The following is a 286895-nucleotide window of genomic DNA, read 5'->3' as shown; positions in this document are numbered from 1 at the left end:
CACTGGGCCACCAAAAGTACAGGGTTAGGACTGGTCTAAGAAACCCAATGTGTAGGTCGGGGTCCTGCCTGGCACCCTTCTAATTTTGAGCAGGAATCTTCGTGAACAGTTCTTTATACTTTTTTAAATTTTTTCTAATTTTTTTAGGAGCACCTTTAACCACTTCCTCTTCCTTCCCTCTGGGATGTAGGCATTTGAAGGCAGTGAACTTAACTCTTTGTAGCCTGGATAATAAGTCCAGCCTGAGCAAGAAGAGCAGGGCCACTTCTGGGCCTGACCTAAACCCAGGTCCTTTTGTCACCCTGCCAGGGAATCCCTAGGGAGGGTGGTGAGGATGATGAGGGGAGGGGGCTTGAGTAGCCAGTGTTCACTATGGTGGTGGGTGAGGCAGACAGAGGCAGAACCTGGCAGGAACCCAGTCTGGGATCTTTTCTCTCTTGGATGGGGTCCAGGGCTGCTGGAGGTGGTGAGACAGGAGTGCTGGGTTTGTGGCAAGTGAGCAGAAGCAGGTGACACAGTTCAGGGGATCTCTGGTAACGAGCTGATGGCAAGGAAGAGGATTGACTTTCTGAAGGCAGCTGCCTTCTTGGTGGACTCCTGGGGTCCTCAGGCAGGTGACGTAGGATGGAGGCCCAAACGAGGTTGGTCTTCGGAAAAGGTTGCCTTTCCAGACACAATGGGGGGCCCGGCCCCATACTGTGTGCTTCAGCAAGCGGGGCCTACAACGGGGCCTACCTTTAGGCCTTCAGGTTTGCGGACACTGATGAAAACCCAGAACCCAATACATCTTTGTGCAGTAAAATTGCCTTTGACCCCAGGGTCTTTTCTCATAAGGGATGCACTTTGAAAGGCAGCTGTTGTCAAAGGTAAACTAAGCTCCGCACTAGTTAAAATGGTAAGGTCAGATTTTAATCAGGAATATACTATTGCAACAGTATATAGAGGACGTATAATATAAAACTTGCAATAATACAGGGTGGGGCAAAAGTAGTTTTACATTGTGTGTGTGGAAAATAATACAATAACAATAACACTTTCACATACAACTGCAAGCATCCTTTTGCCCCACCCTATGTAAATAATCAAAATTAATGCAGAAAATCTCTGTGATGAACAAACTATCGATATTTTAAATAAAGACAAGATCTGACAGTGCTGGGATTAGGGCGAGGTGAGGGAGGCTGAGTCTCAGCAGGAGCTTGGGATCCCTGGGCAGCCAGGGCCTCGAGGAGGAAACTCGCTATGCACTTCCTGCCTGTCATCTTCCCGTATTCCACCAGGGGGAGCACGTCAACTACACAAAACCAGTCCTGTGGCTTAGAGGCTGGAAGATCTACTGTGGTCTCCAGCCTGTTTTCTAGATTCAGAGCCAAAGATAAAAAAGAGAGAGACATTCTGGCTCATTGTTTTATGCAACCATGACCTTCCGCTGGGGAAGAAAAAGAATTAAACACAAGAGCTGCACGACTTCCTAGCGTTTTTAGTGAAAGGGATTTTGTGCTCATTCTAAATTACAGACACAGCTGGCGTAGGGCAGGAATACAGCAATTAACCAGGAAACAAGAAATCTGGCTTCCGGTCCTAGTTCTGTCTTCAGATGCCTTGAGCAGATTTGGCCAAGTCATTTCTAGGCTGGTGGCCTCAGTTTCCCCATCTGTGAAATGAACAATAGGATCAGATGATCTCAGAATCCATTTTGGCACGGAACGTTTACGCTTCTCTCTCCAAAGCAGAGCCAACAAGGGACCCTGACATTCCTGAAACATACGTTAAAACAGCTGGATGAGTCAGGCCAGTGGGTTCCGAAACGCTGAACTTTGACATTCGGCCCTCTGCTTTCTCTAAAGACTTCTAACAGATTGCTGCTCTTGGGTTTTCTGAGCTGGAATAGAAATCATGACTAACTGTTCCTGAACATTAGCCATATGCCAGGTTTTACCTATATTGTTTGTTTTCAGCTGCTCAACACCCCTCCCCCACTTTACAGGTGGAGAAGTTTCGGTTCTAGAAAGAATGCCAAAGGTCACCTCGCTGGTAAACACTACACTGGCCAGGCCCTGCCTGCCTGGCTATGTGTCCCTGCAGGGGGGCAGCCAGCAAAAGCCAGAGAAATGAGAAGCACTCTGATTCTGAAGCTCTCCTGAGCAGTAGGGGGTGGGGCCCCACGCACCTCCCTCCCACAATGCCACAAAGCATGATCCTATCTAGTGGATTAAAGACCTCCTGTCAGTTCAGCAGACCTCTCCTAAGCACCAGCTGTGACAAGGCAGGGGAAGGCCCCAGTGGTCCCCAACACAGGCGGGGACCAGAATCACCCACAGCAGGTGGGACTGTGAAAGGGGGGTGAGACTGCTGCACCTGGTCTGACCCTTCAGCTTGCTGGGTGCAGCCTGTGGGTCTGGCCCTAACAACTCCTTGGCCAGCCCTAACGTTCAGCCAGTGTTGTCAATCGCTGGGCAGAGGGAAAAGGAAACAGGAAAGACTCCAGTTCTGCTCTTTAACGGGGGGCATGGGGCAGGGGTGTGTTTCTTTTTTCTTCACTTTTCCCCTTTCCTGGCGCCACTTCCACAGCTGTCCTCAAGCCCGGGTGGACACTGACGACAGACCTGGAAGGTGAGTTGGAAGGTAAGCTCACAGGCCCGACTCCTCAACCAGCGTCCGCGCGCGGGCTGCGGGGGTGCAGGGCCTTGCTCACCCCTAGGAACAGCTCCGAAATTTTCAGCCGTCCCCCTCTTCCTGCTTCAGAGACAGAAGCCTAAAAAGAAATTCTCAGAAACGGCCCACCGAGGGCTACGGACAAACTGCTTTTTTTATATTTTAAGACATTTTTTCATCTACTTTATACTTTTGCCTCCGGTTGACCCTGATGAAAACGAGAAGAGCTCTGTTTCATCGCAGGTATTTATTTTTGTTGATGCCCTTGTAAGCTTGCAACGGCCATTCATTCCCACCCTCTAGTGGTTTGCAAGCTGAGGCCGATAATTATCCAAAATAACCTCCTAGCGTGAAAAGTCCATATTCCACTTGGGGCTCCTTTATCCCTTAAAACTCATTAATGTATGGGCTTAATTACATGGAAATCGAGGGCCCCAGAGGTGAAAGGCTAAGTAGGGCATTAAATCCGGCACCACTTCTCAGAACTGTATGGGCACATCGCTCTTGAAAAGCTCCGCATGCCCTCGTTGGAGACCCGTTCTGGGCCTTGTACAACCAGCCAGAACCTGTTCAGAGGAAGATGGGAGGGTCTGGAAGAGCCGCCTTCTACACATAACAGAGAGAAAGGAAAATGGGAGTCCTGAGGGTGTCTGTCCCCCCGCCCCCCCACCCCCACCCTCCCGCAGGGTGGTCCTGGGGTCAGCGACACCAACAGCTTTGGAGTACTCGAGAGGGCAGAACTTGAATAGCTGGTGGACTTTATCAACTGGCCGATTTGGGCCAGTTTATTTGCTCGCTAAATGTTTACTAAACCTTTGCTATTATCAAGCACTGAGTCAGGCATTGGGGATGCAGGGATGAGCAAACCCTAGACCTGGTTTCTGTCCCCCTGGAGCTTAGAGTGTAGCACAGGTGGCAGACATCGGACACATGACCACACAAATATATGTAAAATGTCAGCTGTGAAATGATGCTGTGAGAATGGCAAGGATTTGTCCTAGTGAGCATGTCACAGAGAACTCTACAGGTAGAGTGACACAAAGCTGAGAATGCAGGGCGAGTGAGCCCAGGAAGCAGGCGGTCCAGGGTTGGGACAAAGCATGGCAGGTGGGGGCATCTAAGTAGCCCCGTCCCCCGGGTCACAGGGGGCAGGGGGGGAGGGTGTGTCAGAAGATGAGGGGCCAGATCCCAGGCCTAGGAGGCTGGTAGGTCAAACTAAAGATGTCTGCCTTGACCCTGAGAATAACGAAAAACCATAGAATGACTTCGAATGGGTGGGTGTCATAAGCAGATGGGTACTGAGAAGATCATTCTTACGGCCATAAGGACATTTCAACTTCACCTGAAGAATAGCTTCCTGATGTAATACTTGACATTGAGAAAGTAATAACAATAAACATTTACCGGCCTTTTACTAGGTATGAAGTGCCATGCCTTGTACTTTTCATGGCTTAATATCCTTGGGCATGAGAACAACATCTCAGGTAGGTGTACTGCAGTGATACACTTTTGACAGGTGAGGGCAGAGAGCTCTGTGTGGTCAGCTGGCAAAGTGGCAGAACGGGAGCTCAGACTCCGCAGGCTCCATCGTGACCGCAGCACCAGAAGCCTCCAGGGACCACAGCCCTGGTCCGCCACCCTCCCGGCACTGTGGAGGCCAAAAACGTTGATACTCTTCGTCCTACCTCCTCACTTCTTCTAGCTGGGCTAGCAATCAGATTAACAGAGACAGAATACCGGGAGAAAATCAGATGTTTACAAACATGGGCATGGGGAATTCACATAAGCATAAAAATTCCAGAGGCAATGAGGCAGCGTTGGGTATAGAAAACATTATGGACAAAGGAGAAGAAGAGAGGAATGGGATGCGGGGGTCTTAGATTTCAGAAGTAAGAAGGGGTAATTTACAGGTAGTTGAGGAAGAGCCAAACATACATGGCAGGAAGGTTCTTGCTCTGCAACCTGGGAACAATGGGGCACAGCAGGTATCTCGCTAACAATCTGGGAGTCTTCCTGACTAATGCTAGAGTAGAGATTCCTAGAGTGATTAAGCAACTTTTTCTGTCTGAATCTCTTGGACAGGAAATTGGGGAGGATCAAAGGTTCTTTCTGAGTCTTGGTTCTTAATAAACAACTTAAAATCAATATCCTAAAACGGCAGCTTCAGCTTCCGGGTGGCAAAACTGTTTCCCTTCAGCACATTGGAACCACCTTGGGGAGGAGGGGCCGCCACCCAGTTTCTGCTGCAGTGAGCCTAGAGAGCAGCCTGGCTGTTGGGAACTCTGGCAACTCTTCAGGTGAGTCTATGGTACAGCCAGGTTGAGACCCACTGGCCTGCAGCCCAGGAAACTGCTGGGGAGGGTTGTGGTAGCAGAGAGCCATCTCTGGCAGGGCTCACTGACCTCAAGTTCCCTTCCTGGTTGCATGGTCTGTGACTCTATGATTCACCAGTTCTGCTCCCAGTAGCCTTCCCCCCAGGGTCACTGGGTTTCTGGAACTGACAGGTGGTGGCTGAGGCACCTGGGTGACAACGCGTTGCTCTAACGGCAGGGCAGGAAGAGCCAAGTCCTCAAGGCTGCGTCTGCGAGCCCTGCCGGTCACCTTCCCGCTGGCTCAGACCCGGCCTGCAGACATGTTCAGAGGAGGGGAATGGTCAGCCTGCCGATCCCGGTGGGCACTGCCAGAGCTGGGTGCTGCTGGCTGCTGGCACCGTTACCAGGGACCGATCCACTCCTTTGAGAGCATCTGGAGCCTTGGGAGTTTAGGGGGTATCCCTCTGATTACTCACCTGTGACCCTCTCAAGCCACAACTGCTTGCTTAGCTGGCCCTTCCTGAGCCCAGTGGCGCAGAACCGCGGTTGCTGCAGAGATGGGGCAGCAAGAGAGAGAACAACACCTCAGGTCTGTGGGCTGCTTTCTGCCTGTTCCAGAACCCCTGGAGCTGTTACCTCACAGACTCAGGATCTGATAGCCCCCTGGCGACCTCATGTGCCCTCCTCATTATATAAATAAGAGACTTGGAGGGGGGGGCGTTGTCAGAGCTTTTACCGCTGGTTCCAAGTCATGCAGCTTGTGAGTGACAGGGCCTAGTCTGCAAGGCAAGGGGGAGCAGTACCATCAGTCCACGTTACAGACGAGGGAACAGAGGTGCAGAAACAAATCTCTCTGCCCAAGGGCACAGTGGATCTCACTTGCAAACAGAAACCGGAAACCTGCACCATTGGCTTCTGAGAGGAGCAGAGAGAAGGCAGGCAGGATGGAAACTATGCCAGTTAACATGAGTTTTAAGTAGAACCGTGAGTTCTCCATTCCTCAGAACTGCAGTTGGCCAGACAAGCCCAATCCCAACCCACTTTTTTCCTTGACCTTATGCCTCAGTTTCCTCATTCATTAAACGAGGATAGTAACACTCCTGACTTACAGTCTAATACAGACATAAGCAACAACCCAGGTAAGTTGGTAAAATAGTTTATCGGATGGTCCTAACTACTACGGAGAGAAAATAAATTAGGAGAGAGAATAAGGTGCTGGTTAGGGCTGGGTCACAACTTCAGTGAAGTGTTACTGCCAAGGTGACATTTGAGTAAAGACCTTTTAGAAGGTGACAAGAGACTATCTGGGGTGTCTTATGGGTGGGAGGGGGAGCATTTCGGGCAGAGGGAACAACGCATGCAGAGGCCCGAGGCAGCAGCTTGCAGGGTGCAGGGCCGGGAGGCCGCTGGTTGCCAGAGTCAGAGGAGTAACGGTGGGCGGCGGGCATTATGGATCATGTATGGCAGCATGGACCATTGACCTGACCTAGGCTCTCACATGCAGATGGAGAGCCCCCAGGAGCATTTTGAACAGAGGTTTTGCGTAAATGGCCTACATGTAAACAAGAAATAAATGAAGGCTCCAGGACCCCCTGCAGAGGCACTGGTCTGGTCGGGTGGGCCAAATTTGCCGCAGTCCTTAATAGTTTCTGTAGCAATTAACGAAATAAAGGGAGTGCAGAAGGAAACAGCTCCAGAGAAATGCACCCCCCTGAACCTAGTTGTAACAAATTGTAGATAAGAAATAACCCCACAGAGCAGGGGAAGGATGCTTCCCCTCTTATTTATTTTTTTCCTGCCGTGCTTCGCTGGGTTTTAGCTCTGATGAGCTGGTGTGAAAATCTTAGCAGCATACCAGACTGGGAAATACAGCAACGCCCCTGCCCCCCCGCCCACCTCACCCCTCTGCCCAGGCCCAGACACTCTCTTAAAAGCTTTATATACATCATCTCATTTCCACGAACCTAATCCTCACACCACCTTATGAGCGAAGGCCTACCTGCTTCATTACGTCTTGAGTCACCATTTTAAAAAGAAATCCCTCCTGTTTTAAACGTTTTCTATTGAAAGACAATCACTACCTCTTCAAATGGGTTCATTTTAAGACACTGCCTCAATCACAGAAATGCCCAGAGGCTAATGGATGATAGAATTAAGGAAAGTTGGAGTTACCACACCCATTTTACAGAGAAGGAAATTGAGGCTTCTGCAATGAGAAGAATAAAATCAGAGACTTGAACCCACAACCAGTTACTGCAGCCACAGCTCACTTTAGTAACCGACAACCCCATCCAGGGAGGTGCTTAGCTCAAAAATGTCGGGATCATTAATCTGAAATTAGCAGGACCTTGGCAGACAGAGCCACCCATCTGTTGATTTTTTGCTCCATGGCCCAGCTCCTGAATTCTGCTGATTTCTTTTAATCTTTAAAATATATGTGGCTTTGACATTCTACTCATTAACATCTCTATTTTATGAACATGGAAATAAAATATTTTTTTCTTAGCCAAATCTTTGAATAATATTGACGTCCAAAGGAAAATGGCCGTGGCCTTGGGGACCCAGAACACATTAATCAAGGGGACCATTTGGATATGTGTTTCCAATTAGTCAACCACAGCTTGCCACTTGGCAGATACGGGTAACAGATGAAAAGGCCCTTTCTGCGTCAGGGTTACTGTGTCACAGAAAGCAAGCCAGTGACAATTTGTCACATGAGAGAAAACCACCATATCATGAGGCTGAACTATTTGGAGAGGTAAGGAAGTCTTTGTGTATTTAAATCAAAGTGTGTGTGTGTGTGTGTGTGTGTGTGTGTGTGTTTTATATGCTGTTCATTATAAAGTCTTAGAGTTGAAACGCAGTTATGACTTTTCACCCTGGGGGGTGGTGAACTCAGATATATACTTTTTATTTATTTATACTTCAGATTCCTATGTATTTGTTAAGTATTATCTTTGTCTTGGGTTTTACTGCTATCTCTTCAAAGCTATCTGTCTCATCCAGCTTAGATTTCATGGTCCAACATTATGACCACTGCCTTATAAAAATAGCCTTCATGTCCTTACTCTTCTCTTTCCCCCATTTCCTCCCCAGCAAAACCTTAATCTGGCCAAACCCAACCTTCTCCTTTCTCCATTCACTCATTCCCTAAGAGAACACACAACTGTGCTGATCGGTCTCATTTGTGTCTACACATCTCAAATGGTACAAAATGTCTTCTGGTACTCCTACCAGCTCCCTTCCCAAACTCCCAGCATTCTCAATGAAAAGTTCCTACGGTGATGGATGGAGGGGCCAAGTAGCAGGAGATGACATCAGAGTGGTTGCAGGTGCTCAGAACAAATAGAGCCCTGAAGGACATTGTAAGGATTTGGCCTTTATGTTTGGTGAGATGGAGCACCATTGGAGTTTTGATCAGAACAGTGACAAAGTCTGACTTAGATTTTAACAGCATCACACCAGCTACTATTTTGGCAATAGACAGTAAGGGACAAGGACAAAATCGTGAAGACATGAGATAATTGTAATAATCTGAGCAAGAGAGGCCGGTGGCTTGGACCCAGGTGGTTGCAGAAAGGAGGTTAGAAAGGGTCTGATTTGACTGTCTTTGAAGGTGGAGCTGATGATTGGGGACATGGGATGTGATAAAAAGTGAAGGGTCAAGGGGGACACCAGGATGTTGGCCTGAGCAAGTCCATGGCTTGAATTACCCTTTACTGAGATGGGAAAGACTGTGGGAGGAGCAGGTTGGGTGGGTGGGAGTTGGAGGTGAGTAAATGAAAGTTTGTGGGGACACGTTGAATTGGAGATGCCTATTAGACAGCTCTGTTAGTTTTCTCGGTCTGTTGTAACAAATTACCACAACCTGGTGGCTTTAAACAATGGAAATGGGTTTTCTCACAGTTCTGGAAGCCAGAAGTTTGAACTCTACACGTCAGCAGGGCGGTGCTCCCTCTGATGGCTCTAGGGAAGAATCTGTTTTTTGCTTCTTTCCGCTTCTGGTAGGTGATGGCATCCTTGACGTGTGACCACATCTCTCCATTTTCTGCATTCTTGCTCATTTTACCTCTCTTTTACAGAGGTAGGAGAGAATCAGGGACTGGGGCTGGAAGCCAAGTGTCTTAGTCCATTTTGGTTTCTATAACAAAGGACCAGACATTGTTGTCTTATAAACAATAGGAATTTGTAGCTCTGGCCCTGGCTGGTGTGGCTCAGTGGATTGAGCATTGGCCTCTGAACCAAAGTTCGCCAGTTCAATACCCAGTCAAGGCACATGCCTGGGTTTCGGGCTAGGCCTCCAGTTGGGGGCATGCAAGAGGCAGCCAATTGATGTATCTCTTGCACATCAATGTTTCCCTCCCTTCCTCTCTCCCTTCCCCTCTCTCTAAAAATAAATGAATAAAATCAAGAGAAAAAACAAAACAAAACACTTTCTGATCTTTAAAAAAAAGAAAAGGAAAGGAAGAAGAAATTTATAGCTCTTAGTTCTGGAGGCTGGGAACTCCAAGATCAAGGAGGCAACTGATTCAATATCTGGTGACAGCCCACTTCCTGGTTCTTTTTATTTTTTTAAAAAATATGCTTTATTAATTATGCTGTTACAGTTGTTCCAATTTCTTTTCCCTTTGTTCCCCTCCACCCAGTGACCCCCCCTCCCTCCAGTTGACCCCCTCCTTAGTCCATGCCCATTGGTTGTGCATATAGTTCTTCTCAACATCTTCCTGTCTACTCCACTCCCTCCTACTATGCTTAATTCCTGTACCATCTCCTTCCCTTTCCTCCCTCCCCTTTCTCTATTGACCCCCCATAATATTCCCCATACCTATAATTCATTTCCCACTTTTGTTGCCTACTTAATTTGCCTTTGTTTCGGTTCCCTAGCTTCTGTTGTTGGTTGTTGTGATACAGTTTTCATTTTAATGTTCATAGTTTTGATCCTCTTTCTCCTAAACCAGTCCCTTTAACATTTCATATAACAGTGGTTTGGATCTGATGAACTCCTTCAGTTTTATTTTGTCCTGGAAACACTTTCTCTGCCCTTCTATTCCGAATGACAGCTTCGCTGGATAGAGTAATCGTGGTTGTAGGTTTTTGCTTTTCATTCCTTTGAATATTTCTTGCCAGTCCCTTCTTGCCTGCAGAATTTCTTTTGAGAAATCAGCTGACAGTCTTATTGGGACCCCTTTGTACGTAATTCTCTTTTTCTCTCTTGCTGCTTTTAAGATTCTCTATCTTAAATACGGGTGGGTGTCTGTGCTTAACGCCATCATCACCACTGCTGCCACTGCCAGCACACCTTGACCTCTCCACCCTGGCTTTGCTCCTCCTACCTGTCCGGACAAGCACCACTTTTTTATAACTTCATACGCTGGACTTCCATTTATTTTCTGGAACTTCTGGTTATTTCTGGTTTTGCAGTAGTTGTATTCTTCTTAGTTGTGGAGGGAGACGGAGTGTGTCAGTCTAGGCCTCCATCTTGGCCAGAAGTCTCCTGTGTGTGTTTGCCTCTGTGTCTTAGGTAGAACTGTCATTCCTGTTACATTGTAAGGGGCAGAGCCTGCCTTAGGGATTTGTCAGTACAGGGTGATCTGTTTCACCATGTTGTGGCACTGTATGTGGGGGAGAGGTCTGAGAGAGAACAAGGCTGCTTGTCCAGCACTAGCCCCTTTTCCAGGCACCTCTCCCACTTCCATATGGGACTGGCGCCCCTCTAGCTATTTCCCTGGCTGTCGTTCCCAGAGTGGGTGGGTCTGTGGATGTTCTAGGACTGTGGGAGCCCTTTAAACAAGTGGATTCTGCTGGGAGACCAGCAGTTTCTGCCTCCACCCCAACTCCACTGGTTTGCACAGTCAAAAGCAATGAGGCTTGATTTTCCCCTGTGCTGGGACCGTAGCCTGCGAGTCCAGTGAAGAGTTGGGAACACTCCCCAGGTGTCCCTCCTGACTTTTTAAAACATGTAACTGTGCTTTCCGCAGGCCTGCCGCTGCTGCCACTGCTGCTGCCACCACACTGTGTCCTCTCTGCCCCGGCTCCGCCCCTCCTACCTGTCTGGATGAGTATTTTTTCTTTATATCTTTGTTTGCTGGACTTACATGCAGTTTGCTTTTCTGGAAATTCTGGTTGTTCTAGTTTTGAGGTAGTTGTATTCCTTCTTACTTGTGGAGGAAGATGCAGCATGTCTGTCTACACCTCCATCTTGGCTGGAAGTCCACTTCCTGGTTCTTATACAGCCATCTTCTTGCTGTGTCCTCATATGGTGGAAGGGACAAGAGGGCTGTCTGGAACCTCTTTTACTAGAGCGGTAATCCGGAATTCATGAGGGCTTCCTTCGCCTTCATGACCTGACCCCTCCCAAAGGCCCCACCGCCCAATACCATCACACTGGGGATTAAGTTTCAACATATCAATGTGGGAGGGGGGACACAATGCAGTCTGTAGCACACTGAGGAGTACGAGGATGTGGGGGCCTTTGTTTTTGATTGACCTGGGGTCCCGGGGGGGGGGGGGGAAATGGCAAAGTTCAAGAGATGGAGTCAGAATAGGGGAGGATGGTGGGCATGAGGATTTGAGTCTGGGGAGTGAGGAGAGGCCTGGGAGATCTGAGCTGGAGGGTTCAAGTACCTGACTGTGGTCTCAAGGCAGATCATGATGGTGAAGCTGTGAGTGCTGGGGAAAGGGAAGGATGGGGTCTTGCCCAGAGCATCCTCTTCCCGCATCTAATCCCTCAGCAAGTTGATGGTTTTTAGGATGTGCATTAATCTAATGGTTGGAGTCTGGACAGTGGAGTCAGATGATCTTCGTTCAAATGTCCGTTCTTGGTGACCTGACGCAAGCTACTCAATCTTTCTGTGTCTCCATTTCTCCATCAGTGAAATGGGGCCAAGACTAATGCCAATCTTTAAGGGGTTTTCTGACCATCATATAAGTTAATTTAGGGAGGATACTAGAAGAATGCCTGGCATGTAATAAGCCCTATGTGTGTTTTCCAGTCTATAAAACATATCTCAAATCTTCTCTCTCTCTCCATTATTCGAACACTAGCCCAAGCCAGCACTAACCCCCACCATCATTGTGGGTGTTTTGCCTCCACTCCCCACTCGAATCTGCTCCCACACTGCAGCCAGAGTGATTTTGAAACCACACATCAATCCATGTTACTGCTTTGCTTAAAATCGCCCCGTGAGCTCTTATCTGTGGCATTTAGAATGAAGTCCCAAATCATTATTCCTGGATTACAATGTCCCTCACCATCTGGTCTTCCTCTTCACCTCATTTCCTCACCCACTAAATTCCCAGTTCACTCACCTTTTTCTTCTTTAACATGCGGAGCACACTTCTGCTTTGGGCCTTTGCACCAGCTGTTCCCTCTAGCTCAGATCATTCTCCCCCCTAATTTGTGTATGGCTAGATTCTTCTTGTCCCTCAGGTCTCAGCTGAGGCCTCCCGTGACCCCCTTGCCATGTGGCCTCTGCTCACTCACTTTGTTCATGCCTATCTTAATTCTCTGCATGGGACTCACTACCCTTTCGCATTGTCTTGGTTTTGTTTGTTTCTGTCTGCTCTACTTTTTATTTTCCCCAAAGGAGAGGCTAAGACAAGAATGTGGGTGCTGATGGTTTATTTGGAAAATGTCACCAGAAGTGGGGTGTGAGGATGCAGAGATGAGACAGAAAGGGTACAAAGCCGATGTAAGGGCGTTATTGTGGGAGAGAAACAAACTTTCCTCTGCCCTTGGGGTTCTTTCGGGGGACCTAATAATCACATGGACATGAGACAGATTAGCAAGAGATAATAACGGAATTTAATATATACGTATGTATGAGAACCCTGCATACATGAGAGTGAGAGACACAAAGGGAACATGGGTATATAAGACATTCCGAGCTAGGGAGGAGGTCAGGTGTGTTGGGGGTCTTTGCAGAATGATAAGAGCAGATACTTAGTAAATAGAAACTTCCCCTGCCGTATAGCTGAGACAAAAAAGAGATTATGGCAGATAATGTCTTGTTATGGGCATGGCCCCTATTCAACTCTTCTAGGTAGCGGAAAGGAAATTTATCTTGAGCCCAGGCTAAAATTGCCTTTTGCTCAAAACAGTCAGCTTACCACAGAGGCACATCTTGAGGTGACTTGTTCTGAATCCCCACATCATCAGCCTCACTGCTGGAGGGGAGGGTCTTTGTCCCACCGGGACCTCTGGGAAGCACACAGAATGCCTCCCAGACTTGTCCTGCTGGAAGATGGGAGGCTGAAGCCTTTACCCAACAGCCCCCGACTCCCAGTGGCAGAGGGCTGCTTCTGGGGCATTCATTCCCTGACTTGCAGGTTGTGCTTGCCTGAGGACCAAGCTGGTTCCAGCTGCAAGGCTGCCCTGGGGGATGCTCTGGCAGCCAGAGGCCAGTCAGCACTGCCCAACACAGAAGGGGGCTGTGCCCAGGGCTGGTGATGTCCGCTGACCCATTGGCGCCACCAGAGTGTGAGCTCTCGATGAGTGCAGGCTGCCATTTCTGTTCACTATGTGTCCCGAGAGCCCAGAACAGAGCCTGACAGACAGTAGGATCAGTAAATGTTAGTTGAAGGAACTTAACCCTTTCATCAGTCTGGGGCAGGTGCTGTTGTGAAAATTAAGACTTGGTCTTCCTTACCTGGGTTGCCCAGCTCACCGGTGACACAGCTGGGATATCAACCCACGTGATCTGACTCTCGACCCAAGTTTTGAACTAAAGGAACTCACTTTATCAGTAGCTACAGCTACTGAGAAATATTATTAGATTTGATTGTTACATTTAGTATTGGCAGTATAATGTTTTAAGGTATTATAGTTTTTCGAGATTGCCTTACTTACATGGCACAATGGCTACTATGCTGTATTAGAGTGTCATAGAGAGGATTCATGAGAATAAAAAATGCAAATGGATGGAAGTCCTTGGAGGGTAAGATAAATACTTGCATTTGGCTAGGATTGATCTTAAGGTTCCTAGAGGAAAATGGAGACCACGTACTCTAATTTAAAGAGAGTGCCTATGAGACAGTGTATTATAGAATTGTACACTTTAACTTATATACTTTTATTAACCAATGTCACCCCAATAAATTCAATATATAAGACAATAAAAAAAAATAAGATAAAGAGAGCCCCTCTGGTGGCCCACAGTCGGTGCCTGATAGCAGGGCTCAACAAACTTTTTGTGTAAAGGGCTCAGGAGTGCACAGGCTTTGTGAGCCCCATAATCTCTGCGGCAGCTGCTCACCTCTGCCATCGCGGCATGGACGTAGCCATGGAGGATATGTAAACACATGGGCATGGCTATGTTCCAAGAAAACTTTTATTTGCAAAAGCAGGTGACAGGCCAGATTTGGCCCAAGGGCTGCAGTTTGCCTTATGGGAAGGCAGTCATCCAGATCTTCTGATTCTTCAAGAGAAGATGGAAATCAGGATTTTTATATGAAAATTCCCAATTCTGAAACGATCATCTAGGCTGCCAGTCTGCACTCACTAATTTAGCAACTTGCCCTCCTGCCTCGGAGGTGTGTATATTGCTGTTCAGGAAATAAGACATCAACAACCGTAATGCATATGGCATGTGGAAAATACTGTAGCTCAAGAGAGAAAATGTTCTCTGAACTGTTTAGTAGTTGCTAAAAGCTTTATAGAGAAGGTGGTGTTAGCTGGGGGTAATATTTTTCCGTGTAAAATTTACAGGGTGGGAGTGTTCCCAGCAAAGGCAATGCTATGAGCAAAAACATTTGGGGAACCACAGATATTCATTTTGAAAGGGAGCAGGAGGTGATAGGCTATAAACCAGAAACAGAGGTCAAGGATTGCCAAGGGGGTTGGGGTCCCGTGCACAGACCTTGAGCAATGCTCACACTGCCCTTAGGAAGGTTGATGTTAGCAATGCCCACTAAAGATTGGAGCCTGGAACGATCAAAAATGGAAGACCAGTTAAGACCGGGAGCCTCAGCTGGCCGCCCTCGCTCCCAGCTGTCTGCATGCCCAGCCAAGGATACCACCACGCTAATAACACATGGGTGCCTGGTGGTGTAGGAGGGTGAGTTTGTTCAGGATCTTAATGTTTTAATCATGCTTTAATAGTGTTACAAGGAGCACTGGCTGGTGGGCACAGTGGATTGAATGCTGGCCTGCGAATGGGGGTGGGAGATGGGGGGAGGGGTTGCTGGTTTGATTCCCGGTAGGGGCACGTGCCTGGGTTGTGGGCGGCTGTGTGTGAGAAGCAACCATGCATTGATGTTTCTTTTCCCTCTCTGTCTCCCTCCCTTTGCCTCTCTCTAAAAAATAAATAAATAAAACATGTTAAAAAAATAGTGTGACAAGGAACGTGATATTTTTGCAATAAAAAACATTTTTAATCGATGGTTGCCCAGCACTCCCCACCCCCCACAGCCCAGTCTCAGTCTCCCCAGGTGAACAGCTGCTACCTTAGTCCTCTTGCTAGTCAACCCTGGGTCTCTACACACCTGGAGGCTTTGCTTTGGAAGCCTTCATAGAAGGTGATCTCAAGGTGCCCCGTGGTCTGAGAAAAGCAGTGGTCTGCTGCTGACAGCCAGGACCTCCTCAGCTGGCGGGCAAGGGTCCCTGGCAGGCTAGTCTGGTGGCTTTTTACTGTCCAGTCTCAGTTTCCTTCCTGTTCATTGTCAGAGGAGGGGAGCAGGCTCAGGGGCTTTGAAGTTAATGGCTGCTTTTATTTCCTCCTCCTGGAGTCTGGGGAGCTCTTAGGGTCTCGCTCCATTGTTCCTCACAGAATCCTGGTCGGGCTGGGAGGCTCCTTATTGTACACTTACTCCAGAGTTCATGAGCTAGGGCTGATGCTGGCGTGGCTGAAGGTGTTAAAGAAAAGCACAAAGAGGGCAATACAGTGTTTTAAAAATCAGGAGATAGCGCGATTTCTTATTTCTTTAAAAATTCTAGCAATGTGGCAATAATGGGCCCAAATTCTGAACCATCAGAGAGACGCGGAAGTGGCTCCTCACTTTAGACACACCCTGAGCTCTCTGGCTGACCACAGTCCTCACCGCTCCCTGCTGACCCTGGCGCCTGGGCTGGGAGGGCCATTGACCATCAGACGTGTGTCCATATGTGCATATGCATTTAGTTCACAGCCTAACAGTGGAAATGCTGCACAAAACTTCCATCACATTTGTAACAACCCTATTTCCAAATAGGGTCCCGTTCTGACATGCTGGGTGTTAGGCTTTCAATTTATCTTGTCGGAAGGACACAGTTTAACACAGGACACAAGGCAACATCGTTCTAAGACTCATTCAATGCAGAGCATTAAGCCCAGCCCAAGGCCTTTCTGAGCACAGGCCTCACACACCATGAATTAGCCCTGGGTAAAGGGAGATTTATTTTTTACTTACTCCTTTTGTACCTTCTTGATCTTATACCTTTCTTCTATAATTAAAAAAAAAAAAAAGGCAATATGGACCAACTTTATAAATGTCCTAGGTTTAGAGTTCAGTTTGTAAAGTGCTGTCTTTTTATTCTTCCTGCCTGGTCCTCAGACCTAATCAGTGGAACTCTATCTCAAGAATTTCTGGTCAAGGACCATAAAGGATTGGGCTAATGTTCTCTTGACTATCTAGAAACAGTTTAAAGGGATTGGCTTGATTTTTGGTTAAAGACCAGAGTGGTAAACAAGGCTTCTGTCTCCAAGTTTATGGCCCAGATGTCTTCCTTCTGTCCCTATAAACAGAGCCAGCCTTCATGCTTTTGGTCCTAATGGAGCAATGCAAACCATTAAGACACTAAGAAAAGACTACTCAAAGCCCATGCCTCAACTTCCCCTGAAAAGCTGAGTGCTTGGAGAATTTATATCACTGGCCTCCCTATCCCCGGGATATTTACTGCCATGTGGTTATGGCAGCAGAAAGCTGCAAACGACTTGAATGTCCAGCAGAAGTATGGTCACACCCATCATCATGGAGCTGTGCTATGGGACTGTGAGTAACTGAGCAGCTCTGTGGGCCCTGCTATCGGACAACCAAGAGGAAAAACCATGGTGCAGAAGGACACGCACAGTACGCCATCATCTGTGTAAAAGGAGAAAAGGCACGAATGTCTATGTTGGTAAATGCATAGGGCACTTCTAGAAAGAAACACAAGGTGCTGTTTATCCTTGGGGACGAGAATGAGGCCTGGGACCAAGGTGAGGACAGGTGTGTATCTGTCATGTGAGAGCTTGTGTCATAGGAAAGTACAAAAGAAAAGGGCAAGTTAAAGTGAGTGGTGGATAATATTAGATTGATTCGTCCTCTGAGGAAGGTTGGAAAAGTTATTTTGTACCTGGGCTAGTTAGGTAGGTAGGATGGTCTTACTCTAAACCTTTTTTGGTTCCCAACCTCTGAGCTTCAAAAGATTGGGTGGTAATTGGCTCCTAATAAGCACTTGATAAAGGTTTGTTTTGGAAGGAGGGAAGGAAGGAAGGAAGGAAGGACAAAAGGAAGGAAGGAAGGAACAAATGAATACTTCTGGGCCTGGCTGGAGATGGTGTGGGTGGGAGAAGTTAAGTTTTTCAGAAAGATGGTATTAATTTATGTTGCCAACAATACTGGATATTTGTTAACGCTGCATATTATGTTTTTAGAAATTCTTTGTAAAGAGGTACCCCACTCTTTCTAAAACAAACAAACAAAAAACTTTTAATGTCTTTGCTAGTGAATATTTAAAAAAATATTCATTTGAATTTATTCTTTCATGACATGTGGGTTCATCCATTTCCGCATTTGGGGCATTAGTGTTTTAGGTGTTGATTTATAAGATTTATACAGTAAGATCAACCTTTGTCACATTTGCTAAAAACATGTTCTTCAATTTGTCATTTGCCTAATTTGATGGTATCTGGTAAGTCTTGTATATGTACACACACACACACACACACACACACACACACATATTCATCCTGCCTGTGGTTTCTTTCTGCCTCAATATCTGGGCCTTCTCTTCTGAAATAATTCACCTATATTTTCTTTTAATTGTCTTATGATACTTTCATTGTTTGTTTAGTTCCTTGGGTTTGATAAAATTAATTCATATACAGTAGTTACCCCTTACCCACAGGAGATACATTCTGAGACGCCCAGTGGATGCCTGAAACTGCAGCTAGTACTGAATCCTATACAGACACATTTTTTTCTTATACGTACATAGATACCTATGATGAAGTTCAACTTGTAAATTAGGCACAGTAAAAGGTTAACAATAAAACTAATGATAGAATAATTATATTAATATACTGTACTACATTTATGTGAATGTGGTCTCTCTCAGAGTATCTTATTGTACCAGACATACAAGGTAGCTGCACTGGACAAAGGGATGATTCATGTCCTGGGCAGGACAGAGTGGGATGGCATGAAATTTCATCACATTACTCAGAACAGTGAGCAATTTAAGACTTATAAATTGTTTATTTCTGGAATTTTCCATATAATATTTTTGGCTCATGAGTACTGAAACTGTGGCAAGTGAAACCATGGGTAAAGGGGGACTCCTGTACTGTGACCCATAAAATGGAGGCGGCCACAGTGGCCCCACCCATGTCAGCCTGAACCTCCCAGAAACACCTGTCAAGGAAATCTAACATACACCAATCACAGTTCTCTAACTCAGCTTTCGCCCACTTATCTTACCCTAAAAAATAGCCTCAGAAGAAAATCCCACTCTCCTCGGCAGTCGTGCCCCATTTCTGCGTTGCCTCTTTTAAGATTGCCCCAAATCCCGCGGTTAGAGCCCTCCGTTGCTTGTGAGGCCTTGTACTCCCCCAGTCCATGGACTGTTTTCCCTGGAATAAAGGACGTGGAAGTCAGTACTAACCTGTTTTAGTTTCATCATTTGACAGCTTCTTATATTGATTTTGCTCATGGTTTAAATAAATTCTTAGTTGTAGAATTTTCCCCCAAATTAATTTCCCCAGCCTAACTTATTGAGGAATTTATCCTTTTCTCCACCAAAGTGAAATGCCCCATCTTATCATATGGTTAATTTTAAAGTATGCCACCTATGTTTCTAAGCTTTCAATTATTCCACTGATGTTTACTCATTTATTCTTATAGCAGCGCCACACTGTTTCAAGGGTAGCTTTGCAATATAGTTTAGGACTTAGCAACATAGGTCTATCCCCCCCATTTTAAAATACCTTAGCTTTTTTTTCACAGATATTCTTCTACATGCATGTTGGAAAGTCATGTTATTCCTTCCCCATCCACCCACAGCCATGAGAATTTTATTAAGAGTTAATGTGGGTGAGGTTGGCATTTCCACCTTCTATTTCTTCAGCCTTTCTTTTTTTTCAACCATTATAATTTCTTCATTAAGAGTCTGCACTTTATAGGTTTATTCCTAGGTATTTTACACTTTTACAAGAGTTCATGATTCTTATTTTTTTCACATTCAAACTGCTCTTTAAGCTCCAGATGAAGCTTATCAAAGCGGACTTTAAAATGTTTTCCAGGTGGGTATTTGCTTGCAGAAACAAGTCAGAAACTAAAGGCTCTTTAATAACAGCTATTTATTGTGTTCGTTTTATACTTAGCATGGCGATTATCCCTCGATACGAATTGTTTTATTTAGTGATCGTATCTCCAGCAGGTCGGTGCAATTTCTGTTGCCATTTTACACATGACGGTTCCCAGGGCTTCGAGAGCGTGAGGAGCTAGACAGAAATCACCCAACTGGTAGGTGGATTTGCAACAGGTCTGTGAACCTCCGTAAGTATCACAAAAGCAATCAGCCAAGAGGACAGCCAGTGCCGCACTATCAGATACGCTGATTCAGGGGAGCGCCTTTTCAAAAACAACTAAATTAAAAAGACGATGCCCTCCACCCACCGGACGCTCCAAAATGCCTGTTTCCCCTTCACTGTACGGAAAGATCTGTATTTTGCAGTAGCACAATAAATACCAATTGAATTACTGAGCCTCCTTTGGAATTAGAGGTTCGTGGATAATCAAGAGCGGCCTTCCTGGAGCTTTCGTGGGAACTGTCCCTTTGGAAATCTACCTCTCCAACGCAGGACAGGTTCCAAAAGAAAAAAAGAAGGTAAGGAAGGAAAGAAAGAAAGAGAAAGGAAGGAAGGAAGGGAAGGAGGGAAGAAGGGAAGAGGAAAGAAAGAAAAATGAATGAAAAAATGAAAGCAAAGGAAAGAACAGGTGGAACCCACGTAAGGTTTGCTAGAGCAGCGCACGCGGGAGGCAACTTTGTGGGGCATCCTGCCCGCGTCTCACGCGTGGTGTGCGCAGGTGGAGCCGCGGTCCCGGGGCTCCCCCGCTCCCCGTGCAGGCCCGCGGGATGCCCAGGAGGCCACCAGGAGTCTCCGCCAAGGTGAGAGGAAGCTTTCCGCCCAGGCGGGGGAGGAGGGCGGGCAGGAAGCGGAGCCAGCGCTGGCGAAAGAAAGACTCCAATTCCCAGCCCCCCGCCCCGCGGGGTGCGGGGGCTGGCAGCGCATGCGCGAGGCCCGGCCCCCAATTCCCCTAGCGAGAGAGGGAGGCCCCCGGCGGCCCGGAGACTGCGAGCCGCGGCTGCACCCGAGCGCACGCTGGGGCGCCGCAGCGCGGGGGGCGAGCCAGGCTGCGGAGGCTGCCGTCTGGAGCGTGGAGCGTGGAGCGCGGGGCGCGAGGGCTCAGCCGCGTGCGTGCACCCGAGGGCCCGCCGCCTCGGCCTCGGGAGGGGCTCAGTGCCCCGCAGCCCCCCACGCCCGGAGAGGGATGAGTGAGTTTCGCCCCGGCTCCGAGGGCAGGATGTGGGAGCAGGACAAAGGCTGGGCGGCGGGGGAGGAGTTGGGACGGAGAGCTGGTGGCCTTTGCCGGAGCCGCAGCCTCGGGCGAGCTAACGGAGTCGGCAACTTTCTGTGCAACTTTTGCAAAAGGGAAGATAAAAATTCTGCAAGTTGTTGCCTAGCTCCGGGTCTTCTTCCCCCAGGTCCCACGAGAGGGGAGGGGACACCGCCACCTTCCCGGGACGGGAGGTGACCGCCAGCTCCGCTGAGGGGGGCAGGAGGGTCTCCCGGCCAGGGGCGTACGAGGATAGGGATGCTGGGGGGTCGGAGCTGGGGAGCGCGCTGCGGCCGCTCAGGTAGCCCGTGTCCACGCAGGGTGCGCCCTGAGAGCCCGGTAGCCTCGGATCGCGGCGCTGCAGACGCGGTGATGGATGAGCCGTGGTGGGAAGGGCGCGTCGCCTCGGACGTCCACTGCACCCTGCGCGAGAAGGTCAGTCCCTCCCCTCCCTTGTCGCTCTCTGGACTGGGTATTTAAAAGTCCCTTTCGCTCCCGACTGTTGTTGGCAACTCCCGGTGCCTTTCTTGCGCCTGCCCTGAGCCTTCTCCCGGAGGATCCGGAGGAGAAACGAGATTGGAGAGCTTAAGTTGGTTTTTCTGATTAGGTGCCCAGAGCTCCGGCCGCTAAACCGAGACAGTCACTGTACTCTTCTAGGTGGTGTTTTCCATAGCATTGCCACCCGAGAGTATTTTAAAAGGTGAATGAATGGGCTTAAAAATGCGTGAATGGGCAATTTAAGAACATGCGTATCTGACAAGTTTTGCATGGGATAAATTACGCTGATTTTCCATTTACTGTCACAATGTTCCAGTTCCTTTGAAAAGGAAGTTAAGTAAAAGTAGTGATCCAAGAGGATGTGAGGAGAAAACAAACACTCCCCTGCCTGTTTGCCTCCCGCGGCAGAGGGTGGGGGCAACTGAAATGGGATCCCCTGTACTCCCCTCCCCTCAAAGGCAGGAGTGCTCCTGGGCATTGACAAGGTGGAAGAGTCCAGGTGGGCTGGAGGCCGTCCTGTGTGTCTTGCCTCCCGCCCTGGGTGGTGAGGGGAACAGGTGTGAAAATAGAGTGTGTTGGTTTCCTAGGGCTGCCATGACAAAGTACCACAAATGAGAGAATTTAAAACAATAGAGGCTAGAAGTCCAATGGCCGGGATATTCTAATCTGTAGTGTTCCTGGCTTGGAGGACAAACCACTGCGGTGTGTGACTGTTGCCACATGGCATTCTGTCTGTGTGTGTGTGTGTGTCTCTTTTTGTCTCCTATAAGGACACCAGTCATTAGAATAGGATCTACTTTGATCCAGCATGACCTGATCTTAATTTAACTAATTATTGTACTTCTGGAAATACCCTATTACCAAATATCACATTCTGAGGTTCCAGGTAGACATGAATTTGGGGGCCACTATTCAACCCAGTACAGGAAGCAAGAGGTCTTCTCAGTGGGTTACCGGGGTCCCTACAAAGACCTGGACACCTGGTGTCCATGGAATTCTGCTTAAAAAGTCACCAGCTATTCAGGTTTTTTTTTCTTATCTGGGAGTAGCTGTCTTTCAGCCAAATTATTTTTTCTTTTTCTTTTTCTGTATGTACTAGTCTATCTCTGTCTTATGTTGCTTGCCCAGGCTGTAACTTTCCTTTGCTTCTCTTGGTCTTCTCCCTGGAGCAGAATGGTCAAGGATGCAGCATATTTTGGGCATCTGGAGAAGAAATCCAGTCTTGGGTTTAATTAAAAAACAGGGGCAGTGGGATAGTAAACCAAGCAGTCTTGATTCTCTTCTGGAGGTGGTAGCTAAATGAATTAGTGAGTGCTGCCATGGAAATTGGACTTCCTTGCTTATCATTGGCTCAGGTGGTTGTTGGTTCTGCTCATAGCTTGAGAGGAATGACTTTGACCTCATTTGCCCCTTTCCAGCAGGAAAGATTTCTAAGAACAGTTTAAACGCAACCAGCTCAGTTACCTGAGAATCCCGTCTTTTGTATGTAAGTGTGTTCTAATCTCTCTTCTACCTGCAGGTCCCATTAATTGTGCCTCACCCATGCCAGAGTGTCAGATTAGTTCACTACCTTGAGGGAGGACAGGTTTGTTCAGGTTTTACAGGTTAGAAATAGAAAACTCACTCAGGGGTTGATGGTCAGGGTCACCTGTGATTTGAAGCTGGATTTACAGGGTATATCCTGAGTTCCTTTGGTTATAATGTCTTATCTCTCCAGTATATTGACTTTTTTTCCTCTTTTTATTTCTGCTCCCTGTTCAAAGAAAATGCTTCTCAAGAAAATTTGGCTTAATGGAGAGGAAAGTAAAGACTAGGGGAAACCCAGCATCCACACTAGCCTTACCTTTCTTAAGGAATGAAGACTGGCCCTTCCTTTTTCCCAGAGTAATTTTTTGTATTCAACATCTCTAATAACACCTCTCTAACAACTGTACAAGGTCTGGCACACAGTAGACACTCACTGTTTGTTGAATGTTGCCAAATGAATACAAAGCATGTTACCTTATTTTCTGTTGAATTGTCATCACACAACCACAAGCGGTTAACCTCACTCGACGGATGCAGGGAGTAAGGCCGGGGCCACAGAGATGGTGGGAACCCCACTTCGTTGGATGAGACATTCCCATACAACAGGATGTGAGACGTGACACCATGGAAACGAGCCTTGGTGTTGGATGCACACTAGTAATGGTGGTTAAACTCTGAGCTGCTTAGTTAACCTCCGCAAACCTCTTTAAACCCAGCTGCCATCATTCATTCTTCCACAACAGCCAGAACTTAGATTGTGTCACTTCCCTGCTTAAGGACCTTCAAGTGTCATCTCATTGTGCTTACAGTAAAACTCCCTGTCCTTACCACCACCTGTAACACCTGACATAGTTGGGTCCTGGTCTGCTCGCCTACCTTGTCTCCTACCCCCTTCCACCCTGCCTCCCTTTCTCTTCCTTGAATAAGTTGACTTCCTTTGTGTCTCAGGGCCTTTGCACTGGCCGTGCCCTGTATTTGGAGTCTGTGTTTCTGTCACTTTCCCTCTGTGTCAGTCTGTCAAATCATGCTGTTTAGTTTCCTTTATAGCATTTACCAGCATCTGGAATTGTTTTCTGTTTTATTATCTGTTCCCCCAGCATATACACTCCACAAGAAGAGGCCCGTGTGCACCTCGTTCAGTGCCAGGCCTCTGGGCCTAGAACAGGGCCTCCCTGATCTATGTGGAATGATGAGAAGAATGACCCTTCTCGAATTTCCTCGTCCATAAGCTGGAGAAAACGTTTTAGAGGCTGTTAGGAGTAAGCGAGGGGACCCAACAACTGCGTGAGACAGGTGGCCGGGCTGGGGCCGGCGTCATGCCTTCCCACTTAGGATTGCTGCATCTGAGGCCCACAGCCCCTTTCACGCGGTGCAGACTCAGGCGAAGGCTTGGGGTCTGTGACCGCCCCCGGAGGGGTTCACAGTTGGGACAGGCAGTCCTTATAGGAAGGACATTGTGATGCCACTGGACCATTGGCTCACAGTGGGGTTGAGGCTGGGAAAGGCAGCAGTTTGCCACAAGTTACACGTGTGTTGAGAGCTGGGACCCAGGACCTAGACCCCACCAGCAAGACCTTCTAACCAGCGCGGCGGCGTAGGCATCCTGACTGGTGAAGAAGGGATGGAGCCCTCCTCCCACCAGATGCCTGTGGAGCAACTTCTCCCTGACCTCCCTCTCACGCCACTTTACTGGGGCTCAGCCTGCAGCTTCTTCCCGGCCCTGTGCTTCTGCTGGAGCATTCCTAGAACCCCCTCCTTGGATGACTCCCCTCAGGGCCTTTCTGCTGGGGCTGGGGGGCGCCAGCCAGTACAGGGGAGTTAATTTTCTTTCCTATCACACCCCTGCCCTTGAACTTCACTTAACATGAGGGGAGGAGCAGGTCATCACTCGGCTGGTCATGACAGTGAGGCTGTTGGTGGTGATTTTTGGTAAGAAAGTATACACCCGCAGGAATATTCAGATGAAAACCAAGAGCCACCCTTTCCGCCCCCTGAAAGTATGCATCTGCCTGCGTTTAAAATTAATAGGGTCTTGAGTCTGACAGCAGATTGAGGGACACCTTCCTTGTCCTTCAGGCCTCTCTCCCTTCCACCATGGTTCCTAGCCGCAGCTCATGTGTGTTTCTCTCACGGTCCTTGTCACCCTGTGTCGTAACTTGCCTTCCTCCCTCGACGGTGCTCTCCTTGCAGGCGTGAGGAGTGTCCGGTGTCTCGGCATTCCCAGACCAGTGTCTGGTGTGGAGGGGGGCTGAGGGGGGCCCACTGCCTCAGCTGCTCAGGCACAGCATCAGGAGAGCACAGAAGGAAGGAGCCAGGCCCAGGGGGACTCGCCTGGGGCTCATTGAATGGATGCGCAGGAGTCTTAGTCGGGGCTCTGGCACGTGCCCGGAGATGCCCCTGGCCTGGCTGCGCGGTCTGTGTGAGGGGCCGTGGTGCGAGGCGCAGGGCCAGGTGGGGGCTGCCTCCCAGCTTCCTGCAGACTTGCATCTTCTCCTCTTAGATAATTCGGGGGTGGGAGGTGGGGGAGAGAACTGGGGGAGAGAGGCTAGAAGTGGAAATCCCCACAAGAGCAGATTTATTGGCATGGACCAATGTGCAGCGTAAGGGTCTTAGAACAAGAACTGCGGGTTTGAGCCCAGATCAGCGCCCCCATACCTCTACCAGGAAGTTGCATTTTCCTCCCCGAATTGTATCTCCTAATGAGCAACAGAATAGCTAGAACTTGGTCTGGTCTCCTTTAAAAAAAAAAAACAAATGCGTATTGTTTTTCTGTTGAAAATTGTCCCACTTTTTCCCCAGTTACCCACGCCCACCTCTTCTCCCAAGGTCTCCTTTTGATTTACATCCATCTGACACGTAATTTTCACGCTCTGATTAGTAGCAAGTGGTTATGTTAGTGAGCAGAGAAAATGGTCAAGGCCCCTGACGCTGGGATTTAAGGCTTCTGGAAGACTCTCTGAATATGGGGATTTGGGGCTACTTGGGAGGGGAAACCCTCCCAAAGCTATGTGATAAGCCCTACTTGGTATGACCTAGTAGGTATATATTCCAGAACCACAGGCTCCTCCTCCTCCTTTGGCTGTTCGCCTTTTCCCAGGATCAGAGTCACAGGAGACCTTGGGCCTCTTCTCACCCTGCCCCAGGTTTGAGATCCACGGAGCTGAATGTGTTTTTCCTACTCCTGAAGTGTGCTTCCTTGCACCCTGAGAGACCATGCTTCTTGAACCAGTGGACAGATAAAGGCCATTGTTTCTGATTCGTGATTGAATTTATACAAAGATTTTCCAAAACACCACCAACAAAAATGACATTTAGTGGTGATGTGAATGGCTACTGTTTATTGAGCATGTACTATGTTTCAGGCAATGTGCCAAGCACAGGAATGTCTGCCCCAGTGCTGGAACTGATTCCATTTGATAGGTGGAAAACTTCAAGACTCAGAGGGTGTGAGTTTGAATGTAAATTTATTTGAACATCCATGTTAGCAAAGAATAGAAAAGGCAGGAAACAACCCAGGCTCTGCCACTGGGTTCCTCTGTAGGGTCTGTATTTTACTTTGTGTTACGAGGGCTCTACTAGAGCTGGGTTCTTCCCAAACCCTGCTGAGAAGCTCCCAGCTGCAGGCACTGGCCTTGTTCGGGACAGTGGGAAGGTCTGATTACAGGGCTTTCCTGATTTGGTCCTCGTAGGTCCTGGTGCCTCACCTGTGTGTGCATCTCACCTTGAAGTGATTTGACCTTTCTGTTGCCTGTCCTTGTCATGGACAGGGTGGGTCGTAATAACTTGCTGGAGTAAGAGGGACACCTGGGGCATCCCTCTCCTGCATGAACTCTTGACAGCTGAAATCTCATTCCAGCTCTGCCCCTTGCCCCTGAGTTAAAACCACATCATGTTTGCCCTGGCTGATGTGGCTCAGTGGATTGAGCACCGGCCTGTGAACCAAAGGATTGCCGGTTCCTTTCCCAGTAACGGCATATGCCTGGGTTGTGGGCTGGGTCCCTCGTTGTGGGTATGCGAGAGGCAGCCACACGTCGGTGTTTCTCTCCCTCTCCTTCTTCCTTCCTTCCCCTCTCTCTAAAATTAAATAAAATCTTTTAAAAAAGAAGAAGCAAAGCGTCTTGGAGCCTTCCTTTCCTCTATAAACCTGGACAGCGATCCCCGCCTCATTTGCCTCCCAAGTGTCCCAGGGGAAAGTGGTTGTGGGAGCACTTGTCAACTTCTGGGGGCCTCTGGGCTGTCAAGCTGAGAAGGGACTTGGTGGGCCCTCTGGTTGGCCGGGGCAGCCTGTGCTCCCTGAGCGAGGGCACGCCATTAAAGGCTTCGAGCTGGCCCCGTGCCCTTGCCCTTGGCTTGTTCTTTGTCTTCCTAAACCACACAGCCCCTTGGGTAAGGGGACTGCAGCCAGCCATTCTCCGGTGTGTCTGAGCACCTGGCAGAAGGAGGTGGCACTGTGATTCTGCTCTTCTCTCTTTTTGTTTCCCCTTTGAAGTTATTAAACACACACAAAGTGTATTTTTCTTGCTTTTTTGTTTAGGAAACAGCAGAAGTGAATACCAGCACAGGGAGGAAAGTCAAATCGCACCCCCCCCAGTCCCACCTTGGGGAAGTGACCTCTGTTGCCATTTTGGTGTCGCTTCTTTGTGTGTCATCACAATGCATTTTTATTGGGGATTTATTTAAGTAAAACTGGAAAGTATCTTGCTCAGAACCCTGTTGATTTAACAGGATACCATGTATACATTCTTGTATCTTTCTCCTCCACCCAACTCCTGATGATCAGACATTAGCAAAAAACTTAGAAACTATTGATTGTATTTATTTAGAATACATCATTCAAAAACACGGTAAAAGAAAAGTAATCAAGTTCTGTAAAGGATAGATTGTGAATAGTCTTCCTTGTCCCCAACCCCGTCCCATTCCCCCGGTTTCCCTCCCTGCAAGGTCCCACCAGTCCCAATTTCTCATGAATCCTTCCAGCGTCGTTCTGTATATAAACAAACACAAATGTGTGTGTTCTAACACAAGTGGTAATATAATTTACACTGTTCCCTTTTACAGTTTGATTTTTTTAATGTTTACATTTTAATAATTCAAGTATTTTATGTGAAACCACCAAATAGAAGCTACAAGACTAGAAGATTTTTTTAAAAAATCGTTTCTGCTCTTTGTAATAACAAAGGTATGCAGTAGACACTCAATACATTTGTATTTAATGAATGACTGGAATATTCCTTTTTCCTTATTTCCTATCCAAGTATATACATTCTATTTTACAAAAATGCCATTGTAGTAGACTATAGTTTTATAACTTAACTTTTTCCTTAACTGTAGGCACTAACTTTCTATGTCATAAACTGGTTTCCTACAATATCATGTGTAATGTTTAAGTGTATGGGTACACTGTGATCCGATTAACTCATCTTCTTGTTGGATGTTTAGATGGAGCTGCTTATTCATTATTACAAATTGAAGTATAACTTACATACAGCATAATGTACAGATCTGAAGAGTGCCCAAGTTTGGGATGCACAGTGAGTTTTGACAGATGTTTACACTCGTGTAACTGTGACCATAATCAAGACAGAGAACATTGCCACCAATCCGCGGGTGCCCCTTCACTGTCACTCACCCCCTCCTGTTCCCGGCCCCAGGCCATCGCTGATCTGCTTTTTGTCTCTGTAGACTAGGTTTGTCTCTTCTGGAGTTTCATGTAAATGGAGTTACATATGTGTACTCTTATCTGTCTTTTTTTTTCTTTTTTTACTTAATGTAATGCGTTTGAGATTCATCCGTGTTGTTCTGTATGTTAGGAGTCTATTTCTTTTCATTGCTAAGTAGTGTCCCGTGGTGTGATTATAATACAGTGTGTTTGTTCATGACCCTCTTTATGATCTTCTGCGGCGTTGGGAGTGGACTATTGGATTTTACACAGCCCTGTGCAGGTGGTCCTAGTCTTCTGCCTGTGAGGATGGCCCAGCGTCCTAAACTCCAGCTGCGGGCCACAGGGCATGATTTTCAGAACTGTGCTCATCACCAGTTCATAAAGTCTCAAAGGGTGGTGGCAGTTTGCACTTGCACCGGTACTGTGGGAGAATGCGTGCTTCCCAGCAACATTGCTAACCCTGGATGTTATCCTTTAAAAAAAAAAAAAACAGTGCCCTTTGGATAGATAGGTCAAAATGGAGTCTCTTGGCTGTACAAAAAGCAGAACCCAGCGTGGGACAAGCACTGGAGGCTGGAGGGAAGGGGTAGAGAATGCGGAGCACTCTCTAGGACTTGGAGAGTCCTATCTGCTGCAGGAACCAGGCTGAGACCCGTGTCGGGCCAGGTGAGGGCTGTTGAGGTGACCTTCTACCCTGGCCAGAAAACACGCTCTCAGCCCCATCACTGCAGTGTGTGCTGCCCTCTACCCCCAAGTGGCAGTTACTTGGGTCCCTTGCATGTCACTGGAGCAGATGGTGCCAGAGCCTGGGCCTTCTCTATGATAAGGATGTCCACACTGGTACCACCAGCTACTTGGTCTAGAAATGGTCATCCAGTGATTTGGGTGGGTGGGTTGGGGGAGACGGTAGGGGGGGCAGGCTCATCTGTGCAGAAGTATCAGGAATTGGAGAGAGACTCAGTTATGGGAAGGAAAAGTTGGAAAGAACCTAAATGCCTTTGGAAGGAACTTGGTTTCACTGTGGCTCATCTACTCAGTGAAGTATGGCAGACAACTTTGAATTGAATGACAGTTAATTTTTCTGATCATTGTAAAAAATCCAAGCAATTCAGAGCACTGCTCTTTGGTGTGAGCCATTGTTTTTTGTTTTTTGGTTTTTTGTTTTATTATAGAAAATTTAAAAGATATACAAAAATGGAGAGATTGTAGAGTGACTCTCTTGTACCGTCCACCCAGCTTCAGTCCCTGTTTCTTTTGTCCCCAGACAGCAAAACATTTCACCGAAAAATATATACTAATAGATAAGGGCTCTTGTAATGTGGCAACTATGCTAATATTACACCTAACAAAATTAACAATAATTCAGTAATACCTTCTATTGTCTAGGTCATATTCAGTTTTCCCCAGTTGTCTCAAAAAATGGCTTTATAGTTGGTGTGTTCAAGTCATGGACCAGATAAGGTCCATGCATTCCAGTTTTTAAAACTTACTCTTAAAGCTGGTATGGCTCAGTGGGTGGAGCACCGGCCTGCAAATAAAAGGGTCGCTGGTTTGATTCCCAGTCAGGACACATGCTTGAGTTGCAGGCCAGGTCCCCAGCTGGGGGCATGTGAGAGGCAACTAATCCATGTATCTCTCTAGCATGTTCCTCTCCCTTTCTCACTCCCTTCCCCCCTCTAAAAGTAAATAAATAAAAAATTTTAACGAAATAAAATAAAACTTACTCTTACATCTTTTATACTCTAATGGTCTCTCTGCCTCCCAACCCCTTAAAAAGAATTTCTTTTTCATGCCATTGGTTTTTGGAGAAACCAGGTCGTTTGTCCTGATGAAGGTCCCCTAGTCTTGATTTGGCCTATTATTTCTTCATGGCATCGTTTATCTTGAGTTCGCTATAGACTTCCGTATTCTCCTGGGATTTGAACCTACTTGTTCTCTCGCTGGCGCCCAAACGTCACTTCCTCAGAGGTGCCTTCCCCGAGTCCCAGGCCAGGCAGGCCAGGGCTGGGCCGCTTGTTAGGTGTTCTCAGACCACCCTGGGTCATTCATTCCTTTAGCAGTCAGCACAGCTTGTCATTGTATGCTTATAAATGCGATTATTTCATTTGGCTCCAGCTCCCCAGGCCCGTGAGGCGCAGGCAGGGGCTGCGTCTCCCCAGGTCCTAAGCGGCTGCTACAGACAACCCCCTCCCTCAGTATGTGCACATCACGGGCACCTTATCTGAGTGAGGTCTGTGCCTTACGGCCCACACATGGCCTTCCCAGACTTCACTATTGAGATAGCCTTGTGTGCGGGGTGGGTGGCCTGGCTGCCAAGAACTCCATCCTTCTGCTAAAGAAACGGCTTCCAAGGACTCAAGGACTTGGCCAGGGTCCCCCTGTGAGGTGGGACAGCTGGAGCCTTAAAACTTTGCAATGTGCTCTGCAGAGTCTTTCGACAAAACAAGTGGAGAAGTTGCGACCAGCCTTGAAGTCAGGGATGGTGTAACATGAACTTCCCCTTCAGAGGGGCTGATACTTTGAGTGGCTCCTGAGGAGGTGAGAAGGCCTTGGGGGGGGGGGGTGGAGAGGGGGGGCTGTGTTAAGCTGTTAGACTCTGAGTTGAAATCTCTTGCGGGTCTCCTTTGGTGTTCACTTTCTGTTTTGAGGTCATTTCAAACCGACAGAAGAGTTGCCAGCACGCCACACAACAGTGAGCATTTTAACACATTTGCCTTACCATTCTCTCTGTCTTTATATATATTTTCCCCTGGAACCAAGTTGCAGATGTGTACCCCATTATCCCTTAATACTTCAGGGTTCATTTTACATAGTTACTCTGAAGATGGGCCATGAAGTGGTTTCTGGGGGAATTTTTGTCAAATTGCTACCGACATCTTCTTCCCAGGTGCCAGGAGGCCTTTCGGGGGGGGGGGGGGGGGCGGGGATTCGGCATTCTGGTCAGGAAGGAGGAAGCTCAGCGGGTGTAAGTAGCCTTTGCTGGCCGTGACTCTGGGTAAGGCAGAGCTCTGGCTTATTTCCTTGGACTGTCTCTGTGGCTTAGTTGGCAGGAAGCCTCTTTATCCACCAGTCACTTACTGAGCCCCGTGTCCGTGGGAGGCTCTGCCAGCCAGGACCCTGGGGGCTTCAGTGTTAGAAATGACTGTCCACATGAAGGGGTGCTCGCTTGATGTACATTCCCTTCCATGAATGAAGTCCTCAGATGATCTACTGTAGCAGGCACTGTAATTAGCACCATGTCACAGGTGGGACGTGCTCAAGTTCGGAGAATTAAATAACGTACTAGCCTCACAGGGTGATCTGATCGTAAATGACTGGGCAGGTCATGGTGGGTAGTCACACTCCATTGTACCTGTGTATCTGGGTTATTAACACACCTCAAGAGAACACATGCTCTTGTTAATTGTCCTGTAATCCAGTCCCCAGGTTGCTTTCTTCCGCCTCCATGTAATCTTTCTGCCCCCTCCTCAATTTTAAATGCATAAAAGAAGTTGCAAAACTGTTCATCTCTGGGTCATTTGAAATCTTAGCTCCCCAGTATATGTCATCAATTTGGCTCAAATAAATGCTTCTAAAAATTCAAATAAGTAAATAAATAATGTGCACAAAGCCATACAGCTAATAGAGGGCAAGGTTAAGATTTGAGCTCAGGCCCTTAACCACTGTACTAACAGTGACATCCAGTTCCCTAGGGAAGTATGGAAAGCTTCAAAGAGGAAGTGCTCTGTGAGAGAGGTTCAAAGGATAAGCAGAAGCTTCCTAGGCAGAGAGAGGTGTGGGGGAAGCTCATCTACCAGGGCCCAGGGCAGCTTCTGATGGTCACACATCAGTGACCTTCGGGTGGTACTCTGGTGAGTAGCCAAGAGAGGGAGATGGGCCAGGAGCATTGGCTCTGGGGCTACGGGTCTCCCGAGGTGTCTGCTCTTGTCCGCAGAGCACATGGAGAGCTACGCTATAAGGGGGGTGTGAGGAGGGAGTGCGGGATCCCTGGAAGATGGCCTTGGCCTTGGAGACTGGCTGTCGGCAGTGATTCAGAGAGATGACATCTGAACCAGGGCAGGGAGCTGGGAGACCCGAGAGTTTTAGGAAATAGGGTCAAAAGGCCCAACTAACAAAAGGAGCAAAAGATTTCAGGTTTCTTACGAGTTGGAATACAGTCATTTTCCACTGCTGAGCATGACGGACGGGCCTTTGTCATAGTAAACGTGGTTCTTAGAAAGCTTCTTCTGGCAATTGCCAATTTCTGTGTAACCTTTAAAGATTCCTGCTGCCCACTCAATTAAGGAAGTTGCTGTTTATTGGGCACCTACAATATGCCAGACACTTAAATGCTTGATGTACATTATCTCTTTGATTATTAAAGTTGCTTTAAAAAAACAAACATCAAATGTCCTGACCAAAGCACTAGTGGTCCTTGAACATTAGTGCACACTCATTTTTGCATTCAACATCTGTTTTTTAGCAGCCGACCACGTGCCAAGCACTGCTAGCCACCGGGGTATAGTGTCATGTGCTGTGTAAGGACAGTTTGGTCAACGATGGACCGTGTATACAATGGTGGTCCCATAAAACTATAAAGGACCTGAATTTCCTGTAAGGAAATGTTGAGGAGGATTTTTTCTTTCTATGATGGGAGCACTATCTTGGGGCATGGCAGTAGAGTCCCTCTCACTCACAGCACGTCAGTTTTGAGTGCACAGACGATGTCCCAGTCAGCCAGCCACTGACCTTTTCCAGCATTGAGGAGCCCGCCCCCCCAGTGCATTCAGAGGGCACTAACAGCCCTCCCAGATCTAGCTTGGTGGTCTTCAGAGCACATTGCTGTAAATTCTTTGTTGCAAACCTAAGATCCTATACGAGGACACAGGTCTACCGGAGCCTCCTTAACGAGTATTAAATGCCATCGCCACTCTAGTAAAAGCTTCCTCTGGGAGTGTGGAGCCAGCCTGTCCCTGGGCTTTGGAAATATTTTTAGTTGTAATGATGTAAAGCATAGATAAGTTTTATTTCTTCCATCAGTTCAATGCCAGAGAGAACCCGTTGTGCCAGATAGGGTCAGTGGAACCAAAAACAAACTTCTAAAGACAAAATACTGAATTCTCAATTCTGCCCCCTTTCCATGTTAAATGTCCTCTTTTTCATGAATACCACAAAGTCCCTTAAGCCGGCCACTGCTCCAACATGCAGCAGCCAAGCCGACCTTGCCATGGCAAGTCCCTGTGCTCCTTTAGCTCTCCATCTTGGTTTCTTACTCCTACTGATCCTCAGACCGCCTTTCACTCCCTCCCGACAGTCACTGTTGTGATCCACGCCTTATCCAGCGAGTTTCTCCTTGAGTTCCAATCCATTTCTAATCAATCCAGCCCATATCACTGTTCATGGAGCAGCATTGACAGGTTCAACATTCTACTTCTGGCCCTGTCGGAAGGAGCAGGGGAGGGTTTGTGGGACAGTGTGGCAGAGTCCACAGCAGAGGACAGTAGTGGAAAGCCTGCAGTAAATTCCTGGGCCTACACACTCACTCACCACTTGCTCACTGCCTCGCCCAGAACAACCTCCAGTCCTGCAGGACCCGTTCACGGTATGTGCCATTTTTTAATATCTTATAACATTTTTTCTGTACCTTTTCTCTGTTTAGATATGTTTAGGTACACAGTTGCCTACAGTGTTCAGTATCGTTACATTCTGTACAGACTCGAGCCCAGGAGCAGTAGGCTGTACCTGTAGTCTAGGTGTATAGCACGCTATGCCGTCTAGGTTGGTGTAGGTGTAGGGGCGCTCTGTAGTGTTCACACCCTGACGGAGTAGCCTAACAATGCATTTCTCAGATCATATCTCATCGTTAAGTGATGCATGATTGTAAGTGATGGCAAAACAGCTCTCCGCCTTCATGGAACTTACAGTCGGGCCTCAGGCTTCTCAAGCACAGACAGGTGCCCAGCTCCGTGCCCAGGAAGCCTGATTCAGTCAGTCAGGAAATAGGGAGTGTCGTCGATTCCTCGGACTGCCTCAGACTGGCTTGCTTAAAACAACCGAAGTTGATTCTGTCACTGTTCTGGAGGCTAGAAGTTCAAAGTCAAGGCCATGCTCCCTTCAGAGGCTCTGGGGAGGGTCCTTCCTTGCCTCTTCTAGCATCTGGTGGTTGCTGGCCACCGTTGGTGGTCCTTGGCATGTAGCTGTATCACTCCATTCTCTCCTCCATCTCCATGTGGCCTTGTCTCTGTTTCCGTCCTTGACTTGTCTTTCCTCTGTGTGTCTGGGTCTCTGTTTTCTCTTTTTATAGGGACACCAGTTATTGGATTAGGGCCCATTCTAACCCATTAGGTCCTCATTTAAACTTGATTGTATATGTAAAGTTCTTGTTTCCAAATGAGGTGACATTCTAAGGTTCTGGATAGACATGAGGATTTTTTTTTTTGGTGGTGGAGTGGGGCATTGTCCAGTTGGGTATGGGCGGGGTGAGGGGGTAGCTTCCATTTTCAATAAATTCCCAGGAAATTCCAGTGCCTGTGGTCAACCAGCTGCAGTTGCAGGAACCCTGGACCATGGATCAGCAAGGGAACAAAGTCCCAGCTGGAACGGCTAGTGGTTAGGGGTGGAGGTTCCTTTCCTGACCTGTTTGGGGCTGCGTGTCAGCCTCGAGGAGAATCCATCAGAAGGAGTCTGGAAATTGGGGAGGGGGGAGGCGGAAGTGCGGAATAAAGAACTCTTGAGGCCACAAGGAGGAGCCAGGAGGAAAGATCCAAGGGGTGGGCCTGTTTGGAGGGAGGGTGAGGGGCGTGCCCAGCCTAGAAGGTGGGCGGGAGGTGGTCTTATTAGGAAGTTGGTGAAGAACGTGGGTGAGTGGGGTTATAAAAAGGCTGTGAGCATTGTTCATGGTGGCCTTGGGAAGGCCCAGTGGCATGGCGGGTGGGGGGCACAGCTGGTTCCCTGGCAGAGGCTCTGGCTCCTGGGAATGAGGAGGTGTGTCTGGAGCCACGCTGCCATTTGCTGAGTTCAGGGGCTGGTGAGAGATGTGGTTGGTGGCTGCGGGTGGCCTTTCTCTACTAAAAGGAAGCTCCAGGCTGGATGTCAGCAGGAAAGGATGTCACTGGCCTTTTGGCTCCATGTGCCAGGGGCCACCCTCTTGAGAGTGTTGCAACAGGGTTCCGCAGAGATGTTGATTCTTTACCGAAAATGCCTCCTTGGGTTTATGAAGCAATGGGGCGCAGAGGGGAAGAGGGGTGATCATCCGGCCTCGCAGGCCTCCCAGGTCCGTGGTGTGTGCTCCTGTAGCCTCTGAGGAACCACCCTGCACCCTCCCCTTTCTTTTTCCCTTTTCAATTTGCAAGTCTTTATTTCCTGTTGGTCACCTCGGTTACCCGTTACCCGGTTACCAGTGGGGTTTCTTCATGTCTTGCTACCCTTTGTTCTCAGGCAGACTCTACCCCTGGAGCTGTTTCCTAAGCAGCTGGCCTAGTGCCCGGAGGCCCAGGCGTGGTTGAGAGGCAGCAGTGGGCAGCTGTGAGGATGAGCATGACCGTGGCAGGCACATGGAGGAGACCAGAGTGGCTTTCTTCCAGTGGCTGCTGTGGGAGAGCAGCTCAGCTCTGCTCTGCACCCTGGGCTTTAGGAAGCGGTTGTCACACCCCAAGCACTGTCACAGCCCAGGCCTGGCCAGCTCCTCCAATATCCAAGTCCAGGATTTGCCACCACCTGCAATGTGACCTTGGCCATTGCACTTCTTTGCCTCGATTTCCTGGGTACTACTGCTCCCGCTGCCTGAGCTCCCTTAGGAGGGTGGGTGTTGGGGTGGAGAGCCTCAACTGAGTAACAATGGTCAGGAGGTGGTAGTCCCATGAGAGGGAGGAGTTAGGGGTGTGTGTGCGTGTGTGTGTGTGTGTGTGTGTGTGTGTGTAGAGAAACAAGACTGGAAGGGCGTATTCTGACGTGTATATACTCGAAGTTAACTTCTGCTGGTGGGATTGCTGGTGATCTTAATGTTCTTTGTACTTGTCTGTATTTTCTAAAATGTCTACAGTGATCATATATTTTATAATTGATTCAGCACAACATTATTTTGGAAAGAAAACACAAACCAAAACATCATGTGGAGGCCCCCAAAATGTAGTGTTGGGAGCGCAGAGTCAAACCCAGATACAGATCCATCGTCTGTTAACTGGGTACCCTTAAGCAGGTTGCTTAGCCGCTCTGAGCTGTCCTTGTCTGGGCTGCTGGAATGCTGACAGTCCCCACCTTGTGGGCCCATTGGAGGATGAGAAGACAAAATGCATGGAACACAGTGTCTGGCAAATTTTTATATATACACTTTCAAATTATACATAGGTAGTACATTCGTATAAAGTAGAAGGTTGTATAAAGCTTTTCATCATAATCAGCAATTCCAAATACTCATGAAGACCAGAGGAGAGGTACAGGAAGCTTGGGGAACTGAATTCAAGGGGAAAGAGAAAGCCTTGTCCTTGCCTTGGGGCAGCATGTGCCTCAGTCTACACAATAGCATCAGAAGATTACTAAAGAGGAAGTAGGTCAATGTTTACAGAGAATTGGGAGCTTCCAAAATTATAAATATATATAATGTATGAGGGGGAGCCTCCAAAACCCCTGAATGTATTTATAAAAAATTGTGTTATCACATGTTTAAATTTCAGTCACCTTCGAACTATTTTCCATTTGAGGCAATACCTTCATCGAGACATTTTTTCCACTACTCAAAACAATTTTTGAACTCGTCGATTTTGATACCTTTTAGTGCTTCTGCCATTTTTAGTTTCACCCTCTTCCACGTCAGCAAAACATTTCCCTTTGAGGACTTTATTTTCATCCAGGGAAACAAATAAAAGGTGCTGGGGCGAGATCAGGTGAATAGGGAGGGTGGGGCACAAGGTCATGCTGTTTTTTGGTCAAAAACTGCTCAACACTCAGTGTGGTTTGGGAAGGTGTGCTCGTAAATCCCCTGTCATGAAATGGGCAAATGCATTAAAAGAGTCTTCAAAAACAGTTCACTGAAGCCAAAGGAATGCAGCCTCTCACAACAACACCGGCTGGCACACTGATACAGATGGGTTCCTGGAACACTCGCCTAGCAGGGGAAGGCTGTACTACGAGGGGCCTGCCCTACAGAAGATAATTCCATTTTGGGAGGGGGATCATATATATATATGTAAGAGGTAGGCCAGCAGTTTGGGGGGATTTAATCTTGGGCCCCATCCCTGGATCCCAGGGGTGCCTCTCCATGGCCCCTACCACCACGGCTGTGTGGAGATGCTTACCAGGGCAGTTCTGCAGGTGGAAGCTGTGGTTTTTAATCTCAGCGAGCTTTTCAGTAAGTCTCTTGGTTTTAGAATCATCAGATTATTAGGCATTGAGCCAGGAATTTTTGCCAGAGTTTCACCATGCAGATGCGCTGGGGCTCAGTTTTCCCCAACATACCAGTGTCTAGCCGCCAGCACCCTAAAGCTCCATTTCCCAGAAAAGCTCTCTGGGATGTTGTTGTTATTCTGTCTCCCAAAAAGGGGGAGGGTGGTGCTCATCAACTGTGGATAAATAAGTTTAACCTAGAGCTTCCCAAGACTTATATAAGTTGTTCCCGAAGAAATGTCTCAGGACTTCTAGTGGGCTCATATATGATTTCATTTAGGAAGGAGCCATGTGGTATGCAGCGTTCCCCAAACCAATGGCCCACAGAAGCCTTTCCTTGTAGGGAGCATATATCTTGGGACTGGGATATCATGGAACACACTTTGGAAGCATTGCCTTTTAAAGGACTGAGTATAGGATACATAATTGATCATTCTTGAAGCTCTCAGTCCTCTAAGCACTGATCTGCTTCCTCCTGAGTCACCCTCTATTGCTGTGGGGTAGACTGAGGCACATGCCACCCCAAGGCAAGGACAGAACTTACTCTTTTCCCCTGGATTTCAGCATCCCAAGCTTCTTGTACGTCCCCGCTGTCCTTTGTGAGCATACACAAGGGGTCATTATGATGAATAGTTTGATTCCACCTAAGCTTCAGAACAAATCATTTTTTTTCTTACCTTTTGAACTATTTGCTATTCCCCAGATCTGAAGGTGTTGATAATTTCTGAGCATCTCGTGTGTCAGGTGTTGGGGTCACAGAGCTGAACAAGATGACCCCTGTCTCTCCCCTTGTGATGTTTATTGTCCAGGGGTGACGAACGGTAAAGTGGGCGGATGGAAAGGGAGGGAAGGCGGAAGGAAGGAAAGTCCTAGGTGCTTGGGGAGTATCTGAATGGGGCGTGACCAGGAAACACTCTTCAGAAGTGACTTTTAAGCCCACCTCTGGAGGAAGAGTGGGTTAGTAGTGAGGCAATTAGAAAACAGCACGGGGTACGAACAGTTAAAATGAAGACTTCCTTTCCTCCCCCGGTATGAGAAACCAGGGGTGACTGACTGCACTTGCACAGTGCATGTGACCTTCAGACTCCTCTGAGGTTAGCCTCAAAAAGTCGGCAGAGCCTGTGTGTGAAGAGCACATGCTGAATTTCCCCCCATCTGTCCTACAGCAGTGACAGGTGGGGGTCCCTGAGCAGCAGTGCTGGCTGTGGGCTCCGGGTCTTTTTAACTACACTGGGGCAGGCCCCACCCATACTCCCCTGCACATCTGAGCCCAGCACAGGTGTGGCGTGTTCACCATCTCTGCCAAGGTCAACACGGGGGGCGTGGGGGGCGGATATGGAGGGCAGTGATCTCCAGAAGTCTGTCCAGGCAGCCCCGTGCCCTCTGTCTGTAGCTTGATCTGGGGTTGCATGTGGGTCGTGATTCACTTGGCCTTGGCCGTTCTCGGAATGCCGTTCCTCTCAGATCATCCTTTCTCTCCAGAACTCCCAGGAAGAGACTTGGGCAGCGAGAGGAGTTCCTAAAGGACTCCAGCCTGTCTTGACTCCCATCGCCTTCCTTCCCCTTGGAATGGCTCCTCTGGTCTCGGGAGTGTCAGGGTTTCTCTTTCAGGGGGGCAGTTTCCCCCACCCTGGAGGTTACCCCAGGGAAGGATGCGAGGCTATGTAAGGGACACCTGGGGAGGGAGGGCATAGCAGGCCACAGGCAGAGGGAGCCCCCCTCCCCCCGGTGTTTACATGGGCCACATCTCTGTTCATCATGCAAAACACTCCACCCAACAGATACTCAGTGGCCATAACTGTGTGCCCCGGACCAGGAGAGATGAGAAGTGACCCCCTTTCTCATGGAGGTCACATTCTGGGGGAGCAGGGAGGACACTTAATAAATAAGCAAACCCTTCAGTCAGTAGTAACTGCTGACTGTGGGACCACGTGGGGTGCTGATGGGTGGCCTGAACTGAGACCCGAAGGCAGAGAAAGGGCCCAGATGTCTAAAACGGGGGGACGACACAACCTTAGAGCAACACGCGAGGCAGCCCTCGAAAACACTGTTCCCGATGCGTCTAAAGGGGACGTGGGACACACCTGTGGATTATGATCTCGTCTTATACACCTTTGCCCAGAGAAACGGCCGAGGAATCCACATAAAACTTAATAGTGCTTCTCTCTCCATGAGGGAGTAGAAGTGAAATTTGTTATTCGTTTCTACTTTTGAAAATTTGCCAGTGAACACATGCTTTATAATTAGTAATACGAAAAGGGCTACTTCTGGGTGGGACCGTGGTGGGGCTCTGCATCGTGGGAGGGTGACGTGGGATGTTTTTAGCACAGTGCTGGCACGGGGATGTCATTATTGAAGAGTTAATTTTGTCAAAGTGGTAATGTGGGGTGGAGCGGACTGTCCGGGATTTATTTTGAATGGGGCCCTAATACAGTGAGTATCTAGTCCCTGTCTCCATTTTTCCTTCAAACTGGAAACACGGCCATTGAAATAATAAAGTGGGGTACAGTGAATGCTTTTTAAGAATCCAGACAGTGTTGAAAAGCATGAAAGTAAAAATCACACGAGGTCCCAACCCTCTGAAACAATAACCACTCTTAACATTCCAGTGTGTCTCTCAGAGTTTTTTTCTAGCCCATTGTCATTATTTTTAAAAATAAACTACTGAGATAACAAAAAATGGATTTTTTTTTTTTTTTTTTTTTGCCTGGGAGCTCCATCAGGGTCGCCTGTCCCTGTGCCCTGCTTGGTCACCTGCTCGTGTCTAGATATACCTGTGTGACTCTGGGTGATAAAAGGCCAGCAGCCTGGGAGGGAGAGTCCAGGAAGCCTTCACCTGCCCTTCCCCCCATCTTATGTGCCTTCCCTGCGGTCTTTGTGCGGGCCACCCTGAAGCTGTCCCCAGCCCTGCTGAGAGGAAGGTCACCCTGCCTGGCCGGGTTCCTGGCCCCCTTACCACCCACTGGCTGCTGCCTGCGTGCCTGCCAAGTGCCTGCCTAATCCTCGAGAGAGCTCTGCAGGCCGCTCTTGTTTCTGGAATCCAGGCTGTTCAGCAGAGGGGGCAGCTTCATGCGCCGGCTGCTGTGGCCTTCAAGCTGACTCAGGTCAAGAGTGCTTTGAGGGGAATGTGGATCCTTAGAGCAAAGCCCTTGGAATGAATGCCTGTCCCCCTAATTGGGTTAGGGAAGTCATCAGCTGGACTCTCCAGCTAAACAGGGCCGGCCTGCTGGCGTCCCACGTTGTTGTTCCTTTGCCAAAGAATCGCCCTTCTCTAAGTGCAGGGGGAAGGAGCTGAGGCTTGGAGCGCCTAATTCCACTGGGCTCAGGAGCTCTGTGGACGGGATGGGCGGGGTTCCTTTCCTGCAGAGGCCCCCAGGCCGGGTTTGAGCCGTAAACCCCGCAGGCAGAAGGGTTCTTCCCTGGGACAAAGCAGGTTCCTTTGAGAGCCAGACAAGAGACTCAGAAAGTTCAATTCTTCTGAGGTTGGATTGCTCAGCTTGAGGGAAAGACCACTAATGCTTGCTGAGTGCTGCCAGATACTTTACATTTACGGCAGCAGGACCCTAGTTTTTCAGATGAGGACACCGGGGTTCAGAAATCACATGCCCAAGCTTAGTAACTAGCGGAGTTGAGAGTCCACCCCACAAGTGCCTGACTCAACAAACTGCCAGGTTGCTCCGCCATGTGCAGGGGAGGGGTGTATCTGGTACAGGGAGGGATGTCCCTGCATTCGTTTTTTTAGTAGACTTAGTTTTTTAAGCAGTTTTAGGTTCACACCTACAAAGCCTCCCCACTTACCACCATCCCCCGCCAGGGTGGTACCTTTGTTAGAGTCAATGAACCTCCACAGACACATCATTGTCCCTCAAAACCCATTGTTTGCAATCAGTGTCGCACATTCTGTGGGTCTGGACAAACGTGTAATGACATGTGTCCACCATTATAGTTCAGAGAGGTTTCGCTCCCTAAAAATTCTTGTGCTCTGCCTATTCACCCCTCCCACCCCCCCGCCCCCCAGCCCCTGGCAACCGCTGATCTTTTTATGTCTCCATAGTTTGGCCTTTTCTAGAATGTCCTATAAGTGGGATCATATAGTATATAACCTCTTTAGATTGGCTTTTTTTTTTTTTCACTTAGTCATACGCATTTAAGTTTCCTTTATGCCTTTCCATGGCTGTCTTTTTTTTTTTCTTGTGCCAGCATTTTCTGAGCACCTGCCTCTGTGCCAGGCACATCCTGGGCACTGGGCAAGTGGTGCAGGTCAAATGGGCATGGCCCCTGCTTTCCAGAACTGGAGTTTAGCAGGGAGAGACACATAAATAAGTCACTATCTGACCATGTAGAACAGCTTGTTAAAAGAGGAAACAGGGGTCCTGATTTGGAATGGTGGGATGTCAAGAAAGCCTCTCTTAGTAAGGACATTTAAACCAGTACCTGAGGGACAAGCAGAAATGGGGGTGAGGAGCGTTACAGGCAGCTGTGGGGCTCTCAGAATCCTGCTTCCCCTTGAGACAAGCCTTTTCCAGGAAGCCCTACCTGCTAGCTCCTTCTTGACATGCATTGTTGCCTGTTCTAGAGATCCATAACCTTTTCTTCAATGCACCGATTGCCTCCTGTAGGAATCTGCTCAAGCCAGGGGACCCTTTTCCCATGGAAGCGTGCAGAGGGAAGGCTCACACTGTGTTGCTTTGAGCTCTGCTACCAGGTGGCACAAAGGAAAATCCAGGAGTTAAACTTGCCAAGTCGAGCAGGGAGGGAAGTGAGGATGTTGCCTACCTGACTTGTGTTTGGGGGGCTTTGAACTGCCTTGATGGGGGCAGTGCAGCCTGAGTCCACATTCATGTGGCCAATTTCCAGTGGCTGCTCCCATAGAACCCAGGGAACTGTGTGGTTGCTTCTTGTCAAGAGCCTTAAAGCCCTGGGGCTTAGAGGAAGTACACAAGCAGCCTGTAAGCTCCAGGGGACTGCTGGAGGCTGGGGAGGTGGACCACTGTTGTGGGGAGCTACAGCCTCACATTGGCTGCTGCTACCCGCTCTCTGGCCATCCCCGGGGAAGAGGCTGGTCCAGAGATCATCATGCCTGGCCATTCTGCCCCTGTGGATGTCCTGCTCCTAACCCTTCTGTGGCTTCCTATTGCCCTCAGGTCAGGCCAGATATCTTAGCAGGGCACACAGGCTGGGACCCTGCCCGCCCTCCCAGCCTGCCCCACCTACCTGTCTGGTTGTTCCAAGCCCTCTGGATTCCCAGATGGGATGCCTGTGTGACTTGGCAGGGGCTGGTTTTCCTGCTGAGCATTCTTTCCTCCCTGCAGCTTCAACGGTCAAGTCCTAGACGTCCTTTGAAAACTTGGCCACTTAGATCTCTTTTCCTTGAAGTCCTCACTGACCTGCCCCTCTCTCTCTCCAGATCGCCACCCCTTCCTCTGCGGGCCCAGGGTGCTCTGTTCTCACTGCTGCCCATTGTCCTGATTTCCTCCCTTCCTCTCCCGCTGCCTCTCATTTCTTCATTGCTTAGTGTTTGGACACCTGACCATGTTTTAGTCACATGAGGGTGGTGGCAAAACAAGGATGAGACCCCGCCCTCAAAGAGTTTGAAGTCCCATGGTTGCCAAATAAGTTCATCAAAGAATGAAGATGAAGATGAAAAATACACAAAGAAGTCAGTCCACAGAATGGGAGAACATTGTTTGGAAATCATATATCAAGAAGTGAAGTTTGGGGTAAAAACCCTTCTCCGCGATTACAAAATAAATAAAAGGTTGGGGGAGGTGGGGATACACTAAAAGACTTCCAGTCTCAGATCCGTGGCTGGTTAAGTAAAGCCAGAGGGGGTGTCGTTACAGGACTGTTTGAAACTCAGCTTCTTCCTGTGTAAACGTAAGCAGAGGAACTAATTCATTCAGGCTTTGAGCACTTTCCGTAGCAAAAAATCTGCTTTCTGTTTGAATGGATTTGTCTATACTGGATATTTCATATAAATGGAATCATACAATATGTGGTCTTTTATGACTAGCTTTTTTTTTTCACTTAGCATCAGGCTTTCAAGGTTCATCCATGTGATAACATATATCAGTACTTCATTCATGTTTATGGCCTAATACTATTTCTCTGCATGGATATGCTACATTTTGTTTGTCCATCCATCATTGGATGGGCCTTTGGGTTGCTTTCCCACCAGCAGTATGAGGGTCCCAATTTGTTCACATCCTCACGAAGACTTAGGTTCTGTTTTTGTTTTTCTGATTGCCATCCTCATGGATGTGAGGTGGTGTCTCGCTATGATGTTGATCTGCATTTTCTTAATGACTAGTGACATAGAGCATCTTTTCATGTGCTTATCGGCCATTTCTGTATATTTGGAAAAATAGCTATTCCGACGTTTGCCCAGTTTTAAGTTGGATCATTTATCTTTTGTTGTTAAGTGGTAAGAGTTCTTTCTATATTCTGACTAGTCTCTTATTGATACACCAGTTCCAAACATTTTCTCCCATTCTGTGGGCTGTCTTTTCACCTTCGCAATGGTGTCTTTGAAGCATGAAAGATTTTAATTTTGAAGTCCCGTGTAGCTGTGTTTGTCTTTCATTGCTTCTGCTTTTGGTGTCATCGCAAAGAAATCATTGCCTAAAGTCATAAAGTTTTGTTTCTGTTTTCTTCTAAGAGTTTAATAGTTTTAATCTTATATTTAGTCCTGCGTCTGTCTTATTCCACATTGTATTCCCAGTGCCTAGAATAATAGCCTGATGTATGGAAGGTCCTTGAAACTTACTTAGTGAAATGAATGAATTACTACCTCTTGAATGAATGAAGTGAATAAATGGATGAATGCACAGAGCTGTTGCTCACCCCCCCCCCAATGAACCTGGCAGCTTCTCCTGTCCTATTTTTATTCACTTTTGCATCTCTTTACTTTCCCTATTTGACAAGACGTTGCTAAGATATTTCCTAAATAAATTGTGCCTGGTCTACTTTGGTTAAATTGTAAATATGATAGCGATATAAGACAATTTTTTCTATCATAAACATGTTGGTTGGTTTGATATTTTGTTGGCTTGTCTTGTGTTAGACAGATAAATTCAGATAACATGGCAATGCTTACATTACAAAGTAAAAGTCTCTTCCTTGGTGGGACAAGTGAGTGTTTGGGCGTTCTTTGTATTACTATTTAAAAAATTTTTTTAAATATATATATTTTCTATTGTTAGCTTTTATTATTATTATTATTATTATTATTATTATTATTTTAAATCGTATTTATTTATTTTCAGAGCGAGGGGAAGGGAGGGAGAAAGAGAGGGAAACACCAATGTGGTTGCCTCTCACATGCCCCCAACTGGGGACCTGACATGCAACCTAGTCATGTGCCCTGACTGGGAATCGAACCAGCGACACTTGGTTCGCAGGCCGACGCTCAATCCACTGAGCCACAGCAGCCAGGGCCTTAACAACTTTTTTATGTTGAATTTTTTTAAAGTTGTCTCTCACAGTGCCAGGCGCAGAGGGAATTCAGCCATGGGCCCTGAGGGGTTGCTGGGTGCTAGGTGCTTTATATTCATTTTTCATTTCATCCTCAGCTGCTGAGGAGGAAACATGGGCGAAGGGAGGTGACCAGGGGGCACAGCTTGGTGGAATAGCGGAACCCGAATTTGGATGTGGATCTCCTGCATCCTGTTACGGCCTATGTGTCTCCAGGAGCCAGCCCCTCCCTGGGCATGGAGCCAATTGTCTCCTTCACCTGCCCCTGTCATCGTGAAGACCCAACACTTTCCAAGCCTGTGTGGGGTGGGGGTCGATGGCCCAGGGTTCAGGAGTTTCTGGAACAGAGGGGCTGTCATCCTGGGACTCGAAGCAAAGAGGGTGTGGAGGGAATTGGTGCCCCTAACCAGCCACCAGGCGGGCTCCCACCTCTTGCTTTTCTGGGGCATCCAAGGCTCTCGGGAGGCAGCCCTGACCCCCCTTCTGCCCTGCCTGTTCCAGGAACTGAAGCTGCCTGCCTTCCAAGCCCACTCACCGCTCCTGAAGAGCCGCCGGTTCTTTGTTGACATCTTGACCCTGCTGAGCAGCCACTGCCAGCTCTGCCCCGCGGCGCGACACCTGGCTGTCTACCTGCTGGACCACTTCCTGGATCGCTATAACATCAGCACCTCCAAACAGCTGTATGCCGTGGCGGTCTCCTGCCTCCTGCTTGCAAGTACGTGGAACCTGCTTCCTGCCCTGGGTTGCCTCCTCCTCAGTGAGCCTGGGTGATCCCCAGCCTTTGTGCATTTCCGTGACCAGTGCACATCTTCTGTGCTCATCCTTAGCTGAGTGGGAACTAACGCTATCAGTAGTAGCCATCAGCATTTTCTTTAGCATCTGTAATGTACCAGGCTAAGTGATAAGGATTTTAGCCTCTTGATCTTAAGAAATCCACACAATGACCCTGGAGAAAGATAACGTTTAGTACCCCATTTTACCAAAGCACAGAGAGGTCACCCAGCTCATATAGCAGATAAGAGATGAGCCCAGAATTGCACAGTGTCGGAACCTGCTTCCTGGTATGGGGCCTCTGAATGTGCTGGGAGGGGGACCTTAGCAACCACTGTTCTGAGAGGTGTTTAGAGATGTGACTGCTTGATGGGGGGCCTAAGCTGGACCTATTATGTAGTCAGCAGACCTGGGGACAGCCCTCTTGGGTTTTGCATCTTTAAAGAGGCCTCACTAAAAATACAGTAAGTAGAGCTTTGCCCATCTGTCTGCCTTGGTAGGGTGTGTGAATACGCTGCTGCTCAGGTCATCTACTTAAAACATAAGTCTGCCACGCCTCTGTGCCACTTAAAATTGCCTCCTGGTTGACCAACATTATTAGGATCAAGGCCCACTGTCAAGGTCCTGCCTCTCTAACTTCAGGCCTTGGCCCTCTTTGTTCTCTGGGTTCCAGTCAAAGCCCCTTCTGTCACAGTACTTTGCACATGCTGTTCCCTGTGCTTGGGGAGCTTCCTATTCCCTCCCCTTACTTGTCTGGTCCTGGTTAAATGTCACTCAAGCTGCCACCCCCAAGAAAGCCTTTTCCGCTGCCCTCCACAGGTAAGTCTCATGGCATCGCGTACTATTTATTTATTTATTTATTTATTTATTTATTTATTTATTTATTATCTTCACCCAAGGACATGCTCATTGACTTTTTAGAGAGGTGGGAAGGGAGGGAGAAAGAGAGGGAGCGAAACATCAATGTAAGAGAGAAACATCAATCGGCTGCCTCTCATACCTGCCCCAACTGGGAATCGAACCTGTAACCTAGGCATGTGCCTTGACCAGGAATCAAACCTGCAACCTTTCACTTGACGGGAGGATGTTCCAACCAACTGAGCCACACTGGCCACGGTGGCATCACATACTTTTAATTAACACCCACTTCCCCACTAAACAGTTGAGTTTCAGGGAGGAAAAGGAGCCTGGCAAATAGTAAGACCTCAAAAAAAAAAAAAATGTACTGGCTAAACAAAATAAATGGAGCAAGGGTTTCCTTGGACCTGAACTTCCATGCTTCTCCAGGTCGCCCTTAATACAAACGAGTGGAATGCCCCAGGGTGGCCCAGCCATCATGATATTTCCTAGACATCTAGTATTTTCTTAAAATTTAATCAGACTGTCTCTACCACAGTATGTTACTGTCCTGTTTTATTTTATGGGCGTGCTCCCCCACCCTTGAGCCCAGTTGATGCTGTGAGGAGATGGGGTGCGTCTCCTCCTGTGGCTTTGTCTGCTCCTGGCACACTGCCACGGACTCCCACGGGCACGATCACCCAGCTCCACGCGCTTTAGACTTCTCAAAATTCTGTCTTGTTTTCCACCCTGGCACCTTCCACCTGCTGTTATTTTTAATCCCTTTGGCTACTTTGGCTTCACGGCCTCCCGATGTGTGATTTTCTCTACCTTGAGCCAGCTGGATTTCCCGTGTTACACAGAGGAGCCAACCTGGCTGAGTCCACCCTGCTTGCTGCTTCAAAGTCACAAAGCAACATGCAGCACTCTGCTGCAGTCTTGGGAAGGGATACGGGGCTTGCAAGACACCCCTGCGAGGGCAGAATGGGCATCACATTTCAGGCGGCCCAGGAGGAGCCTGCACCGTGGCCTTTGGCCTGCTGCTGTCTGTGATCTGTGGGCTGCATCGAGGCCCGCTGGGGGCAGGGGACTTAGATTTCCATGGGACCACGCAGGCTCTCCCCAAGCGTCTGTCTGGGGAGCTGGGATGTGAGGCACACACTGGAGACTCCTTTGTGCTGCCGGGGCCATCGCTGAGGGAGGGGACCCTGCAGACAGAGAGGCAGACTCCCCCACCCACATGTCTGAGGGCAGCAGCCAGCCTCAGGCGGCAGGACCGGAGATTTCAGGACACCTGCCATATGCTCAGAGGCCCAAGGAAAGAAAAGTTTCCATGACAGCCTGAAATCCTATTCATTCCTCCCTCCCCTTTCCCCAGGCGACTGTCAGCTACAAGGGGGGTCACCTTGCCTCAGGACTTTGAAGTTCTGCTAATTCTATACCAAATAATTCCCAGACAGATAAGAGCCACAGTTCTTGCTCCACCCGTCAGTGCTTGGTTTTGAGAGCTGCTTCCAGATAAAGGCCTTTGTACAGATGGAGCCTTTTTGCCTATATACAGGCCCTTCTGCCCCCATAAAACAGGACCCATATCTACAGGCCTACGGAAGGAGGTGGATAAAGAACCAGCTTATGGGTTGTTCCATGGAGGACCAGTGGCAAGGCCATCCCATTGTCTCTCTGTGACCAAGTTAATTGTTTGGGTTTCCTACTTGACACTAAAAATAGTCTAGCTATAAATATGCTATAAATTGAGGAGAGCCACCCTCTCTGAATCTTTCATCTCATGCAGCACCCCTACCCCAACTGTCTTTTTGTTGTTTCATTAAAAGGATAATTTGAAAATATGGAAACCTCACAACTTTCAGGTGAGTTGGCTTTTATGTGAGCTGACTGGGATAGTGTGACATCAATATCAGTCATTCTGGTGACAGCAGCTATGTTGCTTCCGGGTCCTTTTCTGTATACCCGGCCTTGTGCCAGTCACTTGACACACACATCACATGGAATCCTCACAAGCAACCTCTGTGAGCATGCTGTCATCTGCTCATTCTATAGGTTCAGAGAAGTGGAATAACTTGCCCAAGGTCACACAGCTCAGAGTTTTATTTTTATGATTTTTAATGGAGGTAAAATTCATACGACAACACAAAATTCACCATTTTAACCATTTTAAAGTGTACAATTCTGTGGCATTTAGTACAATCACACTGTTTGCAGCTGTCACCTCTGTGTAGCTACAGAACATGTTTATCACCCCAGAAGGAACCCTCATACTCATTAAGCAGTCGCTTCTCATTCCTTCCCACTGCCAGCCCCTGGTAACCACTAATGCATCTTCTGTCTGTACAGGTTTGCCTCTTCTGGACATTTCATGTAAAGGGAATTATATAATAGATGGCCTTTCGTGTCTGGCTTCTTTCACTTACAAGATGTTTTCAAGGTTATCCATACTGTAGCATGTACCAGTACTTCATTCCTTGTTATGACTAAATACTGTTTTATTTTATGAATGTAGTACCTTTGTTTATTCATTTGTCTGTTGATGGATGTTTGAGTCATTTTCACTTTGGGCTGTGGACATGTTGGTATCAGTTTTCACTGATTTTTAAGTATAAACCTAATTGGAGGTGCTGGTCAAATGGTAATTCTGTGTTGAACTTTGGGAGTAAACTTGGAGTTTTGCTTTTGCCTGGTTCTTGCTGTTCAGAGAGGATGGGGTGTTGCATCCTTAACTCAGGGCACGGAGCAGCAAGAAAAAGGAGAGAAGGTGAGAGAATCTCAGAGGGCAAGAGTTGGGACCAGTGGCCTTTTTGCTAGGGAAGCTTGGCTTTAAAAGGAAGAACTTATTTTCTCTGGCAGATAAGTCAGTTGGTTAGAGCATCATCTTGATATCCTAAGGCTCTGGGTTTAATCCCTGATCAAGGTACATACAACAATCAATCAATCAATGCATAAATAAGTGAAACAACAAATGGACATTTGCATTCTGCCTTTCTGCCTGGTCCTGTCCAGGATGTCCAGGCGAGGAATGAGTCCTCGGACCAATTGCTTTGAAGGCTCCTAAAGCCAGAAACCATTAGCCACATCTGGTAGGCCAGGTACCAGTAAAAGCCGTTGCCTGCCGGGTGCTTGTGTGCTGGGCCTTGGAGGCTCTCTTAGAGGCCTTTCTCCCAGTGAACCAACCACCTTCACACCCCAGCACTCACCACTGCATCCCTCCTTTCCCCCCACCCCCGGTTTGATCATTTGGCGACTGTTACTTCTGAAAAGCAGCTTCTTTGACAGCAGGGCAGGGGGGCAGGATAGTGTCACCCATTGGAGATTTTGGAAACTTGAAAGCAGTTTTAATCCTGCCTGGTAGAAAGTATGACGGATGGCGCTGCCTTCCTTCCCCGGGGAGGTGAAGCCCACCGCTCTCCACTCTCCAGATGCTTGAGATGCCTCTGGGCACTCATTGTAAGCAGCACCTGCAGAGGGGGGCGATTTTTCCAGGTGGCCTTTTTCAGGGGTGTATTTCGGACAGAGCGTGAGATTTACTTACAGGATTAAACCCAAACCTGCAGAGAAATGTGGCTCCGCCATGCAGGAATAATTTAACAGCTCTTTGCGTCTCACGCAAGTGTGCCCAGGAGGAATAGGACATTTCCTCCCAGACATGGGTTTATGTTTCCAAAGTCAGGATAGGCTATGTGCACATAAAGTGATAACTGTTGATCGTATCCTCTGAAAGCTGCTGCAACATGCGTGGGGCCCCTTCTCATTGGTGGCATCGTACTGGTGGCCGCCCAGCACAGGGCGGGCTGGAAAAGGTGGTGTGTCACGTGAGGGCCACACTGTGCACATCCGGACTTGGGGCTACAGGCTTACAGCACAGTGGGCAAGGACAGGGTGATTTTCCAATTCCTGTTGCCATCTCTGCAGAGTGGCAGGCTTAGCGCCTTTTCATGGGAAGGATTTTGTGTGAGGGCCTGTCAGACAGCTGGCTAGGCTGCAAACTCCAAAATTCTATAATTTGTCTTAGCAAGTCTACTGCCCAGACCTGTTTGTCCAGGGAGGGTTTGATTTTTTTGTTTTTTTTTTTTGTTTTTTGTTTTTTGTTTTAGTGGAGGGATACGTTCGTTGACCATGCAGTGTTCAGGAGCCCTTGACCCCACACAGGTAAATCATTCAGAAACATTCATTTGACCTCTGCCACATGTGAGACACCGTGTTCAGCCCTGGGAAGGAATGTGTATAGTCTCTGTGGTTGAAGATGATTCATTTCACACACATGTGCCTACTCTGCACTGAGCCTGGAGACAGGGGAGCGCATCACAGACCAAGTACCCCTCCTGAAGAGGCAGCCTTCAATGCAGACAGCCAACAGGTCTCTGGGTACATGCCAAGAATAAGCTAATTGCCCTTCTGAGAAAAACCCAAGTGTCCTTCCTGTTAGGAAAACAGCCTGGCTCACACAATTCGTGGGAAACTGACCGGGACGTTGGCGTCAGGCACCGTTTGCTCTTTATGCCGTATGTAGTGTGGCTGCTGGAGCCAAGTGTTTGTATTTATCTTCTTTTTATTTGCCGTAACCTTGAACCCTGCCTGTAGTAAATACTTGTATTGTAGTACCTTCTGCCCTGTTTATGGCCAGCATTGATGTGTACCCATTCTCCTGCTATTGCTGGTGTGGAAGCGGACTCTGGAGTCCTCCTTCACTAGGTCCCTTGTTCCCTGGGAGAACCACCGGGAGGGTTTTCCGGATTATAGCTCGTCCTTGCCTCGCCTAGGAGACCACGCAGTGGAGAATTCACTCCCTGGGATACAACAGCCTAACCTTCTCTGGGCACCCACTGCCCAGTCGGCACTGGTTATTAGTATCAGCAAGGCAGCTTCGGCTGGTTTGCACCAGCCTGTTACACCCCTGGGTGGTGAGAGAAGAGACCGTTTTTACGGCAGTTGTGTTGGCCTGAATTTTTGAGAGCTTGTCTTCAAGGAGCCTGCCTCTCCCTGCCTCCTAAGTCTTCATTTTAATTATAAGAATTTCAGTGTCTAGACAGGAAGTCTCTTCTTTGTCACTCACATGTTGGGTTTCTGGAACTCTTCTAGGAAAGTCTGATACCTCCTGACCTGTGGGCACTCGTAAAGCAGGTTTATGCCGGGATAGTCTTGGTCGAGAGGCAGACCCATGTTCTAGAACCTTCTTTGGCATTTACTCTGCCAGTTCTGGCTTCGAGGATCCTATCAGTGGCATCTTGTCATCTGAGAAGTTTAAACTGTTTTTCCTCAGCAGAAGAGTTATATTTATTTCTTATAGAAAATTGGAATGTAGAAAAAACATGTAAAGAATGAAAGTCAGTTGCAAACCCAGTACCTTTTAAAATATATACTCAAAATTTGAGGGGAGAGGACAGATTCTGGCCTCAGTGATCACAGAAGGGCTGAATATTTAATGAGTGTTTATATGCCAGGCAGTGGTCTGAGTTCTTTGTGTGGATTTAGTCATTTAATCCTCAAAATAATTCTATGTATGGGGTTGGCCAAAAAGTTCAGTTAGTTTTATCTATACAGTGGCTCTAATAGTGCTTAGCGTTCTAGTAGTGCTTAGCTGTCTTTAACTTCATTCGAAACAATTTTGTTAGATTGTATTGTGACAGATGTCCTATCAGCATGCATTTTTTAAAATCTTATCAAAATTGGTGAATTTTTGTGCAGCCATTTTAATATTGAAGATGGAAGGAAATACACAGCATTTCTGGCATATTATGCTTTATTATTTAAAGAAAGATTGAAACAAAAAAAGATCTGTGCATTGTATGGAGAAGGTCCTGTGACTGATTAAACATGTCAAAAGTGGCTTGCAAAGTTTCTTGGTACTATTGACATTTTGGCGAAATAATTCATTGCTGTGGGGCTGCCTTATGCATTGGGAGATGCTTAGCAGCCCCCCTGGCCTGTACCCACTAGAAGCCAGTAGTGGGAGACAGCTGACGTACTCAAAATATCCAAATCAATAAAGATATTGGTGAGAATGGGAAATGTCTCTTTTTATTTTACGGAAAAACGTAACAGACTTTTTGGCCAACCCAATAGTAGGCAGTATTATTTGCCCTGGTTGACAGAGGAGGAAACTGAGGCCCGTCAAGTTAAGTAACTGGCCCCAGGGTACACAGCTGGAATGGGGACCCAGGCAGCTGTGCTTGCGCCTCTGTTCTCAGCCACTACACCTGAGTGACCTTTATCCGGTAGCAGATCACCTCCTTTTGTGGCTGCAGCGGGAAGACTCGGCCAGCTGTGGAGAAGTTGCTGGGAGACCCTCAGCTCCGCTTTCTGAGCCACATGTTAGCTGACCTGGGTGAGAATGTCAGCCCTCAGGACTGGGTCTCATGTCTGGAAGTGGCCTGCCTCTCCTCCTCCTCCTGCTCCCAGCAGAGGTTGGAGCAAAGGTCCCAGGACCTGCGGTGCCCACGCCTTTGGCACTGCCCGGGAGGACTTGCTCTGCTTTTCCTGGAGTCTTGGCCTCGTGAGGCCTGGTCCAGAGCAGCCCCGGCCCAGCTGGGTGTGAACGTTCTGCTTTGCAGTGACTTATTATAGGAGACAACTCCACTTCTCTGCACGAAGCCCTCACTCGACCCTGGCTCCAGATGCCGGCCATTTATATGACAAGTGGCCCCTGCTTTTAGACAGTCAGTGAAATTATTTGGGTCCGTTGAGCCAGAAATTTGCCGCAGCCACCATGTGAAATCGTCACACCAGTTGCTGCATCCTGAGACAGCAAATCCTCGCAGCCTGAAGGGAAGCCGGTGTGTGTGACCCAGTTGGCTGAGGGCCACCTCTGACCTGGGAGGCATTTTTAGTTTCCTCTCGAAGGAAAATATGGCCCACAATCTCTGTTTCCACCGTAGCACTCAGGAATTGATTCAGCCTGTAGGAATGTGCGTTCCTTCCTTCCTTCGTTCAGTGTCTATTGAGGACTTCTGTGTCCCAGAGACCAGAGACCCAGGCTTGCTTTTAAGAGGAAGGAGGCTCGGTAAGAGCGCTTTTTCTTTGTTTTCTGAGGAAGGCAGTGAACTCAGCCTGGGAAGGTACCAGATCGACCCAGTCGGCCCCGAAAGCCCAGGTCTGGCTGAGATCGGAGGCTTGTTTCTCCAGGACATTCCATAACCTCCGGGTCCCTGGGGTGACCAGCAATCTTGGCCATGCCGGCAGCAGGTGTTGATGGGCATAGTGGCAGCGGCTCCCCCAGCTCCCCACCCCTGTGGCCTTCATAGCTTCCTCTCTTCCCTGAAGACGCCGTAAAAACGGTCTTAGAGCTGGAGGGTGGGCTTGCTCTGTCTGGATTTCTCTCTCCTCTACATGAAATCCTATCCAGAAACTGATCTGTCATGGAGCCCGTGACCGTGGTTGCTCGGTTGGTCGGAGTGGTGCAGAGGTTTAGGAAGCAGAGCAGCGCCAGCGTTTGTTGGGCACTGAGCGCGCCGAGTCTGCTGCCGTCCTCACCACGGTCCTGTCTACGTCTGTCGTCACGTCAGGCAGGCCCCAGAGGCGGACACTTGCCCCAGACCACACGGCTGTGAGTGGCTGAGCTTCCTAGGACCCAGGATAGCCAGCTCAGTGCGCTCTGGCCCCCTGTGTCGCATTGGGAAGTGAAACAGCCTTTCAGACGCTGCTGGCCTCTGAGTCCTTTCCTGCCTTCTCTGTCAAATTGCTCAAAACCTGTCTCTGGTTCCTTGGAAAGGCACTTGTGTGCTGGACGTCTGAGCAAGTGCACCTTTTGGTGATGAGTAGGGAGCACCCTTCTAGCCTCTGATAGCTATAAGAAGCTAAAGAGGTGTTTTGTTTTGTTTTTTAAATGAAAAGCTGGTTTGGGCAACATTGGGGTGGTCCTTCACTATAGAAGGGATACCAGTGGAGACTCACTCTTCAGCTTCAATTCTGTCACCAGAAGAAAAAACTAAGCCTTGTTGATCGTACAGCTCCTTGGTGGACAGGCTCCAGGGTTGAATTGACCACATAGCATGAGCAGAGGGAAGATGAAGACAAGAGTAGTTGTGGAGGATGGGGCGGTTAGGTGGGGGAGGCGCTGCAACTGCCCTGACCCCCTCCTCCATGGGAATTCCTGCACCCAGACAGATACACTTACTGTGGAGAGGCTGGGATTTCAGGGATCCTCATGACTGTATTAGAGATGTCCTACTTGTGGTTTAGAAAGCTCTGGACTTTCAGAACCATTTGTTTATTCACTTAAAAAGAAATGCAGCTCTTTAACTATTACCATTACTAGGCCAGATGCTCTGCTAGGTGATGGGGACCTGTAAGGTTCTATGAGACAGATGTGGTCCCATCCTAATGCAGCACACAGCCAGACTATTCGCTTTACTTTGTCCCTCTCGGGCTAGCTGGGTGATGGGGGCAGCTCCACCTTTTTCTGAGCTGCTGATTACTGTGGAAAACACTCGCCACCCCCTAGGGTTGTTACCAGAATGAACAGGATGCTTTGGAGGACACAACAAATCAGTGCAGGGAGGCTTGCCCTCCCTGAGGGCTTCCTGGGGTTTCAGAAGCCTGCAGGGCTGTGGTGGAGAAGGGCTGCAGCTGCCCAGCCCCCTGGAGCTCACATCCTGGTGTGGAAACTCCCTGCCCCTTGCTAAGTCGTGCCCCAGTGGTGAGGACCCATCTGGGAAACGCTTTGGACCCCTCCTTTCCCTCCTTCTCTGGGAACCTTGGACCCACTAGCAGGAGGGTGGAGTTCAAAGTCACAGTCTGGGGGAGGAGCTGGAGCCACTGCAGCATTCACTCCTGGTGTCCAGCAGAGCCTGGCCAGTAGCTCTGCCTGTTTTTAAAGACATTACGCTTTTTTTTTTTTTTAGGAAAGAAAAATAGCCATATATTGCTTTAAAAGCTGGTTCTGCCCTGGCTGGGTAGCTCAGTTGATTAGAGCATCATCTGGGTATGCCAAGGTTGTGGGTTTGATCCCTTGTCAGGGCACCTATAAGAATCAACCAATGAAGGCATAAATACGTGGAGCAGCAAATCGATGTCTTTCTCCCCTACTCACGGCTTCCTCTTTCTCTCTAAAATCGATAAATAAAAATAATAAAATTAAATAAAGGCAGTATAAATGTGGATGATTGTTCGAGCTGCGTGGTCATGCGTCCTTGGGCGTTCATTATAATATTTTCTCTGTTTCTTTGGTGTATTTAAAATTGTCCAACATAAAGCCTGTTTTTATTTGCCTCGTGGAAGCGATTGAAAGTATTGTTTTTCTTGGCCCTAATTCAGACAGGTCAGGAATCCTGTTTGGTCTGAATAAGGCTTGATCGCTACAACGACAGTGGGTGGAAGAAGAAAAGCCAGTCCTCAGAGTAGTCAGTTCACAGAGACAGAGAGTGGAACGGTGGTTACCAGGGGTTGGGGGAGGGAGAAAGGGAGCGATTGTCTCATGGGTCTACAGTTTCAGTGTTGCCAGATGAAAAGAGATTAGTTGCACAACAGTGTGAATGTACTTAATGCCACTGAACTATACAGTTAAAAATGATTACAAGCCAGTCTGTGCCTACCCCTCCTGGGCCTGCTGGGTGGATAGTGTTTTGCCACCGTGGTCTAGTGTCTGCTTAAGAGTGTAGGTCCAAACGTTTTAAGCTATTTTCTTGTGTATAATAAAGTACTTGGGTGTGTTTCAGGTAAATGAGGTGTTGTTAACAACCAAAAAAAAAAAGAAAAAAAAAATCTATTGAGACGCACTCATTAAGGGAGACCTTTAAAATGTAAGCTTAGCCCTGGCTGGTGTGGCTCAGTGGATTGAGCACTGGCCTACGAACCAAAGGGTCGCCAGTTCAATTCCCAGTCAGAGCACATGCTTGGGTTGCAGGCCAGGTCCCCAGTTGGGGGCGGGGCGCACAAGAGGCAACCACATATTGAGGTTTCTCTCCCTCTCTTTCTCCTTCTCTTCCACTCTCTCTATAGATAAATAAATAAATCTTTTTAAAAACTAGAAGCTTAAGAAAGGTAAATCACTAGCCCCGTCACTTATAGTTTTGTTACTATGAACTGTTTTAACAGTTTTTAATTTCTGGTTATATTCTTTCTTTTTTTAGGAATATCTTAGAGCTGTTAGCCCAGATAGAAAAAAATAAGAGTTTAATTTTGTTACTTCCTGAATCTGGACAAAACTGGAAATTGTTTTTAAAAATGCCTGATAGCTGTAAACAAAACTGATATATGTACTGTATTTTGTCAGAATTTGGAGGTACTACAAAAGCTATTCTGGAATGCAAAAAAAAGAGAGAGAGAGAGAAAGAGAGTTGGGTCCACTAATTGACCTGCCAAGAATCCCCCCCGGCTCCCTGTGCACCAGCTCCTGGGGGCGGCATGAGCAGCGGGCAACTGGGTGAGCTGAGGGTCTGAAAAGGTGCTGTTTGCAGGTTTCACCTTCACTACCAGCCACCAACACTAAGGGCTTCCAGGGTGTGCCTGGCCTCCCAGACCCAGGGTGAGTGCTTTAATTGGGTTAGGATTTTTAATAATCTTAAACTTACGTTGATAGTACTCCTGCTGACCAAATTTGCAGCAAAGTGAACATCTAAAAATAAAAATATAAATGGAAAGATAGAATTGTTAAAATTTCATTTTTCAACCCCAATGTAGTAATTTATTCAGGAGAGTGGATCACCTATGGATGTCAAACTATTGAAGGTTTTTGGGAAACAGGATATTCATAGAGTTTCAAGCTGACACCTCACAGACTGCTTATTAACGTCACAGGAAAACTGTCCCTTTAAAACGGAGAGGTCTGGGGCAGCATGTTCACCTACCGATTGAACGCAGCATGGCTCTTGAAGGGACACACTGACATTGTATACAATTCCTGATGTGTTCCAGTGAAAAGCACAGAACAGCACCTCTCTGGTTCTCTTGCCCAAACTGTTTGATTGTAAAGAAGCAATCAGACACTCCAGAATAGGAGGCCAGTCTTCCAGTCTCTCTCTCTTTTTTTATGAGACAACTGTCCTAGATTCATCTAAAGAGTCAGTGTCATGAAAAACAAAAGAAAGAATGGGACTAAAGTGACCTAACAGATATCATATGTGAGCCTTGTTGGATCCTGTATCTTTAAAAAAAAAAAAAGAAAGGGTTATAAAAGACATTTTGGGGACCCTTGCAGATTGCCAAATATGGGTTAAATATTAGAAAATGTTATTGAATTAAGAGATTGGTAATAACATTATGATTATATAGGAAAATGACCTCCGGGGTAGATGCTGAAGTGTCTAGGGGGGCACGTTCCATCTGCAGCTTAACTAGAAATGATTGAGCAGAACCAATACTTACCTACATGCTTGCCTACACACACACATCCCAACCAAGCGTGTGTCAAGCAATTAGTGAATCTGGGTGAAGGGTCATCTAAATTCATCTTTTCTGTGGATTTGAAAATTTTCCAAATACATCGAACACATTGAAGAGAGTCTGTGGCTCTTGTCTGACTTGGAAAGACTTGGACTTCTGTCTCCTGCACCTCCCGGGGGACCTGCCTAAAGACTCCCAGGCATCTGTTGTCTGTGCCGTTTGTCTTGTCGATAAGAAGCAAGCAGCTGAGTGGCGGTGCTTGGTGGCAGCAGCACTGGGGACAAAGGACAAGCCCCACTCACGGTCATGGGAGGAGGGGAGGAAATGTCTGCCAGGCACGTGCAAGACCAGGAAACTCATAAAATCTTTTCTGGCTGTGAAATGGTTTGTGCTGGGAAATAGTCGCTAAGCTGGGGCGGTTGGCAAGCAGTTAGGAACAGGGGCTGTGAGGTCGCTGCTAAATGCGGAGCTGAGTCTCAGCCTTTTCTCTTGAGTCTCTGGGGATCTGAACAGAATCTCCCTGGAAGGATCTGGTGCATGTCCAGCAGAAAGCCCAGTGCCCGGCCTAGCGCAGGACTTCATGCAGCTGTGTGCTGGGCACATGAGCTATTCCCATTCTGCATGGCTGTTTCATCCCCCCCCGGGGCATCATCTTCCTAGGTGGGGAATGGAAGGCCTGTGGAATTTCGTGCTGTTAGGTTCAGAGCCAACACATTGAGCAATCAGACCCCCCTGTGCCTGGCTCTGGCCTGTAGCTTAGTGGGTCCCCAAGAGGCAGCAGGTGAATTCAGACTCAGTAATTATGGCTGCTTCCATTTCACGGTAATCCTCTTGGGCCTGGTGGTTGGGGGGAAAAGCAAAGCCCTGAAAGATTTGAAAAGCACCAAGGTCAGGGAGGAGACTAATCGGATGGAGCGCACCTGCCAGTCGGACTAGACTGCTGGCTGCCAGCAGTGCCGTGAGGGGTCTTAGTACCACCCCAGCACAATGCATGTTTCTGCAGTGACTGTGACCTTCACTGAGCCACCTTCTGCTCCTTGGAAGAGCTCCCTTATCTATTGAATGCCTGTGACCAATGTTGGCTCAGTTCAGCCCAAAATTCAGGGAAACCTTCACAGTTTTGCACAAAAATGTATCATTTCTTTTTAAATTGTACAAAGAACACATGATCATGAAAAAAAAGGGGGGGGACTACAGATAATCAGAGATCATCAGAGGACAATTCAAATGGCCTAGCATTTCACTCTCCAGAGAGAACAATTCCTTCTCTCAGTGAATATTCATTGGGCACCTACTGTGTGCCAGGGACTCTTCTGGGACGTGGGGGCACGGAAGCAAATAGGTGGGCATGGCTCTTGTCTTCGTGGGGTTTGGACCTGTTAATGATCTGCTGGCCAGGAATATTAATGCTTAACAGTAAACAAGCAATCTAAGTGTGAAGAGTGCCTGGATGATGTCCAGTGGCCTCTGAACTGCACGCTGGAGGACACGCGGAAGGGGGTCAGAGTTTCCACGTGGCTGGGTCCTGTGTTTAAGGGTGGAGGGCGTGGGGGCTAGGAGGCCAGGCCAGGCCAGCCAGGCCCCAGCCCAGGATCCAGCTGTATAAGAGACTTTCCCTTGGGCAGCGTTGACCTTGCCTTTACCTGCCTGAGTCGCCCCTGAGTGTGATGGCAAGGGAAGGGGCGTGTTTTAGAGGTGGTTCCTGATGGGTAGGGCTCCGCTCCTCGCCGTGTGGCCCGTTTCCGCTCGCTCAGCTCCTCCCGGTGGAAGAGCAGAGGTTCTTGCCGTGACACTTTTGTCCGCTCAGTGGATGTTGTCAGGCTCCCCGAGAAGATGGACACACAGGCTTCCCAGAGTCAGCGTTTCCTTTCTCGGCGACATCTTTCGAGCCTTCCTGCAGCCGGTGTTGTAGGGCCGTCTGTCGTGGTTTCCTCCTTACCGCTCCTACGAAGCACAAATGCCTGATGAGAACTGGGTCAGAAGCCCTGGCGGTTGTGCACAGGTGTGTGACACTGGGCTGTTCCCGTCACTGGCACAGACGCGAGCTTTGAGCACAGCTGCCTCTGCCGACACTCGTTCAGCGGCTTTTCCGAACCCAGTGAGGTTGGGCTTTGGAGGCCGCAGGTGACCGGGGCGAGGCCAGGACTTGGGGCTATAGGTGGGGACTGTGGTCAGGGAGGGCTTCCAAGAGGCAGTGACTGAAGGCAAGAGAACAAGGCGAGGCTAGCCTGGTGAAGAAGGGACGGGGACGCGTCCTGCAGACGGAGGCGCTATATAGACGAGGCTTGTCAGCAAGGAGAGCGGGGTGCCCTCCGAGAACCGCACTGACAGAGGCCCCAGCCAGGTGTGTGTGGCTTCCCCAGCATGAGGGGTGTAAGGCTGCAGAGCCCCCCACAAGGGAGGCCATCCCTCTTCCCCCTAAAACTCCAGCACCTTGACCCTCAGCGGGCCTGACCCCCTGCGGCCACTGGTGGCTTCTCTGTCCTGAGGATGACGCCAGGGCTGATACGTCAGAGCCTTGGTTCCCATGACCAAGGCTCATGTTCTGTCTTGTTTCTCAGAACTTCTCGCAGGGACAGACTCCAGTTGTCCACAGTGGTGACATGCTTGGTAAAGGACCCTTCCAGGCTTTCTTCTCTTTGCGGTCTTCTCCTGCCTCCCAGTCTTTCCTAGGCTCACCTGCCAAGCACTCTGCTTCCGAGAGGACCCAAATTAAAAACCCCACTGGTGGAGCTTAAACTCAACACTGAGGTCACAGGGAGCTACTGAAAGGCGTTTCACATCTAGGGGCACAGGGTCAGATTTGCAGGCTTATTCTGACCACGACCTGACTGTCTGAGCAGTCCTGGGGTTGAATTAGTCATGACCAGGTAGGAGAGCGCCCCTCGCTCTCCAGGCCCTCACTGCTGGTACTGACGACTCTTGAGTACTTTCTGTGTTCCACGTGCTACCCTGAACATTGGGTATGCATTTTGTCATTGCATCTGGCAAAGGCCTTATGAGGTCCAGGTTCCATTTTACATATGAGAGAACTGAGGCACAGAGAGGGTAAGATACCTATGCATGATCACACAGCTAGAAGTGAGGGCTTGGGGATTCAAGCTCAGATTCGACAGATCCAGTGTATATGTCTGTACCCCCTTGGCAGTGGGGCCTCCTGGCCTCCTGTGCTCCCCTCCAGCACCATCCAGGCACTTTTAGGTGACCCTTTATTAAATTCCTGGGTGCAGGCGAGTGCTGTCTCCCAGTAACCTCTGCTTCTCCCACAGGTAAATTCGAGGATAGGGAAGACCATGTGCCCAAGCTGGAGCAGATAAGCAGTACAAGGATCCTGAGCAGCCAGAACGTCACCCTCACCAAGAAGGAGCTCCTGAGCACGGAGCTGGTGCTCCTGGAGGCCTTCGGCTGGAACCTCTGCCTGCCCACGCCCGCCCATTTCCTGGACTACTACCTCTTGGCCTCCGTCAGCCAGAAGGACCAGCACTGCCATAGCTGGCCTGCCACCTGCCCCCGCAAGACCAAAGAGTGCCTCAAGGAGTACGCCCACTACTTCCTAGAGGTCACCCTGCAAGGTGGGGCCCGATGTTGGGACCTGTCACCGCTTCCTCACCCACCCAGGGGCTGGGGTTAGGGGCTGCCAACAGGCACACATGCATGTCCACCCCGGGAGTCCTCCTGCCTGGCTGGAGCCCATCCACCCAAGTCACTCCCACTTTGCAAGGGATAAACAAAAAAGGAGCCAGGACTCACCCACTGTGTTACCAATCATGTGTCAAAGGGAAATAGCAGCTTACTGCGGGCCACCGGTGTGGTACAAACTTAGTGTCACCTGGTGCGTTTTTTATGGTAACCTGCAACATTGCAGATCTAAATAGGACAGATTTGCAGGTGGGTCAGTCTGGAAGAGCTGTCATACAGATGGGTGGGGGAGGTGGTTATGTTTACACCTGCTTTAGCAATTAGGTTATCCTGTTTGGGGACTTCTATTTGAATCTCACTCTTTCAAATCTAGGTGTTAGGTAAAATACTGAGTTAGAACCACAGCTGATTCAACCAACCACCCAGTAACCTACCACAAACCAAAATGGTCACATGTAACAGTGTCAACACATCAGGTATTCATTGGGCGCTGACTACGTACCTGGCACCTTATTTTAGTGCTTTGCATACATTAACCTCTTTTGAATCTCCCAATGACTCCACCTAAAAATCATGTCTGTTAATCCCATTTTGCAAGTCAGTTTCCTCAACTGATGCTCAAGAGGTGCAGTCACCCACGGTCATTGCTAAAATTTAAGCCTGGGGAGTCTGGCCCTGGGACTGCACCTATAACCCTAATACCACCCTGACTGATTTTATATTTTAACAGGCAAGATTTGAAGTCATTGAAAATCAGACAATTTAAGACAGCATGATAGTGCACTGATAACCAGGTACCCTTCAGGAAAATTGGGGGAATTTCAATAATTTGCCTCTGCACATGAGTAGCACCAGCTTTGCCAAGTTGTAAGACAGCTTAGTGCGGGACTTAAGGTTTCTCAGATAATTTTACAAGGTATACACATTCCAGAGCCTCACGTTATGCACCTCGTTCACCCGTATAGTTTTTATTTGTCAACCATACTTCAGTAAAGCAGGGCGGGGGCTTCCTCAGTAAATGCAAGTCAAACGCCAATGGTAGTTATGAATATCAAATTGCTGTAGTTATTCATTCATGCATTCATTGATTCAACAGATTTTTGAGTACCTGCTGTGGTCCAGGCTTTGTTACTATTAACAAGCAGCCTTTGAAATGGCATGTCATTCATACCTAACAACCAAAGAAAGGACAGGTGTTCTGTGGTCCAGCTGTAGCCCATCTGCAAACCCCTTGCCACCCCCAGGAGCCGTGGACCATATTTTGAAAGTCACCGCTCTAGGCTGACACCTGAAATCCCAGATTGAGAGCCGAGGTTGTTTAAGACTCAAGAACTTGACGCTGCTGCTTGCGCTTTTTCATTGTGGGGGGGGGGGGGGGTGGCTGGCGCAGCACAGCAGTAACCAACTTTGATGATTCTTCTGATTCTAGGGCATGCAGCGCGGGTAGGGCGAGCACCGGACCTCCAGGAGAGGCTTTAGGATGCTGACTCCCTCTGATTCTCTTTCAGATCATGTTTTCTACAAATTCCAGCCTTCTGTGGTCGCTGCGGCCTGCGTGGGGGCCTCTAGAATTTGCCTTCAACTCTCTCCCTACTGGACCAGAGACCTGCAAAGGATCTCAAACTACTCCCTGGAGCATCTCAGCACCTGCATCGAGATCCTGCTGGTGTAAGTCCCTCTCCAGTTCTGGCCCAACTCAGGCAATTTCCTGAAGCCTGAGGCTTATGGCGGGCCCCCCAGCTAGTGTGTCACGTGACATGGGTCATGGGGACTGCCGATAGCATTGGGGTGTGGGGAGTTGGTCCTTCCTACTTTGGGCAGCTTTGGGTTTAGTTTTCAGGTCAAGGATGAGGGAGAGAAGGGTTGTGTGCACGACCTCCTGCGTGTCTCGCTCTTTGATCTGAGCTGCAGTGAGTCAGTCAGTCTGTGGATGATCGCATTGAGGACCTCTCATTACAAGCTGTTATCTCAGATGTGGACACAAAGCTGACCTCTTAGCCAGCTAAGCCCAGAGTGGCTTCACTTAAGAGGCCACAGCTTCTTTACAAGGATCCCTGGGAATCTTGGGGACAAAACATTCAGTGTGTCAGAGAAGATGCTTAAAGGCATCGTAGACCCAACACCATGAAACTGGTATCAGAGGTGAAAGGGCTTGGTGGTGACCTCAAGGAGGAGGACTGATAGGACAGAAAGGTCCTGCCTGACTGCATCTAGTTGCTCTTCCACCTGACAGGTGGCAGCATCTCCTAGACGCTTGGCCCCACTGAACAGGGGGCCAGATCCCTAAAGAGCCACCTCTTGGCCTCGAGATGTAGCTGCCCTTGTCTCATTTTTTCTGAAATGTTAGTCCTGCTCCCTGGGCCTTGTTTTAAAACCTGTGCCTTTTAGAAACTACCCAAAGCCAGAGAACGCAGTGTGGTCTGAGTGCCGACAGGGTCCCCTGGATTCTTAGCCACCAGCCCTGCCTCTTCATGGCTGTCGCGCTGGGATAGCCACCTGCTCAGACCTGCAGCAGCCTGCATTGGCTCCTATCTTACATTCCCCTTCACAGATGGGGAAACTTAGGCCCCGTGGGCATCTTGCTTGGGATCCGTTAGCTCAGGATGACCCTGCTGGGACAGAGCCGCTGGAAGTGCCTCAAAGGCAGAGGTGGGGCTTGGCTAAGCCGTGCCAGGTGTGGGGACGCAGCAGTGAGCAGGCGCAGACGGGGTCCTCCTCGTAGGAGCTCACGCTCCGGCCTGGTGCAGGGATAGAGAGTAACCCGGAAGTTACCACCCAGGGTGGTGACTGTGAGGTGGGGCAGCGCCACTGGAGGGCAGCGAGGCTAGCCTTGAGGGGTCAGAAGAGGTCGTTACAGGGCGGAGATCCAAGGCCTGAGGTTAGTCGGGCAATAACTGAGGCAAGGCTGGACGGGGCCCGGCGGTAACAGCACACAGATCCCATTGAGCCAGGCAGGTGGCGGCGCTCTCAGGTGTCTGCCTTGAACCTCTGAGTCTCACCCAGGTCCTTCTGTTTCAGAGCTTACGACAATGTCCTCAAGGATGCCGTCACAGTCAAGAGCCAGGCCTTGGCGATGGTGCCCGGCACATCCCCAGCCCCCACCCAAATGCTGTTCCAGCCACCTGCCTACCCCACCCTCAGCCAGCCAACACCGGTGGCCCTGGGGCAGTTCCAGACCCCAGTGCAGGACCTGTGTCTGGCCTATCGGGACTCGCTGCAGGCCCACTGTTCGGGGAGCCTGCTCTCAGGAGGCACTGGCTCATCCCTCCACACCCCGTACCCCTCCCTGCAGTCCCTAGACGTGTGCCCCGTCCCCCTCCCCACGTCCCTCAGCATGCAGATGGCCATCGCAGCCGAGCCCAGGCACTGCCTCGCCACCACCTACAGAAGCAGCTACTTCAGCGGGGGCCATGCGTTCCCTACAGACTGTTTTGACAGATAGGGCCCTTTGGGCCACCCAGGGAGGCCTTGGGGACCCAGGCAGAGGAAGAGGACACCAACGAGGGAAGCTCAGCAGGACTAGGCGACGGGGAGGCCATCCCCGCAGAGCCTCGTTGCCCTGGATTGGAGAGGGTCTGCGCTCTTTTTAAATAAACAGACCCAAAGCAAAACAAGTCAATGAGATCCCTCACCCAAGAGCACTCCTCTGGAAAACGTCTTCCACGTGTGCCTGCGGTGCAGGGCGGTGGCTTGGTGGCCGTCCCCTGAAGCCACGGGCCCAGAGCATCCAGAAACACCTGGTGAGAGGCCAGGAGACCAGGAACTGGATGCAGACACCAGTCTGCGAGCATGTCCGGTGTTCAGCATCAAGGACTCCTTTATTCTTTGCCCATGGCAGCTACACCACTGAAGAAGAAGGGGCAGCCTGACATGTCCTCAGGACCCCGACTGATCCGGGGGGTGCCCCATGCAGGGGCCTGTGTGGGGCTGGGGCCTGAGTGCCTGGCTTCTGAGGCACAATGGGCAGCTATCTAGCCTTTACTATTGACCATAAAACCTTGTTCCCCCCTTTTAGACATTTCCCATGCTGCTGCTTCCCGAAGTGACCTAGCTCTCTGTTCAGTAAGGAGTCTTGTTTACATACTGTATCAGGGATTGTGTGATACTTGAAAATTCCTTTGGAGAAAAACGATGTTGATTGCCACACTGCCTTGTCCCACGCACAGGCTGTAGGTTCAACCCTGGCTTGGGACTGACCGGTGGGTAACAGCAGAGCTCCCTTTTCAAAGTGTATGGTTTGGGGGAGAACCACTTTCCTATCTCTTGGTTCCAGAAGATTCCCCATTTCAGATGCTGTGTTCACCCATAGAACTTCAGTAACCACCCAGAGATAAAAGGTTGTTGAACGGTAGACAAAGGTTTAACACGAACATCCCCACCTCCCTCTACCTGCTTCTAGTGCATGAGTTTAAACCCAGCCTCAGCGTTGAGTTTGGCGAAGGGTAATGATGTGGAATGTGTTTGTAAGGCCAGCTGGATTTGGGAAGTGGGCAGGGGGGTGCGTGATACCCAGTGACAGGCATGTGATCATTTGGATCAAAAGCCGGTGTTTGGGTGTCTGCACCGAGGGGACTCTCAGGACCACACCAGTGGCCATGTGCAATATGATTTTATTCTGACTCAACGGCCTGTGCTCAGCATGTTTTTTTGTTTTTGTTTTTGTTTTTTTTTTGGTTGGACGGGGGACACATTGTTCACCCAACAGAACTGGGAGGTGGAAAGAACCACGAAAGCATTTTTTTTTTCACATGTTTGTTTTTTAAGAAGAACCCATGTTGGCTTTGTTGACTCGTTTGCCTGCCCAGGGGACTGGCGGGCTGCTGAGCCGGGTCCGAGGGACGCTCCGAGCCGGAGACGGCCTGCGCGCAGACGCGGACTGAGAAGAGACTGGGTGTGGGTATGGCACTGCTGCTCCATCGCGCTCCCACGGGACACTGCACGCTCGTTTGTTTTTTCTCTTTTTCCTTTGCCAACCTCCTATTTATGTGCGACTGGTTTGGATTCCAAGTTGTTGTGTCTGTCTATTCTGTGGCTGGCAGCTTGTGAGGGGTCCCGAGGAAAAGGTGTCCCGCAATAAACATGTCACCTGCTCTCGGCCTCTAAGTGCTCTTCCTCGTCGTCTTCCCTCAGCCAGCCGCACCCCACGCCCTTCCACACTGGCCCCCGAGGGGTCTCACTCCTGCGGAGTTTGTGGGGAGCGGGTGACAGACAGCTGGCTCATACTGGGCTGGGTCTCCCTGGGGACATGGGCAGCTGGGGTGACTAACGCTTCACATCCCAGCTCTACTGCTGAATCAGTTAGGGTTCTCCAGAGAAACAGAATCTATTATATATATAGCAAAAGATTTATTTTAAGGGATTGGCTCAACCTTGCAAGTGCCTGGATTAGGGTCAGAGTCACGGTTGTACTTCCTCATGTCCATCTCTCCACCACCTGTTCTCACACCTGAATTCTCTTCTTCATTTCACTGATTCTCAGAAGGGCTCCCTTTTGCTTCCCAGGGGACACGTGTCAGTGTCTGGAGACATTTTTGATTGTCACAGTTTGGGGAGGTAAGGGGCTGGTATTTAGCAAGTAGAGGCCAGGGATGCTGCTCAACATCTTACAACACAGAGAACAGCCCCCACAATAAAGAATTATCTGGTCCCAGATGACAATAGTGCCAGGGCTGAGAAGCCTCAGCTCCCATGTAACCTGCCAAAGGGGACTCTTGTCATACCCCCTAATCACCCTTGTCATTACCCCCTTTTATTTTCTTCATAGCGGTTAAAAGCTCCTGAGGTGATCTTGTTGATTGGTTTACTTGGTTTGATGGTTGTGTTCTAAGCTATCTAGAATATATAGAATAGCATTGCCTGGTGATGGTGGCACTAACCATAGCAGCGGGCATCATTGAGTGTTTACTGTGGATAAAGCACCATGCTAAGGACTTTGCTGTCCTTGTCCTTGTAAGGCTGGAACTTCATTAGCTGTACTTTACAGGTCAGAGAGTGGGGCATACAGAGGTTATTCGCCTAAGGACAGCTGTGGAGAAGGAGCCATGATTCAAACCCAGGCAGTCTGGAGCTGCCCCGCTGCCCAGTGCTGCCTCCAGGGTTTTGAGTGAGTGAGACTCCTAGCTGTCCCACTCACTCAGTGGGAAGACATGATGGAAGAATGGATATGGATTCATTAAAGAGTTTTCTGGCATCCATGCCTCTCATTTACACAGCGGCAAGCATTCTCTCAGCGCGTGCTTGCCCGCAGACAGAAATACAGAACATAGCTTCCTGCATATCTGCCCTGGGCTAACGCGATCTAAGGCTCCCCCTGTCTGTCCCCAATAGGGTCTGAATTGGGAGGGGTTCCCTGAGCCCCATCTGTGAAGGTGGAGATCTGGGACAGGCTTGGAGTTTCCCAGGAGCATCCCTTGGAACGGACCCCACCTGTGGGCTGGTTTTGACACCAAGTACCTGAAAAAGAATCTTACGAGCCCCAACCCTGGCTGGTGTGGCTCAGTGGATTGAGTGCCAGCCTGCAAACCAATGGGTCACAGGTTTGATTCCCAGTCAGTGCACATGCCTAGGCCGTGGGCCAGGTCCCCAGTTGGGGGTGCGTGAGAGGCAACCACACATTGATGTTTCTCTTCATCTCTTTCTCCCTCCCTTCCCTTCTCTCTACAAATAAATAAAATCTTTAAAAAAAAATTTTTTTTTTTTTTACCAGCCCTCATTACCTCATTCTCTGTTGGGCAGGAAAGACCTTTTGACTTGAATTTCAGCAGAAAGGCCATAGCATTTGACAGGAGTCTCAAGTCCAAATGCCCACCAGGAGCAGGCAGGTAACAATAGTAAGTCCGGCTGTTGGTGGGGACTGTGCAGCCAGTGTCCGTCTGGAGAATATGGCGTCTACTCAGCTCTGGCCAGTAACACCGTTCAGGGATGGAAGCTCTTTGTTGCCAAACCTTCAGGTTTCCAGAAAAACTGGAAATCTACACTTTCTACAAATCTACCAATTTCTCATTTAGTTTAAAGAAAAATTTTAAAACATTTTAACACAATAAAGACCAATGACTACATTGTAGGTGTCGGGTCCTTGGGCGGGAAGCTTGCAACATCCAGTGCTACACAGACAGGAACGTCGGGCCTGAGACGTGAAAGAAGTGGAAGGTCTGAGTTTGTCTGCTCTCAGCTAGATGACCTTGAGAGATGACCTTGAGAAATAACCAGCTGTGCACTCTGAACCTCTGTCTCCCCATTTGTAAGTCAGGAAGGTGATCAGCCTTCACTTCAGGTTTATGATAAGAAAGCATGGAATATATGGTATCCTTATTCAACAGCGAGTTCAATGAGAACTATTGAAAATAAATGGGCTCCTCTCTTTGGGGTCTCAAGTGAGCCAGAGCCTCTGAGCTTCACCTCCCTCCAACCCAACTCTAGAGTTTTTTTGTTGTTTTTTTTTTTAATTTAATTAATTTATTTTTAGAGGGAAAGGGAAAGAGAGGGAGAGAAACATCAATGTGTGATTGCCTCTCTCACCCCCCCCTACTGGGGACCTGGCCTACAACCCAGGCATGGGTCCTGACTGGGAATCAACCTGGTGACCCTTTGGTTCACAGGCCAGTGCTCAATCCACTGAGCCACACCAGTTCTAGCTTTAAAGGAAGAAGTCAAGTGGTCAGGCTGCTTCTGCTGGGCCAGCTCTGACCAGTGCTCAGGCCCCTGCTCTTGCCAGACACTACAGGCAGATGTGCGGGGAGTCAGGTCAAGTACTCCATTGCGGTGTGGACTGGGACAGGTCATTTCCCCTTTCTAGGTCTCAGTGTTCCCATCTGCAACATGGAAGGATTGAGAGTGGAACCGTCTTCTGTCACGCCTGGCTGGGGAGCACTTCACAATCACAGCTCCCTGGTCTTTGTACCTGAAGAGCTTGGGTCAGCAAGTCTGTAGGACTTGGACTGTCCTTTTAACGGGAGCACCAGGAGATGCAGGTGCACAGCCAGGCTTGGGTACTTCCTGCTGCTCTAAAAGCTCTGACCCTGTGTGTGCCCATTCTCTCATAGAACCAACCACGAAGGACGCTTAATAGCTATTTACTGAGCACTTACTATGTCCCAGGCCCTGTATTCGACACTTTCCTTGTGCTCTCTTATCCCCCCTACTTTTATGTTGCCCTCACAACACCACCATGAGCTGGAGTTATCACCATTTTCCAGATGAGGATACTGAGACTCAGGGAGGCTCAAGATTTCACTATGGGCACGTGGGGGGAGTTGGTTTCACACTTATGTGTGCCTGACTTGAGGAGCCACACGGCCTCCAATGCCTTTTCTCCCCTAGATGACACATACACCCCTGCACCAAGGCCCAATGGCTCAGAGGTCTACTGCCTGGCCCCCTTTATCCTGTCCTCCCCAACACACAGACACATTCTGGAGACCGAGGGGAGCAGGTGGGGTGGTGGAGTGCCCCCTGGTGGTGGTTTGTAAAGGTTGGGAAGATTCCATTGCACTACATGAGCTTGTCAGGAGGGATGTGGTTGCCCTGGCAGAGAGGAAGAGAGCTGTCGAGCGTCAGGGTGGAAGTCATGAAAAGCCTGGGTACAGGGCACCTGAACTGAGTGGTGAGTGACTACAGAACCTTGAACATCACAGCAAAGCGATGAAGCTCCTCTAACTTTCTAAGCCACTAACATAGGTTTTTACCCTTTATCCTTGTAACTCCTCTGTGACCCCAAGGGAAGGTCTGAGTAGTCCATTTGACACATGCACAAGGGAGGACTCTGAGCAACCCAGCGACTTGCCCACATGCTCAAAAGTTAATAGAAGAGGCACTCCTAATCCTTTCATCACACTGGCTTGAGAATCGATGATAATGGAGGTGATGGTGGTCATGTGGCAGCAGCTACTATTAAGTGCATTTGTAGCGTGATGCTATTTGGTACATACAGTGACTCTCCCCACTTAACAGGTGAGGAAACTGAGGCTCAAAGAAATGGATGAACTTACCCAGAGATGACTCAGCTTCTGGGTGAGAGAACAGGAATTCAAACCCTAGTCATCCACAGTCAACACTCTTAGCCGCTGTCCCAGAAGCCTCTGCCAAGATGTGAGCAAAACTAACCTTACTCCATTTACCCCCATGAGCTGGACTGAGAAACTAGCTTCCATCAGCCAGGGATGCCCACTGCACGTTACTTTCAGAGACTCACTCTGCTGTGTGACCTTAGATGAATGTCTTTCCTTCTCTGAGTCTTGGTTGCCATATCTGTAAAATACAGACTTTAGGTGAGCTCTGAGATCCTGCTATTTCATGAGTCTGTGAATCTGTACCAACACCAACTAAAAAATTTCTTCCCTGCCAATAATTTGAATTTGTCCTTTTTTAAACAATTTTTTAAAAGATATTTATTTTAGAGAGATGGGAAGGAAGGGAGAGAAGGAGAGAAACATCAATGTGTGGGAGATAACATTGAATATTGATCTGTCACCTCTCGCACGCCCCCGACTGAGGACCTCACATGCAACCTAGGAATGTACCCTGACCAGGAATCGAACTGGTAACTTTTTGGTTCACAGGCAGTACTCAGTTCACTGATCCACACCAGCCAAGGCTCAGTTTGTTCTTGAACCAGTTTCTAAAGTAAAAGTAATGTCTGCCTGTCTGTCTGTCTCTCTCTCTCTCTTTGTCTCTGTCTCTCTCAATTTTTAGCCCCATTACGGTTATCTCGCTGTTATTTAGAGACTTTTTATCCAAGCTTATTTTGAGTAATTATTCAGTCTGGAGGGGAAACAGCATCACTGCTAGTTTAATGCTCACCTAGTTCACTTAATTAGCAATAAGTCTTGGCAAAATGATAGAATTCATGGGGTCCTGGTTTTGTGTTCCGTAGTTGGTGGAGGGGCGTAGAGGCTGAGTGCTGTTCTTGGAAAAATAAAGGAGTTTCGGGGCAGATTGTGGGAGGAGGCAAGGAGTGAACTGCTAGTGGTCTAGGCTGTGCCTTCTATCCAGGCTGAGGCTGGCCGCCCAAGAACAAAAGGCTGGAGATTACCCAGGCTGCACGGACCTTAGGTCAGGAAGCACTTATTAAGCACCTGCTGCGTGCACAGACCCTTATTTCTTATGCCCCGTGTATGGGACTTGTGTATTCCAGGTAATTAAGAGAATTCAACTCTTACAGTTACTACAGTAGTTCCCTATCCGGAGTTCCACTTTCCACAGTTTTGGTTACCCCGTGGTCAACCTCAGTCCGAAAATAATACATGGAAAATTCCAGAAATAAACCATTCGTGTTTTAAATCGCTGGCCATTCTGCGTAGTGTGATGGAATCTCGCGAGTCCCACTGGCTCCCGCCCGGGTCGCATCCAGCATCAGGGCGCCGTCAGCGCTACGTAGCCATCAGCAGCCATCTTGGCTATCAGACCGTCTGTCTGGGTGTTACAGCGCTTATATCAAGTAATCTTATTTTCCATCATAATGACGGAGTTCAAGTGTGGCGGTGCCGGCAATTTGTGCCACAGAGAAGCCGTAAAGTGCTTGTTGCGTATTGTCAGGAGGTCAGTCGTAGCCTGACACCACGTCACAACCTTCGTCACTCACCTGATCTCATCACGTCGGTGTAATGTCATCCCAGCTCATCGACAAGAAGGGTGAGTACAGTCCACTATGAGATATTTTGGGAGAGAGGAAGAGGCCACGTTCAGATAACTCTATTTCAGGATATTGTTATAATTATTCTATTTTATTAATAATCTCTTACTGTGTCTGAAGTATAAATTAAACTTTATCATATGTATGTACGTACAGAAAAACAGTATATATAGGGTTCAGTACTATCTGCGGTTTCAGGAATCCCCTGTGATTAGTGGGGGAATGACTGTGTATATAGTTTTTTCAATAGTCTTACAGGAATTTTCATGGGAGAAAGTTTCTAATTCGATGCTGCTGTAACTTGACAACTCTCAGCCTTTTTGCAAAGGAAGGTCTTAGGCTCGGACCTTTGGGCAGGTGACAGAATCGAGTTTGAAGTCCACGTTGTTTAGTTTCAACTTTGTTAATAGTTTTATTTATGGCACATGATGTTGGCTTCTCATGTGTAGAAGCGATGTCAAGTCTTCCTAGTGGTAAAAATAAGTGAATCGTCATACAGAAAAATACAGTGTTAGAAGGAAGGCAGGGTGGTACCCAGATGTGGCCACACTCCCAGGAGATGGGAGAGAAGCCAGCCTCCCTTTCCTGCTCCCAAGCCCTGGGCAGGTGCAGTAACCAGGTGGGGCCATCCGCTAAACGCAAACGCTGCCTCAGAAGCCTTCCTGACTCAGGGCTCCAGGTACCCGCCAGGGGATCCAAGTGACCCTTGACCCCCTTTCCCAGCCCACCGCAGCCTTTCTCAGTTTCTCCCAGAACCCCCTGCCCAAGCTAGTAATCCAAACCATGACACCCAGTGCCCACCTCATTGCCCCTGTGCCACCTTATGGACTGTCATTTTTCCTCAATCTCTCATTGGTCCCCCTGCTACCCCTTGGTACCAATAGGTAAACTGAGGCCCAAAGGAGCGACGCCACAGGAAATTAGCGGCAGAGCCAGGGACGTGCTGGACCACCAACCCAGCTAAGCCACGGGTGCCTGGCCAGTGTCTGAGCAGCCTTGGAGCTGAGCAGCCGGGAGCCTTTCCAGGAAGGGCTGTTCCTGCTCAGCCCCGCTCCCACACACACCCCAATTCTGTTATGCTTGTCCTGTCCCCCATCTCAGAGTCCCTGTGTCACCCCTCCCAGGTGACACTGGTTTCTTTCAAGGATTATGTCCGCCCGTGCAGTGGTGAGTGGCAGAGTGGGGTGTAGGGGCCACAGAGGTGCGCCCACAGTGCTTCTCGAGCCACTGCCTTTGGCTTTTTGCCGGGGCTCAGGGTACTCAGTCCACACTCAAGGCTCCCTCTGCCAGGACACATCCCACAGGGATCTCGGGACCAGGGTTTGGCCTGTGTAGCCATCCCCACCATCCCCCAGCCAGAAACTACCCCCATGGCACCAGAAAACAGAGACAAAGAGGCTCTGGAGTGTACAGAAGGCCTGTTCTGAGACCAGCTTTATTGGCGGCTTTGTAGCCCCCCCGGAGCCCTGCCTGGTGGCTCAGGCCAGCCTCTTGCTCACGCGCTCATAGGTCACGCCTCCGATGGTGGAGATCTGAAAGAAGCAGCCAGAACAGAGGGAGTCAGCGCCAGGACCCCAAGGGGACCATGGGGCACAGCCGGCAGAAGACCGACCTCCAATCCCAGCCCTGAGTAGAAATGAATCAGTCACACCACTTCTCTGGGCCTCGGCTCCCCTATTTCATACACAAATCACTGCACACAGACTCAGTGTTGTGAAAATGCTAAGCAGTTGACTCTTCACATGATACCTTTCCTCCTCAGGTCATTTCAGTTCACCAGGCCAGGCACTTCCCTTGCATTATCCCACTGAATCCTCCCAACAACATGGTGAGGTTGTCCCCATTGTACAGATGAGAAAACTGAAGTTTAGAGAAGTCAGGTAACCCATCTAAGGTCAAAAGGCCACACTCAACCTCTGCACCACTCGGTATCTGTGCTCGGTGATGGGCCGATGTGGCCCCTGCCCTCAGGAAGCATAAGGTGTATGGGAGAGGCGGACAGGAGGATACTGTCCAGGGAAGGCCCCGTGGGCAGGGCCCTGGGCTCGAGGCCATCGAGACCTGCTGTCACAGGACACGCACGTGTCGCCAGTTGGTCCTAATGTCTGGCTGAGGAAAGCTGCAAGCTTCTCCTTTCAACGTCACCTCCATTTCTCTCCCTGGGGAAACAGCTGGAGCCCCGGGTTTGGGAGTGGGAGGTAGAAATGGAAGTGGGCCGAAGAGCCCCCCAGGAGAGCACCCCCAACCTGTGTTTCCAGAGCACTGAGTATGGGAGGGGGCAGTCCCCAGGGGACAGGGGGTGTTGGCCCTGCCAGGATTTTTACAAACGTTCAGTTAGTTGCCAGCATTCAACAATCTGGAGATTTCACAAAGAAGTCCACATTTCCAGCCTCTTGTGAAAAGTCAGAAGGTCGAGCAGGAAGGGCCTGAAGTCTCATGTGGAGCAGAGTGTTGGTTGCCCTTGTTCACCTGGAGGTCCCTTTCATTGATGCTAGGAAAGGTCCCGTGGGCTTCCAGACTTGGGCCTCCGGGGTGGCTGAGTGTGGGCACCAGAATCACAAATCCCATCTCTGTCATAAAAGCTATGTGCCCTCCAGCTAACCACTTAGCGTCCCCATGCCTCAGTCTCCTCATCTGTAAAATGGAGATAAAAAATCCCTACCTTACAGGGTTCCTGTGAATTTCAGTGAGAGCTCAGGGCCCGATACACAGGAAGCTCTTAGAAAGCCAGCGGGCCCGGAGGCCTGCCTCTCAGAGGCCGTGGCTGGTGGCAGAAAACCCTCCAGCCCTGCCAGGACCCAGCAGGACACTCACCTCCACCAGCTTGCCGCCCACGATCTCCGAAGTCTGGTGATAGTTGGGGAAATCCACCACCACCTTCCCGCCCTCCATCTGCACGGTGGCCTGGAAGAGAAGCATAACCCAGTCTGAGTCGGCAGAGGCCCCCAAAAGCAGGCCAGCTCCTCAGCGGTGAAGGGCCAGCCTGCAGCCCCAGCTGCCCTCCCTGGGAAGTACTCTGCCTTGTAGGTATTCAGGACACAAACCAGAGACGCAGCTCACCGGCACAACTCACTCAACCTTGCTGTGCTTCCCTGTGCGTCACTAAAATAAATGGGGGTAGTAAGTATGCCTACTTCATAGAGTTATTGTGAGGATCAAGGGGTCAGATATGACGTCTGTCAAGTGCTTAGAACAGTGCCAGGCAGGCCTGACCTCCTTGTGAATCGCGGGTTAGTTATGACCATCATTGTTAGGATGATGATGATGATGTCCAGGGGAATTTTTTGCAGCATTGTTTGTCATTGTAAACAACCTAAATATCAACCTAGGTTATTTACAGGCCAATAACCTAAATCTCTCTCAATGAGGGAATGTTAAATAAATGACAGCATTGCCAGCGGCCTCTCACCTTGAACTTCTTGCCCCCCATGGTCTCCATGTCGCACTCCTTGCCAATGGTGAACTTGTTGGTCATGGAGTGGCCGCTGGGGTAGTGCTGGGACCAGATGAAGTTCTGCCCATCCTGCTGGACTTCCGTGACGATCTTGAAGTTACGGCCCTTTTCAATGGCATCGCTGGGGAGCCCTGGCCCGGGGGACAGGCAGAAGGGCCATGTAAGAGCAGCTTACACCTGTGGCTTTGGGAAAGAGCTCTACTCCCCTGGGGCAGGCTTCCCTGAAGGTTCAAAGCACACACTTCAGTTCTACCATGGGCCGTGCAGCGTGGGCAAATACCTCTCCATGCCTCAGTGTTTCCAACCATAAAATGAGGTGATGAGGCCCATTTCACGGGGCTGTTGCCAGGAATAAAGTGTGTCTCATAAAGCTCCTGCTGTATATTTGACAATAAATAATAGCTCTTCTTCTAATAGTAACATAACATAAGAGAAACTTGCCAAGCTTGCCAAGTTCTGGAATGAAAGGGATCTTCAAGACTGGCTGGTGTGGCTCAATGGATTGAGTGCCGTCCTGAGAACCAAAAGGTCACTGGTTCGATTCTCAGTCAGGGCACATGCCTGGGTTGCAGGCCACGTCCCCAGTTGAGGACATATGAGAAGCAACCAATCAATGTATCACTTGCACATCAGTGTTTCTCTCCCTCTCTTTCTCCCTCCCTTCCCGTCTCTCTAAAGATAAATAACATCTTTAAAAGATCCTGCAAATAAAAAAAAAAAAAGAAGAAGATTGTCTCCTATGGCTCTTATTTCACAGATTAGGAAATGAAGACCCACAGCAGGAAAGAGGGCTCCCAGTATCTCAGTGGAAGAGCAAGTGCTAGGCAGCACCACCAGGTCTAGAACTGAGACTGGCTCACTTCTGGGGCAGGGAGGCCAAGTCCCTGTTCCTTCAGGGCCACTCCCAATAATTGACTCAGAAGGGCTTTTGCTGCTCCAAGGCCTCAGGGCACACCTGCATGGCTCTTGGGGCTTCTCTGCCCCCAGAAGCAGGGCGCTGGTCCCTGAGGCTTTCCTCGGACCCCTGACAATCGCCCTGCCTCAGACTTAGATGGAGCACCAGGATTCCTGCAGGCTCGTCAACACCACGGTCTCACTGGGTCCCCACAACCAGTGTTGCAGATCTAGCCGTGAGGGGTGTGGGGTCTTACATCTCTCCACCCAGAGAGCCTAACATAGTAAGAGGCTTGTGTTTGTTGAATGACTGGATAATTATGTAGCTTATCAAATCTAGTCTCTATGCTAACTCCTTGATCACCTCTTACAAGGCAGGATGTGGGGACACCACTCATCAGAAAGTTCTGGGTTCTGATATCCTCTGCCAGTGACATACAGTGTGACCTTGAGCAAGAGCTGAGCTGCCCCCTCAGGAACAGTGCATACAGTAGATCTTCAACAACTGTTGGAATGAATAAACAAATCAAGTCTCTACTTCACCAATTTCTAGCTGTGTGGCCTTGGACTAGTAACTCAACTTCCCTGGGCCCCAAGTTTTCGCTCAGTAAGTTGGATATACTTATATTCCCTGTTTCAAAATCAGAGTCCTTATGGTTCTCATCAGCCCAAGCGCCTGGGACGGTGAAGGGCTCTACAAATGAGGAAGTGAATGAATGAATAAATGAAGTCTGGTCCCACTTTACCCCCAGGAATTTGGGTCCCTGGACCAGTGCTGGCTTTTACAGACCAGCCCAGGGAAGGTACACTTAGGACCCCACTCACCAAGGCGCTTCATGAACTCGTCATAATTCTTCTCGCTCTCGATCTCGTACTTGCCGTTGAAGGCCATGCTGCCAGGAGATCTGAAGGCCGGGGAATGAGGAGGAAGGCTCGTGGTGCTGAAGGGTCTGGAGCCCCAGCTTATAAACCCTCCCAGATGCTGAGGCTCAACCCCCTAAGTCACCCCACTTCTCCCTCCTGCCCCTGAAAAGGAAGTGCTTGATGTTTTATGATGTGGGAAGGGCCTGGAGGAGCAGAGCCCTGAGGTTACTCACCCGGGGAAGTGCTGGCTGCAATCCCATTGCCTTTGCCGGCAGGGCCAGGGCCAGTGCGGCCACAGGGCTTGAGGTGTGATCCGCTCTGCCCTCCTGCATCCATCCATATCTCCCCTCCGTCCCTGCTCAGCATCTCTCATTTACTCTTTCACTCCCGCATTCATCAACGAAAGTGCATGGAGCGCCTCCTGTGTGGGGCACTGAGGAAACACTGAACGAATCGTATATCCTTCCCGAGAGAGCTTCCAGCCTACAGTCCAGCGACAAAACACGCACCTGCAAAGAACTCATGCCAGCAGGGTGTGTGATGCTCTGAGAGAAATGCAGATGTGTGGCCTGGGGCATGGGGAAAGGAGCAAGGACTTCCAGGTGCATCTTGGTGTAGAAGGCATTTGGTACCGGTCTTGAAGGGACAATAGGATTTGGATGTGAGGACAAGCAGTCAGATTGGAGAAGGCTAAGAATGGAGGGAAACAACATGCTAGGATAAGGGAACAGTGTGGCGAAGGTGGAAAGGGCGGATGAAAGGAAACAATGAGTTTGGCTGCAGCGAAGAGCACGTGAAGAAGAGTAGATGCAGGAAGGATGCAGAGAATACAAGCAACATAGAGCAGCAGCCCCGGGAGCCAGCCTGGAGGAGGTGCCAGAGTGCGTGAAGACCCACTAGGTGACAGGCATGGGCTAAGAGCTTGATGAACTGTGTTCGAGCTTCACAGCTAGGATGGCTAGGAATCTGGACCCTTGACTTCTGGTTCCTGTTCTGTCATCTGGCGGCTCCATCTCCTTGGCGCTCACTGCTGCCCTGCCTGTCCCGTGGGACGGTGCAAAGCATGAAGCGTTCTGCGAAGGCTCTTGTCCTTGTTATTAATTAAGGAAATTTTGCAAGTGTCTCTCTCTACCCAGAGTTGGCCCTCCATGAATCCTTGTCATTTCTATCCAGAGCAGAATTCACCACATTGCCAACCCCCAGAGCTGAGACTCAGTGGTTTCTAAACTGACGAAACCAACTCTGCCACATTTTACCAGCCTTTAGTCTCCAATCTTGGAATTTCTTACCCTAGCCAGGAGTCTTATTTAAAAGGAAAAAAACCATAAACACACATTTAAACCACCCCCCAACACACACATGCGTGCGCGTGCGCACACACACACACACACACACACACACCACCATCATCATCATCATCATGGATTTTCTGATGCTAAATTATATATATTAAAATTTCATAATTCAGAGCAACTGTCAGTCCTGGCAGACTCAGCCCTTGTTAACAGTTTGGTATCTATCCTTCTAGACTTTTAAATGCATACATATACTTTCTTATGCCAATGACAGTATATTGTCCTATGACCTCTTTTTATGTAACTATATAGCTCATGTCTCCATCATTACATAAAGGCATATCATATCCTTCTTAATAGCTCCCGAGTATTTTATTGTATGTGTATATTTTATAACTTAGATAGCTATTGCTGGATGTTTAGGTTGTTTCCAATCTTTTCCTATTACAAATAACTTTGAGATAAACATTCTCATTCACACCTCTTGGTGTACATGTCAGATTATTTACTAAGATTATTTTCTAAGGATGAATTCTGAGACATGAGGTTCCTGGAACAAAGGGTTTTGGATCTAAAATGTTTCTATCTATTACCCTACTGCCTCTCTGAAAGGTATTAACTGTTTACATTCCCTCGTAGAGCATATTATAATTTCCCCTCATTGATAATAATGATGCAATAACAATGACAATAATCGCTAACATTCATTTTTTAGTATGCATTGGGCATGGTGCTGAGTGTTTTCCATGGATTATTTCATTAAATCTTCCAAACAACTCTATAAAGTAGGTGCAGTTATTGTCCCCATTTTACCAAGGAGGAAACCGAGGTTCCGAGAAGTTAAAGAACTTGCCCAAGGTCACAGAGGCCCTCTGTATACTTCGTAATTACGACCGAAACAACTTTCAACATTATTTAAGGACATTTCAAAAAATTCTCCATAATCTCATTGCCCTAATATTGTAACTTTTTTTTCCTATTCTCTTCCTCCCTCTTTCACTCTTTTCTTTCTTCCTCTCTCATCCTTGCTTTCTTTCTCACTGACTCTAATTATAAATGACATCGAAAAGCTGAAATCCCCATGCAAATGCAATATTCGATTCTATTTCTCTTTGCCCAGCATTAGTTTGTAAGCACGGTCCCATGTTTCTGAAAAGCTGCCATGTTGATTGTTTAAAGTGGCTACATGTTTGCTGTTGGACTTTTAGGGGGATCCCAGCTTACCCCATTAAACGCCAGGCCACAGTGAGCTTTTTCATGTGCAGAGGATTTTTTGTAAAGCATTTTCTTGAGTTAAAGCCCCAGGGTTGGGATTACAAAGGCATGGGATCTGGAACATTCATAGAGCTCCTAACATGTTTTGCCATGCTGGGACTAAACTGGTTTATACCCAGCTTGCCTAGGTGCTAAATTTCTTGGACACAGAGTTTAAAATATCTTTAATACTTTCCCAAAATATCCTGCCCAGCAACATCACAGGTTGTGCCATCCTGAGAACTGATATATTGTTTTAAAACAACCTTTATGGAGGAAAGGGTTTTAAATTTTCTGATTATAAAAGTAATAAATATTCATAGTAGGAAATTCGGAAGAAAGCAAAACACAGACTAAAGGATACCTGTAATCCCATTATAGGTCTTGTTTTGCCATTGTGAAATTAATCATACTCATTGTTTAAAAAGACAAAAGCTCAAAATAGGGTAAAGTAATAGTGAAAGCCCCACATTCCACTACACCTCATTTTCCAGACCAGCTGCTGTTAAATTAAGTATATAACCTTTTAGACATTTCCCACGTGTGCAAAAACATATTTGTGCTTATCCTTTTTTTCTTCTGTTCTTTTTAACAAAATTATATCCCAAAGATACTATTTTGTCTTGATTCCCCACCCCCAATAAGCAGTGTATTTTATGCATCATGGGTCTTATTTCTTCAAGGAAACTGAAAACTATCCCATTTATTATTAAAAGGGACTTTCCAAATGGAGAGATCCACTAATAGAATACATTATGTCACCCTGATCTAGGCATAGGAAAGTAATAGCGCATTTGCCATTTTCTTGTAAACCTTAGAAGAAAATAATTTAACAGAGGTAGTTGGATGTAAGTTCGACATAAGGTGGCAATGGGTGAGTAAGCTAGAGAGGTTTGGGTGGGGGGGGGGGGGTACAGTCTCCTGAAATCCCTGGGGGTCTCTAGTCTTAGGGGAAGTGTGCACTTGGTAGAATCCTACCTTTGTGCTTTGGCCTGTCTGGAATGACTACTCACCTTTCACCTATCTTTCTGAATTTTAATTGTCCTTACAAGTGTACCCCCTCCAGGGAGCCTTCCTTGATTACTATATCCTATAGATTGTTCCTAACAGGAATCCCCCTAGTGTGAACATTCTCCTTGTCATGGCTCTGGGGGACACCTGGGCTTTAAGAGTCTCATGTATTAGCCTTCATGTGAGAGCTCTGACACTTTACCAAGCGTCTGTCCTCAAGTCTTGTGGGAGCCCCAGCCTAGTAGATGGGCAAAGACAACATGGTGTGATAAATGAGATAAAGGTCATAATAATGCGGGAAAATAGACCTCGCCCTGACCACCACCTCCTAAGGTTCAGGGAAGGCTGATCTGAAAGGAATTGACAAGTAATCCAAAGCCTTAACATACTCATTATTAAGGGGGGATAAAAGTAACTCATCCTGAGTTTTAATGAGATTAAAGAAAGATTAAACAAGAGTACATAAATATGGTGCTTAGCCTCAGATTTAGTATTTCATAGACACTCAGTGAATGATACTGTTATTCTTACTCATTGGCAGTTTGTCCAGCATACCTACCTATTGTTTTTTTTAAGATTTTACTTATTTATTTTTAGAGAGTGGGGAAGGGAGGGAGAAAGAGAGGGAGAGAAACATCAATGTGTGGTTGCCTCTTGTGCACCCCAAATGGGGACCCGGCCCACAACTCAGGCATGTGCCCTGACTGGGAATCAAACCTGCGACCCTCTGGTTTGCAGGCTGGTGCTCCATCCACCAAACCACACCAGCCAGGGCCTACCTATTGTTTTGAATTTCTATTTATTGTAGCATTAATTTAATTCTTCGCGACGTATGTCTTTTACCTCCCAATTACATTGTAACCCATTCGAGGAGAAAGGCTGCATTTCATACTTCATTATGGGAGTGTGCCTGGCAGGCACTGGGGTACTGTTGATTTTGTTTATTTGTTCAGATCAGTCTGGAATAGACTATGAGGCTGGGTTCTCCAGTGTGTGGTCTTCATCATACAGCACTGAGGGTTTGTGGAAAACGGAAATCCCTGGGCCCTGATCCAGAAACTCAGATTACGTAGGTCTGGGTGGGGCCCTGAAATCTGCATTTGACAGTTTCCCCTGTGGTTGCGATGCAGTTACCTTGAGAAGCTCCAGACCAGGGAATTTAGGAAGAGCTCACCAGATGGGCCAAATGGCCTCCCCAGGCCCCCATTTAACACCCTTTTCATTGAGCTTCTTTTGTAAGGCCAGGACTGTTTCCTCCTTAGTAGCTACTCATCCAAGGTCAGAGTCAACGGCAGATGGGAGTGGTGGGGGTGTGGAAGGGGCCGCATTGGCACCAGAACACCTGAGTCAGCTCCACTCCCTTTGTTGGAGCCTATGCGTGCACCTGACCCCTAGCCCTCCCCCTCCCCACACCCAGTCTCTCTCTGTCTTCAGCTGGAATTCACTTATTAACTCAGACACTTGCTGAGAACCTTTCATGAGGGGTAAATGAACTCACAATGAGGTTTTATGGGGCAATTGAACCAATAGAGCAACTATACCCTCATGGAGATAAAGAAGGACCCCAAGACTAGTCCCTCTGGACCACCCACTTTCTACCTGGACTCTGGCTCCTGCCTCAAATGAGCCACCATTATTCTGAGAGTAACTGGTGAAGGGGGTGGGAAATGCAGGTGCTTGAGTCCCTGACTGGAGGAGAAGCCCCGGGCCTCCTCCCAACCTGCTAACCTGGGCAGCGTCCAGGGCCTTGTGTAGAGTACCTGACTGATTGGTGTTATCAATTCCTTGATCAAACCCCCTTCCTCTTTTTTCCCTCAACCAAGAATCTGAAATACTAATAGGGGTTGATCCTAGAATGTCAAGGCTGAGTGGAACCTCTGAGGGTAATGTATTCCATGATAATTCTCCTCACTCTATCAGAGGCTAAGAAATTCAGTCTTCTCTTGGGAAGCCCAGTCTTCACTTTGTTTATCGGCAGTTAGAAATGATTGAAAATTAGAAGACACAGGGATTCTGAGGCCAGGCTGCCTGGATTTGAATCCTAGCTCTGCTTCTTGCTGGCTGTGTGACCTTGGGCAAGTTATTTATCTTCCTGTGTCTCAGTTTTCTCATTTGCACAAAAGGGATAATAATCGTGCCTACCTTAAAGGGTTGTTATGAGTATTGAATAAGTTGACGTTTGTAAAGCACTTTTTTCAGAGCCTGGCACAGAATATGCAAGTGTGTTAAGTGTCCAAGGTCACAAACTTGATGATGAAGCTCAGATTCGAATTCAGTTTTCCATGACCTGAAGTGGTACTCGCTACCACTCTAATGAACCACAAAATGCCAGTCCCCAGCTCTAATACCGGAGGCATAAGCCACGCATTAATTCACTCATTCATTCGTTCAATATATACTTACTGAGCACCAGACTTCGTGTTAGGGAATGGAGATCCACAGGAGAAGACAGTCCCCACCCTCCTGGATGTAGATCCCACCTCACAGCTCATCCCCCTGCTCTTTCTCCCAGTTCACCCGCTACTCTTAGCTTTACTTCCTTTCCTATCCAACGCACGGATGCATCCCTTCCTCCACCGGGACCCTCAATGTCTTTGGCCACTTTGGCTTTCCAGGTTCCATCTCTGGACAAAAAAATTTTTTAAATCTTTTCTCTATCTTCAGAACTGCTGACGACAAGCACAGGAAAAGGCTCAATGCAGGAGGGGGCAGGGCGTGACACCGCTACAAATTCATGTTTGTCCCTTAGCCACATTTTCAGCAGCTCTGTCTGTAGCCCTTCCCCTCATCGCTGAGTGGCACCCAGCTCCATTCCCACAGCCACTAGTCTTATCAAGTCTCCCACATCACTCCTGCCACCGAGTGCCCACCCCAGCCCCCAGCCATTGCTTTAATGGCCATCGAGTGATCCACTGAATAGATACATTGCTGCTATTAATAGTTAACCAGCTCCCTAGGTTGGATAGTTAGTTTAGGTAGGAAAAATTGCACACACAAACAGGAAACACCACAACGTGGAGAAAACAAATGGAAGTATTATTCAAAACCATTACTAACATGAATAGAATTATGTGAGGCAAGCAGTTTGGGGCTGAAGTTCCTATGGATGTGCACGGGTCATCAGCCAGTGGAGGACGGTGACCTTCAGTACTTCCCCCTCCACCTAAGACTCAAATTCCCAACTAGGCCAATTACTGAAAAGGTCACTTAACCTCTGTACTCAGGGTCCCTTGCTGGAAGGATGTATGGCGCCACTTGGGTACTAGAAATATCAGAAAGAACACTTTGTAAAGCATACAATTACCTAACCACTATGCTGTACAACTGAAACTAATGCAAAATAATACTGAATGTAAACTTAATTGAAAAAAAAAGTTTAATTAAAACAAAAAAAGAATGCTACAAAGAGAACTCAAGTATCAGATACTGTGTTGAACAAGATAAGCTGTAAATATACATTGAATATCATATTTGTATACTTATTTCAATTATGTTAAAATGAAAATGCTATCTAATGTAAAAAAAACAAAAAAGGTACTTAGGGTCCTGACACTTAGCACATATTTAATCAATGTTAGTGAATTAAAAAGCATCAGGAGAGAAGGGGACCCCTACGGGCCCTCGAGGTGGACCGGGAGCCTCCTCTCCCCCTTCCTTCCCCCTTTCCCCTTTTCTCCTCTCCCTCTTCCCTTGCTCCTACAGGGCCTCAAGGTGGACCAGGAGTTTTCCTCTTACCTCTAACCCTTCCCCTCCCTTCCCTCAATAAACAAGAGCAACAACAAAAGTATCAGGAGAGAAAGTCCAACTGGCCTAGCTAGGGACCTGTATCAATCCTTGGGGCGGGTGGAGGGTCTTGACTCACAGTCCCATGAAGACCCACGAGCAATCGGGGGAGGAAGAGCTCTTCAAGGAACATGGAAGGAACGTGAAAGTGTTTACCTTGGAAGGAGAAATGTATGCCAGGCAAGCAAGAACTGTAAGCCCTGTATATGATTCCTCAGCGCCCCAGGACTGGAAAAGAAGATTGCCACCCCCCATGCCTACCAGTCTAATCCTGGCTGGGGCCGCGACCAGGAGGAAGCGTGGGAGGTAGCTCCAACAGCATTCAAGCAACCGCACCTCCAAACTTAGAACCAGAGCAGCCCGTGACCCTCAAAAAATATTGCTTCAGGCCAAAGTCAGTTGCCAAAAGGTCTTTCTCCAGTTGCTCGTGCAATTATTCATCCCCCAACTTCTCCTGCCGCCGGCTACCTGTGATTAATTCCTTCGGCAGCCAAAGGCATCACTCCTAATGAATTTCTAATGAACTCATTTGGTGTTAATACGGTGTGTAATTCCGAAGGACACTCATTATAATTTAGCCTTATTAAGTCTCTAGTTATTGGGAACCACGACTGCTCTAAGCTCGTAAGCAGGAGCAAAGTAATTATCCAGAGCAGGCAGTTAAATTATGGAAAGCGTCATACACTCAGAGAAGGCCAGGGAGTGGCTATTTGTATTTTTTCTCCTTGGGATGTGCAGAGGGGAACCAGCTTCGCAGGTCTTTGAGCTGAGGCTCGTGTGCCCTCCCTGACTTTATATCCTGTAATGTCAGAGCTGTACAGGCTGCAGCCCACGTAGTGGGATGTTAAAAGCCCCTCCACAGATGGACTTGCCCCCCAAATGTTCTACTCCACTTGCCTACTGCTCGGGTCTGAATTTTCACCAGAGAGGTAGGTATTCCTTTGCATTGGGGACACTGTGGCAGGTTGAAAGGTGACTTCTGCCACACCTCAGAGTTCACAAAGCAATCACAGATAGGTTATCTCATCTGATCATCACAACATCCCAATTGTCATTATATCTCTTTGATAAAGAGATTGAGGTTCACAGAGCTGAAGCAACTCGCTCAAGGTCAAGTGGGTGCCACAACTGGGAACAGACAGCTTATCTCCCAACCTCCAGGTGACTTCTCTCCCACTCACCTCTCATTTACTGCCCTGTATGCTTTTAATGCACATGTGACCCATTCTTCCACCTAGATCAGACATTCCCTGAAGTTGGAGCCATTTCTGTGATCCTCTTTACCTGTTTCACTTGGTTTCATTCAGAGAATGGGCCACAAGACTCCCTTGGTAAGGGCAGGTCAGGTCCCCTGAAGACACCTGCAAGATTCTATCCTGCACAAGTTGATTTCATGTCTCCTTTTCCTACACCTCCTTGAAATTTTTTCTTAATTACCAGTGTCTTACAACCAACTTCATATTTTTTGCTAAAATATAGATTAAACTATTTTTTAGTTTAAAATTATTTTGTCCTAATGGTAAAAGTAACATGTACTTTTTGCATAAAATTCAGAAAGATACAGAAAAGTATTAAGTACATAAAAATTACCTATAATATTATTACTTAGATATAACTATTATTTAACAGTTGGTATATATTTCCTTCCAGGTCTTATTATATGCACATATGTATATACATACAAATATTTTGTTCAAAATGAGATCATACAATATGAGCTATTTTAGAAAATGCTTTTTATTAAACTTAGAAACATGAAATTGCTGAAAGGTGCGTTTACATTGTCAAATGATAAATAAAAGCTAATTGAACAAGAATATTCTTGATAACTCCTCTGGGTCATACAAAAGGCTCATTTACCAAATAAAGCCCAAATAACCTCATACACAAGCCGGAAATGAAGTTTGCTTATTGCTCCCTTATCTCCCTTATCTCCTTATCTCTTATTTATCAATTCGGTTTAGGAGTTTGGCCTGAGAAGACCAGTAGAAGGAAGATAAAGGCCTAAGTGCAAAGTCACATGGCACCAAGGGCCAGGATGAGTGGACAAGGCGATGGGAGCTTAGAGGTAAGCCCAGGGGCCAGATGTGGCCTTGCCCCGTCCCCAGCCTTATTTTCTGTCTCACCTGCGTGCCCTGCTGCAAACTCATTATCACTGGATCCCTCATGCTCACTCTGCTGCTCTGCGCCTCCTTGCCTGTACTCATGCTTCCCTCTCTAGCTAGAGTGCCCAGTGGCATAAATGGTAAAAATTGACTTTCGTGAAATTTCTAATTCAATTGTTTGCCTATAAAGAAAACAGAAAGAGCTCCTCAGAGGGCATAGTGGGTTTTGTGTCCACACGGAAGGAGCGGAAGGTTTTCTTTCCCCTTCAAGGGTGGAAACAAACTTATCACAGCCTAGAGTTGACCTGTGGCCTGCTGGGCCCTGGTCTGGCTGGTAAGGTCCGCTTTCTGAGCTCTCCGCAGAACTTGCTGTCAGTCCCAGGGGGGTGCCGTTTGGCCTCTGTCAGTGACTTCTCACCCGGCCAAGCAGCCCCTTGGAGCTGTGGGGACGTGAACTGTGGCTATTCAGACGTGGGCAGGAATGGGTGAATTCATTGTTGATAGTGATGACCAATATAGGTGTCTCTGTGTCTCTTGTACAAAAATACTTTTCACACATGCATGCAATTTCTATGTACAACACCACAGACATAAATGTGCCTGGGCAAGGAGGAGAAGGAGGAGGAAAAGAAAAGAGGGGAATGGAGAGGGGGGAAGGAATCCCACCTGTGTTCTCTCAAACCCAAATATGTTACATCATATGTGATATGATATGATATGATATATTATTTTGGCCACCATTTCCTTTTCATTGAAGAGAATGTTAAAATTAATATTCAATATTCAATAGTAACAAAAGGGGCTATTAAGAAAATCTATGCTCACAGCCCAGGCCCCCTCCTACCCTGATCCCCCAACCCAGACAACAAAATGTTCTTAATGTAACCTTTAAAGCTTTATGGTGCATATATGCACAACTATGTGTACATTTATGTGTGTACATATGTTCCCTTTATCACATTTTTTATTTAATATAGCTTGCAGAATGTTCTATATTGATACCAAAAAGGTCCTCATTCTTTTTTTGCAACTGCCTAGTATCTCATTTCATGATCCTACCATAATGTATGCGGCCACCCATCTGCCAAAGGAGTGTTTAGATTACTTACAGGCTTTTGTTATAAGAAACACAGCCAAAGTGGAAAATATTGTGTGTTATTTTATTTCATGTCTATAGGATTAAGTCTCCTGAAGTAGCATGGCTGGGTCAGAATATGTCCTGGATGCTGGCAGGTCATCCTCCATGAGGGTTCATGGTCCCCCAGAGTATTTGAGACCCCTTCCCCCTCCCCCACCCCTGGGCTGGGTTTGAAGAAAGATCAGTTGTGGCCAGGAAGGAGGAAGGGTGGAACCATGCCCAGAGAAGCCCGAGCCAAGAAAACACAGGCAAGGCACCTGGGGACAGTCCTGTGACATCAACTGGTAACACAGACCTTTCCCCAAAATAAAGACTCAACCCGAGGTGACCTTCTGCTCCAGGCAGCCTCTGCCCCCAACTGTAGGAAGAGCTGGGCCCAGGCCTGCCATCTCAGATTGACAAGTGGCCTTGGGCAGGCCCCCTTCATGATGATGAGTGGCTCACTCCAGGCATAGAGCTAAGTCATTACATGTGTTATCTCCCATAACCTTAAGAGGGTGGTCTTTCTGTAGCCTTGAAACCGGACAAACCGGTATCTGTGCTGCCTGTCACTACCAGCCCAATAAGCAGAGACAGGGATTGAATCTTTATGGGCGCTTTATTCAGATGGTCAGCAATCTAAGAAGACACTGGGTTTGTGCCCTAACAGACCATCTTAAATTCCATTATGAATAGATCCTTTTTATAAAGAGAAGAAAAGTGTAGGTAAGGGGTTTGGAATTCAGGAAAAAAGTTAATCAGATAAAAGCTGCAGCATTCTTTTATCTGTGTCCTGGGCGGTGGTCCTTGTGTCCTGGGCGGTGGTCCTTGTGCCCTGGGCATTGGTCTTTGTGTCCTGGGTGGTGGTCTTTGTGTCTTGGTTGATGGTCATCTCACTCTGAACTTTCCTAATGGAGAAATCCACTAATAGAATACATTATGTATTCTATGGGCTCAGATACCATCTTGATTGCTTGCAATCCTCCTGAGACCCAAAGGTAGAACTGCTTCTGGTTTCCTGGAGTCAAGGTGGGTCACACCTCCAGTTCCCGAAACAGTAACTTTTTACATACATTTATTACTAAGCTTATTGGCTATTACCTGAAACTAAAATTTTCCAGCATTTGAGTCCCCCATCAGCCTGAGCTCAGAAAGGTTGAAGAATATGCCCAAAGTTGGCCAGCTCTTAAATGACAGTCAGGATTTGAACCCAGGCTTAGTACTGTGTTTCAGTGCCTCGGTTTACCCTTCGGTAAGGTAAGGCAGGGAGACTCTGCCTAAGCCTTTTCCATCTCACAGTGTCACATGGCCTACAAATGTATGGCGAGGGGCTCAGTCACAGAGTGAGGGCTCAGTGAGAGGGCCTGGCTGCAGGTGGAGTGGGCGGGTGCTGAAGTAGAGCCCCCTCCGTGGAGAAGACCGCATCAAGCTCCACTGCTTATCGAGAGGCCTGAACCCTCAGCTTTTTTCCCTCTTCTTCCAGGCAGTTTGGGGGTTTTTTAGGCTAGGCTGTGAGCTCTCTGGTGAGCAGAGACCCAGTCGTTGGGGCATTTGTCTCCCTGCCTGAGACAGGCATTGGGGCTTCCCCCAGGGTGGGCCCCAAAGCAGGTTTGCTGATGCAGATGAGAGAGAGGAGCTTGGATGAAGAACAGGGAGAAGCTGGGTGGAATGGAGAGAGAAAGACCGAGGCAGAGACAGGGTGATACTCCAGCAGGTAGGGCAGATAGCCATGCCCAGCCAGCCTTTGATTTCTAGTCGGGATGTGTGACCTCGAGCGCCCTCTGGTGACACACTCTGCAGCCTGGCCTGGGGAGGCACCGGGGAGCCTGGGCCCAGGGGAGGACATGCTATCTCCTGCCCACCCGACCCCCCACCCCCACTATCATCTCTAGGGCCTACCACAACTCCCAGGAGTATCCTGCCTTGGAGGGAAGCCGGCTTAATAATATAATAACAGTGAGGCACTCACAGACAGTCAGAAAAAGACTGTTGAAAGGAGGAAAAGGGCTCCTGAATCCATGATCTGTCCATCATTAGAGTCACAGGAAAGGTGTAAGAAATCCCGAAAGTGTCCCCCCGCACTGTGACCTGGGGGGACATCCTACTATGCACCAGACACATGACCCTGGGAATGTGGAAGTTAATGATAGACAAGATCCCTGCCTTCCAGGAATTGAGATTCTTGGCAAGGAAAGACGACAAAGGACCATAATTCGTCTGGTCAACACTGCTGTGCAGATTACACAAAAGGACAACATATCAGTGACAGAGAAAGTAACTCTCAGACTGGGTGGGCGGAGAAGTGCTGTCTGACAAAGGAGCATCTGTACAGATCAGTGGGCGCAGGAGCTTCAGGTAAAAGTTGGGGGCCGGCGACCACATGCGCTTGAAAGCTGTGCCAACGGCTCGGATTTCATTCCTCAGGCCAGGAAGCCTTTGGAGGGCTTTGAGCATGAGGATGGCATAATCTGACTTGCATTTTTAATATGTCATGCCTCTGCTCTGTAGAGAATAAAGGGTAGGAAGAACGAATGTGGAGGCTGGGAGGCCAGCCAGGTGGTGACTCCAGGTGTCCAGATACAAAGAGATGGTGGCTGAACCAGGGTGGGAGAAGGAGTCCGGTTCTGGTGCATCTTAGAGGCATGGGTGGATTATGTGGGACAGGAGAGGGAGAGGCAAGACCAGGCTGGGTGCCTTCCCCTCCCCCTCCACTCCCCTTTCAGCCTGTGGTTGGGGCCCACTGATCCCTTAGACGAGAAGCAAAAGACCCTAGTCTCCACTGCCAGAGGACGCAGGGATGAATCTGGAATGTGCTCATAGACTGGAGCCTGCAGTTCTTTCAGCCTTGTGTACATATGTTCTCTTCCCATCCCTCTGCAATCTCTCCCCCTGCCCCCCACCCCCACTCTTGGCAGGAGCCAAGACCCCTCCCCCACCTCCAACCTGTGGTTGTAAACTGGATGTGATTTTTCTCTCCTTGGGGCATTGGGCAATACCTGGAGACATTTCTGGTTATCATAAGCTGGGAGGCAGTGTGACTGGCATCTAGTGGATGGGGGCCAGGGATGCTGCTTAAACTTCCCAGGAGGCACGGGACAGCCCCAGAGCAAAGACTGATCTGGCCCCAAACGTCAGCAGGGCTGTGGTTGAGACCCTGCCCAGGCTGTGCCATCAGAGCTGGAAAAGACAATCCTCCTCCTTGTGGGCCCACTGTGGTCTCTGCCATTTATCAGGCAGCGGTCGGGTGGTTGTGCTGTGCCTGCATCATCGACTTTAGTCTCCTGCTTGGCTCAAGGTCACACTGGCAGTAAGAGGTGGAGCTGGGATTCAGACTCAATGCCTGCACCTTCCCCACTTCCATTCCTTTGAAGGGACTCTCAGGCTGTGGCCTTGTGGTGAACAACGGGACGTTTTGTTTCAAATGAAGTCTTACTGGGATGTCCACTGTGTAAGAAATGAAGGAGGACTTTCTAAGGCTGAAGCTGGGTGGGGAAGTAGCCTAGACCTCATCACCATTCCCACCCCCACCCCCACCCCCAGCCCAACCTCCACCCCACTGCCCCCTGGAGAGGCAGAGGAAGAGAGTGAAAGCCACTGAGGCTGGAATGCAGGGCATGAGGGCATGAGTGGGGGGACAGGGGAGAGAGATGGGCTGGATGGCCCAGAACCCTGTGGGCAAGGGAAGCCTTTGGATTTTATTCCAAGGCAACTAGGAAACCTTCCAAGGTTCTAAATAGGAATGTGGCAGGATCTGATCTGCTTTTTGAAAAATCATGGTAGCCTCAAACAAAGAATGCTATGGCTCTCCTCTCTCCCACAAATGGATAGATCCGAGATACATTTTCAAGGATGAATCAAAACAACTTGCCAGTATGCTGGACATGGGTTAAAGGAAAAGAGGAATCCTAGAGGGTTCCTAGGTTTGGGGCCTATGCAGCCCGTTGCTCTGACAAAATATTGACAAAAGTTGGCATGGTTGTGGGATAAGTCAGAGAACAGGTGAACTACCCTATGAATGATGTTGTTCCTTGTGTTGTACTGGTATGTATCCCCAGCAGAAGTATGTGTGTGTGTGTGTGTGTGTGTGTGTGTGTGTGTGTGTGTGTGTGTGTGTGTGTGTTTTCCAGGGAGGGCGTAAGGATAAAAAATGGCACTATTTCCTCTTCCACTCAATCCTTTGCAGGTAACACAGGTGTTAATTATACTTCTTCTCCCTTCCCCTCTAACCCAGCCCTGAATAATGAGGAGAGAACAAGAAATGTCCTTTAGTCTTTAAATCAACTCTTTTTTTCAAATAACTCCTATCAGCGACAGCCAAAGAATCTTCCGTTCATACAGTTATTCAATTAACCTTTATTAACCATCCCCATGTGCCTGGTACTATGTTAAGTGCTTTCTGTGTGAATTATATATTGTATACCCATCGAATCTTTACAAGAACTCTATGCAGTGATGTTATTATCCATTTTCAGATGAGGAAACTGAGGCACAGGGTAAAAAGTTCTGCAGTCTGTTCTCTGCAGAACCTTAAGGACCAGTAAGGCCTGAAATCCAGGCCAGTAAGTCCAGGCACACTCTGGACAGAACCCTCTTACACTCAACAGCTCAAGGGAACTTGTCTCTCTTCCCCAGACTTTTCTCCCCGGACTCCTCATGCCCCCAACCCCCACCTCACCATTTGCCTGTCATTCCTGCCCCTCACTCCCAGATCTAATCAAGCACCAAAGCCCTCCTTATCTTTGGAAACGCCACCAAGCCAGCCTCCAGCCGTTCACCCCCACCCCACTGCATCCTTCCTGCAGACCCTGAGCTTTCTAAATGCAGATCTTTTTTTTCCTGTGGTGGTTCCCCATTGTCTTGTATCAGGGATAAAGTTCATACTCCACCCACTTCTTTTTTCTTAATTGATTTTCAGAGAGAGAGAGAGAAATATCAATTTGTTGTTCCACTTATTGATGATCTCACTGGTTGATTCTTGCATGTGCCCTGACCAGGGATCAAACCTATAACTTTGGCGTAGTGGGACAATGCTCTAACCAACTGAGCTACCCGGCCAGTGCTTCAACCACTTCTTGAATCTCCAGTTCTGCCACTGCTTATCTCCATCTGTTGCTGGTGTTGGGTTCAGAGCTATTCACCCCAAGATGTGCTTTTGTGGTATATGGATCGTTTTGCACTAAGGGCAATTTTAGCTTCAAGTTCAAGAGAAACTTCTGCTTCTCCCTTTAACTACCTAGAAGAACTTGAATCAGGGGCCTTGCCCATAATAAGAAATTATCAAGGATAATATTTTTAAAAATATTTTATTTATTTATTTTTAGAGAGAGGGGAAGGGAGGGAAGAAAGAGAGAGAAACATCAATGTGTGGTTTCCTCTTGAGCACCCCCTGCTGGGGACCTGGTCCACAACCCAGGCATGTGCCCTGATAGGGAACTGAACTGGTAACCCTTTGGTTCACAGGCTGACAATCCACTGAGCCACACCAGCCAGGGAAGGGATAACATTTTTGATCCATCTACATAGCAGGGCCAACTTCTATTTAGTAAATATCTGCTCTTCTTATTATTCTGCAATGACCCTTTGAAGCCCTCCAGGCACCTGACCTCCTCCCTAGCTCAGGATGTCCTATACACCAATGTTCTCTTTCTATCTCTGAACCTCTCCTGCAGGTGGGGCCTCTGACTCTTACATGTATGAGGGGTTTCCATACATATGTATGTATTAAATATAATTATTTTCTCTTGCTAATCTGTCTCATGTCTATTTGATTATCAGACCAGCCAAAAGAACCTTGAGGGAAGAGGAAAGCTTGTTCCTCCCGCAAACTGGAATTGGAATTCTCATACCCCTGGGCCTCTGCAAGGGCTAGCCCTCTTTGCTTGGACAGTGGCTTCATTGGCCTATAACACTCCGCTTGGCCTTCCCTGTCCCCTGGAACTAGGTCATGCCATGACACATGGCACCCATTGCTCACCCCTACCCTATTGGAATTGCTGGTCTTTCTGTCTTGTCCCACAAGTAGAACATAAGCTGCAGGAGTGCCAGGATTTTACAGTCTTGTAAGCAAGGGTCTGGCAGACCAGCAGGTACTTGATGTATCTGTGGAATGAATGAATGAATATATGGCCAAGAAGAAGGATCCGTTTGGAGGCTAAGCATGGCGGTAGCCACATTACACGGTTGTCATAGCATGGGGGTCTTCACACTCACAGAGGATTGGCCGATAGCCTCGTCTTTGGAGTGAGGTAAACAAAGGTTTGCATCTTATTTCTGACAATATCTGTATGTGTGATGTTAGATGGATACTTGGCCTCGCTAAGCCTTGGGTTTTCCACCTGTAAAATGGCATGATTATATCATCTTCAAGTGGTTAAAATAAAAAGCCTGACCTAGGTGAAGGACTCTGTAGGATGTGTTTGTCAAATGGTGGCTCTGTCAAGGTTTGCTGCTCAGCAGGGATGGCAGGATGACAAAGATGAGGATTTGGTGATCGGGCTGCCTGGGTCCGAATCTTGGCTCTTCTGTGTATTCTCTGTGTGATTTGGGGCAAATGACGCTGAACGTCAGGATTGCTATGTAAATTGGGGTTATAGTACCTACCTCCCTGGTTGCCTTGAGAACAAAATAAGATAATGTACATGAAGCAGTTAGCAGTACCCCGATAAGGGTTGGCTGGGTTTTTGCCCATAGTTCATGTCCCACACTTGAGTCCTGTAAAGTGACATGATCGACAGGAACCCAGGATTCTCTGTGAGTGACTCAGAGACAAATTCCTTTTCTCTGCTGTTCACTTGTCACATCTGTACAAAGGGTCAGCTCAAGGGGTTGGACTGAGCTCTGAATCACCCTGATTCTGAGTCCTACCTGGTCTTTGTCATCCCTGACCTACCTGATACCTTCTCTAAGGAAGCCCACTTGCCAAGGAAAGAGGAAAGATTCCTTTTCTGCCTCCCCGGCTCTGCTCCCTCGGGCCTCATCAAAGCTGACTTACTTCAGGACTTATCCCTTTCAGGGTCCCTGTGCTTCCTGCTTCCGGTGGGTACTAATGGGTTAATCAGAGACACTAATGGAACTGACAGGAACTCAGCGTTAGCTCCCTAATGGGTCGCCCATCTGCCCCCCCTGAAACTCAATGCCTTCACCCTGGTAAAAGACCCCCGGGGATTTCCTGTCGGCTCCAATCTGCTGGTTACTGACATCTTCAAAGGCAGAGGGCTGGAAAGGGAAGGGGGTGCATTGGCAGAAGTGGGAACAGGGTTGGAGAGGCACTGAACCAACAGTCAGGACATCTGGGCTCTCATCCCAGCTCTGCCGCTGGCTTCCTGTGTGAGCTTGCACAAATCCATGCCCCTCTCTGGGCCTCACTTGCCTTGTTTGTAACATGTATTATCTAAGAATCTGCTGCTTAGAGAGGTGATGGGCCCTGCACAAGGTCACCCAGCTAGAAAGCCATGGAAGCCTGCCTTCACACCACCCTGCCCTTCCAAGACCACACTGGCAATTACAGCAAAGTGCTGATCCCCACAGCGATCGCTCATTTTGCACGAATGCATGAATGAATGAATGGGCAGATTATAAACACCTAGACTGAGTGGCTTGGGTGAATGACAGACATTCCCAGCTTTAAAAAGTTCACCTTCATCCCCTTGTGTGTCTGTTGTGAAGTGGAAAAAGAAAGGAGCATTTGCACTAACGGAGGGACCGCTGTGTGCATGGTACTGTACCAAGGCCCGTGTGGTTATTTGCTCTGCCCAGAACGCCACCACATCAGCCCAGGTGGTCAGGCAGTGGGGGGACCCCAGGGACCATCCTGGTAGCTATGGGCTCTCCCCTGGGGGGGCTCTGCTATCTTGTGAGAGTGTGTCTCTGGCTGGCTGCCCACCCGCTTGCCAGCCAGAGCTTCTTAGCTCATCAATCACACCACTGCACTCTGCCAGGCTGCATCCCAGAGGAAGACAAGTCAGCTGAAGATGGAATGGACCCAGGCTCAGGAGGGAATTGAAGGCGCTGGGGGTGGAGGGAAGGCCCAGGAAGACAGCTGTGGACTGGATCAATGCCCCTCCACTAAGGAGGATCGATTGGAGGAGGTGGTAGGGGCAGGGTTCTTACTGGAGAAGCAGGGGGCGAAGAGGAGCGATGGAGACAATGGCGGGGTGGGCAGGGGTGGTTTCCCCCTGCGATGGAAATTCAGCCTCCCCGGGTGCCCGCTCCGGCAGCACCAGGGAGCAGCCTGACAGCTCTGGGAAGTCCCGCAGCTCTGGCAGCTGGTTCATCACCAGAAGTGGGTTCATCACAAGCTCAGCTGCCCTCCAGCAGTGCTCAGCTCCTGTGGCCTGGCTTCCCAGCACCCCTGCCTCCCCACCGCTGCAGGCAGGGCGGTAGCAGGAGAGGCTGGGCATCTCTGTCTTCACGCTCCCTCTCCTTTCTCAGATCCGACCCTCTTGGGATTGGAATGTGAGCCGACTCCCCAGAGAGGTTCTACTGGAAGTCAAGATGTCTGAGATCTTCTGGTTTAGAGAGGCAGATTGGCCACTTTTGTTTGGCTTTTCAGTCTGGGAAAAAAGAAAGAGATCACTTCTTGGCCTTTTGGCTAAGATGAAGTATAGGAAAAAAAAAAGAAGAAGAAGAAAAGAATCAGTTGCCAACATCAGAACAGGAATAGATTGCACATAAAAATCTAATTTCTGGCTTCTCTCAAAAAATGCAAAGATCTGGCAATTCTGAACTGGCTTTCTCAGAGCCAGGCCGAGGCTGCTCCCAGCTGGCCCACCACGCCCGCTTCAGCCCTCTGGGTCACACACAGCACAGGCCTCTTCGGGCCTTTTTTTTTTTTTTTTTTTTTTTTTTTCCCCAATCCTCACCCAAGTACATTTCTTTCATTGCTTTTAGAGAGAGAGGAAGGGAGAGAGAAAAACATCCATGCAAGAAAGAATCATTGATTGATTGCCTCCTGTATGCACTCAGACCTGGGATCGAACCTGCAACCCAGGTAGGTGCCCTGACTGGGAACCAAACCCACGATTTTTCAGTCATGGGATGACACTCCAACCAACTGAACCAAACTGGCCAGGGTGCCCCTTTGGGCTTTGAGTTTTCTGTCCTCACTTGTTCCAAAATCCTCACTGGGGAAACTGAGGCCCACAGTGGGCAAGGAATGAGACTCTCCCCAGCAGTGACAGTTAGCCTGGGACTGAGAGGCATCCTGATTTCATATCCCAGGCCTGCCTCTTAAGAGCTATGCGATCTTAAGGCCACCCTCCCCTCCACACCCCTACTCTTACTAGGGATTTCTGGACCCAAGGGTAGGTAGGATGATGACCATGTCCAGCTTGAAGCAGCTTTGCCCATTGTCCTTTATAAGATTATAAAGGGTCTTAAAGTCTGAGAGGGGGATATTGTTATTTTTTATTATTATAAAAATTAATTAATTAATTAATCATTTTTTCAAAAAAAGAATAATATGGGAAAGAGTGACACCAGAGAGCTTGTATGCATAGCCCATGGACATAAACTGAGGGAGGAGGATTGCTGGGGGGGGCGTACTGGGTGGAGAGGAGCAAAGGGGAAAAAAAACTGAAACTATTGTAACAATATAATCAATAAAATATACTTAAAAAAAAAAAAGAGCTATGCGATCTTGGCCAAGTAACCAAAGAAGCCCTCTGAGCTTCAGTTTTCTCATCTAATGGCCATGTACCTTGTGAGGAATAAAGTAGATACTGCATGTTTAATATTTAGCGCCATCAAGGAAAATACTCCTAGTTTTGCATATGTAATACATGTGATAATATATTTTTTCCACTTAATAATCACACACACACAGTTACCCCAAAACTTAATGGCTTAAGACAATAATGTCTTATTGTCTTTTGCAGTTTTGCGTGTTGACTTTGTCTGTGCAGGTCGTTCCCACCTGGGGCGCCTGGTGTTGTTGTGGTCAGATGACAGCTGGAGGTGCTGTCATTTGCGTGCTCGACTGGGGTTGAAATTCCGAGATGGCTCACTCACATGGCTAGCATATGACATTAGCTGTCAGCTGGAGCTCAGATGGGACAGAGGACCACAGTGCCTAAACCGGGCTACGAGATGTGGCTTGGGCTTCTCCCAGCATCGTGGCTGGGGCCTCAGAGAGAGTGTTCCAGAGCAAGGAATCTAAGAAACAAGATGTAACTGCGTGACATTTTTTTTAATGTTATTTATTGATTTAAGGGGGGGGCGATTTGTTGTTCCACTTAGTTATGCATTAATTAGTTGATTCTTGTATGCGCCCTAACCAGGGATCGAAGCCACAACCTTGGTGTATCAGGACAATGCTCTAACCAACTGAGCTATCTAGCTAGGGCCTGCATGACCTTTTATGACTTAGCTGTGAAGGTCACATAGTATTACTTGCACCAAACAGTAAGGGACAGAGACTACCTCTCAAAGAATTTGGGGCCATCTTTTAAAGCTGAAAAATAAGTCTCCCTTTCATCCCATTCCTGTAGGGCTGAATTATCCTCCTGGCAGCAACCACTACTAACCAATTTCCTGTGTATGGTCCCAGAGGGAATCCACACTTACATGGGGTGAGATTTTTACACATACAGATATCCCTACCCTCACAGTTATCCCCACACTGTTCCACGTGGGAACAAAATGGATTCTGGTAGCCTCTTGGATGAACCAGTTGCTGCTGAACTCTTGTTATTTGCTCTCTGAAATGAAATGCAGGAATCAAAGATTCCAATGATGTTGCATCCCCTGCTTTCTGAACCCTCGCTACCAGGACTAAGAAACCAAACAGATCTAGATAGCAAGAGATGCTTGTGTAAATACACATAAAACACCTCTTCCACCCAAAAATGTGAGCATACTAGACACACTGTTCTATCCCCTGCATTTTCCACTTAATTTATCTTGACGATTGGCCTGTTTCAGCACATACAGATGGGTCTCTTTCCCTGTAAGAGCACAGAGCATTCCATTGTTTAAATGCACCATCATTTGCTTAGTCAAACCACTGCCTAGTGCCCGTTATTTTCCCCCCTCAGTCTTCTGCTAACTGCGATGCATACTCCAGTGCATAGCCTTGTCCAGAAGTCTTTGTGCACTTGTATAAGATTATCTGTGTGATAAATTCCTGGAGGCAGAATTCTAGATCAAAGGGGAGGCCTCCCGAGACCGTCTCTACTTCGTCCCGACAAGACAGGCTCAGACTCCACATCGCTTGTGTTCTGGCCTGGATCCGGCTCTTGCTCATCCTGTTACCTGTGGGACCCCACCTGCTTCCAAAGCAGTAGGTGGCAGCTGCTTCCAGTGACTCACTGAGGTCATATAGGGGCCTGCAGGGGAGAGGAGACTGAGGGGACTCCACAGGGACAGAGATGATAGCCTTTGCAAAAGGAGAATGCGGGGAGCTGGGAGGCCCCTCACCCCACTTATTTGCCTCCTAATTTTAAGCCTCAGTTGCACCTGTTTCTCTCAGACCCCAAAGCAGTTGCTGGGAAGCTTCAGGCTGCTCCCACTCGCTTTAAAGAGAAAAACAGAGCTTGCTTTTTGTGGCAGATCTGCACCAAGCTGTGCAGAGCTGTCTGTAGAAGCTTCCAGATGGGCAGAGGCCAAGAGGAGGAGGCACCATCAGGAACCCCAGTTGCCCTTCCCTGCCTTTCAGGTATCACAGGATGTCCATAACTGCTGGGTTCCGCTCCTGTGCTGAACACAACATTGCACCAGGAGTCAGGTACCTAAATGCTGGCCCCCGCAGTGTGTGTCTTCCATTCCCATTTATAGCACAATTGCCCCTCTGTGCGCTGCATTTTGATGAAGAGCCTGTATAGCACAATGGGTGTGCAGGTCATTTACTTTTTGTCCTTAGATCCATTCCCTGCCCTTCCCTGCTGGGCTGAACTACATTTCCCAGATGCCCCAGTCCACTGGCCTCCTATTAAGTGTGGCCAATGGGAGGTACAGGCAGATTAGAGACCAGGGTGGGGAGAGGACCGGATGCAGTACAACCCCCTTGAAACACACACACACACACACACACACATACACACACGCACGCATGCATGCACGCACACACTTCTGCAGCCTCTGGCAGTGATTGCAGAGGCTGGCCCTTCCTCCAGAGTCCCAGCTCCCACGAGGCAGCCTTGGCTCTTGGGCTGCAGTGTCCCCGACTCCTCCCTTTGTCCCTTCAGCTCTGAGCAAATAGTGACTTTCTACAGTTGTTAGGGCACGGGTTGCCCCACCGCCCCGCCTGTCTCTGGTTTTCATTTCTTCTAGCCCCTCTCTAGATGTGCATATTAAATTCTTTCTCTTGACCTCTCTGGTGTAGGCTTTGAGTTCCTACCTGGACCAGACAGATGTGGGAGAGAATGTGGACTCGGGTCAGACTGCCGGGATGACATCCTCGTACTACCACTTACTATTGTTAAGACCCTGGGCAGGCTACTAACCTCTGTGCCTCAGTTCCTTCATCTGTAAAGCCTGAATAATAGCACCTACTTCCTTGGCTTATGAGGAAGGTTAATTGGACTAATAGTTTGTCAGCTGCTTAGAGCAATGCCTGGAACATATTAAGCACAATATTAATCTTAGGTTTATTTTTTTCTCTATTTATTTTTTACAACTTCTCTTGAGAAACAGGGGTTGTTCTTATCCTGGTTTTACAGACAGGGAAGCAGAAGCCCAGAAAGATAAAGTGACTGAAGTCACTCAGCTCTAGCAAGGGGATTCAGAATTAGTCACTGGTTATGCTCACTTGACCCCGCAGCCAATCACATCACAGTCGCTGGGCAGGCCGGGGACCTCAGTGGGGCTGGTGCAGCTTCCACACTGGCTGGTGGGCACAGGGTGGTTTGGCCTGCCTGTCACCATATCCCTTACCCACACTCAGCCCATCCTTGCAAATGGGAAGCCAAGGCAGCCAGGAGGCTGCTCCTCAGCTGAGAAGGACAGGGGTGAGAGTGTTTTCTGGGAGGGAAAAGGCTGGTGAGGAAGGAGCATAAGACTGTTTTCACCCTCTTCATTGGAGTGATTATTCACTGAGCTCTTCCTGTGATGGCAGATACTGTGCTCAGGGCTTCACAAGCCACATGGCTTGTAGCTGGCCTGTGGGGAAAAAAATCCAATGAATTGACTTTTAAGAAAAATGCTAATGAAATGGCTCATGCAACTGGGAAGTTCAGAAGTAGATTTGGCTTCAAGCAACGTATGGTGATATCATCATCATCATCATCATCATCATCATCATCATCCTCTTGGTTCTATTTCCTTGTAGGAAATTACTTCCTCCATGGATAGACAGGCTTTCTCTAAATTCATATCTTTCCAGCTCAGTAACTCCAGGAAGACTTTCCCAAGGCAGACTCTGGTTGGCCTGCAGGAGTCTTGAGCTCATCCTAGAGACCAATTGCTGTTGCCAAGAAGGGAAGGGCATGATTGTCTGGGGATGGTCAATGTCCCCCCTGAGGCCAGGGAGAGGCCCGGGCTCTGGGACTGAAAGTCTCAGCAGAGCACAGAGAATGGTGTGGATCCCAAGGAAAGGAATGCTCTGCGGACAGTACAGAAAGAAAAGGTGTAGTAAGGAAATGGCTCTCACCGTCCACGCATTGCTGTATTTAATCTGTACTACAGTTGGCTTCATTCTGCAGAGGAGGAGACAGATGCAGAGGTCTACTTAATGGCCCAGCCAAGATTAGGACCCAGGATCATCTGACTCTAAAAGTACCTTCTTTTACCTATGCTGGTGTCTGTCCTCACAGGCCCTGCGGAGCTCAAGGACACTTATAGGGAAGGGGGACTCTAGGAGGAATCAGCAGTGGGAGAAAAGATGGAAGACGTGTCCCTGGGCCCTGGCTTCACTGGGCTACAGTCAGTTCCAGTGGGAAGGCCCCAGGCCCAAGTGTGGGCAAGGAGCTCCCCAGTGTATTGTACTCATGGGCTCTGTCTCACCCACTTGACTTCGAACCCTGGCTGGGGGTCCTCCAGCTTGTTTTCTCCTCTGGGAGCATGAGTCAAGCTTTTCCCTGGCCTCAGGTTCAGGGCTGAGCTGTGTTGCTTGTTATCTGTGGTTTTGTACACGCAGGAAGCAGTCCCCCTCAAAGCCAGCCTGTCAAACAGTGGCCGGGACACCTCCTTTCCCCAGCCAGTTCCTCTGCCAGGCCACAGCCTCTCCCATCGCCTGGAGTCTGTGTCTTGTGCTGCTGCCTTGGCCTGCCTGGAAGGCATTACCTCTGCTCTCTACCCGGCTGCTCCTCATCCCATGGAATCCAGCTCAGGGGTCACTTTCTTCAGGAAGCTTCTGTGGCATCCTGCTCTTCTCCCCTGGTCCGGAGGCCCCGTTTCTGTGCTGATTTCTAGCAGAACACTAATCACATTCTCTTAACTGGTCTCTTTTCCTCACCCAACCCTATGAACTTCATTTCTGAACACAGCTGGTGCTCCATAAATGTGTGTGGAATTAATAAGAATGAGTGGGGGGCACTCTGGGACCTGTGACATTCCCTTTTGCAGGTGGAGGCACTGCCCAGGGCTGCCCAGGGGGTATGCTGGCAGGGCAGGAATACAGCCAGGATCTTGAGGCTACATGCGCAAATTCCTGGGATTTCAGAGGCCCAGGCCATTGCTGGCTCTTCTATGCCCTATAAAAAGAAAAGTAGAGCCCTGACTGATGTGACTCAGTGGACTGAGTGCCGGCCTGCGAACTGAAAATCACCAGTTCGGTTCCCAGGCAGGGCACATACCTGAGTTGCAGGCCAGGTCCCTGGTTGGGGGCATATGAGAGGCAACCAATTGATGTATCTCTTGCAAATCAGTGTTTTTCTCCCTCTCTTTCTCCCTCCCTTCCCCTCTCTCTAAAAATAAATAAATGTATGTATATTTTAAAAAAGGAAAGTAGAATTTAGTTCTTAGGTAAATTATACAGTGACTCATAGACTTGTGTGGAATATTGGAGGCATGGAAGCTGATGTCAGGGGGCGATATTTTCCTTATAAAACTTAAGTTGGGGAGGAAAAGCTTTTCCTCTCTTTTGTTAGGTCCTGTTGGTTGAGGGCCTGTGGATTAAACTAACAACAGACAGATTAACAAGAAAAAAAAAGACATTTAATTACATACATACAGGAGTTTACAGAAAAATGTGACTCAATGAGGTGGTTAGAACTTGGGGTTTGTATACCATTTTAAAAGGGGAAGGGGAGGAGGGCTAAGGGCATGTACAAGAAAACAACGGACGTTTATGAAAGAAAACTGGGCCCTTGGGAGAAGAGATGGGAGATCCAATAGTTTTAGGACGATGTCTGTTCAGGCATTGGGGATTCCAGTCTCTGGTCAGTCTTCCCTGGTTGCTCCCCATGGAGGGCATTTCTGACAGTTGAGTTCTTTGGGGAGTCTGTGCTTTTAGGCAGATAAGCGATATTAGGAATTCAAATGGCTTCTGCTCAAAATAATTTGTATACCAATGTGGCATATTCTGGCCTCCTTCATGAAGAATGTCCAGGGACGTAATACTTCATCAGTTCAAGCTGGATCCAGGGCTCAAACCATTGTCAAGTCTCAGGTCTCTTTCTCTCTCATACACGTCAATGAATGGGTCAATCTGCTCCCCTCTCCCTCCCTCTCTTTCTGCTTCTCTCTCTTCCTTTCCGTGCTATCTTCTTCTGTGATGGCTTCATTCTTTAGCAGCTCCTCCCATGTCATGGCCTGATGGTCTCCAGCCTGTCCGGATGTGCACCAAGCCAATTGCTGGCAATTTCTCTTTCTCAAGAGTTCCAGAATTCCTTGGGTTGGATCTCACTGGACCCAGCAGGCAAAGAAATTGGCTGATCAGCCAGGTCAGGCCTGGCATGCCTGCCTACCTGGAGTCAGGAGGGTAGAAAGGCCAGGTCAACCTCAACCCCACCCAGGCAGAAAGATTTCATGGGCTGAACATGGAGGAGGGGTAACTAGGGTGCTGCTAACAGGGGAGCAGAGTGGGTTCCAAGCAAGGGAAAACCACAGATGTCCTCTGTACAGAGAGAGGTCTCCAGTGTGAGGAAAGCTGGATCATGGAGAGTCGGCTCACAGGCTCAGAGGGCTGGAATGGAGAGACTCTCTAAAAGTAGGCTCCTGCAGCCCTTTATGTGACAGCTGCTTGCCTGGTGCCCCAGGGAGCCCCATCCTGTCTCTGACTGATGCCTGAGTCCTGGGCAGCCTGGAGGACCCGTGAAGGGTCCCCCTGGTGTTCCCTCTCTCCTCACTGCTCTTCTGCTGGAAGATTCTGGGTCACAGCTGCCCACTAGGGGCCTTGTTTATGCTCCTTCCCAGTGAGCTCCGGGCTCTGGCCATGTGCCAGGCTGGCTGTCAGCCTCGTCAGCCCCATATGCTCCCTCTTTGACACAGAGGCCCAGTTGGAAATACATCCGGGGCTCCTGGGGAGCTAGAAGCAAGCCAGGGTGCAGGGAGTGGCCCAGCCTGAGGCTGGGGCTCAGAGCCCTCCTCTAGCCTAGGATGCTGAGTGCCTCTCCCTTCCCCTTCCCTCCTTCCACCAGCCCTGGGAGCGGGGGCCCCTCCTCTCCAACCACAAACCCCAGCCTGCTGTTCAGACCTGCTCAGACACTCCTGAGGCCTGGGGCCATGGTGTTTCTCCCAAGTGAAAGCTGGAAGCTGGAGGAAAGGACGGTTAATCTGAACAAAGCCTTGTAGCATGGAAAGGCCGGGTCTTCCTCCCCCGTCTCCCACCACCCTCGGCTGAACCAGCAGAGGCTCAGAGGCTCAGCAGAGACTGAGCCAGGACTCTGAGAGATTTCCCTGTGGTTCCTTCCATCCTTCCTTCCCTCCCTCTTCACGTCTCCCTCCACAGAATGTTCCAGCAGAAGGGGAGCTTTCAAAACACCGAACTCCAGAGAGATTGCAGACTGGCGGCTCACACAGTTCAGAACATGTTGTATTTGGCCCTCCCACGGTTTAAGAACAATTTGAGCCAACATTTTAAAAATTGGGAGATTTCACATAAAAACTCGTGTGTCCAACTTCTTTAAAAAGCTCGTAAGATCTGTGAACACTGAGCCTGTGTAGCCACATGGCACCGGTTGCAATGCTGAGTGTCAGCCGCTCAGGTAGACAGAGAGGAGGCATCCCACAGCTGCTCCCGTGGACGGGGAGCGGGCCACACCCCCCTTTTGTCCCCCCCACCGAGACCAAGTGCCAGTTGCCATTTTCCTTCACCCTTCGCATTTTTGTTTTTATTACTCTGGATAATTTGCCTCTATGGTGCCTTCAGAAATTGGAAACGAGAGACTGAGATGGTGGCACATTTTAAGGAAATCAGCAGAGAACCTGCCTCTTTGTAGAAGATATGAGTAGTCCTTGATGTTTCTCTCATTAGCCTGGCCCCAGTGAGCATGTGAGTTTGCAACCCCAATCTAATCAACCCCCCTCCTTTTACAGAAGGACTAATCTGGGCCCAGAAACATACAGTCCAGTCTCAGGTCTCTGCACCTGAGCTTCTTGGATGGGGAGGGTGCTTTGGGCTCTCTCCAGCAACACCTGTCCTCAGCAGGGGCCAGGATACCCCTTCTGAAGCAGCATAAATAAGGGTGACAACAAATCCATATCTCTCTCAAATTAATAAACTTAAAAAGAAAAAAAAAGAAAGGGAGCCTTTGCTGAGGAGGCAGCAGCAGGATGAGAGGTCTGGGCCTGTGCCTTTCAGAAGCCGTGGCCATGTGGCTCCATTGGTCTGAGCATTGTGTCCCCCCCCCCCCAACTCCACTCCACATCAAAAGGTTGCAGGTTCAATTCCTGGTCAGGACACATACCTAGGTTGTAGGTTTGATCCCTGGTCAAGAGGCAACTGATTGATATTTCTCTCTCTCTCTCATTAATAAAAAAAAAAATTTTTAATGGGGTGGAAGGAATGAAGCTTTCATGAAATAAAGAATAAGGAACAAGGAAGAGAAAGACAATGATATAAGGAACAAAGAAATAAGTACAGAGCCTAGAGGTAGGTTGGCGTTTGGGAACTGGCTAACTGGGTATACTACATTTCTGGTTAGGTAGAGTATTTTCAGATAGAAAGTTATCTAAGTTTTGGTTTGCTGACTTGCCCGCCGCCCCCCATGAGTGTCTCCATCTTGAGCCTAGAAATGTATTTCAACAGTGCACTACACTGACCTTTATGTGATAGTTATCATTTAACCACAGGATAACTTCGTAAAGTACCTTGTATTATTATCACCCCATTTTACAGAGGAGGAAACTGAGGCTCAGAGAGGGAAGAAACCTGACTCCAGATCACAGAGGCGGTAGGGATGAAGCTCGTTTTGGACCCAGAGCCCACTAAGTTGCTCTGATTCAAATGATTTCTAAGAACTCAAAATCCTAGAAAAGCCAATCCAGCTCTGAGTAGTTTTATTCCCCCCACTCTGTCTGTCTGTCTTACTACCTCACACCCATCTTCTTCCCACCTGTACCCTCAGCTCCCCAGTACTTCTGCTGCATTACCTGAGTTCCAGCAAAGGAGGTACTGGTACAGAAAGCCTTCATTTCGTTTGCTCTTCTAGACCCTGGAGAGATGAGCTATCTCTTGTCCATACAGCTAAATATATCTCTCTTAGGCTGATGGCTTCTCAACAGTTGCTGAAGTAATTTACCTAAAGTGGCCATTTGTTGTGTGGCATTTGAACAAACAAGCTTGATTTAACCCCAGAGAGATGCTAGAACGTCAGTTATTCCACAAACGTTTATTAAATGCCAGTAATGTGTAGACACAGCCCTCGCTGCTGGGCCAGAGTGGGTCAGAGTTACTCTCTAGTGGGGGAAGGGGGTGAATGAAACATTGTCAGGCAAGGATAAATGTCAGGAGACGTAACCCCAGGCGATGGATGGAGTGTGAAGAGATGGGGCTGGTGTAGAGAGTGCTATCAGAGGAGCCGCTCAGCATCCATCAGGCCGGCTGTCAGCCAGTTTCTTCTTTCTTTTTTAAAAATTTTTATTTATTGATTTTAGAGAGGGAGAGGAAGGGAGGGAGAGAGAGAAGGAAGTGGGGGGGGGGGAGAGAGAGAGAGAGAGAGAAACATGGATTTGTTGTTCTGCTTCTTTATACATTCATTGGTTGCTTCTTGTATGTGCCCTAACCGGGGATTGAACCTGCAACCTTGGTGTATTCGGATGATGCTCTAACCAGCTGAGCTTCCTGGCCAGGGCCTGTCAGCAAGTTTCAACTCCATCATGGCCTTCATTCTCAGTAGATCCCCAAGAGGAAGGTATTAATATCCTCATTTTACTGAGGGGGAATGAGGCTTCCAAAAGTTAAATAACTTGCCTGAGTTGCAAAGCTTGGAAGTGGCCAGCTGAGATTCGAACCACGGTCTTTGCATGCCATGTCTATTTCCATCCCTGGCATTGTGTTGTAGTGGGTTAGACAAAGATGACTCCTAAAGGTCTTTCCTCTAAAATCATATCTATACAAAGAATGTACAAAGGAGATCTGGTGGCAACTGATGCCTCTAAGAACAGGTGCTCCGGCTATTTTCTCTCTAGACAAAAGCTGAGCGAGCCAGGCTTACTTATTCTCTGCCTGTCCACTGGGGTTTCAGAGAAAGTCTGTCTGTCAGTGGTTTAGCAGCTGCTGAAACAGGTCCGCAGTCAAGATACCAAATGCAAATGTCTCAGGCCTGCAAACTGCGAGGACAGAGGACAGGACCTCAGACCGTCACAGCCCAGATGGACCACACCAGCTCCAGCTCCGACTCAGCAGGCTAAGTGTATGGAACCAGCTACCAAAGATTTGTAGCCTAGTGGTTTCAGGCTCACAGGAGCTGCCGTGATGACCTCCCCAATCTCCCCCTTCCAATGCTGCAGCCAAGTCTCAGTCATTGTCCCCTCAGCTGTGAAACAGTCCCCAACTCAGACCCCAGGCAGCAGAAGCCAGCTGGCATGCTTCTGCTCCTCTAGCCCTTGGTTCCTTTCTTTCTTAAAATACTTCTAGGGAAAAAAAGTGACAATACTGAGTACTTGGCCCTATGTTAACAGACCTTATATAATGATCTCATTTAACATTTTTTTTTTTTTTTTTTTTTTTTTGCTGTTGTTCTGGTAAAAGATATATAACATAAAATTTACCATTTTAGCCATTTTTAAGTGCTCGGTTCTGTGGCATTAGGTATATTTACATTGTTGTGCCAGCAGGCTCTGGCAGACACCATTCTACTTTCCACCTCTGTGAAGCTGCCTAGTCTAGGTATCTTACGTAAGGAGAACCACACACTATTTGTCATTTTGTGTGTCTGGCTTATTTCACTTAGTGTGGTGTTTTTAAGGTTTTTCTATATTGTAGGAGGTATGAAAATATGCTTCCTTGTTAAGGTTGAATAATATTCTATTATATGTGTATATCACATTTTGTTTATCCATCATTCTGTTACTGGAAACGGGACCTGGCCCTGAGCAGGTCTGTCTTGGGCCGGCCAGTAATGTGTGTGTTCTTGACTTCATGCAGGAAAGATTTCACAGTACAAGCCCAGGGGATTTTTAGAGAACATTTATTAAAGCTGGGGACAATGACACAAGGAAGGGCCTAGGTACAAGAAGCAACAGGAGAGGGACTAGCTGGGGAAATGAGCCAAGACTGGAGAGCTTCGGCTCACTAAGAAGTCAGGGAAAGGGGGGCCTTGGGGACAGGGTCAGGGGTTAGCCCGGGAAGAGCTGCTGCTGCCCATTGCTGTCTGATTGCAAGCCTTCTGGGGGCCCTGAGTTTAGGAGATGCACGCCTGTGGGTCGAAGAGAAGAAGGAAGGGAACTGAGAGAGAGAGAGAGAGAGAGAGAGAAACCCTGCTCCTGAGAGGGAGGGAGAGAGCAGGGGAGCAGGGACCTTTGTTTTTTTGAGGGCTTACGGGAGGTCTTGGGGAGGAGTCAATAGAATATTCATCAGTTTTATGCTGATGTGCTAAAATGACATTTATTCCTTTAACTTCATCTGTCCTTGGGTGTGGTTGGCAAGTGACCCTAATTGGATCTTTCTCCCTGAGTCCGGTGATTTTAAGCTCTTTACCCCCTGATTGGGGAGGAGAAGCGCCAACTGTTTACTCTGAGGTGTCCTTGGTTTGGGGAAGTAGGATTTACTAGATGGCTGCAGACCCTTGTCTAACTGTCTGTCTCAGTTTCCCCGTTCCGCTTGTCCTGGCTTATTGGCCTGTCTCATGTCACTGATGGGCTTGGGGTTGTTTCCACCTCTTTGCTGTTTTTGTGAATAATGTTGCTATGAACAAGGATGTACAAATAGCTGCTCAGGTCCCTGCTTTCAATGATTTGGGGTATGTATTGTTAAAAACAAAACAGTGGCTCCAAACAGAGTCACTTATGTTAAGCCCCATCTCACCAAACCAAGATGGAATCACAGTTCCAACTCTCCCGGAAATGAATCTTAAACTAGCCCATCAGGAATTGCCTGACCAGCACTAGTGAGCTCATCTGCCTGACAGACCCCTGCCATCTGCTAAGGGACAGTGACCCTGCCACAGCTCTTGGCCTTCTTGTTTCCACTCCCTTCAGCATATGGAAGTCTTTCATTTTGTACAGCTGCTCTGAGTCCCTTTCTGTCTGCTAGATTGGTTGCTGCTCGATTCATGAATCATTGAATAAAGCCAATAAGATATATATTTTTTTAATTCATCTTAGAGAGGGAAGAAGGGATGGAGGGAGGAGAGAGAGAGAGAGAAAGAGAAACATCAATTTTTGTTGTTCCACTTATTCACACATTTATTGGTCGGTTCTTGTATGTGCCCTGACTGGGGATTGAACCTGCAACCTGGGCATATTGGGATAACATTCTAACCAACTGACCTATCCAGCCAGGACAGATCTTTAAAACTTACTACAGTGAATTGTTTCTTTAACAATACTCAGAAGTAGAATTGCTGGATCATTTATTTAATTAAAGAGGAGGGTTATCAGTATTATCTGCATTTTATAGCTGGGGAAACCCAAGGCTCAAAAGAAGTAATTTGCCCAAGGTCAGGAAGCGGGTCAAAAGATAAGTGGCCCCTAGCTTTCCTGAGTTTACCATGTAGCTGGGAAGAAGAAAGGCATTAAGCAGCTAATTACACAAGTTACTCAATCACAGTTGGGACAAGTGCTATGTCTTCTATTACAGCTGAGCACTGAGACCCAGAGCAGCACCACAGCTCTCAGGTCCACCTTCTCTGCTGCATCTCCATGGCTACCACCGTCAACAGCCTCCCAGTGGTCTCCCGGTTCTGCGCCCTCCATCCATTTCTCACCCAGTAACCAGGGAGCCTTTCCAAAGTTCAGATCTAATCCTGACACTGAATCCATTAAGATTCTTCAGTGTCTTCCCACGGTCCTCTAAACTGGCTTATACATTCCTGTGTGCTCCTGTTCACTTCCCCTGTCCACGACAGTGGGACTGAAGACTGAGACCTGCAGCTCCGCAGCGCAGCCCCTGACCAGGGTTTCTCCACCTTGACACTACGGACATTTTGGGCAGGATCATTCCTGCTTGTGGGAATTGCCTTACGCGTTTGTTATAGGATGTTGAGCACCATCCTTGGGCTCTACGCCCTGGATGCCAGTGGCATCCTGTTCCCCTAGTTTTGACAGCCAGAAATGTCTCCAGACATTGCCAAAGGTCTCCCTGGGGACAGAGTCACTTTATGCCTACTCACTTCTTTGTCTTTTGTGGTTGCAGGAGTATTTAGCCACCTGGTGAAATCATACACATTCTTCGGGTCCCTCCTGAGTGCTCCCAGTCACGCTGTACCTTGTGTTTCTCCCACTGAACTGCGAACATCCTGAGGGCCATGGGCATGTCTAATTCATCTTGCTATCCCCAGCACCTAGCTCAGCGCCTGGCTCTAGACGGAACCCAATAAAGGTTTGTTGGACAAATGAGTAAGTTAAGTATAAACTATGCATGTCTTCTTACAAATACTGACTTTTGAGGCGAAGAATCCATCTCTGGGTCCCTAGTTGCCCAGTAAGAGTTGCACTTGGTAGCTATTTCTGTTAACAGACACGTTTACATATCCCTTATCATTGCTCACTGGCACCACCCGTTGACAGATGGGTTGCTAAGAGCAGCACAGGTGTTTAGGGGATGCCCTAACTTTTGAAGTTGAGGATGGATAAAGGGGCAGCATGGGGCAGTGTGTCCACAGCAGGGCTGCCCAGTAGAACTGTCCGCAGCTGTAAGAACCTGCACTATTCGTATATGGTACCCCTAGCCACGTGTTGCTATTGAGCCCTTCAAACGTGGCCAGTGCAAGTGAGGAACTAAGCTCTTTGTTTTATTTAACTTTGATTAATTTAAGTCTAAATCTGTACTGGTCTCGAGCATCAGTTTTAGAGTCAAGGGGTCTGGATTCTAGTCCTGCCTCTGACTTTAACTCACCTGTGTGGCTTTGGGCAAGTGTCTTTCCTTCTCTGAGCCTCAGTTTCTGACTCTGTAAAATGAGGCATTAAGATTAGAATAGAGATGACAGATGTATTTTCTCTAGCACGCCAGCCCTCAAGGATTGCTGATGGCTGCCTGGAGCACAGTCTGGGGCAGAATTCGGAAGCCCCTCTCGGTTGGGAGGAGGAATGCAATGTCTACCTGAACACTTGCGGTGGGTCCTGCTGAAAGCTGCAGGCTTGCGGCTCCAGGGCTGAGTCGTGCATTCCCCCAGCTGCTAGGTGCTGTAGGGGCCAGCTCAGCTGGGTCTCTCGCTGAGCCTTGCCCTTGACTGAAGAGTGCTATCCCACTGGGCAGTGGAGGGGCCCACCATAGGAGGCAACTTCACACAAGTCATTCCAGCTCCTGAGCTCCCAGCAGGGGCCTTGGTTGCACCTACATCATAATTCAGTTTCTCCCCTGCCCCATCCTCCCTCCCTCCCTTCCCATAGCTGTTGCTCCTGAAAGTATCCCAGTCCATTTTCTGCATGCAAGTCTCTGAGTCTACGTCCCAGAGAACCCAGGTCTCAAACAGCACAGTGATAGGGGGTGTGGTGTCTGTGAGGGGACGGGTGCTATTTGGGCCATGAATTTGTCATCTAGGGTCTAGAGAAATTATAAACCAACTTTCCCCATATTGGCCCCTGGTACCTGTATTGAGAGATTGAAAAACAGCCCAGCTAGAGGCCTGCCTCTAGGATACTACATTCCCACCTATACCCAGCATCTGATGCTGCTGTTATCAAGCAGAGGCCAAATGTGAAAGCAGGGAAGGGGCAGGGGAAGCCCACAGTTTGCCAATCTCTGATGGTTCTCTCGAGCTTCATCCAAAGGACTACCAGGTTGCTCTGAGTTCCCTGGTGTGAGGGCAGGCCGAGGGGAGCTTGGAAGGGGTGGAGGACAATCTGACATTGACAGAAGAGACAGTCTGTGGAGGAGGGGACTCCAGCCAGCACAAGTCAGAAGCACTTGTCAGGGCTAGTCTGTTGTGTGGGACAGAGAGGGTGGCAGGGTGGAAGACAACGTCTGCTTGGTGCTTCTGTGTTCCATGTGCAAGCAAAAGGTACCTTATAAGCATTGCCTGATTTAATTTGTTCAACCTCTTATGGGTCAGGAACTCTGATCCCGTTTTCAAAGAGAACTAACTCACCCAACATTGCGTAAGTAGTAAGTGGAACGCCTGGGATTCAAACCCAGGACTTTCTGATTCTGTTGCCTACATTCCTTCCCCACCACTCACAGGCAAGCCTCCTGTTGTAATTTTCAAACCTAGAGGCTCAAAGCCATCTGAAGATCAGAGCTGAATGGGCCCTTAGAATTGACCCAGTTCAGGCACGTGGCTAGTAGCTGCTAAGCTATGTGCCAACTCTGATCCATGGGTGGTACCTGATTAGAACACTGTGTTGAGGAGGATTCTGAGGCTGATTCCCAAGAGTATCATGATCAGTGGGTGACATCTGCCATGACAGGAGTATGCGTAGCAAAACGTAGGTCTGGTCTTAGTCACCCCAGAACTGGTCTGACCCCCTCACTTCACAAATAGAGAAACTAGGGCCCAAAGAAGTGATGAGACTTAAGTAAGATACAGATTTGATTGGTAGCAGAACCAGGACCAGAATTTGGGCAACAGATTCTTCCCCTTTGTCTCCAGAGGTCAGACTGCCTATCATGCCTCTGCCTCACATCCTGGGAAAGGGGCTGCTTGCTGTCACTTTGAGCGGCATTCATATTGGGGGTGAGCCCTCGGGAGTCAGGGGTCCCTAAGCCATCGAGTGCTATCTGATCACTGGACTGGGGTCAGAGTCCTTGTACAAAAGCCATGAGCTTGTAAAGAAACTCTAAGAACTGTTCCACACCGCCCGAGTCCAGACCCCAGGGCCCACTGGAACTGTGGAGCTGAGACCGTGGCCCGGCCAACTCGCAGTTTCATCCTCTGGGACGTCATTTCTCATTGTCAGCCAGGTTTATGTAAGATATGGGGAAATTCCCAGGGGCTTCAACAAAACCATTGTGTTTAGTCTATGGCAATGACTTTGAGAAAATGCTTGTTTGATACTCTCGTTTTCTCTGTAAGTGCTGAAAGATTTTTATTTCACTGTCCCAAAGGGAAGCAATTTTTGCTACTTCCTCCTTCCCACAGACAAAGAAAGGGGAAGATGCCATAAAGACTTTTCACAAATCAGCTGGGCACTGACTTGAGCAAGGAAACAGATTAGGCACTCAGAAACTAAGCATTGGTTGCAGCGGAGTTTGCAATGAGTTTCTATCACAGTGCCTGCAGAAGCTCAAAGGATGTTTGCATGAATGAATGCATGAATGAATGAATGAACAACTCAATTAAAGGCCACCTCCTCAAACAAACTGCCTGGCAACCCTATTTAAACTAGCTGATTTCCCCCTTCACCCCAGTCACTTTCTATCTTAAAACATCTATTTAAGCCCTGGCCAGGTGGCATGGTTGGTTGCAGCGTCATCCTGTACACCAAAAGTTCATGGGTTTGATTCCCAGTCAGGGCGCATACCTAGGCTGCTGGTTTGACCCCTAGTCAGGGTGAGTACAGGAGGCAACCGATTGATGTTTCTCTCTCTCTCTCTCTCCATTCCTCTCTCTCTAAAATCAATAAACATATCCTCAAGGTGAGAATGAACAAAAAATCAATTCAATTTGTTTACAGCATGTGCCGCTATCTGAAATGATCTCTCTAAAATCTATTTGTTTTTTTCTGCCTTCCTTCATTAGAAGTTAGGCTCAGGAGGGCCGGGCCCTTGTCTGGCTTATAAACCACTGTATCCTCAGTGATCAGAATGGTGCCTGGCACATGCTAGGGTTTAATAAATACTTGTTAAATGACTGACTGAGTCCCTGAGAAGCCAAGTGGGAACACAGGCCATATTATTATTTTTTATAATAGCTTTACTGAGATATAATTCATATACCAGTCATTCATTTACAGTATAATGGCTCAGTGCTTTTTAGTATAGTATTCCCAGAGCTGAGTAACCATCACCAAAATCAATTTTAGAATATTTTCATTATCCCAAAAAGAAATCTCTACTCATTAGCCGTCACTAACCATTTCTTTCCCACTGCCCCCAACCCTAGGCAACCAACAATCTACTTTCTGTCTCTATAGATTTGCCTATTCTGGACATTTCACATAAATAGAATCATACAATATGTGATCCTTTGGGACTGGCTTCTTTCAGTTAGCACAGTCCAGGCTATAGTATGTGTCGATGCTTTATTTCTTTTAATTGCCAAATAATAGTCTATGCTGTAACCTGGATGAACCAGGTTGAGGTGGCTTTGGTGGCAGTCACAGTGGTCATAGATATGGTGGTGGGGGTGGGGGTGACTATAATGAATTTGATAACAATAGGAGCAATTTTGGAGGTGGTAGAAGCTACGATGATTTTGGCAATTAAAAAATTAATCTTCAAATTGTGAACCCATGCAAGGTGGAAACTTTAGAGGCAGAAGCTCCACTCTCATTCTTGGGATAATTTTTTTTCTTCTATCGATTCTGTCGTTTTTGGCTTCCCCTTGTGTCCACCTGTCCAAGGCCCTGCTTTGGCCACCTCAGGGAATTGAGGGCCAGACCTCACAAGTCTGTATCCTAGCGACCTTGGAGAAAGGGAGAGGACCTTGATGAGAGATGAGCTAGAAAGAGCAGAGGAAGTGCTCGGTGAGGAAGCAGTCACATGTGAGTGAAGGCCACAGCTGCCTTTGTATCTCAGCTGGAGAATGTTCCTTAGAAAAAGCTAGAGCCTTATTAGAATGGTCTATAGACTGGGATGCCAGAAAGAGAGAACTTGGCTAAAGAAAGGAAACGGATGTGTTGAACACCTGCTGCCAAGTGTGATGCATCGTGGCACCTCGTTTCGTGTACATTAGATCATCCCATCTTCATAATATTCTTGCAGGTAGAAACTATTAACCCACATAGCAGATGGAAGAACGGGGAGCCAGAGGGGTCAGTGAAGGATCCAGAACGTCATCTCGAGGCTGCCTCCTAAACCCATTCTTTCCCAGGGCACCTGGTATCTCTCTGCGGGCTGGTGCTCTGGCCACCTTGCCTGGATACACTGATCAGCCCTGTCTGGTCAGGCATTAGCTCTAGTCTGCAGCAGGTGAGTTGTGGGTGTGGCTGCTCCTCAGGCTATTAATTAAAGCATCGGTCACGACTTTCAAATTTGCAGTGCCACTGTGGGTTGAATCTGGGCTTTCTATTTGAACATCTTAAGCTTAAGTGATCACTTGACCTTTCTATGCCTCAGTTTGCTCATCTGTGAAATGGAGATTAGAGGGGTCTACCAATTACATGAATGAAAATATATGAAGTCCCTGATCCATACATAGTTGGAGGTGTATAAAGATTAGGTATTATTTATTGAGTGCCTACTACATGCTAGGCCTGGGCCTCAGGTTTGGAGATGAGCAAAACAAGGCCTGGTCTTTGCTTTTTTTGGTCTAATACAAGGGGAAACCACAAGTAAGTAATCACACAAATAAATAGGAAAAGCCATGTGGGCGATACCAGTTCCTATGAGTAGATAGGAAACTGTGATCTGAAGGATGAATGCCGAGAAGCTGAAGAGATGAGGAGGAGGGTACAGGACTCCAGGGTGAGTGAAAGGCAGGCTTCCTGAGCTCAGATGTTAGATCATCTGGGTTTTGAGACATATTCTCTTAGAATCCTCTGAGAGCCCGTGTGTTGTCTGCCCTTACTTCAAGGGCAAAGTCACATCTTAGAAGTTAATCATTGGACCAAGGCCTTCTCAAAGACCAAACAAACATTCTTCTGGGGCAGTAACAAAATATGGTTGGACCTGGGGCCGAGGCTAGTGAGTGGTTAAAAAAGTGAGTTTTGGGTTAAGACCGAACTAAGCCAAAGTCTTTAGCTTTGGGTGGAGTTCACATCTCCTGTAGAGATTTTTCGTTACATCCCAGGGCCACACTCTGGGAAGTCCTGAGGTGGTGACTTTGGGTGGGGTCTGGTCATCTCCATTTTCTCCTGTGAAGTGAGGCATGGAAACCACAGAGTTCTCACTTTGAGTCTTGGCTCCACCACCTTCCATCTGGGTGAACCTGGGCAAGTTTTTTAACCTCTCTGAGATTCTGCTTCTTTAATGAGAAGAAGAATAGCTATCCAAAGGGCTATCATGAAGATGAATGATATTAATATATGAGTCCTTGGCATGTAGTAAAAACAGCCCAGAAATGATAGTTATTTTTATTCGTATTTTTGGCTACCAATAGAATATTCTTTTGGAAAGGCAGGCAATGGGAATGATTTATTATGGGAATCCTCCTGATCCATTGCAGGCTGCCAGTGGTTCTGATATAGGCTGCCCAGTAAATAAGAGATATTTACAAATTAACTTCCTATCCTTTCCTTCTCAGTTTCTCTTCTTTGCACTACTGATTTTCAGTGAACATAACAGCACTTTGGCCTTAGCGGAATGTCAGGACAAGAATGAATTCATTCCTTTTACAAATCTTTATGGAAGCCTCCTGACTGCCAGAGACTGTTCTAGCTGCAGGGGTGGGGGTAATGGGGTGGTGGTGGGGGGGAGGTGGGAACCATAGGGACAACAACTAAGTACATAAGTAGAGGAGTGAATAAGACCTATCATTTCATATAGTGATCAGTGATGAAAAGACAATGAAACAGGTCAAAGGATGGATAGGAGAGGGGGAGGTGCCGAGTCTGGGTAAATATCATTCTCTCTTCAAATTAGTCACATTGAGCTGCTTTACTCTTATTTCAAAGATGTTGATAGTATTCATTATGACTTTCCTTCTCTAGGAATAGTTTTCAGAGACAGAGCACTTATTTGTGGATACTCTTTTGAGTGGCCAATATTTATCCAGTAAAGGAAAAAATATCCTTCTAGAAAATTTTTATCATGCAGAAAAATAGAAAGAAGAAAAATTACAATGGCTTTTATTTCTAACATTCAAACATAACCATTATTAATATGTGAGATTATTTATTCCAGGATTTTCAGTGCATTTAACCATTGTAATACTTTCTATACTTTTAGACTTAATACATAAATATTTTCCTTTCTTTCTTTTTTTTAAAGACTTTATTTCTAGAGAATGGAAAGAAGGGAGAAAGAGAGGAAGAGAAACATTGATTTGTTGCCTCTCACACACCCCCAACTGGGACCTGGCCCACAACCTAGGCATGTGCCCTGACCGAGACTCAAACTGGTGACCTTTTGATTTGCAGGATAATGCCCAGTTCACTGACTCACACCAGGCAGGGCGTGACATAAACATTTTTCACATCAATGCAAATCCTTAACAAAAGTTTAACACTTCTTTAAAGTTGCAGACTATACCATTGAGTGAACACATTGTACTTCATTTACAAATTCTTCTTGGTGAAATTTAAGTTGTTCCTTTTTCTCTCCTTTAATTATGTAATGATAAACTTCTGTATACACAGTTTTTAAAAATTACTTCCCTAGAAATAGAATTGAAAAATTAAGGTCCTTGTATCAAAAGGCAAATGTCAAATTGCAGAGGCTTGAGTGCCTGAAAGAATGCGCATTGTGTCTCCCCTTGACTCACATTTGGTATTACCATTTTTGCCGGGGAAGGCATGACCTCTCCTTTTTGTTTTAATTGGGAGTTTTGGCTCCATCACTTACTAGCTATGATGTGACCTTGAGCAAACTAATTCACAGCTCTAAGAGTTGTAATCTTAACAGTCCAGGTGTGGGGGTCTTCGCTCAGCCAGCACCAGCTGTGTGACCTTGGGAAAGTCACTTCATTCCTCTTAGCCTCACCTTCTTACATGTATGATGAACAAGACTGACCTCCTAGGTTGCTTGAGGACTAAATGATACCATGTTTGCAAAGCACCTAGCAAGTAACAGGCACCGTCACAAAGCCCAAGATGATTAAAAGGCAAGGTTATCATGGCCTCCCCTTACACTTGTTTTTCTTTTTTTTTTTGAAATTAAAAAAAATTTAATTTATTAAAAGATTAGAATTCTTTTTTTTTTCTTTTCTTTTTTGATTTTTCAATTACCCTTACACTTGTGACTTTAAAATGCCAGCTTCCTTAATGCCTGCAAATCTGCAACTTCGGGATTGGACTTTGGAATTGAAAATGCGGAATGCTGAGCCAATTTCCCCTTAGCTTTGGAAGTCAGGCAGATCTCCCTAAGGGCTGAGCTCTGAAAGCTCAAAGCGGGGAAGCGGACAAGTCAGAAATCAGTTGTAACTCAGAAATGGAGAGCTAGGTTCTAAGTCCTGTCAGCTGGTAAAGGGGCTGACATGGAGTGGTAATCCCACGGCAGCCCCTGGTCCCCAAGGGCCGCAGGCACTTCCTGGAAGGATGCAGATGAGGTCTGAGGGAGGAGGAGGCAGGAAGCCCAACTACAGACTGGCCTTCACTGCATGTGGGGCACCAGGGCCTTCTTTGTGGGCTTGGATTAGTAGCCAGAGCTTCCTGACATTTTGTACCTGAAGGGCAAAAGAGAGGGGCTGGTTAGAAAGAAATCCCTCTTCCATTTTCATGCAGGATGAAGGCAAATGTGTTTGATCTCTTTTTAAGTACTCCTGTCACTTCAACTGTGATGACCTTTTCCCAAATTCAAGTACAGACTGGGGCGGGAAAGGATATGAATCTATAATGAGAGTCTAAAAAAAACCCACAAAAACTCAAAACTCATCCAGTTTTTAGCCAAATGCAAACTGCAGTCACTTCCTGGGACAATTATGGGGAGGCAGATGTGGTGGAGAAAAAGCTTTCGAGTTTACCAGTGTGTGGGTCCAGAATGAGCCACCCCAAGATGTGCTTCCGTGGTATACTGTACAGATTACTTTGCACTAAAGGCAGTTTTCCCTTCAGGCTCAAGAGAAACTTCTGCTCCTCCCTTTAACTACCTAGAGGAACCGGAACTAGGAGCCTTGCCCTCAACAAGAGGTTGTCAGAGATAGCCTTTCTGGCCTATCTGTATAGCAGGGCAAACTTTACTTACTAAGCATCTGCTCTTCTTATCCTTCTGCAATGACCCTTCGAAGCCCCTAGCTCCTAGCTCAGAATGTCTTACATGCCTCAGTTTCCCTTTCTGTCTCTGAACCTTCCCTGCCTGTTGGGTCTCTTGACTCTCTCATGTATGTGGGGTCACCATGCCTATGTCTGTATTACATTTGGTTATTTTCTCTTGCTAATCTGTCTCATGTCTCCTCGGTTATTAGTCAGAAGAACCGTGTGGGCAGAGGACATTTTCTTCCTTTCCTCACCCGATATGCATTCAACTCCTACAGCCCCCACTGTCACAGCCAAGTGACTCCCAGAGACTCGGTCTCTTCATCTGTTACATAGGGATATGACAGTGCTGATCTTGTGGGATTGCAAAAGTAATAAGCTCTTGAAACGCCGGCTTGCCCTGACTGGTGTGGCTCAGTGCGTTGGGTGTCGTCCTCAAGCCGAGGGGTTGCCATTTTGATTCCTGGTCAGGGCACATGCCTGGGTCGTGGGCCAGGTCCCTGGTTTGGTGCAAATGAGAGGCAACTGATTAATGTTTCTCTCGCACATCTCTCTCTCCCTCCCTTCTCCTCCCTCTAACAAATAAAATCTTAAAAAAAAAAAAGAAATGCCAGCTCCTTTTATTGGGATACAGCTGTAGGGGACAATACACTGTTTTACTTAGTTAAAATGTTCAATTTTATTAGTATTAAAAAGTTTTTTAATTAAGATTTTTATTTATTTATTTTTAGAGAGAGGGAAAGGGAGAAAGAGAGGGAGAGAAACATCAATGTGTGGTTGCCTTTTGTGTGCCCCCAACCGGGGACTAGCGACCCTCTGGTTCCCAGGCCGGCAACTCAATTCACTGAGCCACACCAACCAGGGCAAAAAACTGCTTTTCTTTTATGAAGTGATGATTATAGTGGTTTCTGGCAACCTCACTTGGCAAAATGAAACTTTGGCATCCCTAGGGTTGTCCTCCAGGAGTAAAACGTAGATAACAATACCTTCCAGACAATATTGCCGTGAGAAGTAAAGGACAGAGACACGGGGAGATGCCCTACATCTGAGCTGGAATTAGACTTTTCTGTACCAGCTCAGCCTTGTATATACCATGGGAGCCAAGCACGTAACTGCAAATTTTCTGGTAGCCCTATTTAAAACATCAAAGCAAACGGGTAACAGGAATTCTAATACTGTATTTTATTTAAAATGTTCCAGCATGTACTCAGTATAAAAATGATCAATGAGATAGTTTATAATGTTTTCTCCCACTAAGTCTTTAAGATCTGATATGCATTTCATACTTGCACACGTCTCAATATGGACCTGCCACATTTCATGTGTTCAATAATCACGGGAGGCCGGTGGCCAGTGTGCTGGGCGGCAGAGCCCTGGAGGCTTCAGCAGCAAAGCTATAGAGAGACACCAATTACAACACTTCCCTTCCTTTTCCTTGTCTGGGTGTTTTAAAAATGCAAAATCAAGCTATGAAATTCACTTTCCTCCCTTTAGAATGTCTTTGTTTTCTTCCCCTCAAGTACTCAGTTTCTAGGCCGACACAAAGGAAGACCTTGGGCTCTGGATCAGCCTGAAGTGAGATGTAGATTTTCTCTTGTTGTAAATAACCAGCAGTTCTAGCAGGAGTATACTTTCTAATTTTGGAATAATAGACATTACTTATTAAGTGTCAGGCACGGTGCTCAGTGATTTGCATACATTACTTTACTTAATCCTCGCAATGACCCTATGAAAGACGTTCTTTTATTATGCTGTTTTTACAAATGGAGACTCAGAGAAGTTAAGTAACTTGTCCAAAGTCACACAGCAGGGAAACAGACAGGACTAGATGTCACTGAGTCTGAAGTCAGTGCCAATACTAATGAGAGATTATGCCATGCTTTATCATTAGAAAATTGCAGTTAGTTCTCAAATTCACCTGACTCCCAGTTGATACATTCAACCACTCTCTGAAGCTGCAGTTTTTCAGTTTAAAAGGGAATAATAGTCACTTTGCAGAGTAATTTTGAGAATTAAATGAGCTAATTTACTTGCAAATCTGTACTAGAATGGAAGTGTTTTGTCTCACTACAAAAGCTCTAGTTCTGGCCTTTCACTAGGAGGTCAAGGTCTGATTACCATACATTCCGGTAACCTTTAGTGACAGTCCCAGGAAATGTGACTCTGGTGCTGGGCGCCAAAGGTCAATAAGTCAGGAAATCTGGGGTGAGACCAGTGGGCCCTGCAGGCCCCTGTATGATGGGGTACAGTGAGTGCCTGGCTGGGAGTCACGGCACCCACGTTCTAGTTGGCCCTGTCCTTCGGAGGGGCTGAGCAACCTTTGGCAAGTCCCCTCTCCTATGTAAACCAAGGGGACAGGACCAGAGAGATCTCAATGTCTTTCTAGCTCTGACCTTTCCCTCTGCACCGCAGAGGGCTGCTCCACGCCCCCCGCCCCCCGGCGCCACACACACAAACATGTGTGCATACACCATGCACAGTTTTAAAGGCTCAGTCTGTCAGCCACATGACTGCGGTGCAGGTGTGCTCTGTTCCCCAGTGGGTGGGAAATGCAGAGGTGGCTTTATTATGAATGAATATCGAGCAAAAACCACAGGGGTGAGGCTTCAGAGAGAAGTCACTATGGTGACCAAAGGGGAGAGGACGAGAGTGGGCTCCAAGAGCCCTCCAAGGTCTCTTGTCTTTGATTCCAGCACTCTGCCAGGCTCCCCCACCAGCGAGCTCTGCTGCGTGAAGTGCCTCAAGGTCAAGGGAACAAAGAGAGGACGACACCTAAAATGGCTTGTCTCCTCCCTTCTTTGTCAGCCTCCACAGACCTGGATGCAGTGGCCTGAGTGGATTTGGATAGAGGCGCCAACTCCTAGAGAAGGGGGTCTCTTGCAGAGGTTCAGGGACAGTGGCAGGTGCGGGTGTGTCGGAACAAACCAAGACCCTGGCCTCTGCTGCAGGAGAAGAGCTCCTTATGAATCATTTAGAGTCCTTGAAAAACCCTTCTGGGACACGCGGCTTGTCTTCACCCAGCAAACACACCACAGCAAAAAATAATGTGACTCAAAGGAGCGCGGAAACAGCAGGCTGGGAGAGCCTGCGGGTTCTAGGATCGGGGCTCTCTTGTCCGCCCTCCTCACCACGTGCCCAGCAGCCCAGTCAGCTTTGGGGCTCTGCTCACCTGCTCTCTGGAAATCCTATTACAAGACTGCCCAGCCCTGACCGGTGTGGCTCAGTTGGTTGGGTGTGTTCCCCAAGCAAAAGGTCCCCTGCTCATTCCCTCTCAGGACACATGCCTGGGTTTTGGCCAGGTCCCCAGTTGGGGGCACATGAGAGGCAACCACACATTGATGTTTCTCTCCCTCTCTTTCTCCCCCACTCCCTTCCCCTCTCTCTAAAAATAAATAAATAAATAAAATCTTTAAAAAACACAAACAAGACTACCCAGGCTCCATTTTATTCACTTGTTTATGTATTAATGTGATGAAGTAAGAATTTAAACAGCCCTGGCCAGGTAACTCCATTGGTTAAAGCATCAATCCAATAGGGTTGGACCCCAGGTCAGGGCACATAGAAGAAACAACCAAGGGATGCATAAATAATTGGAACAACAGATCTGTGTTTCCTGTGTGCTCTCTCAAATCAGTTTAAAAAATAAAAATTCAAACATTTCCCCTTAAGAAATAAATACATGTTCATTGTAGAAAAATGAGAAAATTAGGAAAACTGGGACATGTAGATGAGCAAAAAGAAAAGAAAACCCACAGACCCAAACCCCTGAAAATAACTATTCACTTCTTGAGCCATTTGCTTATGCATTTCACAAACATTTTTGAAGGCTCCTGTATGCCAGGCACGGCGCTACTTGTGAGAGGCACAGTGATCAACAGACCTAAACAAGGTTTTTTTCCTGCGTATAGCTGTACACCCCGTTCCTTTCTACAAAAATCTCTGCTGTTAAAAGCAAACAAATACCAATAAAACAGAAAGAAAGAATTTGGTTTTAAAAAAAAAAGAATAAGAGCCACTTAGAAGTGACTATTCAGGTCATTTTTGTATTTGTATGTGTAGCAACTGTGCAGTCAGAGGAATAACTGAAGTAGCCACTTGGAAGTGAACAGCCATGAAGTAATGCAAAGACCAGTGCTTGGCCCTCGGCCTGTGGCTCAGATTTTGCATCGGATGAACCAAATCACCTCCACGCTCCCACTCAGGCCTCCAGATCTCTGGGAGGGATAATGAGAATAGCTACTGCTGCACAGTCATGATCCAGTTTAGGGTAACTTTCACAGCACCTATCTGAGGTAGAGATGATTATCATCATCCCCATATTACAGATGAGAAAACCAAACCAGAGAGGAGCTGTGATGACACAGAAACAGTTCTGTCCAAATGATCTTGGGTTTGTGGTTTTTCAAGGATGGCTCTCAGATCACATGTATCTCTTTAGCTGAGGTTTCCACCCATTTTTCAGAAGGCTTCACATAAGGCTGTCAGAGTAAATGACAGCCTTCCCAGTAAAATCATGGGAACAGAGCTCTTTGTAGTCAATGAGCAAGTAGGTTTTACTCTCTGGTACCTATACTTACTTGCTGTGTGACCTTGGGCAACTTACTTAACATCTCTGTGCCTCAGTTTCCTAAATCTGTACTGGTGATAATTACGGGATGTACTTCATAGGGCTATAATAAGGTTTAATTGATTTAATACCTGATATGAAGTAAGCACTTGATTAATATTGGGTATTATTACTTGGCCCAGCACAATGCTAAGGAAGCTATAAAATAAGGTCCTTATTTTGGGTCTAATAATCTAATAGCTACCACATTGGAAATCATGGGAGAACCCAACTGAAAGGAATGTCAAGTAAATAAACATTCTTAGAAAATTTTTGAGGGGGTGAATTCAATCAGGGGTGTTTAGAATCTAAGATCAGTTTAAACTGTGGGGTTGGATTAATGATGACTCTACTTATACAGATTTTCCTCAATATTAGTATTTACCTTTAAAATATGATGGCCTTTTCCACATGCCAGGTTGAAGTGAGAATTTGTTACTAGGGAACAGGTGGTATGAGCTAAAAGGCATTTAGCAGAGTCTATGGAGGAGTGTGGGGGGGAGGTTGGGGGGAAATATCTGAAATATATATATTTTAAATTCTTTAAATTGTGTGATGATCCCTATCCCTTGGTACTCATGCCCTTGCATAATGTTCTCTCCTTGTGTTGGGCTGGACCGAGTGGCTCACTTCTGAACAAAATACAGCACACGTGAGGGGATACCTCTTCTGAGATTAGGCTATAAAAGATTGTGTCTTCTCTCTTTCTTGCACTATTTCTCTCTGGCTCTTCTCCTGCTCTTGTTCTGCTGAAGCAAGCTGTAACTAGTGAACTATTCTATGGAGAGGCACACGTGACAACGGGCTGATGGCATCCTCTGGCCAATAGCCACGAAGGAGCTGAATCCTGCCAAGAATCATGTGAATTAGCTTGGAAATGGGTCCTTCTCTAGTGAAGCTTTCAGATGAGACTGCAACCCCTGCTGGCGTCTTGATTTTAGTCTTGAGACAGAGAGAGACCCTTTCTCTCTCTAAAAATCAAAACAAACAAAATGAAGCAAAACCTTACTAAGTTACAATTAGAGATATTTATCCTGCTTTATGAACCAACACCCCAGTGTTTGGGTTTTTAGTTTTTTAAAAATTATTTTATTTATTGAAGAGAGAGAGAAAGAACAAACAAACATCAGCTTATTGTTCCATCTATTTATGCGTTCATTGGTTGATTCTTGTATGTGTCCTGACTGGGGATAGAACCTGTACCCTTGGCGTATCTGGACAACTGTCTAACCAACTGAGCAACCTATCCAGGGCCTACTTAGTCTTTCACAAATTTGGTTATTGGGAGTTAGAACCCTGGAGAGTGATCAATCCCAGATACTATGAATGATGAGACTGAATTTCTAGATTTGGCTGTTAACAATTATTGAGCTCCACTTATGATGATTTAGGGTCTATGTTGAGTACTTTATATATGTTACATAATTTAAAAACAAACACACTAACCTAATAGAAAGTTATTAAAATTTTTTATAAATTAGGAAACAGAGTTCAAGCAACTTGCCTAAGATCGTGTCAGAGGCCACCTGGGAGTCACAGGCAGGTTCATTCATTTCCATTCTCTGGGTTTTTAGTCACCAAACTATAGTATTATCTGCAGAGCTTGAGGTCAAAGTCTGCTTGTGACAGTGAGGATGTACTTGAGTAGTCAGCCGGATTTCTTATCCCTGTCATCCATTCATCCATCCATCCATCCATCCATCCATCCATCCATCCCTTCAATGATCTGTTCAATCAACCAACCAACTATCCATCTGCTATGGTCTAAATGTTTGTGTCCCTCCAAAATTTATATGTTGAAATCCTAATCTCTAAGTTGATAGTATTAGGAGGTGGGGCCTTCGAAGGTGGTTAGGTCATGAAGGCAGGGCCTCATGAATGAGATTAATGCCTTTCTAAAGGGGCAAGAAAGCTCCCTTGCCCCTTCCTGCCATGTAAGTATACAAAGAGAAGTCTGCAGCCTGAAAGAGGGCTGTCATCTGACTATGCTGGTGCTCTGATCTTGTACTTCCCTCCTCCAGAACTGTAAGAAATAAACTTCTGCTCTGGCTGGTGTGGCTCAGTGGACTGAGCGCCAGCCTGTGAACCAAAGAATGGTCACTGGTTTGGTTCCTGGTCTGGGCACAAACCTGGGTTATGGGCCAGGTCCCTGGTTGGGGGCGTATGAGAGGCAACCAATTGATGTATCTCTCATACATTGATGTTTCTCTCCCTCTTTTTCTCCTTCCATTTCCATCTCTTTAGAAGTAAATAAATAAAATCTTTTAAAAAAGAAAAATTTTCTGTTGTTTATAAGCCACTAAGTCTGTGGTATTTTGTTCTAGCAGCCAGAACAGACTAAGACACCATCCAACCATCCCTTCACTCCTCCGTTCATTCAGCTAACTATCCAGCCACAAATACCACGTGACTATCCACTGCGCGAATACCAAAGGCCTCCTCTGCTGATTCTATGCCAGGAGGAGGCTGAATACAGAAGGGACCAGGATATAACGACACTTATGAAAGCTGGGTTCTCACTAGATTTAAAACTCAGGGCAGTATCTCTTGTTTTTGTATCTGTAGTGCATAAAACATGATTTGGTTCCTGTTTTCCTTTTTAATCTTAACTCACCTACTTATCTTGCTGTTTTTCTTCAATCACACTGGTCTCCTTTCCATTTCTGGAATAAGACTTCTTTGCCTCAGGACTTTTGTAATTGCTGTTCCTTTTGACCCAAATATTCATCAGTGTCAGAAGATGCCTCCTTATCCTTTGCATCTTAGCTAAAATGGCTTGTCCTCAGTTAAGTCTTTTCTGAACACCTTATCTAAAGTAGTCATTCTCTTCCCCTCCCCCCAGCTATTCCCTATCACCCTGTTTATTTCTTTTAAGGCACTGCGCACAATCTGTAGTCATCTTGTTTCTTTCTTACTTATTTTCTAACTTCTTAACCAGAAAAATAAACCCCAGAAGGCCAGGTACTAAGTCTTTCATGTTTTTTTTCTGCATGACTTCTGCCTCCTTAGCCCAGTATCTGACACATAGTAGGCCTTCAATATTTATTTGTGGAATAAATGGATGAAAAAAATTCATGACCAGATCTTTCCAGTAATAGAAAGCTCGAAGAGTAGCAGAAAACAGACCTTGAAAGATAGAATAGAGCACAGAGGGCCTTGAAAGACAAGCAGAGGAGGGTACACTTGATGTGAACAGAGAGAGCTAGGAGAAGCTCTTGAGTTGCAGAATGAAAAGATGATTTAGGAGGGTGACTTGGGATGCCACAATTTGCCGTAAATCCTTAATTTAAATGATTCATCTCAGTGTTTTGCAATGTATTATGCTACAAGAAGTAATAAGGTCCTAGGACCCGAACTGTATTTTTCTCCCTGTGGAGGGATTATACAATGTGAAAACTCAGTGTGGGTCTAGGAGTCTCATAGAACTGTGTGTTATGTTTAGTTAATAGATAACGGTGAACTATATACAAAGTAACCATGGTAAAAACCCTGTAAGGAGGGGTCCATGTGTGTTTACTGCTGGCATAAGGCCTGCAGGAGAGAAACAATTTTTCAGTAAATGAATGAGTGAAACAGTGATGCATTTAGAAAGACCTGGGTTAGATAGGATTTGCTGCTAGCCATCTCTGTGACCTTTAAAAAATCCTTAACCTGGCTAAGGTCAGTTTCTTTTATCTGTAAAAGAGAAAGAAGACTTTTAAAAATGAGAGCTTATGGGAAAATCATTGGCACAGATTGGACACTTAGTAAATTCATTTCCTTCTGTTACTCTGGAAATGCTGAACTATGCCCTGCCAGGGATTTCCTACTGGCCTCTTCCCAAGAGTTCTGTGGCTCGAAACGTCTGAGCATATGGTGATATTTACTTTTTGCTATTTTCAGTCCTTTCATGGTAAACCTGGATTGTGACTCTGCAACTTACTAGCTGAATGACCTTGGGCCCCATCTTTGAGCCTCAATTTCTTTATCTATAAAATGGGTATAATAATAGTACCTGGCTCATAGGAATATTGTAAAGATTAAATGAGATGGTATCCTAAGTGTCTGTCCAGGATCTGCTACATAGTAGGTACCCACATGTTAGCTGTAATTCTTTAGAATTTTATTTTTTACTCTCTTTAATGCTGGTAACTTTTCTCCTCTCCCTCCTGTAGGAATTCTCAGTGACTACAATCTCTTCTGGAGAGAACACCAACTCTGAAGTGCAATTTGAGAGAAATGCATTCAGTAATTTCTTCCAGACCTGCAAATCAAGAGACCTGAAGTAATAGTAGAGAAGTTGGAGCATTACAACACTGAAGAGAGGCACTTTTTGTATCTGTGGCAGAGGAGAGACCAGGAAAGAAAAAACATTTATGCAAGAAACCAGGCGCACATAGTTTCCTGTGATTTTTTTAAAAAAGATTTTGTTTATTTATTCTAGAGAGGAGAAAGGAGGGAGAAAGAGAGGGAAAGAAACATCAATGTGGGGGTTGCCTCTTGAGCACCCCCAACCAGGGACCCATGCAACCCAGGCATGTGCCCTGATTAGGAATCAAACCAGAGACCCTGTGGTTTGAAGGTCAGTGCTCAATCCACTGAGTCACACCAGCCAGGGTAATTTTTGAGAGAATAAGCAGTGTTGATGTGGAAGCCCAATAATGCCTCAGACTACTCTCTGGAATTTTCATCAGCTTAATCCATCAATTTTCAACCAGTGTCCTACAAGAATTTTTTTTTTTTTTTAAGAACTTTTAAAACATGTAATACCTGACTTTTTAGTCAGGGGCACTGACCCTTTTCCCTTGTCAAAAAAAAAAAAAAAAAAAAAGACAACAGCCAACAGAACAATAGTCATTCACTGTGACTGAATCAAAATTATACCTATTTTTTGGTTAGATCAGCAATAAATGTATCTTTTGGTGTGCCTCAGAATTTTAGTAATTAGTTTATGTATGCCATGAGATTAAAAAATTGAAAATTGCTGGCTTAATCCATTGTGTCTGGTGGCCCTCCTCTTTACATTAGCATTTTCCTAGAAAGTGAAGTCAAAGAAAACACTCCTTGTGTGAGGCAAGAATGGCTAACCATGAGGTTATAATGTCTTGCACATCTTTTATCCTCAGCATCTAGCACAGTGCCTGGCATAAAAGGAACCCAAAAACTGTTTTTCAAAAAGTGTAGAATTATTTTCAAACTTTAGTTTTAATTCCCAAGGAAACTTGTCATGCCCACAAGCAGCCGCAAGCAGGTCCGCGCCTAGAAATAACATTTATTATAAGGACCTCTGCGCAGGGATTCTTGGGAAGCAGTTTCCCTCCTGCATTCGCTTGTTACTCCTCCCTTCGGTGGCCTTTGAAAGAACCAACAAGCCACGTGATTCCCTCCCTTCTCCCACCTCTGAAAGCCTGGCTGATAACGGGCAGGAGCGTAGGCCAACCCTAAAATTTTATTTCCTCATCTAGCCAATAGAAAGAAGCGATAAGTATATGGCTCAGCTTTTGGCTTATCCCACCCACTTTGAGCCCGCCTTTCCACTCTTCCACTCCGATTCGACATTTGACAACTCCTCTGGCCAATGGGAAGTTCCTACTCTGCATGGGAGGGATGGACTGACTGGAAAATAGACGTCCGGATCTAGCCAATGGACTATCAGATGCGAGGGAGGAGTGTAGGACGGAACCAATGGCGCGGTGCCAATAACGAGCATCAGTGAAAGGGCGGGACGAAACTCTTCGCGGGAGGGAGGGGAAGGCCTAGGGAACCAAGCAGCGCTGCCGCCACCACCGCTGCAGCCGGAGTTGGAGGAGGGAGAAGCCAGGAAGAAAATGGCGGCCGTGGCTGCAGAGGCGGCAGCGACAGCAGCGTCCCCCGGGGAGGGGGGCGCCGGCGAGGCCGAGCCGGAGATGGAGCCCATCCCCGGCAGCGAGGCCGGTACTGACACCCTGCCGGTCACGGCCACTGAAGCATCTGTGCCGGACGGCGAGGCCGACGTGCAGCAGTCCTCCCCTCAGGCCGACGAGCCTCCGCTCTCGCCGCCGCGGGAGCTCGCCCGCAGCCCGGAGGCGGCGGGGCCGGAGCTGGAGGCTGAGGAGAAGCTGCCCGCCCGGGTGGTAGAGCCGGCGGCAGCCGCCCCTCAGGAAGGGCCCGACCTTCCACCTTCCCCAGCACCGTCGCCCGAGCAGCCCCCGGCTCCCGAGGAGCGCCAGGAGCCGCCGCTGCCCCAGCCCGCAACGCCGGCGCTCGTGCCGCCCGCGGGCGGGGACTCGGCCGTGTCGCAACTCATCCCCGGCTCGGAGGTGCGGGTCACGCTGGACCACATCATTGAGGACGCGCTCGTCGTGTCGTTCCGCCTAGGGGAGAAGCTCTTCTCCGGGGTTCTCATGGATCTGTCCAAAAGGTACCTCGCCCACCCCCACCACGCCCCTTGGGCGCCCCGGTCCGCTCGGTCCCCGGGGAGGGTGTGTGCCTGGGCGGCCCCTTCACCCCGCCTGCCTCCATCCCAGTGTCCCGCTGCCAGCACCGCCCTCGGGTCCCGCGTGGCGCGCGTTCCGAGTGGGGCAGGCGCGCGAGCCCGGGAGAGGGCGGTCCCTGCACAGGTGAGCGCCTGCCAGCGCAGGTGTGACACCGGTTGGGGGAGCAGGCGTGTCACCGCGGGCTCGCGGGTCTCACCGCTCACCTGTCGCCCTCCGCGCGGCTCACTCGCACTGGGGCGAGGGAGGGGGTGGTTCGTGCAAAATACGAGGGGTTTTTGCGGGGAACGGGGTGCTGGGCTGGGGAGATGGTCCGAGAGGAACTTCTGTTCCCAAATTAAGCTTCGATGAGGTGGGAGAAAGCGGGAGCGCGCCCTGGGGTGTCCCAGAGGTTACCTGTCACTGTTCACGGGGGAAGAGCATTTATTTAAAACGAGCCTTTTGACGGTTATCCTGAACTGTTAGCACGAATTCTCCTTAGATAATTGATCAACAGGAGACACACTTGGCTAATCATGACGGTAGTTTTAAGGAGAGTCTAAAGGAAAGATCTAATTTTTAAAAAATACCTTGAATATCAAGATGGTGTGGTGTAAGTGTTCGAATACCGGCTTCTAATACTGTAGATACAGTTTACGTTCATGTAATAAGGACAGGAAGGTCGCTGAGTTCAGCCCCAAACCGCGCTCTTAGCCAGCACATTTCCCTCTTTTAACAAGCGTCCGTGGGCATTGCTTTACCAGGTAAAGAAGAAGATAGCCCGCGTCTAGAGTGAAATTAACCTTTTTACTCTTCTTTTGCAGATATGAAGTGCAGACTCCCATTCACGGCTGTCTGTTCTGTTTCCTGCAACAGCACACACACGCTCTGATGGTATTTCACCTGTGTGGAAACGGTGTATTTTAGCTCATTTCACTTTTAACTTCTGCCCTCCCATCAAGGCACAAGAGTTCTTTCCCATTTTGAGGAAAAAAAAAGAAATCTACTTGAAATACATTTCGAAGTACGATGTTTGGGGTAAAAAGATGGGGAGCCTTTACAATGATTTACGCACGTTGTTTTAATCCCAGTATTGAAAAAAAGCTGACTTAGGACTTTTGCACTTTTGTTTTCGTAGTTAGAAAGCCTCCTAAGACCAGTGTGCTTTCTACTGATGTATTTATAGTGAAAGAGGGATTTGATAGTGTGTATGCTATTGGATCAAACAGAAGTGATGGCCGGAGATTGTGTGAGAATCTGGATTTCAAATCTGCAAAAGGAAGGTGCAAAAAGGTAAGTTGTTCCTAGAACTGGAATGGATGCTGCTTTCCTGTTTTGAGGTGCTCGTGTGTTGGCGTTTTATTTTTAAAATTTTTTTGTTAGAGAATTGCAATTTATTTTCCAGTTTTGGTCTATTTTGCTAACAGTTTCTTATAAACAGCAATTTCTTCTGTTGGGAAGGCTACTTTTATTATTAACCTTTTACATTTTACTGTTTTGAAGTGAAAGCATTAAAAAGTATTAAAAATACTTTCACTTCAAAACAGAATGTAAAAGGTTAATAAATAATTTTTAACATGCCATTAAGGGAAACAACTTTTCATTCAACAAAACTTTATTGGGCACATCTGTGTGTGAGACACTCCTAGGTATTCCTCCTCCATTGCGCTCCACAGGTGTTGCTTTTCTTAGAAACTGAAGGCAAAACCCTCCACCAGTAAACCAGGTTACAACCTGCTTCATTGTGATGCTCGCTTTATTACAGTGGGCTGTAACTGAACTACAGTGTCTCCGAGATGGACCTGCATATGTATTAGACACAGTTTCTGCCTCTTATTAATTTACATGGGAGGCACGCATTGTAGGAGTGGTGAGGAAATGAAACACAGGTTTTTTAAAATTTAGCACTTCAAGGAATTATTATTGGATCAGGGCTTGAATAACTGAATATCCCTTTTTCATAATTTAATAAATTTGGAAAAATAAAATTGCCAGTATATCTTGTAATCTGTGCTTATTTTGATTGCGTACTTCCATGTACACTTTTGGGGTTCGCTGCTGATCCAGGAAACTGCCTGTTACAGCCTACCAAGACCGTGCTTGTAGTCATCAGCAGCTTTAAAAACAGTTTGCATCCTGTTTGAATTGGCCATTGAATTAAACCTTTAGGTAAAGTAAGAGCTTCTTATTGAGTTCCTATTATGCATCAGATATTGGACCACATGCTTTAGTTAGTCTTTATAGCTCATGGTATTTTCATTTATATGGGAGGAAATTGAGATTCATTTCATTTGGCCAGTACTTATAAATGACAAAATAAGGATTCAGTTATAGGTTGATCTGAATCTAAAAAGCCTATACTTCTATTTTCATGTTAAAAAGTTAGTTGGGCTGGCAAATTTTCTTGTAAGTAGTAAGTAAAAAATTGCATATTTCTGAAATTTAGTGCTTATCTTGATTTCAGTATCAGTATGGGGTGTGATCCAAAGGCTACTATGGGTGTTAGAGGCAAGCAGATTTTTATTGGCTAATAACCATGGAGCCTTCTGCCTGGAGACTCCCCATTTCCTTAGCTGTATATTGGAATGCTTAGTAGGCTCTGAAGATTTGGTTCTTGCCTGTTCCGTGATAGTCAGAAAAAAATTAACACTTGGGAGACTACTAAGCGCATCAATGTGTGTGTACTTTTCTTCAGTCTGAAAAAGGCCAGTTACTGCTTTTATTAATTATTTTATTCTAACATTATGCATGTACACATATATCTTTTAAAGTTGGAAGAATTGTTAGCTGTGTAGAAAGCATTTGATCCTATATTACAAGATTTCACATACATGTGGATTGATCAGGTGGCTGCTTTTGTTAAGCATTTGACATTCTTAACTTTTTTGTCATTGTATTTTTTTTGCCTTAATTTTAGAGTTAGTTGATTGAAGAACACATTTTTTTTTCACTTTATCTTTTTTTGTATTTATTGTTTCAGGGGGAGAGAAACACTGATTTGTTGTTCCACTTATATATGCATTCATTGGTTGTTTCTTGTATGTGCCCTGACTGGGGATTGAACCTACAACCTTGGCATATCAAGACCCTGCTCTAACCAATGGAGCTACCTGGCCAGGGCGAATAACACATTTTTGAGGAGACTCTTTTTGTGAAAAAAAGGAGCAGGACACAAGCAATTGAAAAAACAGAAAGAAAAGTGGTACTAAATAGTAGATAGATCTATACAGTGTTAGGTACTTGGGTTCTAGTACTGGCCTCCAACTGTGAATTTGGGTAAATCTGTGCCTCTCTGAGCTCCAGTCTCTAGTTCTTCTGAGGCTAATTTGTTTTGACTTTAGGCAGGTCACTTAAGCATAAACAAGCAAATAAACTGTCTCCGTTTATATATATGTACAGTGAATAGGGTAATCAGTTGATCTGGTTTTCCTGTCTCATCCTGCTTTGATTGTTACTTCCTCCTCCTTTGTTCAGTGTAGGTTGCTTTGGCTGATAAAGTGACCCTAAAAATGAGGCTATTTGACTTACCGGGTGAAAACAGATTTTATGTATCATAGTATTTATTTGAAACTGAAGGTCTTTAAGTTGAGCAATGCATTCTCTAGTTTATTTTAGGCTCCACTATTTTATACCCAGCTTTCTTAGGTAGTTTAAATTATCTGCCTACTGCTAAATTCAGACAATAGTGTAATACTAACATAAAAATAATCAGCTAACACATAAATTCATTAATTTCCTTCTCTTTAATGTTATGTTTTTGAAATTTTGACATAGGTACATTTGTTTCTTTAGCATTATATAATAAGCATTCCTTCAAGTTGTTAAATTGTCTTTAAAAAAATTTATTGATTTTAGAGGGAGAGAGAGAAACATCAATTTGTTCTTATTTATGCATTCATTGGTTGATTGTTTCGCCCTGACTGGGGATTGAATCCACAATCTTAGTGTATCAGGACACTGCTCTAAACAACTGAGCTTACCTGTCCAGGGCTAGTAGCTAAACTGTCTTAATGATTATTTAAAAAAAAGTCATAAATCAGTGGTTGTACCATAATTTTTGTTTAATTCTTTATGATGGGAAATGACCCTCCATGTATATATTACCCTTGCTTCGACATTTATCAGCTGTTAGCCAGACTTTTGTCATCATATGTCCACCTCCACTAGATGATGATTATTTTTTAATTTTTTAATTCTTACTCTAGGATATGTTTTGATTTTTTTTAGAGAGAGGGAGAAACGTTGATGTGGGTGAGAAACATCCATCAGTGGCTTCACATATGTGCCCTGACCAGGAATTGAACCCGCAGCCTTTGGGTGTACAGAACGACACTCCAACCACCTGAGCCCCCCAGCCAGGGCAACCACTGGATTATTTTGAAACAAATCCTAAACATGTCATTTTACCACAAGTATTACAGTATAGGTCTCCAAAAAGATGAGAACTTTAAAAACCATAACCGTACTGCTATTATCACACCTAGCAGAATGGCATTTCCTTTATATCATATCTAGTCAGGCTTAACATTTTCCACATCCATCTCAAAATTAACATCTTGGTCAACATCCGTTTTGTTTAAATCGGGGTCCTAAGTAAAAGTTTATACATTGCAATTGGTTGATAAATGTCATACGTTTTTCATCTGCAGTTTTGCTATTTTATTCCTTTGCAGTCTGTTAAATCATAGTTTGGTAGCGTTTCCCACATTCTGGATTTTTTTCTGATTGCATCCCCTTGGGTGTATTTCTATGTTTTTAAAATAGATAGTTCTTGCCCCTCCAGTTGGCTCCTGAGGGGAGAAAAAAAACCACAGTCCTGTGAGGGCCTCTTTTGAAAGCCTTATTTTGAATCATTAGAAGTGATATGGATATCTCTTGCCTGCCAGCAAACTTTTAGACCTATCCCTTAAATACGCCTTCAACTTGAGTAGTTCCAAACACAGAAAAATTTAACCAGTTACAATTACCTGCAAAGGCAAGAGTTTTCTCAGCCTTCTCAGTCATACTTGAAGGGACAGCATTTCCTGGGGCCTATGCTTTCTTTCTACACAGATGGATCATTTAAATTGTTTAGTACTTTTCTCCATATTTTAAAAAACAATTATCAAGCGGCTTTGAAATCCTGAAAACTTTCTGAATTCCATTTTTGGACCTGATATAAATTAAGGAATCATGAGGTAAATGCTGATGCTTAAAAACCTTTGTTCATTTGAATTTTGCGGTACACGCCCATTGAAGGTTGCAGTTAGTTGTATTTCAGAATTGATCTTTTACAAATATTGACTCGGTGTGTGTGTAGGTGGCATACTGTTGCATTAAAAAGAATTGAAGTAATTTCTTTAGAAAACTTCATGTTCCACTAAGTTCTTAAAGCAATCTGTAGAAAATTTACTTTTTTTTTTTAAAGGAAATACAAACCAAGACAATGGTTTTTTTTCTTTACAGAGACCATGAAACGTATGGTGCAATAGCCTTACTTTTGGTGGGAAAAATATACAGCCATTCTGGTGAAGCAGTGAGTAGTGGTATCAGTAGCTTATACTAAGCATCCAGGTTGAGAATTGAGGCTCTCAAGTAGTATGCTTAAATGATTGTGTTGAATTGTACATATTTAAAACACCTAAATATTTTTTGGCGATTATTCTGCTCATATCTCAAGGTGCTTGCTGATAAAGTCCTCAGGCAGTACAATAGCACAGAGGAAAGTGCCCAACGCTTTCCGGCCCAACAGCTTGTAGGACACCCACTACCATGCCAGTGTGTATACATTGTATTGAGAGTGAGCTCTTGGATTGCATGTTGGACTGATAATTTTTTTGGAAGTGATTAGTCATTCAATGTTAAAAACCTAGTTTGAATTTGAGTTTAAAGAATCCTGTAACACGATATTAAAAATAAATTTTATAACTAAATTGTATAAACTAGATAATTAGATGTGTTATCCACAAACTATGCCAGCCATGTGTTATTGGATTTGGGATTTCTAATAAGGTTAATTTTCAGCCTTTGTGTGTGGGTTGGTGTAAATAAGAACATACACTGTGTTCTATGCTCTCAGTGCAACTAGGTTTAATCTTCCTAAGGTCAGTTCTCCTGTGGGGGTTTTTTAAGAGGCTGTGTGTTGTGTGCTCATCTTCTCTGTTATGGCCGAGTTAATTTCACACTGATAAGAAACTGAAAGATGTCCTTAGTGGTTACTTGTGCCTATAAGGTATATCCTTATTTCTTGATATTTATTGGCCCTGTTCTTAAATTCCCAAATTAATTCAGGCACACATTACCAGAAGAACAGAGCTTGCTCTGGGGCAGATCTTTCAAGAAAGTTGAGTGGAGGTTCAGTTACACTCTGGACAGATTTAATAAAGAATATTTTTGCTTAAAAACTTGGACAGTGGGCCTCAAAATGTGCACAAGACTTCTGAGACCCTCTACCTCACATTGCATATTTAACAAGGTGATTCTGATGCAGGTGATTCTCAGGGCATATTTGGAGATAATCGATTTTTTAGGGTGTAAGGGGTGGTTTTGCCAAAATAGTAGAATAATAACTTTGTTAAACCTGTTTTATAAGTCACTGGTTACTTTCAAATGGATGTACAGTAATTGCAAAGAAGCTATGCATGTGGGGATGGGCTACTTGGGTGGCAGTTGTAGGTCCTTGTTACAGAACTGGTTATTAAACTAGCAAATAGTTTCTTCAATCTGGTTGCCCACTAAAAATTTAGGTAGACCGTAATTTTCCTCTCTTTCTCCTTGGACCAATATTTAAAAGTTTTTTGTGTTTTGTTTTTGTTTTAAAAATTCAAATCCTCACCTGAGGATACATTCACTGATTTTAGAGAGAGTAAGGTGGGGGTAGAGAGAGAAACATTGACGTTGATTGCTTGCCTCCCATACACTCCCCAATCAGGGATTGAACCCGCAATAAAGGCACGCACCCTGACCTGGCATCGAACCCTCAACCCCTTGGTGCATGCGTCGATGCTCCAGTTAACAGCCACCTGGCCAGGGCCCCTTCGAACCAATTTTATATAGTCACTTGACTGCAGAATAGTGGTTTTTAGCTTTGTAAAACTTGCATGTGTAATACTTGCTTTCACTTTTCCTCATATCCCTAACATGTGAGAAGGTTGCCAAGCTTTACTTTCTGTAATTAATAATAGCTACTCAGCATATTCTACTCTTATGCAGGCACTGTGCCAAGCAACTTTGTATACATTGTTTCATTTTACTCTGAACAACCAATGAAATAAATTCTAATCCTGTTTCACAGATAAAAGACACAGGCTCAGAGAGATTTAAGTAAATTGCCTAAAATAAAAGTGGTAAATATTGGTAGGTATATTGATGATGCCTTTTTGAATGATAGACCTGTAAGATTTGAAAACAGCCCTGTTATAATACACTTAACTATATTTTATCATTAGCATTTTAGCTTGTGATTTTGGTGGTGAGTCATCTTGGTAGGTTGATAGAGCTCTGTCCCTTGCTCAACCAGGCAACAGCTGCTGGTTTGAAAATGTGAACTGCAGTTAGTGACCTCTTTGGACATGTTGTAAATGGGATTTCTTCTTCGTGTATGGTCCTGGGTCTTCAGTGAGATAACCATTGGTTAGGCCTCAGCTGGCCTGGCCCTGGCAGCACTGGAGTCGCTTGTGCTTGAGAAGAGTTAGACTGGAGCTCCTGGAGCACAAGACTGGCGTAAATTTAAGTGCTGGATGACTGGGTTGGAAAAGGATTTTAAAGAATAAAATATAGTAAGTTGCTGAACAACCTTTCTTTTTTGGTAAAATAGGGATCATGAAATAAATTGATTACATTCCCTTTTTAAAAAATGTTCATCTGTTGAGAAATACTTAAGATTTCTGTGTGGTGGACCCTATAGAATATAATAGCAAAAGAAATATTAAAAGTATGTAGAAGTCATAATGGAAACATGGGAAACAATTCCTATGTTTCCATTATGATTTCTATGTACTTTAAACTGCTTACTGGATCTTAGAACCAGGATCAAGGGAATTCTATTAAATTGTTTGAAAACTGATGAGTATTTACATTAATAATTTAAAAGGCCCTTTTATTGCAGTGTTCATTTTCTGGGAAAACGTCAAGTATGTTGCTCTAAGTGATGTACAAAAGTGAGTCAGGATGTGTCTGCTTGTAAAAATATTTCGCACTTTTGTGGCTATTACCAGTTTTTTTGGATGGTTACTTAAAATATATTTTTTAAAAATTTTATTTTTTAGAGAGAGGGGGGAAGCAGGGAGAAAGGGTGAAAAACATCGATCACCTGCCTCTTGGCATGTGCCCTGACCAGGAATCGAACTGGCGACCTTTCACTTTGCAGTATGATGCCCAGCCTACTGAGCCACACTGGTCAGGGCTGGATGATTATTTTAAAAGAACTTACTATTGTAATTTGAACTATACAGATATTATTACTATTTTTGCTTTTAGGAGGACTGAAACATAAGTGTTTTCTCTCTCTGTAGTTTTCATTTTTATTTTCAAACCTAGTTATCAGTTAAGCTCTTAAAGAAGATTATTAGAAGGTACATAATTGGGAGCTTGAAATCTACATTATTAGATTTTTTTTTCCCCTCCACCTTCAAAAGCTGTATGTGATATTCAAGAGGACTGAATAGACTTTCTAAAAGATTGAGTGAATTTTATGGTCAGAGAGATGTTCTCATGCAGCCCTCTTCCCCACCCATTAACTTATGAAGCTCTTTCTTGGAATTGTTTATAGTTGGTGAATGCTATCTTTTTATGTTGCTAACATCATCCTCCCTTCTCACCTATTTGGGTACCATATCCTTGCAGGTTGCCCTTGTAATACATGGGGCTTTTAATTAAAAAACATCATTCATTCACTTACAAGTAATAAAATCTAATGCATTTTAATTTTTAATAGAGTAACAGTTACCATATATTGTGCCTACTTATTGTGCACTAGGCCCTATGGTAAGCAATTTTGTGCATTCTTTAATCTTGATCACAATTCTATCAAGTTACTTAACTGCAATTTCAAAATCTGAAAGCTCTGAAAATGGAACTTTGTTACTTTTTTGGTGGCAAAGAAACCTAACATGACCTGAAATTATGTGAGGCTGTTAGATCTATTTGTTCAGTTTAGTGTAAATGATTTTAAATTTTACTAGTGAAATATTAACATGCTTGATAATAGAGTGCTTATTATCTTTTGCAAACCAGAACAATCATGAAATCTGAAGCCTGCGTACATCCGTGGATTCAGGAAGGAGCACGGGGACAGCTGCCCCACGGCCTTACTGGGAAAGTTGGGTGGAGGAGAAAATGCGGGATGCAGTAGTTACAAACCTGACTTTGAGCTGACTGCTTGTATGTGTCAGTGCTCTGTTTCTTATTAGTCATGTCGTCTTGGGAAGATCACTTAACACTCTCTGTTTTTAGTTCATTCAGCTATAAAATGGGGATAATAGTAGTACTTTAATAGGGTGGTTGCATGATTATCAATTAATGTAAATGAGTACATACTTAGAATGGTGCATGCCACATAGTAAGTGCTGTGTAAGCATTAACTATCATGAAGTGCTACTGAGTGGCAGAACTAGGAGGAATGTGACAGCAGCTGGTATAGTCACTTCATAGGGGTTGGCTCGAACAGCCAGTCAACCTAGATCCTGTCATTATTGTGGGCTACAGCGTAATCTGCATCTTTAAAATACTTGAAAGAATCTAGAAACGTCAGGTAATACTGGTGAAGTATAACTGTACCCTTTAAATTAATAAGGGAGGATGGCATTTATATTTTACTAGGGATGAGATGACTAGGCGTTGCTTGCAAGTGGAGGGTGGGAGATATTTCTCAGTCTTTTCTTCCCAGATGGCTTTTTTAAGGAAATTTTGGTCTTTGTCATGAAGAGAATATTAAGGTCTCATTAGAGAAATTGAGTCCTTATGGTCCTCTGCTTCCTGTGTGTTTTTAAATTCTAATTGAAAAGGACTCACTTTTGAGAATTATACATTTCAAAGTTAGGGAAAGGAAATTTTTTGTGCTCTTTGTGCTTATTAAATGATGGGTCCAGACTAGTATAACTGAGCTTAAGTTTTTAACCAAGTGATTTAGACATTTTCAATCCTTTCACTGGCCTCGTCTTATTAAGAGGCTGTTATTTTCCCTCCACCACGCTTACCTAACCCTTGTAACACTCCTTCCTTTTTGCCAGGTGGATTACCTTTCTTTTATTGCTTATTTAAGCTTCTGAACCTTGTCAATTTCCTGTGGAGGAGGGAATCGTGTGGCTAACTGGTGGCAGCTGCGCTGTATCTGGTCCTCTGTTGCCTTTTACCCACCTTCTCAGAGTTTTACTTTATTAAGGCAGCTTAATTGGTTACCAGCATTCAGAAACGGGTACACTCTTCACCTAGTCGGCTTCAGCCCTTCAGAGAGCAGTCCATTCCCTGCAGAGCCCCTGCCTGATCACAGTTCCTCGGTGATTTCTTCTCAGACGTTCGTAGCCTCTTGGCAATGACTGGCATTCTAGTCTCACTTTCTGAAGTTGCGTCCTAGGGCCTGGGACCTAGTTTTATTTTACTGTCTGACTATATAACTAGCATAGTTGTATTTGAATTTAGATTTTGTGCTTATTGATACTTTAGGTGGGTTTGCTGGGATTTATGCTTAAAATAGGACAAATTTTTAAAATATGCTTCAATGTTTTGGAAGTGAGGTAAACTAAATTTAAGATTATACTTAAAATTTTTAATTTTGAAATCACCAAATACTGTAAACCATCTAGAGTCACTAATTTTACTACATTTGCTTTCACTCATTATATAAACATTTTTTCCTTGAACTCTTTGAAAGTAGGTTACATACATCATTCTCCTTTCCCTTTAATACTTGAGCATTTATTCCATAAGATCAAAGATATTCTCATATATAACCACAATATATTTTTAAAACTCAGGAAGCATTGATAGGGGCCTTTTATCTAATTTGCAGCCCATATTTCATTATTTTGTCAGCTTTTCCAGTAATGTCCTTTGAAGCTTTTTTCTGTCTCCAGTAAATGATCATGTATTACATTTAGTTGCAATGTAAAATAGATCATATGTGCCCTGGCCAAGTAGCTCAGTTGATCAGAGCGTTGACCCAGTATGCCAAGGCCATGGGTTCTATCCCTGGCTAGGGCACATGAAAGTATCAACCAATGAGTGCGTAACTAAGTGGAACAACAAATCGATGTTTCTCTCCCTCCCTCCCTCTCCTTCCTTTCCTCACTCTCTAAAATCAATTTTTTAAAAAAGTAAATGTAATAGGGACTATTCCTCAATTAAGGTTTGTCTGATACTTGCTTATGAGAGGCTCAGGTTCAGACAATGTTATGTTCTCAGGGAAGATCACCTGCAGGCATGTGATAGTCATTTTTTCTCATTGGTGATCGCTTGGATTCTCCCTCAGGTTGGTGGTGTTCCGTTATTATTCCCCAGTATAGTTGCTATTATTTTCCTTGTACTTCCTTTAGTAATACCTCTTTTTTTTTTTTTTTTTTTTTAATTTTACTTATTTATTTTAGAGAGAGGGGAAGGTAGGGAGGAAGAAGGAGAGAAACATCGATTGGTTGCATCTTGTATATGCCCCAACTAGGGACCCAGGACCACAGCCCTGGCATGTGCCCTGACTGGGAATTGAACTGACAACCTTTGGTTTTGCAGGACTATACTCAACCCACTGACCCATGCCTGCGAAGGTCGTAATTTCTTTTATTACTATGAAAATATACTGCTTCTCATCAAACTTTCCCCTTTCTATTAGGTAGATAATTTAAAAAATTTTTAATTGTGGTAAACGCATAAAACGTACCATCTTAACCATTTTTAAGTGTAAGTTCAGTAAATGTTAAGTACATTCACATGTGAAACAGATCTCCAGAACTTTTTCGTCTCACCAAACTAAAAGTTTGTACCCTGCTTTCAGTTATTTTGAGTATACCCAGAAGTGAATATGCTGGTTCATATTTTTAATTTTTGAGGCATAGATGTACATTTTTATTGTAAAATCTTGTATTCATGTGGCTGACTATTGAATTTCATTTGTGCTGAGGTTAACTTGGACATAACCAATCTGAGATGAAATGTGAAACAAAATAAGCTTCACAGTTTTCCCTCCTTTATGGAGAGAGTATTGGTCCAGCTAGAACACTGAGGCCTGTATCGGTGACCCTCTAGGACCTCTGTTTGCATGCCTAAAGTTTGTAAAGCTTTAGTTTTTGTTTTCTTAGTTTTAGTGTATAATATTTTTAAAAGAATCTGCAGTTGGAGCTTGACAACAGAGCTGGAGGAAAGAAAATGAGAATCAGTTGTTCACTATTAAATTATTGTAAACAGGAAGGAAAATTAAAAAGAATGTAACCCTAGGTCAGAGGTGAATTGCTTTAGGTTGCTATGAACTTAAAGCTGATGAACACTATCGGCATTTCAAAAACATTTTCAGAATAAGAGGTAAAAATTATCAGTATGTTTGGCTTTTTAAAAAATTGACTATTTGATAACATTTTTAGTTTTGTTTGAGGTATTCCTTTGGAAAGAGAATTTGGATGATGGTTATGAGCTTCACTCTTAAGAATTGATACATATTTAGGTGTGGGATTAATTGGCAGTGCTAGATCTCTTGACCATATACCATAATTTTGTAAAATTTACCAGTGGGCAAAGAAAGACTTCATTTAGGCAAAGCTAGAATCATCAATAAAATTCATATATCTAAAGCGGAACCCAAATAATAGAAAATATTCTCCTACTTCCTCTAATAGTCATATTTTTGAATTTTGGCTTAAATATTCTACATTTACATTTGTTTCACATTTACATAAACCGAGGATTATTTTTCATAGAGATTTTTCTCTTGCCTTGACACAAAATAATTATTAGGCCCAAGTATTCTCCCTCACAGTTTTAGCATTCATTACTTCTAAATGATTAAGAAGATGGCTATCTTTAAAACTTTTTTATAGGTTCACAGAAAGTTGCAAAGATCGTACAGAGAGGTCTCTTGTACAGTTCATCTGGTTTTTCACAGAAGCTGTTTTTAAGCCATAATACCTGAATAGTTTTCCTAAAGAATTTTTGGGTATTCATTAAAGAAGACTGAAAATAAGGGGTAGAATCAGTATTTAAAGTATTAATAAATATTTTCATGCTGTACAAAGAAGGGGTGGAGAAAAGAGGACAGGCACTTTATATCTTTATTATTCAACTCCTGGAGTATTTGTAAAAGTTCTTGTAGAAAAAGCTCTGGCAAGGGATTCTAACAGCCTTCTACCTTGCCACTGTCAATCAAAATCTCTGCTGAGGTTATCTGAGCATTCACATGGAACATAAGTGTCTTCACTTTAGAAAAAGCTAAAAGCAAAACTGCTTGCTAAAAATTAAGGTCCTGGATTCCACCCTGGGGAGTCTGGCATTTGGTCTTGGAGGCAGGCTTAGGAATCTCCCATCTTCAAACACCGTAGAAGTATTGTATTACAGATCTCCACAGACTGCATTTGAAAAATTAGATTTGAGGCTTTTAAGACACCATAGTTTTGTGGCTACTTAATTTTCTTACTAAGGTTATAGTTTCATAGGTTAGTAGCTTTCAAACTTTTGAGCATAGTTACAAATACATTTTACATGTGAGTGATATATACATACATATATGAAACATTCATTCTTGTTACATATATTTACACTGATTTTTAAAATTTATTTTAATCATAGTTGCAAATCCTTGAAATTGATTTCACAGCCAGCCTCTCCATCCTCAGTTGAAATATTGCCCTGGTATTGGTGCTGTCCACGTAAGGGTGACCGACCGTATGATTCCTCGGGTGGGATAGAACACGGATCCCCTTTTCCTCGTACAGCGCTTTATCTTTCTGGTCCTTTGAGGAAGACTTATTATTTAAAACTTTTTCTGCTTTTGCCAGTCATCCGCAACCCAAAATTACCAGTTTGTACTTATTTTTTCCTTTTTCTTTTGATGCTGGCTATTTAAATTCATCAGTACACAGTTAAGCACCTCCCTATGTTATTAAAACATTTAATGCTGGTATTTTATCTGCTTAGGAGGGAGAGGCAAGGGAAAAAAACCCAGATGAGAAATTAATGTTCTTATTAAATTCCGTGAGGGTAAACACATCGGATTCCACAGCTTATTTGATATAAACAACTTTAATAATTGGCTGGGTTATCCTCACACTGAGATTATAAATTTAAGATACAGCAAGGATTCCAAGCTCTAGTTAATTATTAGTTGAAAATAAAATCAAATTATTTAAATGAAGTAAATTAAATGAAGTAAATTTTAGCTAAGAAATGTTTAACATTTATTGGCCTGAATTCTTAAGGAAGGAGAGTGTTAACCCATTTTACACATGTGGAAACTGAATTTAGAGAAGATTAGTAATGCCTGAAGGATACAAGGTTGATAAGAGACTGCTGTGAAACTTTGTTAGATGTTAACATGATTATGGTTTAGTTTTTCCTAAAAAAAGGGAAGAAAATTTGTTTGTTTAGCTATGGAAAGATGTGAAAATGTAAGGGGGACAAAATGATGGCTTCTCATGAGTTAGAAACTTTAATTATTATACTAATAGTGGTCTTAGCTCAGATAAGTCGTATTGCTGTATGTAGCTCTACATTAGAACACAGAATCACCTCTCCCTTGTCCTGTCATCTGAAAAAGCGGTTGAGCACCTATATTTAAGAGAAGGCTAAATGCTCAAAGTGCTTTTGTGATTGAGTAGTCAGGAAGCAGAGGCTTAGGTACCAGCTGCTGTAGTCTCTACCAGTGAGGAGGGTGTCCTTCCTTTGTGGGCTAGCCCAGACCCCAAATTGTCCCACCTTAGGTTAAAAAAGAAGGCTTCCCTCTTCCTTTGTGGTTTCTAAGTATTTGCTATACGTTGTTGGTTTGTGGTAGTCAAGCAAATAAGACTTTAGGAAGAAAACTTTATGTGCTAGATCCAGAAACCCTTGTACTGTTGACTGTTCCTATATCCTTGCCTGATATTAGGCGTGTCTATAGTCTGGCCATTAATTACCTAATGTCAGTATTTCTTTCCAGCAAAGTTATTCTGAACCTTTTGGGAAAACACATGTACAAAACACTTACATCTGGTGTCAGGGCCCTGCCTGACTACCTGAAGCTAATCCTTGGGTTTGAAGCACCTCTGCCTTAAAGGATTGATCTTACATTGGGTTGACCAGAAAGTCGATTTAGTTTTTTCTGTAAAATAAAACACATTTTCCATTTTCACCAATATCTATTGATTTGGATATTTTGAGTATGTTGGCTGTCTCCTGCTATTGGCTTCTAGTGGGTGGAGGCCAGGGTGCTGCTAAACATCTTCCAAAGCGTAAGGCAGCCCCACAGCAAAGAACTATGGGCCAAAATGTCAACAGTACCAAGGAATTTTGCAAACCACTTTGACATGTTTGATCAGTCACAGCACCTTCTCCATACACTGCACAAATTTTGCGTTTCAGTTGTGTTTTTACCTTTCTCGAAATAACAGCATAATATGCCGAAAGTGTTGCGTATTTTCTTCTCTCTTCAGTATTAAAATGGCTGCACAAAAATATACCAATTTTGATAAGTTTTTTTTTAATGCATGCTGATATAATCTTAACAGAATTGTTTTGAATGAAGTTAGAAACAAGCACTACTAGAGCCATCCTAGGGAAAAAAACTAAATGAGCTTTATGGCCAACCCAATTATTGTGTTTAATGCTGTTTGACTCATAGTGTTTAAAATTAACATGTTAACGTGTATATGATGAAATTATTTGGTAGTGTGACTTATTTTTATGTGTAGGAATCTGAGTAGTGAGTTTAAGGGATGTTTAGCCCAGGCAGATTAAGCCACAGTTACTTCTAATTGTACATAAGAAACAAGGTTATTGACCCTGTTTTGTTAGAAACTGAGAATGGTATAAAGACTTGGGTTGCATGCCATTGCTTTGTAAACTGAATCTGGACCCGTAAGGAGTTTAATGCATCAGACTAGCATTAAAACAAATAAAGTGTGTACTTATGTATGTATAGATGCACACATGTGTATATACATAGGCATTTTTATTGAATTGCGATGTGAAAATACAGGGTGGGGCAGAAGTATAAAGGTGTAAAAGTCTTATAATACAAGACTAAACTGTTGACAACTGTAATTGAAAAACCAAAATAAAAAAAATTAAAAAAAAAAAAAAAAAAAGACTAAACTGTTGAGTACTCAAAACTGTAATCTCACTTTTGCCCCAACCTGTATTTTTTAAGAAAACATTTTTATTGATTGATTGTAGAGAGGAAGGGGAGAGACCGAGGCCGGGGGATGCAGAGAGAGTAAGACATAAACATGGAGTTGTTGTTCATTGGTTGCTTGTTGTATGTGCCCCAACTGCGGACTGAACCCACAACCTTGGTGAAGCTGGACAGTGCTGTAACCAACTGAGCTATCTGGCCAGGGTCTACCCTCTTCTTCCCCTTTCCCCTTCCTCTTCCCCTTCCCCTACATTCTTTCAAAGAGAGGGAGAAGGGAGAAAAAGCGGAACATTGATGTGCAAGAGAAATATCAATTGGCTGTCTCTGCATACCCCGAACTGGGGACCTGGCCTGTAACCCAGGCACGTGCCCTGACCGGGAATCAAACTGGCAACCCTTTGGCTTGCAGGATGATGCCCTGCCCAGTGAGCCACACCAGTCAGGGCTACACCCTGTATTTCTTAAAGGTGCAATGTGATTTTAAGAAGTTAGAAACCCACAGCTATGTCTGCTTTTGAGGTACTTTTGAGTATCTGAATTTCTAGTATTTTTGTGGATAAAGGGCTTAAGAGTTGGGGTGCAAGAATAAAGGGGCAACTGTTTTTGAAGTTTTAGTGATTAATAAAGTAGAGGTGGGATTTTACTGATTTAATATTTTGAGGATAGCTAAGGCTGAATTTGTTTTGTGAAGGTTTTTTGAAAGCTGTTGTAATCAGGAAGATATGTATGTTTCAAATTTATAATTGTATCTGTTGGACGAGTTGTGTTATAGTTCAGAGAACGTAATATCAGATGTTTAATATTAAGGTATCTGGTATCCTTTCTGATTCAAGACTGGAAAGGTCTATTCTAAGTAAGTTCAGCTATTCTGGCATTGTGTAGAGCAGGCATTTAAGGATTTCTGTTTTAACCTAAAATATGGGACTAATAAAAAATGTAGGGGTTTGGGATTTGGGGGTAGGTAGTAGGTTTCTGTATTTGTTCTTTAGTGTGAGATAATTTTTAGAAAAGGTCATGCAAATAAATATATTAGGTATTTAAGAAATTGTACTATAGCCATTAATCACTTGTTTTTTTCTTCCATTTCTTTCAAAGGTTTGGGCCCCATGGGATCCCTGTGACAGTATTTCCCAAAAGGGAATATAAGGATAAACCTGAAGCCATGCAGCTGCAAAGTAATACATTCCCAGAAGGGACAGAAGTCAAGTGTGAAGTGAATGGTGCTGTTCCCGATGACCCCTCTCCTGTCCCGCTGCCCGAGCCGAGCTTGGCTGAAAGCTTGTGGACTTCTAAACCACCACCTCTCTTCCATGAAGGAGCACCTTATCCTCCCCCTTTGTTTATCAGGGACACATATAACCAATCAATACCTCAGCCACCTCCTCGGAAAATTAAACGACCCAAACGAAAAATGTACAGGGAAGAACCTACTTCAATAATGAATGCTATTAAACTGCGACCAAGGCAAGTCCTGTGTGATAAATGTAAAAACAGTGTTGTTGTGGAAAAAAAGGAAATTAGAAAAGGTAGTAGTGCAAGTGACTCTTCTAAGTATGAAGATAAGAAACGGAGAAATGAAAGCATAACTACTGTGAACAAAAAACTGAAAACTGACCATAAAGTGGATGGGAAAAACCAAAATGAAAGCCAGAAAAGAAATGCTGTGGTTAAGGTTTCAAATATTGCTCACAGCAGAGGAAGAGTAGTCAAAGTTTCTGCTCAGGCGAATACATCAAAAGCGCAGTTAAGTACTAAAAAAGTGCTCCAGAGTAAGAACATGGATCATGCAAAAGCTCGGGAGGTGTTGAAAATTGCCAAAGAAAAGGCACAAAAGAAGCAAAGCGAAACCTCTACGTCCAAAAATGCACATTCAAAAGTCCATTTCACACGTCGATATCAGAATCCTAGCTCAGGTTCCCTTCCACCCCGAGTTCGTTTAAAACCACAAAGGTACAGGAATGAAGAAAATGACTCTTCTCTGAAGACAGGACTTGAGAAAATGCGGAGTGGCAAGCTGGCACCCAAGCCCCAGTCTCGTTGCACCTCTACCCGCTCAGCAGGTGAGGCCCCTTCAGAAAATCAGAGTCCCTCAAAAGGCCCTGAAGAGGCCAGCAGTGAGGTTCAGGACACAAACGAAGTGCTTGTGCCTGGGGAGCAGGATGAACCACAGACACTGGGCAAAAAGGGCAGCAAAAGCAATATCTCTGTTTACATGACCCTAAATCAGACGAAACCTGACTCTTCCAGTGCTTCAGTGTGTAGCGTTGATAGCACAGATGATTTGAAATCCTCCAATTCTGAGTGTAGTTCTTCTGAAAGCTTTGACTTTCCTCCAGGCAGTATGCATGCACCTTCCACCTCCTCCACCTCCTCCTCTTCAAAGGAAGAGAAAAAGCTCAGTAATTCCTTGAAAATGAAAGTCTTTTCCAAAAACGTCTCTAAGTGCGTCACACCAGATGGCAGGACCATATGTGTAGGGGACATTGTTTGGGCCAAGATCTATGGCTTCCCTTGGTGGCCAGCCCGTATTCTTACTATAACTGTGAGTCGGAAAGATAACGGCCTCTTAGTTCGACAGGAGGCCCGTATTTCATGGTTTGGGTCTCCAACAACATCTTTCCTTGCTCTTTCGCAACTGTCCCCCTTTTTAGAAAACTTCCAGACACGCTTTAATAAGAAGAGAAAGGGCCTGTATCGCAAGGCTATCACAGAGGCAGCTAAGGCTGCCAAGCAGCTGACCCCCGAAGTGCGGGCTCTGTTGACACAATTTGAAACGTGAAGGACAGTAAGGTAGGCAAGAACCATTGCAAGGCGCCCCAGGTTTTCTAGTCTATGTAGGAGTAACTTCTTTGAAACAGTGTGGCCAAACTGGGGAAATTGCATTCAGTTGGCTGCTTTTGTAAAAACAAACAAAAAACCCTTAACATGATAGCCATTTTTAGATTGAGAAGCTAAACTGAACAAGCAAATTGTATCTTAGCGAAGCGAGATTTTAGCAGTATTTTTCAGTTTTGAAGTCTAAAACCATCCCAAGGCATAAGAGCCATAGCCTAAAATGAAAATGAATTTTTGCAGGGACTATTAATTGCCATTTATACCTAGTACTGTGTGTATGTGTGTGTGTATATATATATATGCACATGTGTGTGTATATACATACATACTATATTTAAATATAACCTGTCACTATGTGACACAGGTTGCATATTTGGGATTGCAGGAAGGGCTGGTGTGCTGGTGGAGAATTGTATGGATATTTAATGACTTTGTTTTTAATTAATGAACACTTAGCCTTCCTATGGGCATAATGGCGCAAGAGCTGGATACTAAGGTGTTAGACAGACTGAGATGCTTGCTATTCAGTTGCACACTGAGGAAAGAGCCCAGTGTTTGGGATTGAGACTGTCAAGGCTAGCTAGGTTTGAATCATCACTCCTTTGTTCAGTGGGGATTTAATAAAAACTTTCAAACTTTTGGTTTGGGAGTTCAGATAGGTTTGTTTTCTTTGGATATGTGTAAATAGTTTATTGCTACATTTGGTCAGATTTCTCCTGACTGGCTGTTCCTAAATTCTTAGGATACGTCCTGATGAATTACACTTTGTGAATTGTCATATGTGTAATTGTTGCATTTTGGATGTACCTAATTTGATAATTTAAAAATTATTTCCATTTAAGGTATCTGTTTGCAGGTCAGAAAATGAGAAAATGTAATTGTGTAATGCTCTGATGTAAAAACACAAGCTGTAAATAAAATCAACTAAATCCAAATTATTTGTGTGTGTTTCTCAAAAAGCTTTGAAAAATTTCAAGATGGTAGAAAATTATTCTTGTAACTGTAGAGGAGGTGAAAAAAATCAAACCTATTTGCTCTATCAGAGAATATAATACCTGAGCATTGATAATATGCTTAAAATGAGGTTTTGTAGTACAGAGGTCTGATATACTTACAGATTTGGGACCCCTCTGCCAATTTCTCATAAATATATGGGTTTTAATTTTTTCATTATTAGCCTTAATATTTCCTTACATGCTTCATTTTTTAATGTTAGGGTAATTACAACCAGTCTCTTCTCCTTGGTCCTCTGCCTCAAGTATCATTGTTTTGGGGGCTGGTAACTGAGCTCGTCATTTTTCTACACAGTCCATGTGTCCCTAAGATTTGATTTATTTTTTATTTTTAGCTTTGTATTAGTGAAAAACAGATCAGATTGCCTATGAAAGGCAAGTTTATCCCAAGGTTAAGTTCCTTTCATCCTTTTTGTGTCTAACTTAAATTTGATATGTCAATTTAACACTTTTGGTAACTAAGTTTTAAAGAATAATTTTTTTGTGGCTTTCTAAGTAATCAATTTGAAATACATTAGATACTGTGGAATTAATGATGAAAAGATGAATGGAGATTTTAAAACCAATAGTCTTCTGTCAGCTTCCTGAAAGTTATGGACTTCTATGATTTATGTACTGATTTCTGCAAAAGAAAGTAGACTTTCTTCTGGGGAACTGAGTCAATGCTTTTTGATTATAATAAACACACAACTGAAAAAAAAAAGGTGTATCACTTATAGAAAACATATTCTTTCCTGCAAACAGAAACGAGTATACTATTCAAAAAATCTTTTTGATCACAGGTTGAAAGAAGTTCACATCATGATTGAGGAATTTTAAGGAAGTATCTTAAAAGATTTTCCAAGTATTTGTTTCAGATACATGAACTTGTTCAGATATTTTTGAAAATTTGATTCTAAAGTTCAGATTTGAACAAGGCAGAGCAAAACGTCACCTAAATTACTTAATTCCAAGCCTTCCTGTAATGATCCAGGTGAGTTTTATCTTAACGTGGTGGTTTTGACAAGTGATATTGCTAATGTAGTCAAGTGCTTTGGCAAATGTGCTTTTGTAACAAACCAAATTTGATTGGTTCCAAAAGCCATAGGGAAAACAAAAGGAAATAGTCATGATTGTTGAGTACAAAGATGACACTCAATTTTATGTAGCCCATACCTTTTAGGAAAAGGTTTGAAACTTAATCACCAATGTACATGATCTCCAATTATGCAGAATGATCCCTCCCTTATAAACAAGCAGTCTGGCATATTTTATTTTTTACAAAAAAATTATTTATTTTTAGAGATGGGGAAGGGAGGGAGAGAGGGAGAGAAACATCAATGTGTCGTTGCCTCTCACACATCCCCAACTGGGGACCTGGCCTGCAACCTAGGCATGTGCTCTGACTGGGAATCAAACCAGTGATCTTGGTTTGCAGGCTGCCACTCAATCCACTGAGTCCCACCAGCCAGGGCTGACATTTCATTTGAAATTTATATAGTGAAACAAGCTTTAAAGAACTTCTGAATACTAATCCAATAGCTGTATATTAATGTTTTGTTTAAATAGAAACTTGTTAAACAGCTAGATAAATTTGCAGAGTAGAATTGGGAGATTGTAACTCCTTTTTCTTTGCATTTCTCTTTAAAATGATATAATGAGGCATTTTTACTTGTATGGAAATAACCAAATAGGTAATTTTTCCTGTTGCAAAGAGAAAACTAGGTTTGGGCCAGATCTCCAGTGGTTAAGAAAAGTGGCTAAAACCAAGGGTTAGGCAGGGGAGGAATCAAGTAAGAGCTGTAAAAGCCAAACATGAATTTAATTCTAGACTTCCTCAGAAATTTAATGTGTGAGAGTATTATTCCCTTCTAGTTTTCTAGAACTTACAGACTAGAAAGCTGACTTCATTTAGAAGGATCTATTCAACTCATTTATAGTTGTGAAACCAGAGACCTAAAAGATGAAATAGTCTGAAGTCCATTTGCATTGTCTGATAGTGTGTCCTGAGGTGGTTTTTGTTTTTGTTTTAATCCTCACCTGAGGATATGTTTATTGAATTTAAAGAGAAGAAGGGGGAGAGAAAAACATGGATGGGAGAAACATTGATTGGCCACCTCCCACATTTGCCCCAACAGGTATTTAATCTGTAGCCTCCTGATACATGGGAAGTCGCTCCAGCCAACTGAGCAACACGACCAGGGCCTGGTGTGGTTTTGATGAGAAAAATCAATAGTAAATGTATATTAGTGCTAAGAATAGAAAGGAATTTAGGACTGCAGGCAAAATATAGGAAACTTTTACTAAAATCAACTATACATTAATGAGTGAGTTTCTAATTTATAAAATGCTGAGTTGCCACCCCTCTTCAAGCAGGTTGTACTTACTATGGGTTTTGTGGAAGGAAAGGTACGTATTTGTATTCCTTTATAGACATCCTTTATATAGCTGAATTGGGATTTGGAAAAAATCTATAATTTGGATAAAAAAATAGCTTTCCTCTTAAATTGTGAATTTTTCTATAGTTTGTGCTGCATTGGTTCACTTTGGTTAAGCGGACAAAGCAGAGACAAGACTGGCAAATGGGTGGGAAAGTTGGTAATGTCACTTGATTCAGGATATTTTGATTTGGGTCAGGTAATGTCCTCCAATTGGGAATTTGTAGGGACAATGAAGACCTTATTTTTAAGTTGGGGCAAATTTAGGGTTTGCTTTGGGATTATATTAATAGGGTTGCCATTGAAATGCCTGATACAGGGATTTCAGAAATGGAACAAGATGCTGGTGCCATGCTTATTGCCAGGAGAAAATAAAATGGCTAAGCCTCGTTGATTACTTCTGACTAGTTCTGACTTGGTTAATAGGCCCTTCATAGTCTGCATTTATAGTTTAGGTACACTTTTGTATTTCTTCAACAATGGGAACAGAATTAAAAAGTGACAGCTTTAGCAATTAATATTCTGGTATGCTATTTTAAATAAAAGACTAGGAAGTTTAAAGTTGTAGTGATATACATGGTCTGTATATTTTTGTTTTCCAAGATATCTTAGTGTCTGTCATAGATCGTTGACTGACATCAGAAGAGAAACAGAAACAGTTTAACTCTTAAAAAAATCTTGACTCAAGTAAGAGACTTAACATTTATGGACTCAAGGATTTTTTTCCTTTACTTTCCTTGTGATTTTAGGTGGAAGTTTCTTCCTCGTCATATTAATAGAGCACTGTAATTGTGTGTTTGTGTGTGTGTGTGTGGGGGGGTATTTTGTCATTAAACACATCTAACCACAAATTTATCATTTTAACCATTACTTACAGTGTACAGTTCTGTGGCATTAAGTAGACTCACATTGTGCAACTGTCACCATCATCCATCTAATTTGTTTATTTGTAATTTTTTTTTCTTTTGAGAGGAATGGGGGGAGGAGGGCAGCGGGACATGGACTTGCTGTTCCGCTTATTTTTATGCATTCATTGGTTGTTGCTTGTATGTGCCCTGACTGGAGATTGAACCCGTAACCTTGGCAAGTGGAGATGAAGCTCTAATCAACTGAGCTACCAGGCCAGGGCCTGTAATTTGGTTTTTGTTAGAAATCTTTTCTATTTGGGATGCTATTCTACAAGGGGTTTGGAAACTAAGTCACAGGAGTTATGCACTGATTGGAACATGCTACGGGCAGCCTGGCTTCCAGGATCCCTTCTTAATCATCCTGCAGTTCAGCATAATGCTAATGGTGCTCCCACTTTTAATAACTGGAATTGCCTCAGTAAAATTTCTAGGTGAGTTGTGTTACTGCATTTACCCATTAAATACTCTTTTAAGAGTAGGCTTTTAGGTTAAAACTGTTCCCTCTCAGTGGTGAAAACAATTGTTTTAGATAAATTTATGAATATGGAAACAAATTATTTGTTATAAAATTAGGTGCCAAAACTTATTTATATAGCATCACACTTTCCCCATATTTTTAAAATTGTGTACTCAATACTTCACATTTTTTATGTCTTGTACAATTAATAGAAAACAAATATGCCTTGACACATGTAGATAACTATTAAAATACAATTCTAAGATTATCTTCTGTACCACACTGGTAGGAAAGATTGAATTTTTATATTACATCTTTAAATCCATCATGGGATGAATTGAATAAAATTTTAATGTATCTAATTAATCTGAAAAAACTAATTGCCAAACTTGAATTTTTTTCTTACAGATTCCCATGTTCTGGCACAAATTAAGGATTGGTTGCAGGGAGGTGTAAAAGAAAAGAAGAAACTAGACTAAAAAATTATCAGGATTTTATCAAAATACTGAATTTGTGAGTCATTCTCATTTTTCAGCTGAATAAATGAGATGTTTGTAGTATACATTGTCTAACTTATGGGCTTTCTTCTGTTGGACACTTGTTTGTAAAACAATTTCTTAAAACTAATGTTGAAAACAGGCCAGTTTAAAAATGCCTGGTCTTAAAACTTGGTTTAAACATGAGTTGAGTATTTTTAAAATTTTCCTTGTATAATAAGAATGTGACAGTTGATCCTTTTATTGCCTTAGAAATTTGAGTCTTAACCAGAAATCAGGATTTAAAACTTGAAGTTTTTTTCTGTCCTAAGAGTCAGTATTTAGAAGGAAAACCCGATACTCCATAGCTAAAGAGTTAGGCTTTTTTCACACTTTATTCTGTTTCACACAAACTAAAAAGTTGTAATTATATTGCATATCAAGTTTTAGCAAGGTTTTAAAAAAAAAATAAGATAATCCTCTGTGTCCCTCAGTTCTTTTCAACACAAAGATTCACCTAAAAGCTATTGAAAAAGCCTAGGAGGGAATAATGTTGCACCCTCAACCCCTGCCCCCCCCCATATAAAATATGTAAGAATTTGTTGCTTGCTGGGGGAGAATGTTTTGTAGGAATGTGAGGGTCATCCTGTTGATTGTAAAAGATAGAAATGGACCGTTATGAGGATTTAACTGGCCAGTGACGCAGGGGAGCTGTAGCATTCATTACCGTTTTGACACTGGTAGTGCTTGATACTGGGCTTTCGTTTAACAACCTCATTCTCTTCCACTTTTCAGACACAGTTGAACGTACAGGCTCTTGAGCCGGATTTCCTAGATTCAAAGGAGTCTATCACTTAAAAGCTATGTGACCTTGCCCTGACTGGTGTGGCTCGGTCCATTGAGTGCCAGCCTGTGAACTGAAGTGTTGCTGGTTCAACTCCCAATCAGAGCACATGCCTGGGTTGTGGGCTGGGTCCCCAGTTGGGAGTGTGCAAGAGGCAACCAGTGGATGCCACCCCCCCCCCAATCAATAAGTAAATAAAATCTAAAAAAGTTCACTAAGAAAAAAGTTATGACCTTAATTTACACAAAGTCATTGTCTGTGAAATAGGAAAAATAATAGTATTGTTACTTCCTCATAAGGTAATTACTCTTTAAATATTTAAAGCAATAAAGTGTCCGGCACAAGACCTATATAGTTATTTGCTATCATTACCACAGCCACCACTCTGTGTGTGGCATCGACATTTCATTTAGGTAGCTTTTGATATTATCTTGCAACATAGTTTAAGTGAAAAAACGTCACAGCAACATTATATGGAAATTACAATAATCACAGGATGATCATCCATAAATACCTATAAGTAGGCATGACTTATTTCCAGCAGGCATTTGTGGAGGGCAGCTGGGGCGCAGGTCACGGGAATTACGGTGAAGGGAGAAGTGCATTAACATTTCCGCGCTTGCCGCCCCTACATACGGGCCGCGTACATTCCGGGAGTCTGCTGCTCGATGATTTCTGCCCTCCCGTGGGCCAAGCATAGGGCCCGACGCAGCACCGATGATTGCTTGCGAGTGAGGAGGAGTGATTGTTCAGACACTGATGTGCTAATGACCAGTCGCCGTTTCGGAAGCCCGGCGTGTCCACATCCTTTCAGAGACGTGCGACGTGTCTGAGCCGCTGGGGTTCAGTGGGGTAGAGGTCCTCTTAGGAGGGCTTTACACGGGTATTAGAACTAAAGCCACGCTTGTCAGCTCTTGGTGTAAACTCGCTGATCTGCATAGATGCTGTGTTCCCCTGGGACCCCGCTGTTTGACGGTTGTAACGATATTTTGCTGAATGGCGAAAAGTGGATATTAATTTGGACATTTCCTTTTATTTCTTTGTTGCTGTTGGTATGATTGAGTAGGAGATTGTTTCCCCTTTCTAGAAGGGAAATGCTTTACATTCCAAGGCCTTAATCTGTGTGCGTCGTGGCGGTACTTTCCAGAAGGTGGTCATTTTTACTCGTTGCCGGTGCTTCGGATGACAGATGTGTCATTTTCCTCCACAAGTTAGCTGTTAGCAGGGAACCTGGCTTGGACTGGCACACCTAGGTGTGGCTCCTGGTACGCTGGGAAGAACTGTGCTCAGTTTGTGTGAAACCCTGGGAAAATAAGTGGTTAGAAAAATAGTACCAAGGCTAGAAACCATAATGTCTTGTAAACCGAGGCACTTCATGCTTTTTTCTGCTTGTTCATGTTACATCTTACTATATTAAGAGAAAATCTGATTGTTCAGTAAGATAATAGGTACATGTATATAATCTTAATTCTTTAGTTTTCCATCCTGCACTTTGCTCTAAGAGCATGACCTCCTCTACTTCCTTCTTTCATGTGCTCTAAAAGGGAGATTGGGTGTTTACTTACAGTTCTGAGTTGTCCTTTTATATCTCTGCTGCCTCTCAGGAATAGTTGCCACCGTTGCCCATAAGCTTTGTCTTAATGGACAAAATAAGTAATTCCAATGAAATCGCTTTAATGAGGGTATGCCTTCATTTACTGTATCACCATCTGGCATCCTGGCTTTTTCTAATGGATCTTGTAGGTGTGGTCAATTTCTAAAGAACAACCTTGAGACGCCAACTTGATCTTCAACATTAGCACAAAAGACTCATGAATCAGGCTCTGGGGACTGGGGAAAAACAGGAAAGATGGTCATTCTTTGTTGCAGCTTCTTGACTCTTGCCTAGAATGAAAAGAAGATTCTTTTGAATGATTGTTGAGATCTAACAGGTTTTACTTATGGAGGGAGAGGTTGAAAAAATAAATTCTCTTGTGCATTCAGATCCCTTTTCTTCTTGGTGTGATTGCTGTTCCGTTATAGTAGTGTACTTCAGTTTTCCTGTGAATCCTCATTTAAGCAAAGTGCTCTCCTCTTGGTTAAAATTCAAAATTATGTTTCTAGATCAGGTGTATAAAATTTCTCCTTTTCAAAGTCAGAAAAGCCTTGTTAAAAGGTTTGATTGTATACTACTGCTTCTGATTTAACTTACTAGCATTTAAACAATAATAACCGAACATTATCTAACTCAGTGACCCCAGAGTTACTATAGTGATATGATAGATGACTTTTTAATTTATACTTAAAGTAGCGAGTTAAGCAGACTAGCAAATACAGTATGTTAAAAAATCTTAAAATAGCGATTTTTCATTTGAATTATGCTTAGTATTTGAAGTCTCTGTTCTGAAAGCCTAACTGAGAAAGCTTATCTTCTCAAACTTATTTCAAGCAGGTATTAATTCCTGCAGTAATTCAGGTCCTGAATAGTATGCACAGGTGGTCAGTCACTGGCATTAGAGAAAGGGATTTGGGCATATTTTGATCATTCTGCAAAACAGGGTCACATTGATGTCCTAATGTGATAGGGGCAGTGACTTCACCCATTGCTGAGTACTAAGATCAGCACTATTCCAATACTAGGCTAGTGCAAGTTAGTAAAAATTCTTTGTCAGGAACATTAAATGTGAGGGCAGCATCTTGGTTTTGCCTGAAGGCCTCTTGCTGCTGAACTGACTTGAGCCGGAGAGTGCCCTCTCCTGGCCAAGGTTGGTGTGTACACCTCAAGTATACTTCTCTTTGTTTAGAACCAAAGCTTCACGTTTTGTGAAGCCAGCAAGTTATGTCGAATACATTCATTATGAAAATTCAACTGAGTTTTTGGTAAAATGAATTAAAAAGAACTCAAATGACTTCTCTACTTTTGTTAACTTGGTTTTTTCTACCATAGGTCTCAACAAATGGCAGCTATTACATCAGACAGTGACGAATCCTGCTGCTCCCTTACAGTGTCTGACAGACCACTGTGGATTCAGACTGGGAGCATTGAAGTTAACAGTTGAAACAGGCAGGTCTGTCTGTGTTAAGCCCGGCCACAGTGGAGAGGGCCACGTCATCACTTGCTCATTCCCGAAGTCTGTTAGGCTAGACGCACAAGAATCCATTAGTTCTTTTCCCTTAGTTTTCATTGGTAGCTGCGTGTTTGTCATTAGGTGATTGTTTTAATGAGTGAAAATAACCTCATTTGCTATTACTGCTGTACTAAAAAGGCAGAGCCAGCCTCCTCCATGCATTGATAAGAATTTTTCCCGTGGTGGTAGAAGCTGGGTGTCAAAATTGTAGAATTATGTCAAATAGCAACGTGGCCTGCTTGGATAGTCAAATAGTGGATTTCTTTATCTTTTTACTATCTGTCTTTCTTTGTCACTTTTATATTCATTACTGTAACTTCTTAGTCATTTCTTCTTAATGTGTATATATAAGAATATATATAAACATATATATATTCTCAGCGAATTAACCTCAAAACCATTGTCATTTACAAAACTCAGAGGCCGGCAAGAGTGTGGTAATGTGGCCGTAATCAATTTAAGCACATTTATGAAAACCTTGGATAATGCCTACAAGGCTTATTTTGGGCTCTCATATAGGAGGAAGGGTTTAGGGATTCTGCTGTGCTGCTTTTGAATTTGTGATCTTTTTTTGCTTCCCTGAATCAAGGCTATGTAACCCTCTGGTGTTTGCAGCGAGTGAAGAGCTGTAACTGGGCTGTCCACTACATATGAGCTGTAATTTGCAACCTGGGTCAGAATGGCACCTTTTGGATCAGAGGTTGAGGCTGGGATATTTTGGACTCTTACCTGTATGGGGCTGGTAGCTACCCTCACAGTGATCTCCTGAGGGAATAGTGTCTTTTTAGTTTTCTGCACATCTCATGTGAACAGTACAGTGTGCTTCAGTCCTTGACTTTCCTGCCAACTTGAATAGGCTTCACTCAAGCTGAAGCCAGATATTGACAGAAGGGAATGGAAATGTAAATGTACTTGGGATTGGTAAGTTACTACTTTTCTCCTTCAATTTATAAAGTGAGATATTTACTACCAAAGTTCTGAGTCTAAATTTTTTAGTATGATAGTTTTAGAAAATAAAAACTTTTCTTAGCTGAATGTCAGATTTTAAGCGTTAAATCATTCTGGTTCTTCAGAAGCAAGAACTACATTCCCCTGCCACTCTGATGTGCTGTATTATGGCTAGAACTAATTTTTCACCGCTTGAGAAGGAACGTGATAGAATGCCATGTGAAATGTTTTTATAGGCCTTGATCCAGTCAGTGAATGAGGCACATCAGCAGTTGGAAGTTAACCTAGAAATAGTTTGGGTAAAGAATGGGAAGTTTGAGTAAAGAATGGGAAAGATGCCTACTGTGAATATTGGGAAGGCTGGGGATGGCTTTTCTTTTTCTGTTTTGCATTCTGTATTTGTTTTGGCTGTCACTCCACTGATAGTGCTATATCTTTAGTTTAAAAATACATTTGACAAAAAAACTCATTGTTCTCTCTACTGATCACCTCTTTTTGGAATATAAATGCTTATTGATACTTGGGTTCCCAGGGATGGGGTTCTTACCACTTCTTGGTATTAAAGGGAGGTCAGAATGTTAGGCATTCTGGTCATGCTATTTGGCAGTAATTTTCATAAGCCTTGTCCTTTCTAAATGTTCTGCTCAGAGTTCTGCTTTTTGAAGGAGGCCTGGTACAGAGCGCCTCTGCTGACGTTTGCTTATTTAACAAGGGAGACTGTGGTCAGTCTCTCCAGTGTGCGTAAGTTGTCTTCCAGTAGCAACGGTGCTCCTGATGCCTTGTGATGTGCTGTGTCTGCCTGTGGGGAGGTGCCCCCAACTCTTTTTGCTCTTTGTGCACATGTAGACTGTGTTCTGCGGCCGATTTTTACGTAGCCAGGTTTTGTATATCAATTTGTTCCTTAAGTCTGTAGGTAGCCTATGCTAAAGGAAGGCTGCTGGTACTTCCTAGCAGCCCACAGCAGCTAAGCTGCCTCCCAAAGCTTAGTCTTGTACCTGTGAAATGGCAGGATAAAGAACAAAGCTAAAATTCCCTTTCATTAGAAATTTTCAAGTACAGATTGATTATGTGAAGATGACAGCCATTTTATTTGTGTTGAAATTTGTCCAGATATACTTCAGAAAAAATATGATTGCTTCTGCTGGTTTAGAATGGTAGTAAGTGTGGTCTTTTTTTTTAAAAAAAAGGTCAAATTTAACTGATTTAAAAGAAAAAATCAGGTTATGATCCCACAATCTATACAGGGCTTAGTTTAAACAAGGACATCACTTTTCTTATATGACTACCTGTGCTTAACTACATTTTCTTCTATTTCAGCACAGAGACATTAGCAGGCTGCTGGTTTCATGGACCTGCACCAGTGACCCAGAGGACGCCCGAGCACCAGGACTGAATGAAATTGGAGACTCAGATTGTTAAAGCTGCACTAAGAAGTAAAATGTCCAGGCAGGGGTTGAAACCCAGACTCTAAAGGGGCACCTGCAAATTGTGCTATATTAAACCGAAGAGAAGGTATTAGGGGACTGTTTTCTAAAATATAAACTATTGCAATAAATTATGCATGGGATGAGGAGAAGTGGTGTGAAATACGCAGACAAAGAACTCACTTGAGTTTTATGTAGGAGAAACACTGACAGGAACCTCCTTTGTCAAGTTCTTATCTGAATAGTTTCAACAGGCCTAAAAGGCATGGGGTGATGGCAGGAGTGTTGAATTCTCTCTCATACTAAAACTTTGTGCTTTCTCCAAGGGTTACATTACTCAGTCCAGGTATGAGGGAAGGCATTTCTGAAGTGGGTCGCCTATGAAACTGCAGTAGTCACACATGCCGAGGCCAATGTCCCCTTCAGGGTGCCAGTGGAAGTAACAGGAAGAGATTTGACATTGTATTAAAAGGATGGCAAGGTACCCCGCCACCCCACCCTGAAAATTTGATTTTCTTTCTTTGATAAAGCAGGGTTATATTACCTTGAATATATGTTTGCTTGTTAGAACATAATAAGATGTATTTATTTGCCACCAGTATTTAACATTTTGTGCACATTTTCATAACTACATACTTTGAAATTCTGAGTCAGAGTAGATAGGCTAGTGTTGACCTTGGAGTGAAAATGTATACTCTGAGAGGTAGGAAGGCTCTTATTTTTCCTATCATTACTAATTTTCTCGAGATCAGAAACGGTGACAAATCTGAATTCTGATGTGGCCCTCTCTCCACAGAGAGCCCCTCCTTCCATCTAAGTGCAAGAGTTCTCACAGGTGTCAGGTGGGCCTTGATCCTGGGAACAAGCAGCAGGCACAGACCCGATGGTGTCGAGCTTTTCATGAAGAGCGCATGAGTTGTCATTAATGGAGACCGTAATGTTTTTATCTTTGGAAAATACATATTACTGGAAAAAAAAACCACCTTAATTTTTCTTTTTTAATGAGTGGAGAAAACCAGATTGACCTGTTAGTACTACATTTTTAAGGCATTTTATATTTGATGGTGCCGTACTTTTAATAATAATAAAACTGAAGTTTTTTAGTGGCAATACTTGATTTATTTTTTAAACCAGAAAGATAATCCTTATTGATTACTTAATACAAAAAAAGGGAAAAAAAAATGCCAAAAACAATTCATTTGAAACTACATAACAGATAACTGAGCATTTGGCTTACGTGTCTATAAACTTTCCATAATCTTACTTTATAGGTTTGGCATTAACTCCACACTTAGGATTAATAAAAGGTACTCGGTGAGAGTTTTTGAACATTTAATATACCTAAGGATTTGTTTTACAAATCAAGAAGAAAAGGTAGGCAATCTTGCTTCTGTGAGCTTAATGCAAATCCTAATTACACTGTAAGTAATTAACGTCTTGATGGCTTTCCAAAACTGTCTTTTTAGAAGAGTATTTATCATGAAGTCATTATACATGTGATCAGATCCGAAAGTCAGCTCAGAACCAGACCAGCAGGGAGTCTAACGAGTACACGGCCTTCATGGCACCAAACTCTCCGCAGCCCTGGGGCTCGGGCGCAGGCCCCTCCTGTCCTTTGGCTGCATCAGCACCAGCAGTACCTTCCAGGCTCCCTTCAAGAACCAGACAGCCCCCAAGTCCTGATGGATTGTATAGCAGGAGCTTAATTAAGCTTTAGATTATTTGTTCAGAGTGCTGGAAATGGCCAAGGAGTAAGATAAAGGCAAAAGAATTGAGAGATCAGGTTTTAAATATCTCATTTTTTTCTCATGACAAATTCTCAAGGGTGTTTTGTTATAAACCAGATTTTCATTTTTTAAAAAATGAAACTTAGTGGTATTTAAAATCTAGATATACCATGTTGCTATTTCACTTTCATTGCTTTAGTTGCTTAATATTTAAGCTTTGCTTCATGCTACCTTTGTCTGTATTTCAAATCTTCAGAAGCCTATTTCATTTTGTAGACTTGAATGACAAAAATTGTTTCTCATCTAAAGTATGCTGAGACATAAATGTTAAAGAATGTTGTGTAACATTTATCCAATAAAGTCTTGATATTTTTAAAAATTTAGTTACCTAAAAACTATTTGTTTACCTTTTAGGAGTTAGGTTTTAAAGGTTATTATTTTTTAACTTAAAATTGAAAAGCTAAGTTGTCCTTTAGAGACCTGTTTTAAGTAGCATTGCGTCCTTAAGAGAACTGGTAGGTTCTTAATCATAGGAAAGGTGTACCATTAGGACCCCATGCACGAACGTTACTGTTCTCTGCTGGAAACAAGTAACACACCCTTTAGAGTTGGATGTAATTAAACAAACATCTGCTGGTGGGTTTTTAAGGAGTCCTGCCTTGCTCATAAAATGGTTTTGCTTCTTTAAAAGCCCAGCACATCCAATGTGAAAGAGAGGGCAAGTGTTTGACCAGAAACAGTTGTTAGGAAAAAATTAGCCTCTGAAATCTACCAGACAACTGAGGTTTTTCAGCACTGACCCCAAAATTCAGGTCAGTGTTTTGTTTTGTTTTTTCCATTTGTGTAAAGCGATCCTTTGGAAGGCTGCCTGTTTTTCCAGAGTATACACGGAGTCTTTAATGTCAAATGCTCTCCCATTTCAGCCTGTCTAAACGAGTGTGAAGAGGAGGCCACTGGAATCTGGCTCTGGTAGTATCTTTTCTTCCTCAAGTTTCCCACTATCGATAAGGGAGCTAGAGAGAACCAACGGAGGCAAACGAGCCATGAGCTCATTATCTGAAAGGGCCAGGTGAGACCTGCCCCCACCCCCCAGTTACCTGATGGTATGTTTGTTTATAGACAACTGTTCCAAGATACGAGGGACCCTGGGAACCCTTGGGTACACTTAGGATCTTTTCGGTGCCGTCTTCAGATAAGGAGACTCGGATCCCTGCCCTGGAGCCACGCACGGACTGTGGCAGCACCCCCTGGGCACAGTGGGTCCGTCACAGCAGATATGCACCGCAGGCAGAAGCTGTTCTGCTGCTTCTATACCTGATAGCTCACTTCTCCTAAGTAATGAGGCCCCCTCAGTGCTGTGATTTTCAGAGAGAAACATCAATTGGTCGCCTCTCATGGCCCCAGTTGGGGACCTGGTCTGCAACCCAGGCATGTGCCCTCACTGGGAATCGAACTGGCGACCTTTTGGTTCGCAGGCCAGCGCTCAATCCACTGAGCCACACCACACCAACCAGGGCTAGAGCATAGTGTTTTTTAAGCATACTTTTCTCTAGTGATGAGGGTCCTGCCAAATCTCTCCTTATGAAATCTCATGGCCTACCAACTCCTTTGCTTGGCTATCAAGAAGGTAATGAACCTGAGATGAAAGAAGATACAACTCAGGAACTCTGTGCCAGAGGAAGAGCTGTCCAAACACACGACTAGGTCATTGTCCCTAAGAGTTAAGATTACTTTGGGGATTAGCCCTTTCCTTGAGGATCCCCCCGGAGGCACGTGAGTAGAAGCTGCTAAGGGAAAGGAGGGAAAGTGAGTTTGGTGATATTAAGGGGAAGGTGCATCTGTACGAATAACTGCATTAGTCTATGGTAGAGACGTGGGTTCTTGTCTTCGTTCTTCCTGACAGAAGAATCCTGCATTGGCAGCGCTGACCAAAAGAAGGGTCTCACTCAGCCAGCTCCTCAGTTCCTACTTAGCCAAGACCCCAAACACGGGAGACCAGGGAGTTTTCCCTGAGTGAAATGTTCGATAATCTTACGTTTCTGAATTCTAAGCTCAGCCCGACTCCTGTGGATGCTGAGTCTAAAGCAGAAACCTGCGCTCTCAAGAAGGTAGCTAGGTCAGCAATATGACGTATCCCTGTCCTAGAAGAGTGCAGCCAGGGCTTCAGGGAGACACAAAACCACCTTACAGGAGGCAGTGATGGGGCAATTCCTCACATGTTTAAATGCAGCTGCTCTCACATCTGGAGAAAATGATGGGCTGGAAGAGCTTTTGTAGACAAGGTGAATTTGTAACTCCAGCCTCTGATGCCAGCTCTGCCAGTGGCAGAATCCAACCAAAGTGTCACACAGCCCTAGGAAATTATCAGACCTTTCCTTCCAGGCTACTTCATAAGGCGAAAGTTGCCAATAGCACCTGCTATTTGGGGGCCATCAAAGCATTTCTGCAAAACAGCCCGGTGTACTTGAGACCACGTGCCAGGGAGAGCCCACCAGGGCCTACATCCTTCCAAATGCACACAGTTCCCCTCAGCTCACTCCATTTCCCTGGTCTCCCGAGGACTTTCGTCTAGTTTGCTTGATGACCTTTGCGGTGGTAGGTCTGTGACTTCCTCTGGGGAGTTGGGGGGGCACCTGCCTGGTAGGTGCAGGTGGAGGTGGGGTGTCTGATATAGACATTAGTCTGGCACAGAGCCCCCCCGAGGGACAATGAGGTTACAGTATCTTCAGGTCTAGCCCCTCACCTGGAACCAGGTTTGCTGATCAGCCTTTGGGTCGTTGCGCTGCACAACCGCTGTGATACCTACTGGCTGAGGAGCCCCAGTGCCTGACAGGAGCCCCAATTTGGGTAGGCCACATTTTTCAGCAAGCCAGAAACCAGTAGCTGGGACTGACTCATGGCCACAGACTTGGCCGTGGGCCTCCTTAGCAGCGGGGCAGCAAGGCCTGCTGTGGCCTGTTGGGAAATGTGAGCTTCCAGGTGCTCCTCAGTAAAAGGGAAAAGAAGATAGTCCTGTTCCTAGTTCTGGCTGACAGAACTTCACGCCTGTATCATGGAGCTTATTCCTAGCTGGTGGATGTCAGAGGGTTGAAAAATCAAAAACGGAATTATTTTAGACATTTGTAAAGATACACTAGTATAGCAAACCCTATGTACTCATCCCTAGCTTCAACAATTACCAACTTACAGTCAGGAAGACTGAAATTTTTGACCCTTTGAAATAAGAGGGCAGCCTCACTGATTTGTCAGCGGTTCTGATGCTCTGCGGATGTTTTAGCCACGTCTCTTGGGCTGGCTGGTGGCAAGTCATCCACTCCTCATTCCGGGGAGCATTAATGGACTTGGCCTGGTGTGGGCTAGGGCAGCTCTCCACAGGATGCAGGAAGTGGCTGGAAATGATCACCTCCTTTCTCTGTACAGCTTGTAATTGTGCAGTTCCCCGAAGGAACAGATCTTTCAGCCACTTCTGGTAAAACATGCCCACATTTCTTTTTTCTAAGGAAATCTAAGGGGCAGAAGGATTAAGCCTGTGACGGTCACAGTACAGAAGGGGGCAGGCTGAAAAGGACTTCTCTCACTGAATTTGCTCCATGGCAATTTTTCTAAGGTGGCGCCTGTGTACCCAGAACACAATAAACACCAACAAGAGCATTAGAGGAGGAGTTCAGTGCTTTAGGAAGGAAGAGGGGATGGGGCAGGGCAGTGAGGGGGCAGTGAACAGCAGTTGGGCTGGCAGCCCCCCTGGGCTGCAGGCTGACAGGCTGCACCCCCGAGACTGAGCTCCTGCAGCTCAGGCTTTCCCCTTATTTCAGGGGCGAGCTGAAGATAAAGGAGCGGGGACAGGCGCTTACGTCACTGGTTTTTCCTGTCCTACGCAGGGTCTCTGTTGTGTCCTTGGTCTTGGAGGGTTATTGGACCCGTCCCTTTAAAGATCTTTTCTCAGAGAGAAAAGCAATCATTAACTTGCACAGTTGTTTCCATTTTCCTTGGTCTATCAGAGCCTTCCCTTTGACATTCCAAGTTTTGCTAAACCAGTTTGTAAAAGAGGATTTGCAGGTCTGCTTAGCTCTGGGCATCAGACAGACAACCTTGGCAAATACATTTTCAGTCAGGTTTACATTTAACACCTGCTGTCTGCTTCCCACCTCAGGAGTCTATACAGATCGTAAAATGCACCTGCTCTTCCTTAATCAGCCTGGATCCTAGCCTGATGCTTTGAGAAACATGTCTCAGCAATGGTCTAGAGGCCAGCTCTGAGGCCTGCGGGACACCAGAGACAATCTCTAGGCCTTGCAGCATTTCCCAAAGCGGTTCCCTACCTGCAAACACACAAAATATTGTCAGAAATACGCCTGTTGTTTATAGATTTCAACAAACATTTGTGCCTTTGACAATATCTGAGCAATTCTGAAGGTCCGAGGTGTGAGGTCTTGTCATTTTACTGAAGCTCAGATGAAGGCCCAGGGCTGCGATGTTCAGGTCATCAGCTAGTGGGTTCGGCCGCTCCGCAGCCTCCACATCTCTGCCTGGTGTAGTAATATTCTCTATTCCTATAAGCACAGTGACTTGTAAAGTGATAGGATATTTGGGGTGAGTCATGGAGCAAGAGGACGGGAAAAACTCAGCTGTAGTGCTTGTGACGGAAGAGAAACATGTGGGAAGTCAAGAGTTCTTGGAAAAAGAGACTGGAGTTAAAGACTAGAACGTAACTGTAGCTCAGACCCCTGAAGTGCACCTGCAGGGACAAACCACCGCCGGCTCCGACTTTGTGCAGTAACAGTCCCGGTTTCCCGGGTAAGCCTTGGGCGGAGGCTCCGGGGAATGGGAAGGCTGCTCATGGGACGTCGGAAAGGAGGTTAGGAGACAGCGAACGCGCAGACAACACAGGGCCCAACACAAACAGAGGAGAAAGCGGGGAGCTGAAACCCGAGGACAGACTGGGGTTTTTGCAAATCCTTGCAAATAGCCAAGATGCAAAAACAAAAATTTAAAAAACCAGAAGAGCCCTGGCCAGGTAGTTCAATTTAGTGTTGTTCTCATACACCAAGGTCGCAGGTTAGATCCCTGGTCAGGACACGTATCAGAATCAACCAATGGGTACATAAGTGAGTAGAATAACAAATCAATGTTTCTCTCTCAAAATGAATTAAAAAATCAAAAACCACAGAGGGCATGCTTATAAGCCAGGTTGAATGCTCAACACCTGAGGACATTCTACATGGCTGCACAGGATGGACTCAGTTGGTTTTAAGTGACTACAGGAATCACCTGAGGAATCCTAGCTGCGCCATCCAAGTGACCAGAACAGCACACCTATCCGAATGGACACTGTGCGGAAAGTTAACTGGGACCATAGCGCAGGGTGCTGAGGCTGCTGAGCAGTGCACGGAGTCGCAGGTCAATCCCCTGGCCCCGACAGGTGAGGACTGTTGTCTTTTCCTGCTTTCCACCATGGTCTTTGGAAGGTGAAAAACAGCACATAAACTTCTAAGCTGACATATGAATCACTTCCTGGATCTTAAAATTTTGAGGAAGATGACTAGTTTCTCCTTATCTGGAGATAACATAATGATTAGTAGCAAAGGACACATTTTAAAACAGGTACTAAGGAAAGAGCACGGAACCTGAAGACTGATGGTTCACAGCAGACTTCCTGGATGCCCTTTCATACCAATCTGCATTTCTAGTAGAGCAGCAGGTGCTGGTGCTATTCTGAATATAAACATGGCCCTTACCTTCTAGGAGCTCTTGGTCTACTCATGGAAGCAGAGAGGGAATAGATTCATAGTATTACAAAAAACAGGGTCTTTGAGTCTTCAAAAATATTCTAGAAGGAGATCCAAAATTATTTTGATCCACTGCAATATTGTTGGAATAAGAACATCTACAAGGTTCACACTGTGATTACCTAAGAGTACATTTTGGCATACTGGTTTTGGTTGGAGAAAGGCATCACAGAACTTTAAATGACACATCTTAGCAACAGTGAGCAAATACAGCCCACCTTCCTCCCTTACACGAACACCTAACTTTCAATCACTTCAAGGTCTGTCTGTTGCCAAATGTTTTCAAAAGGTTTGAACCTAACATTTTCTTCCAGATTTTGGAAGCAGAGAAATAACAGTAGTAGAGAAAGACTTCTGGGCTTAAGCAAACTCACACCTACTTGGATTCCATTTCTTTCTGGATGCCTTACTTGGCTCACTCACTAGAAGCATTTAATGTGGGCCTTGTTTGGCATCTGCTAAGATTTCAGGAGGGTGATGGTGGTGGTGAAGGGGCAGGGGGAGGGGAGAGGAGAGAAGAGGGATGGTCTTAAGAAACAATACGTCTGCAGGAACGGTAGTAACTTAAGGGCAGCTGTTTCTAGGCAAACAAGTCTATTTCCTATTCCTTGGAGCTCAGCTAATCTTTCAGGAATTTCAGTCCCACCTTTGCTTGGTCTGAGCCATTGAGCTGAAGTCATAATCTAACCAAGCTGTTCTGAAAATATAGCCCGTTTCATAATATTTTCATATTATTACTAAGGCGTTATTTGTTTTCACTCGTTCTGTCGTGTATGCAGGATTTTCCAGACTACATGACATGATATAGTGACAAACAGGAAAGACGCCAACATGGACAATCTTCTATCAAGCCTCACATTAAAGATTTGCAAAAATGTAAAATGTCACTTATTAAAATATGCTTTTGCTTTGGATGATGTATTTTTCTAAAAATATATTAATATGAAATTATTTTTTTAAAGGAATTAACTAAGAAATTTCTCAAGTTTTAATTTCTAATGTGGTAAATATCAATAAATATCATCAATCCACATGGAGCTAAATGCTCTTTAAATTTTGAGTGGGAAGGGGCCCTGAGATCTGAGCGCCGAGAACCACTCCCGCATACCACAGCGGCACCAGGGGCGCTCACAGCCATGGGCTGGACCACGCGGCTCCCGCCCAGGGTTTCTTCCAACACACGGGATTTCTTACGTACACCTTTCTGGGAAAATCAGATGCCAGATTTCCCATAAAGATAGCAAACCAAAATTAACCATGTCTTTCTCCTCCTCCGCTAGTAAATTCTATGAAGAATTTCACTTCAACTGGGAGACACGCTTAGCAAATAAGTCACTACTGCACATCATTCTGCCATCACAAACCAACACAGTCTAAGGCAGTGGTTCTCAACCTTCCTAATGCTGCGACCCTTTAATACAGTTCCTCATGTTATGGTGACCCCCAGCCATAACTAAAGCATAGTGATTAATCACAAAAACAGTATGTAATTATATATGTGTTTTCTGATGGTCTTAGGCGACCCCTGTGAAAGGGTCATTCGACTCCCACAGGGGTCGCGACCCACAGGTTGAGAACCGCTGGTCTAAAGGCTTTGAGGAACAGATCAAAGAATCAACACAATCCCTAACTCTGGGAGTGCTACTGCACCTCACGAGATTATACATGTACCTCATTTATGAGATTAAACTTGCACATCACTGCCCTTTGACATCAAATCAGAACAGCTGAAAGCTTTCACCAGCATTAATTAAGAAAAAAATAAAACAAAAAAATCCTACCTTTGAAACCTCTGGGTTCATGTAATCTAAAAAAATACGGTTTGGGGCCCTGGCCGGGTAGCTCAGTTGGTTAGTGTCTCGATACACCATGGTTGTGGGTTTAATCCTCAATCGGGACACAGACAAGAATCGACCGATAAATGCATAGGTAAATGGAATCTATGTCTCGCTCTCCCCCCCTTCTTCCCTCTCTAAAAATCAATAACAAAATTAAAATACATGGTTTTGTTCTGGGATTCACATTCTAACACTCCTGAATGAAGCTATTTTAAGTTGAAATGATTAAGATGCATGCTAGGTCAAAATAAAAATGATTTCACAAGTATTTGCACAAACCTGAAGAGGCCCAAAGCTTGTGAAGTGCCTTGTGAATTCTAGTACATGGCAGAATGGTCAACTTTTCAAGATCATCTTTAAGGTGGTGACTGAGGCTCTGGGCAGATTTGTGGAATCCAGGAACACTAATAGTGCTTAAAAGCAACACTGGTCCCAGAGCCAGAGAAGCCTTCTCCTTCAGCCATTGTTATAGGGAAAAAAATTCACAACCCAGCTCAGACCATCACAGAAAGCGTTTATTACCACAGAGTAAATCAGGAGCCCACACACGGCAGCCTGGGCAGTGTGTGTGACCAGGGAGCGGGGACAACAGGCGGAACCCCATCAGTCATGTCTGGGCAGTCTCTGACCGGCACGTTTCCTCGGTCCAAGAGAGACCGTGTCTGGGCTTGTCTGTCCGTATGGCTCAGGGAGGTCAGCCTTAACAGGCTTCACCCTGGACACAAAAAGGGCCCGCCAGAACCAAGGACAACAGGTGCACAGACATCGCCTTGAAATGGAAATCAAATGAAGCTCATCACATCAGGATGTGCATCTCACCCTGGTGATAAAGCCCAAGGGGAAGGGAGCGTGGGGCTGCACTGGAGAGCCTATCTTTGAGACAAGATGCTTTGAGAAGTTAAACACTGGCAGGGTCTTTCCTCTTGCTAACAGCAAGCCGCACACAATTTACTAGCCAGCTTTAAAAGCCACTGTTATCTTTGTTATCTGTTATTATTTGGATTTTGAACAAAATTGATGGAATAGGAGCCAGTAGAGGAATCCTGTTTGACCTGGAAATTTTCTGTGGAGAGTCCAAAAGGTCGGAGAACCAAGTTTCCAAGATCTTTTAGTTTACCTGCAATGGGAAAGCAAAAACTCAAATAAGTATGGGGAATGGACAGAAGCTTGCCTTACTCTCTGATTACAAAAAATAACGAGCACCTCCTGGTAGTTACTGAAGCTCCTGTTTTAAAAATGAAGACGCCACAGGCCATTTCCCCCTCGGGAGGGCATCACTTCGGTGCCGCCCACCGCGGAGCCCGCGCTTGCGAACGTGAGTGTGAGGAGGTCTGGCTGGCTCCCAGGAGAGCGGAGCTTCCTGTCCAAACGGGCAGACCCACAGAGGACAGGCTCCGGGATGAGTGCTGGCCAGATCACCTGCCGCTCCCAGGGGAACGAGGGTGCCCTGCCAAACCCCGGCTGCCTGGCAGGGCGGACAGTGGTTCCTCCAAAAGAGAAGCAGCCACTTGCTGACTCTTAATTCCACTCACCAGCAGGTGATCTGGCCACCGCTCAGCCCAGAGCCTGTCCTTTGATGGGCCTACTTTCGTTTTCTTCTCTGCTGCCACTCCAGCTCCAGAGGGAAAGATAAAACTCGGTGACACGCCTGCTTCAGCAGGGAGCTCTCAGGGCAGAGCTGTGACCACCAGCCACTCCTCGCCCCATCACTGCTATGGCCATGCCCCTCTGCTTCTGGCTCCTGCCCCCACCCCCCGTGGCCTCTACACCGCCCCTACCTCCCCCATCGCTCCTCCCGACAGCGGGGGATAAACCCGCCACGCGCAGCAGAAACCCCCGACGCTGAGTGCCGGGCCCCACCCGCAATGTCTGGTGCAGCGTGTCTTGGGTTGCGCTGCAAAACGTGCCTTTTGGACAAGTTTTCAAGTGAGGCTGGTCTGGGCACTATTCTGAGAAGCAGCTTCAAAACATAACCTGCTTTTGCCACTGGCAAGTGGGATCTTGATCAAAGGCTGGTATTAAAAACTACCTGAAAACAGCCATTTCTAGTGAGTAGAGGGTCAGGGCTGCCTGGGAGGAGCGTCTCTCTTAGATGACGTGAGGCAGCCCGAGTTCCGTTCTGGAGAAAGCAGCCGCTTTATCTCCTCCCTCGGTCCCTCCCACTGAGGTGGCAGGAGACTCAGGAAGAACCCAAAACACACACACTCTTAGTAATTCCATTTGTCCAAGATTTCTCTCTCTCTCCCTCTCCCTCTCTCAGTAATCCCATTTGTCTGAGATTTCATGGCCAGGCCAGGATATAGGATAAAACACTTCGCAAATAATGATTACAAAAGTCTTTATACCACAATATTTCCTATCTGTAATCAAAACTCACTCAGAGACCCCTATCGGCACCATCGCCAGCCCGCCCAGCGGAGCTGCCCAGTGAGGGCTCCTGCTCCTCTCACCGCCACCCACCTGCGGACAGAGCCTCACCCCAGGAAGGCGCCCCTCCCCCGACCCACCTTAACAGCCATACTTCAAGAGGCTCCTGAAAATGTCTCATCAGTTTTCCTTTGAAATTTTTTACTATTTACCTATCCTGATTATAAATGACATAATTTCAATTTATACAAATAAAATATTTCCCATTTTCTAGTGGTTTCATATACAATTTAAAAAATCTAAATTTAAATTTTTGATTTCAGAGATGGGAAGGGAGGGAGAAGGAGAGATACATCAATGGAGAGAGAAACATGGACTGGCTACCTTCTCTTTGCACCCCAACTGGGGACTGAACCTGCAACCCGGGTATGTACCCCGACTGGGAATCGAACCGGAGACCTTCCGGTTTGCAGGACGACGCCCAACAGAGCCACACCGTCTGGGGCTCATGTACGATTTTTTAAAAACAAATACGTTCTACTATTATTTTTAAAAATGTGAAAATCACAAGATCAGAGCAAAGACAAGTAACAGGGCACCCATCACCAGTACCACCAGCTGCTCAAAACAAACACTCCGCTGAGGTGCTCTGGCTAGGGCACCTGTTCCCACCTCATCGAATCATCAACCACACACACCCCCGAGGTCCTTTCAGCCCTTACACTCCTGGCTTTCAGGGCGAGGAGGATCATCTTCCCAGAGAAAAGGACAAAAGCGGACACTGCAGCTGCTGACTGCTTTCCTCAGTCTGAAGCCAGTGTGGTCGTGCTGTGCTCAGCAGGGCCTGCAGCACCCAGACTGAGCAGAACAGGGTCTCCACTCCTGTTCTGATGACGATACCCATAAATGACAGGCCAGGAAGGGAGGGGTGAGCGTGTGCTTCCCAAGGAGGGAGGCACACAGGTCTTGTTCCTCACAAAGAGGAAGTCAAGTCACAGAGAGAAAAGAAAGAGCAAGTCAAAGATTAGGGGACAAACCTAAATAAGAGCTCATTTTGTTAAACAGTCACAGAACTTTGTAAACTGACAAACGACACCGAGCAGTTTGACTTTTCAACTGCCAGCCCTCCGGCAGAAGCCACCGTCCTCACAGAAACAAGCACTAAGAACTGTGCACCCACTGCAAAAGCTTGCCCCACTTCTAAGGCAGTGACATTGTCCTGCACTCAGAGTGACCGCCCTCCAAGGACCTAACTGCACACGAGCCACAGCCACAGCCACGTCGTCTGTAATGAGGAGGGAAGGACAGCAGGAAGCTCTTGTGGGGCTGAGACCCCTGTAGCGTGACTCCTCCCCTCCCGCCTCTCCTACGGTGGGGAGCCCTGAGAAGCAATAATTTATTCATGAGCCTTAGATTCATAAAGAAGAGAGTCTAGCTGTTCGTAGTATTTATGTGTAACAACGAACTGACGTGTTACTTACCAAGCAACTTAAGTTGTTTAAGTCTGATGGGAGATTTCATTACAGAAGCAACTGAAGGAATGAATTCAACGAGCGTATTTCACAGGAAGGGAACAGTATAAGCAAAACCCAAAGCCATGAGACAGGAAGCTTCGGCTCACTAGAATTTAGTGACAGGGACAGATGGGAGTTCTGATTCCAGCTGGAACTGACGACGTGGTAAGATGCGGTCCGCCCCCATCCCTTCTGGTTTTGTATTGGCTCAAAAACAGAGGCAATGCCTAGAGACCAGAGCCCAGGTGTCCACGCCACGGCCACTGCGGTCGTTCATGCAGCAGCTCTTTCTGCTTGAATACCAGCTCAGCTAAATGCAAATACTTTCTTTTTTTTTTGCTCAAATAAGGCATCATTGTTAGAACAGGAGAGAAAACGCTCTTTTCACTCTTCTTTGACAAAAGAGTACCTCCAAAATAATTTTCCTGCTCAAATATGGTGTAAAGTTTAATTAAGTATGTAAATTAGGGCAAGAGCCTTTTTGGGAAAAACTGGGGGAGGCACTAGAAATTGTCCAAGTCTGCAGCAGCTCTCCTTGGAGTCCGAGTCCAGCCAGCAGGGCCGGTGGCTGTGGCCTGTCAGAGGTAATGGCCTCTTCCAATCGACTCCGCTATCGGAGCAAACCGCTGGGAAACTTGCTCTCGTTCTCTGGATTCTGATGCCCAGAGGTCATAAATGGCCAGGCTCAATTTATTGTAAATAATTTATCCTTCAGGCCCATGTGATTGCAATAGATTAAATGTAACTCACGTGCCAGTTTTAAAACATATTCACAAGGAAGACCACAGAGCCACTCTTGAGCAGGGAAATATCAGACAGGTTAAAAGCAGAAGATGCGAGGCAGGTCTCTGGCCAGGAACCTGGACTCCCCTTAGTCAAGCAGATGGCGCATGAGAGGGGTTCTCTAACCATTCCAACTGTTTGCTTTGGCAAATAAGTAACTAAAACATGGACCAAAAGAATCCACTTGCCCTCCCCTCCACCCACAGCCTGTTCCCCTCACTACTCCCTCCTACTTCCTGCTCTCTCAGAGACTCAGTGCAGTTTTTACACAAACCTCCCTTGGTTCTGACGTGGTACTGGCTTGTCGTGACCGTGTCCCGATGAACTTAAAACCGTAAGTTGTTTACTCAGTGAAGAAACGCAACTGTTTATGACACTCATGGTCTGAAGTACAGGCTGGTGGTATCCCAGGCTAGAGCTGAATTGGGTTTGCATCTTGAAGGCAAGGAAATTTTCCAGGAAAAATAAAGTGGCAGTTTGGTTTTGAAAAGCTGACATCCTCTGCAAACCACAGCGCTCCTTCTGGAGAAGAAACAGCTAAGAGTGCACAAGCCCCACAGAACTGCTGCCCACGACAAATAAAGGGCCCGAAGTCGCTTCTAACTGCTGGGTTTCCCTTTAGTGAATAACAATACTGAGGGTCCCACCCCTGCTCCCCGCTACTTATGGCCCAGAGAAAGCAAGGGAAGCGGACTCACCAAACATCTCCTCCTTTAGTCTTTCATTTCGTTCTTCAATTTGCTTAGGTAATCTCTGATGGGAAAAGAGGAGAAACAGGCCAGTAAATCAATCAATCAATCAATCCCTGAGCTTTATTCTGAATGTGAAACACATTAAAAACCAAATGTGAAGGTGAAATAAGGATAAGTACAGTATGAGATGCAAAGAAAAAACCCAGGGTTTGTTTGTGGGTGAGCTGCACGAAGATAGTTTTGTTTGGTTCACTGCTCTAAGCTCAGTTCGTGGCAACAGTGGCCCTAAAAAACCTCAATAAAAATTTGGGGAATAACTTTATACACAAAAAAGTCTGAAAAAAATACCTACCAGAAGTTTACAGTAGTCTGTATACTTAGGGGGTGAGATTATGGTGGTACTTATATTTTTAGTTTCTTTGCTCATTTATTTTTTTTAACTTAGAGTCTTTTCCTTATAAAATCAAATTTATTGAGAAAGGGCCAGATCAATAGTGGATGTCCCAAAATGATCACCTAGCTCAGTGTTGCTCAACCTTGGCACTAACTGGCGTTTAGGGCCAGGCAGTTCCTTGTTGGGGGACAAGGGGGCGTTGTGCGCACTGCAGGATTTTGACAGCATCCCTGGCCTCTACCCACTTAGATGTCAGTAGTACCCTGCCCTCCCAGTCACGACAATGTCTCCAGACACTGCTAAACGTCCCTGGGAACCAAATCATCCCCAGCTGAGAATCACCGATCTAGATTAGTCCCCTACGGTCACTTTTAGCTCTGCAATTGGCCCCAAGTACTCTTGAGATTCCAGTAATAACTCAGTTGTAACTCAAAATAAAATTCTTTATGCACATAACTAGCATAAAAGGCTTCCTTTCACAAAAAGCTTAAAACTAATATGACAAGGATAAAGGATACCAGGAATTTGGCCAAGATTTTAAGTAGGCCCTTTCCTCATGTCCAATTTAGTTAACCTTACCATCGTTCAGAGATATGTTAAAAGTCAAATAAAATTGCCTTCAACTGCTTATGTATTTTAATTATCCAAACCAGACTGTCTCCCATTACTGCATTTCTAGTTAAACAAAAGATCTGTTATCACAGTAGGGCTTCACCTCAAGTACGTATACAAACAGAGCAAACCACCTAGGATATTAAGGCAGAGAGCTCAGCCGACACTTCTTAGGTCTGCTGAGTGGGACAATCGCTCCTGAGATGAGAGGGAGACCCTGCAGAGCAGAGCCAGCAGGAGAGTACAGGATGTGGGAGTGGGACATGGGAGCGGGAGGAAGGCGGCAGGGCAGGACGGGCGTGGCCAGCAGCGGAACTGGGGCCCCAGAGAAACCCCACTGAGCGTGAGTTTAAGAAGAATCCAGTGTGTCTGCAACTTCTAATTTATTTTCAAGAGGAGTCTGCTTTTGTTTTTTACCTAGTAAACTCTCCCCATTTAAAGTGTTGGTAAGAGACTTCATTAAAAACCAACCAACAAAAAGCTGGCTTGAGGAAAACATGTCTGTAGCCTTCCTTCCACCTGTCTGCTGGCCTGTGACCTCTCTGCTGCACACCGGGGTTCACACCAGGGTTCACGACAGACCCCGCCACCTGGTGACTCTCTGCAAGCCTGGCAGTGGAGACAGCTGTTAAGAGCCATGGTTTCTCAAACTTACTTGAACACGCATTATTTTGGGGGTAATAACACACGCGTACCCAGCCTAGTAGTACATCCTTCAGAGTACACGCTGCTCTGTGCATCAGGGCCAATCACAGAGCAGTCGTAAAGGTGAAGTACAAACCTGCAGCTATTTTAAGGGGGGGGGACCGTAACATTTAGTTAATTTACAACTGACATAAAAATATAACATTCAGAGGCAAAAGTACTTGTAGCGTCAGGAATAAGGACAGAGGTGATTTTAAGAAAGATAAGGAGATTAGTTTATGATATATTCAATGGCAGATGTGTTGAGCATAAGACAATAAATAAAAACTTAGAGACTGAATAAGAAAAGAATGGACAGAAAACCAGAAACGTATTATCTATAACACTCAGACCCATTTTGGTCTGAACTGTACAACCACAGTGGATAACAATGAAATAAAATTCTTGTCAACCCTAGAGATTAAAGATTTACACAGGTAACATTTTGAGAATGGAGCTTAACTGGTACATGGTCACAGTAGGTCTCTGGCCACCATTTCCAAATTCTATCATACATATATTTTATCCTCACCCAAGGACTTTTTTTTTTCTTTGCTTTTAGAAAGAAGAAGGGAGAGAGAGAAACACGGACATGAAAGAGAAGCACTGATCAGTTGCTTCCCATACGTGCTCAGATGGGGGATCGAACCCACAACCCAGGTATGTGCCCTGACCAGAAATCAAACATGCAACCTTTCATGACGACCAACCAATGAACCACACCTGACAGGGTGCTCATCTATTTTGATAAACTCCTCAAAAAGTATAGAAATGGAATGTAGTTGTATCCCAAAGGATTATTTAAAATTCAAAAAAAGAGGTTTACCATACAAGCTTCTCTTGCTTGGTGCACTGATGGGTCTTTTTCTAGTATGGACTTATAGTCCTCCAGGGCTTCATCTAGCTTGTTAGTGTTCTCATACAACTCCGCTCTCCTCAACAGGGCCCTGATGTAGCTGGGGTTCAGCTGAATGGCTGAAACAGAAGAGATACTGTTACCAAGAAGGAAGAGGGCCTATACATGCTCAGCTATATCAAGTTTCCTTCCTTAAAAAAAAAAAAAAAAAAAAAAAATTATCGATTGACGAGAGAGAGAGAGAGAGAGAGAGAGGATGAATGAGAATGGGGGGGGTGGAGAGAGAGAGAGAGAAACATCAATTTGTTGTTCTGCTTATTTATGCATTCACTGGTTGGTCCTTGCAAATGCCCTGACCAGGGCTCGAACTCACAACCTTGGCATATTGGGATGATACTTTAATCAACTGAGCTACCTGGCCAGGGCCAAGTTTCTTTATTAACCAAGGCTGAAAACCCTAAGAGGCATTAAATACTGTCCCATGTGACTGGTAGTAATGAGCTCCAATATGACCCAGAAATAAGCTGTTAAGTCCTTTGCCAAGAAGGTTTATGAACCGAGTGGGAGTGTGTATGTGTCAGGGCTGGGGACCTTAACACAAATAAACCATACTAGTGTCAAGTGTATTCTGCCTATAGATACAACACATCACCCATAATGACTATGTACAAACACACGGATACTGGTTTAACCAGCACAAATATGGAAAACACTTTCCTCCCCTCCCTCTTATTTTCTTGACAAGGCTGCCACACTCAGGGCTACAACTGGAGGTGAACCGTTTCCTAGTGGCTACCCTGCTAGTCACGCTCACCAGGCGTTTCCCCACCATTTGGTTACAAGAGAAAAACTCTGAAAACTAAACTTTTCAAACCTACACATCACACGCAGATTAAGGTTAAACACCTGCTTCCAAATGAAACAGCACACACTTGCAGAACTAGTTCCAGGCCAAGATAGTATGAGGTCAGAAGTAGTCAGCTAGATTCTAATGTAGTAACGGTTTCATTCAGATACTGTAAAGACGTGCCAAATAGAAAGAAAAGAAAGCCCCAGTGATAAGGTGACAAATTAATGTAAAGAAAAAAACAGAAAAGGGAACTTACGCTTAGTATGAGAGTTCGAACAGACAACCTAAGCTTCTTTCTAACCCTATGGCTCTCTCAAAGAAAGTATTATCCAAAGAGAGGAAAACAAAAAACTACAAATGACAAAAAGTAACAATTAGCTAGGAAACCCCATGAGTGAGTGAGTAGTAAGATGCAAGGAAAAGTGATTATGTGTTCTCTGCGCCAAGCTGGTTAGAAAGGCAAGAAAAACCATCTGGCCTATCAGGAGATTTTTGAAAACAAACAATAGTGACCCTGAGTCTGGGTCTCTTGTCTCTATATGTTGGTGGCATGAAAAGACCCCGAGAAAACTCAGGGAACAGAGTCGTGATTCAGTGTGTGGAACCCAAGGGATCATTAAAATGATAGCAAGTCAGTTTGGAAGAATTATCACATCTGAAGGGAGTATGAAATCTCTAACAGAAACTGCCCCCCTACCCCAATACACAGATCCAGATGCCCTAATAGAAGCTAAGATCTTCAATTTCAAAGTAAACTAATTTGGACACTACCAGAAGTAAACTCTGTTCTACCAGATCCGGCTGCCAAGGCCACTTTGAATTTTCTTCACATACATTTGCACATTCGTAAGGCAGGAAAAACTGACTGAACTACCCACCCAAAAGCACACTCACCCTAGGACGACTACGACAGCATCTCTAAGAAGGGCTAACCAGAAAGCTGCTTCCTGAAAGGCCTCAGAGGACGGGGACACCTGACTGAGTGCCTCTCTCTGTTGGTCTAGCTGAGGCGATGCTCTGGTACATAAACATGTAACAAGACCAAAATGCTGTACCTTTGCTGCAGTCATTGATGGCCATCTCCTTCTTGTCCTAAAAAATAAAATAAAATAAAAATAAAATTCTAACATTAATATGTGTTACCCGAGTTCTGTCTTAATGGCCCAAAGGCTCAATGACATCAGCTAATCATTAATATTACTTGTGGAGATGCGGAATTCTCTTCAAAGAAATCACATGAAAACATGCAACTTACTTCCAAGCTAAAATTCAAAGGTGGTGACAGCTCTGACTTGAAAGTCTTCTGCCAACAAAATATTCAAGTAGCTTCTTCCTAAAGTGTCTTTAAAGATTATTGTCACTGATCTAACTGATTTGCAAGATGCTTTATGTCAGAATGCTGCCACCGAGAAAACTTTGTAATCAATCAACAGGGCAAATGGCCGATACATGAATAACTGAATTAATAACCCTCCTCTTTGGCTGGTGACCCAGAGTGCTGTCTGCCAGGGAGTGTACAGATGGTACATCTCTAGGAACACAGCGTGGCCTGTCATGCAGCCATGAACCTTAATTTACCCACCGATGAAACAAAAACACACAACCACCTCACGGATTTAACTCGCTGGACCTAGAAGCGTGGCGCAGTGGGAAGAACACTGGGTGCCGAAAGAACCAGATTCTAGTTCCAGCCCTGACACCAGCCTGCTCTTTAACTCCGCAAGCCGGACATGCCTCTTTCCCCACATTAGCGTTCTCCATTGTTACAGAAATGTTAGTTTAAATAAACGTTCAGTACTTTCATAATGGCTACTGTAGCAAAAACAAAATACTCTGCAGAATATTTTAGAGCAATGTGTACCAAACTGAATTTTACGATTTAATCAGAAACAGTTCCAGGATGGGGAGTGAATGCTGAACAGGTGCAGGGTGTCCTTTTGGGGTCACTAAAAAGTTCTGGATGATGGTGCATAACAGCTACAAATGTATTTAATGGCACTAAATTGTCTACTTTAAAATGGTTAAAACGGTCAATTTTATGTCATGTGCATTTTACCCATAACACAGAAGTTTCCAGAGTTGTCTGGGAAACACTATATTCTACCTCTTCCAAGGTGAATCATAGCAATCCACGTATGAAAAGCTCTAAAAGGTACTAAAGAGATCTGTGCAACTCTGTATAAGTCACTATTTCCCCAATTTATTGGCTTTCTATACACCTATGACTCACAATTCCATAGTTTAGTTTCTGAAATGGGAGTGAATCTTATGACCGTGTGTGCATCTGTGGTGGTATTCTCTGGCCCCTGAGAAATAATTATTAAGCTGCAGTGCACCAAATGAACAATGGCCTCTGCAGATCAAGGAACTGTGGCATTTTACTGCAGAGTCCTCTGTTTCAAGCTCACAGTCTGTGGACACCTCAGGGGACCCAAGTGCTGCCTGCTGCTTAGACTGACAGTCTCCAAAGTGGGGTGTGTGGAAAAAAGTGTCAGAACTTCTTTCCCATCTGTTCGTAACTTACAGCAGTCTATGTACATACATAAAACAATGCACTTAATATACAAGGACAGCATTTTTAAAATTTTAGAGCCTCCCTTTTAAGGGCTCTGTGGGCTCTCGTGTAGGGCAGACACGGAGCTGAAGCTCTGCTTTCACTCAGCTGCCTTTCTTCCTCTCTGCAGCTAGGAAATGCAAGGCCTGCACTCGGTCAGAGATGCTGAGCCTGCAGACCTGCCTTCTAGAAGTTCTCCTTAGAGCAGTTAACCTATTACCTCCATGAATAAACTCGGAATATGGTCCTTAAATTGTTACAATGCATTAATCCTGGAAGTTGCCAAGTTTCTAATTTTAGAATCTTAAAAATATGAAGTGTCACTTAAAAAGCCAACCACCCACCCACCCCACTAGCAAAGCTAATCTTTGTAAAAGGGAACGGTCACAGAGCAACTCTCTCTTGGGTCCTCAGATGTGACAAAGACCATATGTCGCCCTGACTCACGCACCTGTCCGTTATGCTAGCCCAGTCCTAGCAATATCAATAACCTGGCAACTGTGGAAACAAGCATCCCAAATCCCAGGAGCCAGATGGCCATCGTGCATTTTCTCTGATATTGAAGGTGTTCTTTATTCCATATAGCAATGACAATTTCCAGTCTGAGGACATGGCAAGATGTCTCCAAGAAGCAAAAGCAAAAGATGAGAATTTCCCAAGCTAAGTGTAAAAACTGTTAGGTATGAATTCTGATTGATGGTAGAATATATGAATGGGTATTGTTTTAAATAAACGTAATTGTTTTAGTACCCCTAATACATAATGTATGTTCTAGAATTATTTTATTTCTCCTCTAATGCCACATGAATCACCCCCAAAATACTTCACTTTGGAGACTGAATCCAGTAATAAAACATACAAATTCAGGTTTAAAAAAAAAAAAAACACCTTTCTTCATGTCCAAGTCTTCAAACACCAACAATCCTTTCCACTTTTTTTTTTTTCAAACCTATCCAGAGAGACTTTGCTAGAGGCACTAGGGAATTTCAGGCAACATCAACGAGAAAGGGATGTGATTACTTACCTAAATAAATGAACACAAAACCACCCATCCAATCTAAGGCCTACTTTGTGGTCACTTACAGGTATGTTAAATAACATACCCTTTGCTCTTTGGCACGAGTAGCCACAGTTAAACAAGTGTATTATTTTTTTTCCAAACTCCCATCATTTCATTCCATTAACATTTACTATGTTAACTAAATAGGAAATCAGACAAATCAACCAGAAATCTAACTTTTAATACCAACATGGTACAAAACAAATGTAACTATATCTTTTCTATTTTACATTCACCTGCTACACCAGCTTCCCCATGCTCTGGAAAGACAAAATGCTTCTGAACTTTCCCTATTTTGCATTTAAGGTCACCTCTTATATTAAATGGTGGACATTTCTCCCCATGTCCATGCTATCAACAGAAAAATCAGAATCTCAGGAATAAGCATCTTGAAATTCAGAGCTCTGATCAGTGTTTCCCTTTGTGTCTTTACGTAGAATTCCAGAGGCCTACCATGAGCCATGTAGCTATTCTAGGCCAGGCATTACTAAGGTCTTTGCTTCATTAACCTTCCCTAGTTCAGTGGAAACTTTACCAGCCTTCTTTCCATGAAAGTGTTCATTCAACCACTTTAATGAGGAATGTTAACAGTAACCTGACTCAAGTTTTTCAAAATATGTTTCTGTCTTTCCTGTGCCTTTTATATCAGGGAAATACATGGGCAGGAAAAGGGAGGCACTAGCTTAGGCCCTATGCTAGTTTCTAGAGAAGCTATCCTACGAAAGCACTGCAAGTTCTTGTGCTTCTTTAAAAAAAAAAAAGGCCAAAGTTACGTACCTGTTTCATCCTGGCAGCAGCTCTATTTGAAAACAGAATAGACCTGTCTTTCTGGAAGCAGGATGGGCACATCTGAAGGGCTCGACTGTAAGAACTTTCAGCTTCTATGTAATCTGAGGATAAGGTCACAGGTGAGAGGTCATCATGATATTATTCCTGATATTACTGTTTATATATAGCTTTCCATTCACAGGACAAAGGCCTCCAATGGAACACTACATGTTCAGCTTCCGTTTAACTTATCAATTTAGTAAGGAGTTCTGAAAGGGGATTCGGAAACTGGACAGATCAAAGAGACTGAGGTCTGAGATTAATGGCCTGTTGACTCAAGACCTTAAAAGAGAAAATGGTGATGAATTTATATATTCATTGCCACACACAGAATGATGGTCAGGGTCCTAAAGAGAAAATTACCTATTGACATCTTTTTCAGGTTGGAAATATTTAGTATCAAAATACAAAGATATGTTTTCAAAATTAGAACCATTAGTTCTCTTAGAGCAAAAGAAGTGAAGATTACTAAACCAGGATATAAGAAAAAAAAAATGTTTAAGCCTAAAAGTAACTAGGGAAAATATTACTATTCCTAGATTCTTAACGCATCTACACTTTAAGATATGATGAAGGCTATTATAAGATCACACAGTTTCTCCAAATTAACAGAACAAGCCCAACTCTTCCTAAGCATACGTAGGAACTCCAGAAGGACAAGAAGAACACCTCTCTACTTAAAGCATCCAAAGAAAAAGGCCCAGGACCGAGCACCCCAAGAACAAGCCAATTCCTCCCTAGGCCCTGCTGGAACCATCGGGCTGGTTTTACAGCATTACTACAAAGTGAGGAAGGGGACCCGTTTTTATAGCAACGCAGCAGAGTCTTTCAATATTTCAGGTTAAGAGTTTTCCAAAGCAAAAGCTGAAGAGAGCTTCCTGTTCATTTCAGGATTTGCAGATAGGGGATCACAGAAAAGAACGGCGCCTGTGCCGAGACGCACGGTAACTGGCTACCGTCAGCTGAGAACGACTGAACTTGGTAAAAAACGAAATTCCAAGGGGCTTGGGAGGCACTGCTGCCGTCTTGTGAGCAGTTTATTTGCTAGCTGATTCCAAACGTCCTTCGGGGTGTCTTCACAGACTCCCGAAAAGAATGAGGAGTCGCATGAGCAGAGAGCAGTGCTGAAACAGTTCTCTTACCTCCTTTCTTAAACTGTTCATTTCCCTCCTCCTTCAGTCCAGTGCTCTCTTCTCTTCTTTTCTAAGAGAGACCAGAGAATTACATAACTTGTCACAATATTATCTTAAGTCATTGAGAAGATCAGCTTTCTTTACACATCAGGCTACTGACTTGACTGTAGCAACTTGACTTTTCAGAACTGGGTTAGTTCTATCTAAATCGCCAACAGACATAGAGGAAAACACATAACCATCTGGCTAATCATCAACCGCCTTCTCGGCTGTGTTTAAAACACAAAAACTAGGTTTCCTATATTTCTATATTTTGCATGAAATAGTAATTCAGGTATCATTTAATCTCCTCTTACTCAAACTGAAACTAAACAATATGCCCACTGGTATACATACCATTGTAAGTTCAAATTCTGAATCTGCTACTTATTAATCTCATGCTCTTGGACAACTAAATCTTCATGAGGCTTATTTTCTTCATCTGAAAAGTGAAGCTTTAATATTTTTATGGATTAATGTGATAATGTACATATGATGAGGTCTGTCCAGAAAGTATCCATCCACATACAATGAAAGAGACATTTACTGAAGAAAATACAAGAAACACTGTACACAGGACAATGACACCTCAGTCCTCTTCAAAGGAGGCCCCTTGGGACCTCACACAGTTCTCCCAATTGCCATCAGCTGCCCAGTTGTATTTTCTTGAATCTCATCATCATTCTGAAATCTCTTCCCTTTCAAAGGTGATTTTAATTTTGGAAAGCCAGAGGTCACAGGGCACCAAATCTGGGCTGTAGCAGGGATCAGTCACCTGAGTGATTGATGTTTCACTAAAAATCTCTGCATAAGATGTGAAACTGCCAATCACCAATTGCCCAAAGCTGTGGTCTTCTGAGTCATCCAGGTAGTTTTCGTGGAGCAATGGTCAAGCTTGACACAACAATTGATGCAGATTTGTTCCTCTACTCGCTCAGTCATTCTGAATGCAAAGCCACACAGCACACATGCTCATTCAACGGCGTCTACTGCCCCCACTGACTAGTACAGTGAAGTCGTCATTGTCCAGACATGTGCATTCCAGGGCTGCACATGGCTGCCGGGTTACATCGATGTCACGTAAACCATTCTTGTTATATTAACAATGACTGGACTTTTTCAAGACAGACCTTGTAAAGCTCCCAATACAGTGACTAGCAAATAACAGCTCAATAAATATGAGCTACAATTCTTCTGTAAAATAAGTGATTTATACTTATTTAGCGACAATTGTGGTCTTTCTTATGAAAGAGACACAGCTGTAACAGCAGAGTGTGTTATGGGGGACGCAGCTCATCTGCAGGTCAGGGTAGCTCGCTGTTAGCAGGTGAACACAGGAAATTTGATGAAACCCAGATAAGTGAATCTCCCTTTTCTTAGCTTATTTTAACAACTCAGAAATTTACACAGATGGCCAAGCACCCATCAGACTCAGAGACAAAGTGAATGTTACTCAGCAGAGACGATGCGTGCTGAGTCTCTGGGAGCTCTCAGCCCCGACCGGCCTAGCCGTACAGCCGGCACGAGCAGACACGGCAGAAGTGGCTCCCACCGGCCGCTTCCTTCATTCTTGAAGCTTCTGACTAAATAAAAATTTCAAAGGAAGGAAATACAGTTAGCAGGGTATTTCATGCACAGGAGAAGCCTGGAGCCTAAACAACTGGGACTCTGAAGATTAGGAACCAAAGTAAAAATATTGTGTCTCTGGAAATTTGTAAATATGCCTTTGGGTGCTTCCAGAATGCCCTATTTATGGATGAAACAGAGCACCTGATGAATCTCAATAAAGAAACTAAAAGATAAGTATGAAATGAATCAAATTCTTATGGTATCTACTATGTGCCAGATAACAGCAGATACAGTAATTCATTTTAAGATATAACATCTGAAGAAGGGTTATTTTAAGGGAGTGGAGGGGGGAAAAAAAAAAAAAGGAAGGTGGTGGTGGGACTTAAATGTAAGAATGTGGCCACATTTACCTAGGGCTACCGAGGAGGGAGTACTAGGCTTGTAATGTTCTCTACTGTACTGGTTAGGATTTTTGGATGCAACCAAAAAGACTATCTTTGACAAAATATTTTAAGGGGGGCAGATTTACTGGAGAGATATTGGGTGCTCACAGTATCAGTGGGAGGCCTAACATATAAGCTTAGAAAACAGGCAAGACTCAAGGCAGCTTTGTTAAGTCAAGAAGCAAGAAGACATTAAGTGCCTTTTAGTGGAAGAATCTGGCCAAGACAGGCTTGTAATAGTAGCAAATGAATGCTAACCATTCCCTTTTCTTTGCCCCACCCAGATCCAAAGTCTTGATCAGAAGCATCAAATGAGCCAGGTGTAAGTTACACACCCTGGCTATCAGCGAATGGAGTGAGGGACGTGGGGTACTGTCGCTCAACAAGATTACAACAGGAAAATTCCTCCAAGTATGAAGGGGTGCTGGATGCGTAAGCCAAGAAAACCCCATAACAAATCTGGTTAAGAGTGATTTCAGGGACTCCTGCGGGCCCACGAGGAGGACCAGGAGTCTCCATTCCCCGTTCCCCATTCCCCTTCCTCCTACGGGCCGTAGAGTTGGTCCGGGAGCTGCCTCTCCCCTCCTCCCTTCCCCCTTTTTCCCTCAATAAACCCACTGCCTGATCCCACCGTGGTCTCCAAGTGCTTTCTCAGAGCAAGGCTGCTCTGACATTTTGGTGCCGAAACCCGGGAGGGGCTCCGAGAGCGGTCACCAGCAGCCTGCGGGCAAGGGAGCAGTGTGCTGCGGCAGCACGTCCCAGGCTTAGCCCCGACCCGCCTGTCGGAACCCTCTCGCCCCTCCTCCCGCACCTTGCTCAGAGATCTGCCCGTCTGACGACCTCCGCCTCTGGACCCTTTGCTGTGGCCTGCCCTCCATCCACACCGGACACCAACTAGTCAAGTTTCATGTCATTGGGACCCTGCCTCCTGCAACTCCTTGTCAGCTACAGCCACAGCACAGACAGCTCACACCATCACGCTCCTGTCTCCTCCTCGGTACCAACCCCTGCCTGCACAAGAAACATCGGAAATACAGACACGGAGGGTAACGTACACTCTAACTACGCCCCTACGTCAGCACGAAGTAGTTAGAACGACTGCGACACCCTTTTCCCCTAAACCCTCCATCCGTGACCCTGGACCTCAGCATCATTCTTTTTATTACAAACAAAAGACTGGAAATGTCAGAACATGGAGCTAGAATGCACACCGGGACTTTTGGTATATGCTCATTAACCTGGTCCTGGACTTAGCTGTTCCCAGAAGATATGTTGATGGACTGAAACCATTCCCAGTGGAAATGATAATGGACCTAGCCTGATATGTTAACCTGGGGGGGTGGCGTGTGTGTGTGTGTGTGTGTGTGTGTGTGTGTGTTGGGGGCAATGAGATGTAAATGACCTACTGAATATGTTGATAAGCAAACTCACCCTCACCAAAATGTGTGGTTGACAAGTATAAAAAAGGTGCCTGCAGAAGTGCGGGTGGGACTGCTACGGGCTCACAAGGAGGACCGGGAGTCCCCATTCCCTGTTCCCCGTTCCCCTTGCTCCTACGGGCCCTTGAGTTGGTCTGGGAGCTGCCTCTCGCCTCCCCCCTTCCCTCTTTTTTCCTCAATAAACCCATTGCCTAATCCCCACTACCCCCCAAAAGTTATTTCAACCCCGAATAGCCAAAGCAATCTTGAGAAAGAAGAATAAAGCTGGAGGCATCATGCTGTCTAACTTCAAACTTTATTACAAAGCTATGTTAATTAAAACAGTATAGTATTGGCATAAAAAGACACACAGGTCAATGAAGCGGAGTAGAGCCCGGAAATAAACCCAGGCATACACAGTCAATTAATTTATGACAAAGGAACCAAGAACAGACAACAGGGAAAGGGCAGTGTCTTCAATAAATGGTGTTGGGGAAACTGGACAGCTTCATGCAAAAAAATAAAACCAGACCACTCTCTTACACCATACACAAACATTAACTCAAAATGCACTCAAGGCTTGATTGTTACACTTAAACTCACAGAACTTCTAGAAGAAAACATAGGCAGTAAGCTCCTTAACAAAGGTCTTGGTGTTGATTTTCTGTATCTGACACCAAAAGCCAAAATAAGTGAGTCTACACCAAACTAAAAAAACTTCTGCACAGCAAAGGAAACCATCAACAAAATGAAAAGATAACCTACTGACTGGAAGAAAATATCTGCAAAAATCATATATTCGATGAGGGGTTGATATCCCAATATATTTACAAAACTCATACACAACTTAATGACAAACAAATCACAATCCAATTAAAGAATGGGCTGAGCACCCAAACATACATTTTTCTAAGGAAGACATACAGATGGCCAACAGCTATATGAAAAGATGCTCAACATCACTAGCTATCAGGGAAATGCAAATCAAAACCACAATGAGATATCACCTCGCATCTGTGAGAACAGTGATTATCAAAAAGACAAGTCAGTGCTAGAAAGGATGTGGAGAAAGAGGAACCTTCTTATACTGCTAGTGGGAATGTACATTGGCGCAGCCATTGTGGAAAACAGTGTGAGGGTCCTCAAAATATTAAGAACAGAATTACAATATGACCCCACAAGCCTGTGGGTATCTACCCCCCAAATTAAAAAACTTATTCACCCCCCCCCGAAAGACACTTATTCATAAAGATGCGTGCACCCAAGTTCACTGCAGCCTTATTTATTATAGCCAAGAAATGGAAACAACCTAAATGTCCCCTGACAGATGACCGGCTAAAGAAGATGTAGTACATATACAATGAAGACTACTCTTACTTAAAAAGATGAAATATTGCTCTTTGCAACAACATGGATAGACTTTGAGATTATTATGCTAAGGGAAATAAGTCAGAAAGAAAGTGACAAGAAATGTACGATTTCACTCCTATGTGGGTGTAAGAAGAAGCAACAAATGAGCAAACAAAACAAACTCCTATTTACAGACAACAGAATGGTGTTATCAGACGGGAAGGTTGAAGTGGGTAAAGGGGGTCAAATACATGGTAGCGGAAGGAAACTGGACGTTGAGTGGCAAGCACGCAAGAGTATACAGATGCTGGATGATAATGATGTCCATCAGAAATATAACATTTATATGCTATTAACCAGTTACCCCAAATTTAATTTTAAAATTGCAAAACAATTTCAATAAAGTAAAAATAAAACCCTATAAATATCAGTGAGTGCATTCCACTAATTTTAAATTCACACATACATCATGCATCCCTATTCAATAAAGTTCTAACAGTGAAGTGAAAAGTTGGCTTCAAATCAAGGTAACATGCTAGTAAAAGAGAAAGTTATATGATCTCATGAATAAATGCATCATGGGTCTTAAAGGTCTTTAATATATTTTTTAACAGTTATTTCAAAAACAAAAATTCTTTGGAGAAGGGCAACTCAAGTTAATAGAGTTTAATTTCCATCCTTTAAGAAATTTCAATCTCCTCTACTTTAACTCATTTAATTTCAAGACACTTTTTGATCTATAATCTGTTCTTCAGTACCAGCTCACCAGGAATGTCCTATGACCACAGATGAATCATTCAGCCTACCAGATCAGACTCTTCTAAAGTGTGTGTGAGTGTGTGTGTGTGTTCTGAGTTTAATCACTCTTCAGTAAGTTTAGAACATTAAGACCCCAAGGGGATAAGTCTAGATCCAAGGTATGCCTGAGAAGGAATTACTGATTACGGGTGAACCTGAGCAGCCAGTCCAAGAAAGGTGACAGTATCCTTTTATTAACTAGGACTAAAAGTTGAACTGGCAAAGAGAAGGCTCCAGAACATATTTCAAAGGCCAATTATTCTTGGGAAGGCATTTTAATTTTTTCGCTGATCAATTACAACTCAGTGACCCATTAAGCACTAAATACTGGGAAGGAGCTGCTGCTCCTTGTGTAAATTGGGGTTTAATGCAATTATCAGCATCATGCTATCTTCTTGGAAACAGCTAAAAATAGTACTTTGAAGAGAAAGCTGCACTATCTCCCAGCTGTGCCAAGAGATTGACTTGGTCCCAGGATAAAGACTATGGTTTATTCTGTTGTTGGAACATTGTCTTTCTCTAAAGGACGGCCTGCATACTGTGTAACGTTCCTGGAATCCAAGGACAGACTATAGTGTTGAGGCTTCCTTACCATGCTCAGTGCCGGGAGCAGTCACACATAAATGAGTGCAGACTTTCTGCAGCATCATCAGGTGCAAACCTGTCCAGGCTCTGGCCTCATGGAGTCAGGAGCCCTCTCACAGGCCTGGAGCAATGCCTTTCAACACATTCCTGGGAGGCCTCACAGGGAAACATCTGCTCTAGAATCCTATGTCCATAACAATGAGAACCAAAGAACGTGACAGGGCCCTTTACCCCTTACTCCTTCCCATCCCTGAAAACTCAGGGAAAACAGGGATGTTATTCTGCATTGTAAAATCATCACAGGAAGTGTCAAGGAAAACCTCAAACAGACAATGCCCTTGATAAATGGAGTGTGTGTGTGTGTGTATTTTATTCTTAGAGGGACGGGGAGGGAAGGAGAAAGAGGGAGAGAAACAGCGATGGGTTGTCTCTCACACACCTCCAATTGCACTAGCGTGTCCCAGGCATGTGCATGACCGGGAAGGGAAGTGGCGACCTCTCAGTGTTGCAGGGATGACGCTTAACCAACTGAGCTACACTGGTCAGGGCTAAATGGAATATACTTCAACATTTATTACCACAACTACAAACTTTGCAGCCTGGTAGTCAAAGTTCAATATTACCTATACCAGCATAGCATTTCACTGCTTAAAAACTGCTATCACATACATCAGCAGCTTACTTGCTTTTCAAGACACTTCTAAGGGGTAGGCATGGAGGTATTTAACTAACCATTTTATAGGTAAGAATACAGTATTCCCCCACTTATTGTGGGTATTATGTTCTAGACCCACCCCCCCACGATAGGAGAAAATCCGCAAAGTAGGACCCTTATATTTATTTTAGTATTTATATATATTTAAGGCTTCATAAACCCTTCCCACACACTTATAAACCATTCCCAGTCCCTTATTAACCTTTTCCACACTTTTATAAACACTACTTATGTTCTTAAATGTATTCCACACTCTTAAACCTCCGTAACTTTAACAACATACATATACAGTACGGCAAAATCCCGCGATAGAGAAAAATACGCGATAATTAAATATAACATTTAAAAAAATCCTGCGATACAGTGAGGCTGCGATAAGTGAACCGTGATATAGAGAGGGACTACTGTATTAAGATTATTAATCTCTTGTTCTTTATATAACATCAAATTTCTAGCCTACTCAAGCTTAACTCCTCTTACCTACACAAGTCCTCTCTTCTAAACAGTCAGATCTCTTTTTGTCTCTCAAAACTCACTGTGCTTAGTCTTCATTCCATTCTTTTGCTTATGCAAGAAATGCCCTCTTTCGCTTCCAAATAGATAACCAACATCAACTGTTAAGAGATTTCAATACCGCACTATCAGAAATTGATAGAACTAGAAAAACACATGGAGAAATATACACAAAACAATGTACACAATACTATTCTGATTGAATGTTTTTTTCTTTCTTATGTTCCAAATTGTTGATTTGAATCTTGGCTTACTCTGTTCCACTGCTCGTTCCCTGTGGATTTTTCATTTCACTGAATGCAACCTTCATTTCTGCCTGGGATTTTTTTATGCTGTTGCAGTACCCAACGAGTCCCTGGAGCATCCTGATAACCAGTGTTTTGAACTCTGCATCTGATAGCTTGCTCATCTCCACTTCATGTAGCTCTTTTTCTAGAGTTTTGTTTTGTTCTTTCATTTGGGCCATATTTCTTTGTCTCTGCAATTTGGCAGCCTCCCTGTGTTTGTTTTTGTGAATTGGGTAGAGATGCTTTGATTCCCTGTCTTAGCAGCATGGCCTAGTGTAGAAAAGTGTACCTGTTAAGTCGTATGGGGCGGAGCAATGCGAGTCACTGCTCTGTCACTCTGTGTGGGGGCGGACTCAGAGAGGGGACAATGCCACCGCCTGGCCTCTGGAGTTTCACCTGGGAGGAAGCTGTCTCCTGGCACTCACCCTGATGCCAGTCACTTCACTTTCTTCCTGTATGTCACTGGTGCCCTTCCAGCTGTTGCCCTGGTGCTGAATCCCAGAAGGGATGGGTCTGCCTGAGTTCTAAGTCTGTCGTGGGCCCCTTAAAAGGGGTCTTTTAAGAATCCTGCAGTTCCTTCTGCTGCTCCAACCTCCACTGGTTTTTATAGTCAGAAGTTATGGGGACTTATCTTCCCAGCGCTGGAACCCTGGGCTGGGTGGTCTGGCCTGGGGATGGGATCCCTCACTCCTCAGGTGTTCCTCCTGATTTTCATCCAGCACACATGGACGTGGGACCACCTCTTCCTGTCTCCGAGCCTCTACACTTCTCCACCTCTCCATGTCTCTCCATTGCTCCGCCCCTCCCACCCACCTGGATGAATGTGGCTTCTTTAAATCCTTGGTTGTCAGACTTCCACACAGCTCAACTTTCTGACAATCCTGGGAGATACTTGTTTTGTAGGCTAGTTGTATTTTTTTGCCACAGCTACGTGCAGAGGTAAGGCGTGTTTACCTACGTCTCCATCTTGACCAGATATCTGTTTCTCTACTTGTTAAACTTTTCAATTCTCCAGTTAGTTTTAAATTTTATCACCACTCAAACCTCTGAATGGCGGCGACCCCATCTGAATCTAAATGAGGCTATTTTGATAAATAGTGCCGTTATAAACCAAGTTAGGCTTTAAACGATAATCTGACAAACGAATAGAACTGAGCATTTGGAGAAGGATACAAACTTGGTCTCAGCTCATATTACAATTCAGTTAGACTACTGAGGCAATGATGACTTAGAAGTGGTGCTAGGGCAACTTGGTGATTTGGAAAAGAGTAAAATTAGAGCTGTATGCAACACCACACACGAGAATAAACTCCAAGTGGATTGGAAATCTAAATGTAAAAAGTGAAACCATACAAGTACTAGGAAGAAAACATAGGTGGATTCTGCTTTAACCTCAGTGTGGGGAAATGACCTTCTAACTGTGACTCAAAATCCTAGAAAACTCCAAGTGATACAGCTTTAAATCTTGGTGCAACCTGGCAAGATGTCGAAGGTGGTCCTCCAACCCTTTATCAATCCGAAAACCGCCGCTCTCCCCCGGAGCCCCTCTCAGCGCAGAGGCTGACTAGGAACACGCCCTATACTTTGGGTCAGCGAGTACAGCAAAAGCACAGTTGGCTTGGAGCTTACAAGTGTACATGGCTTCTATTCTTATTAAATGATAAAAGCTGGCATTAAATACATTTAAAAATATTTTCTTACTAATCTTGCAGTGAGGATGTGTTTTATAGGCAACAGGGAAAAAGCCAAGAGGTTAACATCTGCAATATCAATGTTGTAAATCTATAAGCTACCCTGGCTGGTTTGGCTCAGTGGATTGAGCGTCGGCCTGCGAGCTAAGTGTCGCTGGTTCGATCTTCCAGTCAGGGCACATCAGAGAAGGAAAACTCTGAATCCAAAAAACCTCCGCTGCCTTGCGGCATACCTCTTCAGGGGAAAGGCTAAGGGAGTAAACCCCGACAGAAAATCCGGAGCCGGAGTCCCTAAGGCGGTTTGACGTTGTAGTCAACACCGGCAACTCCTGCGGCGCACCTGAAGCCAAGCTGTATTGACTCCGTCTTTCCCTTGGACCCTTCAGCTGCGAAGAGAGGGGGGGTCTGCTGCATGGGCAACAGCAGACCCTCCATATTACCCTGCCCAGGCTCTGTAGCTTCAGCTCCACTGGAGAGGACACTCCAGCGTCATCGCAAGATGTCGATTCAACACGGGAGGAGACAGATACCGTGTCACTCCCGAGTCGGACTGCACAACCATTCTCGGCGGTGCAGACAGACTCTTAAGAAGCTACACCATCGTCTCTCGAGACGGACGGCTGCCGACGAAATCTATAAGCAGCTCTCTGCTGCCCACTGCAGCTTTGTAAGGTAACTGCTACAAAATAAAACAGCAGCAACTTTTAAGTCAAACATAGTCACCCAGAGATCAATCACATCTGGGAAAAGAGGAGTTTTAAAAAGGTACATACTCAGGGTGGGGACCGACTGTGGGAGGGGGTCGGGGGGCGGGGCAGGGGAGAGCAATGGGGGAGAAATGGGACAACCGTCACAGAATCTTTCGTTTCGTTTTCGTTTCGGCAGCCGTCCGTCTCGAGAGACGATAGTGTAGCTTCTTAAGAGTCTATCTGCACCGCCGAGAATGGTTGTGCAGTCCGACTCGGGAGTGACACGGTATCTGTCATCTTGCGATGACGCTGGAGTGTCCTCTCCAGTGAAGCTGAAGCTACAGAGCCTGGGCAGGGTGATATGGAGGGTCTGCTGTTGCCCATGCAGCAGACCCCCCCTCTCTTCGCAGCTGAAGGGTCCAAGGGAAAGACGGAGTCAATACAGCTTGGCTTCAGGTGCGCCGCAGGAGTTGCCGGGGTTGACTACAACGTCAAACCGCCTTAGGGACTCCGGCTCCGGATTTTCTGTCGGGGTTTACTCCCTTAGCCTTTCCCCTGAAGAGGTATGCCGCAAGGCAGCGGAGGTTTTTTGGAGTCAGAGTTTTCCTTCTCTGCGTCACAGAATAACAGTAAAAGAATTACCCAGGGAGTTAATACATGAGGCCGAAGAACTCCACTGCGACAACCAGTCCATAAAAGGCGATTCTCTTACAGGATCAGTACCACCACGATACAGTATGTTCTACAGGCCCCAATACTATAAGCACCTTTGTGTCAAAATGAGCAATAATTCTCAGCTCCTCCCAGATCTGTCCTTCAATTCAGCCCAGCCTTTCGGAATCACTTATTTGCTTCACGGCTCTAGGACATTTCAAATGTTAGCTGAAATCCCATTCCTCTGGGCTGTCCTGTCTACGTTTAGGTTTGCACAGATAGTTTAGATATGCTGCTGGAAGAAACACACACATACACAGTGCTTTCCTTAAGAGATTTTGCCTGTTTTTACCAAATCTTAACTGCCCTCCTCTTCCCTAATTACTCTGGTTTATGAGTGCTGCTGAGAGCTGTGCTCTTGCATCTGGACTATCATCTCAGCCACAGGGCAGGTCAAGTCAGCCTGAAGAACAGACATTGGCTATTGATACTGGATTCTGCCTGAAGAGAAACATTTAGTAATACACAGACCTTATGATAGCACTTCTTCACCAAATCCTCAAAGGTAGGTCAGCTTTACAAGCTCTTAATAAAAAGTTCATCTTGGTTATCAAGAATCAATTTGTATTTATATTCTCAAAATGGAATAACTTCTGTTGTTGTTGACTATACATGTAATGTATGCTTACTATAAAAAGTATCACAAAACTGCATTAAAGCAAACTCCCGCCAAATCAGACCCCTCAAAACCACCCATTTTTCATAATGTGGTGTATATCTTTCCAAACTTTTAGGTATAAACATGCTTTCCCACAGGTCTTTAACTAAAACGAACCCTCACTGACTGCTCCCTGACTGGCAACACCCCCTGCACACCCCCGCTCCTCCCAGCACTTGCACCGACCACTCCTGTGACCACATGCGTGGGTGGGAGTTTCTCTCACTCCAAGGAACTCCAGCTCTCGGAGGAACACCAGCTGGTGTCCCACCATTTAATCCAATTCTGACACCATCTAGCTGGAAGAGCACCAGATCCCACAGGCTAAGGGGCTCGGTCCCACAAGGCAGGCCCCGCCCTACCCCCACTTCAGAGGCAAACTCTGAGTCCAGGTTGTCGCTTCCGCTTTTCACTATTTGGCTATAAAATGGAGGTTCCCACCCACTAATCCTCAGGTTCAATGAATTTGCTAGAGTGGCTCACAGAATTCAGGGAAACAGCTTCCTTACTGGATACTGGTTTATTATTAGGGCCCATAACTCAGGAACAGTCAGACGGAAGAGACAGACAGAGCAAGAGCAGTGGGAAGGGGAACGTACGTGCCTCTGGGTGTGCCAGCTCAGTTCTCTGAACCTCATCCTTTTGGAGCCTGAATGGAGGCTTCAGTGCCTAAGAATGACCGACCAAATCATCAGTCATTCGTGATTAGCTCACCCTCCAGCCCCTCTCCCACCTCATGAGGTGGGGTGGGGCTAAAAGCTCCAAACTGCCAACCAGACGTCACCTTTAGGGGCTTTCCAAAAGTCGCCTTGATAACATTAACTTAGATGTGGTTGAAAGGGGCTTGTTATGAATAAAATACACCTTTATCTCTTATCACTCAGGAAACTCCAAGTGTTTTAGGTATTCTGTTCCAAGAACTGGACAAACACCAAATATATATTTATTACAAATCATATTATCACTCTGCTTAATTCACTTACTATTACGGGCATTTTTCCATATTATTGCTAAGACTTATCTCCTTCTTAATGACATCACTGTACACCACTGCATCAGTATGCCAAATATATTTAAAGTAATACCCTCTAGTTAACCTGATTTCTAGTTTTCCAAATTAAGATGCTGTAACACATCTTTCTATACATATCTGTGCATGTAACTTCCATAAAGTTAATGACTAGAAGATAATCAGACATTTAAAGTCGTGCTGCCCAATACAGTACTCACCAGCCACACTCGACTATTCAAATTAACTAAAATAAACTTAAAATTCAGTTTCTCAGCTGTACTAGCCATCTTTCAAGTGCTCAACAGCCAGATGACTATTAATGTGGTAGCTGATGGCTACCTTATCGGACACTGTAAATGTAGGACATTCCCATCATTGCAGAAGGTTCTATTGACAGCCATGGTTTAAAGAAAAGTTCATATAAAAATTTGTTACCTGTATCCCATACAAATGATGAACAATGTACACTCCCAGCATGAGTTCCTATATCCTTTTTTGTCAATATCAGATCAATGTTCTGATCTGATAGATGAGACATACTAATTTACATTTACATTAGAAAGATGAAGTCTTTCACATTTTTTGGCCATTTGTGCTTCTTTTTGTTATTTGCACTTTGTCTATTTTAAGAGTCAAGTTTAAAGATATCCTGTTCCCAATGACCTATAAAATCTAACCACGTGCAGCAAAGAGACACTTCAACTGTTGCACTGGTTTCCTAATAATAATTTCACAAAGATATTTATCAAAAGAGCATAAAAATAACTGACAGAATAGCATCGCAGTTAGCTAAAAATAACAATGGCTATCACTGCAGGAGATATTGGGACAAACTTTTATACTTTAAAAGTGATTACATTTATAGGAAGGTCTGGAACAGGAAAAACCAACCCATGGGATAGGACTCAGAACAGTGATTCCTGGGCTGGTGGGGCTGGGGCTGGGAGAGGCAGTGGATGGGAAAGTATACAAAGGGAATTTCAGGCATGATGGAAGCGTTCTCCTTCCTGATGCACACAGGTGCATACAACTATCAACACTCAGTGAACTGTACACATTAGAACATAAACAGTTTCATGTATGTAAATTATATCTAAATGTTTTAAAAAGTATTGTGCTGTTTAAATATTTAATTGCTAGGCATTAACAATAATTTTAAATATTTCTAGAATTTAAAATGTGATTTTCTGGCCAGGAGACAGAAACAAAAATATCCAAAAACCTCCCTCCAAAACTCTGTTAAATTGGGAATGGGGTGCAGAGAGTGTCTAACACTTGAGCCAAACCACTTTAACTGTCAAACCAATAGCCCTGTAGAAAATTTCCTGTAATATCAGGGCAAAATATATTAAGGTATCAGAAAAGCATTGTTATCATTTTAACATTTTTCTAAAAAGCCTGCACCAGTGATATAAAAGCTGAACCAAACACTCACTTTCTGGAAAACCATTTCCCTAATGTTATCGAACATTGATTTAATTTTCCAAGTCCTTTCTACTGAGTTAAGTTTATGAACTTGGCTCACTTTTGCCCTTTATCCTCCTCTTTTGGTGGCACACACTAGCACAAAAGCTAACATATGCATGTTAAAACCGAGAGATTTAATGACAAGTGCCTAACGGGAGACAAAGAGAAGATGCTCCTCCCGTCTCGTGTTAACTCCCAGCTCACACTGTCACTGCACATCTACCATCTCAGCCCATTACCAATCTATCATAACCAGTTCAGCGAGGGAGCTTTTCAGAGGCTAAGCTACAAATCTTGTTCAAGTTCTTTGCAGAGAAGCTCAGACATTATGGTAACTCTTCAAACAACCTTGCTTAGGCGATCAGAGTGACACGTGGAAGACACCAAGACTTCTGTCTCCAAAAGTGAAAGCTTGCCCCGTTAAGGGTGAGGCCCAGAGGAAAAGAAGGCAGGAAGGTGGGCATTTTATTAGTGTATCGGCTTTGTAAGAACAGCTAATTTTGTTATTAAATTCTACATTATATTTTCTCTGGCTTTGGAATCAAATATCTGGGTTTGAGAACCAGTTCTGACATTTATCAGCTGTGTGATCTTGGGTAAGTTACTTTACTACTCTAAACTCTTCTCTTTCGAGGAATGCTAACAGTATAGTATGTTTCATAAAGTATGTTGTGAAGAGAAAAAGAAAACACAAGTAACAGTTTAAGCTTAGCAGCCGGCACATTATAGGTGCTTAACAAATTTTAGCTACTATTGCACACAATACTGTTCCTTGAGAACCTATGTAAATGGTACAAGTCCCAGTCAGTCACTCTTCTCTGTGACCAAACCTCCACCAGGATACTCAGGCAGTTATTTTTTGCTAACAAGGCACTAACATCAACAGGCAGCATTCCATAATTCTAAACTCTGACAACACGATGTCCATTATGTGAATTTCAGCAACCACCCATAGATAAGGTCACAAAGAAGCTAAAAAAGTATATATACAGGTTAGAAAATTATACAAGATGAGCACAAGAAATCAAAGTTCATGTAAAAATAAGTGGAAATTCTTTTGCTAAGCAGACACATTCTATGCTTCTCTGTCATGCTGCTGATTTATCTTGGATGCATCACTACCAAAGCTTTAAGACACAGAAGGGCAAGTTATTCTTAAGCACAGATGAATCGGTTTACTATAATGTCCGCCACATTTACTCATTTTAAAAAGCAGTTTACGTGGCAGATCATGCACAATAATAATATAAAAGTACTTACCTGTTTCTCTTCATCTGACATGTTTTTTTCCAGTTCTATTAAGTATTCTTCATCAAGCTCAGAGGAATTCACATCATCAGGTTTGTTCTCAACCTTGTCCACGCCTGGTTCCTCCTCAAATGAGGCACTGCAGTCATGAAAGTGCTCCTCTTCTCCCTGGTCCTCCTGGGGATGGGCCTCAACATCCTCGAGCAGCTTGTTCTGGGGCTGGTGGTCTCTGGCATTAGAAACTGGATGGCTAGCACACCCTGCTTCCTGGGGATCTGTAACTTTCAAACCACGGAGCAGATCCTCTGCAACCCTACAGTTTTCTGAGTTCTCCTCCATGCTTTACCAGTGAGGAAGACGAAGCTGTCTCTGGGAAAAGAGTAAACGTGTTAGGCAATGGTGTTTATATTCAAAAACAACCCTATCACATCCAAACGAACTTCGCATCAAAGCTCAAAACACACCCTAACTTCCTTTCGTTAGAATTCATTATATTTCAATAGGCTATTGAGTCCATAAATAATGCCAAAATGATATCCCTTTCCAAAGCTCTTGTAAGCAACAAGAGACCGATTTTTATGTGACTCTTCCACTTTCCGCTGCTCGCATTTTATCGGAAAGTGCAAAATAGGCAGAAGCTAAAACAATGCCGATAAACGAAGCGACCCCAACCTTTATTCAGAACCAAGAGCTAGGTCCTAAATAAGAAAATACGCCGTCTTTCTAGCACCACCACACGAAGGTAAAGAATAGGTTTCCGGTGAAGCTTAGAATACAATCCGTGCGTGCCCTGTGACCACCAACTTCACCCAAATCCGACAGAGCGAACCCTGGTGCAGGTGGGCCAAACCGGGAGCCCCCTAGGGGTTAAAATCAGGCACTAAATCAGGCACAGCATAACACCTGGGACGCTTTAGCCCAGCTCTTAAGACTCCACAATTCTGACTTCTTGGTTTGGCGTTGCGCTAGGGCGTCTGTATTGCTAAACAAAGGCGTCCCAGGTAATTCTAATACGCATCCAACTGAGAACCACTGCGGGAGAAGCTGAGTCACACCGTCACAGCCTCACCCCTCCGTGGCAGTAAAACCTCGCCAACCACCCCTGTGTCACAAGAACCGGAATTCGCCCCGGCTCGTCCCAACCGAACTTAAAACAGCAACATGGAGCGACTTCGCCTCCGCAGCAATGTTTTGTTTCTCCCTGCTCCCAGGTCTACCGGAAAAACACAGGAGTTGAAGGCCCCAGGATTAAGAAGGGGCCGTCCCGCGTTTCCCAACGTCCGTCCCCTGGCTGCGTCCTTCGCCACCAAATAGAGAAACCCATGGGAATACTCACAGACTCACAATTCTCTCTTCACCTTCCCCAGCCCCTGAGCTCCTCTCACTTCCGCTCAGTCACGTGCATTTCCGTCGGCGCCGACCAATGGCGTCGCTGTTGGCAGAGCATCCTGGGAAATGTAGTGGAACGGCGCTGTGTAGCGTCGCTGTACGGACTGAAATCCGAGTGACCGTTGCCATCTTGGGTTACGGCAAGACTCCGCGTGAGCAGATAGGAAAAAAGGAAAAGAGGAGAGCTGCCTCTGGGGTGTTCCCTTTACTCCTTCACCCTGACCTCTCTCCTGCTAGCAGTGTCTAGGGGAATCCTGAAGTATAAGCCTTGTCCAAAAATAAAGGTGTTCCCCCTAATAGTCTTCAAAGTGTGCCTTTCAAGGGGACATTATGAAAATATTAGGAGCATTTCAGGGAATGTTTATTTGGAAATGATTTGGATGTCAATGAATATCCTGATTTAGTTTAACTTATAAACATCTTAAGTTTATTTAAATTACTTGCTTTTGGATTGGACTTTAAACAGCTGATCATCATCTCAAGTTATTGTTTTTGTTGATGAATTTTGTAACAGAGGTAATATGAGCTTATTTGATTAGTAAACCCAGATAAAGTTGTACCTTTGGAGTACACTCAATATTGGCAGCTCCAAGACATGACTCTTTTTATTAAAACAAACTTAAACTACCTTTTATTTTTCAAAGATTATCCCAGATCATGTGAAACTGAAAAACATTCGGGTTAGTTTCCATATTTTTGAGAGTATACTTAATTTGTATAGAGTTTGTCTTTAAACAAATGGAAAATAGTTCTTTATAAATTAATTTGGTAATACCATCCAGAGGTTGAAAAATATCACATATATAATATCATACACAGATACATATTAATGGATAGACAGATAAAGAGCTCTTTTAATTTTTTTAGCCATGTCTCAGGTACCAAACTCAAAAGAATAGTTAGATCCAAATTGTGTTTCTGGCAGATGGGCTAAGTTAAGTTTGCTTGCTCAGATGTCCAAAGTCTTTAACTGGAGATATTTATTTGCATGTTGTAAGGATATTTTTAGAGCTATGTTTGGAGTCATTTTGTATCTGAAAAGCTTCTGCATACCAAATAATGCATCCTATTGTTTCCCAGTGGTTTGAGATTTTTTTCTTTTCTTTTCAAGGGCACTCCTTAATGTAGACTCATCTAAAACCAAGTGTCCCCAGAATAGCCATTTTAATTCCAAATATCCAAACGTTCACCCATTTTTCAAGAATGGCGCAAGACCCTGGTCAAGGACGAGGTGGAACCTATTTTGCTTTTGGATTCCCTAAAATATCTTACCTACGAAGGGACTCTGTTTTCCAGTGTGTTTTCCCCACTTCTGAACAGGATGGGTGATTTGCCTAGAAACTTCAACAGAAACACACCAGAAAACAGAACAGAAACAGTTGGAGAGCTCAGAAGGCAAAGAGGGGGGAGCTTGTAGCCACTTAACCCAAGAAACCCACGTTGGTGAGAAAGTAACCAGCGCAGAGAGTTCTGTGGGTACTGACACCTGGTTTGCTCACCAGCCTCGGGATTACAGGGGTTAATCTCCTTTGGGTCCCTGTTCTGGTGCCATAGATTGCCAAAGGGTCAGAAATAGCCAAAGTAAAACCCGTAAATCACTGGAGTAGCAATGAGGAAAAATTTATCTGCACACACCAAAAAGATAGCTCGGCAAAACAGCAGTACTCAAAACATAGAATGAGGTTCAGGGATACATTGTTATCGGTCGGTCGGCAGCCGTCCGTCTCGAGAGACGATGGTGTAGCTTCTTAAGAGTCTATCTGCACCGCCGAGAATGGTTGTGCAGTCCGACTCGGGAGTGACACGGTATCTGTCTCCTCCCGTGTTGAATCGACATCTTGCGATGACGCTGGAGTGTCCTCTCCAGTGAAGCTGAAGCTACAGAGCCTGGGCAGGGTGATATGGAGGGTCTGCTGTTGCCCATGCAGCAGACCCCCCCTCTCTTCGCAGCCGAAGGATCCAAGGGAAAGACGGAGTCAATACAGCTTGGCTTCAGGTGCGCCGCAGGAGTTGCTGGTGTTGACTACAACGTCAAACCGCCTTAGGGACTCCGGCTCCGGATTTTCTGTCGGGGTTTACTCCCTTAGCCTTTCCCCTGAAGAGGTATGCCGCAAGGCAGCAGAGGTTTTTTTTTTTTTGGAATCAGAGTTTTCCTTCTCTGATGTGCCCTGACTGGAAGATCGAACCAGCGACACTTAGCTCGCAGGCCGACGCTCAATCCACTGAGCCAAACCAACCAGGGCTAATATATATATATATATATATATGAGATGGTATGATAAATGTCATGAAAGAATAATCAAGCTGGGTGAGTCTCTAGATATACATAGGGAGAGAAACATTTAGCACAGTGCCTAGCACATTGTGTTAGTTATTTCTGTTAATGTCACTATGTCACTCAAGCCAGCTGGAGACCTCTCTCTGTTACATTGTTATAAAGCAGCTTATATAGTGAGTGAGGAAGCAGCGACTATTTATTCTCCCCAGTGATTGGCAATAAGCTAAATTAATGACTCAACTGGTTTTTTCTGCTAAGGGATCCTTCAAGACTGGTCTCCATATGCTTTTGATTTTAACAATAAGTAGTTGGATGTTGCTGAAGTACAGAGCACAAAGCAAGAAACAGATTTTTACAGATGGGCGCTCACCAATCAGTTCCTGGAACCATGGAGGTTTTGTGTCTTAGCACTCTGTAAAAGAGAAAAAAAGGTTTTTCACTTAGACGGCAGTTCTGTTGTTATTTCCCAGGGTAGAGACCATGTCTGTCTTGCTTACAGTTGGACATCCTGTTATCACATGGGTGAATGATCCTCTTTTAGGAATACGGTCCAAACACTGGACATTCAGTCCTCTAATGACTTGTATAAAGAGATTTTGAGACTTCTGGAATTACCTTATAGGATTGTTGTAAGAATTAAGTGGTGTCATGACTTATCCAAACACAGAAAGTGAAGTGCTTGAAAAAGAAAAAAAGATACTTTACTATTAACAGCACTTAGCACAGTAAATGCTCAATAAACTTGTGCTGTTATTGTGATCATTATTATTGCTTATGAAGGCAATTATGATCAATTATTAATAGTGATAGGAATTTAGTAATTACTAGTGTTACTAATGATAACTAGTAATATCATTAATAGTGATAATATTTCCGTAGCTTTCATTCACATGCCCCAGACAGAAGATGCTCAGTGCTCACCTAAGTTTGTTGGAAGAATGGAAGCTGAGCATGAGTAAATAAATCATGTGTGAGTGTGGTGGGTAAAGCAATAAGATCAGGAGAGTAGCAAAAAAGCCATTTTCTCTTTGCTTTTCCATCTGGGGGAGCAGCTGGGTGATTTCTCAGTGGCACATGCCTACCCCTCCATCAATAAGGAGCTGCCCACCTGGTCTGTGGCCAGCTCTGCTGGGAGCAGGCCAGAGACTAGGGAGAGGTGAGTGAATCTCATCATGGCAGGAAGTGATGGAGGACACAAGAGACAGAGCCTTGTACTCAAGGTGGTCCTTTGGGTCACTGGCAGGGCAATTGGATTGCTGTCCAGTATGGTGGTTTAGAGTGAAGGTTCTGGAGTCAGAAGGCATGGGTTTGAATCCCTGCTCTGCCTCTTGGCAGCTGTGAGACCTGACCCTGGATAAGTCCCTGAACCTTGATACCAACTTCATGAGGTTTCATGAGGCTTAAATGAAATAACAAACCTAAACCACTTTGTACAGACCCTTTAACTTAAAACTGCTTTGTAGAGAATCAGTAGGCAGAGACGGAGACCACTCCTGCCTCCCCAGTGACTTATTATGCACACACTGTGCTAAACTTTTGGGAGATTCTGTGCTGCTACACTCCCTGGAGCTAGAGATTTAATAAATCTATGCTAGACTGACTCAGCCCTTTCTGTGCCCAAAGTGGATGGATTATACCCCAAGGCTTTGGGAAAAAAGCTTTACACCCTGGGACCATTCTTCACCTTCCCCAGAGTTGGGGCACCCGAACTTGCCAAAGCAGGTCCCATATCCAGGAATAGTCAGGGCTGACGATGAGATGTAAATTAAATACATAATGAAGATGTAGAGCCTGTATTCCTACTGTGGTCCCCAAAGATGCTATTGCTCCTTACTCCCTCCTAGTTTCAGTCCTCAAACTGAGATTCCTGGCAGGAGATGCAACCAAGAGTTAACATTGTCAGCATTTAAATTCCTGTGCTGCTTTTCCCCTTAGATCAGCATGTCAACAGAAATAAAATATGAGCCACAGATGTAATTTCATATCTCTAGGAGCAGCATTAAAAACAGCAAAGAAAGGGAAATTAAGTTCAATAATGTTATTTAACCCATTATGTCCAAAATATTATCATTTAAACATGTAGTCAGTATAAAAATTAGAAGAACATTTTACATTCTCTTTTTCAAACTAAGTCTTTGGGATCATGTGTGTATTTTACTGCTGTAGCGCATCTCAACCTGGACATCAAATTTTCACCCAAAACACTGGAATCTGCACTCAGATTTCATAACATTTACAGTGAGAAAAGTAGGTTCATATATCCAAGTTTTAAAAATATATACTTCCCAGTGACTGAATCAAATATTAGTTTTAAAGTTTAAGTTTAATTTAATTAAGATGAAATAAAATGAGAAATTTCAGTCCATGGTTGCACTAGCCACATTTCGGATGCTCAGTAGCCACACGAAGCTTTTGTTTACTGTGTTAGCCAAGACAGGCTGAGACTTTCCAGAACACCAGCTAATGACATTCATGGCGAACTTAAGTGTGTGGGGGGTCGTGCTCATTATTTCACACTTGTAATTGCAGGTCATCCTTATAATAATCCTGGCCTCCCTCCTTTCACTCTTGTTTTCTATAATCCCTTTATCATTCAGTAACCAGCCTGATCATTTAACGTAAATCCTATATGAGTCTCAACCATTTTCATTGACTTCCCACTCCGATTAGAACAAAATCTAAAATTCCTCATCGTGACTCATAAGGTGCATGCGATCTGGTCTCTGCCTACCTCTCTGACCTCACCTGTACCACTTTCCCCCTTGTTCACTATACTGCTCTGTGTTCCTAAAACACAATATTTTCCCCATCTCCAGACCCCTGGGCTCAGTGTTTCCTCTGCCTGATGCTGTTAACAGCTCTTCTCATGGTCTGTTCATTCTCGTTCTTCAGGTCTTGCCTCAATTTCACTTAAGCAGCTCACTCTTTTATGTCATCTTGTACATCTTCTTCATATCATTACCACATCTGTAACCATCTTGAGTATTTATTTACTTGATTATTATAACTCCCTCTACTAGACTGTAAGAGCCACAAAGATCAACATCTCATCTCTCTTCCTTGCTTTGAAATTCCCAGAGCCTAGCACAGTGCCTGGTGCACAATGAACACTCAAATATTGTATAAATGGATGACATTGTTAGGTTTTATTATTACAAATATAAGGTGGAGGCTCAGAGAGGTTGAAAGTTTTCTCCAAGGTCACACAGCTAGTAGAACAAACCAAGAACATAATGCTAGGTCTAACTACAAAGTATGCTTTTCTCAAGAACAAAAGAGGTGGGCAGATATAGTGACCTTAACTGCAAAAAGCAAAAGTGGTCTTTGAAGGTGATCGATGTCTATACGAATATATATAGGGATATATACATCGCAGGAAAACTCAGCTGTTTTTCAGTGTCAAGCAAATGGCTCAGAGCCTGGTTAGCAATGAAGCCTTTAAGGCTGGTGATGGATGGATGAAGGTACCATACAGAATGGGGACTGACGGTCTTGGAGGCGGTCATCCTGGAGACCGCCACATTGAGCATCCTGCACCCATTAGCCCCACTGCCCAACCCCCATCTGCCCTCACAACCTTGGTCATTAGGACTGAGAAAGGGAATTTGTGTTCCAACCACACATGAAATGACTGAGCTAGAACATTTCTCCCCCCCCGAGACTCATCAACTGAACCAAACAATTTATTCCAAGTTAGGAAACATACCTCCGACCCTCACTTTCCTATACTAAATGTCAATGCCCATTTAAAAGCATGCAGCATTGAGTTCATGATGTACAAACCTTTGCGAGTTCAGGCAGTGGGCCAATTTTGGTCCAGCAGGTAGCAAAGGCGGGAGTCAGAAGGAAAAGGGGGCCAGCTGGGGGTCAGGCACTGTGCTGAACACTTTCACTGGCTATTCCCCTCCCTGAATCCTCCCAGGCTCCCTTTCAAGGGGGAGAAAGTCTTTTCACTCCAGAGAGGAGACTGGTTTCTTTACCATCCTCTGTTCAGGCCAAAGCAGAGGCAGTGGATATTTGGGGAGCTAAGTAATCTATAAATTCCTCAGCAAGAAGCTGCGTCCAGGATTCAGACTTCAGCATGGAGGTCCCCTCTTTGGGGGCTCGAATGTTAAAGAGGATGCCTCTAACCATACCCACCACTGCAGTTCCTTATTTTCGTTCATAGCACTTCATTTCATGAATCATGGCACTTAAACAACTATTTTCAACTATTATACTTACCTTTTATTTGCCTGTTCTGCTAGAGAGTAGAGCTTTAGAACAAGAGTTGGCAAACTTTTCCTCCCAAGGGCCAGGTAGTAAATATTCTAGGGTCTGGGGGCCACGTGGTCTCTGCTGCAACTGCTGGACTGATGTTTTCACAGACACCATGTACATAAATGAGAGTCTGTGTTCCAATAAAACTTTATTTACAAAAACACACATCAGGCTGGACTGGGCTGGTGGGCTGTAGTTTGCCAACCCCAGTTGTAGCGCTCAGATTGTGGCATCAGACTGGCCAAGATTGAATCTCAGCTCAGCCTCTGACTAGTCCATAAAATTTGTGAAAAACTCCTTAAGCTCAATAAACCTCTGACTCTCTGTAGTATGAGATAATAACAGTATTTTTCTTCTGGGGGTGATTGGGAAGCAGACAATGAATTAACATATGTAAAATACTTAGAACAGAGCCTGTCTAAAAGACTTGAATGTGATCAACAATAGCCTTTAAGTTTCACTAGGGCAGGGGCTACATTGCTTGTATCCTGTGTGCTTAGCACAGTGCCTTGCAAAAGGAGACAAACACTTGTCAACAAACGAACAAGTAAATAAACGAATGAGTGATCTCTTACTAGTCCCAAGATAAAACAAAACAAAACAAACAAAAAAGGGTTTATTCTCTGTTGTTTTTATTTCAGTATAAAAGTGGGCTTTTCTTTTTCTTTTTTAGTAGCATGAACATTTCCCCTAAGCCTAACTTTTAGCTGGATTCTCGCTACCGCTCAGATCCCAACATCAGACTGAAATTCTCTGGAAGCCAGAAAAAAGGGCAGCTTCCATTGCATAGACCAACATTCCCTCCAGCGAAAACATCCTGAGTATTTCCTTAAGTCCTTGGGGAAACTGATCAAAACGCCGGCTAGTTTAGGAACCATCTCCCTTGGCCAAGCTGGCTGCCTGTGTCTTTGAGTTCAAGACTGAAAGCCTTCTGTAACAGGCGAAACATAAGCTGAGGTTCTTTCTAAAACATAATATAACAAATAAGATATTTGTAGGTCTTTACTTTGCTATTTCAAACATTAATTATGGCCACCTCAGCAGACTTCTGGGGTGAATAAATAATTAAGAAGTATTCACAGGTATTTTAAAGACACAGATGATAAAGGAAACCAACTTTCCTGTCATTTGTCCTATTATCCCTGTGTTTAGAGATTGAAGAGAAAATGACTTCTTCATCTATGACTTTTTAGAATATATATTGGCTCAAGTTTTTCAAAGAGCCTAAGACAATCGAAGCTATGTGACTCATTGGTGAAATCTCATCTAATCTCCTGTGTTTTTCAGTAGGTCCATCCAAACGCACTTAAGGTGCATTTTCCTCTTTATTATTGAATTTTGTACTAGTTCGATCCCAACCTGGCATTAGCGAATATATGGCTGTAGCAGGACACTTATCCAGAAGTAATAGAAAAACATCAGCATCTCTGGGAAATAGGGCTGAAGTTGAATAATTTAATAACACTCAGCATTTGCTGAGCACTTCAGAAGCTGACCCCGTGTCATGAATATGCGTGAGCTCTGGAGCTGAATGTGCTCAGTGGAGATTACCCTGGTTCCCCTAGCAGCTCTGAGCTAGACAAACCACGCATTATTGCCATTTTCCAGAAGGGAAAGCTGAAGAAATTGAGAGAGAAAGCGACTTGTTCAGGATGACTGTGATAGCCAGAGGGGCCAAGAGGTGTCAGAGCTCAGGAGGTCAACTCATTTGGCAGACCATGAAACCTCTAGACCTCTTCTTAGAAAAATGCTTTTTAGTGCATAAAACAAAACCCACATAGGATTGTGAAGAAAATAAATTATATTGCAATAAGTTACTGAAATATTAAAAAATGTTTTTGTGACATAAATCATATTCTTGAGACATATGTACACATAATCACATTAAATATGGTAGGTTTAATAACTACCATAATTTTGAGGTAGTGATGAGAAAGAACATTATTTTAACATACTGAAAAACTGTAACATGCTATTAAAAATCTGTGATTTCTTTTGGTGAAAAAGTCACAGGTTCTGCTCAGATTACTGTGGACTGTTGCTTACAGTAATAATAGAAGGAGATGCTAAATTTTAACTAGAGGTGAGTGAAAACAAGAATGTAATATTTTTCTCCATTCAAATTCATGACCCACCCCCTTGAATTTTATCCATGTCCCCATAGGAATCTGTAGACCCCAAGTTAAGAACTCCTTCAATTTTAGTCCAATTCTTCATAAAACAAAAGAGAAAACTGAGGGGCAGAGAGGGGGAGGGATTTCTCTCAGGTTACTTAGCACTGTAAAAGCAGGGGTGAAGCAAGAACCCAGCGGCTGAAAAGGCCTTCCTTAAAGGACTGTTAGGAAAAATCAATGTAACAATCTATGAGATGCTTGGCACAGTATTGGGCACACAACTGCCATTGGCAGAAAACAGCAGAAGCACAGATAGGACTTTCTAGAAATCACATTAAAAGGGGGAGAGAGAGTCAACTGTATGTGCCTTTTGCCCTTGTCCCTTTCTTCCTCCTGTCTGGAAAAGGGACATGATTGATGGCCACACTGGAAGGAAGTTGCGGGCAAACATGAGAAGGGACTTGGGCGTCTCTGACACTGTGGAGCTGCCACACCACTCCTGGACAGCCCGCCTCCAGATTTCCCAAGTGAGAGACACAAAAAATCTTCTGACTTGTCCAAACCACTGTCACTTGTCTCTGTTACGTGCCGCCAAACACAGGTCTTCAGTGACACCCACCTCTCCCTGGCTAGGGACTGAGCCTCTCATCCAGAAGAGTTCCAGCTGAGGCTTCTTGGCAAGGATCCAAGGATAGGAAGGACGTCACGCTGTGCTCGGCACATTAAGGCAGAGGTTGTTTTATCAGTTTCAGGGCATTGCTGCTCAGTGCGCTTTCTACCACATTGGCTCACAGCTTCAAAACCCGCACACAGCCTCAAAGTCAGCGTCCACCCCCGGCCTCCAGCTCGCCGTGGTCGCAGCTCTGGTACACATGCCTCCATGGCAGCTCAGCCTTGATTCAATGCTGATCATGCCTCACAGAAAGGAACAGCTTTTGAAAATGCTGACAGAGACAAAACACCTAGTAATTAGTGGCTAACAGCCACAGATATGACGGCAATTAGGGGGTTTATATAAATAAATCCAGGAGACTGAAGCAACTTCTCATTTATTCTTGCCTAAGCCCCTGAGCAGTTCCTTCTGCCAGTGGGGCTGACTTCACAGGAAGAAAGTGGGATGAGAAGTGAGTGGAGAGGTTGTGGGGGCTGCCAAGACCTTCAGACTCCACAGCCCACCCCCTTCCTTCCTCCTTGCTCCAGTGGCCACTCTGCTGGACCTTTTGCCATCAGAGCTGGGGACCCATGGAGGGGGTGCAGGGCATGTGTAAGCCCATGGGCCTAAGGAGGGGTCAAAGGGTAAAGAGGCAGGGAAGGGTGCTAAAGACATGTCTGACCTACAGTCTGGTCACGGGATGGTGGCATTTCCCACTGGGCCCTTCTCTTTCCCTTGGCACTGATGGGTTGGGGGCCGCTTGGCATGCTAATGCCTGCAAAGTAGGCTTCCTGGGGAGCTGGACGTGAGGCACGTGGCTCTCAGCACTCAGGGCAGGGTTGCCTTGTTAAATGTCTGAGGCAGGCTAAAATTCGTCACTCTTTTCAACAGCGTGCTGTGTATCCTTCCAGAAGAGTCCCTAGACCTGACTGTTATGGATTGAGCGGTGTCTCCCTCCAAATCGTATGTTAAAACCCTAACTCCCAGTGTGCCTGTATTTGGAGATGGAGCCTACAAGGAATAATGAACGTTAAAGGAGATTATAAGGGTGGGGCCCTAATCTAGTAGGGTTGATGTCCTTATAAGAAGAGGAAGAGGCGCCAGGGATACACACAGAGAAGAGGTGACCTGTGAGCCAGGAAGAGAGGCCTTGTAGAAGCCAACCCTGTGGAAAAGTACGTTTCTGTTCTGTAAGCCACCCCAGCTGTGGTACTTTGTTATGGCCACCTGAGCTGACTGAGCCGCTGACTTAATTGTGTAAGTACCTGAACAGGACAGGGTCTCCAGGGAACACACTGCGCTGAACCTGTCTCTTTCCCTCCCACCTTTTGCCAAGCGGGCAGTCTGCTTCAGCAGTTCCTTAGCACAGGAGCACCCCCCGTGCCCCCTCTGGAAGGTGAGGTGGGATGGGGGAGGCTGTGAGACCGACTGGGCATTTTTTGTTGTTGTCTGTCTACCCCTTCCACTGCTGGGAAGGCCTATGATGGAGTCACAGCAGGTCCCTAATTACCCACAGGGTCAGCTGGAAAGGCCTTGGACCAGAAGCCAGCTCCTGTCTCCCCAGCTTTAATTTCCAAACTGCAGGCTTCTCTGGCCCGCTCCCCTTGCTCCATTACGGTGACACAGTGACACGGTGCATGGAGGCTGGAACAATCTGAGTTCTAAGCCAGAACTTGGTCCACAGCCTGTAATTTCTCAAGGTTTTATGGGCTAGAGTTCCAGAGAAGCAACAGCAGTGGTTGGCTTCGGTCATTAGCATACTTATGTTGTGATTTCTGTGATTTCTGTGGTCCTCTATTATTGGCATAAATTTTGAAATAATCTCACCCTTTTCGACTTAATAACATTTATATTAAATGGAAAATTTTATGTCATCTGTATAATGTCAGGGATGCTTGCTCTAAAGAGTTTTCAGTAAAAGTAAATACAATGAAAAGAAAACACTATTATTAAACTTGAGCTCTGAGCCTAATGCCTGCTATCTCTACTTAATATATATATGAGAAAGAGATATTGTCATGTGTTGGAGATTTTCTAGCATCAAACTGAGACTTTCAACTGAATATAATCAGATTGAGTAAAAAGGACTAAAAGGAAAGCACGTTCTCATTTAACGGTTCAATATTATGGCCTATTTAGGTTTTATTGAAATCATGCCACAAGTAGGCAGAGTGCAAAAAGTACACTACCTGAGCAGTTATGGCATCTTGAAAAATTAGGATCAGAAGGACATAATGAGATCAACTTCTTTCTTTCCAGACAGGTAGGAAGGGCAGAGCCAGGGTGGAGAGGATGTGGTGTGGTGGTGGCGGCAGCGGCAGGCCAGTGGAAATGGCAGTCACACATTTTTAAAAGTAGGGAGAGACACTCGGGGAGTGTTCCCAGCACCAGACCAGACCACACAGCTCACAGTCCCAGCACCAGGGAAAAATAAAGCCTCATTGCTTCTGACTGTGCAAACCAGTGGGAGTTGGGGCAGAGGAAGAAACTGCCGGTCTCTCAGTAGAGTCTGCTTGTTTAAAGGGCCCCCATGGTCCTAGAACGTCTGCAGACCCACCCAGTCTGGGAACAACGGCCAGGGCAACAGCTAGAGAGGTGCCAGTCCCATACAGAAGTGGGAGAAGTGCCTGGAAAAGAGGGCAAGTGCTGAGTAAGTGGCATTTTTCGCTCTCAGACCCCTCTCAGACACACAGTGCCACAAGATGGTGAAATGGGTTGCCCTGTAGTGGCAAATACCCTTATAAAGTAAAATGTAACAGGTGCAACAACTCTACCTAAGACACAGAGGTAAACAAACACAGAAGCCTGTCAAGATGAGCAGACAGAGAAGTATGGCCCAAAAGGGGGAATGGATCAAGGTTCCATTGGGAGAACTAAGTGACGAGGAGATAGCCAACCTAACAGACGAGGAAACATCCAACTTAACAGATGCAGAGTTCAAAACACTGGTGATAAAAATGCTCACAGGCTTGACAGATATGCTTAAGTGCGGCAAGTGCATGAGGAAAGAAGTGAAGGCTATGCTAAATAAAATGAAGGAAAATCCACACAAAACCCACGGTGAAGGGAAGGAAACCAGGGTTCAAATCAATGATTTGGAACATAAGGAAGAAAAAAACAGTCAACCAGAACAGAATGAGGAAGTAAGAATTGAAACAAATGAGGAGAGTGACAACTTTAAACATGCCAACATCCGAACCATAGGGGTGCCAGAAGGAGAAAAGGAAGAGCAAGAAATTGAAAACTTATGTGAGAAAATAATGAAGGACAATCCCCAAATTTGGTGAAGGAAATAGACATACAAGTCCAGGAAGCACAGAGAGTCCCAAACAAGCTAGACCCAAACAGGACCACACCAAAACACATCATAATTAAAATGCCAAAGTTTCAAGATAAAGAGAGACTCTTAAAAGCAGCAAGAGAAAAGCAGAGAGTTACCTACAAAGGGGTACCTATAAGACTATCAGCTGATTTCTCAAAAGAAACTTTGCAGGCAAGAAAGGACTGGCAAGAAATATTCAAAGTGATGAAAAGCAAGGACCTACAACCAAGATTACTCTATCCAGCAAAGCTATCATTTAGAATGGAAGGGCAGATAAAGCGCTTCCCAGACAAGGTCAAGCTAAAGGAGTTCATCATCACCAAGTTATTATTATATGAAATGTCAAAGGGACTTATTTAAAAAAAAGAAGATCAAAATTATGAACATTAAAATGACAACAAACTCACAACTATCAACAACTGAATCTAAAAAATGAAAACAAAATCCAACTAAGCAAACCGGAATAGGAACAGAATCATAGGTATGGGGATCATCTGGAGGGTTATCAGCTGGGAGGGGGAAGGCGGAGAAATGGGGAAATGGTGCAGGGATTAAGAAGCATAATCGGTTGGTACAAAATAGACAGAGGAAAGTTAAGAATAATATAGGAAAGGGTAAAACCAAAGAACTTATATGCACGACCCATGGACATGAACTAAGGCGGGTGGGACTGCTGGAGGGAAGTGGGTACTGTGCACAGGGGAGCAAAAAGAAGAAAAATTGGGACTACTATAACAGCATAATCAATAAAATATACTTTAAAAAATCTGCCTTTTCCAGTAAAACTGGTACTGGAGGAAATGTCCCGCACTTATCCTATGGCTTTGTGGAGTTACTGGCACATGTCTGTATAGCTCATGGAGAAGAACACAATCTGAGTTTTATCTTCCCCACTAGTCCCGAGGCCCTCCAGGAAAGGGATTCAGATGTAGGCTTCCCTCTCTGCCCCTGGGGAGAAGTTTGGTCAATCCACTTCCTCAGTGTTAGTTAGGTGCACTTTCTGGAGAGGGGGAGGGCCAGTGGGACAGAGTTCCTCAGCGTTGAAAAGGACTGTATGGGGTCTCACCCCTTTTAGGGTCTGAGGCCTGCTAAGATGTGTATGTTTCCTTACAGCTGCTGAAACAAATCACTACAAACTTACGGGATAAACAAGACAAATGTATTCTTTTACAGTCCTGGAGGCTGGAAGCCTGGAAGTGGTTTCACCGAGCTCAAACCAAGTTGACAGCCTTTCCTTCTGGCAGGGGAGAATCTGTTTCTTTGATCCTTTCCAGCTTCTGGATGCTGCCCACATCCTTTGGCTCCGGGCCCCCATTCTGTCTCTTTAAAGGCAGCAACGGAGCAGCAGCTGGCTCTGACTCCTCCCGTGTCCCTCTTATTACAATGACCCTTGCAATTACATTGGGTCCACTGGGATCATCCAGGAAAATCTCCTCATCTCTGGATCTTTAATGTGATCACACCTGCAAAGTCCCTTTTGCCAGAAAAGGTAACATTTACAAGTCCAGGGATTCTGAGCAGGAGATATTTGGAGGCCATTATTCAGCCTACTACAGACTACAGGAAAGTTCATGGGAAGTCCATGAGGCAGAGGGACCTGTTCGGTCACCACTTACCACCAATGGCTTGCGCGTTGTCCGGCACATGGTCCACAGATCATAAAATGGTAGTTAGACTCATGAAAGCAGTCCACTACTCTTACAGAAAAGTGTACAGAGGCACCACCTTCTGCATACATGTTTATGGGGCTCCCAGATCCGCTGACGCCAACTTCTGACTCCACGTTAAGCATCTAGATTTCTAGAATGTCTGTCTGTAGCTGAAACACGGAAAGGGGTGTTCGAGGAAGTGGGCCGAATTGCAAAGCACTGTGTCTCCTTTACAGCGCCGTTGCCTCGGCGCGTTGGATGGACAGCAGGTGGCGCCCGGGCCTGCCTCAAGGCTGAGTTTGCCCCACTCTGAGCACCTGCTCAGGGGAAGCGGGCGTGTAGCGGTCTCGGTCACTGCGGTGTCTAAAGAACTGTTTCCCACTCCCCGCACGTACCGAGGAAGGAGGCCAGGCCCCGGGAGGCGAGAAGCAGCCCCGAGAGGCTCTGCGCATCTGGAGACTCCGCGGCACCGGCCCGCTGGACTGGCAGGAGAGACTAGCGCAACTGGGCGCGCAGGGCGCCCGCTCCCAGGCACCTACCATCAGGGCTCCCGGCAGTGTAAGAAAACAAACCGATCGCCAAGAATGCATGAGCGTGCAAAAGGAAGAAATTGAAACCTCAGCGTGATTTAAAAGGCATGAAAACAACTTCTGTTTGATTTATTAAATAGGCTCCCTGAGCTTCTTACAACACCGCCCTTTCGCCCGGTGGCCTGGCTCCTTCCTCCATGCAGGCAGGAGGATGTCAACAATCTGAGACAGAAGGGTCAGATGAGAGGCTTACTTCCCTGACGTCGTCCTGGGCTTAATGCAGCAGGCAGGCATAAGTCACGCTCCTAGTGCTAGCAAGCCTGGTGGGGGTTGTGGGGGGGGAGGAAGCAGCTCTTGCAACTCAGTGTTCAGCAGACTGGGTCCCAGAAGGCAGTAGTGGGTCTCGAGGGGAGTAAAACCTGGTTGTTTTCCTGCGAGCTGCGAGCAGCTAATTGCAGTGTGAGCCCTGCAGCTCCATCTCCTGGCGCTTCATGAGTTCGCTGCCTCCCGTGGGGTGATGTCCCAGGCCCCTCACAGCTGCAGACGGCAGGGACCAGATGGAAGACTCTTCCCTGAAGGTCTCACAGTGCCTAAACCATGCTCTGTTCCAAGCAGAAAGCTCCTGTTTTTAACTTGAGATCAAATTTTGTCACCAGGGCATCCTATTCCCCTGACATCATCTTGCAGGTGTTTCCAAGTGGTGGGGGGAGAGGGAAGCCCTACCTAGGGGGCAGGGGGCAGAGCCTGAGATGGGCAGCAGAGGGGTCCGTGGGGATGGGGAAACCCTGCTGATCCTGCTGTGGTGGCAAAGCCCCTGCCCGTGGAACCCTTCCTGGGATACGTGCTGAGCTTATCTTGGAATCGGGTGGGGAGGCAAGGAGGCAACCCTGAATGCTGCAGCAGACACTTCCTCACCTCTCCCTGCTCTGCAAGAGCTTGTGAGTGGTAGCCTGGAGCCGCGTTAGCTGCCTGCACTGGAGCCTCCACACCAGGCTGTGTCAGCGTGCACAGATGAGGAACATCTCAACACGGAATCACCCTTCAGATGGGGATGGAGCCGACATTTGGGTAATGAGACTGGATGATATTCATGCTGCTCATTAATTCTTCTGCTGCGCAACCCCACTCATCCATTTCCCTTCATTCCAGCAGGCAGCAGGCTTTGTGCTTCAAATCTTCAGGTGAAGCGTGGATAGAGGGGAAGCAGAAGGTGTAAGGTTTCCTGACTTTTGTTTTCTAAAAGCCCAAGACATAGAGAGGGCAGAGTAGCGGGTAGGGTGGAAGTGCAGGGAGGAGAGGGGCACTTGAAGAAATAAGAAGGGGAGAGGCACTTCTTCCCACCTACAGAAGATGTTTCTCCAGGCTTGGAAGTGTACAGAGCAACGTTGGTGGGCCGTTTGATGCAAATCCTGCTGTTACAGTCAAATGAGTAGCACAAGGAGATGTCCCACCCCCTAACTCAGCAGTCTTGGGTCTGGTCCCATAATACTGCCAGATATCTCAGTATCACAAGGAACACTATATTAGCACAAGAAGAGGAAGGTTTTTGAAATCTATGTGTCTTTTCTACTATATGGGAAGGAAAGCCTTTGAACCTGTGTTTACACCTCAAGACCTAAAAGAGGAAAAGAGCCCATAATGCCTAAAGGAAGAAGATCATTAATACTTTGGGGTATCCACGTGCCAATCCTGGAAAACTGGCACTACCTTCACCTGTCAATCAAAATGTAACTCCCTCACCCCATCCCGCCAACTGTATAGGTCCTCAGAACAAAGGACTCCCTCTCTTGGCTCTTGGCTCTTGGCTCTCTTGGCTCTCATGGCCTTCTGGCCGCAGGGCCTCTCGCCACCCTAGGGTGTGTTTGCCACCCGACCTTTGGCCGCCCTTGCTTTTACTCTCCTATCCACTAATGACTTTTGCGTGCACGCTAATAGGCTCGCTGATCTGTCATTCTTTACTGCATTGGCCAGAAGATTCAGGGTTTCTCTGATAACAATACCAATTATCCAATAAAAGAAACCAGGGTGCCTTGGCAAGTAACATTTCTTTGTCGAAGGTCCTGATCCTGAGGTTTGTTTACTTTTCATTTAAAAGTGAAGATTAGTGGGGGCTTGAGGGGGTGAAAGATAATCGAGCACCAAACTGAGAGCTTCTTTTTGTAATAATTAAAAATACTGAAGTCGAGTTGAAGACGAAATCACACTGTGAAAGTGTGAGTCTGGATGACCTCACCTTGATGCCCTTGCTACTTAGAACATTGTGTATATTGTGACGTCTCCCGTGATGTGAGGACCATCAGGCCAAACCGGCTCCAGCAAATGCAGTGAGTATGAGGGCCTCCTAAAAGTTCCCAGAATTAGAAACGTCACCATTTTGTTCATAATGCCTCCCAAGGTTCACCGAGGTGCGTACATCCCGGGTCAAGCCCAGCCCAGCTTTGCACTGTTGTTGAAGCACAATCGTTCACCACAGTCCCTTCTACACTCCAGTGTGTCCTGACTGGGGACAGTCCCCTGTATGGTCACAGGGTTCATGGTGGACCTGCCCATCATTCTCCCAGCACCTTCTCTGGACCTGGCTTTCTGGTAATGACGGGAAATACAAAAGTGAGCAACATACTTACCAGCCAAGACCTCAGGAATGGAAGATCAGGGCAAGGCGGGCAAGGAAACCACGTAATGACGACACAAAGTGACGAGAGTCGCACACAGGTCTCAGCCATATGCTGCTGGGTCCTCAGGGAAGGGGCACAGATGAATCAGAGGACCGAGGCAGGTTCCTCAGTGCCAGGGCAAGAAGGTCAGCTGATCAGTGATGGAAGAACAGTGAATGAATTAGCTCTGCAGAGGCAGGAGGGCTTTCCCTCTGAAAACATTCGATTACTTTGCGTTCCCACGTGTTCAGGGCACTGGGGTGGTAAGGATTAAAGTGAGAAAGACACATAGAGCTTCCAACTCACAGTTCTTTGTGGTTATAAGAACACCTGCCCTGCCTGGTGAATCATATTATATGTAGAAATAATCTCATAATATGTAGAAATAGATAAAAATGTTTGCAGGGGGAACAATTTACTAGCTTGAAAACATGAATTGGGTCACATTACTCCCTGGCTTAATGCCCTTCATGGCTGGTCGCTGTTCTCAGAGTAAAGCCCGCCCTTTCCCCTGGCCCTCGGGCGCTGCCCTGCGCCTGCGGCCACGTCTCCCGCTGCTCCCACTGCAGCTCACCGAGCCCGGGCGCCTGGAGCTCGGCTGGGGCCTCAGCCTGGGGCGCTCTTCCATCCCCGCGCTTCACACTCTGTATAAAGGGACAGCCCCCCTGACACTGACACCAGCCCAGAGGGAAGCAAGCAGAGCCTACAGGGCAGGGGAGGTGGTCCCCGCGGAGGTCACAGAGCCCCCGGGCTGTCAGCCGCCTGCCAGCAGAGACCGCCGCCTGCTCCACGCCTGCTGCGCCCCGGGGCCTGGAACCCACAGGCGTGGGGCGCCGGCCTCTCCCCGGAAACCCGCGTCGCTAACCGCAGTAGCGCCCACGCACGCCTCCATCACTGCCCGCTGCTCAGACACGTGCTCAGCCGCAGTTCTGGGCAGAGGGGGACCAACAACGCATCCAGAACATTTCTGTGGATCAGATCGTCACGTCTATTGAACATCTGTGAAAGCTGAGCGTTTTATTAAGGAGAGCAGGGAGGGGACAAGGGCCCAGGATCAAACAGTCCGGAGGAGACGCGGGGTCGCCCCCCGGGGTGAACCCCGTGTGGGCAGCGCTGCGGCAGCTCCCACTCCCTCGTCGTGCACCGGCCGCGTCCTGCCGCCTCCACGCCGGGTGTACTTCTGGCCCCGCTCTCGCCGGCAGCTGTCGGTGCCCTCCTCCGCCTGCTGGGGGCCGTCGCCACTTCAAAAACTACTTGGGTGTAACCCTCGAGCTCTGGCGACGCTGCCCGTGGGCGGCCGGCCCGCTGCACACACGTCAGGAGGGCCCCGAAGGCTCTGCGACCCGCGCGCCGCCAGCGCTGACCACGGGCAGAGGGAGAGCGGGGGTCCCAGCGTCCGGCCGCGCAGCCCGGACCCGGCCGTCGTCGGGGGGTCCTTGCGGGGCTCCTGCACGGCTGCGGGTTCTGCCGCGGCGGGGGCCGGTGGGGGCGCCACCAGGGTCACACTAGAGGGCGGGGCTGGGGGTGATGGTCCTGACCTGGGGCCGGGTAGGGGCCTGCTGGTCCTGGGCGCCAGGCTGGCTTCCGCTGGGGGAAGGGTGGCCTTCAACCCCAGGTGGCTTGAGGGCAGGGCAGGGTCTTTTGTCCTCTCCCCGATGGTGGAGACAGGGGAGGGGCAGGGCCTGACCCTGATGGTAAGTACCTTCACCTTCGATGTTGAGGTTTTCAGTGTGAGGTACGTTCCCATGACCCTGTCGTACATCTGGTGTTCCAAAGAGTCCTTAATTCTGCTCTCCGTAAACCCCATTTTCTTCATTCTGTCTGTCACCTGGGGGTCCAGGTCCCCCCAGGGAGGCTCATTGTACGGTCTCAAGTCCTCCCCGCGGCCCTTGGTGACCCATGGGTCCTGCAGGATGTTATCGATGGTTGGCCTTTCCTGGGGGTTGAGAGTCAGTAGCTTTTTTATAAGATTTTTACTCCCATTGGAGAGGAACTCTGGTATGATGAACTGCCCACGTATGATCTTATCTTTCATTTGCCCAGTGATGCCCCCCCTAAATGCCAAACGGCCCACCAGCATCTGGTACAAAATTACCCTCAGGTTCCAGATGTCCACATTCAGATTATTGTACATCATACCCCTGAAGTACTCGGGGGCCATGTATGGTACGGTGCCATAAATGGTCCTCGTTTTGCGGTGGGTACACTCCCTGCTGCAGCCAAAATCAGCTAGTTTGATGTTCCTCTCCCCATGGAGCAAGATGTTGCCTGGCTTCAAGTCCCCATGGATGATGTTCTTCCGGTGGCAGCACTGCACTGCCGAGACTAGCTGTTGAAACATTGGCCTGGCTGCCTCCTCGGTGCTGGGGCCGCAGTTCTGCAGGTGTTCTCGCAGGCTGCTTCCAGGCACGTGCTCCATGAAGATGTGGCACGTGTCCTCGGTGTAAATGACCTCAAATATCTGCGCGCTATTTGGGTGGTATAAAGCCTTGTGGTACAGGACCTCTTGAAAATACCTAGATGCCCTGCACTTGCTGATGGCTTTGACGGCCACCTCAGTGCCCGTCGGCAAGTGCAGTGCCAACCACACCTGGGCGAAAGACCCAGTGCCGATGACACGGAGGAGCTCGTAATCTTCGACTACGCGCTCCTCGCTGTTGGCAGTGGCTGTGGTGTCATCGGCCATGGTGGTTTGAAATCAGAACAAAAAAAGAAAACCAGGAAAAAGATCACCCAATGGTGTTTAAGGGTAACAATGAAGCTCGCAAGTCCGAGTGCTACCGGTCACTGCAGTCAGCTTCCTGGGCTCTAATGGACTGAATGTCAGCCCCGCCAGGGCCATATATACAGGATGGGCTTGCAGTTGGGTCACACTGGCGCCTATGAGGTCAGAGCAGGGCGTGGACCAGGTGTGGCTGGGGATAAACTACAGGGCTTTTCTCACACTTTGGTCTCACTACCCTTTTGCTCTGGAATAAGAAAAAGGACCCCCTCCCACCCAATGAGATTTTTGTTTATGTGGGATAGTAAAGATTGATATTTACTTTATTAGAAATAAAAATCTGTAAGTGGCAAAAAGAAAAGAAATAAAAGGTCTTACTTAGTCTCATCCTCCAGGTCACAGTTCAAATGTCACCTGCTTAGAGAGAACTTATCCGATCCACCCGGTTCTACCTGCCTTGCCCAGGCCACCACGTTTCTTATCTTCCCGGCACTGACCATGGCCACCTGGATCTTGTTCGCTGTCCACCCTTCCCGTGAAGGCAGGAGCATGACTATAGTCTTCCCTGTGTCTAGCATGGTGAGTGGCAACAAGATAAATGTTTAATAAATAGAAGAGTTTGGGATAACAAAGACTATGTGGCCAACTACTGATTTAATCAAAGCGATTCATTAAAAAAATATTTTAAAAATTCATGTTCTGTCTTCACTCAGCTTTTGGAACAGATAAGAGCAAAGAGGAGAGCTGAAATCTGGGTTTCCAGGTATGTGGGCGCTTGGGGAGCCTGAGGAAAGGCCAACTGGAAGGAGCCTTGCTGTAAAGACTCAGGAAGATGATCCATCCCTCCCTCCTGTGGTACTAGCGAGGGGTGCGAGGGGTTTGGATCTGCAGTGAGGCTGCAATGTCACTTTACACTCTGAACATCCATTTCCAGATTACACAAAGGACATCCCAGGTGGCTCTGAGTAGGCCATTGAGGTACATTTCTGCGTTACTAAAATGAACCATCTCTCTGGAGAGACATGTTGATGAGGCTGGTTAATTTCCATTTGTAAACACACTTGGGAACCTCTGGATGGAATGACTTCTGCAGAGGGACAGAGGGTGAGGTGACATGTTGGCTCCAATTCTACCCTTTTATGGCGGCACAGAGGGAGCAGGCAGGTTTGAGGACACTTAGGGGGAGCCTCTGGCACATTATATTCAGACTGATCCTCAAAGAAATCTCCCTGCATTCAGTACACTGAGTGTTTTAATCAGACGTGTAAGTTATTCTAGGACTTATCTTCCTTCAACACTTCCCTGCGAAAGTCTCAGCTTTGTGGTAAAGGCACTCTTAGGAGGGATCTGCCTGTGAGCTCTTCTCTCCCCAGCACTTCAGTTTGTTATGTTTTACCTTATATCTGTGCTCCTTGGCTCCTAAGCATGACAGTCTCTGTTGCTGAGCTGACTGGGACCCCAAGGATGGTCATTTCATCAATTATGGACAGATGTTTACAAGTGACAGTCAGAGATTAGAATAAGCTCAGAAAGGAGAATAAACGAGTTCAAAGAAAGCTGCCAGTCTGCAAGTTGATTATATCCATTTATAAAACTGGTATTCATAGTTACTTAGGAAATAGTACCAACAGAAGAGAACAATTTATTAAAAAAATAGGATTTTGTCGATTTATTTTTATTTAAAAAAATAATTTATTTATTTATGTTTGTTTGTTTTTTTATTTATTTTATATTTAGAGAGGAAAGGAGAAAGAGAGGGAGAGAAACATCACTGTGTGGTTCCCTCTCACTCGTGCCCGTAACTGGGAACCTGACATGCAACCTAGTAATGTGCCCTGACTCGGAATCAAACTGTTGATTTATTTTTAGAGAGAGAGGAAGAGGAGAGAGGGAGAGAAACATCTATGTGGGAGAGATACACCAATAAGTTGCCTCTTGCATGCCCCCAAGTGGGGACCAGGCTTGCAACCCAGGCATGAGCCCTGACTAGGAACCGAACCAGTAATTCTTTGGTTTGCAGGTAGGCGCTAAAACCACAGAGCCACACCAGCCAGGGTGAAACAGAATATTTTCTGATCTCTTTCAGCAAGGTCAATACAGACCCAAAGATAAAACATTTAATGTAAAACTGTCAAGGCAAAGGCCAAACTCTGGGTAACCCCAATTTGACGTCTCCTATAGGCTGGGGTGTTCAATTAGGGGAATGAGGTACAAGTTAGGGGGCTTTTTAAAATAAAAAACAAATTCATGGATTGGTGCCATTTAACCTTGCAAGTGGGGATTAATTACAATATGCGGTATAGTCCACTCCAGCGAGGCTGGAGGGAGTCCTTGTGGACGTGTTTTACAGATGGATCATGTGCCCAGGCTGTGGGCCGTGATGCTTGGTGCCATCTCCCAGAAGGGCACTGTGGGGAGACTGCCCTATGAGCCTGCACTGATTTCAAGAGCCTTGGTGAGTTCTTGGCAGGAAGTTAGAAGGTCTCCTTATTAAGGCAAGTCCCCGCATTCTGTGATCTAACCTCACAGGATAGGCCTTCCAGTCACAATTTTAGAAGGGGACAATCGATATACAGCAAAAAGAATCGATCTTAAATTAAACAATACCAAGGGAAGGACTTTAGGCCAAGGTAGATTGAAAGAGTCAACAGATTTTACCCATTGAATTGTACCTATTTGGTCAGTTTGTTCTATAAAACGGGTCGCCTGGGGGTGATGAGGACGATGAAAATGCTGCAATAGCAGTCAAGTTTGCATACCCGGGGTAGAATTTGTCTAGGAAAATGGGTTCCCCAATCCCTGTGGGATCTGTGGGCATCTTCCAAGTAGCCAAAGTCAGACTTTCTAGAAGTATTTAATAACAGCTATGGCTGTAGCCCTACCCAATAAAAATACAAATGAATTATCATTAATACACTTTTATCCTTTGGGGGCAGTTGGTTTGAAAGCCACTTTCCAAACATCAGATGGGCCTAGTTATGTTTAGTTCCCCTTTTCTAAAGACAGATTCCCTCATTTTAGTTATGCATTTAATCATTGAAAGGAGGCCATTGGCGTCAATTGAACACCAAAAGAAATCTCCAGTTTGGGGTGCGGTAAAGGAGGATACCTTTTCTGTGAACGCAGCTCAACTGTGACAGCAGGTTGTGAAGACAGCACTGCTGTTAGGCAGTCCTAGGGTCAGGAGGCCCCAGGACAAGTCGCCCTGGGGCCAGACCACTTCTGCAGTCAGACAGTGACCCCTAAGTGCCTGGCTCACTCTGCCCCGCGCTGCACTGGGGTTCCCTGCTCTGCTCCAGTGAGGCATCTTCCGTGTTTTAGCTCCTGCCGGGGCAATGCAATCTCCAGCCTTCCGTGGGAAGGGAAAGTGTGCTCTCAGAGCCAGAAGGGAACTGACTTATGTAGCCACACGTCCCCATCCCTGGTCCCCGACTGCTCCATCCTCATGCCAATGAGGACTTCAAATCCTTGCAGTTTGGTTGGTCCAAAAGGTGCTGTCCTGGTTGGTCATGATGGAGCCACTCTGATGGATCAATAAAGGAGCTGGTGGGGATATAGCTGTGTAGGTCTGAATAGATGGGGAAAGCCTCAGTCCTGCTGGTTGAAACAGGACTCTGGGGGCTCCTTTAAAGGCCGGCTCAGAGGGCAGAAATACGTGGATGCGGACAGCGCAGGGCCAGCTTTTCTCAGAGTGCGGTGTGCGTGAAAGGGCCCTGTGTCCCATGGCTGCTGGACTTGTCTGTTGGTTTGTTTATTTGTTTGTTTTTGTTGTAGTTTTTTTAACTTGAATTCAGTTAAGCCACCAGGAGCCCTTCTCTAGGCATCGTCTTTCTCAGGCTCCACAGAGGTCAGGTCAGACTGTCACCGAAAAGCACAGCAAACACAAGGAAGTTATCTGTTCCCTATGAGCCTCGTTTTCATATGTAAACTGGGAATGGTCTGACCTGTTGATTCTGTACTGTTACCACAATATCCCACAGGAAAGACTTTGAAATCTGTAAGGTCTACAACATGAAATGCATTCATCAATAGAGGCAAAATGTAACCAGCATAACAACCCCTTTGATGTCAAGAGAGTAGGGTTTTCTCTCTCCACCTAATCTTTTTCTTCCCAGCTCCACCTAATTATTTAACAGATATTTACGAAGTGCCTGGTGTGTGCCACACAATGTATTAGCTGCTGAGAGTACAGTGGAAACTAGTCAGATGAGATACCTTGTAGGGCAGGGAGGAGGGAGACACTCAATGAACGTGTAAATAAATAAACAAGCAATTTCAAGGGTGAGAAGGACCGAGACCACAATGATGATTATAGAAGAACTTTCCGAGGAGAGAGAGCATGAGGGCCGCAATCTGAATGATCACATACAGTCTCTGGTGCAGAAGAAACAAAGTGGCAAGGGTATTCCAGAGAGAGACAACAGAAACAACAGCAAGTTCCTAAGACCAGAATGATCTTGGCATGTTCAAGACACAGAAATAAGGCCCCCACAGAAGCGGCATAATGACTGAAGAGGGGGGCTTACGAGGCAAGGTGGGCAGGCAGGACGTATAGGGAGGGTCTTGGACACTGTGGTGAGGAACTTACATTTTATTCCAAATTCAATGGGAAGCCACTGGATAGTTTTAAGTAGCAAAGTGGCTTAATCTGACCACCATGATAAGTATCTTCAATAAGATCAAGTAAAGGGGAAGAGTCTTTGTTAACATTATAATACTAATTTTTTTTAAAAGAGACACAGGTGATATTTAGCTTTAGGAAGGTTTTCCATAGTGGAGACTCACAGACATTTCAAACTCAACAGGTGTAAAATTGAGATTTCTCCCCAGCAGTCTTCCTTCCTTCAGAAACGGTCACTACGTGCTTCCAGTTTTCAGAACGGAAACCATGAGACCATCCTTGAATCCTCCGATTTGTCACCTGTGCCCGAGCCCATTTCTCACCTTCTCCATGCTACTACCACGGCCCCAGTCCCACTAAGCCCCTGCCTGGGCCATCGCTCGGGCCTCCTCACCATCTCCCTGCTTCCCTCCCTGTCTCTCTTAGGTCTGCTTTCAATGCAGCTGCCAGAGGGAGCCTGTTGAAATAAAAGTCAAGCGATATTATGTCTCTGTCCAAACCCTCCATTGTTCTCTTACTGCAGAGTCAAGGTCAGGGTCTTCACAATACCCTAGAGGCTTGAAAACATCTTTCATATTTTCCTCTCTTCCCAAAGCTCCTGCCAGTTTTCTTCTCACTTACTCCGCTCCTTGACCACTCATGCCCGCTCCCACCTGAGGCCTCTGCTCTTCCTGGCCCTCATGCGCACAATGTATTCTCCAGATACACATAGCCTTTCCCTTTCACCTCTTTTAGGATTTTACTGAAATTCATATTCTCAATGGAGGTATTTAATTGTATAGAACAATATATATATATTTTAAATAAATACTTAATACATGTAGCTCGAAGCCAAATTTGGCTTAGTTTTATCCTAAGGACTTCTGCAAAATAGCCACTATTTATTCACTGAGTGGACATAGTCTGAGGATTTCTTTATGCTATCTGGAATTATATTCAGTGCCTTTTTCATAACGCACTCGTAGGCATAAACTTACAAATCCCTCTTTGTAGTGAAGAATTCACATTGACTATAAACACAATGATAGGAAATGGAGGGTTCAACTAGCTGGTATGAAGCCTGATTTAAACCAGCTCTGCCCAGATGATCCCAGGGATACAGTATCCTCATTATTCCATCATCCCTGTCAACTGCTTCCCCACTGTCCTTGCGATGGAGGCCAGAATCTTGACCATGGCCCCACAGTCTGGACCCGGCACGTCTCTCAACCCCATCTGATGCCCCAGTTCCTCTTTGCTCCCTGCCTTCCAGACATTCTAGGCTTCTTTAATGAACATGCCTTTCTTCCTCTTGTCTTATGACTTGTGCGCATGGTAGGCTTTTGGCCTGGAATGCTCTTACTTCCTCCCACAGGAACTGTGGTAACTCCTGCACTTCAAGTCCCACAGCAACCATCACTTTCTTTAAGGACGTTTTCCCTGACTTCATTCAGCAGGTAAAATACTTTATCCTCTCCTTGTACAGCATTCCCTCACTTATTGCAGGTATTACAATCTAGACCCCCCTGCGAGAGATGAAAATCCGCATAGTAGGAACCTTACGTTTATTTTAGTATTTATATATATTTTAAAACTTTATAAACCCTTCCCACACACTTATAAACCGTTCCCAGTCCCGTATTAACCTTTCCCACTCCCTTATTAACCTTTTCCACACTTTTATAAACACTACTTATGTTCTTAAACATACTCTACACTCTTAAACCTTTGTAACTTTAACAACATACATATACAGTACTGCCAAATCCCAAGATATAGTGAAAAATCCGTGATAAATAATTAAATATAATATTTTAAAAAATCCCACCATACAGTGAGGCCGCGGTAAGTGAACCACGATATAGAGAGGGACTACTGTGTACTCTTATGATTACATAGTCCCTTTGAAAAGTACCCACCATAGTTGTGACTTTGCGTGTATTCGTTTGGTTCTTTATTTTTTATCTCACTCACAAAACTGGACGAGGACAAAAACTGTGTGCACATCGGCTCCCCGAACCCCGGTATCCCACACAGCGCCACATCCATTTAAGACACTCATAGTTCGTCGGCAGCCGTCCGTCTCGAGAGACGATGGTGTAGCTTCTTAAGAGTCTATCTGCACCGCCGAGAATGGCTGTGCAGTCCGACTCGGGAGTGACACGGTATCTGTCTCCTCCCGTGTTGAATCGACATCTTGCGATGACGCTGGAGTGTCCTCTCCAGTGAAGCTGAAGCTACAGAGCCTGGGCAGGGTAATATGGAGGGTCTGCTGTTGCCCATGCAGCAGACCCCCCCTCTCTTCGCAGCTGAAGGGTCCAAGGGAAAGACGGAGTCAATACAGCTTGGCTTCAGGTGCGCCGCAGGAGTTGCCGGTGTTGACTACAACGTCAAACCGCCTTAGGGACTCCGGCTCCGGATTTTCTGTCGGGGTTTACTCCCTTAGCCTTTCCCCTGAAGAGGTATGCCGCAAGGCAGCGGAGGTTTTTTGGAGTCAGAGTTTTCCTTCTCTGATGTGCCCTGACTGGAAGATCGAACCAGCGACACTTAGCTCGCAGGCCGACGCTCAATCCACTGAGCTAAACCAGCCAGGGCCCACTCAGTAGTTACTTGTTAAATAAGTTAATGGAGCAATAAGTATTAAAATAAATAAATAAGCAAAAGTCACAGTTTTGGTTTCTAAGGGTCTCAGTGACCTTTTACAGAATATCATCATCATCCCACATCCGGAGCTTTTAAATTTTATTATTTCCAGGCGCCCGATATGGTGATATGCCCCCCCCCCATACTAATAATGCATAATTCACATGTGAATTTTCAGCTTTCAGTGAGCTTCCACTTTCATTTATACATTTCACTCAACTTACTGATAGAGAATCTGGAGCTGAAAATGCCACACAGTTAACAAGACACTAAGTTAAGGCTAAAATTCTAACCACACTAAAGCTCCCACAAAATATTAAAAGGGAAAGGTGAGGAACTGGAAATTGGGTCTAATTTTAAAGGCCCAGGGGAAAATATATCTAAAAATAGAGGTATCTCTCCAACTTCAAACATAAACAAAGATTTAATTTATTAAAAGGGATTATTTCATTAAAATTGAGTGAGATTGGGCCACATACCTATTCTACCAGGGAATATATCTGGTATGAAAGTGTAAAAACTCACTTCCAGCCAAGATGGAGGCCTAGATGGACACGCTATGTCTCCCTCCACAACTAAGAAGGAATACAACTACCTCAAAACTAGAAACAACCAGAAGTTCCAGAAAATAAAGCTGCATGGAAGTCCAGCAACAAAGATATAAAGAAGAAATACTCATCCAGAGAGGCAGGAGGGGTGGATCTGGGGCGGAGAGGACGCAGTGTGGTGGCAGCGGCAGCAGGCCCGAGGAAAGCGCAGTTACGTGTTTTAAAAAGTCAGGAGGGACACCTGGGGAGCACGCCCAGCACCAGACCAGACCGCGCAGCTCACAGTCCCAGAACTGGGAAAAATCAAGCCTCATTGCTTCTGACTGTGCAGAACTGGGAGTTGGGGCAGAGGCAGTAACTGCCGCTCTCTCAGCAGAGTCCGCTTGTTTAAAGGGCCCACAGAGTCCTAGAACATCCGCAGACCCACCCACTCTGGGAACGACAGCCAGGGCAGCAGCTAGAGAGGCGCCAGTCCCATACAGAAGTGGGAGAGGTGCCTGGAAAAGGGGTGAGTGCTGAGCAGGTGGCATTGTTCCCTCTCAGACCCCTCCCCCACATACAGCGCCACAACGTGGTGAAATGGGTCGCCCTCTACTGATGAATCCCTAGGGCTCCACCCCTTACAATGTAGTAGGAGCAACAGCTCTACCTAAGACACAGATAAACAAACACAGATGCCTGTCAAGATGAGGGGACGGAGAAGTATGGCCCAAAGAGGGAACGGATCAAGGTTCCAGTGAGAGAACTAAGGGACAAGGAGATAGCCAACCTAACAGATGTGGATCTTGATTTCTAATACTGTTACAGTTGAATGAGTACCAGGGGGAAACAAAGGCAGGGTCCTCACCAGTGCAGTCTAACCAAGAACTTCATACAGAGGCTAAAAGCAGAGGGAGACATGTCTCACCCGCTAACTCAGCAGTCCCGGGCCGGGTCTGATAACAGTGCCGGGTGTTCCAACATCACAAGAAACACTATGTTAGCATGGAAAGAGGAAAGTCCTTGAAATTCTATGTATCCTTTCCACTGTCTGAGAAATAAAGCCTCTGAAACTGTGCTTTCATCCCAAGGCCAGAAAGGCGGGAGAGGGTCCACGGTGCCCACGGGGAAGAGCCCATGAATAACTCTGGGTAACGCCCCCGACTTTCATTAACTGCCTCCCCTCACTTCTGTGTTTTACAACAAGATGAACATATAGAGTCTGCAGTAAGGTAAGGATTCAGGCTAAGAGACCCCCACACATACCTTGCTGCACCCCCACAAGAAAAGCTGGCTCCACCTTTATGTGCCAATCAAAATGTAACTTCTTCACCCCCATCCCACCAACTATCTAGGTGCTCAGAACAAAGGACTCGCTATCTTGGCCCTCATGACACTCTTGGCACTCTGGCCACCCTAGGGCGAGCTCGCCACCCGGCTTTTGGCTTTCTTTGCTTTTGCTCTCTCATTCACTAATAACTTTGCATGCACGCTAATAGGCTCACTGATCTGTAATTCTTTACCGCATTGGTGAGAAGAACCAGGGTTTCTCTGCTAACACTGCCTCTTCCTCCTGGAAGCCTCACCATCTTGGACTAGTTACTTAAAATCTCTAAGCCTAAAAATGAGACAATGTCACCTCATTGATGTGTCCTAACAGTATGACTTTGGTCCCATTGCTTCGAGATAGTGACACTTGTTATGGAATGAGATGTGCTCCCCCACCACCCAAAGCCGTATGTTGAAGTCCTGGATCCCAAATGTGACTGTATTTAGAGCCAGGGCCTTTAGAGAGGTAGTTAATATAAAATGAGGTCATTCGTGTGGGCGGTAATTCAATATAATTGCTGTCCTCATAAGAAAAGGACATTTGGACACAGGCACGGAGACAGGAAAGGCTGTGTGAGGTCACACGTTGAACACGTCCACCTAGAAGCCATGGAAAGAGGCCTCAGAAGACATTGACCCTGCTGACACCTGGATCTGGGACTTGCAGCCTCCAGAACTGTGAAAAAACAAATTTTGGTGGTTTAGACCACTCAGTCTGTGGCACTTCGTTATGGCAGCCCTAGGAAACTGAAACAATCCTAAATAAACTTTGGAGGTCCTCAAGGTTGGGGAACACAGAGCAACTGCCCTAATTTAAAATATTATTCAACCTTAAAAAAGAAGGAAGTCTTGTCATTTGCAACAACATGGATGAACCTGGAAGGCATTGTATACTAAGTGAAGTAAGTCCGACGCAGAAAGACAAATACTGCATGACCCCACTTTTATGCGGAATCTAGAAAGACTGACGACTAGATGCAGAGAGTAGAATGGTGGGTGCCAGGGCTGGGGGGAGGGGGGCGAGGGGAGATGTTTTTAAAGGGTACACAGTTTTCGTTATGCAGGATGAATAAGTTCTGGAGACCTAGCGTATAGCATGCTGGCTATAGTTAATGGCACTCTACTATACACTTGAAATTTGCTAAAAGAATAGTAGTTCTTCTTCTTAAAAAAGATTTTATTTATTTTTTAGAGAGAGGGTAAGGGAGGGAGAAAACAGAGGGATAGAAGCATCCATGTGCTACAGAAACATCTGTCAGTGTGAGAGCACACTCCCCCAGTCAGAGACCTGGCCAGCAACCCAGGCATGCGCCCTGACCAGGAATCAAACTAGTGACCTTTTGGATCACAGGCCGTAGGCTGGCGCTCAACCCACTGATCCACACCAGTCAGGGTGAGAGTAGTAGTTCTTAAATGTTCTCGCCACAAACAAAGGTAACTGTGAGGTGATGGCTATGTTAATTAGCTTGAACAAGTTAATCCCATTTCCCAATATATATGGATATAAAAACATAACATTGTAACCTTAAATATGTACAATTTTAATTTATCAATTATACCTCAATGAAGCTGGGGAAACACAATCAAACCACAAAGCACATCCCTCCCTGGCCTGATTTTCTGTTTTTTTCCTATCATGCCCTTTGTCTCTTTTTCAAGTCAAGGCCAGAAGGTGCCAGATCTCAAATCTTGCCCAGCCTTTCACTAGCTCTGTTGGGCTGGTACACTTGCTGGGTCTCTTAGGTGCTAGGGGTAACGATTATGAAAGTGAATTTCAGGGTCAGACTAAGAAGTCTTAGGTATTTCCTCTGTTTCTAGTGATCGATTGTGGTGTAACAAGCTTATAACTTTTACTAAATTTCATGTTTAGTTTTAATTTGGGTTGGCCACCTCTTTGATGGAAAGGTTTCATCACACTGTAGGACACAGAATTATTTCACTCCATCATAAGCTTGTGTCTTTCTTCTTCAAGGTGGACCCTGGTCCTGAGACTGTGGACCTTGATGAGTAACATGGAATTTGTTTTCTTTATTCAACTTTTCTAAACTTTACAAAGTAAAGCATCGAATAATGAACACCTCTGCTAAGAGCTACTGCTTCTCGGATGTTGTCCACGTGACTGGCATGGTATTGTCTCACCCTCCTGATTTTCGTTTATCCTCCAATGTCTCCCTGGAGTGGGTACTATTATTCTAATTGAATAGTTAAGGAAACTGAGGTTTAGACTCATGGGTTGCCCAAGGTCACACAGTTACCTTGTTTCCCCCAAAATAAGACATCCCCCCAAAATAAGACCTAGTGCAATTTTTTTCAAGCTTAGAAATATAAGGCCTCCCCTGAAAAAAAAGACCTAGCGGCAGTCATTGTTACAGCTCCCCCCTAAATTCTTGATGGAATTCAGAGTTTGGCTGGTTATGCTGATGTTTGTGATGACATGACTACAGTATATTAATAAATGTTGACTTTTTCTTCAACAATAAATGTGAATTCTTGTTCATGGAAAAATAAGACATCCCCTGAAAATAAGACCTAGTGCATCTTTAGGAGCAAAAATTAATATAAGACACTGTCTTATTTTCCAGGGAAACACGGTACTGAGTGGCAGAGATGCAATTTGAGCCCAGATCTGCAGGATTAACAATTACCCCGCCGTGCTGAGCCACTTTCCTCTCTGATTGGCAGTTGCATTGCTATGCCTTCTTCAGTCGTGACAAGTGACTCAGCAGTGTTTGGGTGGCTGGAGAGGATAGAGTAGGGCTGCTTTGCTGCCACCTGGAGGTCAGAGTAGAACTCCAAATTCTCTTGAACTTCGGGCCCGCCCTGGGCCTGACCACTGGGAGGTGACCTGAAGAGGTCAGCATGAGGCAGGCTCTGGCTGGGGGTAGATTGGAACCCAGCACTTTCTGGGGATGTGAGCCACTAACTGATAAACCTTCCTTCTGGAAAGAGGAGGCTGCCACTGCCTCTCTGTGCCTCCTGGGTGGCCTCCAAACATCAGTGATGCCTGAAGTCATCAGAACTGAGTGGCTCAGGAAATGCCTTTGCTGCCTGTGGCTTCTGATGTCCTGAGGTCCAAATTATAACTTGCATCTGCCCAGTGACTTACAGTTCAGTGTTTATACTACAATGATCTCATTGAATTCTTTTTGCCTCCTGGTGTGCTGTGATGATCATATCCATTTGACAGATGGGGAAACAGACCAGAAGAGGCAAGGTGGATTGCCTAAGGTCACAGAGAGTGCAGACTTGAACCCAGGTACCACTGACTCCCAGTCCTATTTGCTTGCACTAGACCAGTAGTTTTCAAATCTCATCGTGTGGCCCTGGCTGGCGTGGCTCAGTGGATTGAGGGCCAGCCTGCGAACCAAAAGGTTGCAATTTTCATTCCCAGTCAGGGCACATGCCTGGGTTGTGGGCCAGGTGACTGATGTATCTCTTGATGTTTCTCTCCCTCTCTTTCTCCCTCCCTTCCCCCCTCTCTAGAAATAAATAAATAAAATATTAAAAAAAAAATCTCATTGTGGGGAGTCCTAGCGTGCTTGGGCAGGCCAGAGGCAAGGGATGGGGGGGGGGGGAGAGGGAGGAAGGGGGAAGAGGTAGTCAAGGGGGTGAGGCTCTGTCCTTTTTCCCCTTTTCCTCACTTCACTCTGGGCCACACCTATATCAGGATTCCGTGTGAGGCTGGGTTGGAAAGATTTGTGTTGCTAACAAAATATTTTCAGAGGATTACCCCAAACTCTTCTTCCCTGGGAACTGGATTCAGGCTTCTCTTTCTCTAGGACATTTTCTCTACAGGGGCAAGAAGAGAACTGCTCTCTGATGGATTATGTATTCAACACCAAGATGGCAGTGCAAAGGACTGGAAAAGGTGCTGGACAGGGAAGTGGCAGCCTGGGTCTAGTTTAGTGTGATGTGGTCAAGTTACTCACCTTAGTCCCCCCCACCTCGGTAAGGATGAGGAACTTGCCCTAGATAATTCTGAAAATCCAGTTTAGCTTAAATATTGTAGGTCTGGGCTATCAGGCTTAGTTAATCGGATCTTAAACAGGGGTGAGTCACCTGAAATCATATGAAAACATTATAAAATTTTTTAGTATGTGAATTTTTCTGAAAGTATATCTATACTTTTCATCAGTTGTAAAGAGGATGTGATACAGAACCTCTGGCTTCCCAGGACTTTTTCTTTTTTCTGGCAGAACTAGTAGAAAATCTCATGGGGGGGGGGTCAGGTTACAAGAATGATAGGAGAAAGCTATTTGCATAAAGGAAATAAGGACAACACATGATGATAAACAGAGCTAAAAAACTGGAAGCTAGATAAAAGAATAGGAGCCTGTGAGTTAGCTAACAGCCATGCCTGCTACCCCTTAGATGTTTCAGCTACATGAACAACAGCCTCTCTTCCCTTACAGCATTTTCTATGTCAAAAATCTATAGAACAAACAATCGATGCGTTAATATTATTGGAAGAGGCTCTTGCCATTTGAAAAATTATGAGGCTTCACTTAGGAAAATGAAAGCAGGGGAAATGGGGGTTGAGGTGGGGGTGCTGTTCTCACACTGTTTTTGAATTGCAGATAAGAAAAATGTCCCGTTTTGTTCCCTATCCATTACTGTTTTAACAAACAGGAGGCTTTTAGAAGTAGAAACGACCTTGGAATCCATCCCATCATTACACAGCTGGGACAGCAAGATCTAGAGAGGGGATGTAATTTTCTTGAGGTCACACAGGAATCAGTAGCAGGCCTGATACCACGGCTGAGGTTACCTTTCCTGAAGTGGGACCCACCTCGGTGTGGGGGTGACTTTCCTCACTGTTTCTTTCCCAGTCAGGCTGGCTAGTTAGTTAGAAGAGCTCAGGAGGGTTCTTGTGCCCGTGTGTGTTGCTTGGCCACCTGAGTCCATATCTTATCCAGAAAATTCTGCAGTCTGGATTTCTTTCTCAGGTTCTGTAGGCAAAGGCAAACAATGGAGTGTTTGGCCTAGGGTCACGGGGAGGACATGAAGGGAACCAACCCATTCCTCTGCCTGGGTCCAATGCTCTCCGATGACAGGCACAACTAGGGACCTGGCCAGGGAGACTCAGCTGGGATTGGGGTCCCAGAGGCCAGGGCTGGGCCAGACATTGCCCAGTGCTGCCCACAGCAGAAGGACTTAGAATACTGCTGAGTCCAAAGCAGGCAAGCAGGACTTAAGAGACAAGTGCAAGGAAGGGGTCACTTGCAGCCACCAGGTCAGATTTGTTTAGCACTGGGGGGCAGTAATGGGTCCCAGGGGGGCCACCACAACTGTTGCCCACAGGACGGCAGGAGGGCCAGGGACAAATCTGAAGGGGAAGGGAAAGGAAACACGAGACCCTGCCTGCCACACGGATCAGAAACTACTCACAGCCGCACAGGAGAAAAGACCTTTAATGTCCGACTTTGTTCCCAGCCCAGCCCAAGTGCCAGCGTTCAGTGTAGGACAAAGAGGGGCTTGAGAGGTACGAAGTCACAACACAAACAAGGCCCCTGCTGCCTCCTGGGTGTGCACTCGCGCTGCCCCACACGCGCACACATGCAGACCACACGTACACCGCACAGACACACGCACGTGTACCCACGGTTAAATACATGTACGGAGGGACGTTATATATACACAGAGACAGAGAGAGAGAGAGAGAGAGAGAGAGAGAGAGAGAGAGAGAGACGTAATCCTGGCTGGCGTCGGGCCCCCAGGCTCTCAGCATGCTCGATCCAGCTCTCCACGTTGTACCTGGCACCCATGCCCCTGCCAGAAAAGCAGCTGCCCCTCTCCCCGCCCCCTCCCCCCGTTTTCCCACGGCCCGGGTCTGCCAGGGGCCGACACGGCCCTCCCCCCTCCGCCCCCCTCCCCCCGCGGTGGTTTCCTCCCCAGGGAAAGGACGCTGCGTGCTGGGCTCTACAACGGCCCGGGTGCCAGGGGCATGTTGGTTTTGAAGCCGGGCTGCCCATTGGCCACGTCGGCTGCGGCCTCGCAGCCCCCGTTGCTGGAGCCCCCGTCGGTCCCGGGGCTCTCGGGCTCAGCCAGGAGCTTGAAGGTGAAGAGCGGGGCCGCGTCGTGGCGCCCGCAGCGGCCAGAAGGCTCGGGCAGGCTCAGGAGGGCGCCGGAGGCCTTCCACTCGGGGAAGGCGCACAGCTCGACGGGCGGCGGCGCGCCGCGGCCCAGGTAGCCGGGGCTCGGCGAGGCCGAGGGCAGGGTCCGCTGGCTGCCGCTCAGGCAGCTGCCACTATCGTCCAGCGAGTCCTTGCGCGATTGCGAGCGCTCCAGCGAGCCGCCGCGCGTCCACGGCCGGTAGGTGTAGGCGCAGTTGCCCAGGCGACGGCGCCGGCGGCGGCGGCGGCGGGCGCGACACTGGCACCCAAGGATGCGCAGGAAGGCGCGCTTGAACTCCTTGCTCGAGCACGGGTAGATGATGGGGTTGAGGCAGCTGTTGAAGTAGCCCAGCCAGAACACCACCTTGAACACGGCGTCGGGGGGCTTCAGGGTGGAGAAGAGGGAGCCTGCAGGGGGAAGGGGTGGGGTGGGCAGGGGCAGAAAGACAGCAGGTTGTGAATAGTCAAGCCCTCTCCTCCGCGTGGCGCGCTCTACCTGAACGTGGCCCACGGGCAGTATGCTGCCAGGCCTTGGAGCAACGCCGCGTCCTTTGCGTGGCATGCTCGCCTTTCTGTCCCAGAATGAATGAATCCTGCATTCACTTTAGGGCCAACCTCGATAACGTCGCCGTCGCCCAGGAAAGCTTTCCTGCTCTCGCAAACAGTATCTAAGCTCCTATAGCTCTAGATTTCCCTAGACGCACCACACGGGGGCAGTGTGGGCCAGGGACTGGACCGCTGGGCGCCCGCGATTCCATGCATGTTCCGGCCCCTTTACTACCCCTCCTCTCCCTCCAGCAGCACATTAGCTACTGGGATTACGGGCTCCGTTTGCCACAGAATCCTGAGCCTCTTGGCATGAAGGAGGATCAGTGGCAGGAATCTTTTTCTCTGGGCGTCCAAACAGATCTTTGGGGGCCCACAAGCGGCCAGGAGAGGGGAGTAAATATCGACAGGAAATGAGGGCTCCTGGAGGCCCGCTTTCTGCTAGAAGTCAGAGCTGTGCTGGGGTCTGTGACATGGGCACAAACTCACTGGGCATGTCCCTGAGCCTGGCTCCACTTCTCTTGCTTATGAAGTGGTCCAAGGCTCCTTGTCCTGTGTCTTAGAATCATGGCTTGCAGGGCTGGGAAACCTCCTTCCTTAACGGAAGCTCAGTGAGGAGGGGTGATTCCCTCAGCTGGTGAATGGTGAACACGTTCAAGTTGCCATTCATTTGGTTCCACAAACACTTACTGAGGCATTGGCGGTTAGTGGTTAAGGTACTGTTCAGACGTCATAGGTAGGTAGATCTGGCTGCCCAGCTGTGTGGACTCGGACAAGCTACCTGAGCTGGTGAGGCTCAGCTTCCTAGAAAATAGTGATGGTGGTAGTTCTCTTCTGCATGGACCCGATGAACTTAAGCTTGGTAAGAGCCTGGCACGCTGACAGACCTCAAGCACAGCTATTCTGATGGCTTCAAATACAATTGTTATTACCACTGCCAATGCTGCTGTTACTGCCAGTGTTACTGCTACCAAGACTCGGGAGAGGATGAGATCTGTGCTGACCACGTTCCAGGACTCTCACTGCACTGCTCTTTCTAATACAGGTCTCAGGATGGGCCCCAGGTAGTTCTTGAACTAGATGAAATTGTATGCGACGTTCACACCTTTTTCTGGGGTAGAATCCATAGCTGTCATCATGGGCTCGAAGGAGTCAGCAACCCTCAAATGATTAAACCTCACCCATCTCAAGTCCATGGCTTCCTAAGCACCAGTCACTCTACCACCCGGGCCACCTATTTTTACCCTGCTTTTACTGCCTTTAAGTCATCTCAGTTTTGGTATGTAAAATAAAGAAAATTGAGGAAGCTTTTAATCATGATTTTAAAACCTGCATCATTTGCTATAAATAGAATGTCATGGTAGAGAAAAATAAGATCACTCCAGGCAGTGGTGGGCCTGAGGTCTGCCCTCTTTTTCAAAAAGGGAGATTAGCCAGGGTTGAAGAGTGTCGAAGACTTGCTGTCCCTAAACAGAGGAATTCCTCTTTGAGGAACCTAAAGGACTGAAAGAGAAGTGAATGTGGAATAGCGTTCTCACTGGAGAACCCAGCCTCTGGCACATAGTTGGGGGCTAAATAAACATTTGCTCAATGACTGACAGATTGACTGAATACGTGATTCACAGACTCCTGTGCCATGTCTAGCTGTCATTGCAAGCTGTCTCGCACACCACTCAAATCTGCACTGAGCTTGAGCAGCGATGTAGGCACAGTCCTGGGAGCCACTTGCCGGGGGCCGCACAGTTCCATTCTGATGCCTCCCTTAGCCTCTTACTGAGGCTTTTAAAGCAGATTAAATGAGACAACACTTCTGAAGGGCTTGGAGGGGCTGTCAGCTGGACACCTGGGTGGGATGAGGAGGAGGTGAAGTTTGAGGGGGGCGGATGAAGCCGCAAGCAGATGGTGCAGTGAGCCCACCCCATCACTTGCGCCTTGCCTGCTCTAAAGCGATTTAGAGGCATTGTGAAGTTCAAGGATCAAAAGCTAAGGCTGAGCAGGATCGGCGCAGGGAGAAGCAGTTCTTGGCTGGACATGGTCCCAGTGAGCATCCTTAAGGTGCCACCCAACAAATCTGAATAGTGAACACAAGGTCTTTGGGAACCTCCGCTCTTCAGAACCATGGGGCGTATTTGTGGAAAAGTAGCTGCCATTGAACAAGCTGACTCTGTGCCAGCCACAGGGCTAAGTGCTTAACCATCCCTTTCCAGTTACTCTTCTACCAGTCACTGCTCCCAAGGCAGCCTGGCATGACTGTGCCCTGCTCTAGGGGGCGCCATTCCACACTGTAGTCTACAGCACTCCTTGGTGATTGTGTCCAGCCTGCATGGGTGTGCTGGAGGCTATGATGACTTTACTCAGGAGGAACTGAAGGTAAGCTGCTTAAGGTCCCTGAGCTAGTGGGTGACAGAGTTAGTACTGGCAGCCTCTTAATCATTATCCATACAGTTCAGGGGAAAACAATACGTACGTTGACATGTATAGGCTGGAAGGATATTCATGGAAGGAAAACAATTTTATCCTTGAGCGCTGGAATAATGGGAGAATATTATTCCTCTGTGTTCTTTAGTGTTTTTTGAAAATTTCTCCATGAATCATGAATATGAATTAGTTTTGTAATTGAGAAAAATCCAATGAATATTATTTTTAAAAACCCCACAAAAGATATATGCTTTTTGGGGTCTTTGTTATATGTCAGCCAACTTTCTTATGTTATTTTTAAAACATATTTTATTTATTTATTTTTAGAGAGAGGGGAAGGGAGGGAGAAAGAGAGGGAGAGATCGAGAAACATTGATCGGTTGCCTCTCCCACTCCCCAACTGGAATCGCAGGCCCTGGGCTTATCCACTGAGCTGCACCAGCCAGGGCCCCTTTTAATTCTGTATGCCTACCTACATAGGCCTTTATTAAATACTGGATGAAGGGATGACCAACGGGAGGGCTTGGAGACTGTAGCAGGGCATGAGGACCTAATGCATCATGTACCTGGCCCACCCAGAGCTGGGTGGATTGTAACATCCCTCTGGACTCTGACATTTCTGAGACTCCAGGCTTACACATTTGATTTCACTTATTACATAGTCAGCATCAGACAAGCTGACGACCTCAGGGGAGCCAGTGGGTGGGGAAACCAGCTTGATCAGCTTGTAGATAGAGTGAACCTGCTCTGCCATGTGTCTCTTCTGAGAAGCAGTTGGCTACACCTACAGCCAAGCCGTGTCTACCTGGTTTGGCTCAATAAAAATGCAAAACATTTAATACAGTTGCTGAATCTCTCTGTACCAGCTTTGTAAGGGAGGGTTCCTTGGATTTGGAAATTCCCTTCACGGTTTTTTCCATTTTCATTTGCCACTTAACCCTGGGATGAGATCATAAAATTGTCCAACAAATACGATATCCTCGGGGTCAACAGATCCACGTCAAGTTTTAAAGCGAACGCTGAAAACAGTAACGATCGCCAGAGCCACCATTTACGGTGAACTAGGAACCGGCTATTCGGCTCTCCGTCTACAACGTCGCTCACACAGTCGTCCCAGCAGCCCGGCTTCGTTAGGCCTCATCCCACAGACGAGAAAACTGAGGTGTAAGAGATTAACAAAGTCACATGTCTAGTAAGTGGTAGAGCTGGGGTTAAAATCCAGCTCTGAAGTCTGGCTTCTTACTCATTGCTTGATATTAAGAAAGAGAAGTTTCTATTTGTTTCCTTAAGCAGCAGGCAATTTCTTCCTCAACTGGGAACAATCGCTTCCTTTGCTGGATTATCACAGCACTTTAACTGAGCGCCAGGGGTGGCATTTATCACTTTCCACCTTGAATTCCAGTTGCTTAGAGCTATGCCTCATGCCTCCTGATTAGGCCGTGAGCTTCTAGAAAAATAAATTCATGTCTGATGTGTCTTTCTCCCCCCAGAACTGAGCACAGTGCCTGATACATGATAGGCACTCAGCCAACATGGTACATAAATAATAATAGCGAAAGAAATAATAAAACTGAAGTGAGGTTTCTGCAAGGATAACATTCTGGGCAGCAAGGATAACACCTGGGTGTTTATTAGAAATGCAGAATCTCCGTGATCTGTTGAGTCCGAATCTGCTTTTTAACAAGATCTCCGGGTGAGAAGCATGGCCTTAACCCACATTTCAATTTTACTTTAAAAATGGGTTTTCTGGGTATCTTGGGATTCATGGATGAGCAAAGGCTGGGCTGAGAGCCACCTCACCATGGGATTGACTCCCTTGTCCCAAACACTCCAGTGGCTCCTAGAGTTTATAGGATAAAGTTCAAGCTGCTTAGGCTGGAATTTTAGACCTGCTCAACTTGGCTGCAAAGGCCTGATTCTTTGCAATGTGAGTTGACTTCTGGCTCCTTTCCCTTTACTCAGGCTACCCACTGGTGTGAGAAGCCCTTGCCTTTCCTTTTCCAGACCTGGCTCAGATTCCTTCTTCTCAAAACCACAGCCCATGAGGCACAGCTCCCTCTGAGCTGTGCAAGCAGGAGGTAGGAATGGGTTGGCCATGAACCTGCCAGATAGATCTAGGTGACTGTCATTTTACTCTCACAATAGGCAGGAAGGAGGAGTGGGTTCTGTCAGTCTCAATTCTCAGTTTATAAACATGGAAATGGAGTCTCTGGATCTCCAGAACTCACCAATGTCACACAGCTATTAAATGGTAGAGCTGGGGTTCAAACCCAAACCTGGGCAGTTTTCACAATGGACAATATTGCCTCTGAACTCAGAACACCCATGGGCCAGGGAAAGGCTAGAATTGTTTACTTGCTATTTGTAATAGTGTCTTTACATATATTTCACCTGGTCTTTAAAATACAAGTGTCTAGAGGTCAAGAATTTTGAATTACTCTACCCCCATGGTTCTTAACCTAACAATACTGATTATGCAAATTATTTAACATCATATAATTTCAGGGTCTTATAGATCCGCTGAATCCTATCCATGGGTATCCCCAAGGTGCACAGTCACCAGATTAGTGGTCTGTGCCATTCTCTCCACAGATTTCTATTCTAACGGCTGTTGGACTTACTTATTTAAGAGTCTAGTTCCCTTGTTTCAAGCTCCTTGAGGCCAAGAGCTTACTCAGCCTGGTTTCTCTAGCACCTAACACAGAGCTTGGCTCGCAGTGAATGTGTAAAAAGACTTGTTGAGCACATAACCTCCTCTTCATGTGTGGTGTTCATGGCAGGTGCCGAGGCAGTGGCTGTGGAGTGACCCCTTGCTTGTACTATGCTGTCTTCCTCTTCTTTATTCATTTAACTGGTAACACAGACCAATGCCCAGTTCGGTTCCCATCTCCTTCCCGAAACCTTTCTGACTGCCCCAGGCTCTTCTCCTTTATTTCCCATTAAAATGGAGTCAACAGCACATGGGTTAGCATGGACAGTTATTACCAAGTGTTGTGATGTTTGACTCTTCAGGTAGGCAGCGACAAAGCTTCTTAACGATGGGGTCTGTGTCCCATTTTCCTAGGACAGGGATGAGCACGTGGTCAGTGCCATCAATTACCCACTGACGGATGGACCCATTCCACCTTCTAGAAGGGAAACTACCTCCTGGCTTAGCCCAGAGTTGAGAGCAGACGGGGTGGAGTGGTGTCTGCAGCACTTTAGGGTCCATTTTGATGCCAAACTGAGTGTGTTCTACACTTTGACCTCACTGAAAATAGCAACTGAAATTGCATATTGGTGGGATCTACATGAAGGAAGCTATAAAACTTTATCAAGGGGCATAAAAGAAGATACGCATGAAGGAGAGACATAGCTTGCTTTGGTATAGGGAGTTGCTATCCAAGGTAACATAAGTTCCCCCCAAATGAATCGGGAAATTGAAGACACCCTCATTAAAATGGCAACGGGAGTTGTTGTTTCAGAGGGGGGAACTTCAATGATCCAAAGTTAAATATATGGAGAGTATGGGGAATAAAAATATTACCATGATAAAACAGCCAGGTCAATTAAAATGAATAAGAAGGATGGTGGGGTTAAGAAGATGGGTCAAGCCACCCCTACAGATATTAAAACCTATCATAAAAATCACAGGAATTAAAAAAGTTACTAGAGCAGGAAGTACAAGAAAAGGCAGCTAGATCGATGAAATTATACGTTTATAAAGAGAACTATATATCCACGAGAATTTTATATGCCATTTCAGCGTTTGTGGTAAAACAGATGATTTGGTAAACAGTGTTGGGACAACAGGCTGGCCATTTAGGAAAAAAATAAAGCTGGGGTTCTGTTCTGTTTCTTATATCAAAATATATCCAGATGGATCCAAGGTTTTGAGAATAAAAATTAGTTAAATATTAGAAGGTCTAAATGAATATTTTTAAAAGTTTGAAATAGGAAAGACCTTTTTAGGCGTGACAGAAGTTCAGGGTCTTTAAGGAAAAGTATTGCTAGGTTTGCCTAAAATGTCGTAACCCAAGTGAAGTGGGGGTGGTGGGGGCGATAGGGGAAGACCTTTCGGAGGCTGGAGAGGTGAGCAGGAGCTGGCCAGGCAGAGAGGTTGTGGGGAACAGCATTCCAGGCAGAGGACCAGAGTATGCAAAGATTTCTATGCATAAAAAAGCTTCATGTGTTCCTGGAAGTGAGGGAAGTCAGGGGGCCCAGAGTGTAAGGGAAGGATGGAGAGAATGCCCCACCCCCCCAAAAAAAAGAGAAGAAAAGAAGTTACTCATGCTCAATTTGGCAAAGGTATGGGAAAAGAGACCTTTTCATATGTTCTGGGTAGGGGTATACATTTGGGGTAGAAGAGTGTGCACAGCTTTTGATCTGAGTACTCCATACCCAGGGATGTACGCTGCAGTGTTACCCATAGATGGGAGCAAATATAAACACACAAGGAACTGCAGTGATGTTCCCCCCAAATGGGAAATAACCTAAACTCCAACATGGGAGATTATGAAATAAACCATGCAGCAATCATGAAATGAAACACCATACACCTTATCACTGAATTAAGTAGAAAAAAGCAAATTTCAGGAGAGAATGCCTAGTATGATTTTTATAAAAAACACAGTATGTGTGTCATGTGTGTATGTATGTGTTAGTCTGTTCATAGAAAAATAATCACCAAACTATTCACCATAGTTATCTCTGCAGGACGGCTTTATGGCAAGATTTTCATTTTGTATTTGAAGTGTTTTTTTGTGCTGAACAATCATTGCTTTTGTAATGGGGGAGAGAGAGAGAGACAGACAGACAGACAGAGACAGATAGAGACAGAGAGACAGACAGACAGAGATGGAAAACAGGGATGAAAGAGCCAGTATAAGAGGCTAGTAGCTCGTCAACCTTTAGGCCAGATGGTCACCTTTTGGTCCCTACTAGTGACTAGAGTCCCCTTCTTCTCAGATTGTAAGCTTTGTATTCCCTCCATTTTAGAGGTGGAATGGAAATGAGGGAGAAGATACAAGTGTTTGTGCAGCCCCAGTGTCTCTGAGCCTAGAACCGGAACAAACACCTGTGTATCACTCGCTTCTTCCTTCTGAGGTAGCAGATGAACCTGCTGGTTGGCTCAGAGGCCCGGTGTCTTCGGATGAAAGGGTCCACCAGAGAACAGGGACGATTCCTGGCCTCGGAGAACCAGCCGGGATTGGGCCACTCAAGCCATTAGGCTCGGTGCGTGCCTTCCATCCGCCCTCCCCGCAGTGGGCCCCTGACTGCCCTGACCCATCTCTCCGTGCTGTCCTCTGGCGGGTGATAATCAAAACGCTTCTCTACATCCGAAGGGGTTGGCTGGGTTCCGGTTGTCCTGGCCCCCCTGGACAGCTCCGTGTCTTCTTCCCACTTGTCTGGCCTAGCCTGGGACACACTCCTGCCTGAGGGGGCCACACCTGGAGGCCACGCCCTCCTTGTCACTTGCAGCCCTCAGAGTTCCTCAGCCAGAGCGAGAGAGGCCAGCCCGCTCCCTGGGGTGTCTTGTGTTCCCACCTGAGCCCTGTCCTGCCTTTCCGAGACCAGAGAGCCAGGCGCAGGGCTGGTGCCTTCAACACCGCGTAACGCAATGACTGGTCTTCGCTGCAGCACGCGCGCCGCTCTCCGAGTCCTGCAAAGTGGACTTCCTCCTGCCTCTCAGTGCGGGTCCACAGGCACGCCATACGATGCCCCTGAAATCCCTGCCCTTTCCCGCAGCGTGGAGGCTCCTCACCCACAAAACAACTTTCCATGTGCAAGTGCCTGGAGGACAGACAGTTCAGTGCTCAGTTTGGAGGTGGCACGTGGGACAGAGAGCTGGCTGGGCTTGCTGCGGCCCTGAGAGGGTGTTCAAGGTCACTGCCTGTGCTGTTTATATACGGGTAGCTCCCACGTCAGCTGAGGAACTTCCTGCCCTGTGAAAGCCAGGTGAGACTGTCTTGGGTGTCTCTTTTCCGTAACTCCTGGGGGTCCAAGGCCCTTGGAGGAGTCTAGAGTGGAGCCAGGGGACTCACGTCATTGCTGCCTCTCCTTGGGCCTCGGTCCCCTGACAGCCTCCTCTCCTTCTGGCACCTTCAGTCAGTGACCCTGCCTCGCCCTCTCCCAACTCAGCTCCTCTCCTCCCAGGTTGCTCTAAGGTTCCTAATTCTTTTTTTTTTTTTTTTTTTTCCAAAGGTGAGCATTTCTGCTTTCTCTCTGGTAGCTTCAGCATCAGCCTCGTTGAAGGCAGCAGGGAGGAGAGAGATGGGGGTGGTGGTGGTGGGGGGTGCATTTCACTTTCCGCCTTCAGCTCTAATTAAGATATTTTCCCCAAGAAAAGCTAGATGTTCAGAAAGTGCCACTTTCTCCCCCTCTTTCCATGTAAATGAAGGCTCCATTCTCACTCTGATGGACTCTTTTAGAGTCTTGTTTGTAGTGGGAGGTCCTCAAACTTTGCCCCTCGTTAGCTCATAGCGTCTACTGCACATCTCCTGAGTGTTTAGCTCAGGAGATCAGCCCTGCCTGGGGAAGCCCGCGGGGTGAACGTAATTATTATGCCCACTTTATGGATGAAAAAGCTACAGCTTAGGACGATTAAGGAAATTGCTTCAAGATTACATAGTGCTGGAGTCGGGATTCAATTCCTGGCCTCAGGATCCAATTCCTGGCCTGACCTCCGAGCAATGGGTGTCTCCCCAAGGGTGATCCCCACAGACTGACCACCTGTTGTTTCCCTGGGGCGTTTGGGGCATGCTAGTTCCACAGAGAGATGGAGGGATGTGCGTGGCAGACAGTTGAGGAAGGAGGTGTTATTTGACTCTGCTACTTTCAGAGAACTTTGCTGCAGAAATGATTCCATCTGCACATGTTTCGAGGAGACAGGAGCTGGAAGGGCAGGGAACAGCACCCGCTGCCCTTGGGGGTGCAATGGGGCAAGTGTGTTTCAGAGAGCTGGTAGCTTGTCTAGTTCTTGGGAGCGGAGGCCCAGCTTCGTACCATGTCCTGGACACAAGAGACTTGAGCATGCGTGCTGGCTCTCTCACCAGCTAGAAACGGATTCCACCTTCATGGTGTTTTCAAAGAAAACCTGGAGGATGGCAGTGATCTGAATTTAACAGTGACAGTGACGACAACCACAGTAGCAGTCACCATCTATTGAGGGCTAACAGGTGGCAAGTGCTGTACCCAACTCCTAACATGCACGATCTCATTCAGTACCCAGAACAATTCCATATGGATGATATAATTACTGTCCCCATTTTACAGACTTTGAAACTGAGGCTTAGAAGAGAAGTGAGTTGGGGGTGGAAGAGTGGGGCGGGGGGAAGCACTTTGCTCATAGTCACAGACCTATTAAGTGGCAGAGGCGTATGAGAGCCCGTGAGTTCTTCCTTGCCCTTCTTCTACTGTTCTGACCTTGTGAGGGGGACCACTGAGAAACCAAGGACTAAAAGAATGCTTTAAAAAGTGGAGCAAATTCCACAGGGGAGTGCAGGGTGCAGGGGAGAAGAAGAGCTTGGCTTGGGTGTGAATATAGTTTTCAAATGACTCATCATCCCAGCCAAATCTGGGAGGAACTGTAATTATTTAGAATTGAAAAGTCATCCTCCTGCCATCTCCTGGCCACGTGAAAGTAAGTCCTGGGCACACGAGAAGGCAGGGGGAGAAGGAATGTTTAACTCAGAAATTCTTCCATCATCGGCAGATGGGCAATGCCAAGAATAAAAAGCGAGAGGATGAGGCACAGGGTAAGTTTTTCTAGGATAGAGAAAAACAGAGATTAAAGGATAGATTTAAGCCAGGCAATACAAGAACAAGACGGCCTGTACCCTGTCACCACTCCTCCCTAGGATCCTGGAAAGGGTGTGGTGGCCATATGCAAAATGAGACCCAGAAGGTGGCCCTCAATGGGTGGCAAGGCCAGGAAAACGCTGGGTCTAGCTGGAGGAGCTGCCTGCATCCTTTGGGGTGTCTCCCAGGGTCTGGCTGTCCTGGCCTGTCCATCCAAATGGAGCTACATGGTCCACTGGGTCACCCCAAAGGGCAATTCACTCAAGTGTGATAATTCCTCTGTCCGCCTCCTTCCTTGCAGGCTGGGACTAGATGTTCCGCCCCCATCCTGAAAATGACACTGAGCCTTGATGGATCATTATGAAAAACGGCTGCATTACTCTCAGAAGCATGTGCTCATGCCAAGAAGGGCTCCTAGAAAAATCTGCCTGGCATAGCAGCACGTACAGCAGATGGACGGGTGAGGCTCTGGACCTCACGCCCTCTTTCCCCATTGTCCTAATCCAGTGCTTTTGACACGAGGCAGTGGGGAGGGTTGGTGGAGGCTTGACTGATCTGGGACAAGACTTTCCAAATCATAAAGGAGCAGGGTACAAGGGGAGATAATGAAAAACACCAGAGCACTGAGGAAGTGCTTTTGGCAGGGGGATCTCAGGCTTGTTCTTTAGAGGCCAGTCAAGTGTATAAATGGAGGCAGGTCCATCTGCTCTGAGGTCTTGCTGGGTTGGTAGAGGACAATACAACCTAAGGCCAGAGACTTGACCTTGGTACCTTGGCTAATATACCATTACAGTGCCTGGGTGTTTTATTCCAGCCTCTTCTGAGCTGGTTCCTTATGCTGCAGGATTGTTTAAAAGAACAATCTGGTCAAACCAGCATTTTACTGGGTTTTTAGTTTTAGGTTCAATGTTGTTCATCTGTCAATCCTCTAGTAAGCACAGTAGTACTTAATGGGGTCTGTGAACCCCTGAAAAATATGTGCATATGTGCATTTTCTGTGTAGCTGCTTCATAGCTTCCATCAGATTCTCAGAGGGGCCCACAGACCAGAAAAAGGATAAGGAGCACTTACTGAAAGAAAAGCAACGTTTCAATCGGGAATTGGATTGCATGCAAGCTGTAAAGAGTGTGAATAAACTACAAGTCTGGGCTTCATTTCTCTAATGAATAATAAAAAAAAAGAATAGTTTCTTGTGTTGGTGATTATGTAAATGAATGGGCAGTCGTACCTTGGTTGTGGGAGTATAAACTGGGACACCTTCTGAAGTAATATGACTCAGAGACCTTACAATATTATGCATTTAGTTACCCTGAAATTACAGTTCTAAGAATTTAAGGCTGCTGGCTCTGGGGTCATTATTTAGGTCACTGTGGGCAAGTCACTTAACCTCTCTGGGCCTCAGTTTCCCCATCGGTAAAGTGGAGGTAATATTATTTATCCATAGGATTTTGGGGAGGGTTAAACTAGGTAATACATGTAAAACACTTAATACAATGCCTGAGACAATACATACTAAATGAATGTTGGTTATGATACAGATATAAGTGTTTGTTGCCACATGGATTACCATAACTTGAAATTATAAACCACCCAAATATCTAACATAAGTGATTGGTTTAATGATCCATACAGCTCAAGCATCAAAGATTAAATTAGTTAATATGATTGGAAAAAATGTTCATAACATATCAAAAGACAAAGAGGAGACTACAAAATACTACGTGTGATATCATCCCATAGAAAAATGGCTGAATAAATATACATTAAATATTTCAGTGGTTCTGTTTGAGGATGGCTTTTTATTATCTTTTTTTTGATTCTCCATATTTCCTAAATTTTCTTCAAGGAGTAGTAGAAGTCGCACTAAGACAAACCTAACCCAATAATAGATATTTTTTTAAAAAGAAGGATTACTAGCCCTGGCCAGGGGGTTTAGTTGGTGGGAGCATCATCCGTATATCAAGGAAAGTTGCAGATTCGGTCCCAGGTTAGGGCACATGCCTGGGTTTCAGGTTTGGTCCCTCAGTCGGGGTGTGTACGGGAGGCAACCGGCCATGTTTCACTCTCATGCACGCGCACTCTCCCCCTTCCTCTGTCTCTAACATCAATAAACATTTCCTGGGGTTAGCATTTTTTAAAAAAAGGATGACTAATCTGAGTTGAGAAATACTTTGTGGCTTTGAGTAATCATTTCTGTGAAGGCTCCTCTCTTTATGTCTAAAATGAAAGCTGCACCTTCTTTCCTTCTTCAGATACAGGGAAACTCAAATGAAAGGGTGAAGGCAAAGGCGCTTTGTGAAGGGCACGGTACCTGGCAGGTGCAGAAATGCAGGGGTTTTTAACCTGAGGTGCTTTCCTGAACAGTCTGTGTTGTCATGCAGGAGGACCCCAAAGGCCCAGCTGCCTGGACACTGAAAACCTGCCTCTAGCTCTGGGCTAAAGTCCTGTTATGATTAATTCTGGGGAACCTGGTATGGATTGAGGATGAAAGGTACAGTGACTTTCAGGTTCAAAAATTGGTCTGCAGTCAGGATTCCAAGTTTAATCTCTGTGAAACCGATGGACAAGTGTGGCCCTGCTTACTAATTAGACAGCAGCAGTGGAATTGATCAAATCAATTCCCTTCATGACGCAAAGCCAAAAAAACCCAGGGACAGCTTGAGCTTGAAAGAGCTTCCAGAAAGCCAGGGAACATGACTGGCTCCCCCAGAGATGTTAACACACTTAATCTAGATGGTTCTGCTAATTGCTGGCTCTTTTCTCAGTAAGGGATAACATGGTAAGGCAATGTGGCTCCCATGTCCTTCACGTGGCCAGGCCCTGAGCGGGGCGATGTACATTGTGCTCATTCATTTCTTTCCTGGATTCGTAGCAAGCATTAAACTTCATCAGGCTTACAGAGCCCTTGCTTTCTGGAAAGAAGCAAAGTTATAGCCAGGTGCCCTATTTCATTTATGAACAGCTTTACTGCTAATTTGATGGTCAGTGTATTAAAAAAAGAGTGTAGAAGGGAAACCATTAGAAGAAATGGGGCCCACTGCAGCAGCCAAGTGTTGAGATCAACATTTTCAATCTGCTTAGTATAGATCAAAGGAAGAAACACATGAGAGAGGCTGCTTTCACTGATGGAAATGAACAGGGGATGGGGGGCAAGCTCCTAAGCCCTGAGAACTTGGGTCCATTATTTTACCTTTCTGAGGCTTGGGTTTCTTATCTGTTCAGTAGAGAGAATGCTGCCACCATTAAAGGGCTGTGAAGATTAAATAACATACCAAAACACCTAGCTCAGGGCCAGGGGCATAATAAGTGCTCAGTAAATATTAGTTCTCCACCAGTATCCTGTCCCCTGAACAAAGCGCTGAAACCATATCATTGTCCTATATTATAAGCTCACAGATCCTAGTCCTCTCTGCGCCACTAGATTTCCAGACTGTTCTTCTAGACAAAGGCAATTTGTAGTCTCCCCAGAATTTGTACCATGTGATTCTTAAGCGGGGGTATAACAGAATCTGGGATTGAGAATTAGGTCAAGTTTGAAAAAAGCACATTCGATATTATTCTATAATCTTTAATGCGAAGACTGTTATTTTCATTATACGCATCAAGGAATGCAAAGCTCAAACCTTTTGGCTGGTGGTATAAGAGAATCTCTGATTGCAGAGGGCATGTGATTTTCAGTTTAGAAAAAGGGGTCATGGGCTAAGTAAGACTGAGCGAAACGATTTACAGAATATCATTCTGGCTAAACACACTTGGAAGCCAGAGACTGACTTCCATGAGGGGAGCTCTGGGGGTGTGGATCTTCTTTCTTGTTCTGGCTGCTGCTTCCAGCGATGTGTTCACTTTGTGAAAATGGACCGGGCCCTATCCTTATGATTGGTTCACCTTTCTGTTTGGATGTCATGTTTTAATAATAAGTTTTAAAAAAAGTAAGTGGCACACATTTTGCTCGTATTCATTACGATGGGGCAAGGCCTGAAGGTGTCTCCTGTCAGCTTATTCAGGAAGGCGGAGGAGAGCTCTCTGCAAATCCTAAATGATATTTTCCCCTGAAGGGTCTAGATCTTTACACATAAGAACAGAGTGCAAGACTTCCAGCCAAGATCCACAACTAAGAAGGAATACAACTACCTCAAAACTAGAGACAACCAGAAGTTCCAGGAAATCAAGCTGCATGGAAGTCCAACAAATAAAGATATAAAGAGGAAATACTCATCTAGACAGGTAGGAGGGGCGGAGAGGACACGGTGTGGTGGCAGCAGCAGCGGTGGCAGTGGCAGGCCAGTGGAAAGTGCAGTCACACGTTTTAAAAAGTAGGGAGGGACACTTGGGGAGCGCTCCCACACCAGACCAGACCACGCAGCTATGGTTCCGGCACCAGGGGAAGTCAAAGCTCATTGCTTCTGACTGTGCAAACCAGTCAGGGTTGGGGCGGAGGAAGAAACTGCTGGTTTCTCAGTAGAGTCCCCTTGTTTAAAGGGCCCCCACGGTCCTAGAACATCTGCAGACCCAGCCACTCTGGGAACGACAACCAGGGCAACAGCTAGAGAGGCATCATTCCCATACGGAAGTGGGAGAAGTGCCTGGAAAGGGGCAAGTGCTGAGCAAGTGGTATTGTTTCCTCTCAGATGCCTCCCCCACATACAGCGCCACAACGTGGTGAAACAGGCCGCCTGGTACTGACGAAAACCTAAGGCTCCGCCCCTTACAACATAGCAGGAGCGACAGCTCTACCTAAGACACAGAGACAAACAAACACAGGAGCCTGTCAAGATGAGGAGACAGAGAGGTATTGCCCAAAAGAGGGAAGAGATCAAGGTTCTAGTGGGAGAACTAAGCGACAAGGAGATAGCAAACCTAACAGACGAGGAAATAGCCAACTTAACAGATGCAGAGTTCCAAACACTGGTGATAAAGATGCTCACAGGCTTGACAGATATGTTTGAGTATGGCAAATGCATAAGGGGAGAAGTGAAGGCTATGCTAAGTGAAATGAAGGAAAATCCACACAAAAACAATGATGAAGGGAAGGAAACCGGGGTTCAAATGAATGATTTGGAACATAATGAAGAAAAAACAGTCAACCAGAACAGAATGAGGAAACAAGAATTGAAAAAAATGAGGAGAGGCTTAGGAACCTTTGGGACAACTTTAAACATACCAACATCTGAATCATAGGGGTGCCAGAAGGAGAAGAGGAAGAGCAAGAAATTGAGAGCTTAAATGAAAAAAACAATAAAGGAAAACTTCCAAAATTTGGTGAAGGAAATAGACATACAAGTCCAGGAAGCACGGAGAGTCCCAAACAAGCTAGACCCAAAGAGGACCACACCAAGACATATCATAATTAAAATGCCAAAAGTTCAAGATAAAGAGAGAATCTTAAAAGCAGCAAGAGAAAACCAGAGTCACCTACAAAGGGGTTCCTATAGAACTATCAGCTGATTTCTCAAAGGAAACTTTGCAGGCCAGAAGGGATTGGCAAGAAGTATTCAATGTGATGAAAAACAAAGAGCTACAACTAAGCTTACTGTATCCAGCAAAGCTATCACTTAGAATGGAAGGTCAGATAAAGTGCTTTTCAGACAAGGTAAAGCTAAAGGAGTTCATCATTCCCAAGCCATTATTATATGAAATGTCAAAGGGACTTATTTAAGAAAAAGAAGATCAAAACTATGGACATTAAAATGACAACAAACTCACAATGATCAACAACTGAATCTAAAAAATAAAAACAAAATCCTACTAAGCAAACCAGAATAGGAACAGAATCATAGGTACGGGGATCACTTGGAGGGTTATCAGCTGGGAGGGGGAAGGGGGAGAAATGGGGAAATGGTGCAGGGATTAAGAAGCATAATTGGTTGGTACAAAATAGATGGGGGGAAGTTAAGAATAATATAGGAAAGGGTGAAGCCAAAGAACTTATATGCATGACCCATGGACATGAACTAAGGGGAGTGGGACTGCTGGAGGGGAGGGGGGTACTGGGCAGAGGGAAGCAAAGGGAGAAAAAGTTGGGACAACTGTAACAACATAATCAATAAAATATATTTTTAAAAAAGCAAAACAAAACAAAAAAACCAGACTGCAGTCCCACGCCACTGTCACCTCTCTCCTGGACCAATGCTCCAGCCTTCTGAGTGACCTCCCTGACTCTACAATCCATTCTGTTTATCCACAGAGGTCTTTAAAAAGCCCTCCAGTGACTTTCTCTTGCACTTAGTGAAATCTCTACTCTGGATCCTGACCTACAAGGCTGTACAAAACGTCCACGCTGTGCTCCCATCTGATATCATCTGCCACCTCTTTTCACTCATGCACTCTGGTTGCCGTTTTCCCTGCTTAATCATGCCAAGCACATCCCATGTCAGGGCCCTTTGCCTTCATCACTTTGCTGCCTGCAATGATTTTACCCCAGATCGCTGCATGGCCGGCTCCTTCCAGTCACTCAAATTTCGGTCTGGGGTCTTAAGGAACCCTTTCCCCTCAACGTGCTTGTGATTTTCCATGATCTTCACTGCCCCGTCCCTCTCTCCTACATCACCTTATTTTAGTTCCTCTGCACTACAGTACTTACAATGTCTGCGTATCATATTGTCCATGTACATATTTACTATGTGTTCCCTGCCCCACCACCTCAAGACTGAGAGCTTTATGAAGGGGGAGGCTTTGCCTGTCTCATTCACTTTTGTATCATCAGTGCCTAACAGAGTGCCTAACACATCGTTGGTGCTTACTAGGTATCTGGCTGGGGGATCTTTATAAGCTTCTCAATCTCTGAACTTCAATTTGCATATCTGTAAAATTAGACTGATACTAAGCCTCTCCTCCCATCCCCCCGGCTTATTGTAAAGGTCATGGGAGACAATGGACGTGAGGCACAGTGCCTGGCACATGGTACAGAGAGTGGCTGTGCTCCCTGGGTGCTAAATGCAAGGCTTTGTTAACCTTGCACCAACCAGAGGCCACTGATTCATTTATCGTGAGCAAACAAGCATCTTTTATTAGGGGTGCGTTGACAAACTGTAATACAGCATGTGGAGAGACCAGGTTTCCCAGTGTTAGTCTGAAGTGTCTTTGGCTAAGTCCTAGCCACTCCCTGTGCATCGTGTAATTATTATTGACTGATTAGCAGAGACCTTGGGCTCCTTCAATCCCTTCTCACAGGGCAGGCGGAATATGTATCTAGAAGAATGAGCAGCCCCCAGGACACTGCATCGCCGTGGGACATGTCAGACATGGAGACACAGGACACGACCGCCAGGCCAGGAGATGGTGTCTACAGAGAGTGCGACTGCCAAGGCTCTCGCTGTCACAAATGGGGCCATTTGTTCCCAGGGCATCGGAATAAATGGATGTCTTTAGAAAGGCCTTGTTAAAAAAATCAAAAAACGGCTTGAAAGGTTTAGAGGGAACAGGACCTGGGTGCTTTAGGAAGTTCACAAAGGTAAAGGTGATCTCTGTAAGAGGTCAATGTAAATAAAGGGGCAAATCTTGGGTAAAGAGCCCCATTGAAGGATAAAGAGCTACTGATTTGAAAGAGAGAACCCAGGAAAGTAAAATTGGGAGTGAGAGTCAGAGAGAGAGAGAGAGAGAGAGAGAGAGAATGAGAGCCAATTGTGCCACTCAGTCAGTCACCCAGGTAATAATACACTGATTGGAAGAACATCATCAGAATTTTAGCTACAAAACGAGAAAGTGTTCCATTGTGTTCCTTCGCATTTTATCCTTTTTGTCCCCCTTGTGATCAGGGGAGGAAAAGGTTGAAAAAAATTTGGGGAAAAATCAAATGAAAAGCAAATCTCTTCTTTTCCCTGACCCCCTAAGTAGGTCACATGCAGTGTCTTCAGTCATCTCTGCAGAGGACAGACCACAGGGCGCATGAAAGAATTTCCAGGCGTTACCTAGATAGATCTGGTTAGTGAGAGGCGATACAGACAGGAAGTTACCCAACTAAGAACTTTTAATCAGGTTGGAGCTAGGGAGTTAGGGACCTTCAGGTCTGGGGCTCTTTTAGCCAAGGAAATCAGAGGAAATAGCCCCATGGGGGTAGTTTCAACCCCAGGGAGTTCAGGGCTAGGCAAAGTTTAAGTTTGTTTTCCTCAGGAGACTGTAAGAGCTCAATTAACTAAGTATCTGATTACCCTTAGGTAGTCTATTTCTTTCAAACGTGCTCTTTATTCCATTTCTTTTCTATCTCCTACAGAGATTTTCTCAGTGCATGCTTTTATTTGAATAAAGAGCTTTAAAAATTAATTGTTAACTGCGCATCGCGGGCAGGTTTTTGTGTGAGCAGATGTTTTCAATTCTGTTGGCTAGTTAGCAGGAGCAGGGTGGCTGGGTCATAGGCAACGCTATGTTTAGCTTTTTGAGGAACTGCCAAGCTGTTCTCCAAAGGGGCTGCATCGTCTTACATCGCCACAGTGATATTATTTTAAACAAGAACGAACATATTCGCAAGGCAAAGGGATGTGTTTATCTTCCCAGGACGTCAGCAGCCATACTCGCAGCGAGCGGTGAAACGCTCACTCAGTGCTGCCCGGTGGAGTCTCCCGTGATGAGGAGAATGTTCCAGATCTGCGCTCGTCCTGGGTGGCTACTGAAATGAGACCACTCTGATGGATTCTAAGTTTTATTTCATTTTAATGAATCTGAATTTGATTTATCTCATGGGGCCAGTGGCTACTGTATGGGACACACAGTGCTTACTCTCTCCTGTCTGTCTGTAAACACTCACAGTTTCCCCAAAAGTCACCTGAAAGATACTGGGGAAGGGACCTTCCCTCTGTCTGGTCTGCACTGCGCAGCTCTGAACCAGCTTTTGTCACAGAATCACGAAAAAGAAAGTCAGGGACTGTGATGCCTTCAGCCGAGAGGCACCACATTGAAATTCAGGTAACCCCCGACTTTTTCAGGGACGTGTTTGGAAAATTCACACTTTGTGTATCTATCTCCTCTATGCTTTCCGCTCACTCAGGTTAAAGAACTGTCTTTATCATTTTGTTTCTTAGTACAAGAGCAATACATGTTCACTACAGAGAAGCATGAGAAGAGAAAAATGACCACAGGTATTTCTCGAATATCTTGTGTGTGTGTGTGTGTGTGCTCACGCACATGTGCACACAGTATTTCTATTTCAGCTTTGGGGACAGGAGCAGAAATGACGTGGGAACCAATGTTTCTTCCTCACACTCCCGCTCACCGTCCCTGTGATAAGACTGCGTTCACTTACTGAGTTCTCACTGTGTGCTGGGCCTGTGCCCGGTGAGACCTGGTCTCCTGGGGGAAGACGGACATCAAAGACCTCTTCCAGGACAGCGTGACAGCCTTCTGATGGGGATGGAGGGAGGGCAGAGAAGCAAAGGAGAGGAGCAGCGGGGCCAGGGCGTTGTGCAAGGCTGCGAGGGGAAATGGCACTTGAGTGGGACATCTGAGAGGGAAGAATTCACGGTGCACAGAGGAGGGTGAGGGGTGTCACAGGTGCAGGGAACAGGGTGTGCAAAGGCTTAGGACATGAATGAGCCCCAGGTGTGTTGAGGGAAGAGAGACACACGTGGGTCACATGTGGCTTATCTGAGTTATTGTCATGTATTTCTCCTAGTAGCCGGACAAGTACGTCACCCCCATTTAAGAGGCAGAAAGTGGGAGCCGAGAGAGATTACGCAATTTATGCAAGGCTGCCCCGCTGTGAGGGTCGGAGCTGGGACTTCAGTTTGTTGAGCCCAAAGCTTGGTCGCGAGGGATGAGGTAGGCTGAAGCCCAGTTGCCATGAGACTTTTCTGCCCTGTGCAGGAATTCAGAAGTTACCCCGTGGGAAGTCCAGCAGATCCTGGCGTGCCCAGATCTGTGTTTTAGGAAGATCATTGTGGTGGCGATGCAAAGACAGGTTTGGAGAGAGCTCAACCTGCACTGCAGGCAGGTCAGTGGTTTTTTCCTGGGGCTGCGCGCGCGCACGCACGCACGCGCACACACACACACACTCATGCGTGCATGCACACGCACGGCTTCAAAGACAAAGGGCCTCTGGAATCCAGCACTTTGTTTCCCTTTCTCTTCCCAGATGAAACTCCATACCCGCAGCAGGAGTGCTGGTGGACTCCCGCTGCTGGTGAAGATGATGGGGGAAGGGGACACCGCTCCTTGCTGGGGGTCTTAGATAAATCCCTTTCTCACAGCCTGTTCCCTCTTCTGTAAAATGAAATTCTTAAAATGCTCACCTCTCACTGCCCTTTCCTTCTTTAACTACACCAGCTGGATCCTAAGAGCAGTGGGACCTAGGAAGGTGTCCACTCTGGCCACCCACCATGATTTTGGGAGAGCTAAGAGAGTCACAGACTGGCCACCCACCAAATTTAGAGCCTCTAAGCATATCCTGCATGAAGCTGGGATCTGACTTTCTAGGCATCACTGAAGACATGACAGAATTTCTTTTGTTTTCAGGCTGGGCCAATGGCAGCCAATAACCTAATTAGGACCTAGTAAGCAGCTTGCCCAGTGAAACCTAATTTAATTAGGGTCTTATTAGTTGTTATAACTACTTTTTAATGAACCTTTATTACATTCAAGTATGCAGACCCCAAACAGTTGTATTAAATGTTGGTAAATGAGCCATTAGTCTTTGATTTCACTTCTTTTTTGCATCATTCCCAACTATCCTGATATTCAAATGCCTATAATTATTTTTTTCCTCTTCAAAGCCAGGTGCAAACTTGAAGGCATATATAAATATATTAAAAAATCTCATTTCCCATTTTTCTGGGATTCCCACCCACTGGAGTTGTATTAGAGCGATGTGAAGGATGGGGAAAGTCTCCCCACTGGCCCTCCATATTCCCTACTATTTCCACCATTTATCACTTCAAATCTGCACAATTTCTGAGGACTAAGGGTCCCTGGAGGCAACCAGAGAAAACCATTATTATGAATTAACACCTTGGTGCGGGTTAGCTCATCATATTAGCTAATATTATGGCGAATAAATGAGACTTCAAGAGAATCAGGCCTGAGTTGAGTAGTTTTGACAGTTGGCGTGTAGAGGAAGACGGGGAAACGACAGGAGTTAACTAGTTTCTACTATGCACCAGGCATTGGGCTACATAATTTTATGTTTATTATCCCATTTCATCCTCTAAATAACTTTACTATAAATGTATTATTATAACTGATGTACAGATGAGAACAGGAGCACAGAGCGGTTGAGTCGGCCTCAAAGTCACACAGTAAGAAGGAGGGAGAGTGGTGATTTGGAGTCCCAGGACCTCAGGCAAAGGCGAGGAGAGGGCAGCAGAGTGGGAAACCTTGACCTCTAGGGGACAGTATTGGGACACTGGTGGTGGAGCACCTGGAGAGATGACCTGTGGGCAGGTGAGCCCCAGAACAGGTGACTGAGGGACACTAAAGACAGACTTGGCAGGGCTCACAATTTGACCCCAGCAGGGCTGATCTGTTCGTGCTGTCTCTCCTTGTCATTCATGGGCAGTGTGATGTCATCCTTATGAGGAGGGCATTGGCATCGGGCTGACCCAGACCCTGGTTCAAGGCATCTTCTGTAGGGGTGGCCCTAGGCCAGCTGTTTCAGCTCCCTCAGTGGTGATGTTCCCATCTGGGAAAAGGGATAATGGTCTCTCTCTTACATTCTTGTTGTGAAGGTTAAAGGATATTTGTCAAGCACCCAGCCCAAGGAGAGTGCCGGGAAGCAGTGGCTCCTGCCCTTCTGCACCAGTATTGGTGAGCCATGTGACTATAGTGGAAGGGCCACAAGCTAATGGGAGACAGACCCACAGGGAGAGTGGGATCCAGTCTTATTAGGTTAGTGGTTCTTAAACTTGAGTTTGCACCAGAATCACATGATTCAGTAGGTCTGGGGTGGGGTCCATGAATTGTCCACACTAACAAGCTCCTGGGCAGTTTTGATGCTGCTGGGCTGGGCTGGGGGCCACAGCTGGAGGCCCACTGGCTAAGGGCACTTAGTGGGTGCTCACTGGCCACCACAGATAGAGGCTCCGATCCCTGGGACAGTGTGGGTAGAACCCTGTGAGCCCGTTGAGCCTGGGGTGACTCAGAGAGGCAGGGTTCTGGCCTCTCTCCTCTTCCGCATTTCCCACCCTGCTTCTGTGGTTTCCTGAGCCTTTGGGAACCAGTTCTTGCAAACAGGGTCCAAAAATGTTCACTTAATTATGATGCCTTATTTGTATTGGGCCATGCCAGTCCCTGCGCCTGCTTAGGTGGAAGGCATATTTGTGGTTTAAATGAACCCATTTTGTGACTGAAAGTGCTGATGCAATTTGTTCTCCTCAGAGAGCAAGGAGGGTTAGGTTTTGAGTAACAACTTCTAATCAATTAGTCTGAAATTTTACACTTTAAATATGCTTATCATTGATTTAACAAACAGGCTAGAGAGACATGCAGAAGCAACAGTGCTTGACTTCTACCTTTTTTTTAACCAAGAGGAGGCAACTCATTGGATACTAGTGAGGTAATATGTGTGCAAGTGTCTAGTATGATGCCTTATCAATAAAAAATTATTTTGTCATTATGTTTATGGAACGTTCTTTGAGCCCTTATGAACTAGTGACCACATGCTTTATATTAGGATTTCTCTACTTTGGCAGTATTGACATATTGGGCCAGATAATTCTTTGTTGTGGGGGGCTGTCCTGTGTGCTGCAGGGTGTTCAGCTGTATCCCTGGCCTCTCCCACTAGATGCCAGTAGCACACCCCAGCTGTAACCATCTAAAATGTCTCCTGACATTGCCAGATGTCCCCTGGGGGGTTGGGAGAGAAATCACACTTAGTTGAGAACCACTGCTTTACATGGGTAATCTTATTCCATCCTTACAATGACCCAATGAAGTGTTATTTGGACCACTGTAGAGAGGAGGGAAAAGGAGGAACAGAGAGGTTGAGCAATTTGCCAAAGACCACACAGCTCATGAAGAAGCAGGAACAGAATTTGAACTCAGGACTGACAAAATCCAGAATGTCAGTCTTGGCCACTCTTCTTGCTTCTCAGAGAACATGTTTAAGAAGGTGTGGAGAAGGAAGTCCATTTAATCACATGAATCATGGTGGTTGCCTCTGTGAAGCAGAGAAATGAATGGGAAGAGGAGTGGGGGCTTTAGATGTATCTGTAACATTTTACTTCTTAGAAGAAACAAAGATATGTAGCAAATTCATTAACATGTTAACATCTGTTAAATCTGGGTGGAGGAATCTTGGGTGTCTCTCTTAAATTACTATTGTTGTTGTTTTTTGGAATGACTGAGATATAATTAAATACCAAAAACAATTTTAAGAAGAGAGACACATGAATAGAAATGTAGGTTAAAGTCTTCTAATATTTTCCAAGCATGTGACCATCACATTCAGCACTCTATTTACTAAGTTTTTTTTTTTCTTTTTAATTCTTTTTGTCTTTCTTAAGAAAGTGACCCCATACCTTTTACTGAGAAGGAATAGGTGGCATTTTTGCTTCCTCAAAAGACATGGCCCGTTCACAGAATTAGTCATAGTCATGACAACTTCAATAGACACTTATTAAATATCTCCTCCAAAGTTGATAGTATGCTAGAAGCTTCTCATATATCAACAGCTGATGTTTATGAAATATTTACTAGGATTTGGCACCTGGCTGAGTCCTTTTCATCCATTTCCTTATTTATTCCTCACTGCAATCCAAAGAGCAGATGATTTCATCTGCATTTTACAGATGAATTAACTGAGGCTTAGAGAGATGAGCTGCAGAGCCAGGACTTCAGACCTGGATTTGTCTGATTTCTATGTCCCTGTTCTAGTGCCTGAAGCTGCCATTCAAACAGGGCTCATGAAGGGCTAACAAGGATGTCCCAGAGAAGGGAAGGTGCTGCCCTTCTTCCCTGGACAGAGGGTGGGATGGCAGTGACAGAGACAGGTGACAGAAGAGGCTTTCCTGGTCAGGTTCTGAGAATCCCTGGTTGCTCAACCTGATCTCCAGACCCTGTGGCAGTGGGTCAAAGTTCACCTGTTCCCATCTATCCTAGATGTTGGTTCCAACACCTCTGGCTTTAGTATAGTCTGAAAATAACTCTGCCTTTCTTTCCAGAGCAGCCGTTCAAGGGCAGGATTAAGTTATTCCCCTGACCGGCCAGGGCCCATTGATGGTCTCTCAAAAAGCCTCCTTCCTCAGCAGAAGCTGCTCCACAGGTCATCTCCTTGCTTCTTAAATGGTGCTCAACTCAATTTTTAATTCGTGAGGCTGGCATCTTGCAGAACCAATCTGATTTTTGCAACTAAAATGTGGTGCATTTGCTATGCCCTTGTCTAAATATAGGCGGCCCACTGCGTTCCCTCTGCACTGGCCCCCACGGTGGGGTGGAGCATGCCTGGATGCCCAGAGGAATCTGTCCTGCTGAACTCATTCTCTGAATGCTGCAGTCCTGATTGTTTTCCAGCATTTTCTTTTATTTTGTTATGGTTTTAAATTGGGACGTCAGCCCCGGAGCTTTGAACCACTGATGCAGACCGCAGTGGGCCTGGCAGCCTTGAGAAAGATCAAGTCCGTTTACACACCGTGGGTGACTGCTTTCTGTTCTCAGATCTGGGGTAAAGTACACACATTCCAAGGCTGTTGCCTGCTCCGGCTCCCCTGATGAACGGGGTATTATATTCCAGGAGGGCAGCTTGCGAGCCTTGAACTTGGGCAGCTGACACCAAATTAGTTGGAAGGGTTGAAGCTTTCGAGCCATGTTGTCACCTCTGAGGGGAAGCTGACTTGTCACCCAGATTTCTGAAACTTCTCAGGCCTCAGCCAGTGAGGAGCTATCAGTATAAAAAGCAGTTTCTTCAGCTCTGCTGAGACACACCTATTGGAGTGCAAATTGCTACACCCTTCCCAGAGGGTATTTGACAATCACTCACACACAAGTCTACCTTTTGATCTAGCCATTCAATTTGGACTTGATCCTAAGGAGCCCCTAAAGGTCAGGTGCACAAAAGGTATTAACAACGTGTGTATAAGAAATCTGTTACAGCTGAAAACTGAGGACAAATGTATCAGGAGGGAATAGTTCATCTTAAACACAGGGAAAGGTGTTTCACCTCATCTGCAAATACCTCCAAAGCAGGCAAAGATTACGGAGCTGTATAGCACACTCTTGGTGAGCGTGTGGGCACTCCCACATGCTTGTTGTGGAAATGTGAATCTCTATGGAGGACAATTTGGCAATGTTTATAAAAATGCAAACCTTAACTCCAAATAGTCCACATGCAGAATTTTATCTTATAGATAATATGGAAAATAATGACATGTGTACAAGAATGCTTGCTACAGTATTGTTTGTAATAACAAACAATTTGAAGCAATGCAAATATCTTTCAAAAAAGGTTTATTTGAAAAAAATTCCAATGGAATACTATGCAGCCATTAAAAAGAACGAGGTGGCTCTATTTATATTGAAGTTAAAAGACTGCCAAGATACATCATTCAGTGAAAGAAGCAAGGTGCAGAATAGTGTTTATAGTATGTTATTTCCACTAAAAAAAGAACACATAAATATATTTTCGTATGCATAAGAACAGCTCTGAAAGGATATGAGAAAACTGGTAATAGTAATTGTCTCTCAGTGGGGGTGACATGGGATGGCTGGGAGCCAGCAAAGAGAAGAGGCACCCTTTGCACTCCACACTTGGGCCTTGTGGATGTCTCACCTGTTTACATAAATGGGCTGTCAGAAGTGGTTTGGTTAGGTACGTCATGGAATGCAATGCAGCATTGAAAAGATGTGAAAAATAAGTGAAAATGAAGAGATTCAGATTTATGGAAATGTCAAGAAATCCACACTTGATGTTTAGTGATAAAAGCACTAGATGATCCTGTCTGTGTGTAAACACACACACACACAGGAAAATATTAAACATGGTTATGTAAATATAGAAGGTAGGATTATAGGTGACTTTTCCTTTCTTTGTTTATATCTTGCTATTGTGTGTGAATTATTTTTTGCTACCAAAAGAAAAACTTTTCTCATTTTAAAAAATATAAAAACAAAAAGCAACAAACAACATATTTTTGAACTGGGGGAGTGGGCAGGGCTGTCCCCAGCAGAAGAAGTGGTCAAAGGAATTTTTAAGTATTCTAGAGCTGGTGATCACATAGCAGGAGATGTGTGTGTGTGTGTTTGAATCAAGTATAATTATACTAAATGTATGTCAAGATTAAAAATGAGTAAGGACAATGATGTTTTTCTTTTTTTTTGATTTTTCTCCTAACATCATAAAAATGTAATAGTCCTCATTATAATTTTATAGAAACTCAATTTATAGTCTATTATATTTTCTTAACCACAAATAGAATATTTGCTCATTGTAACATGTGAAATAATAGAGGTATAAAGAAAAAATTAATCTACTCCTGTGCACTCCATTTTACCCCCTGAGGTGACTAAGTTAATAGCTTTTAAGAATGGGATTGATTACATATTACCCTATGACTTACTTTTTAAATGTAAATATCACAGACAACCCTCCAAAATGATTTAACCTATGTGTTTAATTTTTACTTTTGATTTTAGAGAGAGAGAGAAAGAGAGAGAGAAACATCAGTTGGTTGTTCCACTTATTCATACATTCATTGGTTGCTTTTTGTATATACCCTGACCGGGGAAGAAACCCACAACCTTGGCGTATCAGGACAATACTTTAACCAACTGAGCTACCTGGCCAGGGGTAACCTATATGTTTTAACACCACTTTACATTTTACTGTATTTTCAGTTCCTTATTTAGTACAAGTGAACATAATTAGGTTAAACCTAAAATACCAAATATTCCTTGCCCCAGTGCTTCCATTTTTTTTGAATTTATCCTGAATATATGGGCACAGTCATATATACAAAAGTATTCATTGCAATGTTTTTTATAATAGTGAAAGGTTAAAAATAGCTTGTGCCAGTGAATTGAGAAGTTGTTAAGTAAAATAGAATACTCCATAAAATGGACTACTACGTGGCCACAAAAAGGAAAGCAATGATTCTCAACATTCTCACATAGAACTATGTCCTAGATATGCCGTTGAGTATAAAGTATTTATAAAATACCATTTGTAAAAAAGAACAGAGTGGAAATACACACATTTCACACACATACACACTCAAACATATATACATTCTTGATATGTATGTTTACAAATAAATAGAATATTTCTGGAAGCATGCATAAATAATCTGATGGCAGTGTTGCTTCTGGAGGAAAAAACTGAGGCTGGAGAATGGCAGTGAATGTGGAGTCTGGGGAAGGCAGAGGAATTTTTTCATTGCCTTTTTTTCCCTTTATGATTTAAATAAGCCTATGCATTATTTTTTAATAAAGAAACTAAAATACGCTACAAGTAGTCACACAAAATGGTCACAAAGCACTATGGCATAGTCCTAATTCCCTGTGGTCTGAAGACTATATTTTTGGAAATAAAAAGAGATTAAAAAAAACCCTTGTTGCCTGAAGTAGATCTTTATAATGTCAGGAGGCAGGGTTGTCATTCAGGGGATGACAAACTTGGATGGGAAAAATTACCTTAAAAAAAACAACAAACAAACTAAACTTTGGCTGTAAATTAGCATTTCCTTCAATAGGGAGGCAGGCAATGAGCCATAGTTAGCAGAATTTTTCACCAAAGGAAATCAGATTTATGATATTACATTACATTTGTTGCAGATATCTTGAAATATTTCCACTTGTCACTATTTCAAAATTATAGAAGTTATTTATTTGACTTGCTGCTAGGTCTTGTTTATTTAATGTGTTAGTAACGAAGAACATTGTTTTACTCTATAATAAATTTGCTTTTTTCAACATTATAATAACTATTTCAACCTAATTGGTTTTCTTTGGAATCCTATGCCTCTTATTTTATGTGTCCACTGTGCGAAGGGGCTTCACCGGATTGCCAAAGGGGCTCATAGAACCTTGCATTGAGATAAGTTTTGAAGGGTTGGGGACAAGAAATCACAAACAGACACTGTGAGGGTGTACCTGCCAGCAGAAAGAGGGGCCTTACCATTTTCCCTTGATGCCAGGGGGCAACTTATGGCCTGAATATATAAATTGGAGACATAATTTTTTTTTGTTCCAGTTGGCGGAACCCCCCACCCCCACCAGCTGCCTCCCTGGACCTCGGCCCAGCCCTGTGTTGGTGCCGGACGCCTGGGGTCATGCCTGTGAATGACAGTGAGCCCGATGTGCCCTTGGTCCCATTTTAACCTCTTTCTGGGGCCGGGCCGGGTGCTGAGCTCAGCCTCTAAGCAATGTGCGATGCTCGTTAGCCTGACAGGAAACTCTATCTTAGAGAAGAATTTCAGAAAGTGTGCGAGGCCAGGACCCCAGTGCTTCCCAGCTTCAGGGGAACAAGTGGCCGTGGGCCTATATTACAAAAAAGTTAAACGGGGCTCTGTGAGGAACGGCCCACTTGCATGTGCTAGGACATTCTGTTTCTGAACATTTTGGTCTGAACTGCTCATTGGTGCACCTTTTATAGCCCGATTTGTGTGCTCCCATCAGAGAGGGGCACTTGAGTGTTCAAGGGGGGCTCTGATGTGTGGTCACGAGTGAGCTGTTGACAGAGTCCTGAGGACACGAGCCTGCCAGTGAGGACTGTACCCTGCGCTGACTCACGCTCTGTCATGCCAGGAGGGAGGGTGGCGGGCAGGGTGAGCTGTCCCCACCCCCCTGCAACCATCCCAGCCTTACAAGTCCTTAAGACAGAGCTGGCTTCCTTCTCCTCTCCCCAAACCTTGCCTCAGCCCACCCCTTTCTGTCTCTGCTAGATTCCTGGGACACTCATCATTCCGATCACACCATTTGCCTTGCGCTGAAATGGACCCATCCCCTCATTTACTCATTTGCCAAGTATATAGGGTCAGCCAGCCGTGGATTCAGATCCCAGTCACTCACTCATGTAACCAGAGGATATTAACTGAAGATTTAAAAATGTCAAACCAACATTGACACTAACTCCTATTTCCCACAAAAAATACACATGCGACAGTTGCATCTTTTCTCCTTAAACTGATGTTCGCTTCGTTCCTTCATTATTCATCTTTCCCTGGACTGTTGCAGCTGAGGGTACCAGGTTCTCTCTCCTCCCCCCTCTCAGGCTTCATTCATTTTTTTCACTAAAGATATTAGTTACTTATTTTTAGAGAGTGGGGAAGGGAGGGAAGAAGAGAGGGAGAGAAACATTGATGTGTGAGAGAAACATGGATTGGTTGCCTCTCACATGCATCCCAACCAGGGGCCGGGACCACAACCAAGCATGTGCTCTGGATCGGGAATTGAACTGGGGACCCTTCGCTTTGTGGGACAACACTCAACCAACTGAGCCATGCGGTCATCTATAAAATGGGGGTAACATTAATACCTATCTGTGGGCTACTGGGAGGTTCAAAAGTTGGGCTCACTGAATCATAGCTTCAACTGCTGTATTTACTGAGAGTCATCTAGATAGACGTCTCTGGGCTGGGGGACAAGAAGATGTGTCAACCCTGGACCCTACCTGCCTAGAGGTTTGCAACCAGGTAACTCAGTTAAAAGTGTCCCTATCAGTCCTGATCCCCATGGACAAAAGTGGCAGGTACCATAAGGCATAAATGGAGTGATAACTGGAAAGGGAGTGGGGACTAGGCAAGACCATGAGAGAGGCGTCCACATGGGGCTTTACAGGTGGCCAGGATTAGCATATTCAGAGTGTACAGGAGAGCCTTCCTGGCAGAGGGAACAGGATGAACAAAGACACAGGGGAAGGAAGATAGAAGGTGTATTTGTGACATGGCAAATCTATTTGAGAGTACGCTCCTAATTCTGCTGAACTCACAGTGCTGTGCATTCACTCAGTCCTTCAGCTTTTGTGAACACCTGTGTCGGGCAGCGAGGAAAGATGGGGTCACTGCTTATGAGAAGGTCCCAGTTTGGAGAGGAGGCAGAGAAGTCCCTCAGTCACGTGGCTGCTAGAGACAGCCATCCCTGTGGTGTCTGCGTGTGGATGAGGGGCACTGACTTAGCCTCTCTTTATGGGCCCTCGAAGGCCCTGGGAGGGAGCCCAGCGCTATTTTCTCATGACGGTATGGTTTTGTCAAGTTTTCAAAAGTAAGATCTATTTCTGCAATTGGTTAGGACCACTGTCTACTTCCACTTGGATGCTCCTCACCCCGCCCCTGTCAGATTTTCCCTCGTGTGGGTGTTAGGACAGGGCCATGGGCGTTTGGGGGAACTAGTTGAGAGTTGAGATACACTTTATTTCAGTTCTGTTGAATACACCTATGTGGTTCGCAGTTTTTTCTTTCTGTATAACTAGGTTATCACCAGCCAGAGTTCGGACAAGGTGGAAAAACAGCTTCTAGAAATAGTCTCTTGTCCACGATGCCGACTCACCTGGACTTGTGACATCAAGAGGCACGACCAGGGACTGGCCCCTCACAGGAGAGGGTCCTGCAGCGCTGGGGCCACATGGGTGTGGGGGGCAGAGGAGAATCAAGGGCTGAAATGCACGCAGTCAGAAACAAAGCTGCGAAAAAGTCTTCCAAATCAAATGGTTTCCCAAATTCCATGAAAATCTTAAAAATGTTATGTGACATTACCGACAATAAGTTGTGAAGCTGAAAAATGTCGGGAGTATCCATAATAAAGGGGAAATGTTGACTTCTCTTGCTGGGGGAAGGGAGACCCAATTATTTTTACATTCTCTGTGTTCTTACCAGGATACTGTGCCTCTTGGCTGCGGGACCATAGGCAGCCCCTGACGCTTCCTTTCCTCCTGCTCGGCATAGGCTCTGGTTTCCATAAATGGGCTCAGAGCCCCACATCTAGGGTATTTCTAGTGATGGACCACTGGGCACTCTCTGCTTGCCTGGGTCTAATCCGGGTTCTGTCACTAATCAGCTGGGCGACCTGAGGCGAATCCTCCAGTCTCCACGAGTGCCAGTTTCCTCATCTATGACACGGGGAAAAGAGCAGTGTCCCCTTCTTAAGCCTCTGGAGAGGAGGGAATGAGAGGATGCCCAGAAAGTGTTCACAGCCTTGCGCGGCCCAACGAGCCAGCACACGGCCACACTTAGTAAATGGTGGCTATTGGTATTATTATCACATGCACTCAGGGAGCATAGGGACGGCGCAAACATCCCGCAGACACGGGAGAAAGCAATTTCCCAGCATGGCCTGGAGGCCATCTATTATTTTCATGAGCCACGCACACACACAGGTAAAGGCATCTCCTGTATTACAGATCTTAACAGGCCCATCTGTGATGTCACCGCAGCTACACACGCTCCTGCTGGCCCTGCTGTGGCCTGTTTTGCCCCAGCAGGACTGGGTATCACCACAAATGGCCCTTCATCCTGTTGTACCTGACAAGCATGTCCATCCACCATCACCTTTCCCCTCCTCACCCCCTGCCCCTGTCCTCTGAATCTCACGGCAAAGATGAGGCTAACATTTATGCATTCCCTCCTGTCTTTTCTGCTTTCCATCCCGCCCTTCCCTCTCTCACTGCTTCTTCCTACAAATATTTATTGTATCCAGTCTCCATGGTGTCTCCCATGATTCTGAGACTTTGGGAGACTCACAGTAAAATCTCAAATTTATTTTGCAAGTAAGACATTAAACACACACACACACACACACACACACACACAAAATCACCACAACTTATTACCATTACATAAAAAAAATTAAAAAATCATGATTCCATCAAAAAATGCTATTTCAGTGTTCCAAAATAGAAAGACAGTCATTTTATATTGAATATATTTGGAAAAGCACAGAATTTTTCTAATTTTGTCATGAGCGGTAAAAATGTTATCACCCATGGGCACCAGACATCAGGCAAATGTTTGGGAAGCACTGTAATTACAAAAGGAATAATATAATGAATGTTTATTGAGTGCTGGACGTGGAGTCCAACGGACTTCACCATTTACTAGCTGTGTGACCTTGGGCAACTTACCAAACCTTTCTGAACTCTTGGTCCCTCACCTGTAAACACGGGGATGATGATACTTGCTCTGCAGAGGGGCTGTGAGAATTAGGAGTGATACAGCATATCCGGTGTTGAGCAGTGCACATGCCACATTGAAGGTGCTGCTTCCACTATGCTCAAGTCCCCCCACCTCCAGGGAGGCTTTAGTTTAAAGAATTCAGCCCCCCCTCCCACCAGCCGTCCTGTCTTCCACCATGTGGACTAGTCTAAGCGACTGGCCAGGATGGGGATACTTCTGGCTGTACCAGGGGAGGCTTAATCCAGCTTTCTGGGCTCTCCGTGGGGTGCCGATTTAGGGGCTTCCAGACATGGGGAGAACTGGTGCTATCTGTGCTGACTGCATAAGAGTCACCTGCAGGGGCCTGTTACAAATTAAGATTCTCAGCCCCATCAGGAGAGATTCTGATACGACAGGTCTGCAGGGGGGTCCAAGAATCTGTACTTTTTAAAACAGCCCTCCTCACGCTTCTGATGAGCAGCTAGCTTAGCTGTTGATCATGGCTCTCCGGTGTTTCAGTTGGGACATTCAGACCACTCAACTCATGAGAATGTCCGGCGGATCATTCCTAGAACGGTGTCTCATGGGGTCTCATGAATGGGGTCCGAAGAAGATCCTGGGAGGAATTCTCTTGGCTGTGTGCTTCATGCCAACACGCCTTTCCTATCTTCCCCATCTCAACAAATGGTATCCCCATCACCCAGAAACCTCAGAGGTGTTCCAGACACTTCTCTTGCTCTCACTAACCCTCCTGCATCGGAAGGAGCCCATCCCCAAGTCCTTGCATCTGTCCACTTCTCTTCCTCTCCACAGCCACCAGCTTCGTCTAAGTTGCCACCGGCTCTCACTGGGACTGTGGCCTCCTACCTGCCCCATCTCTGGTCTGTGTTCCACATGGTAGCCTGAGTTGTCTTTTAAAGACATCATTCAGATTCTATCTCGTGTCTGCTTTGAACCCTTCAGTAGTGGCCAATGCAACTTAAGATAAAATCTAAAGTTCTCAATTTGGCCTAAGAATTCCTACATGGCCTGGCCTCTGTCCACACCTCCAACCTTGCATTGCACCTGCCTCCCCTCTGTTCTCCAGGCTCTGTTTGTCCCCTACCAGCTGCTGCCTCAGGACCTGCAGGTGTGCCCTTCCTTCTGCCTAGACCCCTCTTCTTCTACCTGCTCCATGAAATTAGCTCCTCCAAACTGGTCAGGGTTCTCCCTAAATGTCACTTAGGGACCCCTGTGATATACTGATGCCCACTATAGACTTTTAATAGCACTTCACCCCCTTTCTTCCAGTCACTTATGCATTCATGTTTGTATACATGTGTTTTTCAAATTATCTGTTACCCATTAAAACTAAATCATATGAAAACATGGAACATAGCTGTTTTGCTCATCATTATACCTCTAGCACAATGCCTGGACATAGCAGACACGCTCTAAGTACATACTTATTCAGTGAAATGAGTGAATAAATGAATGGTAAAAGGCCCAACCTTGAGAGACCCACATCCTACACAGCAAGGGAGCTGTGGAGAAAATCTAGCCCTGGGCTAGAATGCTGGATGAATTTTCCTGACATTTTATGGGTGCATCTTTTTTTCAGCGGTGAGCGGAAAGGTAGGGATTTGTAACAGAAGTACAGTAAGCAACTTTTGGCAAGGTGGCTCTGGGGCTCCTGGAGAGCATTTGCTGTGATAGTAGGTTGGGACCAGAGAACAAAAAGGCCAGGCATCTCTTGGGTGCAGTGGAACGGGTTTGTACCTGTTGTGACGGACCTGGATTCAACTCTTGGTGCCATCAGTTACTTGTTGTGTGACCTTGAGCAAGAATACTAACCTCTCTGAGCTTCAGCATATTTATCTGTAGACAGGGAGCAATTCTCTCTCCTGGCAGGGTGGCTGTGAGGATGGATGAGATAATGTCTGTAGAGAGCCTAGCAGAATGTCTGACTTACAGGATGTGCCCCATGATAATCAGATCTCACTAGGCTGTAAGACTCCTGCAGGGAGAAGCCATGTTTATTTTTGGCCCAACAGCCCAGGAATTAATATAGTGCCTAGCACATAGTAGGTGCTTTGGGAAGTCTTTATTAATGATTCCATTAAGGGTTGAATATATTTTTCTTCAGTAGGGTTTCCCTCTCCAGGAAGGATTCCCTAGGTGTAAAAATTTCTCCTCACTCAAACCAACGGCTTTCCTTGTGAACAACTCAAATCCTTGTGTTTTGAAACCTCTGAGCTGGAGGATTAGTGTGTGTTTGTTGGGTGGCTTTGTCCTGAGTCATCTCTGAGACCCTTGGCCTCCCTTGTGCTCTTGTAGGGGGTGGGGATTCATCAGCCTCACTTTGAATGAGAGGACTGGAGAAACAAATCAATGGCGAGAGGAATTCCTATTTGGATCCAGTACTATAGAGAGTACAACTGTTTCTTTGAAACTGACCTTCATTTATTTGGAGGGGAAAGCAGTTAGTTCAATAATGGCTTCCTGGTGCCTTTCAGCATTTTAAAAGATGGAAGAAAGATTTGGAGCAAGGCAAGGTTCCAGTGTTTTCTAAGCAACGCACTAAGCCCAGCTACCAGTTGGCCGCCCAGCACTTCCTGTTGTCCCCCTCCCAACCCCCACACTCCCATCCCATCCTTCTCCCCAGTGCCATGCACCTCCCTCAGTAGCCCGGCCACTTTCGGAGACCCTGACCAGGCCTTCCCCAGGCAGTGGGAGCTGGCCTTCATTATAATGCTGGGCAGCTGGAGATCCCTTGGCCATCTTGCACATGACCCAATGAGTAGAAATGCTTCTATATTATATTCCAATTATTTCCTGTGCTTCCATGGCCTGATTCCAGGGGCTGAATAAAGAGGTCCTTGTTTGGTGGAGTCCATCCCTGCTCCCAAGTGAGAGCTGGTCCCTGGCCTAACTTGGTCTGAGGTCTCAGGGGAAGGGTGGGAGGAGGTAGGGAGGGTATTACAGGTGGGGAGGGCTCCACAGGAGATGGGAGGCCCCACTCTGCAGGCATCCCAACCCTGCTCCCAAAAATAAAAACAGGAGAGGCAGGTAAACAAATGGGGCCCCTAACCAGGACCCTGCAGGGGGCATGGCTACTTGCCCTCCTTCCCAAGAGGAATCCCAATACTTCTCTCCCACGGAGAAGACAAACACGGCTATGGAAAAGTCCGCCATTCCGCCCCTGGAAATCTATTGCCAGTTGGAAGCTACTGCCACCTGCACTTGAGTTTGGCAACCACTGTCTCCCCACTGTCTCCCCAGACCTGCTTTCTCGCCTTATGAGTGGAAAGCCTTGCATGGAAAATTTAGAATTTAGAACCTACTTCAGATTCCAAAGAAGCTATTGTTCTACTTCATGCTACTTTTATTTGGGTGTTATTTGAACTCAAAAGAAGTAGAAATCCAAAACTCGGTTTTGCTTGGATGCTCTTGCTGAATTACTAGAACATGCTAATTAGGCACCTTCACTGTTTGAAGCTCCTGTGCACCTTTCGGAGTCCATCCCAAACCCAAAACCTGGAGTCCATATTCCTCACCTGCTAAGGCATGGGTCTCTATGGCAGAAGGATGTGGGTGGGGTCGGTTCAGAGATAGCAAACTGGGACATCTCTGAGAGATAATGGCACGGATGGTCAGAACGTTTTCATGGCAAGGAGAGGAGAAACAAGCTCAGAGAGCATTATGGTGGCAAGAAAATCCCACTTCCTATGGCGTGGAAGCCAAGGGGCTGAGCTTTTAGTGGAATAAGGTCTCTGAAAAGGGGAGAGTGGAGAGGATGTGAGTGCGGAGAAGCTGAGGGTGGTCCTGAAGAGCAGGGCCCAGAGAGAAGCCACATCATCCTGCACCTCCGCGTGGCTGGGGAAGGGCTAAGCTTTGCAGTATTTGAAACCATGGCTGGGATCTGAAGGGAGCTGGAAGGTCATCCCACCAGTGGTTCCCAAAGCCCGGTCAGTGGACCACCTCTTCAGAATCACCCAGTGGGCTGGCTAAGCATGTGGACTCCTGGGATTCGTCTGATCTACTGAGTCAGATGATGGCCTAAGAAGCTGAATGTTTATTGGGTTCCACAGATGATTCTGATCCTCATTAAAGCTGGAGAGCCCTCAATCTAGTCCAGCGCTGTGGTTCCCCGGAAGTGAGCTCTGAAGAGGTAAAGCAACAAGCCTAAGGGCACAGATCTAAGTGAGGGCAAAGCTCACGTGAAAAGCAGATTGCTCGTGACCCCCAGAGCATTTCAACATGCTGGCAGCCTCTTCTCCTATTTGGAGCTATTTCCCTTGCCCCCTAAAGTGGGAGCCAGCACCTTTGATCCATCCCTGCGTCCTGCTGGGGCCTGCTCCTTCCTGAGGACACGCTGGTCATAACCTCTGCAGGCCAGTGGGCAGGAGCAGAAGGAAGAAAGGCCCAATTCTCTTCTGAGCCTTTAGTAACAGGTGTGGGGGTGGCACATGAGTAGAGGAGGAAACACCCAGTTACAGCTGAGGGGTTGGCTGGGCTTGGGTTTGTAGTACTAAGAGCTAACTTTCCTGGAGCGTTAGCAGTGCACCAGACACTGTATAAGTCCTTTGCAAGAATCAGTGCAAACCCCATGGAGCAAATCGTAATTAGCCCTATTTGGCAGATGAAGAAACTGAAGCTCACAGAGGAATGGTCATTTGCCCAAGGTCACTTAGCTAACAGTAAGTGGCCACATACAGCCATAGTTTTTGCATGGCCCAATGCAGTGTGAACGTCATCCACTTGAACCCAACAAGCCTCCAAAAGGACCCCGAGGCCTTGGGAAAGAAAAGAAAGCTTCTCTGCAGTGAGATGTGCTCACTCCTGGGGGCATGGGGTGGGGGTGGGGTGAGGGGGGCAGTTGGAGGTGGGGCAGGGCTTGCAGCCCTTTCAACTTAGCACACTGAAAGCGTTTCTGACGGGCATGAGACGGCCTTAGAAGTGACAATGTGGAGAGTAGGTCAAACAGCCTTTTCCCTTTATCTTTTTAAAAGGGAAACTCCTGATGTCACCTTGCTTTCTTTCTATTTGCCTTTCTCTTGAAAGCAGTGTGTCTTCAGGGTTTTAGTTCCTTGAGGAATTTCGATGTGCTGGGTTCTAACTGAGCCGCTGGTGTGATTGCAGGTGTGTGCGGTCCACGGCATGTAGCCACAGCTACCTCTTTTGATACCAGAGCACATGACTGTGCCGTGGTCGCCTCCCTCCATTCATTTTTCTGGAGTGTCCCCAGAGACAGGAGAAGAAATCAAAGCAGATCAGTGCCTCAGAGGAAGGACAAGTGTTTCCCAGGCCATGTGGACAGCATATCACACTGTCCTCTAGGTCTGCCTCTTAACCAGACCTCTTCTTTCTTAGAAGAAATCAGTCAGGTAGCCTTTTGAACAACTCAGGAGGACTACCCAACAAAAGAGGATGGACATGTTTTCATAGGAGGGGGAAGGACTCAGTTTCATCCTAGCAGGATGTGGTGTGTGGCCGCTAAAGGTGAGGGACAACTATGATTTAATTCTGGTTATTCCATAAAAATCACCAGAGCCAGAAACGTTTTTGGGGTGAAAACTGAGAATGTGTGAACCTCAGGTCGTCTTCCTTCTCTTTCCAATTTCAGGCTTTAGATAACTTACAGGCGAGTAGGGGCTGTGTGGCTGTCAAATGCTCTTATTAACTCATAACGCAGGGAGTGCACTGAGGTGACAGCAAGCCATGATGGGAGGAGGGGGGACGCAGCCTCTGCAAAGCTCTTGAGCAGTGTGGGGCTCTCTATAAGAGCCCTGGAAACGCTGAATGAAAACCGCCTTTCTGTGTACGAGCTGCCTCCTTCCTTTCCAAATGCCGCGTCTGCGGTAACTACAAACTACTTTGTATGCTGCATTCGTGACGCTGCCTTAGCCGACACACGGTTACTACTAAAATAAGGCTGGTGTGATGTCCAAGTCCAGTGGCTTTTTAAATTATTAAACTGAGGCTGCTGAATGAGTCATTCCACATACCAGATTTTCCTCCCGTGGTTCTTTTTCAAGTGACTAGTACCTTAGTGTGTTCCACTAACACCTGAGTTGGTTCTTAGCCAGACACCCAACCTGCAAAGCCTTTGCAGAACAAACAGTATTCTCTAATCTCCAAACACACACCCAGACTTCATTATAAAAAAACAAAACAAAACCCACAAAAGAACCTTACGGTAAGCTCATCAGTAAAGCCATGATTGAACAATGCCCAGAGCCCCAACTTACCAAGTGGTAGGGCGATGAAGAAGGGTAGCCAACACAAGATGAACATCCCGACCACTATGCCCAAGGTCTTGGCTGCTTTCTTTTCCCTGGAAAACTTAAAAAGTTTGACAGCTATGGAACTCCGGGGGTTGTGGCCCTTGGCCCTGGTACTGCTGAGGGTGTCCTCGTGAAAGTTCTTGGAGTGGATCCTCAGGGTCAGCTCCTTGGAGTTGGACATCTCCCTCATGACTCCGGCCTCCAGGTTCTTGGTGGTCCTCTTGGCCACGATGTAGACGCGGCAGTACATGACCAGAATGACTGCCAGAGGGATGTAGAAGGAGCCCAGCGAGGAGAAGAGGGCATAGAAGGGTTCTTCAGTGACACCGCATTCCTTGTCATCATTGGGGGCTGGCTCCTTCCACCCAAGGAGAGGCCCGATGGAGATGACTGTGGACAAGACCCAGACGCCGAGGAGCGCCAAGATGGCCTTCCTCCGCGTGACGAGCGTAGGGTACTGCAGAGAGTAGCGCACCCCGATGTAGCGATCGATGGAGATGGCGCACAGGCTCAGGATGGAGGCGGTGCAGCACAGGACATCCACAGCGGCCCAGATGTCACAGAAGATCCGGCCCAACACCCAGTAGCCCAGCACCTCCAGGGCAGCTGAGAAGGGCAGAACGCTGAAGCTTAGCAGCAGGTCGGCGATGGCCAGGTTGACGATGAAGTAGTTGGTGGGTGTCCGCAGGTGACGGTTGCAGGCCACAGACAAGATGACTAAGATGTTGCCCACGATGGCAAAGAGGATGAAGGCGCCCAGCACCAGGCCCACGGAGATGGCCCTGGTGATGTCCAGCTGGGGCAGTCTGGAGTTGTTCGAGGTCTGGTTGGGGCCCGTGAAGTTGGCATTTCTCAACTCTCCCCAGTGGGCAGGTGCTGATGTGTTGTGGCCGGGGTCCAGGTCGGGATTCATTTTAGAGCCCGCCCTCCATAGCCAGGGGGTTGACAGCGCTGGAAGGGCTGCGGGGAAGGCTCCTCAGCTGCCCCGAAACTTTGCCTCCCCCGTGGTGGTCTTCTTCCCAGAGGCGCCCCCTTGGCGAGGAGTCATCTCCCCCAGCAGCCCAGCCCGGCAGCGCGTCTCCTCCTGCACCGCCGCTCGCTCGCCTGTCAGAGGGAGGAGGAGGAGGAGAGAGGGGACCAGGCGGCAGCTCCAAGTTAATGGTCCACGTCAGGCGCGCCGGCCGGGCTCGCCAGGGAGCGCGGGAGGAGGGGCGCGGGCGGGGGGCACCCAGCTCGGCTTGGCCTGGCCCGCGGCGGGTCTGCGAACAGCGGCGCCTCCGCCCAGCCAGCGCCAAGGAGGGTCTGCTTTCAATGAGCCGCCGCTGGGCTGACTGCGCGCCGGTGACATCAGGCGGGGGAGCCCAGCGCCCTGACTCCGCGCGGCACTAGGGGGCAATGCGGGTCCAGCGAAGGCGCCCGCACCCCGCCACCGCGCCCCCGCCGCGCCAGGGCCAGCCTTGTGTGCGCGCGCGGCGTGTGTGTGTGTGTGTGGGGGGGGGGGGGGGGTCGGTGAGGAAAAGAGACTTGAGTGTGGGGATCCCCTTGGCCTCCATCCCGAGGTGACCCCCTGGGATTTTCCCCCTCCTATTCACTCTTCATTTAAAACAGTGGAGTGGGGATGCTTACCTCTAATGGGCGGGCGTCTGGAGTCAACCCTCAGATTTAGAGGGATATGCAACCTGTGTGGCACCTAAAAGAGGAAGAATTCCAAGGTTAGGCAGGTGGGAGGGACTTGAGACAGATGAGAGACCAGCCCCCATCCTTTACCTCCCCATGAAAATAAAAATAAGGCATTAAATAATTAATCAATTCACCCATTCATTCTCTTACTCACCCAGATACTCACCCATTCATGCAACAGATTGTTAACTAACTACCCATGGCCTGCCCAGGAGTCTGTTCTAGGTGCTGTGGGCATAGCAATTGAACCAAGTAGAGAAAGACACCTCCCTCCCCTCCTGGAGCTTACATTCTAGTGGGAGAAGACAGTCATTAAAAAAGTAAGCAAATTGTGAGGCATGGCATGTGGTGGGCTGACAGGTATAACAGAGAAAATAAAGCAAGGAGAGGGAAATGGAATGGTGCGTGTGTGTGTGGGGGGTGGCATTTGAAATTTTGGGTGGGTGCTCAGGGTGTCACTGAAATGGTATCTGAGCTAAGACCTGAAAGAAATAAGGAACAAGCTAGTGGGCTATCTGGGAGTGAGGGTGGTGGTGGGGGGGTGAGAGATCTCCAGGCTTCAGGGGAAGGGACTTGGGGAATCTGGATTATTTGTCCCCACCCCTTCCACCTGTTATCCACGTTGAACATTCAGCTACAGGGACACACTCCCAAAGGTGGGCAAATGGTACCTAGGAAAAAATGTATGGGCCAAAAGGTGCCAAAGGAGAGCCTTATGTTGTTAACAGTAATCCAGGGCACGGTACGTTCTAGATAGTGCGCTCAGTACTCTGCATTTCCTCCTGACCCTATGAAAGAAGCACTATTCTGACTGTCCTTTCCATTTTGCAGATGGGACACCAAGATACAGATAAGCTGAACTCTTGGCCCAAGTCCACACAGCCATCAGAGAGAGAAGCTGGTAACTGCACCTGACTGGGGGTCTGTCCCAAGGTGGACACAGCTGCTGTGTCACACCTTTCCCCCAGGAGCAAGGTAGGGGGTGGCTTTTTTCCCTTCCAAGTTTATTGAGGTACAATGGATATATAACATTGTATACACTTAAGGTATGTAACAGCCTGATTCGATATACTTATAATGGCAAAAGGATTGCCATTATAGTGTTCGCTAACACCTTCATCACCTCACATAATTACCATTTCTTTTTTGTAGTGAAAACCTTTAAAATCTGCTCTCTTAGCAGCTTTCAAGTGTACAGTACAATATTATTAACTATAATCATCATGCTGTACATTAGGTTCCCCAGATCTTATTCATCTTCTAACTGGAAGTTTATACCCTTGGACCAACATTTGCCCATTCCACTCTCCCAACCCCTGGTAACTGACGTTCAACTCTCTGTATCTACGAGTTCAGCCTTTTATATTTCACATATAGATGATATTATATGGCATTTGTCTGTTGGTTTTTTTTTTTTTTTTTTTGGTCTAACTTATTTCACTTAGCATAATACTCTCAGGTTTTATCCATATTGTTGCAAATGGCAGGATTTCCTCTTTCTCATGGCTGAATAATATTTCATTGTATATATACATATCTTCTTTATCCACTCATCAGATGATGAACACTTAGGCTGTTTATATATCTTGGATATTGTGAATAATGGTGCAATGAACATGCAGTACTGTTATCTCTTTGAGATTCTATTTTTATTTGCTTTGGATATATACCCAGAAGTGGGACTGCTGGATCATATGGTAATTCTATTTTTTATTTTTATTTTTTTTAGGAAATTCTATACTGTTTTCCATAGTGACTGAACGCCAATAGAAAATTGAGATAGGGAGTGGATGGATTGTTACAGAAGCAGCAGCAAATTTTGGGACCTTAAGCTACTAGTGCTGGGAGGGAACCCACATTTATTGATAGCTAAGTATTTACTCATTTTCCTTTATTCCTCACAATATCCCTTGAGAGAAGTATAACCATTCTCCATTGACAGATGAGAAAACTACGATTCAGAGAGAGTTTGTATATTCCTGAGGTTGTATATCTAGTAGACAAGGGGCACAGCAATGGCTTGTGACCGCTGGAGACTGAAAAGTAAAGCCCGATGCCTCCTTTTCCTCCTGTCCACAAGCCTGCACCTAGGGCTTCCCACCTCTTCCCTTGATAATCACTATAACCTGATCTGCAGGGCTAGGGAACCCACTCAGGGTGATTTACATTTAAGCTCCTCAACATAGAGGAAGGTTCTGAATTTCTTCTTAGTTTTAATATGTATGTTTTGGGGAGGGTAGGTGGTTATCACACACCTGCGGTTTTAATCTTTTCCCACCAAAGTGTGCAGACCCCCAAATGCACAAAACACACAATTTCAAGGGGTTCTCTGAGATTGAGATACCTCTTGTAGAGACAGTCCTGAAAATAGAATATTTTTCTATTTTAATTAGACTGGCTTAGGTTGGTCTTGAAGATTTTAAAAATAAGAGACTCACAGATTTATAGTGATTTCACTCATCAAGAGCTATTAGAACCCACACTTGCCCATTTTCCCTTTTGGAGGAAAAGGGAACTGATAAGCTCCCACAGCTAGTCAGGTGCACAGCTGGCTATCATACGGTGCTTCCTGAGCCCCCAGAGCGGTGCTCTTCCTCCGCCCCAGAGAGAAGCCACAAGTGGCAGTGACTCAGGACTTACACAGAGGGGAGGGGGACTGGGACAACTTGGATAGCCCTCTGCCGAGGGTCTTTATGAAGAGGGGAGATTGTCCTGCTCCTGTATTAATAGTAATTGTACTAATACTATTCTGTCTGGAGATAGAGGCTGGGCCAAATGGTCTTTAGAGGTCTTCTAGCTCCAGGTAATCAGCTTCCCTTGGTGGATAAAGTGGGTCCTGAAGGTACCTTGCTGCCCTTCCTCCCCTTCATCCACAATGGTGGCAGGAGTGGAGTGTCACACACTCAGTCCCCACCACTCTCACGTCTCTTCAAGTCTACGATGCTGGTGCTTCTCTTGAACTGGTTTATGCCCAAGGGGGAATGGGAGGAGGAAGGGAATGCCAGTAAGTTGGCAGAAGCTGGCGATCAGCGCCACGGCAGGGATGTGGGAGAGAAAGGGTGGGACAGAACGAGGAGCATGCTCCAAGCCCACATTTCGATGGCGGTGGCCCATTTCCCGCTTCCCTGGGCACTAATCTCACCAGCTATTGAACAGCCAGCGAGCGACACACCATTGAATTTACGGAGGCTGTGCCTACATAATCACAGTCACCAGCTGCAGTGTGAAAACTCAGCCCATCAGACATTTTTCTATGGTGGCAAAAGGCCAGGAAAAGAAAAAGAGCAGATCTGAGATTTCAGAGTTGGTTTATACTTGCTTTGAAAGAGAACAGTGTGTTACCTAGATGAGAACTTATGGTTGATATAGGTGTCAGGATGTGGAAGAGATTATTGGGCCATATCGAGAGGTTTGAAATTCTTATAGATTTCAGACCTGTTGTCCTTTACCAGTGTCTTCCCCAAAGACAAAACAAACATCCTACTGTAAGGCAAACAGGTATTAGCCTCAACAGCAGCCCATGTATCAGGACCCCACTAAAGCAACCTTTGCTAATGGGCCTTTCCTTTGCTGTTCCTCCCCTCCCTTCATGGGAGATGCCTCTGAGCGCCCCTGGCTGATATTTGACCCATGGAATTGACCATTTGCTTAGGTGTCATGAGGATACAGACAATATTTCATTTTCTTGGTACTTTCTGGGGCAGAGCCAGGCACAGAGCTCTGACTCACTTGAGGCTTGGGGAAGAAGAACCTTTTCATTATCCGTGATTAAATTACAAACCTCTGATGTTGCAGACTCCTATTGCTGTGAGCCCTCTAGGAGGAGCTGCCACTGAGTTTGACCTCTGGGGAGACCAAGGCCAGGGAGCTTCAGAGATCTGCTTGGAGGGTCTCTGGGAGGAGAGCTCTCACGTGTGATCATGCAGTTCTGCATGGCTCTCCCTCTCTAGCTCCCTCCAGTTTTCCATCTGAGCTGCCATATACAGAGGCATCTGCTCTGGGGCAGGTACCATGCTCGGTGCTGTGGGTGAACCAAAGGTGAATTAAGTCAAGCCAACAGCCTTGCCCTGATCTAGGTGTCATGGGCACTGAATAGGATGGCAGAGCACTCTTCAGAGAGTGCCTACTATGTGCCAGGCACTGTGCTAGGTATTCTGTGTGCATTTATGCGAATCTTCACAACAAAGCAAGGTAGGAATTATCCCCATTTTACAAATGAGGAAACTGAGGCTCAGAGAGGTTCTGTGATATGGCCAACCAAGCCTGTTCAGTGAGTAAGCAGCATTGATATTCAGAGCATTGTTGTCTGGCTCTGAAGCTTGCATCCTTCTCTCTGCATCAGACTGATTAAAAAAAAGAAAGATGAAAGCAAGCAAGCAAGCAGAAGGTTTAGTGTTCGCCTTGAAGGAAATTATAGCAGAAGACAGTGTGATCCGGTTCCTGAGCGAGGCAGAGGTCAGGGAGGGGATGGCAAGGCAGAGCTGTCCCCGTGAGAAGGCCCTGCAGAGGAGCACCTCAGGCCAGGCTTCCTTGGCCAGCACCTGGACTGCTGAGAATTTGAGAGCTGATTTGGAGTCCAGTCGCGCTTCCCTCATTTAATAGCTGCTAAATGACCTTCGGCAGGAGAGTAAAGTGATTAAGAGCCTGAACTCTGGCATCCAACAGGCCTGGATTTATGTTCCAGTTCCACTAATTTATTCGCTGTGTGTCCTTGGGCAAGTCATCTGTCTAAGCACTCTGAGCCCCAGTTTCCTCATCTGTAAAATGCAGATCATAACAGTTCCTGCCTCACAGGGTTGAAGTGAGGAGTAGATGCAGTTATGTGTAAAGTGCCTGGCTCAGAGTCATAGTGATAATATCAGCTAAGGGTGACTGAGTGTTGGCTAGGTGCGAGGCATTGTGCCCAAAATGCCTTATAGACATTGTCTGATTTGATCTTGGTAATAATATGATGAGGTGGATGCTATTATTATCAACATTTTACAGATGAAGAAACTGAGTTTCCGAATGGTTGCCCAAAGCTTCTGGGCTAGCAGCTGGCACAGCTGGAATACAAAGCATCCATTGAATGAGGCTAAAACTGGAAAAAAAAAAATTGGAGGTGGGAGACATGTTTCAGGGGCTATTCTGGGGTCTCCAGGGACTAGAAGGGAGGATGAGAAGCACCGTCTCTCCTGGGCAGGGACACTGGCTTCAGCAGAGACATTTCCTCTGCCTCCGAAGGCAGTAGGTCAGAGGCTCCTAGGAGTGAGGGATTTCAGCCCCCTCTAGACAAGCCTGCTTTTCTCTCTGGTAATTACAATTTGTTAATCTTTGTTGAGCACGGGTTCCCCCAAGTCAGAAATTCTCATTGCACTGCCTCTCCTGGCAAGGCAGAGAACTCAGGAGCAGTCCTTTGCATTAGGCTGGTGAAGACTTAACTGCCAAGTCATGGAGGGGCTGAAGTCACATCACAAATTCGGGGAGAGCCCAGGACTGGGAACTGGGGTGTGAGGGCACAGGGCACGAGGGTGTGGCACGTGAAAGACCTGCTAACTCTGGAGCTGGAGAATGGTTCTATTTTCCCTTGGTGGGTGCGGGGGGGGGGGGGTGGGCGGGCAGGGAGGAAAAGATCAACAGGTTGCCCATTGCAGCCCATGGTGCTGCAGAGACGAGGGACAGGGGGAGAGTGTACCATTTTCTTGAATGACTCTGGCTGCCCCTTTATGGCTGTGGGCTTTGCCCATCGCTTTTCCCAGGAATCCACAGTGACCCCAAAATTGACCTAGAAAGGGTCTCTAGGTCGTGACCTGGTTTGAAGCTGGGCGTGCAGCAGTGTCTGCACTGTGTCTCCACAAGACTGATGTCATGTTCCATATCCAAGACTGAGGGCAGGATGCTGATGGGGATTTTACTGGCACTGAAGTTCTCCCGAGGCTGCCTTTGTATTGCCACTGCCAGAATGTACTTTCTAATCACAGTGTTGAAACCATTAAAGGTTAAAGTAAAACATAAGAAAACAAAACTTATGGCAGTAGGCTCCTTACAGCTGAATTTTCAAGGCTGCATCACTATAGTTAGGATCATGGCCTTGAGAAATCTCAGAATCAGAAGGACCCTAGAGACTGTCTAGTCCAGGGCTCAGCAAACTACAGCTCTTAGAACAAATCTAGCCTTGTGCCTGTTTTTTTGTAAATAAAGTTTTATTGGAACACAGCCAGATCCATTCACTTACACATTGTCTATGAGTGCTTCCATGCTACAATGGCAGAGCTGAGTAGCTGCCACAGAGACCCTGTGCTCTGCAAAGTCTGAAACATTTGCTCTCTAACCCTTTGTAGAAATTGCCTGTCGATCTTTGGTCTAGTCCATCCCTCTTATTTTACGTGTCAGGTCACAAAGGCCCAGAAAGAGGCAGGGCCAGTGTCCGTAGCCTGGGATTTGATTCTACCAGGGGACTCTGTTTTGCTGTCACCTGCTTCTGCAGTCTGGAGCAGGCTCTGAGTGTGACTCCCTGCTTTAGTTGACCAGATATATGACCTTGGACTCATATAAGCTCATTCAGACTCTGTTTATTCACGTGAGGCTTGGGAATAATGCTTTCTATTTTGTGAGATAATGCACGTTCTAAGTGGTTGTGATAATTAAGGGAGTCTGTAATGCTTAGACTGGGACCTGGCTCATAAAAAAAGAACAGTCAGCCTCAAACAGCTACTATTATTATATTGATGTCCTCTGTGATTTTATACGCGTTAATCTTATCCCCCCCACTCCAAATTTTATGAGGGAAAGGGCCATTCCTGGGTTCTTTAACTTTTTAGGTCCTAGATCTCATTGAGGAGCTACTGAAAGCTGTGGACACATTGCTTTACTCCACACTTTTCCTGAATTCCTTACAGGGGCTTCCTCAGTGCCAAGTTCCTGGCAGGGCCCCTTGATTAATGGATCTTCACCCTATTGCTTCTTATTTCTGTTCGCTGGGTCTCTCTCCTGCTAACTGTATCTTGGTGTGACCTCTTTCAGTCTTGGGCAACAGAACTAATCCAGAGTTGCGCATTCATCATGAAACAGAGCTTGAACTGAATGAAGTGAACGGATGCTGGCCTTTCCTGTTCTCCCGGAGTCTGCGGTCTAAGATAAATAATGGGAATGTGCATCTGAGGATGCATGGAGAATTGTGTCTGACATTGAACAGGGATATGAGTTAAATAAGGAAACAAATAAAATATGTGATGTAGGTCTCAAATTTCTCCATCCTTCCTCTTCCTCCTCTCTTGTGGCCCTCTGAACAAAACCATCCAACCCTTTTGGGGATTTTCACTTGTGGTGGCCACCAAGTTCAGAAAGGTCTACAGGAAGTGGTGGAAACCTTTTTCCTTAGGGGCATCTAAAAACTGTATTTGGATGAAATGTTAGAGCCCAGCTTTGGAAAGGACAGACCAGGCCCCTGGGGAATAAGGCAAGGAAGTGATGTCAGTGGGTGACTTCTGCCTTCTCGTCCCTTGTCTGGCAGAGGTGACAGGGTGGGACCCTGGACAGGGGTGGGCATGCTTGGGAAACGGCGTGCACATCATGCCGGGGCCCATGGTCATGGCAAAGGAGGGCGGAGGGTGAGAAAGGCCATTTTCTCTGCCCATCTCTTACATGTGCGAGGAACACAGGGACAGGAAATGCCCAGCATTTCTCAGCTGTTTACTGGACGCCAAGCTGACAGATTTGGAAGGCTGCCTTGGGTGTCCTGAAAAGATGAAGGGAGAAGGAGGAGGAGCCTTGCTTTTTCTGCCTTTTGTGAGACAGCCATCGGGGGTGGAGTCTGGGGGAGATTTTATGGAAACTTCTACAAAGGAACAGTCTGGTACAATGGCAGTTAGCTGCGTGCTGTGAATCACAAGTTCCTGGAGGGGCCTCCAAATACCTCCCCTGCCTTTTGGAGTACTGTCCATTGAGAGGTAGACGCTGCCCTCTTCCTGTGGCCCTATTTTAATTAAATATGATTAACTGGAGTGCAGTTATCCATCAGGCACTGTGCCAAGCTAATTCATAGGCAATACTGTATCTCATTTAATCCTCCAAACAACGCTTTTGTGGAAGACATTGTTGACTCCAGTTTTCAGGTGAGGCAACTGAGGCTAAGATTAATTAACAGGTCCAAGATTATCCAGAGATAGGATTAGGGCAGAGGCAGTTTGACTCAAAACCGATACTTCTCACCTCCGAAATTACCCAAATTTGGCTGTAGGCTGACCTCACGGCCAAACAAAACTACAGGAATTTCTGGGCAAACCTCAGCACACCAGGGATGTGGATTCAGAGAGGCAGGAGCTGCTCTGGGCCATGTGCTACTGCACAGCAGCAAACGTGCGTCCTTCTCTGGGTTGGGGTCCCAGGATTCTATCCCCCTCCTGATTTCTCCTGGGAAACTCACATGAGCTCAAGGTCACGTGTCAGGCTGGAATCTCAAGACTTCCAAGAAGAAGAATGGAAGACCTGATATCATTGTCTTCAAGGACTACTAAGGTTATTGATGCCATGATGGTAACTAATTGCTGTCAATGACAGAGTGAGAGACAGAGACAGAGAGAGAAGGAGAGACAGAGAGAAAGAGAGAATATAGACTCCAAAGACAGCATGAGAGATGCAAATCAGACCAAACGAACTAGCTTATTAAAACATCAGACCAAATTTTAGTTTCTGGCATTTCCTAGCTTTGTGACCTTGGACACATTAATTCATTTATTTAAGCTTCTATATGTTTATCTGTAAAATGGATATTTTAATAATATTTACCCCATCGAGTTGTCAGGATTCAATGGGATTTTGGCACCTAGGAAGCTCTCGGTAAATGTCATTGTTGATATTTTGTGTAATCATAAAAACACACAACAGATTTCTCAGAATCTGCAGTACTAAGGTACAGTTTCCTAGTTGACTGCTCAGTGAATCTTCCAACCCTTTACTTGCCAATTGATGTAATTGATTCCTTTTTTACTTGATATAAATAGTCCTTAAAAAAAGTGGGGGAGGGGGCGGAAAAATAACAATGATACAGCTCTGGCTGCTGTGGCTCAGTGGTTTGAGTGCCAGCCTGCAAAAGGAAAGGTCACAGGTCAGATTCCCAGTCAGGGCA

The 286895-nt window shown here is 45.9% G+C and overlaps 6 protein-coding genes and 2 long non-coding RNA genes across 16 annotated transcripts; 4 read left to right on the top strand and 4 right to left on the bottom strand.

Annotated features, from left to right (window-relative positions):
• Positions 1 to 20435: 20435 nt before the first annotated feature.
• On the top strand, positions 20436 to 66951 carry CCNJL (cyclin J like). 2 transcript variants are annotated; one of them, XM_090289698.1, is made up of 6 exons: positions 20436 to 20542; positions 21068 to 21197; positions 45784 to 45997; positions 61491 to 61793; positions 63369 to 63528; positions 64879 to 66951. In XM_090289698.1, the coding sequence occupies exons 1-6, from the start codon at positions 20436 to 20438 to the stop codon at positions 65300 to 65302; spliced, it is 1338 nt and encodes a 445-aa protein (XP_090145824.1). In that variant the 3' UTR covers positions 65303 to 66951. The 2 variants fall into 2 exon arrangements, with proteins under 2 accessions (XP_090145824.1, XP_090145823.1); XM_090289697.1 differs by having other exon boundaries at positions 20498 to 20700; positions 21083 to 21197.
• A 6942-nt stretch (positions 66952 to 73893) lies between these two features.
• Positions 73894 to 77833, bottom strand: FABP6 (fatty acid binding protein 6). Its single transcript, XM_090289696.1, has 4 exons — positions 77664 to 77833; positions 75900 to 76075; positions 75305 to 75394; positions 73894 to 74022 (listed from the first exon to the last, which is right to left on the bottom strand). Exons 1-4 carry the CDS (start codon positions 77728 to 77730, stop codon positions 73969 to 73971), a joined length of 387 nt encoding a protein of 128 aa, XP_090145822.1. The 5' UTR covers positions 77731 to 77833; the 3' UTR covers positions 73894 to 73968.
• Positions 77834 to 87060: 9227 nt separating this feature from the next.
• Positions 87061 to 128977, top strand: LOC150000948 (uncharacterized). The gene is made up of 4 exons (XR_016513590.1): positions 87061 to 87113; positions 97157 to 97256; positions 110940 to 111125; positions 128456 to 128977. It is a non-coding gene; the product is annotated as an uncharacterized LOC150000948 (long non-coding RNA).
• Positions 128978 to 130045: 1068 nt separating this feature from the next.
• PWWP2A (PWWP domain containing 2A) lies at positions 130046 to 163525 on the top strand. 7 transcript variants are annotated; one of them, XR_016513335.1, is made up of 5 exons: positions 130046 to 130680; positions 148110 to 149074; positions 158891 to 159011; positions 161337 to 161531; positions 161770 to 163525. XR_016513335.1 is itself a non-coding variant. In XM_090288518.1 (4 exons), exons 1-4 carry the CDS (start codon positions 130109 to 130111, stop codon positions 161410 to 161412), a joined length of 1734 nt encoding a protein of 577 aa, XP_090144644.1. In that variant the 5' UTR covers positions 130046 to 130108; the 3' UTR covers positions 161413 to 161606. The 7 variants fall into 7 exon arrangements, 6 of the variants coding, with proteins under 6 accessions (XP_090144644.1, XP_090144645.1, XP_090144646.1 ...); XM_090288518.1 differs by lacking the exon at positions 161770 to 163525 and having other exon boundaries at positions 161337 to 161606; XM_090288519.1 differs by lacking the exons at positions 161337 to 161531; positions 161770 to 163525 and adding an exon at positions 155053 to 155157 and having other exon boundaries at positions 158891 to 158946.
• A 109-nt stretch (positions 163526 to 163634) lies between these two features.
• LOC150000946 (uncharacterized) lies at positions 163635 to 169856 on the top strand. Its single transcript, XR_016513334.1, has 3 exons — positions 163635 to 163982; positions 164094 to 164239; positions 169736 to 169856. It is a non-coding gene; the product is annotated as an uncharacterized LOC150000946 (long non-coding RNA).
• A 1432-nt stretch (positions 169857 to 171288) lies between these two features.
• Positions 171289 to 200686, bottom strand: TTC1 (tetratricopeptide repeat domain 1). Its single transcript, XM_090289695.1, has 7 exons — positions 200330 to 200686; positions 185131 to 185191; positions 183938 to 184050; positions 180602 to 180638; positions 178667 to 178815; positions 176157 to 176211; positions 171289 to 171911 (listed from the first exon to the last, which is right to left on the bottom strand). The coding sequence occupies exons 1-7, from the start codon at positions 200654 to 200656 to the stop codon at positions 171778 to 171780; spliced, it is 876 nt and encodes a 291-aa protein (XP_090145821.1). The 5' UTR covers positions 200657 to 200686; the 3' UTR covers positions 171289 to 171777.
• Positions 200687 to 220408: 19722 nt separating this feature from the next.
• On the bottom strand, positions 220409 to 221851 carry LOC150000944 (serine/threonine-protein kinase MARK2-like). The gene has a single exon (XM_090290266.1). The coding sequence runs from the start codon at positions 221849 to 221851 to the stop codon at positions 220409 to 220411; it is 1443 nt and encodes a 480-aa protein (XP_090146392.1).
• Positions 221852 to 236865: 15014 nt separating this feature from the next.
• ADRA1B (adrenoceptor alpha 1B) lies at positions 236866 to 277798 on the bottom strand. Of its 2 annotated transcripts, XM_090288512.1 has the most exons (3): positions 277736 to 277798; positions 276074 to 277213; positions 236866 to 237507 (listed from the first exon to the last, which is right to left on the bottom strand). In XM_090288512.1, the coding sequence occupies exons 2-3, from the start codon at positions 277020 to 277022 to the stop codon at positions 236906 to 236908; spliced, it is 1551 nt and encodes a 516-aa protein (XP_090144638.1). In that variant the 5' UTR covers positions 277023 to 277213; positions 277736 to 277798; the 3' UTR covers positions 236866 to 236905. The 2 variants fall into 2 exon arrangements, with proteins under 2 accessions (XP_090144638.1, XP_090144639.1); XM_090288513.1 differs by lacking the exon at positions 277736 to 277798 and having other exon boundaries at positions 276074 to 277563.
• Positions 277799 to 286895: the final 9097 nt, after the last annotated feature.

This window comes from Furipterus horrens, unplaced genomic scaffold (assembly GCF_987537825.1).
Source record: "Furipterus horrens unplaced genomic scaffold, mFurHor1.1.pri manual_scaffold_10, whole genome shotgun sequence".
Taxonomy (NCBI): domain Eukaryota; kingdom Metazoa; phylum Chordata; class Mammalia; order Chiroptera; family Furipteridae; genus Furipterus; species Furipterus horrens.
The sequence above is the reverse complement of the archived record's forward strand: the minus strand, read 5'-3'. Positions and strand labels throughout refer to the sequence as shown.

Excerpts from the sequence above, each read along its gene's own strand:
- CCNJL (XM_090289698.1), top strand. The coding sequence starts at position 20,436 with ATGCGCGAGGCCCGGCCCCCAATTCCCCTAGCGAGAGAGGGAGGCCCC. Across the intron at positions 61,794-63,368 it reads CCTAGAGGTCACCCTGCAAG|ATCATGTTTTCTACAAATTC; the intron begins GTGGGGCCCGAT and ends ATTCTCTTTCAG. Across the intron at positions 63,529-64,878 it reads TGCATCGAGATCCTGCTGGT|AGCTTACGACAATGTCCTCA; the intron begins GTAAGTCCCTCT and ends CTTCTGTTTCAG.
- FABP6 (XM_090289696.1), bottom strand. The coding sequence starts at position 77,730 with ATGGCCTTCAACGGCAAGTACGAGATCGAGAGCGAGAAGAATTATGAC. Across the intron at positions 76,076-77,663 it reads CGAGTTCATGAAGCGCCTTG|GGCTCCCCAGCGATGCCATT; the intron begins GTGAGTGGGGTC and ends CCCCCGGGCCAG. Across the intron at positions 75,395-75,899 it reads TGGGGGGCAAGAAGTTCAAG|GCCACCGTGCAGATGGAGGG; the intron begins GTGAGAGGCCGC and ends CTTCTCTTCCAG.
- PWWP2A (XM_090288516.1), top strand. The coding sequence starts at position 130,109 with ATGGCGGCCGTGGCTGCAGAGGCGGCAGCGACAGCAGCGTCCCCCGGG. Across the intron at positions 130,681-148,109 it reads CTCATGGATCTGTCCAAAAG|GTTTGGGCCCCATGGGATCC; the intron begins GTACCTCGCCCA and ends TTTCTTTCAAAG.
- TTC1 (XM_090289695.1), bottom strand. The coding sequence starts at position 200,656 with ATGGAGGAGAACTCAGAAAACTGTAGGGTTGCAGAGGATCTGCTCCGT. Across the intron at positions 180,639-183,937 it reads CTGCTGCCAGGATGAAACAG|GACAAGAAGGAGATGGCCAT; the intron begins GTACGTAACTTT and ends TTTATTTTTTAG. Across the intron at positions 176,212-178,666 it reads AAGCAAGAGAAGCTTGTATG|AGATTACCTAAGCAAATTGA; the intron begins GTAAACCTCTTT and ends TTTTCCCATCAG.
- LOC150000944 (XM_090290266.1), bottom strand. The coding sequence starts at position 221,851 with ATGGCCGATGACACCACAGCCACTGCCAACAGCGAGGAGCGCGTAGTC.
- ADRA1B (XM_090288512.1), bottom strand. The coding sequence starts at position 277,022 with ATGAATCCCGACCTGGACCCCGGCCACAACACATCAGCACCTGCCCAC. Across the intron at positions 237,508-276,073 it reads CTTCATCGCCCTACCACTTG|GCTCCCTCTTCTCCACCCTG; the intron begins GTAAGTTGGGGC and ends TTCCCCCTGCAG.